A 240,998-nucleotide genomic window follows, 5' to 3' on the forward strand; every position below is an offset into this window, starting at 1 on the left:
AAGAATAAGGGGTAGGCCATTTAGGACTGAGATGAGGAGAAACGTTTTCACCCAGAGAGTTGTGAATCTGTGGAATTTTCGGCCACAGAAGGCAGTGGAGGCCAATTCACTGGATGATTTCAAGAGGGAGTTAGATTTGGCTCTTAGGGCTAAAGGAATCAAGGGATACGGGAAAAAGGTAGGAACTGTGTACTGATTTTAGATGATCGGCCATATTGAATGGCGGTACTGGCTCAAAGGGCCAAATGCCCTATTCCTGCACCTATTTTTCTATTTTTCTATTTTCTATGTCACAGCTTTTTAACTTGGAGGCACGAGTGCAGATCTAGCGTGACTGACACTTCCGGGTGTAATTTAGACTAAACATTAGAAGGGAGACCCACGTGAATAGCTGGAAGGGTGCTGCTGAACACTGGCCAATATTATTCCTTTCTGATTTCAACATAGAGTAACATCAAACATTCAACGCTGCATTCAATGCTGCATTCAATCCCACAAATGTTTCACTGCCAGAGTAGATGAAAACCACCTCTCTCTCTCTCTCTCTCTCTCTCTCTCTTCGTATTGTAATACAGGCACTCAGTCAAGTTTAATGAGGCAGTCAAGGGTAAACATCTTATAGAAGGGTAGATTTTAACCTTATGTGATGGTGCAAAGTAAGTGATAAGGAGAGGTCAGCCACTCTTGTATTTCTCCAGATGATGATTACTGGGAATAACATTAAATGGATGCAATGTGGATACTGGCTCAGTGTCACACTGCTTGCATTATTTCTGGACATTGGAGAAGAGCCAATTAAAGATGATGTTTAACTCATGAACAGAGTTGGATTCTAACCTTGAGTTAAGTACCCTTTACCTGCAGTTTACCCAATATGTAACAATTTCCACAAGGAAGAGGAAAAGTTAGCAAACTGCAGCTCTTCAAAAGTGCTGATAGTTGGAGCAATGGGCCAAATGATCTTCACCAGTGTGTGATTCTATCCAAGCATAATTGTTAGATTTGGGGTGGTGTTTCCGCTTTGGGTAATATATGTGCAAATGCTATTCAGAATTTGGGACAAACTGCTTGAAATGAATGTTATTTCTTGAATTTGCATTCAATCTAAACTATCAATGAGCCAATACAAGTAGCCAGGATTAAAAAATATATATTTTTAAAACCATGTTTTGAAATATATTCCCAAAAGTAGTCTAAGAATCAAAATTTGGTGCATTGCTTATATTGGTGCATTGATGTATCTCAAAAATTACTTCTTTATGATCAGTGTCCCATATATTATTTCAATGATCAAAAATATTTTTTTTCAAAATATACAAAACCAATTTGGGGTAGAATTATTGTTTACAGTAAAATACATGGTTTTTAAAAGCATTTCTACTTGTATCCTTGCATGCAAGGGGATCAGCGTGCTCTGAAACATTCTCAAAGGCCAACAGATGATTTCAGACAGTGAAAACCTGCTTGGCACGTGGCTGTTTTGGGCTTGTGATTAGCAATTTGCACAAGCTAGACACAAAATGCTGGAGTAACTCTGCAGGACAGACAGCATCTCTGGAGAGAAGGAATGGGTGACGTTTTGGGTCGAGACCCTTCTTCAGACTGAAAGTCACGAGAAAGGGAAACAAGAGATTTGCACAGGTCAGTCAGCATAACAGGAGAAGGAAACAAAGTTAAGGTTTTGAGGTGATGACCTTCAGGCGATCCTCTGATCCCATGCACTTGTTCCCTTTGTAGTTTTGCTGACAAGTTGTGGGTGAAGGAACTTCAGCCCCACAGTAATCCAAAGTCTTCCAACCAGTAGAAAGAGAACAATTTCTATTTTGGAATGATGAGATCTGATTCTAACTTCAGTAACAGGGATAGACTCTAAACTGGGCACATGAGAATGGTTCTAACTTCAGGCAATGTTTTCTAACACTGTGGAAGTATTGGTATTGGTATTGATATTGGTTTATTATTGTCATTGTACCTGGATACAGTGAAAAACTTTGTTTTGCATGCTATTCAGGCAGATCATATCACACAAGTGTACATCAGGTAGTGCATAAAATAAAACAGAGTGCAGAATATAATCTAGGCACAAGGAACTGTTGGAATTTTGAGCAAAAAACACAAAATGCTAAAGTAATTAAACAGGTCAAGCAGCACCTGTGGGGGACACGATAGTCAATGTTTTGGGTTGCGATCGTTCTTCAGACTGAAAGAGGATTCTGTTCCGAAACATCACCTACCCATGATTCCCAGAGATGTTGCCTGCTTTGCGGAGTTACTCCAGCACTTTGTGTGTTTAAAAAAAAGATATAGTACTGCAGCTACAGCGAGGAAAGAACAAGGGCTGCCACTATTTTGTAGTCATAGATAGACTGAAATATTAGTAATGGAGCACACCTCTAAACTGGGGCAATGAGGATAGTTCTAACTTCAAGTAATAGAACGTGTAATAACGTCTATTGTGGATTAATGGGATAATATCTCAACGGGAGCTTTGAGATACAAATTAACCTGAAGTAATGTGAATTTAACCTTAATAAACATTTCTAGCTAGATTAATGGGGATAGATTTCAACCTGCAGGAACTGGAGTAGATTTTAACATTGAGAGATAAAGTAAGAATCTCACTTGGAGAGAAATGGATTCTGGAGCAATTAAGTAATTGAAAAAGATTCCAGTCTGCAGAAATAGGGGAAATATGAGATTAGAGTAGATCAGGGGAGTAGAAAAGTCAAGATGGTTGATGTCTCGCCAGCAGTTAGAGATACAAATGTCCAGAGAGGGCAGATGGGCATCTGGAGGAGTCCAATAGGAGGAGGAATGTTGGAGTGCAGGTGTGTGGGAGAAATGCAAGGGTCAATGGGCGGGGCCCAGGGGGGGGGCAGGGTACAGGTAAGAGTTGGAGGTTGAGGTTGGTGGCCCTGGCCTAAGATTGGCTGGGGAGGCGGTGAGGGTCATCGGGAAGATAGGTCCCGTCCTGAAACGTCACCCATCCTTTTTCTACAGAGATACTGCCTGACCCGCTGAGTTACTCCAGCACTGTGTGCCTATCTCTGGTATAAACCAGCATCTGCAGTTCTTTGTTTCTGTTGCTCCACTATGAAATTTCCTCAAGATATGCCTACTTTGAAGAAGTTTTCTACCTCTCTGTGACGGGAGTTTTGCAACCCTCTCTCACTGCTCCCCCTCTGTGATTCCTACTGTTCTCCGGCCCTACGACCATGTTGTAACCCAGACTCACCACATGTGTTTCCTCGGCGCTTGCCTGCGCCTCTATCTTGTACCTTGTAGTTTCCAATTCCGATACCAGATTTCCCAGTTCGGACACAACCCGGATTTCAGGTACCAACAGTCATTACACCGCTTTTCACAATAGCTCTCCTTCTGTGCCCTGATTGTCAAAAATTGCAGCAGCATCTTGATCTGTTGGGCAGATGGACTGAGGAGTGGTTGATGAAATTTAATACAGAGAAATGTGAGATGTTGCATTTTGGGATACCTAACATGGACAGGACCTACACAGTGAATGGTAGACCTCTGGGGAGTGTTGTAGAGCCGAGGGATGTAGGAGTGCAGGTACATAGTTCATTGAAAGTGGCATCACAGGTAGATAGGGTTGTCAGAAAGGCTTTTGGCACATTGGCTTTCATCAGAATATTGAGTATAGAAGTTGGGAGGTCATGTTTTAGATTTTTTTAGATTTTTAGATTTAGAGATACAGCACAGAAACATGTCCTTCGACCTACCGGGTCCACGCCGCCCAGCGATCCCCGCACACTAACACTATCCTCCACCCACTAGGGACAATTTTTACATTTCCCAGCCAATTAACCTACATACCTGTACGTCTTTGGAGTGTGGGAGGAAACCGAAGATCTTGGAGAAAGCCCACGCAGGTCACGGGGAGAATGTACAAACTCCGTACAGATGGCGCCCGTAGTCAGGATCGAATCTGAGTCTCCGGCGCTGCATTCGTTGTAAGGCAGCAACTCTATCGCTGCACCACCGTGCCGCCACCATGCCACCGTGTTGCAGTTATATAAGACGTTGGTGAGGCAACATTTAGAGTATTATGTTCAGTTTGGGGCACTATCTTACAGGAAAGATGTTATCAAGCTAGAAAGGGTGCAGAGAAAATTTACAATGTTGCCAGATCTTGAGGGCCTGAGCTATATGGAGGGTTTGAGCAGGTGAGGACTCTATTCCTTGGAATGCAGAAGGATGTGGGGTGATTTTTATAGAGGTGTACAAAATCATGAGAGGAATAGATTGGGTAAAAGCAGTCTCTTGCCCAGAGTAGGGGAATCGAGAACCAGAGGGCATAGGTTTCAGGCGAGGGGAGAAAGATGTAATAGGAACCTGAGGGGTAACTTTTTTACACAAAGGGTGGTGGGTGTATGGAATAAGCTGCTGGAGGAGGTAGTTGAGGCAGGTACTATTGCAACGTTTAAGAAATATTTAGACAGACACATGGAAAGGACAGGTTTAGAGGGATATGAACCAAATGCAGGCAGGTGGGACCAGTGTAGATGGGACGTGTTGGTCAGTGTGGTCATGTTCGGCCAAAGGGCCAGTTTCCACGCTTTAGGACTTATGTGATGGAATGGTTTCTAATCTTGTGCACTGCAGTGATTCCTTTCCTAGATTAATGGGACATGTTGGTCAGTGTGGGCAAGTTGGGCCAGAGGGCCTGTTTCCAACCTTGTGACTCTATGACTATGACTCTATGATTCTGTAATAGGTGTAGATTTTTAAAAGGAATTTGGATTGATTCTTACCATGAGTAATGGGAATCTTTTCTAATTGGGTTGAATGGTGATGCATTCTTGCCTGGAGTTAGGGAGGGAGATTCTCACCCAGAGTAGTTGAGGATTCTACCCTGGAGTCATGGGGATGGGTACTAACCTGAAGAAATTAGATTTTAAAATAGAATAATGGGGGAAATGTCACCTTGGGCAATGATGGTTTTTGTCTTGGAGCGATAGAGTATATCTGCCCTGGAGTAATTGGAAAATGATTTCATTGCCAGAAATGAGGAAAGGTTCAATTAGGGGAGATAATCTTAACCTTGTATAATAGAGGATAGATTCCATCTTGAAATACTGTAGACATAATCCCACTTGGATTGACGGAGACATAATTGATCCATGAACATTTTGAATAGATGTGAATCTTGGAAAACAGGGCACCATTCTATTGTTGAGGAGAAGTTACAGATTCTATTTTTTATGAATGGCCACATGTTATTATCTGGAGTAATGAGATTGTATCTAATCCCAAACAATGTGGACAAATTCAAACACAGAGAATAAGGAAAGCTTCTAATTTTGAACAATGGGATTTGATTATATCTGGGAGTAAAGAAGTAGATCTCAACTGCAGTAATAAAAATGATTCCAATCTGTGTGAAATAGCAGGCCACGGTCTTGTTTAATGGGAATATATTTTAACTTAGAATAACGTGGAATGGAAAGGGATTGTATACAAGAACAAAAGTGAGAAAGTCAAACCTCGAGAAATAGGGAGAACATCTAACTTGGAAGAATCTGTGTAAATTCCAAAGTGGAGCTGTGGAATAAGTTTCTAACCTGGAATAATGGGAATGGATTCTCACCTGAGGTGTTGAATGATAGAAACATGGAAGAACTGCAACAACAAAGCTCCAGCAATAACTACATCGCCCAGAAGATAAGTTCTTTGTCACCCCAGATTGGACTTGAACCACAATCATATCATATCATATATATACAGCCGGAAACAGGCCTTTTCGGCCCTCCAAGTCCGTGTCGCCCAGCGATCCCCGCACATTAACACTATCCTACACCCACTAGGGACAATTTTTACATTTACCCAGCCAATTAACCTACATACCTGTACATCTTTGGAGTGTGGGAGGAAACCGAAGATCTCGGAGAAAACCCACGCAGGTCACGGGGAGAACGTACAAACTCCTTACAGTGCAGCACCCGTAGTCAGGATCGAACCTGAGTCTCCGGCGCTGCATTCGCTGTAAAGCAGCAACTCTACCGCTGCGCTACCGTGCCGCCCTGGCTTAGGAAGCCAATGCCTTATCCATTAGGACACTGGGGCTATTAGACCCTGTAGCTGAGTTTGATTAATAGGGAGATTGCCAAAGCTGGATTCACACGAGTTTCAATCACATAATATTTCAACACATTCAACCAGTTACATTTGGTATAGATTTAATTTTGTTCTCATATCATAATATTTTAACCTTTTGTCATGATGCTAGACTCTAAATTGTGGTCATGTGGATAGTTATGTTATGGAAATGGTTCCTGTCATACATTTATGAGGATTTTGCCAAGACTCGGGGGCCTGAGCTATAGGGAGGGGTTGAGCAGACAAAGGACTCTATTCCTTGAAGCGCAGGAGGATGAGTTGTGATCTTATAGAAGTATACAAAATCATGAGGAAAAGATCGGGTAGATACACAGAGTCTCTTGCCCTGAACAGGGGAATCGAGAATCAGAGGAAATAGGTTTGTGAGGGGGGAAAGATTTAATTGGAACCTGAGGGGTAACTTTTTCACACAAAGGGTAGTGGGTGTTTGGGACGAGCTGCCAGATGAGGTAGTTGAGGCAGGTACTATCACAACATTTAAGAAACATTTCGACAGATACATGGATAGAACAGGTTTAGAGGGATATGGGCAAAACGCAGGCAGATGGGACGAGTGTAGATGGGACGTATTGGTCGGTGTGGGCAAGTTTGGCAAAAGGGCCTTGATCCATGCTTTCTTTCTCTGACTCTATGTTATGGAATGGTTTCTAAATTGTACACTGCGGTGATTCCTTTCCTGGATTAATGGGAATACACCCACTGGAGTAGTGGAATAAAATTCTAATCTGGAACCCATTCAGGTTTAATGTACATATAATCTAAATTGGAGTAATAAATCCATATCTATCATAGAGTGAATGGAATAGAATTGAACCTGGGAAATTAGAGATTGAACCTAGATGTGAGTATTTGTGACCATTCATTTTTTTACAAATGGCTACCCATACCTAAATGGTAAATCCAACCAGGCATAACAGAAATGATTCTATCCTGGTGTGGAGAGGATCAGACCTTATCTCAGACAATGGGAATTGATTTTTTCTTGATGCACTGGGTATATTCTCTAAAATGGAGTAATGTAGAATCTAAACTAGAATATTTGGTGTAGATTCTAATTTCTTTTAATGGGAGTCAATTCTAGTGTTGATTTATAAGAACATAAGGCTTGTGTGAAGGAGATAAATTCTTAGCTGGTATTATGGGGAGGGATTATGTGCAAGAGGGATATATGGAAACCGGAAAATCTAGGGAGGTGGTCTAATTCAGACATGGCTATAAATTATAGCCTGGAGAGCAATGGGAAAAGTTTCTAACCTGGACTAAAAGGAATGGACTCCACCTGGAGTGTTGAATAGGAGAAACATGGGAGGTTAATGAGGAAGGAGCTAATTGAAGGGCAACTGCCCAACCTTCCTCCACACTTTGGCAACACCGACATAACACAGTTGAAAAGTTCTTTATCACCCCAGATGGGATTTGAACTCACAATCACTGCTTTATGAAACCGATGCCATTATACCACTAGGCTGCTAGGCCTTGATCAATGAGGAGTTACTGAAGATACAAGGAATTGCAGATGCTGGTTTATCCAAAAAATAAATAAATGCTGGGGTAACTCAGCGGGTCCCTGCAAATCATGGATCAGGAGATCAGGAGTGGGGAGTGGTTCTATCAGGTGTGGGTGAAACATAGTGTGATTGGGGCATATTCTATCATGGAATAATTCAGATGGTTGAAGGACCAATCTGAATTAATCTGAGTTGGAGTGATGTTGTAGTTCTTGGAATTAATTTTAATTTAGTTGAGTTAAGTTTAGTTTAGTTTAGTTTAGTTTAGTTTAGTTTAGTTTAGTTTAGTTTAGTTTAGTTTAGTTTAGTTTAGTTTAGTTCAGAGATGCAGCATGGAAACAGGTCCTTCGGTCATGGTTCCACGTCGACCATTGATCAGCCATTCACATTAGTTCTATGTTATCCCACTTTCGCATCCACTCCTTGCATACTGGGGGCAATTTACACAGGCCAATTAACCTACAAATCCATATTTTTGGGATGATTTGAACTTGGAAAAACAGGAATACATTCCAGACACAAGTATTTGTGTCACATATTATTATGTAGATAGAGTCTAACTTTGAGTGATGTGAACAGATTCAAATCTGGAGTGATAGGGGAAGATTTTTATCTGGAGGTAGGTTTTGTCTGGGAGTAAAAGGGGGGACCTAACCAGTATTGGCAGAAAATGATGCTAACCTGGTGTAATGGGATAGGATGTGATCTCAAATAATGAGGATAGATTTTAACATGGTGTTGGGATTTATTCTCTTCCCTACTCTAATGGAGAAATGCACTGTTGGAAAGCATTGTGGATCATTTAACGTGGATTGGGGAGAGATTCCATCCTGGAATCCCTGTCATTAGCATATCTTCTCCAGCCAACAATAGGCCATTATGGACTCCACCCTTCCTGCGGTCATCTATTGCTGGCCATGGCCTTCCCTATCTTTCAGTCTGAAGAAGGGTTCCGAACCGAAACGTCACCTCTTCCTTTTCTCCAGAGATGCTGCCTGACCAGCTGTTACTCCAGCACTTTGTGTCTATCTTCATTATAAACCAGCATCTGCAGTTCCTTCCAACACACTGGAATAACATTGGTATGGTCTAACATGGATGAAAAGAGAGATATAACCCATTTTGGAGTATTTGGATCAGATTAGAACCTGGATAAATGGGGATACATTCCAGACTTGAGAATTTGTTACAGATTCTAAATCTTACCTGTAATATATCCTAATATGGAGTGATAGGGTTGGAATCTGACCTCAAGCAATGTGACCAGATTCAAACCTGGAGGGAGCTGGGTAGATTTAATCCTGAAATAAAATGGATTGATTCTAACTTGGAGCAGCATAGATATATTGTTTCCTCAGGCATTGGATTTAGATTCCCGCCTGGAGGAATAAGGCCTGGTTCTTATCTGGGATAATGGAGAAATGATCTTTATGTGTGGAGTGGGAGCAGACTGTAATTTGGAGTTAAGACAGCAAGACATTACAGAGAGTTGTGGACCCAGCCCAATACATCATACTAACCATTGACTATAAACTTCATGCTGCCTTGGGAAAGCAGCCAATAAAATCAAGGACACTCCAACCCGGTCATTCCCTCTAACCCCTCTCCTGCCAGGCAGGAGATAGAAAAGCTTGAAAGCACATGCAACGTGCTTGATTCAGGACCGCTTCTTCCCTGCTGGTATCAGACTACTGAATAGACCTTCAAGGTTGTATATCCTACTTCCCAATCTACCTTGCAGCAGCCCTTGCACTCTTTTATCTGTATCCCCATTTATGTATTAAATGTATCCCCGTTTATGAAGAAGGGTCTCGACCCGAAATGTCACTCTTTCCTTCTCTCCAGAGATGCTGCCTGTCCCGCTGAGTTACTCCAGCTTTTTGTGACTATATTCTGCACTCAGTTTCCTTTCTCTTTGCACTTGGTGTTGTACTTGTGGATGGTTTTGAATGCTATAATGTATAGATGTTTTTACCTGGACAGCATGCTGAGCAAAGTTATTCAATGTATCTCTGTGCTTGTGACAATAAAAAACCAATACCATTGAGGACTAATCTCTCAGAACACAGAACAGAGGCATTCCAATGAGAAACAAGCATTGCAAGTGGAGAACACACTTTCCATGGTTAGCTAAAGAATTCATGATAGCATCAAATGCAGAGTACAAGACCAGTGATAGAGTGTTTCATTACAGCATAACATGTACAGAGTGGTGCTAGTCTCTGACCATCCCCGCTGATATACTGGATCAAATCCAGCAAAGAATCTCCAGTGTCTCATTGTGTAGGCTCTGTCCATTAGGGATGTTGTTGGGCGAGCTGGGGAGAGTAATGAGAAAACAGTACGAGAGCAGTTTCCATGATATCGAAAAGGTGGTAATGAGAGAGACACAAATGCTGGAGTAATTCAGCGGGTCAGGCAGCATATCTGGAGAAAAGGAATAAGTGATGTTTCGGGTCGGAACTCTTCTTCAGGAGGTAATGAGAGACTGGGTTATCTATCAGCACCTGGTGCTGTAGCTGATGGTCCTCACAAATGGAGAACGGTTACAGTCCTGAGCACCACATCGCAGAGGTCAGTGCCCTTGCCCCAACCCACTCAGCAGTCCCAGGTAGACGCTACATACTGAGCCAGGGGGTGACTCATTTCTGAGAGAGCGCTGATGGGGTGCAGGACTTACACCAGATGACCAGGGCAGCAGCACGCAGCCCCTGCAGATGTTCTCCTGATCTTGATTTGCATGGTCACGTTCAGCATGGCATCATTGTAGTGCAAAAACAGGTGGCAGGTCAGAAGATTCGACAGAATGTAAAAACAAACACAACAAATGACAAAAAGGTGATTGAGCAAGGATAAATAAGAGTGGGACTATAAAGTCTCCTAAATTTGCATTGTTTGAAGATCACAGAAATGATGTAAAATACTTTCAGGGTGTCGGCAGCATGAGCTGTGCCATTTTGATTCCTTTTGTTGATCTGAATTCAACAAACTTCCTCACTTAAAGCAACTTCCACTTCACACACAATGGGATACCACGATAACATTGAGAAAATAGGACATCACGGACACAATGCAGCTGTCTTTGTCTGTGCTGATCTGTGCAGGGGTTAGGGTTACCCTGCTGTGGATGTTAACAGTTGAAACCTGATAGAATGTGTGTTTATTTGAAGACTTGCTATGTTTAAATTGCTGCATTCCAGAAGACTGACGAATGTCTAACGATGGACCGAATGGCATCTTTCTATGCCTTAATTTTTCTGCCATTTTCCACCAATTTCCATGTCACATAGCTTTGATATAATGCTTTACATCATACTCAGCCATGTCACTCTACCAGGCAACCTGCACCAACGTCCTTCAGTGTTGTACAACATGTACGGATTCACCCATTCATATCCTCCTGGCTCTAGGATATTTGGTGAAAATAAATTATTTTTCATCACTTTGTGTTCTCCAAAGCTTTGGAACCAATTAGATACATGTTGAAGGGCAGTCAATGTTGTAACGAGGCAGCCATTTTGGGTTACCATGACGCACATCCCCAAACAGTAAAATTATAGTAATAGGATAATCTAACTTCAGTAATGTCGTTTAAATTATAAATATTTTTCAGGACTAATGTTAACGTGCTTGCTCCCTCACATATCTCCTTTCCAATTCTTTGTTGACATAATGTGTGGAATCTTTTAACCCCCACCCCCCCAGGAAATACTCCAACCCCCAACAGCAACCCCAGTCCAGAAGGCCTCCTAGATCCCAAAGGTGCATGCCTGTGTGCTTCCTCTCCAGAGGCAGCCAGACACAGGTACATCCTCGGGAGGAGGGCAGGCCATCAGCCTGCACAGGCCCCTCGACGACTTCTCATCTGGTGCTGCAAATGGCCGCCTTGGCCAGTCCCAGCAGCAGACCAGCGAGGAGGTTCCTTCCTGATTCCCCTCACACCCCACCATCCACATCAGGTGCACAAAGATCAGGAGTCATAAGGTCATAAGTGATAGGAGCAGAATTTGGCCATTTGGCCCATCAAGTCTAATCCACCATTTAATCAAGGCTGGTCTATCTCTCCCTCCTAACCCCATTCTCCTGTCTTCACCCCATTACCCCTGACACCCATATAATGAAGAATCTATCTCTGCCTTAAAAATATCAATTGACTTGGCCTCCACAGACTTCTGTGGCAAAGAATTCCACAGATTCACTAGCCTCTGACTAAAGAAATTCCTCCTCATCTCCTTCCTAAAGGAACGTCCTTTAATTCTGAGGCTATGACCTCTGGCCCTAGACACTCCCAATGATGGAAACTTGGCCTTCCACTTCTGAAATCAATGATCAGTTCCTTGGTTTTACTGACATTGAGTGCAATGTTGTTTTTCTGGCACCATTCGATCAGACGATTGATCTTGAGTCTGAAGAAGGGTCTCGAACCGAAATGTCATCGATTCCTTCTCTCCAGAGATGCTGCCTGTCCCGCTGAGTTACTCCAGTATTTTGTGTCTATGTCACCTATCCATGTTCTCCAGGGATGCTGCTTAACTCACTGAGTTACTCCAGCATTTTGTGTCGATAGACGATTGATCTCCCTCCTATAATCTGATTCATCATTACTCACAATTCCCCAAACAGCGGTGGTGTCATCAGCGAATTTAAAGAAGGAGGTGGAAATGTGTCTGGCTGCACAGTCATGGGTGTAGAGTGACTAGAGCAAGAACACAGCCTTGACATGTTCCTGGGCTGATGGTTGTGGAGAAAGACGTGTTGCTGCCGATTAGTACAGATTGTGTTCTGTTGATGAAGTCGATGATCCATGTGCAAAGCGATGCACAGAGACCCGGTTCCCTGAGTTTAGGAATACGTTTAGAAGTATGATGATTGACTACCCAGCTGTAGTCGGTGAACAGCCTGACGTATGTGTTTTCATAATCCAACTTCACCAATTTCCGGGTGGTCTGCAAATTTACTGAACAGTAAAGGGGCCGAATGGCCTACTCCTGCACCCATTGTCTATTGTCTATTGAACAGGCCACCTACCATTTTTATATGGACGCAAGGAACTGCAGATAATGGTTTACAAAATAAACCCCCACAGGTTGCAGAGTAACTCAGCGGGTCAGATAGCATCCCTGGACAACATGCATCGGGGACGTTTCGGGTGGAGTTCTTGCCACAGCTGGAGCCCACAACTTTTGGGCGTCCAGCGATAAATCCTTTTTAAAAAAAAAAAATTATTTTAAATTTTATTTAAGTTTTAACAGAACTCATACATGTTACATTTCATAGTAAGCAATAATAACTACATTATAAATTCAATTATACACGTATTGTTCTGTATTATCTCCCCTCCCACACCCCCCCCTTCCCCCCACCCCCCAGTTAAAAAGAAAGAAACCTGGAGTCCAGAAGGAGACACTTCCGGGTAATTTCTTATTAAATTCTTATTAAAGGTATCAAAACAATCCTGAATTGAAATATTTCCAATTCTTAATCCTAGCTTTAAAATGAATGGGTTCCACACCTTCAAGAAGAAGTCATATCCATTTCTCAGATTATACGTTGCTTTTTCTAATGGGATACAACTACGCATTTCTGCATACCATCTTTCAAATCTTATTTCATTTTGATCTTTCCAAGTGACCGCTACACATTTTTTTGCTACTGCTATTGCTATTTTGAGAAATCTTTCCTGATGTTTATCTAAAATTAGCTTTGGTAATATTCCTTTTGTATCTCCCAATAAAAACAACCTTGAATCCAATGGTATGATCTTATTCATCAATTGTTCCAATTGTTTTTTTAGGTCTTTCCAAAAAGGAGTTACCTTCTGACATGCCCATGTAGAGTGTAAAAAAGTACCCACGTCTTGGTTGCATCTAAAACACATTTCAGATGAGTTTGGTTTTAAATTGTTTAATTTTTTCGGGGTTAAATATAGTCGATGTAAAAAATTATATTGTACTAAACTATATCTCACATTAATAGTATTTTTCATACTATCTAAACACAGTCTTTCCCAACTTGGTTCATCAATGATAATATTAAGATCTGTTTCCCATCTTTGGAGCTGACAGAAGCTTGCGCCTCGCAGTCCGTGAACTTGAAGTGACTTGAATGAATCTGTAATCCGGATGTTGAGTTGAATCCACCTTCAGAGGAGGATTTTCAATCCTGAAACAACTTTTGGGCGTCCGGCGATAAATCCCTTTTAAAACAGAGCCGAACGCATTGCTGGCAGCAAGAGGGCAATGAAACGTCTTGACTTAGTGCAGCCTAGTCCAACCCCGGTAATACCACAAGGGCAGTGAAATCAGCCCGGGGTCAGGAAGGACTCCTCAATCCCCCTTCCTTGCCCATATCCCCCCTCCTCCAGATGGACGCAGAAAGCTGGAGTAACTCAGCGGGACAGGCAGCATCTCCGGTGAGAAGGAATGGGTGACGTTTCTGGTCGAGACCCTTCTTCAGTCTGAAGACCCGAAACATCACCCATTCCTTCTCTCCAGATATGCTGCCTGCCCCGCTGAGTCACTCCAGATTTTTGTGTCTATCTTCGGTTTAAAGCAGCATCTGCAGTTCCTTCCCACACATTCCCCCCTCCTCCAAGTCCCTTCCACTCCTCTCCCCCCCCCCCCCCCTCCCTGGTCGTGGGAAGAGGAAGGGGAACCCCCCCAGAACTGCCCCAGTGATCCTCGTTATTTCCGATGAGTGTGTAGTTTTCAGGGGGCCGGGTCAAATGACTTCTTTCAGATCTCCTCTGCTATCGCCTTGTAGTACTGGCGAGTACTAACTACCTTGGTCCTCTAGTACTGGGACCACACTGTTGTGGTGAATCTGTTTCCCAGCCGCCAGGTTACACCACGCCCCTGGAGAGGCGGAGCCCGAGCGGGGAGCATTGGCCATCAGTGCAGGGGAGGCGAGCGAAGAGCTCGCAGGGGACCAGTGGGCGATGGAGAGGAGAGGTACCAGGAAGGACTGGGCAGAAGAACCCGGACGGTAGGTCGGTCTGTGTTTGCCAATGAATGTCAGGGAGTCCGGGAAAATTATGGCAGTCCCCAGGCTGGTGAATTGCTCTCTGAGTGTTAACAATGGTGCAAATGAGAAGCTTTGTGCATTTGGGCTGGCGCATTAATGTGTGTGAAGTTACATGCTTTCGAGAATTAAGTTCCTGCTTGTGTGAGACACACGTTGACAATCCTGGTAACGGATAAGTGTTTGAATAATAATTTATTTGGGAATCCGCCCTGTATAAGTTCCCCTGGAGAGGGATTCCCCCGTTCATCACACTCATCAGGTCGATAGTGACTGACCTGCGGTCTTGATCTTGATATTATCTGATTTTTTTGTTATCAGTCGCGCAGAAGTTGACCTCCAGCCTAGGGGATTGCAACCAGTTTCTTTCACTGGCAGATGTGCGGTTGAGCAGGTCATGGGTTGAGACTGAGTTTCAGTGGTCATGTGAACCACAAACAACCTACGGGTTAAATTTCATACGAGAATGAGTAGAACAACTGTCCAAGTATAATGCAATCAGCAGCCTGCAAAGGTCTCCGGAAATTCTTCAAATGACAACCAGAACAAATATCTTCATAAAGACTTGAACAAAGGAACACATGTCACAAGGTGTTACGTCCAAATTACGATAAATAATTTGACATACACTTACATGGGAATTATTAGGCAAGTGATGAGAAACTGCTTTTGTCATTTATATAGTTTTGGCAGATGGATAAGTGGCAGGCTACTGCTCATCCTTATTCTGCCTCTTACTGAGTGGCTGACCACACCACATCAGAGTTGATCATCAACCACATAGTTGTCAGGGCTGAACTCCCCTGAAACAGGCTTCTGTCCCTAAGGAGAGGATGTAAGTCAGTGGGGAGGTGTTTTACAAGTCATCTAGTTTCCTACAGTCATGACCGTCTCTGGCATTCTCATCCCAAATTTAACTAAGTTTAAGTTCGCCTGCTATCTTGGTCAGATTTGAATTTATGTCTCTGACCTTTGTGTTTATTTCTGAACTAGTAATTCGATGTTGCTCCAACATAAAGGATGGGGTTTAAAGAGCATCTTAAACAAACAAAAAAAGAGGTATATGGAGGGAATTTCAGAACTTCGAACACCTTGGCATCTTTTGGCAAGGTCACCACTAATGATACAAGTAATGAGTTCCATACCAGGACAGCCAAGATGTCCTCATTCTTTAGCGAACATTTCCCCTCTTCTATCATAGATGAGGCTCTCACACATGTCTCCTCATTACCCCACAGCTCTGCTCTTGCTCCCCCTCCCCCCAGTTACAATAGGGACGCTGCCTGACCCACTGAGTTACTCCAGATTTTTTTGTTTTTCTTCGATTTCAACCAGCATCTGCAGTTCCTCCCTACTAATTATCCCAAACCTTGAGAGGCCAGAATTGGAGGTCACGTATATTGCAGAGGCTGGAGGAGATTGCAGAAATGGGGATGGGCAGGACAATGGAAATGACAAATGGATGGATCAGTTCAGATCTCGCCAGGGAGGTGTAGGGTGAATAGCGTGATTGGGTTAGGATGGGTAGCAGAGGTTTGGATTACCTGGTCCAATGATGGACATCACTCAAATGGAATAAGCCACTGCGTGACAATGCGAGAAATATGCAACTTCACTGATAAAATGACATAGAAAGCATTTGCAGAAGGCACTCCCTCAAGATGGCGGCATTTTCATCAAGATCCCCACCAGGGCCTCTTCTTCATTCTCCATTGGGCTTGAGGTACAACAATCAAGAGAGTTTAATTGTCATATGTACCAGCAATGGAACAATGAAATTCTTGCTTGCTGCAGCTTTACAGGCCCATTAATGCAACAACCCAAGAAATAAATATACATGAATCAATAAAACAATAAAATACTAATCAATAATACTTGGTTACCAGACTGTAATAGTGCAAACCCGAAGTACATAGTGCAACCAACAAAGTCCAGAGGAGATCACAGTTGCTTTGGTATTGTGGTTAATGTTGTGCAGTGTTCAAGAGCCTAATTGTACCAGCGAGGTGAGAGCATGGCTAGGGTGGTGTATGTCTTTGATGAAATTAGCTTCCATTTTTGAAGTAGAACCTCTTGTACATCCCTTCGATAGTGAGGAAGTCAATACCCATGATGGACTGGGTGGTGTCTACCGCTTTCTGTAGCCTCCTTTATTTGATCTACGAACCAGGTCCTGATGCATCCAGTCAGTATGCTCTCTGACCGGTACACCTGTAGAGTTTGACAGAGTATTTGGCAACATACCAAAATTCCTCAATCTTCTAAGGAAGTTGATAGGTTGATGAGCTTTGTTTGTGATTAACAGTTCAACAGAGCTTTATTTGTCATTCGGTACCAAGGTACCGAACGAAACTACATTGCAGTCACACAAAAAAGAACACAAGACACATAACCCCAACACAAACGTCCATCACAGTGACTCCAAACACCCCCTCACTGTGATGGAGGCAACAGAACTTCCACTTTCTTCCCCACGCCCACGGACAGACAGCTCGTCCCCGACCGACCCGCACAGTCCCCGCAAGGGGATGGAAGTCCCCGCGGCCGAGTCGTACCGGGCACTGAAACGTCTCGCGGCCGAGCCGGGCGATGGAAGGCCCCGCGACCGAGCCTTGCGCAGCTAAGTCCCGCGGCCAAGCCGCACCGGGCGATGTAAAGTCCCGCGGCCGAGCCGCACCGGGCGATGGAAGGCCACGCGGCCGAGCCGCACCGGGCACTGTTAAGTCCAGCGGCCGAGCCGCATCGGGCGATGTTAGGTCCCGCGGCCGAGCCGCACCGGGCGATGGAAGGCCCCGCGGCCAAGCTGCACCGGGCGATGGAAGGCCCCGCGGCCGGGCCGCACCGGGCGATGTTAAGTCCAGCGGCCGAGCCGCACCGGGCGATGGAAGGCCCCGCGGCCGAGCCGCACCCCGCGCCGTGAGGAAGAGACCTAAAAGAGAAAGGTTTCCCCCACCCCCCCACCCACACCCACACCACCACCCCCCACACATACACAACCAAAAAAAAACAAAAAACCATCCCAACACCGACACACAACAAAAAAAAAGGAAAAAAGACGAACAGACTGCTAGCGAGCCGCAGCCGTTAGGCGCCGCCACTTCCGCACTTCAATGCACTGCGCCCAGGACAGATATGCATGTCCCAGAACTTTAAGTTGTTGACTCTCTCCACCACTAGTGTGTCGATGAAGACAGGTTCATGGGCCCTTGACTTTCCCTTCATGGAGTCATCACTCAGCTCCTTGGTATTGCCAACACAGAGCAAGACAGTTGTTCTGACACCATTCAATCAGATTTTGTACCTGTGACCGGTAATCTGACTCAGTTACCCATTGGGTGGAATATTAAAGTGACCATCTTTCACAGTTTGATACATCCCTTACCTGCCTGGTTTGGATTACTCTATTCACTCCCATCCTCCTGTATGTTAATCCTATAATTTAAATAACCCATCAGAAAGGCAGCTCACACTTTCAATTATGTGTGTTTCAATTATATACAACCTTCTGATGACTGACCGCCTCGACTAAAAATATCGCTGTTTCTATTTCAGATCAGACTTCAGCTGCAAGTCATCAACAAGCAGTGAGTACTAAGAATGTGTACAATAGATCGACCCCCCTCTTGTTGCATGCACTGTAGTTTAAAAGGAAAATTTGACAAGGCTACACTAAAGTAATTTATTTCCATACATATATTACTGGAAAATGATTTCTACAAGTATGTAACATTTTCGGTATGATCTAACCAGTGGACGTTTACTCATGGAATAATTTGTCATTATTCTGTACCTTTCTAATTTAAATAGCCCTTCTGCCCCATGAGGTTATCAGGGATAATTGAACAAGAAAAACATTTATTTCATGTAGTTTCAGGACATCCCACAGTACAGTAAGATTAATGAGGTGCTTTTATAATGTAGTCAGTCTGTGATGTTCTGGGGCATGCATATCTACGCCCAGCAAGATCCCACAAGTAGAAGCTAAGGAGATAGAATGGAGGAAATCAGGAAGGTTGCCTCACTGTATTGTTGGTAACTGTTGTTGTATCACGTTTCTTTAAGTGCCCTGGTATAATATCCTGAATAATAACTTCTAACATTTTCTCTGTGACGTATATGTTAAGTTACATGGTCTGCAATGTTCTTCTTTCCATCTCCCTTCTTGAATAAGGGTTCAATGCGCTATTTTCAAATATAATGGAACCTTCCATCAAACAAGAGAGTTTTGGAAAATTAAAATCATGTTTCCTGCAATCATTGCCTGTCCACAACTGTTTGATAGGTTCACATGACAAGGGACCGGGCTCTTTGGCCCACCCAATCCACACCAACCATCACGACACAAATTGCTAGAGTTACTCAGTGGATCAGGCAGCATCTCTGGAGGACGTGGAGAGGCAGTGTTTCAGGTTGGACCATTCTTCAAACACATTTACACTAATTCCATTTTACTCTCCCCACATCCCCATCAACTCCTCCAGATTCTACCACACTTGAAGACACTGGGTGAGGGGGGGAGGAGTTTACAGTGGCTAATTAATCTATCAACCCACATGTTTTGGGGATGTGGGAGGCAGACAGACCATCTGCAGGAAGCACGCACAATCACAGAGAGAACATGCAAACTACACACAAACAGCACAGGAGGTCACAATTAAATCTAGGGCAGTGGAATTGTGAGGAAGCAGCTTTAATGGCTGTGTCGTTTTGTCCCACCCATAAGGTGAAGAGATTGGTTCTGTTAACTGCAGCAGTACATTAAAGCCACTAAGTGGCGTACTAGAGCCCATTTCAGATCCTACCATTTTCAAGGGAATCACAGTGGTAGAGCTGCTGCCTCACAATGCCAGAGTCCCAGGTTCGATCCTGACCGCGGGCGCTGTTTGAGTGGAGTTTGCATGTTCTCCCGGAGGTGGTGTGGGTTTTTTTTAGGTGCTCTAGTTTCCTCCCACATCCCAAAAGATGTGCAAATTTATAGGTTACTTGACCTCTGTAAATTGCTCTGAGTATGAAGGGAGTAGATCCAAAAGTGGGATAACATAGAACCAAGTGATCGATGGTTGGTGTGGACTCAGTGGGCCGTAGGGCCTGATACCATGCTGTATCTTTCAAACAATTAATTCAAACAATGGGGATAGGCCCCAAGTGTAGGCTAGATAAGGATGGTAACTTTTTTTAAGACTGCAACAAACATGATGAACATGTTAGGTGTTTGCAACAGACCACTCCTTTGTGGCTTCCATAATTTTTGTCTGAAAACCTATCCACCCTAAGGGTGGTACAGTGGTGCAGCAGTAGAACTGTAGCCCTCACGGTGCCAGAGACCTGAGTTAATACCAGACCTTGGGTGGTGTCTTTGTGAAGTTTCCACATTCTCCCTGTGACCACATGGGTTTCCTCCGTATGCTCTGGTTTCCACCCACATCCTAAAGATGTGTGGGCTTGGAGGTTAATTGGTATCTGTAAATTGTCCCTAGTTTGTAGGGAGTGGATGCAGAAAGTGGGATGACATAGAACTAATGTGAACCGGTGATCGATGGTCAGTGTGTTTAAACACTCTGCATTGACTTTGTCAACCTGTTTAGTACTACTGAACAGGTTTTAAATTCTAGTCAGTCTGCTTGTAACGTTGAGGTTTTTTAAAAACTGTCTGCTCCAGCTTCTGCTGAAACTTTACTGGAAACACAGCTCCCAAAAATGTATCTTGTGCCTCTAATGTTCCTCCCCCTCTCATAAGCAATCCTTGTTCCTCTTTCTTTAGGGCAACAATTGCAGAACCAGTGGGAAGGGCTTGCTTATGGCAGCCAGTGGCAAATGTTCTCTTTATTCACAAAATGCTGGAGTAACTCAGCAGGTCAGGCAGCATCTCGGGAGAGAAGGAATGGGTGACGTTTCGGGTCGAGACCCTTCTTCAGACTCCCTCTCCCTCTCCCCACCTCCTTAATTGGGAGGCGGATGGTTTTTGTCTGTTGATCGGGAAGACGGGCACCTTGACATTTTGGGAGAACTTCCAGCTCTCCTAAGTGGAAGAGTGAGTAGCCCCGGCATTCCCTCTCTATCCCTCCCCCACCCAAGTCGCACTAGCTTCTAATTTTCACTCTATAAACAGCTTACAATGGCCTGTTTCCTTTATCACCGTTATCTTTTTGCATCTCTTTCATTCATTGTTCTTTATCTCTCCACACCGTCTATATCTCTCCTATCCAGTCTGAAGAAGGGTCTTGACCCGAAATGTCACCCATTCCTTCTCTTCAGAGATGCTGCCTGACCTGCTGTTACTCCAGCTTTTTGTGTCTATCTTCGGTTTAAACCAGCATCTGCAGTTCCTTCTAACACACTCCAACTAAGGAGCTCTCCAACACTGCCTTAGAGACATGCTGAAGTGTCTGCCTGGCAATCACAATTGCCCCATCAAAGCAGTGTTACACATTTTAAAAGCATTGATACCTGCAGTTGTAATTATAGAAGTGAACATCTCCTGTTAATGAACATAAAAAAAACTGCAAATGTTAGAAATTTGAAATGTGAACAGAAAATTCTGGAAACACTCAATTTGTTAGGCAGCATCTGTGGAGAGAGAAACAGTTAATGCCTCAGATCTGTGAAACGCATTAGTCAGTGTATCATAGAACTATCATTCACTGCTGATATTTTAGTAGTGTTTGAAGAAAAACTTAACAGGTAATGCAAAAAATGAAAGATTGTTAGGTAAATACCCAACAGATAAGGAAGCACCATGGTTTGTTCATCTGTTGCCCTGCTGTCCATTCACCTACATTGGCCACTTGTCCTAATGTCTGTCACCACCTACTGTGTTAAGCCTTCTCCTGACCCCTGGCCTGATGACCTCCTGTGACCTTTGTCATTGTCCTCTGCCCTCCCTGACCTCTGCCACTACTCCTGGTCCCATAATTCTCTGTGCCCTCCCCCTCCCCCTTGTGACCTCAACATTCTAATTCCCTTTCCCCAGCAGTTGTGGCTGAGCTTTCAGCTGTCCTGTATCTCAATTTTGGATATTGCTCCATGTATCTACCTCACTTCTACTCTTGATGGCCATAATGTTTGCCTTCTCTCCATGCCCAGCTTTCCTCATAATGCTCACTTGAGATATTCCACTGCAAATAAGCAAAGGTTATCATACTTGTATATAACAAACACGTGGAAAGAGAATAACCCTCTCATGTGCAACTTTACTGATCTTCAAGCGTCCAACATGAAGCCTGCCTGAGTTACCTGCAAGACATTGTGGAGTTTGCACGTTCTCCCTCTGACCATGTGGGTTTCCTCCCATCATCCCAAAGTCATGTGAGTTTGTAGGTTAATTGGCTTCAGTGAAATTGCCCCTAATGTGCAGGAGGTGTTCGCGAAAAGGGGATAATAGTGAAGTAGTGTGAACAGGTGATGGATGATCAACGTGGACTCAGTGTGCCGAAAGGCCTCTTTCCATGCTGTATCTCTAAACTAAACAGTCGTTAGTGGAAAGCCTGCACAGCATTTGTTTACATCCGCGGCACGGTAGCGCAGCGGTAGAGTTGTTGCTTTACAGCGAATGCAGCGCCGGAGACTCAGGTTCGATCCTGACTACGGGTGCTGCACTGTAAGGAGTTTGTACGTTCTCCCCGTGACCTGCGTGGGTTTTCTCCGAGATCTTCAGTTTCCTCCCACACTCCAAAGACGTACAGGTATGTAGGTTAATTGGCTGGGTAAATGTAAAAAAAAATAATAATAAAAAAAATTTAAAATTTAAAAAAATTAAAAATTGTCCCTAGTGGGTGTAGGATAGTGTTAATGTACGGGGATCGCTGGGTGGCACGGACTTGGTGGGCCGAAAAGGCCTGTTTTCGGCTGTATATATATGATATGATATGATATGATTTATTAAGCGCTTTGCCCAGCTGTAAATTCATCCTTTGCACCAAAAGCAGCTTCTGTCAGCAATTAATTTTATCTGGATAGACAATGAATCATCTTAAATCAGAGCTATTCTCCAAAGGATTTTGGAGTGTATTAGAGATTTACAATTTAATCTGTGGGATTGCCTAGAAAAGGAAAGGATGGTGATGGAGCTTTTGTAACGTGTCTCTGATCTCCGGGGAACTGAGTTCAGATGCATCTTATTACATGTACAATTAGGAAAAAGATTAAGCTTTTATTTGTTTAGTTGGTTAGAGGCCCATCTGAAACAGCACAGGTTGTGAGTGTCTGAGTTGTCTGAATGCTTGGTCCTACTGGAAACGTCACTGAGTGTATTTTCTGGGCCCTATCCCTGGTTGTTGGTTACACTCGCTGCCATCGCCTCGGACAAAGGGTGCTATTCATGGATGTGTATGGGGGACCTTGTCTTCAAGCGGTTGCATTGTGCATTGAGCTTTAAACTGTGTGTTGTTTGTTTTTCCGTCATTGGGCTGGTGGAGATGGATGCGTTTTGTCTTTCTAAAAGAAGCTCCGCCAACAATACCCCAGTCACAAAAATACTTATATTTCAGATGCTTGGGACAATTGATAATGATGGTACTGGAGACTCATGCATTGACATTAGATCCAGGTTACACAGCCTAGGTTGTGAAGCTAATTTTTTGAAGCTGTAGAAATAGCATCCTTACGCTGCTTGATCAGATTCCATTCATATCTTGGGGAAGAAAGGGGGGATATTGGATCAAATCATCCTATGATCATCTAAATTCAAGGGAATAAAAAGACTTGCCTTTGGTTAGCACTTTACCTGATCTTAATGTCTCTTGATTTGGCAACATAGCCTACAAATTAGATCTGTTACTTTTAAGTGTGAGGTTCGGGAATATGCCTGTGTACAAATCACAGTTAGAGAGTGCAACCTCTCACCTCCAATTACCAGGTTCAATCCTGACCTTGGGTCTGTCTGTGTAGTTTGTCATAAGAGTCATGGAGTCATACAGCTTGGAAATAGGACCTTCACCCAACTACATTAGTCCTACCTGCCTGTGTTTTGCCCATATCCTTCTAAACCTTTTCTATCCATGTATCTGTCCAAGTGCCTTTTGTGTGTTCTTCCAGGAGACCACATGAGTTTTCTCCAACATCTTAAATATACGAGTCCCTCGTGTGAAGGTGGGAAGTAGAATCTGGGAGTAGTTGACAGAAGATAAAATGGGATTAGTGTAAATGGGTGCTTGATGGTCAGTGTAGACTCGGTCCTTTATCTGTGCAGTATAACTCTGTAATACTATATTAAAGTTAACATCTGGAACTATCCTCTTATAAAATGTGTTGTATACTACGTTTATGACGTGTATAAAGGCCCATAGAAGGATAAGGTCTGAATGCAGACAAATAGATATGGACAAAAAGGTTGGCATGGACATGATAGCCCAAAGAGCCTGTTTCAGAGCTGTACACTTCTATGACAATTCAAGCACAACTTCCTTGTACTACCATTGTGCCAGGATAAGATAAAGACGAGTATTGCAAATGCTGCCTTAGATTCCATATATACTTTGTTGCTATCTTCTGGGATTTATGGGCATGCATTCCTATATCATTCATACTTTTCAGTGACCTTTATTGTTATTATTTCGCTTCCCCAAATGCATTACGTCATACTTCAGGTTAATCTACAATTGCCATTTCTGTGGCTACCTATCCAGTCTATTGAAGTTTTCCTGCAGCCTGCAACTTTCTTCCTCAATGTATCTCACACTGCCGGTGTGGTGAACAAATGACTCATACTGCAATATTTATGCAAATCATAGATATATATGTATATATATAACCATGGAAAGAAAGATTCATAGAAATTAGTCCTACAGAATCTAGCGTACAGACTACTTTTGCATTCACTCTGTACACACTTGGGCAATTTACAGAGGCCAATTAACCTACAAACCCACACATTTTGGGGATTAGGAAGAAACTGGAGCACCCAAAGGAAACCAACATGGTCAAAGGGAGATCAGGATAAAACCTGGGCCTCTGGCACTGTGAGGCAGCAGCTCTACCAGCTGCACCTCTGTGCTGCCAAAATATTATCCTTTCTGGAAAATGTACTCTGCTCAGAATTTTTTCCCCAGTAATTTAATCTGCAATGAGCAAATTGATTTTCACAGAATTACTTCCCAATCTCAAGCACCTGATCTCGGTACCTGATTTCAGTTTGTTTATGAGTCTTGGGCAATGCTATGAAAGTTAACATTTATTGCCTAACTCTATTGTCTTGGAGAAGGTGAGGCAGCTACCATGGTAGAAGCATCTCCAGTTTTGTTTTAATTTGTTGCCAGTGAGCCTGCAATATGGTTTATCTAGAGTTGATTTGTAAAGGTTCTTCTAAAGGGCAGAGCTGTGACATTGCAGGTTCTATTCTGGTGCTGCGTGTGAGAAATTTGTACATCTTGCTGCTAGTGCGTGGGCTTCCCGAAGTGCTCCGGCTTCCTCCCACATCCTAAAATTGAATTGCTTGTCAGATTAGGTTCTAGTGTAGAAGTGTGTTGTCGGAGAACTGTGGGGTGGGGAAAGAATACGTTGGAGGAAAATAGGTGGGGAAATGGATTGAGGGGAATGGTGTTTGAGAACCAGCGTAGAGTTGATAGGTGAATATAGCCTCTTTCTGTGTTGTACAAAAATATAATAATCCTAGCATATACAAATCAGGGGCAATAAGAACTTTTTTTTCATCCAGTGAACTGTGGCATTATAGAATGCATTGTATAAAAGGGTGGTGTGAAGATACAATAGTAGTTTTCAACAGAGATTTGGAAGTAAAATTTCAAATTGCAGTTGTTGGGAAAGAGCAAGGATTAATCGGATAACTAAGAGATAACATAGACAATGAGCTGAAAGGTCCCAGTGGGCTTCAATATTTTATTGATGCACCAGGAACCTTTAAACACAAGTGGGATGAAAGACAAAGCCTTGATCTAATATTTTCCCTGAAAGATGGCATTGCTGGAGCTTCCCAAATGCCACTGGAGTTAGTGATGATTGTGCGTGCCAATCTGACCTGCAGAGGGGGGCAGTCATCTGCTCCTTCTGCCACTAATGTAGGGTCTCTGTGCACTCCATTTGCTGCACGGACTAGAGGCTCTCAACCTTATAGACGTTTATACAATTATGAGGGGCATAGATAGGTGGGGATTGTCTTTTCTCAGGGTAGAGGAGTCTAATACTGAAGGGCATAGGTTTAAAGTGGGAGGGGAAAGAATCATAGGGGATGTGAGAGGCAAGTTTTTCCACACAAGAGGTTGATACAATATTGGAATGAGCTGCCAGAGGAAGTGGCATAGAGGGTTTAATTACAATGTTTAAAATACAAAATACATTTAGACTGTTACATGGAGAGGAAAGATTTAGAGGGATATTGGCCAAACACAGGCAAAGGGGATTAAGGTAGATAAGCATCTTGGTTGGCATGGATGACTTGGGTCAAAAGACCCATTTGCAAAACTCAATGAAGCCATGAATCCTTTTGCAAATGCATCCAGATGTTTCCAAGTCGGCCGAGATATTGCACAACTTCAAAGAGGTTTGTGTACATCATTGAATCCTTTTCTGCGTCTACCTGCCATGACAGAGCTCAGAAGAGAGCACCTATTCCCAGAGTCTGAGCTAGATATTTACCCAGTTTAGCCCGTTGAACAATTGTTGATCTGATTGTTCCATGGTTTTGAGCACATAAACTTAATGAGAGCAATTGAAGGCAATCGAGTAACAGGGGGGGCTGAAGAGAGTGCTTATCCAGTGAATTGCAGTGTCTTCCTGACGATGGAGTGAAGTAGAGAAGATGGAGTGAATGATCACTTTTCAAACAGAACAAGCTTCAGGCAAAGGAAATATTTGAGGGGTTATTGAGGACGACCAGATGAATGGAAGTTGGGAGGAGAGGTGCTTTGAAGAACCAACATTGACAAGATTGACCAAATGATTTGTGGTGTAGTCTACGAATCTATGTTAACATTGATCCAAATGTCTTCCCCCCTCTTGTTCTCTCTGCACGTGCAGGTGAGTTGTGCTTGGAAGATGTGGCCAATCCCTTCCTGGTCACTATGCACATCATCACCAACCCGGGCGGTGCACCAGCCTTGCAGAAAGCCGTCGATAGCCTGGTAACTTGGATCGACCCCAGCCTACGGCTCTTCGTGGCCTCCGATCGCAGTTCCCCGCTGTCGGTGGGAGGCGAGGCTGACGCGGACCAGCCAGCGCTCGCCGTGATCGTCTTCGTCCGTGAAGAGTGCGGGCAGCAGATCTCCCGGCTGCACGAGTGCTTCCTCCACCCGCCGTGGCAGTACCATCACACCGAGAGGGTCAAGGGCAGGATCCTCCCTTACATGCCCAGGAACCAGGACTTCTTCACCCTGGCTGACCACGCCATTCTCTGGGCCGTCAGGCAGGTTCACTACGGGAAAGAAATCGTCCGCCTCACCCTTTACTGCAGCTTCGACAACTTCGCCGAACAGGTCGGGATGTACGAACTGATCCTGAGACGCGTGGCGTCAAAGTACAAGTCGGACTTTGTGTTCTTCACCGTCTACTCCAGCATGGAGGTGGAGATTCAGCTGTCGTTGAAGCGGCTGCCAGCAGGTCGGCTCCCAGCTCCATGCCCGTCCACTGTGCTGGAGTTCAGAGTTCACGCCGTGGGCTGCCTGGTCCCTCTCCTGCCCAATCCCTGTAGCCCCATCAGTGAGAAACGATGGCAAACCGAAGACTACGATGGCAACAAGCTCCTGTTACAGGTAACATTGCCCCCTTTGTGCAAGGAGCAGGACATATATATTGTTTAAAACCCCCCTGTTTCCAAAAGCATTCCTGATAAAATGGTGACTGACATATCCAGTTCTGGGTGGGCCTTCTCTTGGGATCGGTTTCATGGACGGGAGAGGGCAGTTCGTGGTCTCTGCCTACAACCTCCAGAGCTGGCTGTCAATGTCACAGTGCAGGCGATCGAGGGTGTTCATTAGTTCATAAGTCAAAGGAGCAGAATTAATCCATTCGGCCCAAAGACTTTGCTCAGCCATTTGATCATGGCTGATCTATTTTTTTTCTCTCAACCCCATTCTCCTGCCTTCTCCCCGTGACATTTGAACGTCCTTACTAATCAAGAACCTATCAATCTCTGCTTAAAAAATATCCATTGACTTGGCCTCCACCGCTTTCTATGGGAATGAATTCCACAGATTTACCACCTTGTGACTAAAATAATTCCTCCTCATTTGCATTCTAATGGTACATCCTTTTATTCTGAGGCTGTGCCCTCTGGTCCTAGATTCTCCCACAACTGGAAACATTCTCTCCACACCCACGCTATCTAGGCCTTTCATTATTTGGTAGGTTTCAATGAGATCCCCTCATCCTCTGAACTCCAGCAAGTACCGGCCCAGAGTCATCAAACACTTCTGCAGCATCAAAATCAATACAAAACTGCATCTGTGGCTGAACCGTCAATGTGACTCAAGGTTTGTGGGCAAGTGGTTAGTTTGGGGAACCTTAAAATTTACAATGCAATTTCTGTTCAGTTATCAAGAGTCAGACTGTTTGGAAACAGATTCAACGGTCTCTCCAGGTCTGCATTGACTGTCGACCACTCATTTACACTAATCCTATGCTCGGCCCATTTAATTCTCATCAGCTCCCTCCAGATTCTACCTCTCACTAGGGGCGATTTACAGTGACTGAGTAACCTAGCAACTGGCTTGCCCTTCTCGATGTGGGAGGAAGCCAGAGCACCCGGGGTAGGTCACTGGGAGAACACGTACACTCCACACACAGCTCCGAGGTCAGTATTGAACACGAGTTGCTGGAGCAGTAAGGCAGCAGTTCTCCTGGCTGTGGTGTTGTGCCTCTCACAGTTCATCGTCTGTGAAAGTACGTTTGACTTGGAGTCATACAAGACGTACAGGTATGTAGGTTAATTGGCTGGGTAAATGTAAAAATTGTCCCTAGTGGGTGTAGGATAGGGTTAATGTACGGGGATCGCTGGGCGACACGGACTTGGAGGGCCGAAAAGGCCTGTTTCCGGCTGTATATATATGATATGATATGATATGCACGCACCACGCTTGTTGGTTAGGAGTCAGCTTTTCCTGCCCAAGCTGCAAACCTCGGGTATTGCCCTGGAATCTCCAGGAGCTAAAGATTATTCCATCTGGAATTTGCTCCAAGACAACTAGGATGGGGGAGGGAAGTTGGGATCATTAAAAAAAAAAAAAGATAATTTATTGGTTAGAGGAATATTTGCTCTGCAGAAGTGAGCTGCACAGGGTAGACAGGGATCATGTGATGAGATATCCCTCCCAGAATATGTCCGATCGTATTCGGCAAGATGTTACAGTTGTCACTGATTTAGCCCAGAGAGTGATCAAGGCCAGCTTGAGTACAACAAACATAATCCCCATTTCTCAGACAGGCCACTGATATTCCCCAGTTACCAAATAAAAACCCACTCCGGATGGAAATATGGAATCCCTTGTGAGCCTGTTAAGAGTATCACAGGGTTTAGGCACACCAAATGCCACTCCCCTCCCCCCAGCCTCTATCTCTCTGTTCCACAAGGTGGCTATATGATTACATTTTTTTATGATTTACTGCCGTCAGGCTCAGAAGCTCTCAGCTCCGACCTTCCAACTGTGCATTTGGTGTCGTCTGATTTAGACACAGTGCACAATATAAGTAATGATGAGAATGTCTATATATTTTTGGATAAGATTGATGCACAAAAGGTGATTGAATTTTTCACAGCACCACACAGATATTTATTTACACTCAAAGTTCTCCCTCAATCCATCTATGTCAGTGACTGGCTCTTTGCCTGTCTCCTCCTGAGTCACTCCTGCCTCCCCCACCCCACTCTGACTCTGCCTTCCCTGTCACACCTGCTCAGTGTGGAATGGCCTACATTTTACGTTAATGACAGCATCAATGCTGACAGTTCCCAAAGCCATTGCCGGCAGTGTTGGGATTTCTGAGTGAAGTTGCCTCCTCAACTGGTGTTACTGCTCCAGCCACACTCTGTTGGGGAACTTAGGTGTCTGGTGGGGTTCTTGAGTTAGGGAGCCAGCACATGGAGAGTTCAGCCGGTAACTCCAGTGGAGGAAAGTAGCTGCAAGAAGCATTAAAGTCAACAATCAGGAAAGTCTTAACTAAATATTTGCATTTTTAATTTTTAAGTACTTACTGCTTTTAGTATTCCAGGTAAGTTGGGGCAAGGATCCCCCTAATTTTGGGTCATAGATTTTTCTGCCCTCTCCATCCACTCTCCTCGTGAAACAGGGCCATGTTGCCAGGGAAGCAACTTGCTCTCCATCGTGATGTGCTGTTGTTCACAATGCCTTGGGTTGAACACAAACTCTTCCCAGTGGTCATAGAGAGTCATAGTCATGTAGTATTACAGTGTGGAAAGAGGCCTTTCGGCCCAACTTGCCCACACATGACATGTCTACATAGTCCCACCAGCCTGCATTTGACCCACATCCCTCTAAACCTGTCCAATCCAAGTACCTGTCTAAATGTTTCTTAAACATTGCGATTGTACCTGCTTCAACTACCTCCTCTGATAGCTCGTTCCATACACCTACCATCCTTTGCATGAAAAAGTTACCCCTCAGGTTCCTATTAAATCTTTCCCCCCTCACCTTAAACCTATGTCCTCTGGTTCTCTATTTCCCTACTCTGGGCAAGAGACTCTGTGCATCTACCTGATCTATTCCTCTCATGATTTTGCACACCTCCATAAAATCACCTTCTCAGGAAAGTCACCCTCCTGCGCTCTAAGGAATAGAGTCCTAGCCTGCTCAACCTCTCTAGCTCAAGCCCTCAAGTCCTGGCAACATCCTCGTAAATCTTCTCTGCACACTTTCCAGCTTGACATCTTTTCTACAACATGATGCCCAAAACTGAACACAATACACTCAATGCGGCCTCACCAACGTCTTATACAACTGCAACATGACCTCCCAATTTCTAATCTCAATGCTCTGACTGATGAAGACCAATGTGCTAAAATACTTTTTGACCACTCTCTTTACCTGAGATGCCACTTTCAATTAACTATGTTCCTGGTCACCTAGATCCCTCTGTCCTACAACACTCCCCAGAGCCCTACCATCCACTGTGTAGGTCCTGCCCATGTTAGTGTTCCTAAAATCCAACACCTCACGTTTCTCTGTATTAAATTCCATCGACCATTCCTCAGCCCACCTGCACAACCGATCAAGATCCTGCTGTAATCCTGTGGTCAGTCGCCAGCTCGGGCAGCTCACCATCGCCCAGGAATGCCGACCTGCTCTCACACGTACAACGTGTATCTGCAAGATGGCATCTTAAAACCATGTGTTGGATGTTGTCTAGCTTCTGGAATTGTTGGAACTGCACATGTCCAGTTGACTGGAGAACGTTCTGCCACATTACTGAGTAGTGCCTGGGGGCTGGTGGGAAGGAGCTTGGTTGTGAAGAGGTGAGTGACTTACTATAAGACACCCAATGAAGTTGCAGTACATGAAGTTGGTCCAGTTAGATACTGGTCAGTGGAATATTGATGGGGGGATGGGGTTGGTGGGACTTATCAATTGGCAATGCTGTTGAAAACCAAGGAAAAGAGAACATCTTTCCCTGCTACTTAAGTGGTGCAAATGTACGGATGAATCCTTCGTATGGAATTTGTCTGGAGTTTGGGCACATATTGCCTCATTACCTGCAGAGTTTCAAATGAAGTTTAATATTACCACCTCCTCTCTAAGTCTGAGAACAATGTCACATCCCCAGGCATTGCACACCTGTCCCACATTCCAGGCATGATTCCCTCCAATTGGGACTCTGCCCTGCAACTGCCCTCTAGTGGCACCTGTCAAAGTAACAAACGACATCCAACATAACTGACTGATTTACCTGTTACAATTCATCACATCATGGTCCACTCCTACGCCTTTCAAAGTATATCTGCATCTGTCTGGTTGAATTGTGATCTATCTAATCATGCCAAGAGCATCATCTGCATTAGCTTCCAGTCGCACTTCCACACCAACTCTGTCTGATTGGTGGATCCTTGGCAGACATAAGAGTTCAAACCAGGCTCTACAATGATGTCACCCAGCTCTTACTCACCCTCAGTATCACCTCCCTCAAATCCTCTCCGTCATTCCATTCCTTGTCCATCATCCAGTCTGGACAAACAGAAACCTCTTCCAACTAAATATCAAGACCAAACTGTCATCCTTGGTCTCATTAATGCTCTGTTCTCTGCCGCTGATCTTCTGTGGTTGAACCAGATGGTTCACGACTCTGCTGTCATATTTGACTCCAGTGGTAAGCCTCCAAGCATAGACATGCCTCCTACCTCCACCTCCATTAGGTACCCTGTCTCCACCACCGCCTCGTCCTTTACCCATTTGCAACTTCGTAGCCATTCCCACATGCTACCCTTGCTCTGTCATTCAATACTTTGCTGTCCGTGCACCAATTCTCATTTATCTCACCCACATTGGCTTTGGTTTCAGAGCCCAGTTTCAAAAAGGATCTCACCACTTTCTATATGTTTCTCAAGGCCTCACCCCTGCAGCTTCCAACAAGACACCTGCACTCTGCTTCTAGCTTTTTGCACATCCCAAAATGTAATTAGCTCACCAGAGTCAGTGAGCCTTCAACTATCGAAGTTCCAGGAACTGACGTTCCCTCACCTCTTTGTTCCATGTCCCCCCCTTTTTAATTGCTACTTCACGTGCGTCCTTTGGTCAAGCTTTTAATGATCACACCCAAATATCTCCAAACATTGGCTCAATATCAAATTTTGGTCGATGGTATTTGTACAAAGCACCATGCAGCATTTTTACCATATTGAAGGGGCTATGTAAATACAGGCAATTGTTGTTGAATGTTATTTTAAATGTTAGCAATATTTAAAAGCAAAACCAAATACTCAAGCAACCTAACACTGCATGAACATGGCCTTTTCATATCTGCTTTAAGTTGTCACTAAGTCTGTGATGTCGCTCATTGTTGACCAAGTGATTGAGTGGCCTGGAAGACAAATGGCCTTTGTTGCATCAGTCAATACCCATTTCACATGGATTTACAGCATTTTCTCTCTGGCACACACTTAAGCGGGAGATACCAGGCAGTGCTAGGTAACCCTAAGTGAATAGGCTTTAAAGGCCTTGGCTCTGTGAGAGAACCGATTTATACATCATTTAATGCACACAGCATTTGAGAGCTATTCACACAAAGTCTCGGCTTTAAAAATGGGAAGCCTTTTGTCTATCGCTCACAGACAACACAGCCTCCACTACATGCACAAATCTGGTGGATCCATATCTCAATTAAAGGCCCAATTTAAACATTAGATTTAAAATGGTACTGTTGTGGAAAGGAAATAATTGCAAAAATGGATCTTAACTCTGGCCAAAACAGAAGTGACATCTAGTCTGTAAATCAAAGATAGACACAAGGCTGGAGTACGTCAGCGGGTCAGACAGCATCTCTGGAGAAAAGGAATGGGTGACGTTTTGCGTCAAGACCCTTCTTCAGACATTCAGAAATTTGTTCTATTGAGTTGGATGACTAAGCCAGAGAAATTCACATTGATGAAATTAAAGAAAACTGAGCCTAGGGCTTCGGAATTGATCTTCAAGCAATGTGTGTCAGGAATTGTTTGCAAAAGAACAATCTAAGCATTAACAAATTAGCTCGAGGAAACCTTCAGCCAAGCCAGTTGCACTCGGAAGGATAAGGCAGTGTCTTCCACCATCTCTGCCGGGTGTCTTCTGAACATTTCATGTGCGGAAATTCAACAAAAGTGTAGGATACAATACAGTGAGTGCAGAATGTACAATGTAGAAAAAGCAGCCAACAGCTGTCCACAAAATCAGATCATCTGTAAACAATTTAAAGTAATATTGATTGAGGCTTAAAAACTGGTCAGGATGCTGGGGAGAATTTCTCTGCAGTTTTACAAATGCTATTGGATCTTATGCCCGTCAGAGAGGGTTGATAGTGTCTCAGTTTAACATTTAATCTGAAACAGAGCCCTTTTAGTAGCTGCCCCTCAGCACCTCTCTGGGAGTGTCAGCCTGGATAACATGCTTAAGTTCATAGTGTGGGACTTAAACCACTTCTTCCTGCTGAAGGAAAGATTGGTAGCATGGCTCCCTGCTTACCACTCATCCACCTAGGAGCAACAGCCTACAACTCAGAGCCATTTAATCAAAGAGTTGGTAAGAAATTATTACCCCACCTGTGCTGTTGGAAAATTCAAGGAGAAAGAAGAATAATCCCTTTTAACCACAGCAGGGACATGCAAAATGGACACACCAATTATGGCAGCCCAATTTCACCAGAAAACAGGCCTCAATTTGAAAGACATCTTACCCCAGGATGCAAATAAAAAATATCTCAAATGTTATGGTTTAATAGGATCCAAGATGGCTCCCAAGCCAGGCGACTCTTTCTGTCCTAGTCACAGAAGTGGATCGGCAATCACACATTACAATTGCTCCACTCTTTTACATCTCCATGTATTTGTACACTGTTTCTTTTTTTTCTGTGCAGGTGCAGGATTTGTTCAGAGGTCCGTGGAGAAGGAGGGGAGTTCCTCAGTTCACCAATGTGAGGAGTAACTCCTTCACTCCCTTGTGTACAGTGATGCCTCGTGACTCGGGCTGTGCACCAGAACGATGTGGTCAACACCAGCTGAGTAGCCACAAGCCCCACCAGTCCAGGGGGATTGGTCGCTTCTGTGGGAGTTCTCAAGAAGATCTCTGGGGTGGTAAAGAAGGGGACACCAGTAGACGTGACATCAGTGCCTTTGGTTACTCCCGGACAGCCCAGCGCAGCAAGTCCCTGTTCTGTCTGCCGACCTTCACCGGATCAGTTTCCTCCTCGTTGTCTTCCTCGCCGCTGGGCGAGATGGCTCTCTCTCTCTCTGAGCGCCGTCGGCTGACCAGAGTCCCGGCCCGAGGCGTCGTGCAGGGTGTGGATGGCACTGCGGAAACAGATGTAGACACGGGGTTAGCCACCTCCTGCTCTGACCTCTCTGTCTCCACGCTGGACAACTTCAGCCACGACTTGAAGGTTGCTCTTCCCTCCTCGCGGAAGTGCAGCAGGAATCTGGCATCCGCTCTCTTCAATTCCTCATTCTCGGCAAGACACCCACTCCCTTCCTTCTACGAGCAGAGTCCCGGTTCCTTCCCTCACTTCCAAGAGTTCTCCCCCTCCCGTCTAAAGCCTCGTTCTCCATCTCCCCGAGCCCCCATTGCCACCTCTTGGCTCTGCCACAGAGCAAAGCGGTCCTCATGTCCGGTAGCAAACTGTGCTGCTGGGAACAAAAGGTGCCCTGAAAGCCAACAGGCTAACACTTGCCAAGACGCAGAGCAGGAGTTCTACATCTGACCCATTTGGTAGGGCCCTGGTCTCCTGTTGGCGATAGGCACGGTGAACGGTTGAACACAAACAGCAGGCATCAGATTATTCTGCTGCGGTGAAAGACAGGAAGAGTTGGTCACAGTGACCAGGTCACTGTGCTCTTTCAGGTGACGGTGAGGTTTGGACATTACTGATTTAACAAATGCAACTGTTCATAAGCAACTGAGATGAGAGGAGGTCAAAATGAAATATCCCTTCTGAACTGACTACATTTTACATGTCCAACAAGACATACTTGCCAGAAATCAAAAAAGTAAGGATTAATTACCTGATAGAGGGGAATGGAGGCAGGTGTTACAAAACGTGTCATTAGATCATTCTTAACAAAAGTATCTGCAATTCCTTTCTGTTAAAATGTGCAAATTTGTTTTATAATTCTCAGATTTCAACCAGAGAATGGAATATTTCTGGTCATTGACATTATTTTAGCATTACTATTGATCCAAACCAAATTAAGTTTGCAGTCAGCGAATTGATATGCTCCTGATTTGACCGGGTCAGTTGAGAAGAACTGCAGCAGATTCAACAGAGGTTTGTCAGTCCTCAAACATGGCTGGCCTCCTCCGCGACACGCAGCTGTGATCATCACCAATGCAGACCTAATCCAAGTGCTGACCAGGGTCGGATAATAACACACAAAGCTGGAAACATACAACAGCCTTGTCTCCTGACCTGACCTGCTGAGTATTTCCAATATTTAAACATAGAACACTACAGCACAGGAACAGCCCTTTGACCCATAATGTGTGTGCCAAATGTGATGCCAGGTTAAATTAAACCCATCTGCCTCCATGAGATCCATATGCCTCCATTCCCTGCATATCCATGTGCCTATCTGAAAGCTTGGTAAATGCCACTATCGTATCTGTCTTCACCCCTGACAGCACGTTCCACCAATCTTTGTGTAAAAAAACTTCACTGCACATTGTCTTTAAATGTTGTCCCTCTCGTCTTAAAGCTAAGCCCTCTAGTCTTTGCTATTTACACCCTGGGAAATAGATTCCGACTGTCTGCCCTATCTATGCCGCTCATTATTTTATATAATTCCATTGGATCTCCCCTCAACATCCTACACTTCAGAAAAAACAATCCAGATTCTTATAGTTAATGCCCCCTAATCCAGGTAGCATTCTCATAAACCACTTCTGCACCCTCACCAGAACCCCCCCCCCCCCCCCCCACTGCCCCATCCTTCCTATAATGGGGCGACCAGAACTCCACACAATACTCCTAACCAAATTCCTATATGGCCGCAACATGACTTCCCACGGACCTTCTAGAGACCTGGATGCCATGATACCTCTATACATAATTTTGTGAAGGGCCTTGCCATTAACTGTATACTTTCCCCTTACATTTGACTTTCCAAAGTGCAGCACCTCATGCTTGATCATATTAATCTCCATTTGCCAGTTCTCCGCATACTTCAGTAGCTAATCTATATTCCACTGTATAATTTGACAGCCTTCCTCACTGTCTGCAACTCCACCAATTGTGATGTCATTTGCAAACTTACTAACCAACCCATCTACATTTATATCCAAGTCATTGATAATGTCACAAACAACAGAGGTCCCAGCACAGATCTCTGCAGAATTGCACTGGTGACAGAACTCTAGCCAGAATAACAACCTTCCACCATAACACTCTGTTTTCTAATGGTAAGCCAGTTCTGAATCCAAGTGACAAAGACACTGCATCTCATGAATCTTTATCTTCTGGATCAGCCTACCATGAGGGACTCATATCAAATGCCTTACTAAAATCCATATTGGCAACATTCATAACCCAATTATTTTTATGACATGACCTGCTGACTGTTCCTAATTAGTCCATTCTCTTCCAAATATGAATAAATCCTATCTCAAAGTATCCTCTCCAATAGCTTCCCTACCACTGTGTGAGGCTCGCCCTGCCTATAATTTCCTAGATTATCTACTTCCCTTCTTGAAGAAAGAAACAACTTTGACTACTCTCCAGTCCTCTGGGACTTTGCCTTTGGCGAGAGAAAATACAAAAGTCTTTGTCAAGGGCCCTGCAATCTCCTCTCTTGCCTTTCTCAATAACCTGGTAGAGATCCCATTAGGCCCTGAGGATTTATCCACCTTAAACATTTCAAGAACTCCAACACCGCCGCCCTCCTAATCTCAAACTGCTCCTGCATATTAGTGTTTCCCACAGTGATCTCATTGTCATCTCTATCCTTCTCTTTGGTGAATACAGATTCAAAGTTCTCATCTAGTACCTCGTCTGTAATCCTCTGACTCCTCTTTTACTCTTGAGCTGGCCTACCTTCTTCCTGGTTACACGCTTGCTTTTAATGTACCTATAGAAAACTTGGGATTTTCGTTAATTTGACTCGCCAATGACATTTTCTAATCCCTATTGATCCTCCTAATCGCCCATTTGAGCTCTTTCATGCTTGCTTTATATTCCTCAAAGGCCCTGTCTAATTTAATCTTTCTAAATCTTACATTTGCTTTCAAATTTCCAACCAGCTGCATTTTTGCTTTTCATTTTCTAGGGTCAACTGCACTAACGGTCTTCTCAACCTTCCACACTGTAACAAAAAGAGAATTGGCTGCCCCTTATGTGTATAGTACACCTATATTATGCATTCCACTTGCAAAGATTAAACCTAGGCCAAAATCCCAGGCTGCGAATTAATGTTGGAGAATCTTCATCCTGCATCCATCGATGGACAAGGTTCACTGGTCTAGGTTTTTGGTGTCAATGGGTGCACTGTCAATTCAATCCTCCTTTGCAGTAATCCTCTCACAGGCACAGCAAGCCCCACCAACACAGCCAGCCTATGAGTGCCCTAGTGGTTAAATTACTGGACCAGCAGCCAAGGTTCTGGACAGTTGATGCAGCGATACAAGTTCGAATCTCACCCTGGCTGCTGAGAAATTTAAATTCTGGAATTAAGTTTGGTCCCAGTAGCAGGAACTACTGGATTTTGGCAAAACCCATCTGTTTCAGTAAGATCTTTCAGAAAAGGATATCTGCCATCCTTACTTGGTCTGTTAGTCCAGACCCACCAATGCGGTTAACTTTTAACTGGTCATGATCAAATGGTGTGCATTAACTTTGATCTAAATTTAAAATGGAGAATATTGATAAAACAGAATTATAAAACATTAACATAGAACTAATAGAAGAGCTGCACTGAACCCAGTATGGAGCAGAATAGGGCCTCTGACCATTGGTTGCTGATGTCTTGTAGCCATCAGTACTTGTTGGAATGTTTGCCTGACTTCATGCCTGTTAAAATTGGCCCCTCTGTAGCCCACTTCTGCCATACTCAGGTATCACAAAATGCTGGAGTAACTCAGCAGGTCAGGCAGCATCTCTGGAGAGAAGGAATGTGTGACGTTTCGGGTCGAGATCCTTCTTCGGACTGATGTCAGGGGAGGGGGCGGGTTTCGAGGGATATCGGCCAAATGCAAGATGGGGCATCTTGGGTGGCATGGACAAGTTGGGCTGAAGGGCCTGCTAATGTGATATGACTCCAGATATTCCATCCACTATCACCACACTTTCAGAATTGCTGCACTAAAACACAACCTCCACATTTGCTAGTTAGTTTAAACATGTGGTGGCACCGGACAAAGAAATCTCTTTATTTGCTCTAACAATACCCCTTACATCAACACCTTTACTAAACTTCTAAAGGACACAAAGTGCTGGAGTAACCCAGTAGATCAGGCTGAAACCTGGAGAAGATGGATAGGTTACATTTTGGGTCAAGGCCCTTCTTCAGACTGTAGTGGGCTGAGGGAGAAGAAAGCTGAAAATATAGGAGGCCGGACACAGTGTGGCAGGTAAGCTTCTCTTCACTTCCACCTATAAAAGGTATATATCAGTTCTCTCTATGGAACTTTCATCTGCTCTGGGTATTGATTTGTTTTGGCTTTTGCATCTGGCACACATTGTGGAAACGAAATAGGATAAGTGAACCTTTTTGATTCTTTTGGAACAAGCATGTTAAGTTCTAAAATGAAACTGCACATGACTGCAAAGCAATAAACGTGGAGGTAACTTATCCTAACATGCCAATAAACAGGGAGTGATCTGGGACAAGACAGAGGAGGTTGAAGGAATCTGAGGGGTAAAGGTTTCACACAAAGTTGGTGTCTGGGATGAACTGCCGGAAGTTGTGGAGGCAGGAACAGTAACTACATTTAGTTACTGAACTAAATGTAGTTACTATTCTGAACAGGTACTTGAATGAGCAGAGCATGGAAGAGTTGGAATAAATGCAGACAAATAGAATTAGTATGGTTAGGTATGATGGTCAGCATAGACATGGTGGGCTAAAGAGCCTGTTTCTGTGCTGTACAATTATGACTTCGGCTGAAACACCCACTGGATGCACAGAATTAGTTGGTTCTAAACCATCACAAGGAAGCTTCATTTTCAGTCCAAAATGGCATGGATTGTCTATTCATCGTTATAGAGGGCTAACCCTGTACAATATTCTGAATGTTGTAACTGTTTCTTAAAATTAAAAGTGCCTACTGATTTTTCAGAACCAGAATTCTCACCTTTAATTGGAATTGGATAGCGTTCTTAAGTAGCTGCAAGTTTTGAACAGACCATATGTTGGTTCAGCAGTTGTGATATCTGGCCCCGGTGATGTTCTCGCCTTTTGATTGAGCCAGAATTATCAAAAGAGATTGTGTTAACATGTGCACCTACATTCAAACTGAAAACCTATCTTTGGTTGGTGTCTGCACACTATATTATTGCAGAAAAATGTTCTGCATGCATTGGCACTAAAGTCGTGAGCAATAGGGGTGCTGATTCAGCTCACAATAGCATGTGACAAATAAACATGTATGTGCATGTGACAAATAAACTTGACTTGACTTGACTTGGCAGTCTGCTCAGGGAGAAACCTACTGTGCTTAACAATCACTTTGGTACAAACACCACACTTAACACAAAAATGTAGCCCAATTCCTTCCTACCTCTGCTTTTAAAACACTGGTTAAAAACTACAGTACCTTCAAACCAAACCTGTGATCACCTGACCTAATGTCTCTATATGTGGCCATGTTTGATTTTGTCTGACTTTGAAGAGGCATGAGAAGTTTAGTTTAGCTTAGAGATACAGCGTGGAAATATGCCCTTCGGCCCACCAGCGATCCCTGCATATTAACACTAACCTGCTCACAATTGGGATTTTTTTTTAAACGTTTACCAAGCCCATTTACCTACGTACCTGTACATCTTTGGAGTGTGGGAGGAAATCGATCTCGGAGAAAACCCATGATGCCTTCTTGCAATACAATGTACACTCAGTATGATCCAGAGATCACCTCTTCTGCCTGATTTTGTTAATCAATGGTCTGAGCCAAAGACCATAACATTAAGAGCCCTAATAGATGCTGTAAGCTTGAGAATGCCAAAAACATACCCTTCACCCTCGCTAAAGGAGCCCAGCCTGATTGTAAATTAACTGGCTAACTTTTGGGCGAATGAGTGAGGAACCTTCAGTCTTCTGGAGAATTATATCTACTCATTTGTGCTGTAAATAATAAAGTACATCGCTGTATCCAGATTGCACTCACTTTACGCAATGGTAATTCTAAAGCTCGGCAGCACTAGTTTTACACGTACAAGGCAGACATATTCATATTACGCCCATGGGCAGCCAATCTCTCTGCAAGAGAAACCCATGGAAGGCTCTTCTAATGCTCAGCTGTCATACCCACTGAAGCCAGCTCATCCACAGGGTGAGAAAGTGGTAGAGCCATTACCCCACAGTGCAACAGCCCAGGTTCAACCTGAACTATGGCTTTGCTATGTGGAGTTTGCACTTTCTCCCTGAGACCATGTGGGTGCTCTGGGAATATCCCACATCCCAAAGACACATGGATTTGTAGATTAATTGGCCGCTGCAAATTACTACTAATGTGCAGGCGAGCAGTAGATTTGATGGGAATGTGGGGAGAATAAAGTGAAATTAAAGTATGATTAGTGCACATGAGTGCTTGATGGTTGGCAAGGACTCTGGGCCGAAGGACTGGTTTCTGTGCTGTAAAAGTCTGTAACTCAGTTATTGTTTGACTCTCTGTACATTAATAAATGGCTCACCAGGGTGCCATCAAACACAAATCTTAAACCTCTCTCCTTCCTTGCTGCAGAATCCATGGTATTAATATTAATAAGGGTCCGGACACGAAATGTCCTCTATCCATTTTCTCTAGAGATACTGCTTGGCCCGCAGAGTTACTCCAGCACGTTGTGTCTATCTTTATTAAAACTAATTGTTTGGCTATGACACCTGCTGAAGATGGACGCCATCCTTGCCTTGGTTTCATAGATATCCTTGAAACTGCCCACCCCACCAGCTCCACAAGGCCCTTGGAGGAAGCCAGTCACAATTTTTAGTCCATTGACATTTTGCTCTTAGGTCACAGAAATATGTTAGCATTTGGAAATTAAAACAGTGTATGTGATAAACAAGCAAAATCATTTAAGGTCATCACAGTCCTCTCCAACACAAACAAGTGTATTTCAACAGCAGGCAAGATTTCTCCATCAGCCGCACTGCCAGTTGCCATAGAAATGTATGGCGGCATCTGTTTCAATGTGCTTTACAACTGATTGGAAAACACCATTTTACTGGACTCAACCAAACCAATCTGTGAAATCAAAGGACCTCATAGCGGCTTATAAGTTCATGAGGGGATTAGATAGGATGAATGTACAGAGACTTTTATCCAGAGTAAGGAAATCAAGAACTAGAGGACATAGATTTACGGTGAATGGGGAAAGATTTAATAGGAAACTGAGGGGCACCTTTTTTTACACAAAGAGTGGTGGGTGAATGGAATGAGCTACCAGAGGAGGTATTTGAGGCAGATGCTATCACAACGTTTAAAAGACATTTGGGCAAATACATGGATAGGATAGGTTTAGATGGATATAGACCACATGCAGGCATGCGTGATTAGTGTTGATGGGACATGTTGGTTGACGTGGGCAAGGTTGGGCCAAAGAGTCTGTTTCCAAACTGCATGGCTTTATGATTATTCCAAGCAGGATTAGGCTGAGCATGCAGAGGAAGATATAAAGAAAACTGTAGAACTATTCTGGGAACAGTAGAGAGAGTTGCTGCTGCTACAGTAGAGTATACAATTGATAAACACATGGAAAATAGTGAAGATAAATGTCAGGATCCATGGGAAGCATAGAGATTATGTTGCAAAAATAATGCATCTTGGAAGCACATCAAAGCAATATGAATGGAATAGCAAAAGGCTGATCTGGATCGTAACAACAATGAACTTCAGCAGTAAAAGAAAACTAAAAAGGTCATTGGTCGTGCATCAAGTCCTATTATTTACGAAGCACGCAATAGTATTTTTCACCTAAAAAAGAGGAAAAAAAAATTAAAACGGAAAAGTATTGTTTTGCTTTAGAGGATCAGAAGTGAAAGCTGATCATTGACAACCGAGATCAATTTTGAACACTGTTGTGGTACTGACTTTCAGAAGAAACCAGACCAACTCTTGATCTTCCCTTGTGTTCACCAGTGTCTTCTCTTATTGCTATTCTACCCGTAGGAAGCAGGAGGTATAGAAAATGCCTGTAAAACAATTGTCCCTAGATCCAGATGCCAACGTTCCTTCATTTAACTTTTGTTATCATATTGTAAATACATAGTTGTATTTTTAGCTTTGTTAAATCATAAAATTCAAGGAAATATTGCAACAATTCAAATTTTTATAGATTTTAACAATAAGAATCTGGGTTAATTCTTTACTATTTGGTAATGGTGACTTACTGAAGCACTGAAGTCCCTCCAGGACTGCAATAAACTGCAAAATTGTGGACATCACCCAGTCTATCATGCAAACCAGCCTGATCCCACACGCCCAACCCCATTGATTCCAGCTACACTTCATGCTGCATTGGGAAAGCAGCCAATAATATCTAGGACTGCTCACAACCTGGACATTCCTTCTTCCCCCCCATACCCATCCGGTAGAAGGTATAAAAGTTTGAAAGCACGCACCAACAAATTCAAGAACAACTTCTTCCCACTGTTATCACTGTAATTGAATGAAGCTCTCATGTACTAAGGATGCGTTTCCACTCTTACAATCTATCTCATTGCTGCCCTTACACTTTTAAAAATCTGCAATTCCCTCTGCAGTTGTAACATATCCTCTGTTTATTTTATCTTTTTCACTGCCTAATGTAATCATGCATGGTTTGACTGCACTCATGTTTGTATAATTTGTCTGGATAGTTTTTTTAACTGTACCTCAGTAGACATGACAATATTAAACCAATAATAAACCAATACCAAGACCCATCAGAGTTAAGGTGATGAGTCTGTTGCTTCCTCCCTAACAACGTTCAATAAGTCCCCCTCCAACAGCTGCTCCTCAAACCCACTGCCTGTATCACCAAGGAGAACAGGGACAGCAGTTGCATGGGAACACCACTGCCTACTGTTTCTCCTCCAAGCTGAGTGCTATCCTGACTCAGAATACACTGTGGGTGGCTTGATTGTAATCATGTATTGTCTTTCCGCTGACTGGTTGGTACACAACAAAAGCTTTTTACTGTACCTCAACACATGTGACAATGGACTAAACTCATACTGTTAAATACATCAATTCTTCACCGAGGCGAGGTCTAAATCCTGGATCTTTCTTCTCAACAGCAACCCTGGGAGAATCTTCACCACAAACACTACAGTGTTTCACGAAGGTGACTTAACACCAACTCTCCAGAGCAATTAGTGAACGACTAGTTAGTGATGACCAAAATCTTAAAATTATATATTTTTTTAATTGACTGTAAAATATCACCCAGTCATTTAAATGGTAAATCTTTTTATTTCTTCATGAGTGATTTTTAAACTGAGTTTGTGGTGTAATAATATACACGCATGTTACCTGCGTGATCAGTTCCCTGTTAGTTCTTGCACTACATGTGGCCTTTGGTTCCTGTTTTACCTTAGTACCTTTAAAGGAGTAAAACTCCTCAAATGTTTCTCATGATGGCCATAATGAGAAATTCCTGACAGAGTCAAAGAAGGAGACAGAAGGGCAGATGATTAAACAATCAGTCAAAGAGGCACATTTTAAGGGGTGCCATATAGGAGCAAGGGTGAAGAAGTTTAGAGAGGAAATATTCACCTTGCGGGTCATGAGTAGTGGAGCATTAAAAGCCAGGGATTATCAGGAGTATATAATTGGAGGATCGCAGATATCTCAGGGAAGCTGCAGGAGGTTAGCGATGTGCAGTGGTGGTGAAGTTATGGTGGGATGGAACATTCAATGAGAATTTTAAATGTGGAACTTACGTGGGGCTGATGTGTGTTCCTGAGCAGATTGATCACCGGATGGGACTTGGTGGAGCTGCAAACTGAGTAACAGTCTGATGCAACTGCACAAAGTTTTGTTACTTTAACATTCAGATTATTTCTTCTGTAAAATTGTGAAGAAAGAAAAAAATGGTATTTCATACTGCAAGGATGGGCGACATATCTGTGTACAACCACCATCACCCCCTACTCCTACCACTAACATCAATGATACAAAGGACTGGAAATATGTATCAGGTGAAATGTAAATTTCAAGATACAACTGAGTTAAGTGCTGGAAACATTACATTGCAAATTGCTTCACCTTCAGTTTTCAGAAAGCAGAACCATGCAAAACCCCTCTAGTCTCTCACATGCTTGAACATTAGGACAGCAAAAATATAATCATATGATCCAGTGGGACAAGAGTCTCTCGATCACAACTGCCAACAACATGACAAATATCAGGACGACCTCTCGTCACCAAATGAAATCAAAGTCTTTGTCTCTGTCCAGTGGCTGGAAAATTACTTGTTCCAGGTCTTTTATTCCCTTTATGTTCCCTGCATTCCAGGGTATAGCAGTGATATTTTAGTATGTGACATCTCTATTCAGATCTAATTAGTACACCTCCAGAGACGGAAGGAAACCCTTTCAATAAACAATGGAACTAAATACCTGGTTACAACGAAGCATTCCCCCTGCCACCGTGCCCTTGAAAAAAAATTACATAGGAATGTCTCATTTATTAACAAGAAGTAACAGTAAACCAATTAACGTTTATTAGCAGCAAACATTTTAGGATCGTGAGAATAGGATTGCTGTACAAAACCCGATGACATTTTTATTAATGGAACTGTTTGATTTGGAGATTAGCAAGTGTCCCACTATAGACAGATTCAATAGCTGTGCTAATTTACGTTGTAAATTAATGGTATGCGGCATGTAGTGATATGTATAATTACTACTGTTATTCAGTCAAATTGTCCAAGTCAACTTTCTACAGATATTTGTTTTTAACTCAATTACTCTTGAATGTATTGGTATTGATTTATTATTGCCAAGAATATCAGGTACAGTGGAAACTTTGTTACACAGAGTGCAGAATAAAGTTACATGTACAGACAAAGCGCAATTAAAAAAAAGTGCAAGGGCCACAAATGAGGTAGATTGGAGGACTGGGACCACATTCTTATCATATGGTAGGTCCGTAGAAAAATCTGATAACAGCAGAAAAGCTGTCCGTGAATCTGGTGGTACTTGCTTTTGAGCGTTTGTATCTTCCGCCCAAAGGGAGAGGGAAGAAGAGTGAATGATTAGGGTCCTTGGCAACATTCAAATTTGTAAAAAAAGATGAAATATTAATTCACTTTCTCCAAATTATTAGACTTGCATTAATGGCTCTGCTATGTAGCTACCGTATGGATGGGTTATCGCTTTCACTAGTCTCAAAAGAATTGGAGGTTACTTTGCTGATTCGGTCACTTCCCAATACCATACTGCCACGAGCAAGGACTGCACTGGGGGTCATTTGGATATTATGTGAAATCAGCATCTTCCAACTATACCAGTGATTCAGTAGGGCTGGAACTCTTCCACAGCACCATTCCAGGACAGATGCCTTGAACCAACATCATTCCATCAAGCAACACCACCAAAACAGGATGTGGGCATTCATGTCACTGTGACCTATGAGTCTTGCTTTGTAATAAAAGGTAATGGAACTTGCTCATGTGTTCAAAATTGAAGGTAATGAGAGTTTGGCTATGGATTAAAGCACAAAATGATCTTTGCCTTGCAGAAGTCGACAAGAAACTTTCATCGGAGTGTGTAGATAAATAATTACAGATTTCCAGAGATGAAGAGATCATTCCAGAGAAATAGGAATATAGGTTTATCTTTTCTATCACTCCCATTTTAGTTGTTCTCAGGAAAGTGGCAGTGAACTGCCTTTAGACGTTGGTGCAATCTGTATTGTGAAGGAGCCTCCATAATGTTGTCCAGTATGAGGACTCCATATGAGGACTCAACAATCTGAAGGAATCACAGTATATCCTAAATTAGGAAGGAGAGTGATGTGGAAAATAATTTGGAAGTAATGGCATTGTCAAGCACCTGCTGTCCTACCCTTTCTGGATAACAGCAGTCATGGTCTTGGCAGGTACAGCCAGCAATGGGGAATGCGTGAAACTTTGATACAGGATATTTAGAGTGTGAAATAACCTTACTATGCAGCATGTTGGGGAAAATGCTTCGCCTGGTTTCTTCGCCTGGTTTCTATATAAGAGCTGCTTGTAAGGATGGTACTGGCAGCGCCGATAGCCGAGACTGCAAACCTGCCACAGTCACAGACAGAGTCTAATGACTTCTCTCAGGAGGGCATGAGAGAGGGCGCAAGATAGTGAGGGAAGAGGAGAAAAAAGGCAAAAGAAACGAGGAAGAAACCAGCAGGTAATTTATCTAAAGAGATATAGAAAGTAATTTGGAGAAACACAAGAGGTTGTAGACACCGGAATCTTGAGCAAAGATCAAACTGCTGGGGGAACAGCGGGTCAGGCAGCATCTGTGGAGGGAAATGGACAGAGGACATTTGAGGTCGGAATCCGGCAAGAGTAAATAATTTAACGTGTTGTGGCGCATCCAGGCGGCTATTTTATTTAAAGAATTGCAGGGAAGCATATGCATATTTCAATTACTAAAGTGGGTTAACTAGGATCATTTGGAGCTGTGGGTAAAACGATGAATAAGCAGAGATGAAGGTGCGGTGATGGCAGCAAAAGCTGAGAGATGAGATAAGATGAAAGATGAGGTGCAGTGAGATCAGGTGGGCACATTAACACTGTAAACTAAGGTCCAGAGATCCTCTCTGGAATGATAGAATTGAAACATGAGGGCTTTGTTTTTTTTAAAAACAGTCTACTAAAAGCACTCAGCAGGATAAACAGTGTCGGTGGAAAGAAAAACTGTTTCCATTTCTGTGGAAGACCAAATTGGAACGGTAACGCCGTTTCGCTTTTCACAGATGCCTCCGAGAGTTTCCAGCATTTGTAGCTTATATTTCAGATTTCCATCATCTTCAATTTTCTGATTTTTTTCCTGATCTTCAATAAGACAATAGACAATAGACAATAGGTGCAGGAGTAGGCCATTCAGCCCTTCGAGCCAGCACCGCCATTCAATGCGATCATGGCTGATCACTCTCAATCAGTACCCCGTTCCTGCCTTCTCCCCATACCCCCTCACTCTGCTATCCTTAAGAGCTCTATCCAGCTCTCTCTTGAAAGCATCCAACGAACTGGCCTCCACGGCCTTCTGAGGCAGAGAATTCCACACCTTCACCACTCTCTGACTGAAAATAAGTAAGGATAAAGAGGCAGTGTGAAATTCACAAGGAAGGGAGGAGTTAGGTATGAGGAAACGATGGAAAAGTCTGGACCATTGCCACAAGAACACGTCAGTTTTCTCTTTTCAGGCTCATAAGAGGATTTGATAGCAGATGATACTTCCACCAACTAAAACTAGGTGCCACAAAGTTCAAGATAGTTTTTTTTAATAGGTACAGCAGCAGAAGCTTCTCTCCATCAGGGGGCAGTAAAAGTTCAGGACTCCCGACTTCAATAAGTAGGTTGGGTGAAAGGCTTGGGTGGTTTCAAGGGAAGCTGGGTGACCATTAGAGGAAAATGGAACAGAGGCTTTGGTGAGATTTTTTTTAAGGTGGGGGGGAGGGGCTTGTGTGAAATAAAATATTGACGCTGGCTGAGGGAGAGTTGTTCCAGTCCAATTGACAGGTTGAGGAGGGGAGTCGTCTGAAGACAGAATTGATGAGACTCAGAATCTGTTTATTAAATAGATACAAACAAAAGGAAAGAAATTTATGCAAATATCAACTGTAACAATTAATAGACAATAGACAATAGGTGCAGGAGGAGGCCATTTGGCCCTTTGAGCCAGCACCACCATTCAATGTGATCATGGCTGATCATTCTCAATCAGTACCCCGTTCCTGCCTTCTCCCCATACCCCCTGACTCCGCTATCCTTAAGAGCTCTATCCAGCTCTCTCTTGAATGCATTCAGAGAATTGGTCTCCACTGCCTTCTGAGGCAGAGAATTCCACAGATTCACAACTCTCTGACTGAAAACGTTTTTCCTCATTTCAGTTCTAAATGGCCTACCCCTTATTCTTAAACTGTGGCCCCTTGTTCTGGACTCCCCCAACATTGGGAACATGTTTCCTGCCTCTAACGTGTCCAACCCCTAAATAATCTTATACATTTCGATAAGATCCCCTCTCATCCTTCTAAATTCCAGTGTATACAATCCCAGTCGCTCCAGTCTTTCAACATATGACAGTCCCGCCATTCCGGGAATTAACCTAGTAAACCTACGCTGCACGCCCTCAATGGCAAGAATATTCTTCCTCAAATTTGGAGACCAAAACTGCACACAGTACTCCAGGTGCAGTCTCACTAGGGCCCTGTACAACTGCAGAAGGACCTCTTTGCTCCTATACTCAACTCCCCTTGTTATGAAGGCCAACATTCCATTGGCTTTCTTCACTGCCTGCTGTACCTGCATGCTTCCTTTCAGTGACTGATGAACTAGGACACCCAGATCTCGTTGTACGTCCCGTTTTCCTAACTTGACACCATTCAGATAATAATCTGCCTTCCTATTCTTACCACCAAAGTGCATGACCTCACACTTATCCACATTAAACTGCATCTGCCATGCATCCGCCCACTCACACAACCTGTCCAAGTCACCCTGCAACCTCATAGCATCTTCCTCACAGTTCACACTACCACCCAGCTTTGTATCATTAACAAACTTTTTTTTTTTTTTAATATGGGTTTGTAGTTATTTCCCAAGAAATCATCGCTCTTTGGGAGGTCGAACACAAGAGGAAAATGTACGGTTAATAGCATTGATGTACAGAAGGATCTTGGGGTCCAAGTCTACAGTCCCTCAGAAGCAGCAACACAAGTGGATAGAATGGTATAGGTGAGTTGCTGGCAGAGGAGACTAGTTAAATGTGGCATCATGTTCAGCATGGACATTGTGGGTTGAAGGGCCTGTTCCGGTGCTGCACTGTTCTACGTTGAGAAGTTGCCTGCATGCCTACCGCATCGTTTTCCCCCTCATTTCTTATCCAATAATTTGTGTGGAGCTTACTTACACTAAATCATTCAGCTGTGAATTATCTTCAACTCACAGAAACCCTTTTCAGCTCACTAACATGACTTGGCCCAATGTAAAATAACAGCTTTCCTGAAAAGACAAGTTAACATTTGATTTCAGCATGAGCAGGATTCCAGGGGTCTATTCTTGATGTTTGTAAAGCAATTTTGTTCACCAAAAAGTTTAAAAATGTCTCCTTAATGTATTTTCCGCATATTTACATGTTTTTGCACCTTCAGATCAGTTGTAGTTAAAAAGAATCACGCTTACATACAATTAGTAAGCATAAGGGAAAGCTTGCTGGTTTCATTGTTGCATTTTAAGAAAGAATAGTAAAAGAGGGTTGCAAGGAAGAATTCTTATGCTTTCCTTGAGTCTGATTGTTTGTGCTTGATATGTTCCAGGGTGTGATGATGAGATTGTGGAAATTTTGGCTCAAGTTCTTTTCGTAATATCAACATGTAAAACATGAGAATCACTTTGTCTAAATTACATCAAGGAAATTCTTAGGCATACTAACAGTTGTGCAGTATTGATCAGGTCATTTGATCAGAGAGGCAGCATTGTACCATTCAAAATTAAACAGGATAAGGTGCTTAGTTGGAATCACAAATCAGTGCACAACCGTTACAAAGCCCAGTAAGCTTAGCTAAAGAGTAAATGAAGTGAAGGCACCAAGATAAGGTTGCTAAATGTATAGGTGACACAAAGATAGATAAGCGGAAACTAGGGTAGGTTGTGGGTGCTCAAAGATTTGGCAAATGGAGTGGAATGTGGGGCATTACAAAAACATCTATTTTGACTGGACTTTTTTAAAAAGCATATGGTCTAAATAGAGTCATAGAGTGATGCAGCATGGAAACAGGCTCTTCGACCCAACTTGCCCACACCAACCAACATGTCCCAGCTACACTAGTCCCATCTGCCCGCGTTTGGTCCATAAACCCTCCAAACCTGTCCTATCCGTGTACCTGGCTAACTGTTTCTTAAATGTTAGGATAGTCCCTGCCTCAACTACCTCATCTGGAGCTTGTTCCATACACCCACCACCCTTTGTGTGAAAAGGTTACCCCTCAGATTCCTATTAAATCTTTTCCCCTTCACCTAAAACCTCTGCCCTCTGGTCCTTGATTCACCTACACTGGGAAAGAGACTGTGCATCTACTCGATCTATTCCTCGCATGATTTTATACACCTCAATAAGATCACCCCTCATCCTTCTGTGCCCCAAGGAATAGAGTCCCAGCCTACTCAACATCTCCCTATAGCTCAGACCCTCTAGCACTGGTAACATCCTTGTAAATCTTCTCTGTACCCTTTCCAGCTTGACATCTTTTCTATAACATGGTGCCCAGAACACAATACTCTAAATGTGGCCTCACCAATGTCTTGTCCAACTGCAACATGACCTCCCAACTTCCATACTCAATGATGACACACTGCAGAGATCTGAGGTGCAGATGGGATCAAAATGTCTGAGTGCTTGATCTGTAAAAGGCAGGCATGTAATTAGGAAAATTAACGGAGCACTACAGAATTGTCTCCTTTTCATTTCTGGCCTTTGTCCACCCATCTGCGAATTAACCGCTGTCACCTATGCCCATCTTTCACGGACCTGCTTTGTTCCGCCCCCACCTCTCTTACAACTTCCTTTCCCTGACTACTATCAGTCTAAGGGCCCCAAACCGAACCATCACAAATCCATGTCCTCCAGAGATGTTGCCTGACCCGCTGAGTTCAACCAGCAGTGTGTGAAATTTGCTCAAGATTCCAACATCTGCAGTTCCTGTGTCTGCAGAACACTATCGTATATTGCTTCAAAAATTGAATACAAAAGGAGTTTATTTCAGATATATAGGGGATTAATGTGACCACATCTGGAATATTGTGTAGAGTATTGTTCTCCTTATTTAAGGCAATATTTTAATGTTGGAAGCAGTTCATGGACAGTGTACTAGACTAATATCACAAATGGCAAGGTTGGTTTAAAATTAAGAGTTGAAATCAGGGAAGGTTTGTATTCAGTGAAGTTCAAAGGGGGACATGAAACATAAGATCATGATGGGATTTGGCAGGGTGGATTTGGAGATAATGTTTCCACATTTGGGAGAATCAAGAACTAAAGGTTGGTGTTTTAAAATTTAAAGCAACGCTGAAGAGATATTGTTTTGTCTTTCAGGTTTGTGAGTCTTTGGAACTCTTTTCCTCCAACGGTAGTAAAAACAGTCTTTATTTTTTTAAGTAGACGCAGATTAGACTTTATTGCCTTCTTTCACAGCGAGGAATCCGCTGTGGTGGATGTTTATGTTGACTTTTATGTAGTTGTGTGTCTTGTTGCTTATTTTAGTATGGCTCTATGGTAAATCGCATATCACTGCACCTTAATTGATACACGTGACAATAAAAGACTTTTGAAACCTTTTTAAGAGGAAGTGCTCCCTCTCCTGGCCAGCATTCGCCCCTTCATCAACAGCTAATGTTATTATCACTGCAGGAACCTTATATTGCCTGTCGTGTTTTTATGTAACGGCGACCGAATTGAAATCGTCATCAATCTAGTCAAAAGAATTGTGCAAATACCTTAAAAAAATATGATAGCATTATGCATCAGACGATATGGACCTTGTGTTAAGTGGTGTGTTTTGCACTCGCTGCCGCTGAAGATGAGCAATGCTTTGCACCTCACTTGCCTGCATTTTATAGGCACTGCACCTCATTGAGGCAGAGTTGAATGCCCTGGGATACACTGTAAACTGTACTGGTGAATGGCAATAATGCTCTGGGATATACAGTGCGCTGTACTGGCGAATGTGGCCCTGTATCATCCGCTGTGTTATAGAGCCATGGTACTGGTGAATATGCCCCGGAACAATTCCCTGGGATATATTGTACACGGTAATGGTGAACGTATCCTGGAGAATGTCCCGGGGTACATTTACATGGTACTGGCGAATATATCCGAGAATAATGCGTTGGGATAGTGTACAGGGTCAATAGACAATAGGTGCAGGAGAGGGAGTCATCGAGATAAAGAAGTGTAAGGTGTGAAAAACGAGACATCAAAGGGGTCGTGGATCAAGGAAATGAGGGAAAGATCATTATTAGCTGAGAAAAGGTGCCACGAAGCATGCAGATAAAATTGAATCAAGGGGGCGGTCATACTGGTTGGAGAACCAGGAAAGGGAAGGGACGGAGAGAGAGGGAAGGCAAGGGTTACTTGAAGTTAGAGAAGTCAATATTCATACCGCTGGGGTGTATGCTGCCCAAGTGAAATACAAGGTGCTGTTCGGATTTACTCGTCAAACTGTGAACGCTTTCGGCTGCCGTTACAATAGATGTTTAGATGAAGTGGCGCATTTGAGGAGTCAGGTTGGAGAGAAGGTGCCCTCATCCGCCGCACGGAAACAACCCAAGTAATTCGGAGCCAAAACTCTGGTCCCCGGACAGTCCACACCTGAAATAGTACCATTTCTTGAGATGGCGCAAAAAATATACAACTGGATCGAATACTTAGGAATAGAATAGAATAGAATTCCTTTATTGTCATTGCAACAGGTACAACGAAATTAAAATAGCAATCCTGACAGTGCATAACACACGAGAAATAAAACATATATACAATAAATGCAAATACAAAATGTAACAAACAAGCGAGTAGTTGATAAATAAATAAATAAATCAATAAATAAATAAATAAATCAATAAATAAATAAATACAGGGATGAATATGGATCACATTGTAGTGCAGTTTAAAAAGTGTAACCTAGTGCTGAAAGTCAGTGTAACAGTGCGTATCAGTGTTTGACAGTGTTCAGTTCAGTTCACGTATGACTCTGGGGTAAAAACTGTTCTTGAGTCTGTTTGTGCGAGATTTGATCGATCTGAAACGTCGACCAGAGGGCAGAAGATCAATGGCATGACAACAATAGCTTATTCTAAAAGTTTTCATGGTTTTACACTGAATGTCCAGTTTGCATTATAAAGCAAATGAATATTTATTTTAACTAATGTAAGATTTATTACATCAGTTTCTCAAGGCATGCAATAACTATTATCAACGGTTATCAGATTCGCGAGTACAACATTTGTTACAAACGACCTACGGGGCTCTGACGAACTCCAGCCATGGTCCAAACACCCACCTGGCATGTGGCCTCTTTGTGGAATCCAGCATCCAGCTCTCTCCCAAATCCTCGGAGGATACGGCCATTTGGGCAAACGGGAGCTTGGAGCGGGTGAACTTCGGCAACCCCAATGAAACGACCACGCTGATAAACAAGTGGGTTGGCACCAGGAGTCGAGGTAACCAGCACTAGCGCAGATCTGTGGAACAACGAAGCGCCTTCTTTCAGAAGGTCGTGTGGGGGGCATTTAATAGACAATAGGTGCAGGAGTAGGCCATTCGGCCCTTCGAGCCAGCACCGCCATTCAATGTGATCACGGCTGATCATTCTCAATCAGTACCCCTTCCAGCTTTCTCCCAATACCCCCTGACTCCGCTATCCTTAAGAGCTCTATCTAGCTCTCTCTTGAATGTATTCAGAGAATTGGCCTCCACTGCCCTCTGAGGCAGAGAATTCCACAGATTTACAACTCTCTGACTGAAAAAGTTTTTCCTCATCTGTTCTAAATGGCCTACCCTTTATTCTTAAACTGTGGCCCCTGGTTCTGGACTCCCCCAACATTGGGAACATGTTTCCTGCCTCTAATGTGTCCAACCCCTTAATAATCATACATTTCGATAAGATCCCTTCTCATCCTTCTAAATTCCAGTGTATACAAGCCTAGTTGCTCCAGTCTTTCAACATATGACAGTCCCGCCATTCCGGGAATTAACCTAGTAAACCTACGCTGCACGCCCTCAATCGCAAGAATATCCTTCCTCAAATTTGGAGACCAAAACTGCCAAATACCAAAATAGATATTATAATCAGTCTCATGGATTCCAACCAGAAGTGTGCAGGAACATTACCTAGAAACTGTCGCGTGTACATCACGTCTTTACTATCTTACAGCTCCTTAGAGGTTTACATGCAGCAAATATTAAAGAGCTCATGGTGGGAAAATTATAGCTTCTGATCTGTCTCACCTTATTCGAGAAACCGCGTTGAAAAAATGTGACCATATACTGAGCGTTTTTAAGTAGTTAGTTGGATATTAGACAATAGACAATAGGTGCAGGAGTAGGCCATTCAGCCCTTTGAGCCAGCACCGCCATTCAATGCGATCATGGCTGATCACTCTCAATCAGTACCCCGTTCCTGCCTTCTCCCCATACCTCCTCACTCCGCTATCCTTAAGAGCTCTATCCAGCTCTCTCTTGAAAGCATCCAACGAACTGGCCTTCACTGCCTTCTGAGGCTGAGAATTCCACAGCTTCACCACTCTCTGACTGAAAAAGTTCTTCCTCATCTCCGTTCTAAATGGCCTACCCCTTATTCTTAAACTGTGGCCCCTTGTTCTGGACTCCCCCAACATTGGGAACATGTTTCCTGCTTCTAATGTGTCCAATCCCCTAATTATCTTATATGTTTCAATAAGATCCCCCCTCATCCTTCTAAATTCCAGTGTATACAAGCCTAATTGCTCCAGCCTTTCAACATACGACAGTCCCGCCATTCCGGGAATTAACCTAGTGAACCTACGCTGCACGCCCTCAATAGCAAGAATATCCTTCCTCAAATTTGGAGACCAAAACTGCACACAGTACTCCAGGTGCGGTCTCACCAGGGCCCGGTACAACTGTAGAAGGACCTCTTTGCTCCTATACTCAACTCCTCTTGTTATGAAGGCCAACATTCCATTGGCTTTCTTCACTGCCTGCTGTACCTGCATGCTTCCTTTCAGTGACTGATGCACTAGGACACCCAGATCTCGTTGAACATCCCCTCTTCCTAACTTGACACCATTCAGATAATAATCTGCCTTTCTATTCTTACTTCCAAAGTGAATAACCTCACACTTATCTACATTAAACTGCATCTGCCATGTATCCGCCCACTCACACAACCTGTCCAAGACACCCTGCAGCCTTATTGCATCTTCCTCACAGTTCACACTACCCCCCAGCTTAGTATCATCTGCAAATTTGCTAATGGTACTTTTAATCCCTTCATCTAAGTCATATTGGCCAAAACACTTGGGAAAACACCCCCGCTCTTTAAAATAGCGACACGGAAGCTTTTATATGGCGCAAGGGGAGAGGAGCTTTGGTTCAATTTAGCATCCCTTCGGCAAACTGAAGATCTATTTACGAATTCATCTAATCATGTTCTAAATTGTACTTCTTTGGAACTCGAATTAATTTATTGTTCCAATGTAGTTAAGTTTCAGTTTAAATTATTGTTTTAATTTTCATTGCTAATTACGAAAAACTGGGTGTTGTGGGAAGTTGGTTCATAGGTGAGATTTGCTTTCACTGATTAAACTAATAATATGCAATCAGATGCGTCTCAAGGTCCGGAAGTTCCTGCAATCTGATACGCAGCCAAAATAGGTAGATGGGTTCACGCAGCACCACACAGAATCACTGCAGTGGGACCAAACTCACGTCAATAGACGGACTGCACCGAAGTTCTAGGAGCAGAAGTCTACTCCGCCATTCAATGAGGGCCGATCTATCTTTCCATCTCAACCCCATTCTCCTGCCTTCTCCCCATAACACCCTTAGTAACCAAGAATCTATCAAGTTCCGCCTTTAAAATATCAATTGACTTGGCGTCCACAACCATTCGTGGCAATGAATTCCACAGATTCACCACCCTCTGACTAAAGAAATTCTTCCTAATCTTTTTTCTAAAGGTATGTCCTCTTATTGAGGCTATGCCTCGAGTCCTAGACTCTCCCAGTAGTGGAAACATTCCACGTTCACTCTATCCAGGCTCTATCCAGAGATGGCAGATTCAAATTGTACAAGAGTTGCTATTTTAATGAGATTTTTAAAAGTGACAAGGAAGAATGCATAATAAAAACAATTAAACAGTGTCTATGTAAAGTAACAGAGTAATAATCAAAGTTCTAATATTCCAAATAACAAGTTTTACAATATTCCAAATCAATTGCAAGAGGTTTTTTTTGTGCCGTTTTGTTCTGTATGCCATTAGTTATACTCTTTAACATAACAAATCTATTTCAATGGAAAAACACAAATGCCTGAGAGTCAAAATAGTGCAATTATTTGATTATCTTCACAAGTGAAGTAAAAAACATCATATCTCAGCCAATAGAAGATTCATCGCCAGCGCAGACGATGCACTTCAAAAGCAAGTGGCAGAATCCCTTTTCACTCTGAGACGCAGCATTTCACATTTACCAAAGCAGATGGATCTGTCATTAAAGTACCAATGATGTATCAGAAGTAAATTATGGTAAGTGGCATAGGCCATGAGCACAAGTCAAATATCACGTATAGTGCTTGTTCCATCTTCTTTTCTCGTGTCCATCATCTATGTTTCAAATGTTCGGCCAGGCTCTTGCACAGTGGACAGCTTTCTCATTTGCCACTGCTAGATCTTCCAGGCAGCATTGTTCACCAAGAAATGGGCATCTTAGTAGGTGTGGCATGGAGAAGCAGAGGCCTCCATAGCAGAAGCGTTCATGTTGCGGGGCTGGAAACTGGAAGTGTCCTGAGCTAATTCTGCTACCACCATCATTTATTGTATCTATTGTACCAACGCCTGTTTGTTCGGTTCCATTGCTAATCATGAAAGTACAAGCTCAAAATAAGAATTTCAATGAGAAATGGAAAGCAGGTACCAGTGCCCATGAAAGAGTTTGTAAAAAAACTGGTTAATGTCCTGCGAGAATGACTTGCAATGTTTACCTTTTCTAGTCTGTGAGCAACGCCAGACCCAATTGAATGAGCTATTTTCCTGCCACCTTTCCTTGAATGATATTAAAGGCTAGCCACACTAGCAACGTTGATATCCATAGTTGAATTTATGTCAGACATGCAATGCAAAGTATGTAAGAAGGAACTGCAGATGCTGGTTTAAACCAAAGATAGACACAAAAACCTGGAGTAACTCAGCAGGACAGGCAGCATATCCGGAGAGAAGGAATGGGTGATATTTTGGGTCAAGACCCTTCTTCAGACTGGTTAGGGATAAGGGAAATGAGAGATATAGACGGTGATGTGGAGAGATAAAGAACAATGAATGAAAGATATGCAAAAAAGTAACGATGATAAAGGAAACAGGCCATTCTAAGCTGTTTGTAGGGTGAAAATGAGAAGCTGGTGCAGCTGGGTGGGGGAGGGATAGAGGGGGAGGGAATGCCAGGTACTTCTCTACCTGAAGTAAGAGAAATCAATATTCATACCATTGGGATAAATGTCCTAATTGGTTCTGTAATTCATCTAACTCCGCCGCTTTGCAGACTTGATTCCTGTGCATATCAGGCCTTTGCCAAGCTGCAGTGAAAACCTTCTCATTTGAGCTGTAGATTTCCAAGGGTAAATTTTATCAGACCTATTTTCCAAGTAGACCGAGAAAGAAATACATACAATTGTGAGACCAATCCTAAACACCTCTCCCTCATTCTCCCAGATCAGAAAAACAATGAATATAACTTGAATAAGAGATTCTTAAAATCAAGGTTATTTATTCTGATATTTATTTCTTCCCCATATAAATTGAAGGCCATATCAAGACCGGAAGTAATCAGAGATTTATAATGGTTGAACTCAGCTATCTGGAGCACACAGTAAACATGTTCATCATCATTCTCAGCAAAAGAAAACAAGGCCTCACTTATGTAGAGCCACACATCACAGCTCAAACTCTTTCAACATGGGCCAAAGGTATGAGAAGAATGAAAATGGAAGTTTTCTTACCGAGGTAAGTTTGGCCCTTGCATACATAGAGGTACATATATAAAAATACATTGATCAATGACATCCTCAGTAATGTTTTAGTAACACATTGGTTAAATAAAACATTGACCATGAACACCACCACAATTCAAACAATTTCCCCACGGCTGAAAATCAATAACTTTAGCTGGAGTTTCAATGCAAAGGGGAATATGAATCCTAGGTCCAGGAGTTTGGAGATAATATCGGTTGGAATTATGGTGTTGAAGGCAGAGATGTAGTCAAATGAATAGGAGTCTGATGTTGGTGTCCCTGTTGTCCAGATGAGGTTGGCTAGGGAAATAGCAGTTGCAATTGACCTGATGCGGTGGTAGGCAAATTGCTGGAGATCAAAATTGTCTGCGAGGCTGGGATTGATGTGTACCATGGACAATCACTCGATGCATTTCATGATAGTGGTAGTCATGAAGGCACGCTACTTTGCTTCTCTTTGCCACTGGGATGACATTGGCTGTCTTGAAACTGGTTGGAGCCTCAGAATGGGGCAGGGAGTAGTTAAAGATGTCCATGAATACTCCTGCCAGTGGGACCGCATAGATTTTAAGGACATGGCCAGGAAACTATCTGGGCCAGTTGCTTTTCATGGGTTCACACTCAGGAAAGCCGATCTGACATCTGAAAAAGTGGTTGAGAGTATAGGCACGCCAGAGGCTGTTGAGGTGGGCAACATCATTCTATTGCCCTTCTATTGAAAACAAGCTTAAAATGTATTGTCGGCAGTGATACCACGAACCTCAGTTTGCAACATGTAAAAGTATTTAAGTCTTGTCGCAATTGACAGGTTCTATATGGTTATCCTGGGACTCTTGCTCGGGCCAGAATTTTCTCTGTGTGTCCATGATAGCTTTGTGAAGGTCGTACATGGATTTCTTGTGTAGGTAATGATTGTTGACTTGTATACTTTCAGTTGTGGAACACTTGGATTGCATGGGGAGTAGATAACCTTATCTACCTTATACAGATAGTATCAGTAGATGCAAAGCAGATCCACCAGCACTTTCCCCAAACAGTAGGATTATTTCCATTCCCTGCATCCAAGTGAGTGGCAACTGATAAGGGCGTGACAATTCACACTTGTGGATCTATAGAAACTTCTGTGTAGCTATCTAGACTAGACTGAGAAATCAGATATAGATAAAAAAGAGTGTTACATGTTTCATTAATACCCAAGCTGTTAAATTCATTTTTTAAACCATATTTAATGGTATATTTCCTTTAACTTACCATTCTCTGAACAGGCATTCTAAAAAAACCTGCATATAGATCAGTGCTGCTGTTCATATGCTCAATGGTGAGAGTTGGTTCATCAGCAGGAAAATATTTAAGGGGTGGAATATCTTGGTTTTCCCACACTCCAGGAAAGAATGTCCACAAATACTTGAATAGTGGGAAGCCATCAGAATGAAAAATGAAACGTCATCTGACCAAAAATGGCTGTGCACATTCATACACTAACTAACATTGCCACTTTGTGACTCAGTATTTAACAAATACACAAGGGTAACTTTGCTAAATCACTAAACTGAAGACTGGCAAGATCAGAATACCCTCATTTTACACACTCACCTGGATTCACTTCACATTGAAAATGATTTAGGGCAACTCAGTGCCGCGGTTGTACAACATCAAACTCATTGCATCTTAATATTTAAGTTTAAAGTGCAAAATAAATTCAGCCTCAAGACAGTGCTATCAACTTCGGGTATCACTGATCTTTTCAGTCCCACTAAAGCAGACTTCAGAGGAATTTCTGGTAAGCAGCACTATAATCGTAACTAGGGTGGATATGGCTAAAAAAAAATAATTAAAAAAATTAATATTCCTACTTGATCTTCACTTAAAGCATTTTAGACCTTTCTAGTTAAATCATTATTTAAATGCAGTGAAATTACTTAATTGTTATGTGAGAAAAGTGGCAGATTAATTCATTTCTAATAAATAGCCAATAATCAAGCTCTATTTTAAATGCAATTGTGATTTTCAATGCTAAGTAATAACTGACGATGGTTCATAATTTTAGAGCATGAAAAACTATTTGTTTCTGGAGCTATTCATGAAGCAAGAATAGAAGTAACAGAGGATGGCACTGAAGCTGCAGCTGCTACAGGTAATAATTGTGAATTAGCTCTTCCAATGCAACTTTGAGAACAAGAGCTCTCAGATACGCAGAAATAAATACCAACTGGTTTGCCTTGCAATCGAATAGTAGAGAGAAGACTCAGAAGTAACAAAGGTTCAATATTTGTAGTTATCACATTAAATCTACATTCACCCTTTGGTGTCCAAGAAGGAACTGCAGATGCTGGTTTACACTGAAAATAGACAAAGAGCTGGATTAACTCAGGTCAGGCAGCATCTCTGGAGAGAAGGAATAGGTGACGTTTTGGGTTGAGACCCATCATCAGACTAAGAGTCAGGGAGGAGGACACTGGAGGTATGGGAAGGTACAGAACAAAGCAGAGCCTGCATCGATGACTCAGGAAAGGTGGAACCCACAATGGTCCATTGTTGGCTGGGGACGAGGTGAAAATGAAGGATTACAAACAGTAAAATTAGCAAGAGGACTAAGTGGGAGAGGGACCGAGAGGGGGAATGTAAACTCCCCAAGCAAAATATGCTTCCCCCAATTGGCGCGTAGCCTCACAGTGGAGGTCCAGGACAGAAAGGTCAGTTTGGGATTGGGAAGTTAAAATGTTTGGCAACTGGGAGATCACATAAGCCAAGGCGGACAGAGCACAGATGTTCAGTGAAACGGTCACCCAGCCTGCGCTTGGTCTCACCAATGTACAGGAGTCCACTCGGAGAACACCGGATACAGTAGATAAGGTTAGAGGAAGTGCAAGTGAACCTCTGCCTCACCTGAATGGACTGTCAGGGTCCCTGGGAGGAGTCATAGGGACAGTTGTTGCATCCCTTGTGATTGCAGGGAAAGTAACTGGGGAGGGGGTAGTTTGGGTGGAAAGGGATGTGTTAACCAGGGAGTTGCGGAGGGAACGGCCTCTGCAGAAAGGAAAAAGGGCTGGAGATGGGAAGATATGACTGGTGGTGGGATCCCGTTGGAAATGGCAAAAATGTTGGAGGATTAGGCCTCTATGCACTGGCTGATGGTGTGAAAGGTGAGGACGAGGACTCTGTCCCTGTTGCGACTGGGGGGAGGGGGAAGCAAGAGTGGAGCTAGGGGGAGACAAATCTATTCAACCTATGGTGTCAGATGAAGGCATTATTCTTGTCAGTGAGAGAAGATTATGGGCTTAAGTCTACACCTGAGCACAAAGTTCATGTGGGCAGTCTGTTGGTCTGCAGAGATGGCATTATTTGCACGAGTCATTAAACACTGCATTTTTAGTTTAGTTGAGATACAGCATGAAAACAGGCCTTTTGGTCCACCGAGTCCACGCCGGCTAGCGATTATTCTTGTCTGTGAGAGAAGGTTATGGGCTTAAGTCTACACCTGAGCACAAAGTTCATGTTAGCAGTCTACTGTTGGTCTGCAGAGATGGCATTATTTGAACGAGTCATTAAATACCCTGCAGTCTTAGTTTAGTTTAGAGATACAGTGTGAAAACAAGCCTTTTGGCCCACCTAGTCCATGCCGGCCAGTGATCCTCATATACTGACGCTATCCTGCACACTAGGGACTATTTACATTTCTACCAAGCCAATTAACCTACAAACCTGTACGTAGTTGGAGTGTGGAAGGGAAATGGAGATCCCGGAAAAAAACTCACACAGGTCACAGGGAGAACGTACAAACTCCACACAGACAAGCACCCGCAGTCAGGATCGAACTTTGGTCTCTGACGCTGTCAGACAGCAACTCTACCCGCTGCGCCACCATGCCGACCTAAAGTTGCAGAATAATACAAAAGATTCCAGGGTACCACTAGACAAGGTAATCCTGATTCTTGAGCAACAACAGCAAAATGGATAATATGCTCATTTATTACTCTGCGGCATTTGGAACTTTGTGGTATGTGAATTGGCTTTCCCCTTGTAGACAAAGGGAAAAATCAGTGTCTCTCATCCTGTGCCAATATTTGTTAGAGTAGAGGCAATAAAGTTGACCAACTTCACTCCAAGTGGACTATGCTCCAAAAATATGTTGACTAAAAAAAATCTTCAAGAAAACATTGATTACAGAGCTGACAAGAGAAGATGCAAATAAAGTCAAAAACATATCACATTTAATAAAGTAAGTCTATAAAATGAATTTCTTCATTTGCCATATACGATCTATCATGCAGGTAATTTATATTTAGATTTGAGTTACAACGTGGAAACAGGCTTTTAAGCCCACCGAGTCCACACCGTCTGCCTGTTCACACTAGTTGTATGTTATCCCACTTTCTCATCAACTCCCTACACACAAGGGGCAATTCACAGAGGAAAATTAACCTACATGTATTTGGGATCTGGGAATAAACCTGAGCACTCAGAGGAAACCCATGCGGTCACAGGGAGAATGTGCAAACTCCACAGTGACAGGCATTGAGATCAAGATCAAACCCAAGTCTCTGATGCCCGTAAGCTCTACCAGGAGTCCCACTATGCCATCCATTACGCCACTGTGCTACCCATATTCCATTTAGGAAAAATTGGGAATATGGATTACTGCATCAATAGGATGTACAATTTTGTCAGATTGTCAAGATCTGACAAATCTTGTTGTCAGATTTTACCAAGAAACCAGAAAATTGTAGCTTACTTGGAATGAGGGTTGCAAGTGTGGGACACAGGAAGAAAAATGTAGCAGTGGGAAGGAGAGAAAAAAACAGCAGAAAAGGAGGTGAGATAAAGGGTATGCATTGTAAAATATGATTCAAAGCAATTATATATATTTCACAAAACAATTAATAATTCTATTTTTTAATTTTATTCCATTTTATTTCAGCCATGGTTCTAATGAAAAGATCCCGGGCACTTGTATTTAAGGCTGACAGGCCATTTTTCTTTCTACTGTGCCATCTCAACACAGGTAATGTGATGTTGATGTGTTGCTTTTCACATACTGCTTTTCGTATGAAGTGGTTGCTGTTCAAATTACAGTGCACTATGTTTCACCATCTTCCCATAATCTTTTAAGCTCACATGACAAAGAATCCAAGCTTAACATGTCCCTCATTCCTGGTCCAGAACTTGCAAGTCATCCCTGCATCTTTTCAAAGTCTTTTCCAATGTTTAATGCACAGAATTGAAAACCATGGTTTTAACCATGTTTTAAGGTTTAACCAGTGAATTGCCTTACATTATTTGGAGCATAATCCTTCATGCTTTCGCTAATTACCTACATCTTGCATTGGTGGTAATTTAATTTGCAATTGATCATTTGCAATGAATATTGCTCAAAAATAACACTTATAGACAAGTTACCAACAGCAGCACATTATGCAGCAATTTTACTGTATCGGCATTGAATTTTTACCCTGCAGAACTTGATGAACACAATGCAAAAATTTCATGTTAACGTGAGCCATTTAATTCCACAGGAACAATAGTTTTCATGGGTTGTGTGATGGATCCGCTTGAATAAAAACATTACAAAAGGTTATTGGGAACAGTCTCTTCGATGAATCACTAAACCAAGCACTGTCCGCTCTCTCAGGTGGATGCAAAAGATTCCGTGGCACTATTTTGAAGTCTAGCCGAGAAAGTATCTCCAGAGTCCTGACCACCATCCATCCCTTCACCAGTATCGCTAAAACAACCCATCTCATCTTTATCACACTGCTGTTTGTCGGAACCCGGCTTGTAAGTTGGCTGCAGTGCTTCTGACATTGGACAATAGTAGATGACCGGCTTTAAAGAACTTTGGGATGTCCTGAAAGGTGCTATAAAAATTGATACCTCTGTAGAGTTTTAAGAGATGAATTAAGCAATAAGTACTTTGCACCTTCCAGGAAATATTATGATATTGAAATAACTACTTTGTCAATTTAAAGAGCAGGCATCTAGTCGAGATATTACATACCACACATATCACTTGATATATGAACTCAGTGAAAGTGTTGTGTAGTTTAATGTTAAAAGTATCAAACACTTCTGTGCAGCATAATGTCTCAACAACATTTTTTGCCGCTTGTTGAGTCAAAGCACTATTCACACACAAGAAGCAAAAATGCCTTAAAGAATTCACTAACTGTTTATACTTAAGCAGTGCATCACTTCCTCCTACCTACAATCCACTTTAAACATTCAGACTTACCTGGTATAAAAGGGAACATCCAGCCCAAATCAGTTTGAATGCACTGCGAATACATCATTACATTGCAGTGTAGATTTAAGAAACACCTGTAAAGAAGCCATCCATTCCAGTAGACAGGTAATTTGCTTATTTCAATGGACCACGTCATTGTTGAAAAAGATACCCCAATGACACAAGGCTGGTTACACATGCACAGGAAAACAATCCAATATAAAATAGATATTTTTTAATGCAGGAAATAGTAACAAAGGCATTTTAAATAATCTCAAAATATGGCCTTTTACGACAGAATGTTCCATTCAAAAATAATTTGTCTTAGGCAAATTAGTTTTTTTAAAAAGACAAATGTCCTTATTGTTTATACAGTTTTCTTGATATGGGCCAGTTCCCAATGATTGATCAGAAGGATTGACCTGGGGAAACCAGGTCAGGCCAGAAACTGTGACAAAAAGTAGACAAGACAAAAACACATCTTGGAATTCATTGGACACAAAAGACTTTTCCTCCTTTAATTCCATGCAACATGAAAATCAAATTGGGTTCATTTTTTCCAATTGATTTATCCCATTTCTGAGGCAAGCTGCTTCAACAGGAAAACAATAGTTAATCACAGAAAGCAAATGTTACAGAATGGTGTCTTTCTGAAGGTAAAATAACATAACTCATCTGCTCGAATAGTGATGTGCCTTGTGCCCAGTGTCCTGAATGTGTCATACAATCATCATTATCATCAAAAGATGGCACGTCTAATACTACTTTTGCTAAGGTCCAGATAGTCTACCCGTGCAAAGAAAAGTGAAGGCAAATTTAGCCACAGAGCAAATGAAAGTACAGTAAAAGTAAGCTTGTGTGGTCCAATATGGATTTCTCAAAGGCTTTAAGAGAACAGAAAATAGTCCAGTCTTAGTCAGGATTCATTATCGGTTGTTGATATAATTTACCCGACTGGATTTACTTTGTATTTCTTCCAAAATCCCTTCAAGCTCTTCAATCAGTACTCGTTTTTTAAACCTATTAAAAAAATTGAACAACATTAGCATTTACAGCACTAACAGCCTCTTCAAAGACACTTATGCTGGTAGAGGCCCTAATAATACTAACTGTTCGAATTCCAAAACTGGTAAAGACTAACTTGATTCAATTCAATAAGATGAATTATTTCAGTCAAGTGACCATCCAGAATAAGTCTAATCAGTCTCATTAAGTGAATAAGATTACTTTAATACAAAATAAAGGGTGTGTCATTTTCTCACTTGATGGGGTCATCTCACTGGATAAAATTGTGTCTTATTTTTAAGCATCTCTCTGGGGAGAAGGCAGGAACGGGGTACTGATTGAGAGTGATCAGCCATGATCGCATTGAATGGCGGTGCTGGCTCGAAGGGCTGAATGGCCTACTCCTGCACCTATTGTCTATTGTCTATAAAGGACAACTAAAAAAAAAAGTGACCTTTTGGGGGGAGGGGTGGGGAAGGGAAAGAGTGTGGTGCGAAGGACATTAAAAAGTTCGAGATGTTATCAATTTCCTTTTGCTTTATGGTAAAGCAAAGAGAAAAGGTGTTCAAGAGTAACACAGCTGCTGCAGGCAATAGTTTGGGTATCTGTATTCCAGCTATTCCTTTCAGTACCTTGGAATGTTTCTCGCTTTTCTCTGAACTCAATGGATAGGTCATCTGCTGCTGAAACCTCCAAGTACTCTGCCCGATGTTACTCTGGTTATGGCTGGACAACACTCTGCTGCCCATCCTCTCTTTTTCCACTCACCATGAACTTGCTCAAACAATGCTGCCTGTATCCTAATTCAAAACTCAACCTTCACCTTTGAGCATGTTGACCTATATTTAATTTCAATCACGAACAGGAATCCATGGAATCCCTTATCCCAAATATTAAACCATGTATAAAATTATCTTCACAAGTTTAGTGTAGTTTAGAGATGCAGCATAGAAACAGGCCCTTCGGCCCACCGAGTCTACGCCGAACACAGATAACTTTCTCAAACCTGTTCTATATTATCCCACTTTCTCATCGACTGCCTACTTATAAGGACCATTTTATTTTGCAGCAGCCAATTAACCTCCAAACCCACATGTCTTTGGAATGTTGGGATATGGGTGGAAACTGGAGCACTTGGAGAAACCCCATGTGGTCACAGGGAGAACATGCAAACTCCACAGGCAGCACGAGGTAGAAACGTATAAAAATAGGTGCAGGAGTGGGCCATTCGGCCCTTTGAGCCAGCACCGCCATTCAATATGATCATGGCTGATCATCCAAAATCAGTACCCTGTTCCAGCTTTTTCCCCATGTCGCTTGATTCCCTTAGCCTGAAGAGCTAAATCTAACTCTCTCTTTAAACAAGGTCAGGATTGAACTTGGGTCTCTGGCGCTGTGAGGCAGCTGTGAAACTATGCCGTCCTAAGGTTCTCTGCCTTTCACAATTTCCATAGAATCCATATTAATTAAAGGCCATTTAAAGTATAAATTATTGTTGCAACAATATTACAAAATATCGAAGATAAAATTTCCTGTAATCTTTCAGTAAGATTGCAAAACAATGACTGGCCAAGGAGGGTAGCTGAAGTGGCGTAGACCAGGCTGAGAACTTTTATTTTAATTCACCTAAGTACTAAGTATCTGTATCTTAGGTGAAAGTGTGGCTAAAACATTGCTCAGTGTATTTTATGTGTAACTCTTCCAAGTCTGTTTGCAGCGCCCTTTTCATTGTTTGCATCCACACAGACCTCCACAGTGGTTAGCATTTATTTTTTCCATAGTAAGGCCACTTTGCAATGCAAAACTGTGCAACATGTAGCAGGTAATAATTTGGAGGATTCTGGTGGTATTTTATGCAAAGCAGCACTTTGGTCATTCAGAAGTTGCTTCAAAATCTCAATACTGTGCTACACACTCCAGAAAAATGTCTGCAGACGCACAGGTTTCATAGTTGTGCTCTGCGTCAGATAACAACCAAGGGATAGAAAGATATTAGCCACAGATGAAATTAACTAAATTGTCCTTGCAATCATCTTCACGTTCAAATAAAAATTGGCAGAGAAGAATACTTTAAAATGAAACTATTATACTTGGGAAGCAGGAATTAATGCGTGAATGAGTGCAACTGATCCACACAGAACCCTTTGGAAGAAATTCCATAGAGAGCATCAGATTCTGCATTCCCAAATACATAAATGTATTATTGGATTACTATGAGGCTTTTTGCTATGTTACCACCAGCTATATAATGTTATTGTTCAGCAAGAAAGTGAATGAAAAATTAGTCATCATTACGACAGTCAAAAATGTTTCTATTACAGATATCTTGCGTGGATACCTTGGAAAACTCAGAGGCAATCCTGATCTTGAGTGATCATGTTGCAGCGAGAGAGGATGGGGAGGATGTTAGATCTGTTTCAAACTGACAACCATTCACAAAATGTTGGCTGGGTGAATATGTTGGCAAGAAAGCTTTGAGCGTAACATTGGTAGTTAACTTTCAGTGACCCTGTAAATATTCTCATTCCAGCAGTGGTGATTACAGCCAGCCTGGATTGCCCTTGCATTCCTAGTTAGGTGAATGCCACCTCAGTTTTGAAACTTAATGACATGGAAGCAGTATGCATTTCATTTAAAGTATGTGAAATTCAAATGTAGTCATATGGTGGGCAGGATTTTACATGTTATAAAATTTAGAGCTTCAAAATTCTTTGTATATTTGGTTTATTACTTTGCACACCGACAGTAAATTTGAGTGACAGATTGCCATGATGTGAATTCACGGCAGGAACAAGGAATCGGAAATAATTTGAGAAATTCAGAGACAATAATTCAGTTCCTAATGAGGTCAAAAGAATTAGAAACATGCACAGCCAATTTATTCCAAGCTCCTTGGAAAGCAGACCCCCAATCCATTGTCAGGCTACCGAAAATGTTCTTAGTCACTGGCAGTTTAAAAAAAACCACACATTTTATTCAATATGTTGTTTGAAGTCTTAAAATATATTTTAAATGTTTCACGGTTCAAAGAGAGATGTTGCACAACAAATGCTGATTTTTAGAGTCAACTGTGACCTGCATCATCACAATAAGGGTATGAATTTTAAACCAGATGGCTATTCTGCAGAATATTTAACACACTGACCCTTATCCAAGCATTTATCCACACTACAAAATAAAATACAAGTAAATATGTAAAACAAAAAGGGCTCCTTTTTAAACAGAAATAATTTATAATCAGAAGGCAGCTAAAAGTTAGCTATCATCTTCCAAATAATTGAGACATAATTCACATTGAGAAGTGAGGAAGATCAACGAAAAAAAATCTCGAACAGAAGATTAAGAACATACAAAAACAATCAAGTCAAAAATAACTGAAACCTTCCAAATAACCCAAAGTAATTTAGGTGGATGGAAAACTGCGTAGTTGGAATTGGGTGGAGGCAGAGATATATTCAAAAACATAGTTTTAAACCCATAAAAGACAATAAATTAAATCACTATTCTTTTTTAAAAGAATTGATTCAAATGTTGTGCACTTAAAAAAAATTTTAGTACCTTGCATGCTTGTTAACTACCAGAAATTGCTTGAGCCCAAGATGGGGAAATGTGTCCTTTAAAATCACGTAAAAAGGTCAGCTCAAAATGTGAACAGGGTAAAATACTTCTTTTGAAGTCCCGATTAACGTCATCACAAAATGCAATTGATAAGACATGTAATCTTGAAATAAATTGACAAAGCTCTTTCACCAAAATTCCAAAGATCCATTAGGTAAGAAATTACCTTGCTGCCTCTTTAATGACATTTTGTACAAATACCATCCGCGTCTCCAGACTGCCTTGCACTAGTTTCAATAAATAGAAGATATTTTCATAATCTGAAAGAGATGATATTAAATTAACAGTCAGCACCATGCGGTAAATTAATGATCAAACAACTTTCTCAAGTGCTAGTGTGTTTTAATTGTTGACATTTAATTCATGTTAGATCAATTCTAGTGAGCCTCTGCACTGTCATATCTGGTGAACTCATGCAAACTGCAGTATGACCAGAGCCACCAACACAGATCATAGTCCATTGCTTACTAAGCCTTTAGGTTTGTTGATTCCCCCATCCATCTGCAAGTACAATAAAACTCTGACAATTTACCATACTAATGTTCAGAATTCCTAATGATTCAGCACCTGTCTTATTGGGGACCCAACCCATTCTCTTTTTAAACTAGCCAGACCCTTATTTCCCATATTCCTTTTAAAGGCTCCTGGCTCATATGTAACATCTAAAAAGGGGAATTCCAAGTGTGACATATTAGGAGTAATAGAAAATCTATTTTGGAAAATCTCAGCCAGTCATCCAAGTTTTGAGGTTGCCAAATTATCAGAATTTTGCTGTAAAATGCTTTCATTGAGTATACGCTCAAGGTAAAATGGTAATGATATCCATTTATGTACTGTGTCTAACTGAATGGAACATCAATTGCTGCACGATCCAGCTATTTCATGATGTATTTTGTGGTAGTTAGGAGAAAGCTCGAGTATAATACTTATTCCAGTTTTCGTATTACCAGCAATCATTTGTGCCACTGTACTTGTCTATACTTGTAATTCAACGGGCATACAGTGCAGTGAAAACTATTAACATCAGAAAGAATGTAGTCACCCAGCGTCACCTTTGATGCGAGTAAAATTTGTTTGCACCTTTCTCTAAATGCTCGATGATGTGCTTCAAAGTACCCGAGATTCAAGTAGTAGAATCAAGTAACAAGCATCTCCGGCAAACACAGATAGGCATCGTTTCAGGATCTTTCTTCCGACCCTCAACATTGCCTATCCATGTTCTCTGGAGATGCTACCTGTCCCGCTGAGTTACTCCAGCACTTTGTGTCCTTATTTGAGATTCAAATTACCTTGAATAAAAACAAAATATTCTTATCTCAAAAGAAAATCTTGGATATACACAGCTCAACTAGTACTTTTGCAGCAAATACCAGTTATTCTCTGTGCAGGAGGATTTACATGCTGTTTTATTATACCTAATAGTGCAATTTGCCAAAGGTATCAAGTCATTTCTTAAATGTCATGTGTTTAAAATAGTCTTATCTGTGATTCTTGATGTTTGAGATTTATCAGTCCAATTTCATAACCAAAAGAGTGTCAGTGTGGTCAAATCATTCCATAAAGTTCAACCCCTTCATTCAGTGCACACTTTTACCCTCACTCAGGTACAACAAGAGTAACGAAGGGACCAAATCTCGACAGTGCAGCTTCTGACAAACAGTTCCAATGTACTCTCATGTTAACTGACTTGTTGATACTCTCTGTGGGGACTCTGTGAGAGTGGTCTTCGATTAATTGCTCTTAACCCCCCTCTCTAACTCCAGGTCCCTCAGGTCGGCCGACTTGGGGTTACTCACTATCCCGCGGTCTAGGCTTAAGCTCAGGGGTGACCGCGCTTTTGCGGTTGCAGCTCCTAGACTGTGGAACAGCATCCCTCTCCCCATCAGAACTGCCCCCTCCATCGACTCCTTTAAGTCCAGGCTCAAAACCTATTTCTACTCCCTAGCGTTTGAGGCTCATTGAGGAGGCGCTGTGAACTGTTTGCGTGCTACTGTATGTTTCATTTTTTTTTCCTTAGTACCTAATCAGATGTACAGCACTTTGGTCAACGTGGGTTGTTTTTAAATGTGCTATACAAATAAAAATTGACTTGACTTGACTTGACTTAATCTACCTTTGCCCATATTTGGAAAGTTCTCTGGTCTCAGTATACACCCGATCATAACGGGATGGGTTATCTCAGCTGTAAATCAATAGCAGCACACCCTAACCACAGTTTGGGTTAACTTGCATTAGAAAATAATATTGTAGCTTGCACTGCATTTAAAACAATCCAATTCCAGTCTTGCTTTTGCTACCTTTTCTGCAAACTAGTTAGAAAACTGCAGCTTTTTGCCATTACTAGAATGCAGTCAAAAGCAGAATCGAACTTTATATTTGCTTGTAGATCTGTGGACAAAAAGTCTATTTGATATAAAATTATCAGAGAAAGATTTAAGCTTGATTAGCTATCCTTGCTGAATTAACAATGGGAACAGAGACTGAGACGTTAATACTGTTGCTATCCCAGTTTAAGCTAGCAGGATCATGGCTTCTGATGTTCACAAAAAGCAAGTAGATAATGAGGTTGAGCAGCCATAGCGTAACAAAGACTCACGCTACTTCCACTCAAGGATTTAGACTCCAAAAAGAATCTGTGAAAAAGCTGGACCAGACTGTATTCAAATAAAATTAAGTGAAATACAGAGTTGAACTCCCAAACAGTTAATTATCAGTTCTACCTGTTCATCATGGCACAATTTAAAAAAATAATTCTAATCAGAAAATATTTAATTGGGTAGACCATGAAATAAATTGCTATCAGCCAAGTGGTATTATGACTGTGACAAGGACTTGGAAAAGCAGTGTCCAGCAAAATGCAGATCGGAACTGAAAGATGTACACTGCAGAACAATGTCTAGACTGGAATTTGACCAGGACCACAGGACTTCTATGACTCTCTTGCAATTTGGTCACTGAAACTGATCCACAGTTCAAGGTTAAATCAAACCATCCTAAACATTTCTGTAGTTTGTCTTCTTAGGTTTGGCAAAAGATAAAGGCTTGACCATGTGATAGGTAGCAATGGTTTAAGTGACGGCAGTAGGACAGAAAGTCGCGAGGAATATGAAACCAAGTTCAATGAGCCTACTTCTGGAATAGAGCCTCATAAAGCAGATGTAGTCGAGACATGGACAAACAATTCTTTCGGACCTCTAATGGCCAACATTAATTCCTCTAAGGTAGAAACAAATTCCGAATACTTGTAATAGAAACATCTTTGAAGACTATTACTCGAGGGAGCAAAGCAAGTAACATTTTACTCTTAAATCATACTTACATCTGCCAGGTTTCCGGATTTCCTTAAAAATTTGTGCCCTTAACTCTATATTAGTCTCTTGTTGCTTTGACCTCATAAGTGTTTTAATGGCATTTGGTGAAGACCTGTTCAAATGTCCATCTTGACATACTTCACTGTCGTTTGATTCCTCGTGGTTAAGATCAACACCATCAATAGAATTATTATTGACAAGTAAAAGACCACCGTCCATCTCATGATTTGCAAATTCTTCTGCAAAATCCACAGAGCCAGATGTTGAATCGATCAGAGGTGGTGCTAATTCAAGTGTGTGGGGTGGAATTTCAACTGGAAGTGGGTCTGCAATATTGTTTTCAACATAGTCAACACACGTAGCCTGATTTTCTTCAGTCTCTGGAAAAGGAAAAATTCAGTGGATAACTATTAATGCAATAGACTAAAATTCTGCACTTTTAAAATTCTTGCTAATTCTTATTGCTAATTAAACAAAGTACACTGGAGACACAAGGAACTGCAGATGCTGGAATGTTTAGAGCAACACAAAGTGCAGCAGTAACTGTGGATCAGGCAGTATCTCTGGAGGGAATGGATAGGCGATGTTTTGGATCATGACCCTTCTTCACTTTGACCAATCTTTTGCATACTCTGCGGAAGTGGCGGCGCCTAACGGCTGCGGCTCGCTAGCAGTCTGTTCGTCTTTTTTCCTTTTTTTTTTGTTGTGTGTCGGTGTTGGGATGGGTTTTTTTTTTTTTTGGTTGTGTATGTGTGGGGGGTGGTGGTGTGGGTGGGGGGGTGGTGGTGTGGGTGGGGGGGTGGTGGTGTGGGTGGGTGGGGGGGATGGGGGAAACCTTTCTCTTTTAGGTCTCTTCCTCACGGCGCGGGGTGCGGCTCGGCCGCGGGGCCTTCCATCGCCCGGCGCGGCTCGGCCGCTGGACTTAACAGTGCCCGGTGCGGCTTGGCCGCGGGGCCTTCCATCGCCCGGTGCGGCTCGGCCGCGGGGCCTAACATCGCTGGTGCGGCTCGGCCGCTGGACTTAACAGTGCCCGGGCCGCGGGGCCTAACATCGCCCGGCGCTGCTCGGCCGCGGGACTTTTCATCGCTGGTGCAGCTCGGCCGCTGGACTTAACATCGCCCGGTGCGGCTTGGCCGCGGGGCCTTCCATCGCCCGGTGCGGCTCGGCCGCGGGGCCTAACATCGCCCGGTGCGGCTCGGCCGCGGGACTTAGCTGCGCACGGCTCGGTCGCGGGGCCTTCCATCGCCCGGTTCGGCCGCGAGACGTCTCAGCGCCCGGTGCGACTCGGCCGCGGGGACTTCCATCCCCTTGCGGGGACTGTGCGGGTCGGTCGGGGACGAGTTGTCTGTCCGTGGGCGTGGGGAAGAGAGTGGAAGTTTTGTTGCCTCCATCACAGTGAGGGGGTGTTTGGAGTCACTGTGATGGACGTTTGTGTTGGGGTCATGTGTCTTGTGTTCTTTTTTGTGTGTGACTGCTATATAGTTTCGTTCGGTACCCTCTCCTCCCCCACTCCCTTCTCTCCCCCTCCTCCCCATTCCCCCCTCTCTCCCTCCTCCTCCTCCCCCTCATCTTCCCTCCTCCCTCCCTCCTCCCCCTCCCTCCCTAGGAGATAGATTTAAACTTTAAAATGCGAATAACTTAAAAAACATAACACCGATTTCAATGAAACTTCTTCCATTAGCACCAAAGGGACGACGGTGAGTAAGGTGGGCCTAAAATTGCCGCGCTAAGATGTACCGTTTTGGCTGTAGTTCAGGAACAAACAAACGAGAGTTTTAGTATATAGATAAGTTGACAAGTTGAGTGGGATTTATGACAGACTGCTCTGGTGTCAATTCAATGGGTATTTTTAAACTGGAGATTGCTAATTCTTGATTAGTAAGGAACTTCAAAGGTTATGGGGAGAAGACACGAGAATGTGGTTGAGAGGGTAAAACAGATCAGTCATAATCAAATGGTAGAGCAGACTCGATAGGCCAAATGGCCTAACTCTGTTCCTATGTCTCATGGATACCATACAACGGTTCTTAACACAAAAATATTGGCTGGTATTTCAGTGCAGCGAATACTGCTGTTCAAAGGATGTGCCTGTCAAATCAGATATATGCGAGATCTCACAACATCCTAAAGCAGAAAAGCCAGTTCTCCCAGTGTCGTAACCAACAGCCTTTAATCATTATCGTGACCATCGGAACAGGGTTCATCTGCCTAGAGAGCCAAACAAAAACAAACACAGATCCTTCAGCTCAACTCGTCCACGCTGGCCAAGATGCCCCATCTAAACTGGTCCTATTTACCCACGTTTGACCAATATCCCTTGAAACCGTTCATTTCCATGAGCCTGTCCAAATGTCTTTTAAATATTATCGTACCTGCCTCAACTACTTCCTCTGGCAGCTCGTTTCATATACCCACCACCCTCTGTATGAAAAAGGTTCCTATTAAATCTTTTCACTCATCTTAAACCTGTGATCTCTAGTTCATGATTCCCCAATTTTGCCAAAAAGATTGTGCATACACTCGATCTATTCCCTTGTGATTTTATGCACCTCTATAAGATCATTCTCTGCATCCTTTCCAAATTAATGGCATCTTTCCTCTAGCAAGGTGACTAAAACAAAATAAAACAACCTCCCACCACCACGCTGCTTTCTACCTTGAAGCCAATTGTGTATCCAGTTAGCTCGAGCTTCCTGGATCCTATGTAAGCTAACCATCTAGAGCAGATTATCATGTGGAACCTTAAAGTCCTTGAAGTCCATATACAAAATCATGCTGACTATTCCTAATCAACCAGTCTCTCCAAATACATGTAGGAAAATAATTGCAGATGCTGGTACAAATCGAAGGTATCACAAAAAGCTGGAGTAACTCAGCGGGTCAGGCAGCATCTCAGGAGAAGGAATGGGTGACGTTTCGGGTCGAGACCCTTCTTCAGACTGATGTCAGGGGAGGGGGCGGGACAAAGAAAGGATGTAGTTGGAGACAGGAAGACAGTGGGAGAACTGGGAAGGGGGAGGGGAAAAGAGGGACAGAGAAGCTATCTAAAGTTGGAGAAGTCAATGTTCATACCACTGGGGTGTAAGGTGCCCAAGTGAAATATGAGGTGCTGTTCCTCCAATTTGTGGTGGGCCTCACTATGACAATGGAGGAGGCCCATGACAGAAAAGTCAGACTGGGAGTGGGAGTTGAAGTGCTGAGCCACCAGGAGATCAGGTTGGTTGAGGCGGACTGAGCGAAGGTGTTGAACGAAACGATCGCCGAGCCTGCGTTTGGTCTCGCCAATGTAGAGGAGTTGACGTCTGGAACAGCGGATACAATAGATGAGGTTGGAGGAGGTGCAGGTGGATTGGGTGGGAAGGGACGTGTGGACCAGGGAGTTAAGGTGGTAATGGTCTCTACGGAAAGCAGAAAGGGGAGGAGATGGGAAGATGTGGGCAGTAGTGGGATCCCGTTGGAGGTGACGGAAATGTTGGAGGATAATATGTTGCATACGCTGGCTGATGGGGTGGAAAGTGAGGACAAGGGGGACTCTATCCTGGGGGGGAGGGGGAGCAAGAGCGGAGTTGCGGAATATAGAGGAGGCCCTAGTGAGAGCCTCATCTATAATGGAAGAGGGGAAGCCCCGTTTCCTAAAGAATGAGAACATCTCTGATGCCCTAGTGTGAAACACCTCATCCTGGGCACAGATGTGGTGTAGACGGAGGAATTGGGAGTAGGGGATAGACTTTTTACAGGAGACAGGGTGGGAAGACGTGTAGTCAAGATAGCTGTGGCAGTGGGTTTGCAGTCGAGCTGTGGGAGTCAGTGGGTTTGTCGTAGAGCTGTGGGAGTCAGTGGAAATACATGTGTATCTTATCCCTTACAAACCCCCTCTGTAATTTTCTTACTGCAGATGTTAGGCTTACTGGTCTATAATTTCCAGCCTTTTATTTATAGCCCTTCTTAAATAGAGGTGCAACATTAGCACCCTCCAGTCTTCCAGCACCTCACCAATGTTTAATGATAACTCATATACGTCAGCCTGGACATACAATTTCTTCTCCAGCTTCCCACGATGTCCTTGGATAATTCTGGTCAGGCCTGGGAGATTTATCTACTTTTGTACATCTTACGATGTTCAGCACCTCCATGACTATAATACGGACTGTTGTGAAGACATCTACATAAACAATCCCAAGTTCCTTTGTCTTCCTGTCTTATTCCGTGGTAAAATGGAGGATTAATATTAATTGAGGACCTTGCCCATTTACTGCGGCCCCACATACAGATGACCACTTTGGTTTCCAAGGGGCCCAATCTTTTCTCTGTTACCCTTCTTCCATTAATATACATGAAGTTTATTTGGACCCCCATAGGATCCAGTCCTGCACAACCGGCTGATATATTTACCATTGCTCAGTTTGTAGCACGTCATTTGGCTGATAATTGAAGTTCCATTCCAAAGACTTGAGGATCAAACACCTTGAAGTACTAAGGGAGTGCAAGTAAACTGCAAACATTGAACAATGAGGGCAAACTAAGTTTGATCGCACCAAACGATCAAGCTCAATATATTGAAAGGATAAGTGTTCAAAGCCATGCTCAAAGTTTAAGCATGGATACAAAATAATGCTGAAAGTCAAGAATCCGTGTAGTCAGCAACTTCACAGTATCAGAGAAGCAATAGGACTTGAAACAGCTGCTAAACCACAGACATCAAAGTAGTTAAGAGTCACCCTCTCAGGGTACCCCAGACAGGATAGTAAATGATTACAGGTCTTCCCAGGTTAAGAATGCTTGACTTATACAATGCACATGGTTTGACTTATACCCTGCACATATCGACGAGTGCCTGGAGACCAGCAGGATGCTGCAGGCATCTTCTGCCAGGTGGGAGCGGGGTATTTCTCTCTGCATCCTCTGCCCCTCCCATCCTGAGCCACACAATCAGGGGCTGGGTGGAGTCGAGCAGAGTTGAGAGTGCTGAGCAGACTCATTTGCTCACTTATTATGCCCGCAAGACTAGCTGGCAGTAAGCTCTTCCCAGGCCTGTGTGCTTTGCTGTCACAGCTGTTTCTGTGATCCTGGCCCACACACCATGCTTATTTCTGACTTAAACAGTTCGGGTCACAAACAGTTTTCAGGAACGGAATCCTGTCATAACTTGGGGACTGGGGACATTATATACAGGGCTGAACATTGATTTGTTGGAAAAAGGCACTTACGTAAAGTGATGATAAAATAAGAGAAAGGAGAAGAAGCAGAAAGGGTTGTAAAGGGTACTCTGCAAAGTTTGTGAACTTGCGGGAAGAAGTCAATCTGTGTAGAAACCATGAGGGGAAATATTGGCCATACACGAATGACAACGATACAACTCTCCAGCACAATGTCAAAGGAAGGAAGATGGTAATGAAAAAAGCCTCCTAAATCAGGCAAGTTCACTTATGCTGCTATGTTTAAGTACAATGCATTCAATAGAAATGGCTGGTATATTTTGCTTTCATTAGTTTTACCAACAACAAACACATGCCAATTTGTGACAAAACCTTATTAGTTCATACACGCCACATTATATTGGTTCCTTCAAACATTCATGATACAACAAACCAATAACTTCAGCATTGATTGAATTACATTTGCCCATACCTGGAACAACAGCTACTGGCTTTATAAGATCTGCTTGTGGTTGCAGAACTGGTAAAAGGGGAGGGCCCTTGCCATCGCTGTGATTAGCCACTGTTGACGGCGTTGGTGGATGCCCTTTCAATAAAGGTGACATACAACGACGTCTTTTCGGAATTCCTGCCACATTCAGCTCCATCGGTCGTTTGCTTCTGTTCTGAGGTCCCGACACAAACTCATCGGCTTCATCAATCATCATTCCCTGCAACACAAATATCCGTAACTCTCGTGTCCACAAAGATACGAGTCTCTGTCTATCTATCTATCAATAACTTATCAATAATCTGTCATCACATACCAACAAACTAAAGTAAAAGTGACATCACAAAAATGTTATACATACTGCACTCAAACTTTAGAACATCTGCAACCATGTGATTTGGGTGCAATATAGGGTATGCCTTTAGATTTGCAGTCATTTTAAGTGAAATGCACGTTTTAAACCGGGCACGGCGAGATTAAAGGAGCTGTACCAGAAAACCGTGTGAACTAATTCATCGGATTAAATAAAGAATTAAAAAATATTCAGTTACAAGCAAAGAGCATGGGAATGAGTGTAATTAGATAGCTTGTTCAAAAGAAATGACTATCATGGGGCTGAATGCTTTCCATCTAGATGTGATTCTGTGTTCTAGCAAAAAAATAGGGCAAATATGCAAGTCTGCCAAGAGTCAGGAGGAACGTTTCCTCAGTTACTCTGTAATTTATCCATTGGCTTTCTACTAACTTCATCCCCTCTAGTTTAAGGAAGGAGAGAACAAAGACCACAGGTTCCAGCAATGTGCACTGCACTTTAGTAAGTATATTGCAAGGAATATGTAAACCTCAGTTGAAAGTCCCTTGTTGAATAACAGCCACTATTGATGCTCACCCATAATTAAAAGCATCTCAAATGGTACTGGATACGAAACACATTAAATTATTCTCCCGTAAGACAACGACTTTTGGGTTTGTGTGAAGAAATTCAAAAGACTGCATGTGTTGAAATTCAAAATAAAAACAAAATGCTGGAAATATTCAGCAGGTCAACCAACATCTGAGGAGAGAGAAAGCTAGCCGTTTGAGGGGTGTTTCCCTCTGCAAAGGGAATGTATAAAAGGGACATTTGTGGTAAGGTGGAGACCAAGGTTGTCCAGTTGATGCATGGAGTTGATGCTGTCTGATTAATTTGCAAATCAGACCTTGTGGAATACACAAATAAATAAATTCCATAGCCAAATTAGAAAATATTGAGCATTTACTTAAATACATTGAATGGCATTCAAAGGAGCTTTAAAATTTAGTTCAAAGTTCTTACAGCATTACTGCCTCATCACGTTTTAAAATTGAACTGGTCGGTGTCTACTGACTGCAGTTTCGGTATTGTCAAATCTGACACGATTCGCCTGGATAGCATGAAAAACGTGGTCTTGCATTGTATTTTGCATTTGCTTTGTATTTCAGTACACAATAATTGTTGCACTGGTTTATTATTGTGTAGTGAGATACTGTGGAAAGCTTTATGTTGCATGCTATCCAGATAAATCATGTTTGATCTGATATAAAATGTTTGCTTATTACTTGAAACATTATACAGCAACACTTTGTCCATTCTAAACCTAATCAACATATGCACGGAGGTTTACATTAAAAAAAGGTTTGTTTCCTCCACCAACCCCGAATAGAAAGTGTGACATCTGTGTTCTGAAGATTTAACTGAGATATACTAAATGTTCCATGTAAGCAAGAGTACTCAATTTAAAACAGCCAAGAGTCTCAAGGGGGCCATTAGCATGTCTGTCAAATGATTTATACTACTTATGGCTTCATAGCCCCAAACATTGCTAAAAATAGCTCTAAGGAAAAAACTGAAAATATCTGACAGCTCAAGAGACTTGAGCCAGAGTACAGCAGTAAATATTTGTTTAAACATCTTGGATGGGTATTAAAGTGCACAACCTCTTTTGGAAAGGTCAAGGAACCCTCAATTTGCAGCTGCCCATATTTAAATATATATAGGTACATACATACCTTCTTATCCAATTTGAAAGGATTTCCAAATGTATGCAATCGCCTGGGCTGATCAGGGTCAAGTTCACGCAGGGGAGAAGGCACATGTTTTAGGAACTCCTGGTAATTTCCCATCTGTGCTATTGGGACACTGTGCATTTGATCTGGAGAATGGAAAAAATAACATGGATAATTTACCATTTTTCACTCTCACAGCAAATCTGAGTAATAATGAGCGTCTGCTGAAATACCACCCCAGTATTACAGTATCTATGTGGTATCCATGAACAAAACCAGAATAAAAGCTGGAATTAACTAAGGACATCTACAAAAACAAAATGGGTGCAAATAATCATCAAATATTCTAAAATACTGGGACAATTACATATTGGGACAATTATATACAACAATCAGGGGTTCTGCAGAAACTGAGATCCAAATACAGCAGATGGAAATGCTTTCTTACAAAAATATGGTATCTCGGTACACTTAATAATAAAAACTAAACTAAGTTCATGGGTTTGAAAATCCCAAGAAATAAAAATGATAAATGAACTAGAAAGTTATGCACCTTTGAGTAACTACTCCAAAATGTTAAAATTGATTGCATTTTAACTGAGCTTAAAGAATAACTTTTGAAAAGTTATTGACATTTTAAGCTTCAATGTAACAGGCTGCCTCTGTGGCAATTAAGAAATTGGAAGATCAAGCCCCATTGTAATACAAAGCACAAAATTAAAACTTGGTTACTTGGCATTCAAGTCCATTCAAGGACTCGCCATTCTCCATCTCTAACTCGACTAGCCTCACGGCCTAGAGATAATGTTACAATTCGACTTCTTTCAACTCACCTTAAAATTACCTTCTCTTTCAATACTCTTAAATTCCACGGAAGTTCTTAATATTTCACTTCCCATCAATTATTTTTTCAGTTGCAAATGTTATTGCATTTGACTTTGGTATGTGCTTTTCTTCCTGGGTTATTTGCCTTCATAAATCAAGGCAGTATTTTGGAATGGAGGCAAAGCATTTTTGAACTTTCCTCAGGTAAGTGTGCACTACAAAAGCTAAGTGAGCATCAAGATTCTCTTGTCCAAAATTCCTAACTCATTGAGTTTAAACAGACTAAATCTTAGAAGGAAAAGCACAACCACGATAGCTGCTGGGCATTTTGTATCAGCTATTTTCATTCTTAGCAATCATATGTGTTTGGCAGCTTGAACCCTGCAAATGATAATCTGGTCTTTCAGGTCAATGGCAACAGATTTAATAGTTCATTTCAAACTGCCTTACACATTATAGAATGGACTGCTTTGGTGCAAATCAAAATGGAGAACAATGTCATTAAAGCACATCTTCCATTTTTTTCTCCCCCCATTGCTTGTGCTTGGCGTGATTAATGTAGAGCGGCACGGTGGCGCAGCAGTAGAGTTGTTGCCTTACAGCACCAGAGACCCAAGTTCGATCCTGACTACTGGTGCTGTCTGTACGGAGTTTGTACATTCTCCCCATGACCTGCGTAGGTTTTCCCCCGGGATCTCCGGTTTCCTCCCACACTTCAAAGACAAAGGTTTGTAGGCTAATTGGCTTGGTATAATTGTAAATTGACCCTAGTGTATGGGGATCTCTGGTCGGTGCGGACTCAGTGGGACGAAGGGCCTGTTTCCGCACTGTATCACGAAACTAAACTAAAACTAGACTAATATTGAAAATGGTGCTTAATTTACCCAAATAGTGCTTGTCCTATTATCATTACATCCATTTAAATGGCACAGAAATTGTTAGCCCTGACCATTTTTACCTTCATCTTGTCCTTTCAATGGGCCATGTGGAGTTTTCAACAGGTTTAACCTCATGCGTGTAAGCTGATCCAGAAGATTACGTCTTGGTATATCATAAGCATTCTTGTAACTCTGAGGCTTCAAATCCTTCAAAATAATTTTTTTTAAATAAATAAATTCAAGTACCAAAGTGCCATTACATAACCTTGCATATCAAACATTCACTAAAGGCAATCTCAAACAACCAGGTCCTGAAGCATGGTACACCTATAGTTAAAGTTGTACCACAACTGTCTGGCGTGAAATTTTGTGTTTGTGTGGGACCTTTCATGGACCCAGAAAAACTGAATGGTTTTGCAAAGGTCAAACTTACTCTGCAATTTCTTTACTTGGATTCCAGACATGATTGTTATCTAAATGTTGTACACAAGAGTAGGAAATGACTTTATATAAAGAAATAGTACCAGAACATCCATAAATAATTTCAAAAGCCAAGACTTTGTCTTAAAACCAGTATGAACATAGCTAGCTAAACGTCAAAATACTAACTTTAAATCTAGTGTCCTTTATTTAAAGAACAATTTTGATTTTTGAAGCTGCTGGCAATTTTATATGGGATAACAAGATTCACATAATTGCAATAATGTCCCATTCCACCATGTTGCAATGGTTCACAGCTGGTAGAGCTGCCACCTCACAACGCCAGATATCTTGATTCAATCGTGACCTCGGGTGCTGTCTGTATGAAGCTTGTGTGGGTTTCCATTGGGTGCTTTGGTTTCTTCCCACATCCCAAAGACTTATATATTTGTAGATTAATTGGCCTCTGTAAATAGCCCCGAATATGTAGGGAGCGGATGTGAAAGTGGGATAACGTAGAACTAGTGTGAATGGGGCGATTGATGGTCGGTGTGGACTCGGTGGACCGAAGGGCCTTTTTCCATGCCATATCTCTAAACTGAACAAACATCTTCGAAAGAGCTATTTGCCCAATAAGTTCACCATTTGGCATGATTCATCATTCAGAAGTCATAATAAACTCTAGTTCATTCAACATCAGAAAACCTAACAGGTCAAATGAGAGATGTACCATTCATACCCATCAAAAAATATCTAGATGTTAATGTGCATTCAGGGGAGTAATCAGGAAATAATGATGCATTATTCTATAATTAACATAAGTGGAAATAGTTTTAACAAATAAATCTTTCAATTGAGATGCTTTTTTCAGTAAGTGGACCAGAAATTCACCCCACAGTATCTGGTGATCAGCTCTTATGAGTTCTCTGGAAATTTCATTCCAAAATTGGCCAGTTTTTCTTCCAGTCAATTCTACCAGCACACACTCAACCCCTATACTTAGCATATTTAAAACATATAGTTTAAATGTAACGGCAAATCAGACACTGGCATTAGTTGCCCCAGGTTACTGGGTCACATTCATCATTGCAATCCAATTCTCAACATTGAACAAAATAACTTTAAGCAAATTGCTTCTTGCTAAAGTGTGCCCCGAATTGATTCAGTGATAGTCAAGTCAAGTCAAGTCAAGTCAATTTTATTTGTATAGCACATTTAAAAACAACCCACGTTGACCAAAGTGCTGTACATCTGATTAGGTTCCAATGGAAAAAAAAAAGAAACATGCAGTAGCATGCAAACAGTTCACAGCGCCTCCTCAATGAGCCTCAAACGCTAGGGAGTAGAAATAGGTTTTGAGCCTGGACTTAAAGGAGTCGATGGAGGGGGCAGTTCTGATGGGGAGAGGGATGCTGTTCCACAGTCTAGGAGCTGCAACCGCAAAAGCGCGGTCACCCCTGAGCTTAAGCCTAGACCGCGGGATAGTGAGTAGCCCCAAGTCGGCCGACCTGAGGGACCTGGAGTTAGAGAGGGGGGTTAGAAGATTTTTGATGTGGGGGGGGGGAGTGTCCATTTAGGGCTTTATACGTGAATAGGAGGAGCTTGAAGTTGATTCTGTACCGTACAGGGAGCCAGTGGAGAGAGGCCAGAATCGGGGTGATGTGGTCCCTTTTACGGGTACCCGTCAGGAGTCTCGCTGCGGCGTTTTGGACCAGTTGCAGGCGGGACAGGGAAGATTGGCTGATCCCAGTGTATAGGGAGTTGCAGTAGTCTAGGCGGGAGGAAATGAAAGCGTGAATGATTTTTTCTGTGTCGTCGAATTGGAGGAAAGGTTTGATTTTAGCTATGGTTCGAAGTTGGAAGAAGCTGGCTTTTACCACAGCATTGACTTGCTTATCAAATTTTAATGCAGAGTCAAATATCATGCCGAGGTTTTTGACATGCGGTTTGACTAGGCAGGATAGACTTCCAAGACTGCCTGTTATCAATTTGATGGAGTCGGGGGGGCCGAATAGGATGACCTCAGACTTGCTCTCATTTAATTGGAGGAAGTTCTGTGCCATCCAACATTTTATGTCCTCAAGGCAGTGTAAGAGGCTGTTTAAATTTGACTGGTTGTTGGGTTTCAGGGGGAGGTAAAGCTGAGTGTCATCGGCATAGCAGTGGAAAGAAATGCCGTGCCTTTGAATGATTTGGCCAAGGGGGAGCATGTATAGAGAGAAGAGAATGGTGCCTAGGATGGAGCCTTGTGGAACTCCGCAGAAGAGGCTAGCTGGAGCAGAGGAATAACTGCCTATGTTGATGGCGAAACTCCTATCTTTGAGGTACGAAGCGAACCAGCTCAGGGCAGTGCCATCAATGCCAACCGCGTACCGGAGACGGTCAATAAGGATGGTGTGGTCCACTGTATCGAACGCTGCGCTGAGGTCGAGAAGGAGCAGGATTGCACAGTCGCCGGTGTCGATGGCGAGAAGCAGGTCGTTGTTATTTTTTGTGTGTTTTTAAGGTTTGTGTTAATGTTCTCTGGTTTGTTTTATGTGGGGGGTAGGGGAGATCGGCCCGTCAACGGAAGGCTCGAGGCCCCCGACTGCGGGAGAACAAAGAGGGAAGAGATTGAACTTTTTTCACCTTCCATCATAGTGAGGAATGTGGAGGGGTTGCTGTGGGGATGTTTATGTTAAAATGTATTTTGTGTGTTCTGTTTATTTTAATTGGTATGACTGTATGGCAAATCAAATTCCCCGTATGTTGCAAAACATACTTGGCTAATAAAGTATGATTATGATACTTCAGCAGACTTCATGGGTCCAACTTGAAGTGTCATCGGGAAACAATGTTTTGTAAATATGCTCGAGATACTTTTCCTTAGATCACCCTATTTATCATTTATGAGGCAATACACAACCACCGTTCACAATTTCTCTAGTTATAGTTTTTGAGTCAAATAGTCAAAGATACTGTAAAGATGCTCAAGGGATCTCCAAAATCAAAAAGGAGAATTTCCCATTTTCAAACCAGCTGACAGGTCCTTGGAGAAATTTGCAATTAACTATGCAATTCCTTTGTTCATACTGAAGTAATAATTCTCAATTCTACAGAAATATAAATACTTGAAAGATGTCTCACCTTATTCAGAATCCCAATTTGAAAGCCAGTAAACTCCTTCATATTTAAATCCATAAGTTTGTACGGAGGCTCTCCTGTGATGCCCATCAAGATTTGCCTTAAGTCTTTGCGCTGTGTTAATGAGAGGGCATTGCTTCTATTCCTTACTTTAATGCCAGATTCTTGAAGCGGTTTCTTACCCACTGAACTTACGATTCGGTCAGATTCCAGTTTAGCCTGAAAAATTACAAATTAGTGTTTTACGAAGGAAATAGTTAAAAATTCAAGATAAAGTCAGTTGTCAGAGTCAAAAATAACCACAGATTGGTCCCAAACAATAGGAGGTTTATGGTGGGACCATGGAAGACATGGATTTCATATTTCAGGAGGCACCCCCAAGATAAAGTCCTTAAAACTCACCCAAAACTAGACAGAGTTAATCCTGCCTTCTCAAATGCTTCTTAAGCTTGGAAAAGCCTCAACAAGCATGAAGGTACAAAAAAATGTTGTTAATATACCAGATTGACTGGAAGAACAAACATTCCAATATCAGTGTCCTCTCCCAGTTCAACATTACCAGTGCCTCTACCCAAGTTCCTTTGGGCAGCCACGCCGTTCACATAACAGACATAAGAATCCCAAATTAATTTTGTTTAGAGATACAGCAGGAAACGGGCTCATTGAGTCAGCACCAACCAACAATACACTAGTTCTATTCTACATTCTAAGGACAAATTACAGAAGCCAATTAATCTGCACGTCTGTGAAATGCGAGAGGAAACCGGAACACCAAGGGAAAATCAACGCAGTTACAGGGAGAATGTACAAAGTCTGTACAGACAGCACTCGCAGTCAGGATCAAACCCGGGTCTCTGGCGCTGTAAGGCAACAGCTCTATCGCTGCGCCACTGTGCTGCCCAATTTGACATACTATCCCACCATTTGATTCATGGGAAGAGATTACCAGACGGATAAAGGAAAATATTCAATCATGTGCTCAAGTACAAAAATGCAACAACCAGGATGATTCGTGGGAATTCTAAGCTCACGATCAATCAAGGAAAATCACCAAATTGGGATTGTATTAAGGACCTCAAATCCATGCACTGGAAATGCACAAAAGCTCTGCTTAAAAAGGCAGAATGTGCACATCCCCCCAAACAACACATCCATCCTGTCACACACCATCCGCCCCATCTGCAGAAGAGTCTGCAGTTTCCACCTTGGCATCACCAGCCACCTCAGAAGCCAAAACCAGAGTGGAAGAAAAATTATATTCAGGATTGCTTAAGAAAAATTTTGTACTAGAAATTGAGTTGGAAGTTGAGCATAGTCAATCGCCCCTTAAAAATTGATTTTTCCGCACGTAAAGTGGGTGTAATAGCTTTGTCACTTCCTCACCGACACACAATTCACACATGGCTTTCACCTTGGGACAACCTGGCCGCAAATCTTGCTATAAAACTTGATTATCGCTTACAGTAAATATTTAAGAGCTTCTCGAATGAAATCAGTTATTCCCTAATAACTAATGTGGGAAGGCTGCTGGAAAGAAATGGTTAGATAAATTGAAAAAAAATCTTACCTGTTGACTAAGTTTTTTGAGGTAAGAAATGACACTGTAGCTAAGACCATAATCCACTCCTTCTGCAATCAAGTTGGGAGCTCCCATCATCCTCAATGCTTTTTTCAAAGGCTGATGAAATTCAACAAAATATTTACTGCAACAAACGTCCTTCACTCTCACAGAATCATCCGAATGCAAAATCTATTGAGAAATTTCACGTCCGCCAACATTATACACCACGTTAGCAAAGTATGATTCTTCAGGTTTGAGCACTGTGCTTGAAGGGGAAGGGCACTAAAATTAGATTCAAGAGACTGCATTTGCTGAAATCTGGAACAAAAAATCTAACAGCTCAAAGAACTCAGCAGTTAAACAGTATTTGTGGAGGCAAAGGGATGTTTCACATCAGGTCAGGTGCAGGGTCTCAACTTCAAACATCGACTATCTCTTTGCCTCCACAAATGCTACTTGATATGATGATTTCTTCCAGTAGTTAATTTTTTTTACTCTTGACACTGTAATTACAATTTATACTCACAAAAATTAAAATTAAAATGTTCCTGGAACATTCATAAACTGCAAAATCAGGATGTTTGATAATATCTAATGTCACTAATCAAACTGCTTTTCAGTATTACTTTTATACAATATATGCACGTTTGAGCAATGTGATTTTCAAGCAGTCTTTCGAAGAGGAAAAGACAGCCAAATACTTCCTTTACACCACTGCAAAGAAGCACACAACATCTACATAGGCCACATAATAAACCTCAATGCGAACATTGTGAAGCAATGCAAACCCAAGGAGATCTGTTGCAAAGATGCCTGGGACGAGCAATCTATACCCAAAACACTGAATATTGGCATACCTCACACCTCTAGGTGGTTGCCTGAACAAGCAGAAATTCTACTGATGCACAAAGAAAATTAGGACTAACAAGACATGTTGTGGATTAATTAATTGATCGATTGAAAAATACAGCATGGCAACAGACCCTATCGATCACCCATTCACATTTGTTTTATGTTATCCCACTTTCTCCTCACTCCTCACACATTAGGGGTAATTTGACAGAGGCCAATTAAATGACAAACTCGCACGTCTTTGGGATGTGGAAGGAAACCAGAGCACCCTGAGAAGATCCACAGTCAAGCAAGAATGTTAAAACTTCAAAAAGATGAACCCAGATCTCTAGTGGTGAGGCAACACCCCTACCACCTACACTACAATGCTGCTCTAATATGCAAGTCTATGCTTTACTGTGATGCAAGATGAATTGCAGAAAGAGGGGACAGAAAGAGGCCGAATGGACAAAGCGACGGCTAACAGGAAAGAATGGCAGCTGGTGAGAGGGGAGGGAGGGCCACTATACCAAGTGCGTCCTGTTGGTGGCAGCAGCCTAAAGAAGGCACTGTCCCCTGGGGCTACAACGTCAGCCGCAACAACAGCCTCGCCAACAGGATCGTGCAGTGGGTGAAGAAGGGCACACTGGTTCACCGGGCAAGCTGGAGATAACATTGGAAGCTGGGGCTGTAAGCAGCCAGGAAGGCTGTGTGAACCAGGGGTGACATGGACAGGTCCCTCCACTATAACCAAAATCCATTATAAAGGGGTCCATTAAAACGAGGGTTTTACTGTACTTGACTCTCACCAAACTGATAAAGAATTTGGCACTTCTTCTCACACCATCATCCACAACTCACATCATAGCATCCTGCATTAATCAATAAGACCTTAGTTATCCAATTTTATGCCACTATTGCTGGGAACATAAAAAGCAGGAAATATGGCTCTGCATCTGGGCCTGCCCTCATCCTATGATGAAGTTGAATCCATGGATGTTTCAGAAAAGCCTACAAGTTGAGGATCAAAACATTTTACCTGCATTTGCCAACTGACATAACCTTTAAAATAACCTGGCGGAGGCTACCAAATAAAATATGTAGAAGTGCACTCTGTCTTTAAAGAAAAGCACAGAATTATGTATTAGCAAAATTTTGGGAATATAATATTCAAAAATGATTTTTCTAATTTTATTTTAAATCAGTGGGAAAGTCAGATTTCCCCCCAAAATCATAACAATTCCAGAATTTATAACAGGATGGCCTTGTCCATTTTGTCAAGTGCCATGCAACTTGTTCTCAGAATATGACATGCTGCAACATATGAATAAGTTGTTTTTTATAATAAATCAATGGCTATCTTTATAACATAAGCGCATCCCCATCATTTTGCCTCTAACCCTGCTAGTGCATCTCCATCCTGCCTCCCCTCTGAATTATTTCCATTATGACGTTCTGATTTACACCAATTTGATACAAAGTAAATTGATGTTAAAGCTTCATAATTCATTTATTAACATTTCACATTAAATCAATTACTTTGATGGACATTTTTTTGCAACTAAATGTAGTAGCAGTTCACACAAAGTTGAAGTACAAACTACATTCAACAAGTATAGGTGTCATGATTTGCAAGAAATGCATTTGATGGAATTTTCTACAATCTAACATGTAGATCAGATTTAATAGTTTAATAGATAGATTTATTCTCCATATCTTCACATGCTTTATTCAGTCAAAGACTACACTCATTGTCAAAGGCGAGACAATTTAAAATTAAAATGCCAATTTCCATTTTGGCTTGCAATGAATGATTCAGTGACCACATTTAATTTGACCCTACTGGGGCAATAATAGCAATGTGTGCTTTAATCTTGGCAAATCAAATTAATCTTCTGATTAAAATTGATTCTTTTATATTATGCAGTGTGCCTGTATTAAGCATATTTAAAGTAAAAAGGTCATGTGATATTTAGAGGAATATTGACACCTAAACCAGGTTATTTGATCTGAGTGACTCATCGTGATCTTCATCTAATTGAGTAAAGTACATGCAACAGAAAATACTGCAGGCAGAGGTCAGAGTGTATCGATTGGGAAAAACATACTGGGTTTAAACCACTCTCTGATTAGACATGTGTCAGATAAATGCCACATTGGTACCTGAACAAGAGGAAAGGGGGGTGATAGGTGCACACGCTTATTATTTTTGATTTACATACAAAACGACCTGAGAAGTAGCAGCATTTTCTGGTATTCCATGTTTCCCAGGCATAGAAATTATTTTGTCTTCAACTCATTAACAATATTAGATGCCAATTTAGCAATGCCACTTATGCAAGGCACAAACTACACTTTACACCAACCAGTTTTGCGGAAAATTACTAAAAAGCTAAATGCAAAATAATTGTGAGCAATGTTACATAAACTGCAATGCACAATTCACACATGAAATTTAACTTGATTGCTCTAATCACATAGAAAAAGATGCATTTCATGAAGCATATGATCCTTTATTATTCAAAGAAATACGATCAGTACTTTTAATACCCCTGTCCAAAACCCCTGAAGTGCCAGGCACTTTTACAGGTCATCCTTCTTGTTTTCAGAAGGCAACATGCAATACGATACCTGACTGATTGTAACACAACCAACCCTATTCAATGGTAACAGACCAAGCAAATAAAGTTCTTGTAGTGGGTCTGGACGCGACAGGAATCAGGCCAGACGCCAGGTAAGAAGTAACAATAACTTTAATACAGTATCTGAACATTCACTCACTCAGTCACCCGCACGAGTAAAAACAATAACCCCTTCCAGCAAACCCCGTAGCCCCAGACCAGTCTGTCCCCAGGGGAATGACCCAGGGAGTGGCCTAATCCCCCCTGTCCACTCAGTGCGGAGGGGAATAACCAAGGGAGTGGCCTAGCCCCCGGGCACTGCCACATTCTAGTACTTAAAAATGCTTGATAAACTAACTAGAACTGTGCTTCAAAATGAAAATAGCTTGAACACTGTTGACAAATCAGCAGTAAAACAAAACTCAAACCAAATAATGCTAAAGCCCAACACAACACAATTTGGCAGATGGGTAGACAAAGGGCAGAGATCACATATTCTAACACACGGGGCAACTTGATCTGGATTCTAAAATACATTTAATTTCTATCATTTTCTCACTGTTCATGGAAGTCTTATTTGAAAACATGAGGAAGATTTCTAAATTTGAACAAACAGCCTAATAGATATCTTCAAAACTGAAAAATGTACAGGAATGTTTAGTTTAGAAATACAGCGTGGAAACAGGCACTTCGGCCCACCGAGTCCGCACTGACCAGCGATCCCCGCACTCTAACACTACCTTACACACACTAGGGACAATTTACAATTATACCAAGCCAATTAACCTACAAACCTGTACTTGGTTTGAGTGTGGGAGGAAACCGAAGATCTCGGTGAAAATCCACGCGGTCACAGGGAGAACGTACAAACTCTGTACATATAGCACCCGGAGTCAGGATCAAACCTGGGTCTACTGGTGTTAGAAGTCAGCAACTCTACCGCTGCGCCACAATGCCGCCCTAAATGTTGCACCAATAACTCAAAAATATTATCCATTATATTTTTTCACAACAGCAGGGGGTTAGAAATGAATTGCATGGTGTGGCTCTTTTTAAAAAAAAACTCAACTATACATTTAATAATTATGTCGTAGGCCATGCTTTACAACTTAAATTTTAACCTAATGACAAAGTGTCAGAGCTAAAGATATAACAAACCATTAAAACCTCAGCCTATAACTCTATGCATCAACATTTATTGACCCAATCATTGAAATATATCCTCTTTTCTAACCCACAATTCATTGCCCCCCACCATAGATATGGTTTAATTGAGAAATAATACATATTTAAAACTTACAAACATCTTAATCATCAACTACAGCCAAAACCTTCTCAACCGCAAATAATCTACACATATAACTATACATCAGATTTACAAATAAAGCAGAATATTAAATTCTACATACCCCAATATAATAAGGAGGCATTGTCTTCAAGTAATTTTCAAACGCCTGTCGCCATTTCATAACTGGCTTCAGCTTATGCACTTTAAACAAATCATCTGCAAAACAAAAAATATTTCATTACTAGTTAAGTGCATGAAGAAATTCCCTTTTGTACACCTGCTGACCTGGTTTTTAAAGAAAACATTCAAAGATTATTTTCTAATGCAGGAGAAATATGCAGAATGCATTTTTCCCCAGGCCTTAGTTTACATCTAGTGTAAAAATCTTGTGTCTCTGCCATTAAAAAATCTGACCTGCTTCATGCTGGATGTGGATATGGGGAAGAGGGATTAAAATCAAATATGCTTTAACCTATCAAATAGAAAGTTTGAACTCTCCTGCACCTCCAAGTTACAAAGGTAGGTTGACAATGAATTCAAAATACTTCAGTATTTAATCAATTTACTTTAATCAATGACTATGATACGTCCTAAATACATGCAGCACAGATGTACATTCTATTTAAAAATAGAATATTTGGAGACTAGAAATTAGAAATCCCTGCAACTCTAGGTTCAGAAATAAAGCAGTGTTTAATTAATGTTTCCTCTCCCAAGCTGAAGGCTACCAATGTCTCCATCATGTCCCTGCTGTATGTCATTTCACATTACAATTTTATTCACTTCACTTATGCATTGCGTTAATTTAAATTAGGTTCCTGGCAACTTGCACCTATTGTTCATGTTCTGTATATAGAGCAGAATTTAATTTTTTTTCAACATGGCAGAATTTTGCCTTCATGAAGTAAACCCAAACATAATTAAAATGGTTTTAAAGGGATGGCTGAATTGAGGACACTGTTCCAAAGTTATAGAAGTTTTTTCATTATGCCAGGGTATGATGACGGAAATGTATTCTGTACTTGGCCGCACTATAGCTGACGTGGGGAAGCCCTGAAATTCTCAAAGAGTCCATGTTATTCTGCACCATATATATTTCCTATAATGCACTAAAGGTTATTAAAAAATACAAAGTCACAAAAATATAAAAATTAAATATTTTTGTACATCAGAGCAATTTGGCAGCATTCCCAATATTCAGAATTTTAATCTAAAATTATTTAAGGTAGCAATAACCAGGGAGGTTTAGAATGCAATTCACTACTTTTGCTAAGTCATTAATTTGTGAATAAGTATATACAGTCAGATCAGATCACATTTAAACCAAGGTATTAAGCACCAAACATTTTCGTATTTATTCTGTACTTGAAATTTACTGACAATATCAATGGAGTAACAACACCAATATAAAACAAGTTGAAGCAATTTCTATGCTTCTGGAATTTTGAATGAGTAGGAATCAGTCAAAAACATATATAAAGACCACAGGAATTCAGTCACACCTGTGTAATGTAAAACAGAATTAGATACACAACTCGCATATTTATAATACTCGTTTCTGAACTAGGTAGACAGAATGGAATATGGAAACCTGCCATTCCAGTCCGTAGTTGTGTTGGCTTGAAAATCTGCTGCATTTAATCCAACCGATCCATACCTGGTAATGCCAATCTAATTTGGCAGACCTTGGAAGTAGTAATAAGACAGTGTGGATTTTTTTTTCAATTTCAGGCAATCCTCACATTATTTGGAAGGGGGGGGAAGGGGACTATTTTCCAAGAATAAGCAAGTATTGTAATTTTCCGTAATGTGAAGCCACACCATCTGTACATGCGTCAAGAAATGCAAGTTTAAAGAAGATGTTTTTTCTTCCCCAACCCCCGCACAAATTCTGTGAGAGTGAGTTTTATTCCACGTCTCAAATTTTTTTGGGTGGCGATTTGTGAATTATGCAAGGACACATATTGTTATCCGTAATGCAGGGATCACCTGTAATAAGGTCATTTAACCCTAAAAAGCACAAATCACAACACCTCCAACTCTCCTAAATTTATCTGCAATCTGATAAGGCAAATACCTCAAGCCATTCCTTGCCCAAAATCAAGTCACTATCATAACAAAGTGCAAGAGCAGTCGTGAAATAAATTTGGGTGCAGGGCGATGTGTCGTCATCATGAGTTAAAGCACTATTACAAATACCTTTATGCAGCGAAAGAGAAAGATAATTATACTAATACATTGCTTAGCACTCAGGATGCGTTCTCAGAAACAAGAGTATGAATGGAATATACATTAGAAGCAGATAGAGCAGCATTAGAAAGAAAAATGTTACAAACAACAATGGTGTGCTAAGACCCTGGTATGAACTTGTCCTACCCTCTGCTGTGTTAGGAACCATTGCCCTTGATGTGTGCTGCTGTGCGCATCCTTATCTCCACTGCTGTGCCAGACACCTGGCATAAATCCATGCCACCCACTGGCAGTCTTGCAGCAACTAATTGCCCACAGCTCAATATGGAGAAACTGCGAGTGAGGTCTGCAATTGAGCAGGCCAAGTCAAATGGTGCAGCTGCTCAGCTTTGCACCTTAGCCACCAAAGTGTGCGTTGGGCTATTGTGGGGTTTACAGAAAATGTGTTGACAAACACTCAGATCCTGTAGTCTCTCCCATTGCTTCCTGCAAATTTAATGGAAACTGGGAGAACTTGTGGCTGCACAGTTCTCCCAGGCCCAGAGATTTCCGAAAGGTAAAAAAAAAATTCAATAGCAACCATTGTTACCATTCAGAATTTCTGGGCTAGGGCCAGCCAAGATTACTGCATCCAAGTGAAATGGGAGACAGCAGTGTTCATCAGATCCAAAACTGATCAGCAGATCAGATAGGATTCAGGTAGTCTGTCAACATATGCAGTAGATGCACCCGGTCCACACCAACAGTCCACATTCACCATGCTGGCCAGGGTGCAATCCCAAAGGCCACATTTCAGCTCTGCATCACTCACTTCAGTCTGTTCAACACAAGTCTCTTTGGCAGCCTCCCCACGCTAAGCCATGGGTATTGATTGCTGTAGGTGTGCCAGCAGATGGCAGGGATTTATCTCAGCATCCGAGCACAATAGCTCACAGCCCGAATAGATATATATTTTTCAAGTAGAGGGGAAATATCTTTCAGTATTTGGAATGAGGGACCAAGGGCATTATAACAAAATCAATGCTCTGCAGGATACCAATGTATCAGAATTAAGGAAAGTGACAAAGATTGAGCTTTCATCATTTGTAAAAAATTGATTCCATTGTCTGTCAATTTGTCCATTAAACACTACTCTTCAGCAAAGAGCAGAGAAGAAGGAAGGGAGAAGAGTTGGAAAACTCTCAATTTGTTTGTGTGAAGCCGAACTTCAAACTAATGTCCTGTTTCGTAGAATGCTGAAGTCTGAGAGAAAGTTCACACAAAGCAAATGGAAAGTTCACAGCAGAGCTGGCTGATTTACTTTGGCAAGTTATAGGTTATACAACAGAACTTGAAATTTGTTTTCCTACATGCCATTTGATATGTGCAGCAGGATCGTTGCAGTTTCTTGCATCAGTGACCAAGAGCTCCAAGAATCTGAGTGCACTATCAAGCCAAATTAATAGAAAATGCAATGACATTACTGTATTTTCCAACCAAAAGATGCAGGATAGTATAATTTTCTATAACAAAACAGTTCCGCCAAGTTAAAACAAAATGTATTTGAAAGGCTTAATTGGAAAATTTGGAAAAATTGGAAAATTAAAATCAACAATTTAAATTTGTGAATGTAGTCTGATCTGTTTATGGTCATTGTCTTATTCTGGATGTGATGAGGAAGATAAACCAAGCAATATGAAGGGAAGGACATTGCAAACTAAAGGTTTCTAAATGATGCAGAACAGTTGCAACATATGAAAATATGGACCAGTGCTTGTTGTCCAAGAATGATTTCCAATCCAGAAGAGTTTCAACTCCCATCTTCATTTTCAATTACATCCTTGACCTATTATACGTCTAATCTATACTAATCTTACAGGTCTCCAATGGTGACTTAAGCCAACATTACTTGTGGATGCACTTTCAGCTACCAATGTCACATGGTTTAGAATTCTCTCTCTTGGCTTTCCCATCTTTCTACTCTGGCGATAAAAAGTTCTAGTGAGGGTAATTGGCCAAACGGGGGGGGTCCAAGAGGAGGGGGTCCGTTGGAGACGGGAGAAGGGGTCATCAGTGGGGGGTGAGGACTCCTTCCCATGGAAAAAGGCTCAGAGGTGGCGGAAGAAGGGTCTCGACCCGAAACGTCACCCATTCCTTCTCTCCCGAGATGCTGCCTGACCTGCTGAGTTACTCCAGCATTTTGTGAATAAATACCTTCGATTTGTACCAGCATCTGCAGTTATTTTCTTATATTATTTCCACTCTGGCCCATCTTTTTGACAATTGTTTAGATACCTCTTATTACAGTGTAAAATTTTGATTGTTTAAGTCTGTGAAGCATAGAAACATAGAAACCGGTGCAGGAGTAGGCCATTCGGCCCTTCGAGCCAGCACCACCATTCAATATGATTATGGCTAGTCATCTAAAATCAGTACCCATTTCCTGGTTCTCCCCCATATCCCTTTAGCCCTAAGAGCTAAATCTAACTCACTCTTGAAAACATCCAGTGAATTGGCCTCCACTGCCTTCTGTGACAGAGAATTCCACAAATTCACAACTCTCTGGGTGAAGAGGTTTTTCGTCATCTCAGTCCTAAATGGCCTACCCCTTATTCTTAAACTGCAACTTGGAACATTTTGCCATGTTAAAGAGCTACATTATAAATATGTGAATATATATATATATTTATATATATAAAAAAATATATATGCTGTTTTTGTTTCATAGCTCAGTCCAAGAATTTGGATTCAAATAGCAATATTGAGGTAAACTCATTCCTGGAGTATGTCTTGGAATTTAAAAAAACCTGAACCAAATGAGAAAACTGAAAGATGAGCTACTGAATGCTTAGTCAAAGAAGATGGGCCTTAAAAAAAGAGAAAGTCTACAAAACCAGCGATAGTTCTCAAGCTAACTGCCCACAATAGTGAAAGGAATTGTCACCAATAATGGGATTAAAGAAAATACAAGTACACCAAAAAATGATCAGAAATGGAAAAATGCAGAGTTCTCAAAGAAAGTATTGGGTTAAGGAGAGGGTCAAGGCTATGAAACAATTTGAGTTGATTGAGAATTATTTTTTTAATTAATTCTTTAAGATAAATGGAGCAGGATAGTTTTATATTGCATTCTTGCTTGTCCAATTAATTATTTCATGCAATTCTCTGAACAGTGCTGCATATTTATCAGGAAACAGTGAATAACGTGCAAACAACTTGTCAAGGTGGTTTTATTAGAACTCGCTATTGATAATAACTCAGAATAAAATCATACAAAATGAAAATATTAACTTCATGAAATCTAAATAAATTGGAGGGAAGCAATTGCATGAGAAAATGTTACATTATACCAGAGTTCAGCAAAAGTTACCTACCCATGAAACAATGCAACAGCAATGGCGGGCCTTGGTGTCGACCAATGAACCATGTTTTCTGACTGTCAGAGGAAGTCGAGAGAGAGGCTTATTGGTCAGGCCCAGTTCGTGCTGATTGCATTTCTCTGGACATGTAAAGACACACACACATATACCATCATTAGATTCATGAACAACAAATAAACGCATCATACAGCAAAGGCTGAGAAGTAGAGATGCAAAAGCAGATTTTCTACAGCTGTTCAAAAATGAACTGTAAAGCAAAACAGCACTGACCGTTTTGCAAACGCAAAGGCCAGTGATCAACAACTCTGCTAATTTCTGTGTCAAACACATACACAATTGATAGATTTAAAAAACCCATTGATATGAGCATTGATAATTGGATAAACCAAACATTCTTTGGGACTCCATTTATTACACAACTGGAAACGGATCAGATTGCAACTTTGCCTTCTATCATTCATAATTATTGTGCAATAGATGATTGGAGAACAGGATAATATTTAATTGTAATCAATTTATACACATCCCTAATCTCGTTTCTATTTCATCTACAATATATCATCAGAATGTTGCCTGGAATGGAGGGCTGCAGATAGGGATAGATAGAATAGGCTAGGTATTCTTATTAGAATTTTGGAGGCTGAGATTTAAAAAAATTATAAGGGAAATAAAATTGAAAATATTACTCCCTCCCCCTAAGACAGTAAAGCCGAGAACTAGAGGGCACAGATTTAAATTGAAAGGGATTTAAAGGAGATCAGAGGGATACGTTTTTCCACAAGTGGGGTGGTGAATATCTGGAATAAGCTGCCAATGGATGGTGGAAGCAGGTATAATAAAATATTTTAAAAGTGTTTGGATAAGAAACACATAAGGGGATACAGGCTTAATGTGGGCAATTGGGGTTAGTTTAAATAGTTATCATGGTTGGCCTGGACAAGGTGGGTCTAGATGGCCCGTACCTGTGCTGTAGAAAGTTTATATGACTCTAATACACAATCACATCACTCGAGTTATGGTATTCCCCTCAGATACAACCAAAAATCTCATCATTTGCACAAGGCTAATTGATCGATTAAAAATAATTGTGCTTCCATCCACTTTTCTGCAGAAAACAGGCATCATTGGCAATTTTCATTTTGTGTCACAAATCACACAACTGGCCGACAAAACGGGTGATGGGTGGCAATCTCATTTGAGCAGGAACACAGCTGAAGTCTAAGCCAACTTTTTAAATTTACCTTTAATGAGTTGGGCGCCTGCTAAAGCCCCCCATGGCTTCTCTCAATGAGATTCATTACACTACAGCTTGAAGTGAACAATGCAACAGCACTACCAGGACATTTAAAATCTCTACCATATCATCAACATTAGTTCAATACTTATTATTTTCCTTGAAATTAAATTTAATCTCCAAGTGAAATGGGTAAGAAACATGTCTGCTTGATTTTTTTTCTTTCACAAGCTACAATGAAGAGCAAAAGAACCATCCAGATATGCAATCAGTACCCAGTGATTGGAAGGGTGCAGTCCATTTGCGTACCACACACTGATAGAGATTTATTTTTACTTGTGGCACTGTAGAGCAATTGAGATTATACTTAATAGCAATTGGTAAAGGCAAAATGTTTAATTATGCTTCTACAGACTAATTACAAAATTCTTCAAATAATAGAGGCATCCTGGTTGCACTACCGCAAGATGCTTAAAGGTGCACAATTATGACTCCAAGCAATATATAATATATATTGTATATATATTCATCTGAGCTAAAATAGATCAACATGGCAAATTGTCCAATATGTCACTTTTTAAAAATCATGCAATGCATTGATTTCAATTGCAATGAACTTTCACAGCTCATTGGACATTTCAGTGTTTATATGCAGGATTTGACCTGCAATCAGTATATTAATTGATCCTTCTGCTAAAAGTCACATTTAATTCTAATTCAAACATCATTACTCGTCACAAAACTGATTCAGATGGCATTTCCTTTGTTAACAAAACATTGCATGTTAACTCAAATAGTTTATATGCAATACATCTGCATTTGCATCCCATAGAATAAATAGACAATGACCTTTATCAATAAATTCACAAGAATACAAAAGAAAATCAGATGACAAGGACTTTACAGTTCACTTCAAAACTGGGCCCCTCCATTAGCAGGGTTTAAAACAATATACTTACCTAAAAGTGGAAGCAGTACAGGATAGTTGTAAGGCATCACAAAAAGATTAACACAATTCAAAGCTGTACTAGCTTTCATGTAACCAAAAGGATGACCAAGGTCACTATACTTCCCACTGTTGTTCACATACACCTGGAATGACAATAGGATGAGTTAGACTATGAAAAAGGAAGTCTGAAATCAGGTTTGGAATTCAGCTGCCAACATGACTTTGTAATAATAAAAATTACATAGCTCAGATCAAATTAAAAAACTGATTGAAGTTTAGGATAAAATGGTTTATCTTCGAGTTATTTCCTATAAACTATTTTTGTCTGAAATTTAACTAATTACTTCTTGTAATGTGGTCCATGTCAATATTCCATCCCTGGTAGTAATCCCTGTCACTGTTCCTGAGAAGCTTAAATCAAAACAGAGTTTGAAATCCACCATGGAAAAGCTGATCAGAGGGGAGTAGCCCTTTCAGCCATTATCTTATTCAACGATTAGGTTTAGTTTAGAGATACAGCGCAGAAACAGGCCCTTCGGCCCACCAAGTCAGTGCCGACAAGCGATCCCCACAAATTAACACTGTCCTACACACACTAGGGACAAATTTTACATTTGTCAAGCCAATTTACCTATATACCATACATACATTTTGCACGTGTTTGGAGTGTGGGAAGAAACAGAAGATCTCAGAGAAAACCTATATGGTCATGGGGAGAAAGTACAAACTCCGTACAACAGACAGTACCAGTAGTCAGGATCGAACCCGGTTCTCCGGCGTTGCAAGTGCTGTAAGGCAGCAACTCTACTGCTGTGCCACCGTGCCGCTTAATATATAATTTAGCAAATTTTGTTCCCTATTCCTTAATATCCTTGGTCCACTATAATCTAACCCTAAATTATTAATCAGAGTACTAATGTCATCAATTTTTCTCTCAACCCCATTCTCCTGCCTTGTTCTCATAACCTTTGACGCCCTTACTAATCAAGAAACCATTAATCTCCATTTTTTAAATACCCAATGACTTAGTCTCCACTGCCGTCTGTGACAATGAACTCCAGATTCACCACCCTCTGGCTAAAGAAATTCCTCCTCATCCCCATTCTAAAGGTACATCCTTTTATCCTGAAAGTGCCAAATTTACCATCTAAGCTCCACCAGCAATTTTCTGGCTGTGCATTAACTGTGTGACTGACCTCGATTTTGTGAAACTCCAGCATTTACACGAGCAGGATGGGTTGGGTGGGAATAGAAATTGGTATTGGCTCTCAGATCCAGCAAAGTTAGAACTTTAAGACCATTGGGCATAAAGAGAAGAATAAGCCAAGCATTTCCTTTTACTTTTGGTTTACTTAATTCTTCTTTTAATAAATAGTTTTAAGTCTGAATTGCAAAAAGTCAGGAGGAACTCAGAATTATTTTACAATCCTGACAAAACTTCAGATCACCAGGTTTGAAAGGCTTATAGGAGAGTTTCATGAAAAGACCAAAAATGCTGGAGTAACTCAGCGGGAGAGGCACCATCTCTGGATAGAAGGAATGGGTGATGTTTCGGATCAAGACACTTCTTCAGTCCTTTCTCCAACCACCCTCATCACTCCATTATGTCGACCAAGCCCTGCTACCACATGGGGCCTATTTTGCTCAATTTGGCTGGCCAAGCAACATGGGCTTTCTACATCTGGCAGAGTAATATTTAGCAGAGAACCAACCACAAATGAAAGTCTATTGGGCCCCATAGTAATAAAATCAGAGCCATTGGTTTTGCTGTATATTTCCTTGGCTTTACTTTTATACTATCATATTGAGCAGCAGAATCTGAGTATCATAAATTATTAATAATTTAATCCTTTTGAAAATGTTCAGCATTTGATGTGCAAGCTTTTTTCCGGAAGCCAGCATCTGCTGTTCCTTGTTACTACAGACTATTATATTGACTTTCATTCAGCTCTATTGTTGATTCTTCTTTGAAAAATCAATTTAACAACTTCAGAGATTTTGGGACAAACAAAAATTATAATATTAATTCAACTTCTCAATATTTATTTTATCCAGCAAAAAGTAGGCATTGAACTTGTTAAGCAACTTTGCATACAAGATTAGAAAATAATGAGCACACAACTTTAGACAATATCATTTAACAAAAAACTTCAATGGTACATTATCAATTTTACCTCAACTAGATACAGAAATAATTGACTCTTTTAAAATGATCCTTGATACAAAATTGAGTGCACACGTTCTCTGCACCTGCTGGTATCCTCTTTGCTTAGGCATAATGTGCATAGAGGACAAAAAAATCAGCACCACGACAAGAATTTTGCACCCAAGTTTTACAAGCTTCTCCTACAAACAGATATTTTTGAGAAGATCATCAATAGGGTACACTTATGCCAGTTTATTTAATCATGGAGAAATGGGATAAAAACAAAATGAGAATCTCCCTTTCAGTAGAAAGGTCACCCAGGCTGTTTACAAACCATCAATGTAAAATTATGTTTTGAAACTTAACATGTTATTAAGCCAACCAGTTATATTAGCATTTGGGGTGACCAGACAAGCTCATGATAATTGTAGGATACTGAAGTGTTCAGAAACAGGATCCTTGGCCAAATCCCAGAAAGGAGCAGGATAGGTAAAGCATTCTTATAGAATGCTTTTATTCTGTTCCTCAAGCAGAAAAGAAAGAGCAGGAAGTTCAAACAAGATAATGTAAACCATTTGTTAGACCACAGCCTCAACAGCTTTGAGTCACCATAGTTTTGGTCACCAAAATATAGGAAGGAATGATGGCACACAAGGGGTTGCAGAGGAGAATTTTTACAGGGTAGGTACTAGGGCTGAATAATTATAGTTATGACAATAATGTCCAGACAAGAGTTATTTTGAGTGGAACAAAGAATAATGAGGAGGTGTATTAATTTAAATGCACTAAACTATGAGAACACTAAATAATCAAAACAGATTTAAATAGATGTGAGGATCAGAGGAAAGCTCAGGTCATTGATTTTCATGGAAGGCCCACTGAAGATCTGGCTGTGTAAAAGTGATGGAAGCCAACATCATATTTAGAAGTACCTGTACGAGTTCTTCATGTAACTGCAGTTTCTAAAAAGCTGATTTTGATAGATTCAATCAAGCAAAATAGGTATTTAATTTATATGCAAGTCATCAGTCAAGAAATTAGTAATATTGCATGTTGGTAGAGATAATCAACATGGTACACACAAAATTCTGGAGTAATTCAGTGGGACAGGCAGCATTTCTGGTTACAACCGAGAACTGAGAAACGGGAGCAACCCAAATACTTCTGTTTCTGTCTGGCATAGTCATGTTTGGAATTGTCACCACCTATGCAATATTTTTTTCCATAAGCAGATAAGTGGGGTGATACTGTAAAACAGTCCCTTTAAGCTATCTTATTTAATTAACAGAAACACCTTACTTTAATATCCCACAGTTAAACATTCAATGGTGGGAATATATTTGAGGCTGATGCACTGGCAAGTGAATTATGCAAGCCTGGTTTCTCCACACCTATCTGCACACTTTCAGTTTATGCTATGCTATTCTCGTGGCATCTATTCTGTCAAAATGGGCTTTATTTTGCGTGTAAGCCAACACGTACCAAGAAACTGGTCCCATTGCAGGTTTGAGAAGATATATACAAAGGCACAGCACCAAATTAAGCATGGATAATCCAATTTCTTACCCAACAAAGACTGGGAAAATCTTTCAGCGCTGAGCCTTCCACTTCCTTAGCTTAGAAAATCACTTTTGATTGCTTTTTTTTAGCCATTATATATTCTCCTATACCAGATGTACCAAATGTACTAGCACCCCAAATCTGTAAATCATCATGCACTTCAATCCAAGTGCCTGCAGAACTATGCAAATGCCTTTGCTTCACTGTCTTAATTGCAGCATTCAGGATGAAAAGCATAACTTTGAATAATTATTCGCTGTATCTCAGAAAATCATAAGACTATCCCATCGTTTAAGAAACAGTTAGACAGGTACATGGATAGGACAGGTTTGGAAGGATATGGACCAAGCGCAGGCAAGTGGGACTAGTGTAGCTGGGACATTGATGGCCGGTGTGGGCGAGTTGGGCCAAAGGGCATGTTTCCACACTGTATCACTCTATGACTATGAAATAATGATCAATACCTCTGAATATAAATTTTGAGGTGGGTATGCTAAAATGCAAAACCATAAAAGATACCTTACCTGCCAGCAGGTGAGAGGAGACTTGCGCTCCAGAATATATTGGGTTAAAGGTGAAGGTTCCAGCTCATATTTATCAAAAGGCAGTTTATCAATAACCATTGGGTCACAATCAGCACAAGAAAATTTCACCACTGGATGGGCACTACGAGGTGGCTGAATTAAAAGATAAAACATTCAGAAATAATTTAGTTACCTGTAATGAAAATGTGAATTTCATATCCAATGATCTCAAGTTGCAGTCATCAGTAAGCCAATGCATCCCAAAATCTGGGTGTACATATTATGCGAAAATAACACAGCAGCTCAACTGTATAATATTTATACACAATGCATATTTCTCTGGGAATTCTTTTCTTGAATAACAGAAAAGAACTTGTAATAAAACATTGAAAATGCTGTGCTGATTTACAGGCGTCATGCACAGCTAGCTTAGCATAACTGAATGCTGTTGTGCAAAAAATAACACGACAAGACAAAAAGTTTTCCTTCTACTCCTATTTTAGATAAATATGTATTTGAATACAGTAAACCCTCATTATAATGGACCATAGTAGGGGGGAAAAGATGCCCATTATTGCCGATTGTCTACTACAACCGAGGATAGTATTATCATTGTATGTAGTTGAAACAAAGAACTACAGATGGTGGTTAATACACAAAAGAACACAAAGTGCTAGAGTAACTTAGCAGGTCAGGCAGCATTGCTGGAGAACATGGAAAGGTGATGTCAAGACCCTTCTTCAGACCGATTCAATCTGCTGAGTTACTCCAGCACTTTGTGTCGTTTCATCTTAAAACTAGGCGTCGATGCAACTGCTCTGCACTGCGAGTCCTTCACCAGCTGCTACACTAACCAGTTGACACAACTGTTGTTGCAGCTCACCTTGGGGACAGCACTTTCTTCAGGCGACTCCAGGGGAGAATGAGGAAGGAGGCGACGTTGGGGGTTGGGGCAAGGGAGCCCTATGGAGACCAAGCACGTCTGTCAGTCGGCTGAAGAAAGCGCTGTCACCAGGGGCTACAACGTGAGCCACAACAACAGCTGCGCCAACAGACCATGTGCTGGGTGAAAGGCTAGCGAGCCTTACGAGTTGTGGGGGCGTGGGAAAAGTGGTGGCTAGGTGGCTGAGGAGACAGTGCAAGCCGGGATTTAGTCAGCAGGTCTGTCCGCTATAGCCAAAATCCGTTATAAAGGGATCTGTTAAAACAGGTTTACTGTATTTGAAATCAGTTACTAAATATGCAATGTCTTTAAGGCAGACAAAAACAGAAGTGATCGGCAAAAACTTACTAGGGTTGGAGAGTTTTGGTCTGGCCAGAAGGATTCAGGGATTGGCCAATGTCCAACTGGAACACCAGTTTTGTGGTTGGGTCGTACATAGATGAGTTTGTGACAACTATGCCACGGTTGTGGTCCAAACGGAGGGGCGGATTTAAGACAATCAGTAACACCATCTAGAACAGATGAAGAATCACATTTACCTCACTTTTGTTCAATAAGCAACAATAACTTGTCACAAATAACTTTTCATCTTCCTTCCACTATATATTACAATTAAAATTGCAAGAAATTAAGAGGCTCAAACTAAATAGTAGACTTTCACTTGTAGGATCTTGGCTTCAAATCCAACCCAGATTGACTGGAACAAGGTTTCTGTTTGAAGAATTTGTGAACATGGTCTTAGAGCACAATACTGTCCCTGTGCGGCATCAGTTGATAACACGACTGATGTATTGTGGGAAATAACCAAGTTTTCTACACATCCACAATGCCAGAACCCATTCTTCATCACTTATAGGCTGGATGAGCACACAAACTATTACAGATTACATGAACAGTGCAAGGCCCATCCTTAATGACAAGAATAGTTCACCCAGCATTATTTATTTATCCACCTACATTTTATTTGAACGATTTGTATGAGAATGTAAAAGACATGATTAGTAAGTTTACAGATGACATGAAAATGGGTGGCATCGTAGATAGCGAAAACAGCTATCAAAAATTGGGAGCAGAATCTTGATCGGTTGGGCAGATGGGCTGAGGAGTGGTTAAAGGAGTTTAATACAGATAAGTGCAAGGTATTTTGAGAAGTCAAACTAGGGCAGGATCCTCACAGAAAATGGCAGGACTTTTGGGAGCGTTGTAGAGCAGAGGAATCTAGGTACATAGTTCCTTGAAAGTGGCATCACAGATAGAAAGGGTAGTCAATTAGGCTTTTGGCACTCAGAGTATTGAGTATAGAATTTGGGAGGTTATGTTACAGTTGTATGAGACATTGAGGAGGCAACATTTGGAGTATTGTGTTCAGTTTTGGTCACCCGTTTATTGGAAAGATGTTGTTAAGCAGGAAAGGGTGCCGAGAAGATTTGAGGATGGTGCCAGGTCTCGAGAGTCAGAACGAGAGGGAGAGATTAAGCAGGCTAGGACTTTATTCCTTAGAGCGCAGGAGGATAAGAGGTGATAAAGAGATTTTCAAGATCATGAGGGGAATAGACAGAGCACTGCAAAGAGTCTTTTATCCAGACTAGGGGAATCTAGAACCAAAGGATATAGGTTTAAGGTGAGGGAGTAAGATTTAATAGGAACCTGAGGAGACATTTTTTTTTAAACACAAAGGGTGGTGGGTAAATGGAACAGGCTACCAGAGGAGGCAGGTACTTTTAGAATGTTTAAAAAGTATTTAGATAGATACATGGATAGGAAAGGCTGATAAGGATATGGGCCAAACGCAGGCAGGTGGGACTAGTGGAGATGGGGCGCATTGGGCCAAAGGACCTGTTTCCACACTGTATGACTATGACTCACACCAAGGATTAACCACAACAAAGGTATTTTGGAAGTCTTTGGTTGACAGTTGCATTTTGTGAGTTAACAAATAATTCACAAAAGCAAAGGTAAACTTGTAGAAAATCTTATTACTCCTGGTTAAAGTACTACTAACATTTAACACCTTTTCTGCTCACACGTTGTACCTATCCAGTAAATTTCTTACTCAATTCCCTTATCAAAAATATCTGATAGGGTTTGGATCACCAAATTTAAAATAAAAATACTCCATAACGTCAAACTTACTTACAAGACACAGCTTCAAGTATTTTCACCAGTTTCGTGATTAAAGTAGCTTTTTCTGATGAAAGTTTAGAATTTAATTCAAAGCTTGTAGGCAAAAGCAAGAATGCAACCTTTTAACTTAGTATGGCTTCATTAAAATGTTAAAAATCCTCCTGTGGAATTTTGGTCGTTATTTGGTCAAATCAAAAACAGGAAAAATTTAAATATAGCAAATACTCCTCTCCATTCAAAATGCAAGTAGCAGAATCGAAGTTTAATGGATCAATACTTTCTTGATGTGTGTAAATAGTATACATTTCAGACTCCAGTAATGAAATCCAATATCAACATGGAGATGAGGGTGGAAGGATTACTAGCAAATCTTTGTTTAATGTGAGCTCTTTATGGACTTTCAGAAATAATATTAAAATTATTCATACTGAGCACACAGCTCTCGGAGTAAATATTAAATGAACAGCCAAGATTGGATTACAACTTGGAAGTTTGATTTTTTTCCCCTTTTTATAATTCTGAAAAGCAGATAAAAGATGCCCAAATAATATGTATGCTTAATTTATAATGATATATTAATTATAATCTTTGATCTGATAAACAAACACAATTAATTTAGAATTATATTTCCATCAATTTCTAGAGCAATGTTCACATAAAGCTTTAATATCCAATTCAGCAAATAATCTTCAACAATAATTTTCACTGTGAAAACGTTGTTTTTAGAGTATCTGATCTTGTAACTGGGATAGGATACTATACCATCATAGCTCTAATATACATTTATAACATCATATAGCAAACTTCATTTTCAATAACCTGTGTGGATAAACAGAATCAGTAGCCAGATGGCCAGAACCTTGCAAAGCTTCAAAATTTTCTGGGCACCAAAGTTCATGCATTTCATCCTAATTAATGTATTTTAATAGGATAGATAAAATAAAAGTTATTCCTGCAAGTACAGGACAAAGAGACATAACAGAATTAGAGTATAAGAAAATAACTGCAGATGCTGGTACAAATCGAAGGTATTTATTCACAAAATGCTGGAGTAACTCAGCAGGTCAGGCAGCATCTCAGGAGAGAAGGAATGGATGACGTTTCGGGTCGAGGCCCTTCTTCAGACTGGAGAAGGGTCTCGACCCGAAACATCACCCATTCCTTCTCTCCTGAGATGCTGCCTGACCTGCTGAGTTACTCCAGCATTTTGAGAATAAATAACAGAATTAGAGGGTACCATCAGAAGACTCTTTACAGTGAGGATAATTGAAATTTAGAATTCTATTGTCCAATCTCCCACCACGAAACAGGTTGTAACTTCAATAAATTTATGATTTCATAACCAAAAAATTTTTGTTCAGCAAGCATTTCAAGGACTTAAGTATTAAAACAAGTTGACGGGGTTAAGATACTAATCAATTATCAGCAAACAAGGTCAGAACATGATCTAATTAGCCAATCCTTGTTCCTTTGTTTCATTACAAATACCCAGTCTGCTTGAGTAGCATCCTAACCACACTGAAATTTTAAGCCTGGCCCCTAAAACATCACTTGTCAAATGCTTTTCATCAAACTTGCACAAACAAACCACTAGATCATTTAACTTGGATAGTCAATGAACACTGGGGTACAACTTACCTTCGCCCATAGGTGCTGGATCTGGACCAGTTTTTTCAAAGTTTAGCACCACTCCACTTTGTACTTTTTGCACAAGTGACTCCAGACACTGAAGCAGCATTCGTTGTGTGCACACACAGTATGAACGACCTACAGGCAGAAATAGAAAGTCAGCTATATTTGTGGAGACCAGACAGAATCAGCAAATACAGTAAATGCTTTCAGGTTATTTTTGCTACTTTTCACTAGTGAACTCAGCTGTCATCCCTTACAATATGGTCTGTTTTTTTTAGAAAACAGAATACACGAAACATCAAAGGTTCTGCAAGGAGATTACTCATATCAAACTCAGATGAGTAAAAATGCTGATATATCTAAAACATCAAAACCTCAAAATGTTAGAAGGATAAGCTGTTTATCAAAGATATTACGACGCAAGTTCCTTTTCCTAATCAAGTGGGGTGAAATAAAGGATCAACCCTCTGCACAGTTACTGCATGAGATAGCAAAGCATGAAACTAGGGACCGAGGAGTAAGTCTTAAAAGAGGAAAACAATGAATAATACTTGGTTTCCTGCCTTTCATCAATTCGGCCTCCTGTTGGTCAGTTTGTGCAGTCCAGTCCACCTCCACATTTCTTCACAAAGCACCAAGTAAACTGTACAATTTACTATACTGTAAATTTACTGTCCAATTATAGCCACATGTGTTACACATGTTTAAAACTGTCAAACGTGTTTATGTACCTTCACACCCAACTCTGGTAGAAAGTCATTAACTTAAAATGATGGAGCAATTTCCAGCAATTTATTTCCATTTTCCAGCATCTAAAAATTAACCACACCATTGGGGTCAAGTGTGTTGGACAAACTTTAGTCTACACAATCCTTTTTTACTAACACCTGGCACACTGCACAAATGTTCAGTCATTATACATGGAATATAGACAGGTTTTGTGATGTTATGCTCTTAATAACTCAATTTGCTACAACTGCAACTGAATATGTGGAAGGAGTCCTAACCTAATAAGTACATTATGACAAATACAATTTTTTGGTCTAAGCAAATACTGAACAAATACAAACTGCAAATTAGAGATTGCACCTCTGATAAATGGTAGCAAACCAACCATGCTTCATATGATAAGAAGTTATCAGAAGCAAGGCTCACATTTAACTGCCTTCTGAAGTGTCTTAGGATCAAGTTCTTCAGTTGCATCAAAGAACCACTAATCTTTTGGAGGTATCTGTTAATTGCAGTGGCTAGAACAACCATGCCTTCATATTCAAAGATGGGCAACCTGCTGGCTTTGCAAGGAACAACATCTCATGAATATTTTAAGTTTTTCCATGAACAAGCTTCAGGAATATTCTGTCATTATTGCTGACTGGATATTTAAGTGATCTATTAATAATAATGGACTCGACATCATCTGGTCATGTGGTGATGCAGTTTAAGTAAGAGTCCTTGTTTTGACCAGTTCAATAATATGCTCCGAGTACCTGGAGACCATTCTAAGACTAGAAGACGCAAAAGGAAGACATTTCCTAGAGGACTTTTACAATCCTAATACGGGATGTGCAATTAGTTGAAAGAATGAACACAAACACTGTAAAGTTTAAGAAAAATTAGTAAAGCCAAAGCCACATCTTTTATATTTACACAAGAACTTGAATTTCGATGTCCTTTCCACAATATTAGGATATCCCAAAGCCCTGCAGCCGAGCTACAGTAATTACTATTATATTGGTGGAAGTGTGTGAGCAATTTGTTAATTCTTCCCTCTGCTTTTTTAACCAACTCTCACTCTATGCCAGTAAATTGTCTTCCAATTCCATTTGGTTTATGCTTTTGGTAAGCCTGTAGGACATTATTGAAAGCCTTTCAAAATCTAAATAGAGCACAGCTATTGGTCCCCTTTATTTATTCTGCTGGCATTATCCTCAAAGAACTCCAGTAAATTAATCAAACACAAGTTTCCTGTCACAGATGAATGGTGACCCTGCTCAATCCTTTTATACTTTACTGTTTTTTTTCTTCATTATACAGTGCAGCAATTTCTGAAAGTTCCTTATTGTGGACCCTACATTTGTCTAAACCAATAACATGCATTACATAAAGCAAGGGACCAGCAAGTGAACCCTGTAGTGGCTGAATAATAATAAGCCTCCAATCACAAAAACACCTATTAACCATTATGCTCTGCTGCCCGACGATGAACAAACATTGAATCCAATTTGCTGCTCTCCCTTGGATTCTATGGCCTTTATGACCAGTTTGCCTTTAAGCCTCTCGTAAAAGCCTTGCTAAAATCCAAATTCACTATGTACACAAAAATCACTGTTCACATTAACCCTCTGACATTTACTCAGAAAACTTTAATCAGATTTTTCAGACATGATCTATCCCTTAACAAACTACGCTGAATTCTCTCTTTGGTCCATACCTTTCTACCCAATGGTTTATGATGTTTGAGAATGGATTTAAGATTTTCTCTTCTGCTTAGTTTATCCCCATTCAATAGTATACTCCTCCTTAACTGTAACAACTACACCATTCTCCTCCTCTTTGAAGAAAAATATAAACTATTTATTCAGAAATTGACCTCCACATCCCTCACTTCCATGTACTTTATTCTCAGTGCCTAATAAACATTATTCTTTACTTATCCATGCTCTTGAAATGCTTAAAACACCCATGGTTTCCTTTGATCTTACTTGCAGTCTTACACACCATTCAGGACAGCATCCTTCATACTGCAATCAGCTGGACCAACTATAATTTAGTTTATTCATTTTTTGTAGAATATCAAAAGTACATGTATAAATTTATGCATTGCATAACTATGTTTTTCTTCAACTTGATTACATTTCATTTCGCAGTTCATAAAGTATACAAGTCTTGCTGCAATTCTGCCCTGCATCCAGTACAAGCCAACACCATGCATTATATTAACTGACATAAATGTCACTGTACAAAATGACAAGCGCACAAAGTACATCGAGATTTGAATATGCAAAGGTGCAGTAATTCTGTCATGACTAATTATAGGAAAGCAAAATGAAATTAAACAATTTATTTTGAAGGGCAAGATAGTCCATTCAAACTTTAATTGGACAATAATCTCACCTCCTGTAACCTCGCACATGGGTGTAATAGCAGATTCATCAGATGGCACGCTGCCCAATTGCTCTGTTTCAAGAGGCATCAATCCAGGAAGACGCAAGACTAGGGCAAACAATCGCTGATCCCAACGAAATGGCTCCTTAGTTAATTCACTCCCTGGCAAGGGGGAATTTAATGGTAGGTGGAGCTGGAATTGTAAAAAGAAACAGCTCAATTAATATTTTATTCGTGCAACTACAAATTTAATTGTATACCCTTGTCTTTCATAACATGCAAGGATAGAGGCTAAAGAAAAAGTGTGTACAATTGTTGTCCATGGCAAAAGATTTCAAACTATAGTTTGAAACAAATCAAAGATGCGTGCTTCCTGTTAAGTGTTGAATCATAAAGCCAGTCAGACACTGACAACCAGAGTGACAGAGAAAGGGCTTCAGCATCCAAGCTTGAGGGGCGGTAGAGGAGGCAGAATCAATTTGGAGTAGAAATTTACAACTGATAATTTATTACCAGCGATGTTTAAAAAAAATCCTTTTAATAGTACAATACTCTGCCAACATATATCATATTGCATTGTTGCATTTAATTGAAGGGGTTTTTAGTCTTCACTACATCCAATATAAGATGTGATTATGTGTCGCTTTGTACACCAGTTGGTGCGATGGATCTCAATCTTATTGTTGGAAACATTCTAGAATTCTTAACACTGGATGATAAATCGATCCTGCAATGGACCAAGCCATTAACCCACCATCACCTAAATGACTTTGTAAACACATCTAGCCAAACAAATCTGTCTGACTCGATCTCAGTGCCACTAAATTTCATTGTGGTATTCCCATTTGTTAAAATATGCTATCAAGCAGAGCCAAGTTAAAATCCAATCTCAATTTTAAAATCACTTTGGACAAAGAAAATGAATTTTGGTTGAAACAATAACTAATCATTCCCTATTTTAATTAAAATTAACTGGCCCCAACACGAGAAATTTGTATTTTTCCTTTCATATTTTACTCAGTAGTACTGTTATGCAGTCATTAAAATTGATAAAGGAATACTGCAATTACAAACCAAAAAGTAGGTGCTTCTTTTCAAAATTCAATTTTGTAGCTCTAATGGGACCATATGGTGCTGCATGTGAATTACAACAAAATTTCACAAATTGAAGGCATTGGAGAAAACCATGAAACATTTTTAACCTTTTCCACATATGAAAATACAATTGAGAAACGCTATGCATTATGCCATCATGCATTGCCCGGTTACCTATGGGAGGAAAGACTATTCATCTAGCCCATGACACAGTGCGCAGTTGTTGAAAGGAATAACTCCCACTACGGGAAGAATAACATATTCACAATACTCCCCAATCTAAGAATAACAACAAAATTACCTGATCCAAATTTCAAATGACTATAAAAAAAAATTATCTCATTTATTAGAGCAAATGATTCCTTTTGAATAGAATTGTGACTACTTCTGAGCAATCTAAAATTCCCTCACATCCAACTCCACCTTCCGAAACAGAGTAAGGAGCATGGTGAAATGAAAGACTAGCTTACTTCTGCAGTATATTGAATATTCAGAATGGGTTAATTTGGTTGAAGGCAGGGCAAAGAAACTATATGAACCATTTCAGCATTCTGGTATGAGTCAAGTAGCATGTGCCAATCCACAGAACTCTGCTCTTCAATTGAACAAATCAGAGGAGATACAAGAACTTTGCAAATGTGTTGTGAATCATTTGCAGCACTGACAGGTAAAACCCATGTTCAATTGTGCAAAACAATTATCACAAGTAACCACATTCATTTTTAAATGCTCCACTTCCTTAACGAATCCTCAACAAGAGGAAACAGTGGAACACATTGATTAAAATAAGACAGGAAATATACAAAATTCTCAGATGAGTTATCCCCTGTTTAAAGGAAGCAGGGGTGTTTCCACTGAAAGACCATGTTCTTCCTCTAATTGCCAGGCTTGCAATTTAACTACATGTCAGGGGACATGATTATGCACAAATCCACCATGCTCTCTGAAGGATGCATCTAATGTCCTTACTTTAAAGTTTGAAGATCATGCCAACCAAGAACATAATATAATTATGGATATAATTAAACCTTATCCTTTATAGGGCAGAATGGTGGTATAAAACTGGATTTGAGGTTTTTAGTCACCTATTATAACCAAAACGGTGCACTACAGTTTGAAACCTCATGTTCGATATCTCTTTTCCATTTTATTTCTTTATAAAAGGGCATTGAAATATAGCAGGCTAAGTGTGGCCATGGCACAAGACAGATGGAACAAAATATAGTGCTCTTTCAGGAGAGCAAACATATGATGTCACTGCTTCAGGCACACAGCAGCCATGAATGTGGATGCCTCGTTACACATCTAATACATGCACACAATGATCTCCCAAGGTTGTCAGGATCAACAATCTTTTGAGCATTGTTACCTTGCAAGATACGTAGTTTTCCTAATGGTACAAGATAATTACACAGAAAGGGTTATGCATTTGGGAGGCCCATCGACCCAAATGTATTAGCTGCCAGCTAACTGAGTCAATTAGAACTTACTACAATCTCACTAACCATGCCATTTTCCTGACTCCCAAGAGTCAGCTACTTCCCCCACTATTCACCCCATACCCCATATTCCCTGACAAAACAAGTAAATAAATACTGGATGCATCATCTGCTACAGATCCAAAATAGTCAATTTCATTCCAATGATCTTTCATGTCCTGTTCCAATACCTTGATTAATAATGTTAATCACATAACCCTTAAGGAGTCCTTGGTCTTTCAGACTTTCTTAATTTTGCAGGATCTGCTCCTCATTCACACTTACACCTTCCTTTCAGCCTTTAGAGTGCTTAAGGAAGTAGCCCCAGAAATAGTGGATGCATTAGTGATAATTTTTCAAAACTCTTTAGATTCTGTAGTAGTTCCTGAGGATTGGAGGGTAGCTAATGTAACCCCACTTTTTGAAAAGGGAGGGAGAGAGAAAACGGGGAATTATAGACCAGTTAGCCTAACATCGGTAGTGGGGAAAATGCTAGAGTCAGTTATTAAAGATGTGATCGCATCACATTTGGAAAGTGGTGAAATCATCGGACAAAATCAGCATGGATTTATGAAAGGCAAATCATGTCTGACGAATCTTATAGAATTTTTTGAGGATGTAACTAGTAGAGTGGATAAGGGATAAGGGATAAGGCGGGAATGTCGTATGTTGAAAGGCTGGAGCAATTAGGCTTGTATACACTGGAATTTAGAAGGATGAGGGGGGATCTTATTGAAACATATAAGATAATTAGGGGATTGGACACATTAGAGGCAGGAAACATGTTCCCAATGTTGGGGGAGTCCAGAACAAGGGGCCACAGTTTAAGAATAAGGGGTAGGCCATTTAGAACGGAGATGAGGAAGAACTTTTTCAGTCTGAGAGTGGTGAAGGTGTGGAATTCTCTGCCTCAGAAGGCAGTGGAGGCCAGTTCGTTGGATGCTTTCAAGAGAGAGCTGGATAGAGCTCTTAAGGATAGCGGAGTGAGGGGGTATGGGGAGAAGGCAGGAACGGGGTACTGATTGAGAGTGATCAGCCATGATCGCATTGAATGGCGGTGCTGGCTCGAAGGGCTGAATGGCCTACTCCTGCACCTATTGTCTAATGAACCAGTCGATGTGTTATATATGGACTTTCAGAAGGCCTTCGACAAGATCCCTCATAGGAGATTGGTGTACAAACTTAAAGCACACGGTATTGGGGGTTCAGTGTTGAGGTGGATAGAGAATTGGTTGGCGGACAGGAAGCAAAGAGTAGGAATAAACGGGTCCTTTTCGGAATGGCAGGCAGCGACTAGTGGGGTACCGTAAGGCTCAGTGCTGGGACCCCAGTTATTTACAATATATATTAATGATTTGGACGAGGGAATTGAATGCAACATCTCTAAGTTTGCGGATGACACGAAGCTGGGTGGCAGTGTTAGCTGCGAGGAGGATGCTAGGAGGCTGCATAGATTAGGCGAGTGGGCAAATGCATGGCAGATGCAATATAATGTGGATAAATGTGAGGTTATCCACTTTGGCGGCAAGAACAGGAAAGCAGAGTATTACCTGAATGGTGGCCAATTAGGAAAAGGGGAGATGCAACGTGACCTGGGTGTCATGATGCACCAGTCATTGAAAGCAAGCGTGCAGGTGCAGCAGGCAGTGAAGAAAGCGAATGGTATGTTAGCATTCATAGCAAGAGGATTTGAGTATAGGAGCAGGGAGGTCCTGCTGCAGTTGTACAGGGCCTTGGTGAGACCGCACCTGGAGTATTGTGTACAGTTTTGGTCTCCTAATCTGAGGAAAGACATTCTAGCCTTAGAGGGAGTACAGAGAAGGTTCACCAGATTGATCCCTGGGATGGCAGGACTTTCATATGAAGAAAGACTGGATAGACTAGGCTTATACTCGCTGGAATTTAGAAGACTGAGGGGGGATCTTATAGAAACATATAAAATTCTTAAGGAGTTGGAGAGGCTAGATGCGGGAAGATTGTTCCCGATGTTGGGGAAGTCCAGAACCAGGGGTCACAGCTTAAGGATAAGGGGGAAGTCTTTTAGGACCGAGATGAGAAAACATTTCTTCACACAGAGAGTGGTGAGTCTGTAGAATTCTCTGCCACAGAAGGTAGTTGAGGCCAGTTCATTGGCTATATTTAAGAGGGAGTTAGATGTGGCCCTTGTGGCTAAAGGGATCAGGGGGTATGGAGATAAGGCAGGTACAGGTTACTGAGCTGGATGATCAGCTATGATCATATTGAATGGCGGTGCAGGCTCGAAGGGCCGAATGGCCTACTCCTGCACCTATTTTCTATGTTTCTATGTTTATGTCTTACTACTGCGTGCATGATATAATCAGATATTTATCTTATGCTTTTGATCACAATAAACATTTCTTCATAACTTCAAAGTACCAGCGTCCAAGCGATTTGAAACTTGCCTTTTAACAATTAAGCACTTTTGTCAAATGTATTTCTAGTCTTCAAGATTTAAAAAAAACTAGATTTTAAAACCATGACAACGCATAGAATGAGGAAAAATCAAGTTAATTATCCTATTCATTGAATCAATGGTAGCACGGTGGAGGAGCGGTAGAGCTACTGCCTTACAGTGCCAGTGATCCGGGTTTGATCCTGATTACGGGTGCTTGTCTGTACGGAATTTGTGCACTTTCCCCGTGACCTGCGTGGGTTTTCTCCGAGATCTTCGGTTTCATCCCACACTTCAAAGACGTACAGGTTTGAAGGTTAATTGGCTTGGTATAAAAATGTAAATTGACCATAGTGTGTGTTGGATAGTGTTAGTGTGCAGGGGTCGCTGGTTGGTGTGTACTCAGTGGGCCTGCTTCCACACTGTATTTCTAAACAATCTTAAAGTACACTCAAGGGACAAGAATAAGGCTCATGAAAAGAAAACTTATTAACAAAAATTGGTGTGATCACTGATAAAAAGACCACAACTTACCTCCTCCTGTATGCCACCATTGTTAGTTAATTTATTCCCATCAGTGATTGTGATGATGATTGATGGCTCCAGAAAGAAAGGATTCTTTCCCTGAAAAACAAATTTATTTAATTTTGTAAGTCTGTGCTGTTGTTAATGTTCCTATCTGCATCATAGCTGATACTGAGCGCACGCAAGCCACTGAGCTGGAAGAAACCGAGAGAAAAGGAATATTTTTTTCATTGTTTTTCATAAAGGTTGGTCAACAAGGTTAGACAAATTCCCTGAAATGACTTAGTATTTTTTATAAATCATGCAAAAGCTTTATGCATATGTTTAAAAGTTTTGTACCCATTTCGTGCCAAGGTCTCGCCCTACTGGATGTTGGATACAGCATTTGTTGACATGACTCACCTTCACACTAGATGACATACCAGAGGAATTTGGATCAGAACGCATTGACCTATGACCTTCATCAAAAGCACTTTAGGTACTGAATTAAGCATAATTCAAAGCGTTCCTCCAGTATTTACATTTTATTAGTCCATTATTTTAATGAATTACAATTATCAAAGCTGGCAGCCGAGAGCACCCAAGCATTCATGTAATGAGATCCACTTTACAGATGCCTTGCTGTGACTCAGGATAACCTGTTATGGGGTTTAGTTGGCCTGGTGTAGAGGGGACAGTAACTGGAAACCTATGCAGATGTACCCCCCCCCCCCCCCCCCTTCCCCACATCATTGCTTTTGACCTCTCCATCTCCCACAGCTAAGGAGAGAACCCTTTAGCAGTACTTATTCTTTTCATTAATCAACACATGCATGACAGCAGCCATCTGCTTAATTGAGATCAGATTTGTAATACTTATGGGTGATATCCAATTTGGCGTTAAGAAACTGTAGCACAAAATCAACTCACCAAAAATAAGTGAAATCCAACTTGCAAGCAGGAAATGGGTACAAACACTTCAGAACATAAAATTTATGCAATGAGCATTATGCACAAAAAATCATCTTAAATATATTTCATAAGCATGCTCCAGGGAATACAGAGATCATGTTGACTGAATATTTTAAGAAAGAAAATCAAGAAAAGAGATTCAGTTTTTTTTAAAAATTGCAGTGGGAATGAGTTTGCAGAAAGCTTGCTTAGAATGTCATAAACATACAGCAAAACCCATGTAGAAGTATCAAACTGGCAAATCCTGTACAGTACTTCCTCTGGCAAATAACACCTCATGTCAGCTGTTCAGATTTAGGCATGCAACACCAACAACAAAATGTTAACCTTTAGAGTGGGGGAAATGAGGATTTAATAACTAGGCATAATACAAATCCAAAACCCACAGCGATTAATATTTAATTTGGCGCAGTCCATCATGCCCAAACTATTGAATATTCAACGCAGATGAAAACAAAGTGATGAGCAGCAGACAAATTATTTGGCCCTGACCGAAAACATGCCTCAGTCCATTCAATCTAGGAATTATCCGATGGCTTGAAATAGGGAACTCTTAACTGTTTACAAATTCCAGCAGTTATTATAGCCAAACTCCTACTTACCCAAGGTGGTAAAATATTCTGGAATACAGCTTCAGAAGAATACACAGCCATCAAAAGATTTCATAACCTACAGCTGCCAAACATTTGCTCATAACCAATGCAGCAAACTTGTGACCCATCAGCAGAATTTCATTCTGATAACCATTTATTCATGAATTTGGAAATGGACCAAGTTTATTCTGAACCCCTAGATGAAAATGGCCTTTAAATCAACCCGTGAAATGTTAAATGCACACTGAAATTTGCCCTTGTGGCAGTATCAATTCTTACCATAATTAACAGGTTAAATAGCAACAAAAGATAGAGTAAATATCCATTCAAACAAATTTGGAATTCTCACTTTCAACCTTTTTGGACTAGAGTGCAGACTAATGTTCTCTCTCGCTTCTCTGTTATTTTGGCTGTAAAATGAAATTGGACCCTTGGTCTCAGCTGCAGTTTAGCTGGTAGCACTTTCATCTTAAATTCCACTCCAGAGATTTAACACAAAAAGCTAGCATGCACAAATGCAATAATAAAAGTGTGCTCAATGGCTGGAGTTGCTAACTTTGGAATGAAGTTAGTCCCTATCTGGCCTGCCAGCAAGATGCAAAATATTCCAAAGCACTATCATTAGGAATGTTACATAAATTACTTATTCAGTAGCCTGGCAATTATTTATCCATCACTTCACATTCAAAAAGGTGGCGAAAAATTTCATTGTTTGTAGGGATTTCCTGTTGTCAAATAGCTTACCATTATAGTTACATGATAGAAGGGGCTATATTTTAAGATAACATATACTTGCAATATTCAATTAAGTCTTAAAAGTTCAATTTGAAGAATAAGTACAATAAAATTCTGATCATCCAGCATCCTTGGGATTTTAGTATTACATGACCAACGGGATTTCCCGACTATTGGGTATTCATGAGCAGATCATGCACTTATGTTTCACTTTGAAACAAATATATTACACAGTACTATAATAAACCTAGTGAGTTTAAGAGAGAGTAGGAAATATACCAGAACCCTGGACCCCAACTCCAGCAACGCATCTTCCTGCCCCAGATCCCAACCTTGACTCCAGTTGCACACCCAGCCTGGTCCAGACCCTGACCCTACACCCCACTTGCACCTTCTAATTCTGGCTCACATTCTAGACCAATGTGCCAGGCAATTGCCAACCATCAGGATTTCAAACAATCATACTAAAATAGTCTGAGTTTTATTGAATCGGTAAAAATGTAACGTGCAAGCATCAAATGAATAAGAAAGTTCATTTGCTTTGCTAACATGACTTGAAAAAATCAAGCGAAGAACCAAAACAAAAAATAAACTGTAATAACTCGGGACAAACAGTACGTGTGGAGGGAAAGGGATTGTCGATGTTTCAGATCCAGGGATCCATTACACACCAGCCTGTTTCTACCCTTCCCCCTCTCCCACCCCCTCATTCCATTCCCTAACCCCCCCCCCCCCCCACACTCCCTTATCTGTTTTCCATTTATAAGCTACCAGCGAGTCATAAGATCATTAGTGATAGGAGCAGAATTAGGCCATTTGGCCCATCGTCTACTCCGCCATTCAATCATGGCTGATCAATCTCTCCCTCCTAACCCCATTCTCCTGCCTACTCTCCATAACCTCTGACACCCGTACTAATCAAGAATCTATCTATCTCTGCCTTAAATATATCCACTGACTTTGCCCCCACAGCCTTCAGTGGCAAAGAATTCCACAGATTCACCACAGAGAGATTCCTCCTCATCTCCTTCCTAAAAGAACGTCCTTTAATTCTGAGGCTATGACCTCTAGTTCTGGACTCTCCCACCAGTGGAAACATCCACTCTATCCAAGTCTAACCCCTCCCTCTCATTTCTACAGACTGGCTACCTTCCCTCTCCACTCCATCCTGATGCAGTATCTCAATCCAAAAAGCTCTACAAAAGCATAATACTATAGAAGCTGGAAATGTTCAGTAGATTCGAGAATATCAGCAAAACTGTAATGTATCAGCTAGAATTCATCCGTTAGCTGATTAGGGAAAGAGACCAAGGTGGAAACTTGCCCTGGATAGGACCACTGTCGTGCACCCACTGTACAAGTACTCATGGTACCCACAAAATGCTGGAGTAACTCAGCGGGACAGGCAGCATCTCTGTCCCAGTTCTTTTCTACTCATGGTACCCACGTGCAGTCAGAGTTAAGATCAAAGGCCATCAATCCAGACACATTCTTTCTCCATCCATCCCCCCTAAATACTCACCTAAGTACCTTCAGCATTCTCTCTTTTGAGAATCTTTCAGTTACATGTAATGAAATGCTATACAAAGACGATGAATGTAAATGCCACACCGGTCAAGAAACCAAAATTGTTTATATGATGGTGTCACAGGCACAAAGTATGTCATTGCCTCATGTGTATCTTTGTAAATGAATGGTGAAAACATGGATTTCTGGGCCATAAAGTGTTTGTCATATGATACCTGGCTATCAATGCAGCTATGCATTCATAAATTATGTTTCATAAATTATCAGATTTTGGCAACTTATTAAGCAAAACCATTAGGATCTTTTGTTATTTACATTGAGCAAGGCTATTTTGGAAGTACTGATGACAATTGTTTTTCCAATCAATTTGCTTTTGAAAACTAAACAGCGCAGATGCTGGAATAGAGACCAAAAATCAGAACACGGGAAGAACTATGTGGGTCAATCAGCATCCGTGGAGACAAAAGGTGTCAACTGACCTATAAGATCGAGATCGTGCATTAGGATTGAGAGGAAATTGCCAGTATTTAGCAGTAAATGAGGGGTGGGATGGAGCAAAGGACTAGTAGGTGATAGATAGAACCAGATGAAGAGGGAATGAGCAGATGGCACCAGGTAAGGAGCAGGGATGGGAAGGATGAACAAAGGAAGATAAAAATAGGTGGGTAAAACAGTATTTATTGGAGAATACCCACCTTGTGGGTTACCAGAAATGGGAAAATTGGCCTCTTGAGCAATGGGATCATCCAACCCATTTCTAAAGATCCGTGAGAGAGATACAATGAACTGCAGATGCTGGTTTACACCCAAAAAAAGGCACAAAGTACTGGAGTAACTCAGTGGGTCAGGCTGTATTTCTGGAAAACATGGTTCGGATCCAAAGAAGGGTCCCAGCCCAAAACATCACTGTTCCACCTTCTCCTGAGATGCTGGCTGGCCCTCTAAGTTACTCCAGTACTTTGTGTTTCTAAGATACACGACCTCCATCTTACTCCTTCTCAGGGCTAACTGCCCACCTTCTTGATCCCACATCATCCTACCAAAACAGAGAGCAGTGCTGAACTACCATCTACCTCTTTGGTGACCCTCGGACTATCCTTGATTGGCCTTTGCTGGCTTTACCTTGCACTAAACGTTATTCCCTTATCATACATCTATGCACTGTAAATGGATCGATTGTAACCATGCATTGTCTTTCTGCTGACTGGTTAGCACGCAACAAAAGCTTTTCATTGTACCTCGATGCACATGACAATAAACGAAACAGAAATGAAAAACTGAACTGATCAGTGTTATCTGTTGGGTTCCACAAACCAAATAAACTGCATGCTTGGATTGGAGCAATAAACTACAGTATATAAGGATTGCGCATTGAAAAAACAATAACTTAAAAGTAAAAACCCCCATTGACATGAATTAATAGTTTGTGTGTAATTTAAGATGACTTTCACCCCAAATATCCACCATACACCCTAGAAACTGTTCCTACTGACTGTAAACAACCAATTAAAGTAAATATTACTCTTCAATTGTCCGATCATCTGCTCAATTATTTTTTGAAGTTCACCCAGCAATTTAGATAAGGTCTCACTTAACAGTGAAGTTGAGAATATACTGCCACTGTTATGACAAAAACATGAATTGAAAAGCTGTGGATAGTTATGTTCCTTCACTAGAAGAACTATCCACTGTCATGTTTTCTGGTTATGCACTAACTGAACAGATGTAAAAGCTTAAATCTGAAAAATAAGGAAATCCAATCAGGAGAGAATGTTATATGTCATCCCACTCAATTATTCCACTGCTGGACCATTGGTGGTCTTGTTTTTGGATGAGATCCAATGCAAATAACACAACACAGGGCAGGGAAAATAATGTCACAATTAATGGAAGGATCAATTCAATAGTTTATGCTGAATGACATTGTGATATGCCTTTCAAATGGTAGTTTCCCTGAAAGCAGCAAGTTTCTACAGTGCAAAATACAAAGCAAGAAATTCCTGTTTTATTAAATGAATATAAAAATGTCATAAAATTCATATTGTTAGCAACTATGGTAGGTTGCAATAAAACAGTGAAATGGATAGTCCTATGAAATATCGTTAGATCAAACTAGTTTACGCAAGTTCACTAAAGGAATGTCACAATCAATTACATAATCAGAAGCACCATGGGACCAAAGTTCAATGACGTTTGGAAGATATACGTTTAAATAAAAGCAAAAATGACAAAATAATGTAATGACCATTAACTAAAGTTGAACCCCATTGAATTGAAGGCAAATTACTGAACTGACACAGAAACTGTCTTTTGGCAGAGAGCAATTTGCATAACCAGCATGTATTCAAATTAATTTATTGGGCCCTATAAGAATTTGTAATCCATGTTATAACCAAATCACTGTATTATTGAATGATTTTTCATGATGCAAAAGAAAGCCATGTATTGAAGTTGAGCCTAAAAAGTTTGAAGTGTTCTTCAATTGTATGTAGATCCAAAGAGCCATAGCTCCATACCGATAGATCATTAAAAATATTAAAAATATCAATGCTAATGGAAAGACTTTACATTAGAGATTTGGTAGGCAACAGAGTAGTACTTACATTAGAACTCTGCAAAGCCCATTAAAACACACTAGGTGTAGTGATCCGACCTGGATACCACATCCAAGGAAGAATACATTAGCCTTGGCAGGTGCACATAGTAAATTTATCAAAATGGCATCAGAGGTCAAATTACATGGAGTGATCCAATTTTCTATAAAGTAAAAGCAGAAACAGTTTGCAAAATCATCAACCAAAGTAAAGTTTTTAGTGTGGACGAAGGGATAAAAGTGGCATATGATATAAATATGAACAGTAGGTGTTGGGTATGTTGTAACCAAATCCCTTCAGTGCCATACAGATGGAACCTCGTTGCAAGAACAACATCTAAGAAATGGAGACCAATTTGACCCATATTCATATCTTTTTCAGATCAGTTACAGAGGAGGACTAGAAGAAGCGAGATAGCAACTTAAAGTCTAAATATTCACATGTAAATAAGGAAATAAGGAGCTGGCTTGAGGGGAACACACAAATCCAAAAAGGTACCATTATAGCATTTTGGCCAAACAGCACAAGGCATTGTGAAGAACACTTAAAATTACCTGACATTTCCTGACATCTACCTACATTTTTGTCCCCACCCCAAAACAAAATATTAGCAATGAGTGTGTCTGGCAATTAGAGTTTTGACAGATTTTGTAATCTTGCAAAAATCTGTAATGGACCACTTTAATAACATCTACATATGCAAATCATGCCTGGAGATGGCATACAATCTATTCTAGACGCAGGTCTGATCACCCTGCGGTGGGCCTGCTTTGACTGAGGGTGTCTTGTGATAAAAGGCCGAAACACCCAGTGACGTTGAGGTACACATCTGAAGATGTGCCTGAATGGTAGCACCTAGTGGTCATCCCCAAGAACAACACCAGTCAATTGCAGTGCAAACCCCAGGGATTGTAACATCCAGTCCTACTAATCAATCTATTGAAATAAGAATGCAAGCAATACCACATTGAAAAAGTGATCAAGCTTGAATGCCATCCATTCCACTGCATTACAAGTTTCAAACCTATTCTTAGTCTCTAAATTTCCAGAAAAATAAACTCATGATTTTGTACACCTCAAAAAGATAACCCCCTCATCCTCCTGTGCTCCAAGGAATAAAGCCCTAGCTTGCTCAACCTCTCCCTGCAGTTCAAGCCCTTGAATCCTGGCAACATCCTTGTAAATCTTTTCTGCACTTTCCAGCTTGATATCTTTCCGATAACATGGCGAACAAAACTGAACACAATACTCTAAATATGGCCTCACCAATGTCTTATATAACTGCAACTTGCCCTCCCAACTACTGTACTCAATACTCTGACTAATGATGGCCAATGTGCTAAAAGCCTTCTTGACCACCCAATCTACCTGTGAGGCCACTTTCAAGGAATGTGTAATGTCTTCAGCAATGTGATGGAAAGTGCTACTGACAGTGCTATTAAGTGTCATTTACCCAAATAACCTGTTCATCAATGCCGATTTTACATTTGGCAAGAATAACTCTGCATCAGACCTCAAGTTGTCAGTCTAAAGACAAACCAGAGAATTGAATTCCAGATAAGGGATGAGAATGGTCCCCTGTACAGAGATTGCATTTAACCAAATGTGGCATCAAGGAGCCCTGGTAAACTAAAGTCAGGTGCCATCAAGGGGAAAACACACCAGTGGATGGATTCATAACTAACAAAGGTTGATGATTATGGGTTTTAAGTGCAGTGTCTTAGGGATCATGCATTTTCAGCTGCTTCAATGAACTTTCAATCATAAGGTCAGAAATGGAATGTTCAATCATTATACAATGCTATTTTGTTTGTAACTCCTCAGCAAATGAAACAATACCTGCAAAATTTGGCCACGGTTCAAGCATGGAATGGTGTATGGAAAGTAACATTTATGTCACAAAAGTTTGAGGCAATGATCACTTCTTCTCAGAGAGAAAGTTTCAAAACCATCCTTGACAGTAAACAACATCACCACTGTCAAGTGCCTCAACAACAATGCCCAAAGGGAATCTCAACTGATGCAACCACAAACACAATGGCTACAAAAGCAGGTCAGAGTCTGAGTAAGCTATGAGTGGTTGAATCTAGACTCAAAGCCACTCAACAAAGCATCTACCCATTAATTCCCTCCACCACTGTGGTTGGGGTGGGTGCAATCCACAAAATGCATTGCAGTTACTAATCCAACACCATCTCCCAACACTCAACCTCTTTCACCAGGTGAAGATTTCCTTTTAAGTCATACCCTATTCTGACACGGCAATATTTAACCTTTTCCTTATCACTGGGATTCCCTGCCCTTCAGAATTGTGCAAACAACCTCAAAGGACATCAGTGGTTCAGATAGGTAGCACTCTTCTTTTTAAACGGTCATTAGTGATGGCATTAAACATGTCAGCAGTGCCATATTACTCTGGAAAATAAATAAAAGCAAATGCCAACAGTGACTGCAGATCCTTTTGAAACCACCTCGTCGCTCAAAGATTAAACGTTAATAGTCCCAGTCTGCAACCTGAAATTATTACCTTCAGCAGATTATAACTAAAATATAATATTAACTACATTTTTCAACATTCTCAGAAAGTGAGAGCTTCCGAGTCCCTTCAGATAATTCTGAAATTAATCAAGTTCATTTCGGATAAACAAAATACAATTTTACAAAAAGTAAAATTACAGACACTCCATCAGACCTTGCTCTTTGTGGAGCAAGGTTTAACATTGATTCCTGTTTGTTAATTTGATTACTCTCCAAGAATAATTTAATATTATACCATTTTCAAAAAATATGCTGTTGAACAAGGAGGCGATTTATAAACCAGATGAGCCTGGATAACACTAACAATTTCATACTAGCTAGAAGTGCAGCATATGAAACGAACATATCATTCCAAAATGCAAAGTTTGCAAATTATTTTCCAAACAGCTCGATACAAATGAAGCATTTGGTTCCCTGCTGGGCAAAACCAGCAGCACTTAAAGGAATTAAATCCAAAATGAAAAGTTGGTATCAGTAATAATCATTGTAAAACACCTAAATTATTCTAAACCCAACAAGTTCACTTATCTTTCAGGGCAAAGATCTGCTGTCCTTACCAATCTGGCCCTTGTGCAACTCCAGGCTCACCCAAAGTCCACTCTCAACAGCCTTTTAAACCCTGGCAAGCTACTCAGTTCAGGGAGTAATTAGGGAAGAAATAAAATGTTGGCCATAACAATGAAGCTCACATCCAATGAACAAATATCAACCTACTTAGTTGCCAGCAGCTTGTTTCCATACAATATTGGCAGAGATTATATAACAAGCCACATAATCTAGAAATAAATCATTATTCAGATTTGGAAATCAAACTCAAACTTTTTCACTTCAACGTTGGTATTCTGTGCTCTAAAACGAAATTAGTTTCAAATATTTACTGAATTCTAATGTGATCATTTTCTCAACGGAATCCTAAATGTGTAATTGCAAACACTGTTTATTACTGCAGAACTTTGCAGAATATAAAACTCTTTTTATATATTATCTGATTGAACTTGGATCCATTGCATTCCTGCTTGTTGGAAGGTCATCTGTTCAAGCTGCACATCAGAGATTTGACACACAACTGAAGTCACATTCAATTGAAGCAGTGTTACTTTAGTAAACAAATGGGAAATATTTTCCTAATATACTCTGCATCTTTTATTCCTCAATCCATTATTAAAACAGATTTTCTGATTTGTTTTCTTCCATTTTCTAGGATATATGTATAATTGAAAGCAGTGGATGAACTGCGAGGGCCATTCCTGGGTGAAGGCCAAGACCACTGCGTACAAGTCAAAGAATCCCAATAAGAAAACACTATATTCTTTGCAAAGCCACCTGGAATGCCAAGGGACAATACCCAGACAAACTTATAATCACTCTGTCTAATCACTCTCACTCCTGCCGACTGTGGCAAGGCCTAGAGAACATAACTGGCTGCAGAGCAAAGTCAGGCAGCATTGCCTGCTGAAATGGCAGAACCCTCCCTGATGAACTATGCTCGCTTTGAGCAGGTCCAACAAGGTGATAACATTTGTCCTGTCAAGACTCAAGTATACCTTTTCTCAGTCACTTTTGCAGAAGTTAGTATGCCTTAATGATTACCATCCAGTGGTCTTGACATCCACCATAATGAAGTACTTTGAGAGGCTGGTTACAGCACACATTGCATCCAGCCTACCAAACAACCTTGATCCACTGCAGTTCGCCTACTGCCACAACAGGTCCATGGCTGATGCCATCTGCCTAGCTCTACACTCATCCTTGGAATACCTGAATAAAGGTGAACTCGTGGAACTTGGAGATAGCTCTCCCCTCTGCAACTGGCAGTACACACGTGGCAGTAATACCAACACTCTGCACGACAGTTCCAAAACTGATGCATTTTTCTGAAGATGCAGTGCCAGAAGTATGAATAATAATCCCAAGTGTGTGAAGAGGAACAATCACTTCTTTACAATCTACACCAGTAATTATAATAGCAAGCATTATTACATTCTTGGTAAGTTTTGTACCTGCTTGCTCCATTTTAGCAATCAGTGCACACGGATTCCATCTCTTTAGAACTCCACTCTCATTTTAATATTTATCCCCTTCAAAAATTTGAGGACTTTGCACTTAGCTACAAAAAGTCATCTTCTACAGCTATATTATGACACTATATTAATTTATCCACTTGTCTAATTTTATACTCCCATTCACACCACTTACCTTGTCATCGGCCTGTGTCATTCGCCATTTTTCATATGGTTTTTCAAAGCATTAGTAAATATAATGAATATTTGAGACTTCAACACAGAACCTTGCGGGATACTACAGCATTGCCATTTCCGATAAGAGAATGGCAATTGCATTAATGTACCACTAGCCCAGAGAAATTAATGACTGTACGATCAGTTCAAATTATACCATGGTTGCTGGGAAATAAATGCACCGAATAAACAATGAGGAAAGTTAATCAGATATGGCCACCATGAACCTCGTGTGTTCTGTGAACCCGTCCGATCCATTAGGAAAGTGGGTCATCTTTATCTCATACACCTCATACCCATCTTTTGGATAACTTTTGACTGCCTTCTGAAAAGGTTAAACACACTTTCAGTTATGTAAAACTGCTGTAATAAATTTTAAACTAAAGAGCCTACCGAGCATCAACAATGACAGGGCATCCAGAGTTGACACACATGCAACGCCCGAAACCAGTCAATGAGAAAAAGTTGTCCAACAATATTCATGACATGACTGAGTACAAGAGCTGTTGCACAGACTATTTAACTAAATGAGAAACATACTTTCAGCTTCTGCCCTACTTGCTTGCATCACTAAATTGAAGATGTGTTTTTGAACTATCTATAGCTCCACCATGGTGCTCCAGAAGAATATCTTTCCAAAATAAAGAAAATTGACCATATGCCCCAATCATTCTTAATCATTAAGTGAACGAACATGACTGGAAATTGCTTGGCAACAGTGCTCTCAAGTCACATTTACTGGCCAATAACCTGCCCACTTCAGTTTGTTTTACAACCTTGGTCCAAAGAACTGAATTCCTCGATGAAATCGAGTAATTGCCTTTAACAAGCAAGCAGTGATGTAAGTGAAATCAAGAAACTCTGATTCATTTCATGAAGAATAATAGAAATAGTTAAATAAAATGAAACAACTTGTTGATCCACTTTAGGAGGGCAGTAAAGAAATTATTGCAACTGGGTCAAGGGACACGAATCAGATGGGAAAAAGTCAGCATTTTCTTCCCCCCAATAAACTGCAGTCAACCATTTGGATTTAAGACTAACCAAAAGCATTATGTTTTTTTATCTATTGTCACCATATTTTTTAAAACTCCATTTTAGGTGCCACAATGTAATTTGAACTAATTCACTGGATCAGATCAAGCCTTGGAGTTTTTAAGCCAATAACCTTAATGATAACTATGCATTTTTATATCCATATTAAAGGTGTTTAAGTTCCACCTACTTGCTACTCCACCTCCAATATTACAGGAGACAGAGCTAGGATGAAAACAACATGAAAATCAAAAGAAAATTCTGCAATGCAAAGAAAGAACTTTAGGTTCCAAAATTGACAATACAAACGTAACTGATTCGAAAATCTGATTTTTCGTAAGGTTGTGGCTATATGCTCCACTTAAGTTTGTCAACAATCCAGAGTTGATTATTTGCTTCGGTGCGACAGGTGAAATCTAATTCCATTCTCACCATGACTAAGTTTTACATTTCTTGATGCATATGTCAGCACTGTCAACATGGAGTTAAGTCAAATCAAGAGGTAATTTGCTTAATCCAATGGATCCACGAAACCTAATGCAATATTCAAAAGAGCAAAATGTTTATGAAGAAATGTTCCCCTTTGGGACAGCCTTAAAGGGCCATGAATACAAGACAATCTCTAATATATCCAAAGTTAAGAAAAATTAGTCATGGGGAGAATATGGAATTGGATTTCACCTGTCGCAGTGAAGCAAATGATACAGATTTGTTCAAATGACAAGTATCACAGGGAGAAATGCAGGGGCCACGGTAGGTTAAAAATAAAGTTGAAAAGGGAAGATGTGGACATGGGGCATGGACACCAGGCAAAATGAGACGTTTCTTGCATGCCCAAAATGACAATGCACACCCAACATATAAACAAATTCACACATTGTGACAGCATTACATTATTTTCTTATTATGTTACAAGAATACATAGGAAACCAAGCAAAACAATTGTAGGTTCCACTTGATTCATTTTAAGCATGTCTTGGGGGAAAACAGATTAATTATGAGCACCTGTAGTGCAAATCAGTAAACTTGAGCACATGGACTGCAACAATTGAAGCAGTAGCTGCCCTTCAATAGCTGAATATCTAAATGCAAGCCTTTATGAAAATTGGGAGATGAAAAACTTAATTTTAAGCATTAATTTTATTTCTTTCCCAGTTCTGATTATGGATCTCAACCCTGAAACATTAACACAGCTTCGCTTTTCAGAGCAGCTGAGTGTTTCCAGATAACTTATATACTAGTTTGCAGTTAGCTGATCTCATGACAGCAACAATAATTAGCTCACATTGGCCATAAATGTCCAAGCTGGCAACCGGACTACAATTGGCTAAAAGTGGAAGTAACGATCATTGAATATTATTTTCTGCTCAGCTCTGATACATCTGCCTCTATTCCATATTCTGATCATAAAAACACAGAAGGTTATCTGGACCTTCCAGCCTGTTTCACTATTCATAAAGATCAAATATTTTGATCCATATCGGTATAGAATTATGTGAGATGGGCAGTCGAGAAGGGACTGATTTTTTTTCTCATGCCATTACGGGCAAAGACATTATTTGGACTACAAACCTGTTGTGCCAAGAAACAAAAGTTTTTACAATAATTAACAATCTCACTAATTATTCCAAAACTAGAATTTAGATATTTTTGTGACAATTGAATTTCCTAGAATGCAAGATTGAGAAGAGTTACATGATTTCTTTTTTAATAAAAGAACAATTTTTACTCTACTAAAATAGTGATAAACACATTCTGCTGCATAGGTAGAACATTTGCAGGAATTCAAATGGAGAAATTTTGAAAAAGAGAAACTTTGCCATATGAATAATTCTTACAAAAATTGGTTTTTTTTTAATGAAGAATAAATTTTGTATTTCTTAGCATCAAAGTTTTTTTTTAAATCTGAAGGTACTATGGTGTTTCCTGACATTCACGAGGCAAGCATTCAGAACTGTAGCTTCCCATGAATTTCATGTAGAATATAGAATATCAACAAACCACGCCTTGCAAAGTTGAATAATGTGATACTACTTAAAATATTAACTGGGATAGTTTTTTAATTTAGCTCACGATAAAATCACAGTTAAAGTATTTGCTCTAAAATACTTTGAGTATTTTAAAGTACTCTTTAAAATAGAGTACTGTCCAAAGTATTTTCAGGTCAGAAAGTAATGTTTCGTACATTAGCCTTCATCTGTAACTAGTTCATGACATTGTCAAATGAATTGGCCATACTCAACTACTCTAGACGGGAGTAATAAGCCACCTATGTGCCTCATTGCAGTCTGTGCAGAAACTTGCATTGTTTTTGATCAGGAATTCCAAGACTGACCCTGTGATTATTAGTAATTCTCAATATTTTCCCAAACTAGGATGAAGTGAGACTTGGAAGGGACCACACCAAATCAGCCTGTATGATTAATTTAAATTACTGAATTACAGCACTGCAGCTCTGTCCAGGATGAAGCTATTCACTCAAATCATGTAGTAGAGCTCAAGCTACTGCAGTAAATGAAGTAATAAAAAAGATTATTTCTGTACTTTTGACGTATAGTTTGAAGATAGTATAAGTGCATCAAACAGAAAGGTGGCATTCTAAACAACTGATCAGTCTTCATTCTTTGTAAAATAAAACTGAGATCTCAACCACATATGCCAATTAAATATTACAATTCTTCCCAAGAAAAAGTTCACTTTGTGCTCCTTTAGAACACTAACACTTGGTTGCAGATGAATAACTAGGTCCATTATTTCTTTCATTACCTGAGCATAGCATGGTCTACAAAAAAAAACATTTTTGGTTCATGGATTTCCAGGTAAAAAAAAAAAAATCTGTTCTTTTTTTATGAGTGTATTTTTCACATAAATTTAGTGAAGTGATTTGTAGTAAGATCCAAAATATAGTAACGGTACATAGGAATTTCATTCAAATGAGAAAAGATTGAGTAACTGCCAGGAATAAAATCAGTGGCGAGAAGTGTCCCGAATTTGTTCTGTGCTGATCAAATATACTCTCTGAAGAAACTGTAATAAGCAATTATTCAGATGCCAGTAAAGGGAGGCAATTTAACTGTGCTGGGGGAAAACAAAAAGCAACGTCCATGCTGTCAGCCATCCACACATGTGCACCCTTTGCGTGGATCCAGATGGAGCCCTGCCAAAGAGAAGTTGAACCAAGCCAGGAAAGCAGAATTTTGATTTATCCTCATTTAACAGGGATATGTGGCAGACAACCAATGAATCAATATCTTTAGTCATTTTCCCACTTGTTCCTAAACCTGAAATAATGTAAATACAAATTTTAATATGCGAATTCCCTTGCCCTACACGAATTGGCATTGTGTAAATGGGTGAAAATTCTAAATTGCCAAATATTGAAATGTTTAATATCATATATAACACAAAAACATTAGTGCTGTAAGTGGGCTAAAAACCACAAGATTTAATGTAATTTTGAAACTATGCCCACCCAGAATAAATCAGCACCAATTGAGTCAGGGCTTGTCATTATACTTTGACAGCCCCCAAATTTAAATCCCCAATGTGTCTTTCATACCAGCAATCAGTTTTTCTTTGTCCAATCTTAAACATACCCTAGTCCAGTTATCGCATATGATCAAAGTATTACTCATATGGGAAACATTCTATTCATTATAGCAATGTCAACAGAACTGCAATGTATTTCTTCAGGATTTAGACTTTCTTGCAGTGTTGTAAACTTTGTCCAATTGATACAAATTCTTCATTTTAACATCTGTATTGATTATGCCAATTTGCAGACAAAATGGAGACAAATGAAAAAATGTTGGCCACATTACTGCAAGGTACTTGGATTTTTAATGTATGCAATTTGTAAGGAACTACTCTCCACTGACTGGATTTTCTGTTTCTAGATGGAAGAGGTTGCATTATTTTGGTAAAACCTGTTTAAAGAATGGCAAAAACAGGCACTTACCCAAGTAAAATTAACTTAATTTCTATACAAATGACAGTATGCTGCAATTCTGCGCACAACCACCCTATGTGTCTGTTCTCTTCTCAAATTAAAATTTTAGTGAATAGTTAAGCTATCTAGATGACAGTGGTAATCGCTTGGCAGAGATGGGCTCAGTCACTCTGTGGGGTCAAACACTGGATCAATTCAGCATTGATTACTCATTGAGTGAGCCATTTGCTAATTGCTCAGGCTCTCATTTAAAATGGCTATTCATTCAAAGTACAAGATACGCTAAATCACTTTAACATTCTTCACATCCAAGTATTGCTTGAATCACTGCAGAGAAATTGAAAGGAAGCCCTATTTTACAAAAATGAAATAATAGTTTTATGAAAACTAGTTAAAAGTTTTAGACCTGATCTCTGAGATGAGTAAGGGGATTAGAACAATAATTGTTTATCTTTGCCTTCCAGAAGCTTCAAGATGTTAGAGGTATATAAAATCATAAAGAGAATAGACAGGGTAAATACACCCAGAATAGGAGAATCAAGAACCAGAGGACAAAGGTTTATGGTGAGAGGGAATAGATTTAATAGGAACCCATGAGGCACCTTTTTCCGCACGGTGGTGGGAATATAGAACAAGCTGCAAGAGGAGGCAGTTGAGGCAGGTAATATAAATATTTTTAAAAGACATTTGGACAGGCAAATGGATCGGAAAGGTTTAGAGGGATATTGAGGGATATGGACCAAATGTGGGCAGATGGGCCTAGCATTAATGAGGCATCTTGGTTGGAATTAATAGGTTGGGCCAAAGGGCCTGTTTCTGCGCTGCATGACTCTATGACAAAAAATAATCAAGTGGGGTTACATGAGAATATTATTCAAGCCTTGATAAACACAACATAGAAAATCGACAATTGTACGCAAAGCAGAAGTTTTATAATCCTCAGTTTGGTTAACCTTCTGGACCAGAGGGCAGGGCTAAACAAGAAGAGGAAATGGTTTCATCCTTCAATAACCCTTCTGTTAATTAACTAACCAGCCCCACATCCTGGTGAGGCGTTTCAGCAGAGCACAATTGGAGAATGCCAAGATGGGAAGAACTTCAAGTTCCACAGAAATTTTCAAATCATATTTTCGAAGACTTTGATGAGGATCAGCACAGACTTGATCAGATCTATCTTTTTGTCTTTGGAACTTGATGCTGAATCAAACACAGTTACACTCTTAAATGGCGAATGCCCCCAGTGGTTAGGTGCAGTAAATTCAACCATTTCCAAAAGCTGTTCGCAAAAAGAATATTTGTCCTTCAAATTAGTCTTTCAAAAATAAAAATAAATGTTTTGTCTTCTATTATGCTTTCAAAGGAATGTTTAAGAAGTCAAAAGTGTTGAATATATTTAGAGTATAAGCCACAAAATAAATGTTGTCACTTATACTGGAAACATGAAATAACTTGTTTTCTAAGAATCCCACGTGCTTTTAATCACCATTCCCTAATAGGATACCAGATAAGTTGGCCAAAGCAACTTGAAAATTAAAATCTTTCAAGCCGAAATGGTAAACTGAATTGGTAATAAAGCATTAATAGTACAGCCGATGTGAATGTACAAATATGCACAAAACACTTACTTCAGCTGGATCATCAAGAAGGTAATTCAATGTAACGTTTTAGGCATTGAGGAAATGTCAAAGGTGGCTCAAATATTTAGACATTTAAAGTTTTCACGCAATGAACATCATGTGGAATGATTTTTCCAGCAATTGGTGGTCAGACTTCAATGAACCCAGGAGCATAATGCTTTAATAGTGAGACACCAATTTCAATGCCAACCTTTGAACACGTGTGGTTTTGGTTACATCAGCCCATCATTGCAATTGGATGCAGATCAGAGGCACGGTATTAAATCAATAGACAAAAATAATCAGCAATGTGTTCAATTTCTGTGCATTTTTGCTGATCACAGAAAACATCAGTGATCCATACTGTCTGCATTCTTTCCTAAAGGATATACAGCTTTGGAGATCAGCAAGTCTACAGGGAAAAAATAAGCACTAGAAGTTTTAAAATCATGGTATATGAAGACATTCGTGAAAAGTACTTCAGGAATATCGTGAAAAGTACTTCAGGATTTTTAACTCAACATATATAATTTAAAGTTTTAAACATAACTCCCAAAAATTCATTACTTTCAAAACGATTTACATTTAACTTGCATTATATTTGACTTCCCCATCCTCAAAAGAGTTTTTGCTTCCATGTTGTTCCATTGATACCGCCAGATGACTTCAGTAACATTCCCAAGCAACAGTTAATGCATTTGCTTCAACAGCAAAAGTCAACATGATATCCAGATACTAGAATGACAAACAAATCAGTGAAGCTCACTCACATTGCCTTTGGCCAGTGTACTGTACATCTTATAACCCAAGGGTCAAACTTTTCAGTCTGTGGCCTGGTTATTCACTAGATGAACTAGTCTAGTTCATCCCCAGGGAACCCACAAGTTTTGTGATAACCAAGAGGTATTCCAGGAACATGAACAATTCAATCTCAGAAATTAAAAGCTAACTACTTGTGTGAAAGGTTACCAGTGCTTCCCCCCTGGGCAAAACTGCATCAATGTCCACTGCATTGCTGGTGCATTCCTTTCCTAAATATCATGCTTGCTTACCAAGTTAACAAAATGGCCATTCTTCAGTGACGCAAGCAGCAGTATTCTGCCTTTTGGACGTTAACCTTTCAGCACAAATTAGTTTTGCAAACAAGATAAAATGACCCTTTTTGCACAGGGGGTTGTACATCAAAAACCTTGGCGAAAGTCAGATAATTAAATACAGTATCGGAGTCAGGCTTCAAGATTACACGTGCATTGGGGAAATCAAGTCACTTGACTGCCAAAATGTACACTAATGTCACGTGTCCATGTGGTTTTTTTGATTCATAACTGTGAAATTAATGGTTGCAGGGATTTTTTTATTATACCTCAGATAGAGGTTTTAAGAGATATTTTGTAGAATTGTATTTCTGTGTTAAACATACCTGCCCATAGTTGTCTATTCCAGTAACTAATCTATTTAAATTTAATAAATCAAAGGATGTCCTTAAAGACTGGCCAAGGGTTGACAATCCTACAGCTTGAAGATTTTTCAATTCGTTCATGAACGTTGCATGGTTTTCCTTCCAGCCAGCCTGAAAAATAAAATATTTCAGTCATGCTCTCTCATTTCCTGTTCAGAAATCCTTCCAATTCTTTCATCACGGTGCATGGAGACAGCTTCCGCAGGTCATTTTAATAAGATGTCAACACAGAAAAAGCATGGAAATATGAGATTAGTAACTTCACAATATAAAAGATTTTAAAAATGCCACATTTTAATAGAATTTCTATTGTCAGGCTTCACTTCATTTCATTTGTCAATTGTTGCACAAGTTTAAATAAAGGCATTAACTCTTGAAATGGGAATAGAGCCGTAGAGCTGATATAAACATGCACCGCACCAAGTAACTGGAATGTTTATGAATCTTCATGTATACGGCCTCCAAAAGCATTTCAACCCAATTTAATTGATTCACCTCCAGTGCCTAAGAGGTCACTTATTTAAGCAGAGGCAAGAACTAAAAGGACAGCCAATTTTATCCATTAGAACTCAGGTTTGCACTCAGTCTAGGCCGATTTAGCTAATGTCATCCATGCATAATGCATTTTTAATAAAAGTCTAATGGCACAGCTACATATCCTACTGGTTCACTAGCATACCCCTCCAACAGTGCCCTCCATAATGTTTGGAACAAAGACCCATTATTTATTTATTTGCCTCTGTACTCCAATTTGAGATTTGTAATAGGATAGAAAAATCACATGTGGTTAAAGTGCACATTGTCAGATTTTAATAAAGGCCATTTATATACATTTTGGTTTTACCATGCAGTGTTTATGCATAGTCCCCCCCCCCCATTTCAGGGCACCATAATGTTTGGGACACAGCAATGTCATGTAAATAAAATTAGTCATATTTAGTATTTTGTTGCATATCATTTGCATGCAATGACTGCTTGAAGCCTGCAATTCATGGACATCACCAGTTGCTGGGTGTCTTCTCTGGTGATGCTCTGCCAGGCCTGTATTGCTGCCATTTTACGCTTATGCTTGTTTTGAGGGCTAGTCCCCTTCAGTTTTCTTCAGCATATAAAAGGCATGCTCAATTGGGTTCAGATCTGGTGATTGACTTGGCCACTCAAGTACTGACCATTTTTTAGCTTTGAAAAACTCCTTTGTTGCTTTAGCAGTATGTTTGGGATCATTGTCTTGCTGCAGAATGAACCGCCGGCCAATGAGTTTTGAGCATTTGTTTGAACTTGAGCAGATAGGATGTGTCCATTCACTTCAGAATTCATTATGCTACTACCATCAACAGTTGTATCATCAATGAAGATAAGTGAGCCAGTACCTTCAACAGTCATACATGCCCAGGCCATAACACCCCACCACTGTGTTTCACAGATGAGGTGATATGCTTTGAATCTGTATGTTTGTGATGTCATTTGTGAACGGAGCACCAAGGCACATTCCTTGTATATGCATACTTGGCCAATAAACTTATTGATTCATTCATCTTCGAAGGTATTTATTCACAAAATGCTGGAGTAACTCAGCAGGTCAGGCAGCATCTCAGGAGAGAAGGAATGGGCGACGTTTCGGGTCAAGACCCTTCTTCAGACTGATGTCAGGGGGGCGGGACAAAGGAAGAATATAGGTGGAGACAGGAAGACAGTGGGAGATCTGGGAAGGGGAGGGGAAAAGAGGGACATAGGAACTATCTAAAGTTGGAGAAGTCAATGTTCATACCACTGGGCTGCAAGCCGCCCAGGCAAAATATGAGGTACTGTTCCTCCAATTTCCAGTGGGACTCACTATGGCACTGGAGGAGGCCCATGACAGAAAGGTCAGACTGGGAATGGGAGGGGGAGTTGAAGTGCTCAGCCACCAGGAGATCAGATTGGCCAACGTGGACTGAGCGCAGGTGTTGAGCGAAGCGATCGCCGAGCCTGCGTTTGGTTTCGCCGATGTAAGTTGACATCTGGAGCAGCGGATGCAATAGATGAGGTTGGAGGAGGTGCAGGTGAACCTCTGTCTCACCTGGAAAGACTGTTTGTGTCCTTGGATGGAGTTGAAGGGGGAGGTAAAGAGATGTCAGATGTCAACTTATTTACATTGGTGAAACCAAACGCAGGCTCGGCGATCGCTTCGCTCAACACCTGCGCTCAGTCCACGTTAACCAATCTGATCTCCCGATGGCTGAGCACTTCAACTCCCCCTCCCATTCCCAGTCTGACCTTTCTGTGCCATAGTGAGTCCCACTGGAAATTGGAGGAACAGCACCTCATATTTCGCCTGGGCAGCTTGCAGCCCAGTGGTATGAACATTGACTTCTCCAACTTTAGATAGTTCCTCTGTCCCTTCCCAGATCTCCCACTGTCTTCCTGTCTCCACCTATATCCTTCCTTTGTCCCACCCCCGACATCAGTCTGAAGAAGGGTCTCGACCCAAAACTTCGCCCATTCCTTTTCTCCTGAGATGCTGCCTGACCTGCTGAGTTACTCCAGCATTTTGTGAATAAATACCTTCGATTTGAACCAGCATCTGCAGTTATTTTCTTACACATTCATTCATCTTGAGCAGTTCCTTCTCTCCTCCATACTTTCTCTTGCCATCATTCTGATATAAGGTAATCTTCGTCTCATCTGTTCACAAGTCCTTTTTCCAGAACTGTGGTTGCTCGTTTAAGTACTTCTTGGCAAACTGTAACCTGGCCATCAGATTTTTGCGGCTAACCAGTGGTTTGTATCTTGCGGTGTAACCTCTGTATTTCTGGTCATGAAGTCTTCTGCAGACAGTGGTCATTGACAAATCCACACCTGACTCCTGAAGAGTGTTGGACATCTGTCGGACAGGTGTTTGGGGATTTTTCTTTATTATGGAGAGAATTCTTCTGTCATCAGCTGTGGAGGTCTTCCTTGGCCTTCTCGTCCCTTTGCGATTAGTAAGCTCACCAGTGCTCTTCTTAATGATGTTCCAAAGAGTTAATTTTGGTAAGCCTAACATTTGGCTGATGCCTCAAAGTTTTATTCTTGTTTCTCAGTCTCATAATGCCTTCATTGACTTTCATTGGCACATCTTTGGTCCTCATGTTGATAGACAGCAATAAAGGTTTCCAAATGTGATGGAAAGACTAGGTGCTGAGAGCTTATCCTGCATTAAGGAGGCAATTAAACACACCTGAGCAATTACAAACACCCGTGAAGCCTTGTGTCCCAAACATTATGGTGTCCTGAAATGGGGGGACTATGTATAAACACAGCTGTAATTTCTACACTGGGAAACCAAAATGTATAAAAATGGCCTTTATTAAAATCTGACAATGTGCACTTTAACCACATGTGATTTATTTTCTATTACAAATCTCAAATTGTGGAGTACAGAGGCAAATAAATAAATGATGGGTCTTTCACCCAAACATTATGGAGGACACTGTAATTAACCGCGGTACAGGAATTAGGTTAAAAGATTAGTCAGTCTGGCTGACAAAATACTAGGCCAGGACGCATACGCAGTCTAACTTAAAGGAAGTAGGTGTATCATCACTGAAATGTCCAATTTCCTTCAAATTGCATGCAGCACAATAGCACAGCTGCTGCCTCACAGACCTGGGTTCAACTGTGACCATGTGAGCTCCTATGCACGCTTGTGTCTCCGCCCAACCCCACATACCATGCGAGTTGGTAGGTTAATTTGTCACTGTGAATTTCTCTTAGTGTGTAGATGAGTGTTAGAATTTGGAGGGGGGGGGGGGGAGTTGATGAGAACGTTGGGATAATTATTTTAAAAAGACGATTAACATGTAGGATTAGTGTAAATGGATGGCTGATGGTCAGTGCGCTCAGGATGACAGAGGGCCTGTATCCATGCAATATCTTTCCACGACTCTACTGCCTTCCCACCATCTCCCCTCCATAATAAAACCAATCAAGATTTTTTCCAAACAACAAAACCCAAATGGAAAATCAGCAGCACATTTTTGATGCTGTCCTTTTCACAGAACAATGCATCAATTCAATATAAGCCACCTAATTTAAATGGTGCCTATGGTGCAATAATATCCCAAGGCATTTTTGTAGGAGTTTTATAAACAAAGTATGGCACAACCATGTTCAGGCAGATGACCAAAAACTTTCTCACAGGTTTGTTTTTCTTGAACTGAGAGGCAGAAGGCTAAAAGATGGAATGTCTTGGACTTCAAGGCAAGCTTTAGCAGCATCTCCAATGGTCAGAGATGATCAAAAAACAGAAAAAGGGTGAAACACAGATTTCTGCAGGCTGAAGACCACTGGTAAAAGTCATGGCTATGAACAAAGATTTTTTTTTCACTTGAAGCTCTGCTTAATTGGAAAACAATGAAGATCAGCAGGCCTGGAGATAACAGATGAACAGGTCAATGTGAATTAAGACAGACAGGCAGATGCAGGAACATGGAACAATGTGAATTGAGAGAGCTTTGAATGACCTTAACTTTATGAGTATAAAAAGCGATATCAGCCATGAGTGCGTTGAAGTCACCATTTTGAGGAAACAAAGACATGTGAGGTTTTATCAGCACTGGGGCAGGGGTAAGCCATGTTGCAAAGGCAGAAAAAGGACATTTGTAATAATGCTTCAACTTAAGGTCTTTTTGAAGGCAGTACACAGATTGCTTTAGTTTTCAACACATGCCATGGAAATTTGCCAGTGATGGCGTCCACTGCATCAGAGTCTACAACAAGGGCAAAGACAGTCACTGCAGCCTTCCAGTCTGAAAATTGTGAAAAACGTGTGCGCAAAGAAGGGTGGGGAAAACAGTCTATAGGAACATGGTGGTTACATTACTGGATTATAAATCCAAACATCTGGATTAATGGTTCATGAAAACAAAAATTCAAATCCCATCAGAGCAGCCAAAATATTTAAATACTATGAATCAGTTATGATGTCAAAGAAATAAAGTGGACTGTTGTTATAATTTAAATAGTTAACCAACCTAACTGCACCCACAACCCAAGAATGAAATAAAAAAGTTCTGTGTTTCTGTATAGTCTTAAGTGTATCTTTGGATATGGTTGTGAAAAAATATGGAAATAATAAATTGTTACTGCCACAGGAGGTAACCATTCAGCCACCCAAAGATTAGCCGATACAAACTCAGCCTCCCAACCACCACTTCAAGTCTCTTCAACATTCAACTAAAAAGCGCTCCAGACTATATTCAACCTTGATGTCATATTCTCCAATTCTACTTTAAGCTACCTGTTCATTCTATTTGAGGACTTAGCTGCACTTTACTAATACCATCTGCTCCCATCTCAGTCCAACCATGCCCAAAAACCTCACCCCCATCTTCAGGAAACTGAACTATTCCAACACTCCTCACTGACCTACCTCTCCTCCTATTCTTCATAAAACTATCATCTAAACTTTACTGCCTGCATCCAAATCTCACCTAATTTCATTTGTGCCCTACCTGGATGTTTGCTAATCTAGTCACTCCCAGAGAAGTAATGTCTCTCTTTTTAAATTATTATACTCTTTTCCCTTCCTCCATCCAAGGAAATAATCCATGGCATTAGCCACCCTCAGTAGTGTCCTCCAGTATTACGCCCCTTAAAATATCATGCTTTGGCACATCGCATTGACAATCCCAAAAGATTTTATAAATATATAAGGGGAAAAAGGGAAACTAGAGAGAGAGTGGGACCCCTCAGGAATCAAAGCGGTCAACTCTGTGGAGCCACTGGAGATGGACAAGGTCCTCAGTGAGTATTTCTCCTCTGTATTTACTGAGGAAAAGACAGGAGGACAGAGGAACTTGGGGCAGTCAATGGAAGTGTCTTGAGAGCAGTCAGTGTTACAGACAAAGAGGTGCTGAAGGTACTATCGTGTATGAAGGTAGACAAATCTCCAGGTAGACTGATCAGATATATCAGAGAACATTGTGGGAAACCACGACGAAATTGCAGGAGCACTGATTGAAAATTACAAGTCGTCTTTAAATACAGGAGAGGTGCTGGAAGATTGGAGGGTGGCAAATGTGCCTTTCTTCAAGAAGGCCTGCAGGGAAAATGCTGGAACTATAGGCCAGTGAGCTTAAAAGTTGGAAAGTGACTAGAAGAGTATTCTGAGGGATATGATATACAGGTATTTAGACAGACAACGTCTGATTAGGGAAAGTCAGCATGGTTTTGGAAGTAGGAGGTCGCGTTTCACAAATCTGATTTTTTTGAAGACGTGGCCAAAAAGGTCAATGAGGGCTGTAGATGTTGTATACATGGACTTCAGCAAAGCATTCGACAAAGTCCTGCATGATTGGCTGCTCTGGAAGGTTAGATCGCATGGGATCCAAGGAGAGATAGCTAAATGGATAGAAAATTGGCTTCGTGGAAGTGATTGGCTTCAGTGATGGTGAAAGGTTACTTCTCAGACTAGAGGCTTGTGACTAGTGGTTCAGTGCCGGGCCCGTTACTCCTTGTCATCTATATCATTGATTTGGATGAGAATATACATGGCAAGATTAGCAAGTTTGCAGATGATACAAAAGTGGGCAGTTTTGCAGATAGTGAAGATGGTTGTGAAAATTTGCAGCAGGATCTTGATCGATTGGCCAGGTGGGTTGAGCTATGGTTGATAGAATAGAGAAATGTGAGGTGTTGCATTTTGGGAAGTCTAACATGGGCAGGACCTACACAGATAGGGCTCTGGGGAATGTTGTAGAGCAGAGGGATCGAGGAGTGCAGGTCCAAGGTTCCTTGAAGGTGGAGTCGCAGGTAGATAGGGTAGCCAAAAAGGCATTTGGCACATCGGCCTTCATCAGGCAGTATTAAATATAGAAGTTGGGAGGTCATGTTACAGTTGTTTAAGATTTTGGTGAGGCCGCATTTAGAGTATAGTGTTCAGTTCTGGGCACCATGTTACAGGAAAGATGTTGTCAAGCTGGAAAGGGTACAAAGAAGATTAACAAGGATGTTGCCAGGACTAGAAGGTCTGGGACTCTATTCCTTGGAGCACAGGATGATGAGGGGTGATCTTAGAGGTGCATAAAATCATGAGAGGAATAGATCAGGTAGATGCACAGTCTCTTGCCCAGAGTAGGTGAATCGAAGATCAGAATATTTTGGAGGACCAAGAACCAAGAAGACATAGGTTTAAGGTGAAGGGGAAAAGATTTAATAGGAATCTGAGGGGCACCTTTTTCACACAAAGGGTGGTGAGGGTATGGAACAAGCTGCCATAGGAGGTAACTGAGGCAGGGACTATCCTAACATTTAAGAAGCAGTTAGACAGGTACATGAATAGGACAGGTTTTGAGGGATACGGACCAAACGCGGGCAGGTGGGACCAGTGTAGCTGGGACATGTTGGCCGGTGTGGGCAAGTTGGGCTGAAGGGCCTGTTTCCACGCTGTAACACTCAACAACTTCTGCAGTTCTGACCCGCGAACAACTCTAAATTGAAGAAGGGGTAGGCCATTTAGAACGGAGATGAGGAAGAACTTTTTCAGTCAGAGAGTGGTGAAGGTGTGGAATTCTCTGCCTCAGAAGGCAGTGGAGGCCAGTTCGTTGGATGCTTTCAAGAGAGAGCTGGATAGAGCTCTTAAGAGTGAGGGGGTATGGGGAGAAGGCAGGGACGGGGTACTGATTGAGAGTGATCAGCCATGATCGCATTGAATGGCGGTGCTGGCTCGAAGGGCTGAATGGCCTACTCCTGCACCTATTGTCTATTGTCTATTGACCAGAAACATCACCCAGTCCTTCTCTCCAGAAATGCTGCCTGCCCCACTCAGTTAATCCAGCTTTTTGGGTCTATCTAAATAGAAAAGTTCCATCACTCAGACGCCACGACCCAAAATTCTGGAAACCTGCCCCTAAGGTTCAGAATCTCTTTCTCCTTATCTAAGATGCTCCTCAACATATACTCTTTTGATCAAGCTTTTAGTCTTGTGCGGTTCAGTGCCAGAGTTTGTTTGACAACACTCCTGCGAGTTGCCTTGAGACATTCTGCTCCATTATAAGATGCCAAGTTGTTGTTACCTAAAATCGGAAGAAGATATTTAAAAAATAATAATTTAACAAGATTATCCTTAATTTTGAGAGTAAATTTCAACATTTGATTCAAGGTGCCTTGCCATCTTACAGGAGTATCTTATTTAAGGATGACAGTAATGCCATCCCTAATTGAACCGAATAGCAGTAATAGTAGCAAGCCATCTTGAATCACAAAAGGACTTTTGGGGAAGCGAAGACAGACACAAAAGGCTGGAGTAACTCTGCGGGTCAGTCAGCACCTCTGGAGAAAAAGCACAGGTGACACTTTGCGTCTAGACCCTTCTTCAGACCTGAAACATCACCTGTTCCTTTTCTCCAGAGATGCTACCTGCTGAGTTAGACCAACCTTGTGTCCGTCTTCGGTTTAAACCAGCAGTTGCAGTTCCTCCCTACACATTCTGGGAAAGGAATATGGAAAGGAAGATCTTTCAGGATAAAGATCAAGAAATTGATTTTTTTAAAAAATAATTCCAAGTCTTTATAGCGTCTGACTTGGAGGAAAGCCTATCAGTAGGTGTGCCCGCATTTTATGTTAGCTGTTGTGAGGTGTCAAAATATCCTGGGCAAACAGCTGAAATGTTTCATCGGGTGGCTTTCCCCTTTAAGCAGCAAGTGTGAGCATTTGATTTGGATTGCCCTCCCCTTAAAGGAGCAAGTTTGCGTATGTGACAAAGACCGCCCTTCCCCTTTAAGGATCAAGTCTGCCACACATCCTTGTGAGAATGAATCACCAGGGAGCGGACCGACTTCACATTCAGTACAAAGCAGCGGACTTGTTTTGAAACTCCCCAAGTTAGCTTCCCACCAGCACCCTCCCACTCAGCTAATTTTGTGAAACGAGGCGGCGTATCCGCCATCCCCCGGCAGCTGTAGCCCAGCCTCAGAGGAAGAAGTCGGCCATGTTTGAGGTGCCATGGCGGAGAGACAGCCACAAGCCTCCCCTCCCTTCTTACACAACTCAATCAATGCAAATCGATCAGAGTCTCGTCCTTCCTTTCCCCCCCTCCTGCTGCTCTCCCCACAACGTTAGCGCCAGGGCACGGGTTTTACCTTAATACCGTAGGGCGGCTCATCGAACGACACCAACATGTACCTGTCCCCGCGGCTGCCAGGGTCGCGGGCCCGCAGCTGTGTAGAGACGGGGAATAAGATGGAGGGGGAGAGAGAGGAGACAAGTTAGAGGATCAACCACCGGCGCCACTGCGGGGCCTGAGGCCTGTCCCCCAACCCGTTTTTTTTTTTCAATAATTAAAAACAAAACTCCCATTGCTTTTAATTCCTTTTTTTTTACCTTCATGAAGGTCTCAACCGCGCCTTTGGCTATGTCCAAGTAGGTGGTGCCCAGATGGGTGCGCTGGCTCATGGAGGCTGACGTGTCTATGAGGAAAAGTAAGATGGGCATGGTGGAGGGGGGCAGTTAGGGGGTCAACCCCGGCGGGGTGGGGGAGCTGTGTGCTGTCACCAGAAACCCCTCTGGACAGGCGGCTGGTGGGGGTAAAGATGGACGTGGGGAGGGTGCCCACACTCAGGGGAGGCGGGGTAAATGAGACCCGACTCTCCACTCAGCTGGACACCGACCGCTGAAGTTTGAGGGGGTCAGTGGAGGGAAGGGGCTGTGGGGGTCTCGGCTCTGTTGTGTCTGCCTTTTACCTTTACCCCCAAGCCCTTCCCCCCCCACCCCGTGTGGGCCGCTCCCACGCCCCACCACACACCGCGCTATCTATCTATCCAGCCGCGACTCTCCGCCTTGCCCTCCCGTGTGCCTGTCCCTCTCTTAAATGCCGCTCGGCACAACTTTGCTTCTCGTTTTGACTCCCCCTCCAATCCACCCACCAGACCCACGTGACTTGTCGCCGCCGCGGCCTCCCATTGGTCGCGGGCAGCCCCCCTTCGTTTGCATATTCCGACGCGCTGCTCGCGCTGGGGGGGGGGCGAGCCCGTGCCGGGGCGGCCGTGCGCATGTCCGCGCGGCACAAGCGGGCAGAAACGCACACGTCAGCCGTCGCCAGTGCGCATGAGCAGCTATTTTCAAATCACCCAGCCTTCCAAAACGTCCCGAGTTCTGCGCGTGCGCAGTGGCGACAGATGCCCAGACGAATCGGAGGTGGGGAGGTTTGTGTCCCGGTTCCCGGCGATCTCTCTCCTTCTCGGGCATGCCTCGGTATCGTGGACGACTTGCTTCCACTACGTTTTTTTATGTGTCTGATGAAGCCGTTGTGGGAACTATGGGCACGGGGAACTTAGCAGCTCAAACCCACAACACAATCCCTGCGAATGAAGCAACTCAGATCAACAGCCCAATCCCAGGGAATTAAGCAACTCTAATCTACACCCCAATCCACAACGTAATGTTGGGAAAGTGCAACTCCTCTCTTCCACAGTCCTGTCTTTTGGGGAGTACAACATAGGAATTAGAACTTAGAAAATTGGAGTGGGAATAGGCCATTTGGTCCTTTAAACTTGCTCGACAATTTATCGCTCTTGGTTAATCATTCAAATTCAGTAACCAATTGCTACCGTCGCATATTAATTGATCTCTTCAATCTTTCAAACGAAATGTGATTCCTTCTTCGGTATATTCAATTATTTGGCCTCAAATACATTCAGTGGGAGAGAATCCCATGGGGTGAATACATTTCTCCTCATCTCGTTCCCAAGTGGCTTACCCTATGTCCATGGCTTCTGCCCACCAGGTTCTGCACTTCCCCGTCATTTTTTGCACTATTTTTTGCACTTATTGTTTGTATGGTTTTATATATATATATATATATTTGTTTGTTTATTATATTTTTTACAGAGAATAATGTTTAGATATTCTGTTATGCTGCTGCAAGTAAGAATTTCATTGTTCAGTCTGGGACATATGACAATAAAATACTTTTTACTCTTGATCCGACATCGATCTGTCTATTTGCTTCAGGATTTTGTAAATTTCAATGAGATTCCTCTCACGGTGCTAAACTCCAGTAAATATCAGTTCTGTCATCCCAATTTTTCTACATATATCATTCTTGCGATCCCAGGAGATGGTGAACCTTCACTGTATTCCTTCTAACCCAGACCATCATCTGAGAAGTCAACTAAAACCCCACATAGTACCTGCCTAGACCCTATAGGTTGTAGAGAGACATCCCTGCTCCTGATTTCTCTCACAATGAAGGCCAATGTGCAATTTTCATTTGTAACCACCTAATGCTTCTGCATTACTCCAGTATGTTGTGAATAAATACCTTCGATTTGTACCAGCATCTGCAGTTATTTTCTTATAATGCTTCTGCATGCTTCATTTCATTCACTGGAGTACCAGGACACCCAAGTGTCATTGCACCTCCCCCTTTCCGAACTCACCATTCAGATAATAATCTTCCTTTCTGTTTTTACCCAAAAAGGGATAACCTCATATTTATCCACATTATACAACATCCACCATGTGTTTGCCCACTCACTCAATCAGGAATTGATTTCCTTTAATTCCTTCCTTTCACTCGATCCAAGATAAAGCCCCAACACCCTAATCAATCTCTAGTCCTGTTTTGGTAAACATAAAATTACATCACTCTCCCATCAGCTGTGTGTGAAAATTATAGTCACCCTTGATTATTGTTGAAGGTATCACAAAAAGCTGGAGTAACTCAGCGGGTCAGGCAGCATCTCAGGAGAGAAGGAATGGGTGACGTTTCGGGTCGAGACCCTTCTTCAGATTATTGTATCCTATTGCACATTCCACTGATTTCCTGTGTGATGCCATCCTTCACATCACCATAACACTCAAAAATGATTTCCTGACCTTAAGTTGGATTTAATATTATCTAAATTTATATCATTCCTCACTATTAAGTTAATCTATTTAAAAGAGAATGCAACCTTGCCCCTTCTCCTTTTTGCACTCCTTCCTAAATCGTAGGAGATACAAGGACTGGCAGATGTCTTTACAAATAAAGAAACAGAGTGCTGAAATAACTCAGCTGCTCAGTCAGAGAGGGTCCAGAGGAGGTTTACAAGAATGATCCCAGGAAAGAATAGGTTAACCTATGATGAGCGTTTGTCGGCACTGGGCCTACACTCACTGAAGTTTAAAAGAATGAGGGGGTACCTCATTGAAACATACAGAATAGTGAAAGGCTTAGATTGAGTGGATGTAGAGAGAATGTTTCCATGAGTGGGAGAGTCCAAGACTATAGGTCATAGCCTCAGGATTAAAGAATGTTCTTTTACGAATGAGGAGAAATTTCTTTAGTCAGTGGGTGGTGAATCTGTGGAATTCTTTGCCACAGAAGGCTGTGGAGCACGTCAGTGGATATTTTTAAGGCAGAGATAGATAGATTCTTGATTAGTACAGGTGTCAGATGTTGTGGGGAGAAGGATGGGGAATGGGGTTAGGAGGGAGAGATTGGGTATGCAAGCAAAGAATGTTACTGTGACTTGTCACATGTGTTAATAAAACATTAATTCATTCATATCAATTCCCCTCATGGTTTTACACACCTCTATAAGAACACTCCTTAGCCTTCTGCATTTCAAAGAATAAAATTTTAGCTTGCCCAATCTCTCCCTCTGGCTCAGGTCCTCGTGTCCTGGCAACATCCTTGTAAATCTTCCCTGTAATCTTTCCAGCCTAAGGACATCCTGCCAATAGCAGGGTGACCAAAACTGAACACAATGCTCCAAATGCAGTCTTACCAATATCTTGTACAACTGTAACATAACGTCCCAACTTCTATACTCAATAGATAAACACAAAGTGTGGACTAACTCAGCGGATCAGGCAGCATCTCTGGAGATAAAGGATGGGTGATGCTTCTTCAGACTCAATTGAGTGTAATATTTAAATTTAATATATTTAAATTCTATACTCAATACCCTGACTGATGAAAGCCAATGTACCAAAAGCCCTCTTTACCAGCCTACCTACCTGTGATGCCATTTTCAGGGAATTGTACTCCTGTACTCCTAGATCCATCTGCTCTACAACATTCCCAGTGACCTCCCTTTCACTGTGAAGGCCCTGCCATGGTTTGACTTCCCAAAATACAGCACCTCATACTTATCTGCATTAAACTCCATTAGCCATTCTTCACCCATGTGCCCAGCTGATCAAGATCCTGCTGTAATGTTTGGAATCTAAGGTGGGTAAGGTCTCTTGCAGACCCCCTCCCCTCACCGCTATTGTTCTCGCTGCCCACGTCTTTTTTATCTCCACAGCTGCCTGCAGTTCCTTACCGTATCCTCCTCTTCTCATTGCCACCGCTGACTGAACCATAGTCCAATCCCAGGGAGTGCAGCAGCAAAACTACTGAATGAGAACAACATTCCAATGAAAGTTTGTCACTAAAAACATAACCTTGTTTTATTTCTTCACAGTTGCTACTTGATGCCTATTTCTATCATGTTACTTTTATCATAAATTTCCAGTTGCTGTAATATTTTGCCTTTTTATTACAAGATGGTAGAATACTTCTGCTCTGGATAGAGGGTTGTCACTGAGGGAAAGGAAATAATAAGAATTTTGGCATCTTTAACAATAGGCCAACCGCAAGAATGAAGCAGATCTGACCCATAGCCCAGTCCAGGTTGTGTAAAGAAATGGAGGAAATAGTGGAGACCCTGACCACCATTGTACAGTCCTCTTAGGCTACAGGATAATTACCAAAGGACAGGAGGAATGCTAATGTGATGGCTTTACTTCAAAAGAAGAAAGGGTGAGACGAGCCCGATGGGATCTGACTTACATGAGTGGTGCAGCTTGGAGATTTTATGCCTCCCGAGGTCCTGGGTTCAATTCTGACCTCTGTTGCTGCTGTTGTGGATTTTGCATGTTCTCTCCATGACCACTGGGGTTTCTTTCAGGTACCCTCCCCCACCCCCTCCATCAATGAAACGTGGAAGACACCAAATTAATTAACTACTGTTAATTGACCTTCATGTATAAGTAAGAAGAGTAAGAAAATAACTGCAGATGCTGGTACAAATCGAAGGTAGTTATTCACAAAATGCTGGAGTAACTCAGCAGGTCAGGCAGCATCTCAGGAGAGAAGGAATGGGCGTTCACAAAATGCTGGAGTAACTCAGTCTGAAGAAGGGTCTCGACCCGAAACGTCGCCCATTCCTTCTCTCCTGAGATGCTGCCTGACCTGCTGAGTTACTCCAGCATTTTGTGAATAAATACCTTCATGTGTAAGTAAGTGATTGAATCTTGTGGTGGGGGGAGTTGTTGAGAATGTGGGGAGAATAAAAACTGGTATCAATGTAGATTATTGTAAATGGGTTGTTAATGGTAATTGCCGTCTTAGTGGGCAGAGGGGCCTATGTTAGTGTTGCATGAATCCATGGATCAGGACATGTATTTTCTCATTTTTTAAAATCAGCGTCTGGTTTGTTCAAGGCCTGCGATGCCATCCCAGCTCAGTACTTTATCTGGGTTGTTTAGTTTAAGAGATTCAAGTGCATTTAATCCCCAAAAGATCAAGTTTCAGTTTGTTATATTTACATCGACAGTTCGATCAAGAGTGCTCAGGTTGGTTTTGGATTGGCCGTGGTTTACTAAGCTTTTAATTGTGCAGACCTCCAGAACCAGTCATTGCAGGTTGATTTGTCTTGTACAAGAGCTGGGTGAGTTCATGAAATTGAACAACAATCTAAATTATCACTGGGAGAAGCATATTAATCACATTCTGTTGGTTTGGAATTTGTTTGGGAATATTCATGTGCAGAAAATTTGCATTTTTGATCATGTGACAAAGATATGTGAGTACATTTTGGAACAGTTGACGTGAATTTTGACGAGGTTCCACTTGCAGAGGTGAGTGCCAAGTTCCACGAGTTTGGAGATGAGCTTGGACGGGATAATGGTATTATTGAAAGCAGAGCTGTAGTCTATGAATTGAAGTCTGACATAGGTATCTCTCTTATCCGGGTGTTCCATGGATGAGGATAGAGCCAGGGAGATGGCATCATCCGTGGACCTGTTGTAGCAGTAGGTAAACTCCAATGGATCAAGGTTAGACACAAGAAGCTGGAGTAACTCAGCGGGTCTGACAACATCTCTGGAGAAAAGGAATAGGTAATGTTTCAGATCGATACCCTTCTTTAGATTGAGAGTCGGGGAAAGTGAAATGAGAGATGTAGACGGTGATATAGAGAGTGGCAACTCTACAAATGAATGAGTGATATGCAAAAAGGTAACAGATAAAGGAAATAGCCCATTGTTAGCTGTGGGATAGCTGAAAACGAGTGACAGTCAATGAGACTCAACAAGACGACTTTGAAGCTAGTACGACTTGGGTGGGGGAGGGATAGAGTGAGAGGGAATGCAAGGGTTATGTAGTTGGAGAAATCAATATTCATACCGTTTGGGTTGTAAGGTGCCCAAGCAAAATATGAGATGCTGTTTCTCCAATTTACATTTGACCACTCTGACAATGGAGGAGGCCCAGGTCAGTGTGGGAATGGGAAGGGGAATCACAGTGTTTGGCAACCGGGAGATCAAGTAGTTTCAGGTGGACTGAGCGAAGGTGTTTAGCAAAACGATCGCCCGGTCTACGTTTGGTCTCACCGACGTACAGTATAAGAGTGCCCCCTTTGGAAGACGGATACAGTAGATAAGGTTGGAGGAGATGCAAGTGAACCTGCCTCACCTGAAAGGACTATTGAAATCCCTGGACAGAGTCGAGGGAGGAGGTATAGGGACAGGTGTTGCATCTCCTGCGGTTGCAGAGTAAGGTACCTGGGGAGGGGGTGGTTTGGGTGAGAAGGAATGAGTTAACCAGGGAGTTGTAGAGAACAGTTTTTGCGGAATGTGGAAAGGGGTGCAGATGGTTGCGAGGGGTGGGATCCTTTTGGAGGTGGCGAAATGTCAGAGGATTATGTGTTGTTTGTCACAGCTGATGGGGTAATAGGGGGACTCTGTCCCAGTTACGACTAGGGGTAGGGGGGGCAAGAGCAGAGCTGTGGGGAACTGAGGAGACACGTGTGAGGGCCTCCTCTATGATAGAAGAATGACGACATCTCGGATGTCCAGGTATGGAACAATTCATCTTGGGCCCAGATGCGCCATAGATAGTGGAATTGGGAGTAGAGGGTAGAATCTTTGCAGGAAGCAGGGTGTGAAGAAGTGTCGTCTAAATGGTTATGGGAGTCAGGAGGTTTATAATAGATACCAATCGATAGTTTATCTCCTGTGATAGAGACGGAGAGATCAAGAAAGGGGAGGGAAGTGTCAGAGATGGTCCAAGTGAATTTGAGTGCAGGATGAAAATTGGTAGTGAAGTTAATGAAGTCCATGAGTTCTGCTTGGGTGCAGGTGTAGCACCAATTCAGTTGTCAATGTAACAGAGATAGAGTTCGGGGTTAGGGTCAGTGTACGGCTGGAACAGGGATTGTTCAACGTACCCTACAAAGATGCAGGAATAGCTAGGGCCCATGCGAGTGCCCATGGCTATGACTTTGCTTTGGAGGAAGTGGGAGGAGTCAAAGGAGAAGTTATTAAGAGTGGGGACCTGCTCATCTAGGCGGAGGAAAGTGTTAGAAGAGGTAAATTGGCTAATTCTGCCAGTTGAGGAAGAAACAGGAGGCTTGAAGGCCTTCCTGGTGGGGGATGTAGGTGCAGAGTGACTGAATGTAAAGGTGAGGGAGTGGGGCCAGAAAGTGGAAGTCATTAAAGGGCGAATTAGGTATCTTGGACATAGGTCGGGAGGGATTGGACCTGGGGGGATAGGATGGAGTCGAGGTATGTGGAAATTAGTTTTTTTCCATGGGTTCCTTCTCATCTCTGTTGACTGGCCAACCCATTATTTTGAGACAGTGAATCCTGTTTCTGGGGAAAACATCAACTCTGCATTTATCCTGTCCAGCCTTTTAAGAACTTTGTACCTTTCAATGAGATCACCAAGGAAATATTGACTGCATCCAGGTGAACTTGTTATTTCTTGATTTGTAGATAATGCAATGAACACGAGGTCTCTGTATTTAGATCAAGCTTTCATTATAATATATTAAAGAAAACATAAAGGTAAGAGAAAAAAAGATCTCTATCGTTAGTAGTTTAACATCTGCAATGTGGAAGCCGTGTGTTTGCCCGATCCAGCCCATGCTATCCTTTACTATCACACAACCAATCAATCCTAATCACATTTACCCATCTCAACCACCATGGAGAAGTAGTAATGAGGAATAAAGAAATGGCAGACAAATTGAATATGTTTTTTACGTTAGTCTTCACAGTGGAAGACACCAGCAAAATGCCAATTCAAGAGAGTGCAGAGGCAGAAATTAGTGCAGTTGCTATTACTAAGAAGGTGCTGGGGAAGTTGAAAGGTTTGAAGGTGGATAGGTCACCTGGACTAGATGGACTACAACCCCAGGGTTCTGAAAGAGGTAGCTGTAGAGATCATAGAGGTATTAGTAGTGATCTTTCAAAAGTCATTAGAATCAGGAATGGTTCCAGAGGATTGGAAAATCGCAAATGTGACTCCACAGGGAGCGAGGCAAAAGAAAGGAAATTGTAGGCCAGTCAGCCTGACTTCTGTGGTTAGTGAGATTTTAGTGTCCATTATTAAGAATGAGGTTTTGGGCTACGAGGAAGCTCATGATAAAATAGGCCGAGATCAGCATGGTTTTGTTATTTGTATACTGTAAATTTACCCTCGTTTTCTGTTATAGTAGAGGTGTGGGTAGTATTGAGGAAGCAGGGATTCTCTGTGCACTGTAGATGGCTTGATTGTATTCCTGTATATTCTTTTCCTTGACTGGATAGCACACAAACAAAAGTTTTCTAATGTACCTTGGCACACAATTACAATAATAAACTAAACAGGTTGGTGGAGTAGACAAAGAAGCAAGGTGGGTGGTCATGCTGATGTCAGGGGGCGGGACAAAGGAAGGATATAGGTGGAGACAGGAAGATAAAGGGAGAACTGGGAAGGGGGAGGGGAAGAGAGGGACAGAGGAACTATCTAAAGTTGGAGAAGTCAATGTTCATATCACTGGACTGCAAGCTGCCCAGGCGAAATATGAGGTGCTGTTCCTCCAATTTCCGGTGGGACTCACTATGGCACTGGAGGAGGCCCATGACAGAAAGGTCAGACTGTGAATGGGAGGGGGAGTTGAAGTGCTCAGCCACCGGGGAGATCAGATTGGTTAACGCGGACTGAGCGCAGGTGTTGAGCGAAGCGATTGCCGAGCCTGCGTTTGGTTTCGCCGATGTAAATAAGTTGACATCTGGAGCAGCGGATGCAATAGATGAGGTTGGAGGAGGTACAGGTGAACCTCTGTCTCACCTGGAAAGACTGTTTGGGTCCTTGGATGGAGTTGAGGGGGGAGGTAAAGGGACAGGTGTTGCATCTCCTGCGGTTGCAGGGGAAAGTGCCCGGGGATGGGGTGGTTTGGGTAGGAAGGGACGAGTGGACCAGGGAGTTACGGAGGGAACGGTCTCTGCGGAACGCAGAAATGGGAGGGGATGGGAAGATATGGTCAGTGGTGGGGTCCCGTTGTAGGTGATGGAAATGTTGGCGGATGATTTGTTGGATACGCTGGCTAGTGGGGTGGAAGGTGAGAACGAGGGGGATTCTGTCCTTGTTACAAATGGGGGAAGGGGGAGCAAGAGCGGAGCTGTGGGATGTAGAAGATAGTCCTCGCTGCTATCTGTGTTCCCCCTGTTGCAGGTTTGACGAAGACTGAGCCACTGGGACAAACCTGAGACTGTCAGTGCCACTGTATACCACTACCTGAGGCTAAGGCTGAGTGGCTGGGCAAGCCTAAGATCTAGTGCCTCTTTCTGCCCATGGACAACCAGGTATTGCACCCAGACACAGGCAAAGTTTGAGCTGCCAGGATAATTGAGAGACCAAGGGTGAAGGGCCACACATCCTCCTTCAAGATCAGAATTGAGCTGGGACAAGCTAGTGCCATGGCACATGTCCCCTGACAGTGAGGGACATTGCCCCCATACAGTCCTGAGCTTTCTTATCACTGTAAATAAAATATATTACATGTGTTCACCATACAACAAAATCCGGTGATATCAGTGATGCCTCAAGACATAGACTATTTTCTAAATGGGGAGAGGGTTCAGAAATCAGAGGTGGAAAGGGACTTGGAAGTGCTGATGTGGGATTCCCAGAAGTTCAATTTGTAGATTGAGTTTGTTGTAAGGAAGGCAATGCAATGTTAGCATTCATTTTGAGAGGCTAGAATATAAAAGCAAGGATGCAATGTTGCGGCTTTATAAGGCAGACCACATTTGGAATATTGCAAGCATTTTTGGGCCCCATATCAGAGGAAGAATGTTCTGGCATTGGGGAGGGTGTAAAGGAGGTTTACGAGAATGATCCCAAGGATGATCAGGTTAATCTATGAGGAGCGTTTAATGGCTCTGGGCCTGTACTTACTGGAGTTTAGAAGGATGAGTGGGCATCCCATTGAAACCTACTAAATAATGAAAGGCCTTGATAGAGTGGTTGTGGAGAGGATGTTTCCAGTAGTGGGAGAGTCTAGGACCAGAGGACACTGCCTCTGAATTTAAAGGACGTAACTTTAGAATGGAGATGAGGAGGAATTTCTCAAATCAAAGGGTGGTAAATCGATGGAATTCATTGCCACAGATGGTGGTGGAGGCCAAGGCATTGGGTATTTTTAAAGCGGGGATTGATAGATTCTTCATTGGTCAGGGTGTCAAAGGTTACTGGGAGAAGGTGGAAGAAAGCGGTTGAAAGGGAAAAATAAATCAGCCATGGTCGATTGGCGGAACAGACTCGATGGACCAAATGCTCCTATGTCTTACGAGCTCATGAAGTTATAATACAGACTGAGGACTTTCTGAGATGTTCTATGAACATAATTTCTACTGTCTCTTATCCTGTTATATGCATGTTGTTGGAATTCCAACAGCAGTGACATTTTGAGCTGCATGCATGAACTTCCTAGCCATCTATCTCAATTCTGAGTCATGAAATTGAGATGGTCATACTATCCTGTATTGATGTCCAATGCAGTTTGAGCCTCACTCTACTCTCTTGTGGAGACTAAAATACAAGCTGTGGATAGTTAAGAATTTTCATCCAAAGGTAAATCTTGACATTGTAAAGGAAAAGCTGAGTACTTTAACCTTGACTTGCCCAACGAGAAATGGGTAATGAGCAGATAAAAGCAAGAGAAAAGCATTTAAAGCAACCTTAGGTCAACGTTCCTTACAGATTTCGAAAAAGATTATCACGTGTTCAAGCTACAACACAGAAGGCAGATAAAGCAGCTCAAAAGACTGGGGCAGGGTTGGGAATGAATTGCATGAGACTGTATTTTTGTGAAATTTGTACCGTTGGATGGATTACCATGTCTTAAAAATAGGATATTTTACTCAACTATTTCTCCCCTCCCCCTCCCCTTCGACATACATTCTTTCATTTAGCTTCTCAATTTGCAACTCTTTAATCCTTTTGTCTCACACAAAAATTTGCCTATCAAAAAAAACCCTCAACTGTGCCCACCTATTACCTACCAGGCTTTGTCCAACCCCATCTCTCTTCCAGCCTCCCCCCCCCCCATAATCAATCTGAAAAAGGGGCCCAACCTGAAATGTCACCTATCCATGTTTTCCAGAGATGCTGCCAGACCCGTTGGATTACTCCAGCACTTTGTGTTTTTTTAAACCAGAACCCGCAGTTCCTTGGTTCTACAATTTATCTCTTATCTGTCCTTGAGAAATGTGTCCTGTAACCTATAACCTAGGATAGATTTCATTAGCACATTGCAATGTAACTACACATCAAAATATTTTAGGGGTGAGACGGTGGCACAACTTCAGTGATCTGGGTACAAACCTAACATGAGGCACCTCTATGGAGTTTTCACATTCAGACTCTGACTTTATGGGCTTGTTCCCAGGCTGCTCCAGTTTCCTCCCAATCTTAAAGACATGTGGTTGGTAGGTTAATTGGCCGGGATAAATTGTCACTGGTGTGTAGATGAATGGGAGAAACTTGAGGTGTTTATAGGAATGTGTAGGATTAGTTTAAATGGGTGTTTGATGGTGGCCAAGTCTTGAGGGGCATTAGGGCCTGTTTTCATGCTGTGATTCTGTGGGTTTGTTGACTCTCGGGCACTCTTGAGCATTCTCAGGTTGAGAATGGTGCTGTGGAAATCCTACAGACCTCCTACCTTGACTCCATCCAATGATCCTGACAGTCTTTTCAGGTGAGACAGAGGCTCACATGTGCCTCCTCTAACCTCATCTACAGCATCTGGTGTTCCCGATGTGGGCTCCTGTACATTGGCGAGACCAAACGTAGACCCAGCGACTGTTTCGCTGAACACTTATGCTCGGTCCGCTGAGGCTTACGGGATCTCCCAGTAGCCAACCATTTCAACTCCCTTCCCATTCCCATACTGACCTTTCTGTTCTGGGCCTCCTCCATTGCCAGAGTGAGGCCACATGCAAATTGGAGGAACAGCACCTCATATATTGCTTGGGTAGCTTACAACCCCGCAGTATGAGTCTTAAATTCTCTAATTTTAAGTAACGCCTACCTCCTCCCCTCGCCCCTTCCCCCTTGCCATCTCCCTCCACCCTAAATGTTTAACCAGTTCCACAGTTCAGCATATTGTATCCCTCTTGAGATCACACCTTCCCTAGTCAACAAAGGACTGGCTGCGGCATCTCCCTGCCTGAGGCCATTTGAGGTTAGCCCTGATTGATCCTGGTCTTTTCAATAGACAATAGATAGATAGATAGATAGCTTTATTTGTCATCCAATATTGGACGAAATTCGGTCACCCACAGTCCAACAATAAAAGCATTAAATATGCATTCAAATTACACAACCCCAAAACACAGTCCAACAATAAAAGCATTAAATAGGCATTAAAATTACCCAACCCCAAAAACACACAAAAAAAGAAACATCCATCAAAGAAACATCCATCACAGTGAGTCTCCTCCAGTCCTCTCTCTCCTCACTGTGATGGAAGGCCACAATGTCTTTCCCTTCTCCCGCTGTCCTCGCCCGCAGTCAGGTTGTTGTGGTTGCAGGCCGCACCGGACGGTCCACAGCGGGCCAAGCCCAAGGCGCGTCGCGTCGCAGGAGGAGGACATTCGGCCATAGAGTCATAGAGTCCTACAGCACAGAAAGAGGCCCTTCGGCCCATCGTGTCCGCGCCGCCCGTTACCAAACACAGTCTAATTTTAATCCCATTTTCCCGCATTTGGACCGTAGCCCTGAATGTTGTAGCATTTCAAGTGCCCATCCAAATGCCTCTTAAATGTTGTGAGTGTTCCCGCCTCCACCACCACCCCAGGCAGTGAGTTCCAGACTCCAACCACCCTCTGGGTGAAAAAGTTCTTTCTCACATCCCCAGAAACCTCCCTCCCCTTACCCTGTATCTATGTCCCCTCGTTGTTGAACCTTCCACCAGTGGAAGAAGTTCCCCGCCATCTACCTTATCTATGCCCCTCATGATCTTGTACACCTCGATCATGTCCCCTCTCAGCCTTCTCTGCTCCAGGGAAAACAACCCCAGTCAGCCCAGTCTCTCCTCATAGCCGAGGCCCTTCATCCCTGGCAGCATCCTGGTGAATCTCCTCTGCACCCTCTCCAAAGCTATCACATCCTTTCTATAATGTGGTGACCAGAACTGTACACAATACTCCAGCTGTGGCCTCACCAGTGTTCTGTACAATTCCATCATTACCCCCCTACTTTTATATTCGATGCCCCGGCTAATGAAGGCCAGTAAGCCATATGCCTTTTTAACCACCCTGTCCACCTGTCCTGCTGCCTTCAAGGACTTGTGTACCTGTACTCCAAGGTCCCTCTGTACCCCTGTCTTCCCTAGGGTCCTTCGAGCCAGCACCACCATTCAATGTGATCATGGCTGATCATTCTTAATCAGTACCCCGTTCCTGCCTTCTCCCCATACCCCCTGACTCCGCTATCCTTAAGAGTTCTACCCAGCTCTCTCTTGAATTTATTCAGAGAATTGGCCTCCACTGCCTTCTGAGGCAGAGAATTCCACAGATCCACAACTCTCTGACTGAAAAGGTTTTTCCTCATCTCAATTCTAAATGGCCTACCCCTTATTCTTAAACTGTGGCCCCTTGTTCTGGACTCCCCCAACATTGGGAACATGTTTCCTGCCTCTAACGTGTCCAACCCCTTAATAATCTTATACGTTTCGATAAGATCTCCTCTCATCCTTCTAAATTCCAGTGTATACAAGCCTAGTCGCTCCAGTCTTTCAACATATGATAGACCCGCCATTCCGGGAATTAACCTAGTAAACCTACGCTGCACACCCTCAATAGCAAGAATATCTTTCCTCAAATTTGGAGACCAAAACTGCACACAGTACTCCAGGTGCGGTCTCACTAGGGCCCTGTACAACTGCAAAGGACCTCTTTCCTGCCTCCAGCTCTTCACCCCCACTCCGTTCCCACCCCCTACTTTCAATCTGAAGAAAGTTCCCAACCTGAAACATCACCCATCCTTTTTCTCCAGAGATGCTGCCTGACCCCTGAGTTACTCCATAGGAAAGAAAACTGCAGATGCTGGTTTAAATCGAAGGTATACACAAAATGCTGGAGTCATTCAGCGGGTCAGGCGACACAAAATGCTGGAGTAACTCAGCGGGGCAGGCCTGGGTTACTCCATCACTTTGTGCTTATCTGTGGAAATCCAAATTCCATTTAACACTTTCAGCACTTTCAGTATTGTTGTAGTCTTCCTGCCATAGGGGTGAATAGCCCCTAATCCCAGAAATGCTGATATGCATGGAAATATTAATAGTAGCAGCAAGAAGAAAGAAAACCAAGTTACATCATATTTGTATCCCACCATCCTGATATCAACATCATATGACATACCAATAATGGAGGTGTTGATTAATCATGAAAATCAACTTACATCAAGATATTGACCACGGACCCAGGCTTTTATTTCATACTTTACTCATAGGACAGCAGGATCCCTGGTAAGTATATTGCTCTGTGTAAGAAGGAACTACAGATGCTGGTTTAAACAGTAGATAGACACAAAAAGCTGGAATAACTCAGGGGAACAAACAGCATCTCTGGAGAGAACAAATGGGTGATGTTTCGGGTCGAGGCCCTTCTTTCAGTAAAGCATATTGCTCTACTGCTTTCCATTGCCCTTGAGAAGTGATGATGAGCTGTTTTGATGAAGTGCTTCAGTTTTGTGTTGAAGATGCTACAACATTTCCACTGGATAGGAAATTCCATGATTTTGACCCAATGACAATGAAGGATTAACGATATAAATCTAGGTCAGGAATGATTCTGACTTGTTAGTGATGTTTCCCTCCACCTGGTGCCTTGGTGTTGGAACGTTCTGTTGAAGGACCAGGACAAGTTGTGGAATTGCACCCAGCATGTTATTTGAGCAGCAGCCATGGTGCTTTTTAGTGCATTTCACTGAGAAAGACACCGTTGTGTCTGGTGCTCTGGCTAATTCTCAGACAAAATTCCCAGTCTTGATAGGAGAACCAGACCGACCTTTCTATCATCACACATCTAATTTAAAACAATCCAAGAAAGCAACAGATTAAAAAAAAACAAATATCACTCTATGTTTTCTGCAAATGCAGAATGTGTGTAAAATCACAGGTGTGATGTTGAATTTATACTAGGCTTTGTTTAGCATGCAGTACGTATATTGCATGAAGTCCAGTATTGGACATCCTGTTATATAACTGCATTCCAAGAAAGTTCACAGCAAAGGCTCAAGATTATATAAGGGAAAATATGATTTATTCCCAATAGTTCAAATGTCTCCTGTCCCATGAAGAACTTGAATTCTACAATAATTTGGATGTATATATCCAGTAATAAGGGAAGGTAGAAAATCCATCCAAACATTTCAGTCTCTAAGTCAAAAGGTCAAGCCTGATACCAGACGTTCCCACGAGAGGAAGCTCTGAGTTCTGGCTCTCAATTCTGAGTTGGCATTGAACAGGATAATCACAGCCAGTTGGCACGAGTTGCTTGCTTTATTGCATGGATTGTGAGAGCCCATAAAACACTTGTTCTGTAGGTCCGACCACCTTGAAAGCTGCTATAAAGATAGATGTGGGCCACGACAGGAACATCACGATGCCAGCTGTCATCCTGTTAATTAAATGTGACGCCTCCCACTCCTTCACACAGTTTGCAAGGGATAGGTGAGAAAATCTAAAAATGACAAGGATAGAAAAATTATTAGAAACGCCAACATAAGCATGAGGGTGACTTTGATACAAATGTGGAGTTAATATTTCCCTTTAATGTTGACATTGCAAATGCTCATCTAAAGGTTTTATTCAACAAAGGCAACAGCAGGAAGCAAACAAAAACAGACAGAAAGCAGCTTGAGGAATGCAGCATGGTCAGGGGGTGTGGAGAGTGTGGGTAACTGAGGCGTGGTGGGGGGAGTGAGGTCCCAAGGCCACAACCACCTAGACCAACCAGCTAAGAGTCCGACTAGTATATCAGGTCAAATAGTACATCATATCCCATCCCTGCTGGGATGTCAGTATCTCACCCTTCACCCTGAATATCCGTGTCCCATCCCTCAGACTGAATATCAGTACCCCACCCCTCACACTGGAGGTCATTATCCCACTCCTCACACTGGATGTCATTACCCCATCCCTCAGACTGAATATCAGTATCCCACCCTCAGGGGATGTCAGTATCCCACCCCTCACATTGAATATCGGTATCCCACCCCTCACACCGGATGTCAGTATCCCACCGCTCCCAGTATGTCAGTATCCCACTGGCTCTCCAACAGTCCAGCAGGCCTGATTTGGAGCCCCCTGAGGTGTGATGATAGTGCACGTCAGTGACTTCCATGGCATTTATCCCCAAGTGAAAAATAAGTAAAATTCTTCTGACAAAATTCCTTCCAAAATTTATCACTTTTGAAAAGATGTTGCCTGCCTCAACTGATTTCGAGACCTGAGCTTGGAGGAATTATAAGAAATGCAACATCACTACTTAGTGGTCAGAGCCTGAAACCATATCCTGATTGTTAATGGTTGAAATAGAAAAAAATAGTATAAAAGGTCTATTAAAGTCAAAAATATGTTCTTCACTGACCCTCCATCCACCGACTCTTGCTGGTGCTCAGATGTAGCAGTCTTGTCCAACTCCTGCCCCCCATAGATCTAGCAGTGAAGCGTCATCCCTTTATCATCTATGGGAATTTCACCTCTCATTACTGAGGTCCGAGGTCCCAACCAGCTTTAAAAGGACTGGTGCCCAAGAAGGGGATCGTGACCTTCGATGATTGCTCACTGGTGGCACATTGTTGATGAAGTGCTTTCAGAGGATGCTAATGATGCCTATTAACTCCTACTTCATCAAGAACCTGGGCCCACTACAATCTGCCTTACCCCCACAATAGATCAACAAAGGATGTGAACTTGCCGACTCCCCACTCTGCACTGAATCACTTGGACAATAAGAACAGGTACATCAAGCTATTGTTTATCAACAACGGTCATTGTTCAATGCAATCATCCCCTCTAAATTTATCATTGAACTCGGGGAACTGGGTCTCTGCTCATCGCTATGTAATTACATCCACAACTTCCTCATCGGCACACCGCAATCATTGTGAATTCACAAAAATACTTTCTCCTCGATAACCATTAACACGGAGCATCTTACAGATGTGTGTTCTTTAGAAGAGGAAAAAAATAGTTAAGGCAAATGTGGGTCCCTTGAAGACAGAAGCATGGGAATTTATTACGGGGAACAAGGAAATGGCAGACAAGTTGAACCGGTACTTTGGATCTGTCTTCACTAAGGAAGATACAAACAATCTCCCAGATGTTCTAATGGCCAGAGATCCTAGGGTGACGGAAGAACTGAAGGAAATTGGATGAAGGGATTAAAAGTAACATTAGCAAATTTGCAGATGACAAAGCTGGGTGGCAGGGTGAACTGTGAGGAAGATACTATGAGATTGCAGGGTGACTTGGACAGGCTGTGTGAGTGGGCAGATGCATGGCAGATGCAGTTTAATGTGGATAAGTGTGAGGTTATCCATTTTGGTGGTAAGAATAGGAAGGCAGATTATTATCTGAATGGTGTCAAGTTAGGAAAAGGGGACGTACAACGAGATCTGGGTGTCCTAGTGCATCAGTCACTGAAAGGAAGCATGCAGGTACAACAGGCAGTGAAGAAAGCCAATGGAATGTTGACCTTCATAACAAGAGGAGTTGAGTATAGGAGCAAAGAAGTCCTTCTACAGTTGTACAGGGCCCTAGTGAGACCGCACCTGGAGTACTGGTGGTGCTGGCTCGAAGGGCCGAATGGCCTACTCCTGCACCTATTGTCTATTATCTATTGTCTGCTCTACTCTATCTATACCGAAGATAGACACACAAGCTGGAGAACTCTGCAGGTCACGCAGCATCTCTGGAGAAAAGGAATAGGTGACGTTTCGAGTCGAGACCCTTCTTCAGACTCAGGTGAGAAGGAAATGAGAGATATAGAAGGTACATAGAACAAATGAATGAAAGATATACAAAAAGCAATAATGATCAAGGAAAGGTGGAGCCCACAATGGTCCATTGTTGGCTGTGGAGAAAGTGATAATGATTTATACAAACAGTGAAATTTAACAGGACTACAATGGGTGGGGGAGGGACAGAGAAAGAGGGGATGCAAGAGTTACTTGAAGTTGGAGAAATCAATATTTGTACCATTGGGTTGTAAGTTGCCCAAGCAAAATATGAGGTGCTGTTCCTCCAATTTGCATATGGCTTCACTCTGACAATGGAGGAGGCTCTGGACAGAAAAGTCACTATGGGAAGGGGAGTTGACCAAGGTGGACAGAGCGAAGATGTTCAGCGAAACGATCGCCCAGTCTGCGCTTGGTCTCGCCGATATATAGGAGTTCACACCTGGAAGAGAGGATACAGTAGATGAGGTTGGAGGAGGTGCAAGTGAACGTCTGCCTCACCTGAAAGGACTGTCTGGGTCCCTGGACAGAGTCGAGGGAGGAGGTATAGGGACAGGTGTAGTAGCTCCTGTGATTGCAGGGGAAGGTACCTGGGGAGGGGGTGGTTTGGGTGGGAAGGGATGAATTAACCAGGGAGTCACGGAGGGAACAGTCTCTGCAGAGAGCAGAAATGGATGGAGATGTGAAGATGTGACTAGTGGTGGGATCCCGTTGGAAATGGCAAAAATGTCAGAGGATTATGTGTTGCATGCAACAGCTGATTGGGTGAAAGGTGAGGACCAGGGGGACTCTGTCCCTGTTGCAACTGAGGAAAGGGAAGCAAGAGTGGAGCCGCGGGGTACTGAGCAGACATGTGTGAGGGCCTCATCTATGATGGAAGAGGGGAACCCCCGTTACCTAAGAATGAGGACATCCCGGATGTCATGGTATGGAATAACTCATCTTGGGCGCAGATTCGGCGTAGACGGAGGAATTGGGAGTAGGGGATAGTCTTCCCCATCAGCCGTTGCATACAACTCTCTCCTGGCCCCGACTCTCAGTCTGAAGAAGGGTCTTGACCCCAAACGTCATCAGAGCTGGCTGACCAGCTGTTATTCCAGCATTTTATGTTTATTTTAAGTTTTTTTGTTTTCTTCCTATTTCAAAAAAATTGAAATCAATTCTTGAAATTCTTCAATTTCCACTGTGATAATGAGAGAGGGTGCTAAAAGCAGTGGTAACATAAACCAGGGGGACAGAATGAGGCCCCAGAATGTCACCCATGATACCAATTCACCAACTATTTTTTCAAAATATATTCTGCAAACAGCTGCTGCTGGTATAACATGGTATCATTTGGAGAGTTCAACCACTCACAGTCCTGGAGCTCAGCACAGGAGCTGGCCAGGCCCACAAAATGTTTTGATGCGTCTGCCCCACGGGGGTGCCTTCTGCCAAGTTACTGTTAACTCAATACAGTACCATCACCTTCCATTCATCTTAATCTTTAACTACCAATGTAATTATTCAGTTTGCAACAACTACTAGAAACTGGCCAGTAGTTTTTCTTTCAGAGCTACATTGCAGTAGGTAATGACTGTGGCATGTTGAAAAGGTCAGCAGTCTTGGTGCTTCACAGCTCCAGGGTCCAAGTTTGATCTTGATTTCCGGGGCTGTCTGTGTGGAGTTTATGCGTTCTCTCTGTGACTGCGTGAATTACTTTGGTTTCCTCTGACATCCCAAAACTAATCTAGTAAGTTAATTGGCTGCTATAATTTATTGTTTTGCTTTCATTAATGACAAAAATAAAATTTAAATAGGGGAGTTGATGGGCATATGTGTAAAAGAGTAGGTTATTGAAATATTGGGAAATTAAGGAGTGGAAATGGGATTAATGAGTGCTAGCATGGGTTGATGGACCAAATGGGATCTTTCCATGTTATATGACAAACAAACCTGGGAATCAGCAAGTCATGGGGCGTTTCAATTTACCTGGGTTGAGAACAAAAGGAATATCTCATGGGTTCCCCATACCTCGCTGGAGTCCAGGTGCAGATTAGGCGGTGGGTGGCGCAGTACATAAGTCACACCCCCAACACACTCTCACAGTGCAATGGTGTGGCATTGAATGTTGTAGCCTCACAGCTGCAGGAACACAGGTTCAATTCCAACCCTGGGTGCTGTCACGGAATCTGCACTGTCTGTGATTGTGTAGGTTTCTTCTAAGGACCTCAGTTCCCTCCCACATGCCAAAGACATGCTCAGAATTAATTGGCTACACTAATTACGTAATGGTGTAGGTTAATGGCAAAACAAAGAATCAAGGTGCGTTCCTTCTGTTGAAAGATACTGCTTCTGTTTCTGGCGGAACTATTTTCTCGGCGCACAGGCCGGACTGGTTTCGAAGCTGAACCGTGCAGTCGGCTTCCGGTGTTGCCCAGGACGGGCTGTGCGGTGCCTGGTGACGAGGGGCAGGGGCGGGCATCACCATGGCGGCCGAGAGCAAGTCGAAGGCGCTGACGCGCAGGCCGGTGCTGCTCAGCAAGATCGAGGGCTCGCAGGACGTGGTGAACATGGCAGCGATCATCCCCAAGGAGGACGGCGTTATCAGCGTCAGTGAAGACAGGTCGGCGTTGGGGATGACGGGGGCGAGGGAGGAAGGGGAGCCGGCAGGTATCGGGGCGACTGGATTGCGGGGAGGGACGTGATGGGGTGAGGAGGGAAGAGGTGGAGGTGAGAGTCAGGGTGGATGGGGGGTGGAGGGAAAAGGTGGGTCGGCGGATGGGTGTGGAGGGAAGAGGTGGAGGCAGGAGTTGGTGGATGGGGTGAGGAGGGAAGAAGCGTAGGTGGGATTTAGCGGATGGGCTGAGGAGGGTGGAGGTGAGAATCGAATAATAGGTGTGAGGAGGTGAGAGTCAGGGTAGGTGATGGGGTGAGGAGGGAAGAGGTGGAGGTGACAGGTGTAGGTGAGAGTTAGGCTGGATAGGGTGAGGAGGAAAGGCGTGGAGACGGGTGGCGTGAGGAAGTGAGGTGAAGTGAGAGTCAGGGCGGATGGGGTGAGGAGGGAAGAAGTGGGGGCTAGAGTCGGGATAGGTAGGGATGAATGTACAGTGAAGGGGTTGGGTGAAGCAGGGCATGGGGCTAGGAGATCTTACATTTGACGGGGCTGGCTATGAAGTAGAGGATGGGGAGAGGTTAAAAATTGAGGGGGGGAAGTGTGTATAATAATAACAATAGAGGACGGTTCTCATATGGGGCGTCAATACAGACCTGCATTGTGCGGAGGGGTCTAGTTTTTAGTTTTAGAGATACAGCATGGGACAGGCCCTTCGGCCCACTGAGCCCGTGCCGACCAGCAATCACCCATACAATAGTTCTATCCTACATATTAGGAACAATTTACAGAAGCCAGTTAACGTACAAACCTACACATCTGTGGAATATGGGAGGAAACTGGAGCACCTGGAGACAACCCATATGGTTACCGGGCGAATATGCAAACTCCATACAGACAGCACCCGTAGTTAGGATTGAACCCTAGTCTCTGGCACTAGTGTTGGGGTGAGGGGAAGGCTTGGCATGGGTGTAAACAATGGAGAAATTAGGGTTGATGCATAGGGTGTTGGGAGAGCTGTGAGGGTTGCGTATAAGCGAGGTTGATGAATGTACAAGGAAGATGGGATGGGAAGGAGCTTTGTTGTAGTTGAAAATTGGAGAGGACAAAAATCTCCCATCTCTTTTCAAACTTAGGGATAAAGGCAGAGGTGAGAAAATGTGTAACGGGAGTGGATAAGTGACAATTGAAATGAGATAGTAAGATCAAATATGAAGGATTGGATAAAGTGTTCCAAGTGGAATTGGATAAATGTGAGAGTGAATGTAGAAAATAGTTTTCAAAGCTGAAGAAGGGTCTCGACCCGAAACGTCACCTATTCCTTCTCTCCCGAGATGCTGCCTGACCATGCTGAGTTACTCCAGCATTTTGTGAATAAATACCTTCGATTTGTACCAGCATCTGCAGTTATTTTCTTATACATATTATAGTTTTCAAAGCAGTTAGATTTAGCTGAATATGGCCTTAGCTGTAACAGTTGTGCAAGCAAATCAGTCATCAGTTAATAGGAAATGAAACTCTAAAGAGAGCATTTTCCAGGGAAGCTCAAGTATTTGACAGACTATTGCCTTGCCACCTGCTTTCAGTTTTCTATGGACTGCTGGATTTTCTGAGGAAAAAATGCTGAATAGAAAAAAGTTAATATTTTGGTATGTCTGTCTCTCATGACATTACTACTTCCAAAGCCTTAATAGGTAAAATGTTGACTGGATACAAAATTCTTTGTTAAAAGGACACTAGTTTTGTTTCCCCTAAAATGTTGTGCTCACCAACTGCTTTGAAAATGGTGCTTTTAAAAATTGCGAACATTCGTTATTGTTGTTAAAAATACTATATGATGACACCCAAAGAATCATGCTAACCAACGGATCCACCTGATTTCCAATCCCAGTGCAGACTGGGTTAAAACAACTCTCTTCCCCTTCCTCGCTGCAATACAGCACCTCGCCTCCACCAAACCTCGCCTGCTGAAGTGGAATTCTACTGCAGGAAGAATGGGAAGCAGTTCAACCTCTTGTCACCTCTATGCCAGAAGCAAGATCATCTCAACATCAGTTATTGATTTACAATATACTGGTAATACATGCAAACATAATGTGGCTAACACACAGAAACTAAGGTTCAAGTTATGGCCTGATACTGCATTCATCACTGGAAGCTCAAATGTTTAATTTTGTATCATTTGTGTTTTCTTCGTCTGTTTGTTAAAGCATTGTTTTTTAAAAATAGGATAAATCTGTGAATCTTTTTCCATCTGGTTGTGGTTTTGTTCTCTGTCATCCGAGCTGAAGTGATTTGCGTTTCTTCAGGAGTTGTATTAAGTGCTTCCTGAAACATTAGTCAGACATGCAAAGGGACCTAGTAATTATACCACAATGGGAATGGACAAATAAACAAACATCTTCCTGCCAAGTCTGATGGCTGATTTTTGGATGGTAATTTGGGCATCAGTCATGATTTCAACATGCTGCATGAAAGGAATGCTGAATGTTGGTAATGCTGTCAAAAATGAAATGATGTGACAACCTGTATTTGTTCCTGCACTGGTAGATTTGAACAAAACGTCCAATGGCCTTGTTTGAAAATAGGAAAAGATCAATCAGCCCTTTGAATCAATTTTGTTAATTGTATAGATCATATCTAAATGAAAGGAATACAAGGTTGCTGCAAAGATTTAAAGTTCATCAGAACTGTCTGTGTCCAGTGGAAAAAAATCTGTTAATGGCAACATGTTTGTGGTAGTAGCAGGGGGTCTTAAAAAAAATAAAGCTGATGTTGAACCAGTTTATTTTTAAGGGCAATAGTTCCACAGCTTAAAGAAAAGCAGTCATGTACAAGTGGAGGGAAGAAACAATGTAAAGTGGATGAAAAAATCATAGAAAAAATGAAAAGAAAAGAAAAACAGTCCCTATGAGACTGCTCCACTGTTCAATCCGATTCCATATGTAAGAGAGGACAGAAGGTATTTGGCAGTGGTCTTCATTTAGGTTGTTAGCTTCAGGTAAAGCTATAGGACGAGAGGTAAATTGACCCACCCAACAAATTGACTGAGTTGCAGGAGATAAAGTAGATGGCAGTGCTTAATTCATGGTGTCCTTTAAATACGAATGCAGTTTGGGTTACTACCTCGCCTTATGTGGCCACTAACCATGTATGACATCACCCTCACAAGAGTCGAGAAGATGGAAAGAACACTCAGCTCTTTTGTGAGAAAGTGGTTAGGTGTTCCTCGATGCCTGAGCAGCGTAGGCCTGTGCGGTCAGGGTGTACTCCAGCTGCCTCTCTCTAGCTTCACAGAGGAGTTCAAGTGCACTAAAATCAGACTAGAGATGACCCTGGCAGAATCAAGGGACACTCATCCGTGCTGCTGCCCCAATCCTGGCAACAGGAAAGAAGTGGACGGCTAAGAATGCGACACAGCAGGCAAAATATGCTCTCCACCAAGGCGACGTGGTAGGGCAAGTCCAACACGGAAGAAGTGGCTTGGGGCTTGGCGGAAAGGGACTTTGCTGGAACAAGGCATCATCACTGGAGCATCGGAGGTTGGTCGTGGCCGAAGTGCGCCGACAGGAAGAATCGAGTAGGTGTGCTAAGGCAGTGTCACAAGCTAAACAGGGCCAGTGGATGAGATGGGAGAGTGTGGAAAAGCGGAAGATCAGCTGGAAGGACATGTGGGAGATGGAGGCGAGCAGGATAAGTTTCCTCATTCGGGCAACCTATGATGTCCTTCCTAGCCCAAAAAATCTCAACCAATGGCTGCATGAAGATCCATCATGCCCCCTGTGTTCAACACCAGCCACGCTTAAGCACATCCTCACTGGGTGTAAAGTGAACCTCTCCCAAGGACGATACACCTGGAGACATAATCAAGTGCTCAAATGTCTGGCAGCGACTCTGGTAAGCAGGAGAACAATCAACAATGCCCTGCCGCCCAGAACAACCAACCCAGTTATGCCAATTGCCTTTGTTCAGGAGGGGGCACAAAGGCAACAGAAAAATCATCAAGGACCAGGTTTGGACAGCTGGAGGCAGCCCGGAATCGGCAGATGCAGGTGGATGTGGACCAACGGCTTACAGTTACATCAGAGATAGCCATCACTAACTTGAGGCCTAATCTTGTCCTCTAGTCTAGCGCATAGTGTATTTTGTGGAGCTCACAGTCCCGTGGGAGGGTGCTGTGCAGGAAGCCTTCGAGAGAAAGAAACTGCGATATACAGAGCTTGATGCGGAGGCAGAACAGTGGGGCTGGAGAGCAAAGATCTGCCCGGTAGAAGTTGGATGTCGGGGATTCGTGGCAACATCTACCGTAAAACTGATGAAGGACCTGGGGATCAGCAGACAAGCCCTTCGGCAGGCCATCAAGGAAACATCAAGAGTGGCAGAGCGGAGTAGCCATTGGCTCTGCTGAAGAGGAAAGACCCCATTTGGTCTCCCAAATAAGCCAGCTAGGCAGATGCAGAGGGGGGTGGTTCTGGGACCAATGTCCTGAGGCTACTGGAGACATCGTGGGCCCAATCAGCGAAACATCAATGAAAGTAGGTGCCCACTTGATAACTCCAGAAAAACAGAATGTGAAGGCTATGAAAATGCTCAGTTGCATTTTACTTGGTTGATGCTAAGAAATTGCTAGAAGAATGAGTAGCAAATCTAGGTAGTTGATAATTGAAGTGGTCTGAATTGGAAATGTTGATTGTTTTAATGGTTTTTGATGGTGTTGTAATAACAGTACAATTATCATTTACATTGGGCAGATCATAGATTTTCAGCAACTTCAGTTCAGTTGGTAGAAGTCCAAGAATGTAGATTTCTTTAAAACTGTGTAATATTTAGAGCTGAGCAATTGTATCAATTTATGAATGCTTTGTTCCCAGCGGGTTTCTTTCTGTGGCCACTATTGTTTGTCATCCAAACCATTAATGTAGATAACAATGTAGTTAACATTGTTAGTAGATTTGCCGATGACGCCAAAACTGGTGGTATGGTGATGAGTGTGGAATATCTAACTTTACACCAAGATCTAGATCAGCTGGGAGGGTGGACCAAGGAATGGAAAATTGAATTTATCTTTGACTAGTGGCACAATGACGCAGCGGTAGAGGTGCTGCCTTTGAACGTTCCCAGGGATGAGGATTCTAAAACTGGAAGGCATAGCCTTAAGGTGAGGGTTCTTGGTGGCAACTTTTTACTCGGAGGTAGTCTGTATCTGGAATGAGCTTCCAGAGGAGACTGTGGAAGCAAATACACTTATGAGGTTTAAAAGACATTGGTGCAGAGGCATGGATAGGATGGGTTTGGCGGGATATGGGCCAAAAACAGGCAAATTGGACAAGCCTGGTAAGCAACCTGAGCAGCATGGACAAGATGGCCCCAAGGGCCTATGACTATTTACTGCTTTTCAGTTCAGTATGCACATGCATTTTCAAGGCTTCCACGGCTTAACGCTTGATTATTGCAGCTGTTCATTAGATGTTTGCAGAACATAAACCTGCTTTTATGATGTGTCACACGTCCTGGGCACAGCAACACAGCTGAAATGTTAATTTCACATCCTTGTTCGAAAGTTTATTCTCCTTCGGGGAGGGAAAAAACGAAACTGAAAATGGAGTCAGTTCATTGCACCCTTGCTTTTGAAGCAGAAGGTTATGGGTTCAAGTTGTACTCTAGAGATATGTATTAGAATCTCAGCTGCTCTTCCAACATAATACCAAATGGTACCCCGACTAATCTCAATGACTTCTAGAAATTGTTCCTTTGAACTCTGACTGAGTGTGAGCCACTGCAACCGTTGAGTCTTGATTTCACCACAAACCTGCAGTCTGTTCTTGGTTCAAATTTGTGCTGTTTTGCAGGTGAACTCTTACTCGGATAGATTATCCCTCATTGAGTTGCTGCTTCATGTTTTTCTAAGCTTCCACTCTGCTTCCTGGCATTTTTGCATTCTCTATTGTCAATATGTGACCAGTTTCTTTTTGAGACAGATTAATATAAATAATCACAGTCTTCAAAAATACTCAATCACTCTCCTGTGCTTCATTGTTGGAATAAATGCATGACTCACTTAGGAGCAGTCCAACCTAACTATCAGGTAAAAGCATTGAAAGTGAAACATAATCTCTTTAAAAAAAATGAATACTATGTGACTAATAAATTAAAGGATTAAATTCGATAGCAGACCAGATAAATAATATGCCTATGCCCTGAGTTCAATTACAGGCAAAACTTGCTCCTTGCGTCTTTATTCATTTTGTGTAGTGGCAAGTAGCTGATTTATTATTTACATTTTTGCCTGTGGAGTACAATTGTTCAGAAGGACATTTTCTCTTCATTCATTTGGCCAAATTATTGAAAAAGCTGATTGCTAATAAAACCTTAGTACATGCTTGTTTCTTGGAGTATCATCTGCAAATGTCAGTTTGCATTACAGTGGATATCAGCGGTGCAGTGCTGCCGGAGCTCACCAGAGTGCTGCTCTGGCACCTCTGTAAAAATAAAAAGGCAAAATAAACAGCGGGGAATTTAACAGCAGCCACTCCGGCACCAGTGACATCTCCAGCACCTAAACAATTAGCACTGCAACACTGGTGGATATATCTTGAATCATGATGTCGAGCTCAAACAAGAATGGTGATTATCATGGCATCATTGATGAGAGTGAAATATTTGGATAGGTTTCAACCATCGTTGGTTCAGATACGGGAACAGCTGCTTTATTTTGCAGTACTAGCTCTCCTTATTCTGGTTCTAGAATTGTAAATTACTAATGAATTTGTAAAGAGGTTAAGGAAAACTGGATTTAGCAGCCTAAAAATTAGCATGGCCTTCCTAAATTGAAAGCGCCCAGCAGAAACAGGGTCTCGATGTGACAGCAGTGCTTGGCTAAAATAATCAGTGGTGAAATACAGGCCTGATATATCTTCAGTTTGTGAAACTTTTTTTCTACTAACAATAGCTGGAGGGGACTAAATGCTTGCAGAGTTCCGTATGGAACATTGCGCATGTCTTTTATTTAGAGAATTTGATGTTAAGTGCGGGTTATTGTGATCCTATGCCCTGTGATCTCCTGATTGATGGCATCTGCAAAAACTAGTTACTCCCCTTGCAAATAAGTGTTTTGTGATGTAGAACACCAAGTAATAATTTACCTTTGATTTATTTTGTCCTTTAACATTTTTTAATGAAGTAATCAATGTGAATCAATGTAATTATTTTTCTAGAACAATTCGAGTGTGGATAAAGAGGGACAGTGGTCAATATTGGCCGAGCGTTTACCACTCAATGACGTGTAAGTTTGCTTTTCTAAAAATACTGTGCAAGAATGCAGGTTTAGATTCTCTGTCTGAATTGATTTAAATTAAAGTTTAAGGCATAAAGCATTCTGTCCCATCAGTCAGTTTTCAAAAATATGAATTTGTTTTTGAAGTATTTTTGATTTGGTTTCTAAACAATTGTGGCCTCAATATCTGGCTTGTTGACTATTTTTCAGATAGAAATTGACCATGACAATCCAGGGCAGCAGGCTGAAAATATTTTGGAATATGTTTGCAAATGGGTCTTGAGGACCATCTGACAGTTAGGTTCACAGACACGGGTTTTCTGACAGTCTCGTTTTACTAGAGGAGAACTAATCTTGCCAAAGCTGCTGGCTATATCTCAACTAAGAGGAAATCCAGAAATACTCACTTGGGCCTCTGTCAATTTGTTTCTTATGTCCATTTTTAGAAACTGATTCAAGAACAACTTGAATTGATGAGAGGACTTTGTTATTCTTGCTACTCTAGTTAATATTCACATATCATCTTAAGTGCAAAATCTTTTGATTACTCACTCGACTACCTAAGAATGAACTTGTGGGTCCATTATTACAATTCTTGCTACAACCACAGGCTCATAAAATATGAAGTCTTGCATTCATATCTTGGCTGAGCCCTCTGTTATGTATTGCTTTATTATTTATTGTGGTATGGCGGTGCTGCCTTATGGCTCCAGCAGGATGTGTCCAATCCTAATCTCTGGTGCTGTTTTCCGGTGTTTGTACCCTCCTGCTGTAACCACATCTAATTTTCTGCCATGTTCGTTACCTGGTCTAGATTATCCCCTTATGTAGGTAAATAGTAAATACATTAAAAATAATTTGAGCATCTGAGGCAACAAGGCTGCAGATAAATAAGAGGAAGGATTGGAATTGGTGAGATATCTCTTTTGATGGCATAGACTTGATGGCCTAAATACCTTTTTGTATTAAATATCCCTGCTCCTGACCATGCAGCAGTTCTCCTTGATTTAATGTTCACTGACAATTTTATTGGCGGTGGTTTGCTCTTCAAAACTGCCATCATCTCTCTCTTTTAATCATCTCTTCCCATCTCATCTTTCTTTAAAAAATCTCTGCCCATCAGTCTTGGAATCGTATAATACTAAAAGAAGCCTTTCTGGTCATTTTCTGTCAGGGTTTTGAAAGGTTATCCAACGAATTATAGCCCCTTTATTCCACTATTCTTTCTTGCATTCCCATCTTGAAGCCCATTTTCTCATGGGTCTGTGAACATTTGGTGTAAATCTAAATTTTGATGCACACAATTGATTGTTGACTCGTGTATTGTAAGTGTATCATCCTGTCATGTTTCAAACAAAAACAACTGGTGTTGTCTCAGTGACATTGTGGAGGCACTGAAAATTATTGAACATTCTGCATGCGTCTGGATACATTGTTGCTATGACAGCTGAGAAGAAATAATTTATTGCCTCTACACATTCCCATGCCATACTTTGTTGTCTAATGTTGGTAAGTCAGCTATTCTGTAAGTCCCCGGTGACGAGATGCTGCAATGGATTTAACTTTTGGCTGCTTTGACCTGCCTTCTAGCTAGCAGGATGGTGTGCAGTTCCAAAAGGCTTAACTGAAGTTATGCTCATTCTTGGGCTGGTAAGGGTTTAAACTCAAACTCAAAAAGAAGAGAGAGACGTTTATATAAGCACTTAGTTTTAGCTGCTTGTGCAGACTGTGTTTATATCTGAGTGCTTTATCCATCTGATCAAACATATTTCTGAGTTCTTGTGCATGTTTTTCCAGACATCAGATAGGCAGCTGAATTTGAGCCATATAATTTAATTTAAGGTCATTGCTTTTATTTTTGGCTTTTCTTTTTGTTCCAAATTATGTCTTCTCTAAATGCAATCTATTGCTCCAATGTCGAAGTATAATGTCCAATTGCGCGAAGTATAAAAAATAAAGTGGATGAGCTTGGGGCTCAATTAAACATTGGCAAGTATGATGTGGGAATCACAGAGACATGGCTATAAGAGGACCAGGGCTGGGAACTGAATATTCAGGGGTACACAACGTATAGAAAAGACAGACAGGTGGGCAGAGGGGGTGGGGTCGCTCTGTTGGTAAGGAATTATATTCACTCCTTTGCAAGGGGTGACATAGAATCAGGAGACGTAGAATCAGTATGGATAGAAATTAGGAATTGTAAGAGTAAAAAGGCCCTAATGGAAGTTATCTACAGGCCCACAAACAGTAGCCTCGACATAGGGTGCAAGTTGAATCAAGAGCTAAAATTGGCATGTCGCAAATGTAATGCTACGGTGGTTATGGGAGATTTCAATATGCAGGTAGACTGGGAAAATCAGGTTGGTAATGGACCCCAGGAAAGGGAGTTTGTGGAGTGCCTCCGAAATGGATTCTTAGAACAGCTTATACTGGAGCCTACCAGGGAGAAGGCAATTCTGGATTTAATGTTGTGTAATGAACCTGATCTGATAAGGGGACTCAAGGTAAAAGAGCCATTAGGATGCAGTGATCACAATATGATAGGTTTTACTTTGCAAATTGAGAGGGAGAAGGGAAAATCGGAAGTGTCAGTATTACAGTATAGCAAAGGGGATTACAGAGGCATGAGACAGGAGCTGGCCAGATTTGACTGGAAGGAGGCCCTAGCAGGGAAGACGGTGGAACAGCAAAGGCAGGTATTCCTGGGAACAATGCAGAAGTTGCAGGATCAATTTATCCCAAAGAGGAGGAAAGATTCTAAGGGGAGTAAGAGGCACCCGTGGCTGACAAGGGCAGTCAAGGACAGCATAAAAATAAAAGAGAAGTATATCATAGCAAAGAAGAGTGGGAAGCCAGACGATTGGGAATCTTTTAAAGAGCAACAGAAGATAACTAAAAAGGCAATACGGGGAGAAAAGATGAGGTACGAGGGTAAACTAGCCAATAATATAAAGGAGGATAGTAAAAGCTTTTTTAGGTATGTGAAGACAAATGTGGGTCCCTTGAAGTCAGAATCAGGGAATTTATTATGGGGAACAAGGAAATGGCAGACGAGTTGAACCGGTACTTTGGATCTGTCTTCACTAAGGAAGATACAAACAATCTCCCAGATGTTCTAGTGGCCAGAGATCCTAGGGTGACAGTGGAACTGAAGAAGATTCATATTAGGCAGGAAATTGTGATGGGTAGACTGATGGGACTGAAGGCTGATAAATCCCCAGGGCCTGATGGTCTGCATCCCAGGGTACCTAAGGAGGTGGCTCTAGAAATTGTGGATGCATTGGTGATCATTTTCCAATGTTCTATAGATTCAGGATCAGTTCCTGTGGATTGGAGGGTAGCTAATGTTATCCCACTTTTTAAGAAAGGAGGGAGAGAGAAAACGGGAAATTATAGACCAGTTAGTCTGACATCAGAGGTGGGGAAGATGCTGGAGTCAATTATAAAAGACGAAATTGCAGAGCATTTGGATAGCAGTAACAAGATCGTTCTGAGTCAGCATGGATTTACGAAGGGGAAATCATGCTTGACTAATCTTCTGGAATTTTTTGAGGATGTAACTAGAAAGATTGACAGGGGAGAGCTGGTGGATGTGGTGTACCTCAACTTTCAGAAAGCCTTCGACAAGGTCCCACATAGGAGATTAGTGGCCAAAATTAGAGCACATGTTATTGGGGGTAGGGTACTGACATGGATAGAAAATTGGTTGACAGACAGAAAGCAAAGAGTGGGGATAAATGGGTCTCTTTCAGAATGGCAGGCAGTGACTAGTGGGGTACCGCAAGGCTCGGTGCTGGGACCGCAGCTATTTACAATATACATTAATGACTTGGATGAAGGGATTAAAAGTATCATTAGCAAATTTGCAGATGATACAAAGCTGGGTGGTAGTGTGAGCTGTGAGGAAGATACTATGAGATTGCAGGGTGACTTAGACGGGTTGTGTGAGTGGGCGGATGCATGGCAGATACAGTTTAATGTGGATAAGTGTGAGGTTATCCACTTTGGTGGTAAGAATAAGAAGGCAGATTATTATCTGAATGGTGTCAAGTTAGGAAAAGGGGACGTACAACGAGATCTGGGTGGCCTAGTGCATCAGTCACTGAAAGGAAGCATGCAGGTACAGCAGGCAGTGAAGAAAGCCAATGGAATGTTGGCCTTCATAACAAGAGGAGTTGAGTATAGGAACAAAGAGGTCCTTCTGCAGTTGTATAGGGCCCTAGTGAGACTGCACCTGGAGTACTGTGTGCAGTTTTGGTCTCCAAATTTGAGGAAGGATATTCTTGCTATTGAGGGCGTGCAGCGTAAATTCCCGGAATGGCGGGACTGTCATATGTTGAAAGACTGGAGCGGCTAGGCTTGTATACACTGGAATTTAGAAGGATGAGAGGGGATTTTATCGAAACATATAAGATTATTAAGGGGTTAGACACGTTAGAGGCAGGAAACATGTTCCCAATGTTGGGGGAGTCCAGAACCAGGGGCCACAGTTGAAGAATGAGGGGTAGGCCATTTAGAACGGAGATGAGGAAAAACTTTTTCAGTCAGAGAGTTGTAAATCTGTGGAATTCACTGCCTCAGAAGACAGTGGAGGCCAATTCTCTGAATGTATTCAAGAGAGAGCTAGATAGAGCTCTTAAGGATAGCGGAGTCAGGAGGTATGGGGAGAAGGCAGGAACGGGGTACTGATTGAGAATGATCAGCCATGATCACATTGAATGGTGGTGCTGGCTCGAAGGGCCGAATGGCCTGCTCCTGCACCTATTGTCTATTGTCTAATGTCCCTTATAATGGCTAGTATGCACATTTATGAATATATATTTTCCGTTCAACCTTCTTCCCAAGTCTATTAAGGAGAGGTGTGATCGTTTTCTCTCAATACTGCATGGTGTCATTATCGGCTTTCTATAACTATCCATATTGTATCCACTTCCGATAATTTCATTTCATCAGGTACCTTTATTGTTCGGCCGACCACTACCCATAATTAAACTAATGGAACTTGCACAGTATCCAGTTGTAAATGAATACTAGAAAATATTTTAATATTTGTTAGGCTAACAAAGCATTCACTTTATTCAATTTGGAGGAGAATGTGTGTAAACCTAATTTTCCATAGTCAGGTCGTCTGGAAGCCCCAGTACTGTGGGATTCGTTTGATATCTTGCCTCTCCATTCATCTTTCAACACAAAACAGTGCAGCACAGGATGGTTGTGCTGAACATGATGCCTAGCTGAACTGATCTAATCTGCTTGCACTTGATTCATATACCTCTATTCCCTGCATTTCCAGGTGCCTATCCAAAAGCCTATCCTAAATCCCGAGATGCTGCCTGACCTGCTGAGTTACTCCAGCATTTTGTGAATAAATCGATTTGTACCAGCATCTGCAGTTATTTTCTTATCCTAAATACTACTATCATTTCTGTCTCCACTACCATCCCTGGTAATGCGCTCCAGGCCCCCACCATCCTCTGTAAAAAAAAAAAAAAAAATGCAGACAGCATTCTGACAAACCTCCTCTGGACCCTTTCCAAAGCTTCAACATCTTTCTCGTAATGGCATGACCAGAACTGCAAAGAAACCTAAAGTTCAACACCTCGCACTTGCTCAAATTAAACTCCATCTACCATTTCCCTGCCCATTTCTGCAGCTGATTTATATCCTGCTGTATCTTCTGACAGCCATCCTCACTGTCTGCAACTCCTCCAATTTTGGTGGTGTCAGTAAACTTACTCAGCAACCCATTTATATATGTCACAAACAGCAGAAGACCCAGCACAGATCCCTGCGGAGCTCCACTTATCACAGACCTCCAGCCAGAATATCTACCTTCCACCACAACCCTCCATATTCTATGACTAAGCCAGTTCTGAATCCATACGATCAAGTCATCATGGATCCGTATATCTTAATCTTCTGGATCAGCGTACCGAGCGACCTTATCAAAAGCCTTACTAAAATCCATGTATACAGCATCCACCGCACTACCTTTATCTATCTCCTTTGTCACTTCTTCAAAAAAGTCAATCAGCTTAGTAAGACATGACCTGGCACGTACAAAGCTGTGCTGGCCATTCCTAATTAGCCCATTTTCTTCCAAATGGGAGTAAATCCTATCTCGAAGAATTCTCTCCAGTAGTTTCCCTACCACTGATGTGAGTTCCCTGGATTCTCTCTACTTCCTTTCTTAAAAGGCCACTCTCCAGTCCTTCGGTACCTCGTCTGTAGCTAGTGAAGATACAAAGATCCTCATCAAGGCTCGCACAATCTCCTCTCTCGCGTCCTTTAACCTTGGATAAATTCAAGACCCTGGGGACTTATCCACAACATACAGTTTGAAAACCAAGATTATTAGACGTAAGGAGATTTGAGGGATATGATGCTAATGTGGAAAAAGAGAGTTAAGGTACAGGTCAGTCAATATCTAACTGAATGACATTAGTCTTCAGCAGTGGAATGTTTGTACTATTTTCTAAAATACTATTAAAACATATTTGATATAATGCAATTGATACAAGATTTGCACATGGCTTTTGCAAATACCTGCACCACATTCACCCAACCTCAGAAAAGATAGTTGCAACGTGAGGTCAGGCTCTATATTAAGGCCCATTTCTGCTTTAATTGTCGCATTCTCGCATGCTTGAGGCTTTCCAATGGGCGGAGGAATGTGATGGTATCTTTATAATATGTTGCTGCAAAACCTGGGAGCACAAGTTGAGACTGGTCAGAAGTCCTGCTATTCGCTTGGCTTTGCAGAAATCTCTGGTTATTGTGTGATGTGCATACATTAACCTCTTACAGAGAACAGAAATTGAGTATTATCTTAAACTATAAATATATTGCCATCACTTTCATTTTAAGCAATAAATGTGACCAGAAAATATCTTTGTGGAATGTTTTATTGAGGTCATTTGCAATGTTGTAAGCAGCTTAGTTTAAATAGTAATTTCTAATTTTTTGAGCAGAATATTCACATTGACTCAGGCAATATTACAAGTCTCTTCTTTTTATAGCCTCATGTTCGTGCATGTCATTTAATCCGGAAACGAGAAGGCTCTCTGTAGGACTGGACAACGGTACTGTCTCCGTGAGTATTTTAGTATAAATTAGAAGAATGTTTTCCAATTGATTCTCAATGTGTATCTCACCTATTCTTACTGCACCATTTTTTGTTTCTGAGGTCAGCCCCTACCTCATTTACTTAATATCCAATTCTCTCTGTCTTGCACTAAGCACTTGGGCTTTTTTTACACTAACATTTGGGTTATTACATTATTTTTTTGTTTATTATATGTTATCCATGTGTATTGTGTTACAGGCTTGTTATGCTGCTGCAAATATGAATTTCATTGTTCCGTTGTCAGTGCATAATGAAAATTAAACACTCTTGATTTGACACAACTCCGACGGGTATTTGAGACCAGATGTTTTTTTATGGCAGTTTGGTAGTTTTGTAGTCAAGACTGTTTTATTGTCATTTGTCCTAGATAGAACAATGAAGCTTGCTGCAGCACAACAGAATCTGTAAACGTAGTACACTGTAAACAATATGATACACGAGAGAGAAAAAAAGGTTCAGTGTGTATATATAGTGTACCTTCCACCCCACCATCCGCCAACATTTCAGTCACCTACAACGGGACCCCACCACTGGCCACATCTTCCCATCCCCTCCCCTTTCTGCGTTCCTCAGAGACCGTTCCCTCCGTAACTCCCTGGTCCACTCGTCCCTTCGTACCCAAACCACCCCATCCCCGGGCACTTTCTCCTGCAACCGCAGGAGATGCAACACCTGTCCCTTTACCTCCCTCCTCACCTCCATCCAAGGACCCAAACAGTCTTTCCAGGTGAGACAGGTTCACCTGCACCTCCTCCAACCTCATCTATTGCATCCGCTGCTCTAGATGTCAACTTCTTTACATCGGCAAAACCAAATGCTGGCTCGGCGATCGTTTCGCTCAACACCTTTGCTCAGTCCGCCTTAACCAACCTGATCTCCCGGTGGCTGAGCACTTCAACTCCCCCTCCCGCTCCCTGTCTGATCTTTCTGTCATGGGCCTCCTCCAGTGCCATAGTGAGGCCCACCAGAAATTGGAGGAACAACACCTCATATTTCGCTTGGGCAGCCTGCAGCCCAGTGGTATGAACATTGACTTCTCCAACTTTAGATAGTTCCTCTGACCCTCTCTTCCCCTCCCCCTTCCCAGTTCTCCCTCTATCTCCGTCTCCACCTATATCCTTCCTTTGTCCCCCCCCCTGACATCAGTCTGAAGAAGGGTCTCGACCCGCAACGTCACCCATTCCTTCTCTCCTGAGATGCTGCCTGACCTGCTGAGTTACTCCAGCATTTTGTGAATAAATAGTGTGTATGGGTGTATATATATATACACACACACACACACACACACACACACACACACACACACACACACACACACACACACACACACACACACACACACACACACACACACACACACACACACACACACACACACACAAAAAACAACAACAACAACAATAACCATCGTTATTGTGTGACAGACCCAAGGTAAATGGTATAGAAATTGACCATTTGGCCCTTTGCATCTTCCTGTTTGCTTCAAGAACTTCCTATGGTAGCAACTTTCACCTTCTCGGGACTGTTTGGTAAAGAAGGTTCTTCTGAATTCCCTTGGACTATCTTGAATTTCTGATTTTGCACTTTATTTTGTATCCGTTTTATAAAATCTGTCCATCATTTTACAGAGGCCTGATGGCCTTATTTGTAGTAGAGCATTGATGCATTGAGCCAAATGATGGGGATATATTTATCAGGAAAACATGAAGAAACAGGTGCTTGTTTTAGAAACAGAGATCCCAAATGCATAGTTGGGCATGTTATTGGTCCAATTAAACATTTAGAAGATTTTTTTCTCCTTGGACTATTTGAAAATAGTAAATAAATAGATTGAGGCATTCTGGCTGGAATTTAATGGAAGCATGTTTGAGTTTTTGCCCACTCACCAACCCTGACTGTTCAAAGGATTTAATGACAGCAAAGTTGAAGAGTTAGACAATAGACAATAGACAATAGGTGCAGGAGTAGGCCATTCGGCCCTTCGAGCCAGCACCGCCATTCAATGTGATCATGGCTGATCATTCTCAATCAGTATCCCGTTCCTGCTTTCTCCCCATACCCCCTGACTTCGCTATCCTTAAGAGCTCTATCTAGCTCTCTCTTGAATGTATTCAGAGAATTGCCTCCACTGCCCTCTGAGGCAGAGAATTCCACAGATTAGATATAGCTCTTAGGGCTAACGGGATCAAGGGATATAGGGAGAAAGCAGGAATGCGGTACTGATTTTAGATGGTCAGCCATGATCATATTGAATGGCGGTGCTGGCAACTCTTGCACCTATTTTCTATATTTCTATGTTTATTATTGCTGTTGCAGGCTTCTAAGTTGTCTTCTGTTGATATTGAACCAAATTATCTTGAGACTGTGTAGGAAAGAACTACAGATGCTGGTTTAAATCGAAGGTAGACACAAAATGCTGGAGTATCTCAGCGGGACAGGCAGCATCTCTGGAGAGAAGGTGACGCTTCGGGTTGAGACCCTTCCCCAGAGGCTTGACCCGAAACGTCACCCGTTCCTTCTCTCCTGAAATGCTGCCTGTCCTGCTGAGATACTCCAGCATTTTGTGTCTACCTTCGATTTAAACCAGCATCTGTAGTTCTTTCCTACACAGTCTCAAGATAATTTGTGTCTATCTTGAAACTATTTATGGTTGCATTAACTAGTTGTTAATCCAGCATGTGCTTGGGAAATCCCATTTGCACCATTGCACCAGCTAGGTGATGGTTAAACCTGTAGCTTTTTAAAGAAAGAGAAACTGTAATGACAGCACGTTTAGTTTAGTTTCGAGATACAGCACTTAACAGGCCCTTTCAGCCCACCGGGTCCGTGCCGACCACCGATCCCTGCACATTAACACTATCCTATACCCACTAGGGACAATTTTTAGATTTACCAAGCCAATTAACCTACATACCTCTACTTCTTTGGTGTGGGAGGAAACCGAAGATCTCGGAGAAAACCCACGCAGGTCAAGGGGAGAACGTACAAACTCCGTACAGACAGCACCCGTAGTCGGGATCGAACCCGGGTCTCCGGCGCTGCATTCGCTGTAAGGCAGCAACTCTACCGCTGCCAACTCAGCTCTGCCACCGGGCCGCCCCCACTTGTCTGAAGATTTCTTAAAATTGTAACTGCCAAGAGGCATTGTTTAAGCAAAGTGCTAGTTCAGGCAATGTACTTGTTTACATCTACATGGATATGATCAGGGGCAGTTTGCAACTTAAATTTTATATCTTCTGACAGGAATTTATTTTGTCGGAGGATTACAACAAAATGACTTCTGCAAAGAACTACCTGGGTAAGAACCTTATTGACTCTTCAAAAGTGGGAAGAGAAAGAGAGACTAAAGTCAGAAGGTATTGTATTTTTATCTGCTACCAAGGGCTAGGATGCTGTTACCACACTCATTCTTACTGCTTCAAAATGTTTTGAAACATCTGGAGCAAACCTTATGTTTTAGAGCCAGCTAGATATATAAGGTTTTTCTTCACTAAGATAAATTAAGTAGCAGGTCAGTGTTGCAATAAGCTTCTGGGACATCCTATCTATATTGAAATCCCCAAGTTCCTTTCCCAACATTATTATTTTTAAATCATCTTGTATTCAGGGACATATATCCTGAAAACGTATCCTGATGATTTTCTGACGGAAGGCTATTGATTTTCAGGAAGGCACAATGGTGCAGTTGGTAGAACTGCTGCCTCACAGTGCCAGAAACCCACGTTTGATCCTGACCTCAGGTGCTTCTGTGTGGAGATTGCATGTTCTCCCTGTGATCGTGTGGGTATCTGTGTTGTGCTCTGGTTTCCGACCCCATCCCAAAGACGTGGGTTTGTATGTTAATGGTCCTCTGTTTAAAAAAACCCACAAGAATTTCTCCTAGTGTAGGGACTGGCTGCGGAAGTGGGATAACATAGAACCAGTGTGAAAGGATGATCGGTGGTCGGTGTGGGCTGTAGGGCCTGTTTCCAATTTGTGTCACTAAACTAAACTAATTAGTGCACCCTGGTCTGTGCCACTATTTATAGATTCATGCTTCAGACAGCTGCCCCCAGTGATAAGTGAAGATCCAGTTTTTGAAAGCAATTCCTTTGGAGAGGAAAGGCAGTTGGGAATTTTCTCTCCTTATTTAAACTGGACTTCACCATGCACCTGTGACTTGTGTCATTGATATTGTCAGTACATTTTTGGGAAAGCGATTACCAAACCTGTCGGAAATTGGTTGAGCTCCCTTTGAAGGCATGTAGTCAGCTGGTGTACACTGCATGAACAGTCAATTTCACATCCCCTTTTCTCTGGGAAAAGAACCACCTTAGAAGAACTGATGGTTCTTGCCTTGCTTAACTTCAGATTCTGACCACTAGTCCTCTCCAGCCTATTTAGTTGAAATAACCTGCCTAAAAAAAAGAATTTGACTTCTATCACAAACATTGATCAAATCATCTTAAGGATGCACTTAAAGTACTGCAACTCAACTCACTGGGTTAATTTGGGTGGCACTTTTTTGAAGTGAACATTTATGTCGTTCCAAATGGAACTGTTGAGCTACAGGGTCTCGACCTGAAACATCACCCATTCCTTCTCACCAGAGATGCTGCCTGTCCCGCTGAGTTACTCCAGCATTTTGTGTCTCTCTGTGGAACTTTTAGTTGTACTTTAACTAGGGGCTGAAGTTTGATGAACTAGAAGTCAATCCTGGCAGGAGATTGATGAGAATTGGTACTTGCAATCCCTTCAAACCCCAACTAAATGGCATCGCAAGCATATTATTCCTCCGAGCTCTGCTGTGAAGCCACACCAATCGTATTAAACCTTGGTTCAGCATCGATGTAATGGTATACATCGACCAAAGGGTACAATCGATATGTTTTTCCTCAATTTCAGTCCTGTCGCCGTCTATCTGTTACCTGTTCAGATACCATTGGAGTCCTAGAGTAGAGGAACACTCCCAGGCAAAGATTGTTTTCTTTGTTGACCCAACTTTGTAATTGCGTCTACCAACACAGAGTCGAGTATGAAAAGGTTGCAGGATCAAATCCCACTTATGCAAGCATTGCCTTTTTCATTCTGATATTTATTATTAGAGACATTGCAAAAGAAGAATTAACAGTAGTCTTCTGTTCATCCTTGTTGTTAAGCATTAAAGATCTACCTGTTTTGCTTTGGTCAAGTTGGAATAGATGTTTGTATTATTTTTTAATTAATTTATAATTAGTAACATTTTGTTCCTTTTCATTATACCTGGTCATAAGAAACTATTCAGCACAGTTCAGTTGGCACTCAGCTATTGATTAGCAGATTTTACTCTGAAAGCTCTGGGTAGTGGTATCACCACTGTTTGTCGCATGTGCATTTGCTGAATGCTGGTTTGAAATTCATGAGCTTTCAAGAACTGTTGTTTGTTTTTCTCTATTTTGCCAGCTCATCAGAACCGAGTGACAATGGTCCTATTTATCTTGGAAATGGAATGGGTGCTGAGCACAGGACAGGACAAGAGTTTCACATGGCATTGTTCAGAGAGTGGCCGAAGGTTAGGTAGCCACCGAACCTCTGCTTCAGCCTCGTGTCTGCAGTATCCTCAACACAAATAATCAGTTATTTTATAACACGTTCTGCTAAATTTATTTCCTTGAATTTTTTTTCCATAACTGATGTTCTCAGATTTGACATTGAAACGCGACATGCTTTTGTGGGGGATTATTCTGGGCAGGTGACAATATTGAAGCTTGAACAAGACAATTGTTCTGTTGTTACAACGTTTAAAGGACACAGTGGTAAGCTGAGTGGAGTTTGTCATTATATTGAGTTTATATTTGCCCTACTGTCTCAGCCCAATGAGCACATAATTGTATAATTCACAGTACCAATCATTGGTTATATAATATTTCCCTTTATTATTGGTGTACAAGATTATTCATGCATAGAAATCAGACTATTTCTAGATAAACTTTGGTCATGTTTCAACTATTAACCAATTTTGGTTTGCTGCTCGGGAGGATAGCAGTTGCTATTGTAATTAAAATGCAAGTAAATTGAGCAGAACACCAAACTAAATTGAAACCAAATGTTATGTTGATAATTTACAAGTGAATGACATCAGGAAGCAGTCCCGTGTGATTTATGTTAGTTGCAATTCTAGAACTTCATTTGTAGTGAGGGTAGAGGAGAGGTTATGTCTCGGAAATACCTGATTAGATTATGTAATGCAATCAATTCCATCCTGTCTTTTCTATAAATGTATTTGCTTATACTGTCATGGAACCTAGAAGACGGAACCTGTAGTTTATATGAAGTCACTAATAAACTAAAGGACACAGAAAAAAAAGGGGAAAATCTTAGAAATGGAAAATAGGTGCAGGATCGGGCCATTCAGCTTAAGAGCTTGTTCTACCATTCAACATTACCATCGTTGATCATCCACTTAGTAACTTGCCTTCTCCCCACATTCCTTGACTTGTTTCATGTTAAGAAATATATCTGGTTCCTTCTAGATATAACTGTCTAATTGGGGGGAAAACACAGTTCATTGTTGTTTGCTCTTTTTCCTTTCATGGAGATCTGTCTCTAAGATAAAGGGCCATTGGAAGCTACCGCAATACTTTGCCTCAATGTGCATCCCTTCCCTGCCAGCCTATGTCACTGCCATCACAGCCATCACAGCCAGCATCTATGTGACTGCCACCTGTACTGAGTAAATCTGTAAGGGAATCTAAAGTTGGCTCAAAAAGCCAGGCATATTTTGTATATGTTTTTCTTCTAATAAACATTTAAGATGGTTTAGTTTTGATTGAGTGAATGGTGCAGCATGGAAGAAGGGCTCCAACCTGAAACGTCACCTATCCATCGCATTACCTATTTTCTCCGGAGATGTTGCCTGACCCGTTGAGTTAGTTCTTGAGACACTTGTGTCTTTTTATGGAAATGGTCCAGCAAATTCATGCTGAACATTGATCACCCCTTCACACTAGTCTATATTAACTTACTTTCTCATCTAAACCTTATGCATTAAGGGCAATTTTACAGAGACAAATTAACATACAAACCTGCATGTATTTGGGATGTGGGAGAAAACCGGAGCACTTGGAGGAAACCAGTGTGGTCACAGGTGAATGTAGAAACTCCACACAGATGGCACCGGAGGTCAGAGTTGAATCTGGGTCTCTTGCACTGAGGCAGCAGCTGTATCAGCTGTGCCACCGTACTGACACTATTCTGAACAAATATTTGGACTTTTTTTCTGTAACTTGTTTGTGAAGGTTAGAAACTGTTAAAATTATCAATAAGTAATTTGGTTTCATTTCTCTGTAAACTAGAATGCAAATTAATAGAGGTAATAGTGTGAAGACTTAAACTCCTGTAATGTGACTTCTGTTTAAAACTAACCCTGACTGGGAAAACATGGGCCTCTTCAATTCTAGTTGTCGTGTCTATTTTACAAAATTACAGAAATGGGTCATTTTATCCAGAGGGGTGAAAAATCTGATATTTCAAGATTGATATTAAAGTTATATCTAAACAGAGTGAAGCATTTACAAGTGTGATGGATTTACATTTAAACATCTATACTTGAAGTCTTTGCTTGAACAATAAATGAAGAACTTACAAGAATAAGGGCAAGAGTATGATCATAAACATAAAGCAAAAAGTAAATGATGCTGTAAGTGTAATTCAAGGTTGGATCTGGTTTCTGGAAATTAAAAAATAGCATTAATCAAAAATTAAGTTTGCTAAATTCCTCATGCCATTCAAATGTTATTGGATGTAGTTACATGGACAGACTTCTAACTTTCAGGTAGCATCACCGCACTTTGTTGGGACCCAGCTCAACGGACGCTATTCTCGGGCAGTTCTGATCATTCCATTATTATGTGGGATATAGGAGGAAGAAAGGGAACAGCTATTGAATTACAAGGCCACAAGTGAGTGTGCAACTTCTGCATTGACTTGCACATTCTTATTTTTCCTATCAAATAGAGACTACAATTGTGCTGCTCTAGCTAACTGTGTTTTGTTTCTGCAATATAGTGACAAAGTTCAGTCCCTTTGTTACGCTGTTCATACTCGGCAGCTAATCTCTTGTGGTGCAGATGGTGGGATTGTTGTGTGGAACATGGATGTAAAGAGGCAAGAGGTCAGCAAAATAATTCATTCCGTTTTTGACAACACAAAGATTGGAGACTTTCATCTTAATGTCTCCTTAATTGGGTGCTAATTGCAGTGAACATTCCATCTTTTAGTGTTTGTTTTGGAATTTGCAGTAGAAAGTGTTTCAAATCATTGCATTTGTAATAATTAAGATTTGCATTATATAGGTTAACACATGTAACATTCCTACTACATTTGGAAACCAACTAGTCTGGCAAAGGCTGGGAATCAAAGCAGTAGTGAGGCTGATGAGAAGGTTATGGAAAAATATATATAAAGAGTGCAGGTTCAGTGGATTGAACAGACAGAAACACAGCAGGGAGAGGAGAAAGAATGATGGATAAAACAACACTTATTTCCACGCAAGAGTCCTGACTGGTAAGACAGATGAACTTGAGGCATGGATAGACACATGGAAATGGGATAAAAGAAAATTACTGCAGATGCTGGTACAAATCGATTTATTCACAAAATGCTGGGTAACTCAGCAGGTCAGGCAGCATCTCGGGAGAGAAGGAATGGGTGAAGAAGGGTCTCGACCCGAAACTTCACCCATTCCTTCTCTCCCGAGATGCTGCCTGACCTGCTGAGTTACTCCAGCATTTTGTGAATACATGGAAATGGGATATAGCTGCTATAGAAAAATGGTTGAGAACTGGAAACAGAGTATAAATACTACAGGATAGATGGAGGTGGAGGAAAGAGTGGGGGGAGAATTGCTTTGTGATGAGGGAGAGCATCATGGCAGTACTTGGAGAGAATATTCATGGGGGATCATATAATGAGGCTATTTACATGGAATTGAGAAATACGAAGGAGCTAGTCACAAGGAGTGAGGATGCTGGTTTACAAACAAAAAGCATAGCACAGGAGTGACAGCAGGTCAGGCAACATCTCTGGAAGGTATGGAGAGGTGACATGGGTCAGGACCCTTCTTCAGACTCGGGGGGGGGGGGGGGGGGGGTCTGAAATAGGGGAAATTAGAGGAGGAAATATTTAGGAAGGTCACAGATGGCCGCAAGAATTATAAGCTTGTAATAGTGGGGAATTTTAACTTTCTAAAAGGATCTGGGATTGTGCCATCATGTTAAAGGCTTGGATGGGGTGGAATTTAAGCGTGTTCAGGAAAACGTTTTAATCAATGGGTAGATGGTCCGACAAGGAAAGGGGGGCAAGACCCCACTCATGGAAAATGATGTAGGGCCAGTGACTGAAGTGATAGTGGGGGAGCATTTTGGGACAAGTGTTCATTATTCTATAGTTATAAAATAATTATAGTAAAAGATAGGATTGGGCTTAAAGTTAAAGTTCTAAATTCGACAAGGCTAGTTTTGATGGTATTTAACAGGAACCTACAAAAGTTGATTGAGAAAAGCTGCTTGTACATGAAAGGATGTTTGGCAAGTGAGAAGCTTTCAAATGAAGTAGGGAGGGTTTTGGGACAACATGTTCCTGTTAGAGTGAAGGTCAAGACTGACAGGATTAGTGCACCCTGGATGACAAGCGATATTGAGCCTTCGGTCAAGATAAAGGTTTGAGGATGTTACTGGTTCCAGAGGGTTTGGGTTGTAAGGTGAGGCTGGATCTGCTAGGACTTCATTCCTTGGAGTGTGGGAGGCTGAGGGGTAACCCAAGAGATTTGTAAAATCACGAGGAGCATAGATAAGGTGAATAATCAAGAGTCTTTTACCCAGGGTTGTGGAGTCTAAACCAGACGTGAGGTGGAAAAGATTTTAAAAGGAATAGAGGAATATCCACACAGAGGATGGTGCATGTACAGAACCGGCTGCCTGAGGAAAAGGGAGAGGCAGGTGCAGTTATAACATTTAAAAGTCATTCGGTCAGGTGCATGGAAAAAAGGTTTGGAGTGGTGCAGCCCAGGTGCTGGCAGGTGTGATGAGCTGGGTCAGGCAACATTTTTGGCATGGACGAACAGGGGATAAGAGGGGGGAGGAGGTTTTGGGTTAATTACCTAAAATTGGAGAATTCAATGTATACCATTGGGTTGTAAAATACCCAAGGGGAATATGACATTGCGACCCGAAGCGTCACCTATCTATGTTATCCAGAGATGTTTCGTGAGTTGCTGAGTTACTCCAGCACTTTGTGTCTTTTTTTGTAAATCAGCACCTACAGTTCCTTGTTCTAGGGAATATGAGGTGCTGTTCTTCTTGTTGCACATGGCCTCATTCTGGTAATGAAGGAAGCCCAAGACAGAAAAGTCAGTGTGGGAACAGACGGGTCCATGAAATATGCCGCTACATGTTTCAGAGTTAAAATGGTTAGCAACCGGGAGATCCAGTGGGCCTTGGCGAACTGAGCACAAGTGTTTGACAAAACAGTCGCCAGCTCTATGCTTGGTGTCACCAATGTAAAGGAGGCCACGTCAGGAACACTGGATGCAGTAGATGAGGTTAGAGGAGGTGAGTTTGTTTGCTAATCTTGCACAAAATGCCTGAGATTTTGGCCGCATGTGTCTTTAATGAACAGCCACCAATTCCCCAATATATTAGCCCATGAGACCTTGGCAGAAGAGTTGAATTCTCTTTGAAGAAATAAATTTGTTTTTTTTGTCTTCTAATTTTGTCATTCAACCTGTGTTTTAGGGATTTAATTAGTTATTCAGGAAGAATTACCATAGATTTAAATCTGGGCTAGATGATAAATGACTGAGTTTGCTTTTCTCCTCCATTTTGATGCTAGACTCCTGATTGGTTGGATAATGATTCCTGCCAGAAATGTGACCAGCCTTTCTTCTGGAACTTCAAACAAATGTGGGACAGTAAGAAAATTGGTTTGAGACAGGTAATCTATTTTTTTTTGCAATTTATATGTTTTTAATTTGAAAGACAAATTCAATCTGATACTCAGACTGGAGTTCTACAGTTTGCAATATTTGTGAAAGTAGCTCAGCTGATTAACATAAAAACCTCTTTGCTTCCTCCCCAGAACTTCATTTACACCTGTTATTTCTTGTTTGCTGTTCACTAGGGGAATTGTCAGTACCTTGTCACACTTCTCCTTCATAGTCTTCCATGTGTTTGCAAATTATCATAAATGTTAATTTGCACTAGTTTCCTGTGAGACATGTGCTCCACTTTCTGAAGTACATTACTTTGGAAGCTTAGCCAGTAAGGCATTGAGAAAAGCAAGGTGTATAATGTACACTAATCTTTCAGTGAACCATAGCTTTGCAATATTCTTCCTTTGTTCAATTAAAAATGAACAAGGTCTACCAGTCAAGGCTCAATCATGCATATAATTTTGATTTTCAAGATTGTAGCAAATTATGGTATTTTTTTTCCATCAAACAAAACATTGTTATGTCAATATAAAGCTAGTATTTTTCATTCTCACCACCGATCTGTTATTCTAGGAAGCAACTTTCCAATTCATTCATCTAAAGTTTGATAATTGTCCTCACTGATCCAGGTGATAAATCTAAATCCTCATTTCCAGTGCAGAAAAAGATTAAGCTGTTCGTTAAATAGAACATTTGTGGCCCGATGCTGAGATCTACTTCACTTGAGAGTAGCCTTTTTATTTTGATGTGCCAATGAACCCATCATAACAGAAAATATATTTAATAAGTGTCAGGATTAATAAGATCAATAGGTGTCCATGAAATAAGTTAAATCCAAGGCCACTGATTTAGTTTGTACAAAAAAATGGCAATATTCCCAAAATACCACAAAAAAGATAGGCATTTTTGAGTAATAAGAATCTGATGACAAACTTGTAGTATGCTGGTGTTCTTTTCGAACGTAAGTGCAAAATAGACGAACTGTACACTGCAAGGGCCAGGAAGCGAGCGGGCAAGATCATCTCTGACCCCTCTCACCCTGGCCACAAATTCTTTGAAGCACTTCCCTCTGGAAGGCGACTCCGGACTGTCAAAGCAGCCACAGTCAGACATAAAAACAGCTTTTTTCCATGAGTGATAGTTCTACTCAATAACCAAAGCCTGTAGTCTCTTTTTTTGGTCTGGTTTATTTTAACCCACGTGTTTAGACCGTAATGGTGTATCCTTATTGTTTTAATGTGTTTATGCTTTACTCTTAATTGTTAACTGTATGTTTGTGTTGTCATTTGTGAGCGGAGCACCAAGGCACACTCCTTGTATATGCATACTTGGCCAATAAACTTATTCATTCATTCATTCATTCATTCATTCAAATTCCTTTTCTTGCCTGGATAGGAAATTAATATCTGAAAATTGAGAGCCTGCTGGAATAAAATATTTCAGAGGGATGGTAGTTTAACTTGAGGTGGTGATAAAGAACTTAACATTATTTGTACTGGTAAGAAAGAACTGCAGATGCAGTCTGAAGAAGGGTCTCGACCCGAAATGTCACCCGTTCCTTCTCTCCAGAGATGCTGCCGGTCCCGCTGAGTTACTCCAGCATTTTGTGTCTACCACCTATTATTTATACTGGACTGGATGACAAATGTCTATAATTGCAATGAATGTTCAGTTAATAAATTCACAATATTATCCTATGAAAAATCACCAAGGGTTGCTATTCCAGAACTATTTTTAATATGAAATCATATGAAAATGTGGTACACAATGATTTTGTGACTTTCGCAGATGTTAAGGAGATGCATAATTCAAAATTTTCATTTTTATACATTTTGGTTTCACCATGTAGATATTACATCTGTGTTTATACATGGTCCCCCCATTTCAGGGCACCATAATGTTTGGGACTGGGACACATGGCTTCACAGGTGTTTATAATTGCTCAGGTGTCTTTAATTGCCTTCTTCATGCAGGTTTTTGGACAGCTCTCAGCACCTAATCTTTCCTCCATTCTTTCCATCACCTTTGGAAACTTTTATTGCTGTTTATCAACATGAGGACCAAAGTTATGCCAATGAAAGTCAAAGAAGCCATTATGTGACTGAGAAACACGAATAAAACTGGTCAGCCAAACCTTAGGCTTACCAAAATCAGCTGTTTGGAACATCATTAAGAAGAGAGCACTGGTGAGCTTACTAATCGCAAAGGGACTGGCAGGCCAAGGAGGACCTCCACAGCTGATGACAGAATTCTCTCTACAATAAAGAAAAATTCTCAAACACCTGTCCGACAGATCAGAAACACTCTTCAAGAGTCAGGTGTGGATTTGTCAATGACCACTGTCCGCAGAAGACTTCATGAACAGAAATACAGTCAAGTCAAGTCAAGTCAATTTTATTTGTATAGCACATTTAAAAACAACCCACGTTGACCAAAGTGCTGCACATCTGATTAGGAAAAAAAAAAGAAACAACATACAGTGGCACACTGCAAGATGCAAACCACTGGTTAGCCGCAAAAATAGGATGGCCAGGTTACAGTTTGCCAAGAAGTACTTGAAAGAGCAATCACAGTTCTGGAAAAAGGTCTTGTGGACCGATGAGACAAAGATTCACTTATATCAGAGTGATGGCAAGAGAAAGTATGGAAGAGAGAAGGAACTGCCCAAGATCCAAAAAATGCCACCTCATCTGTGAAACACGGTGGTGGGGTTGTTATGGCCTGGGCATGTATGGCTGCTGAAGGTACTGGTTCACTTATCTTCATTGATGATACTACTGTGGATGGTATTAACATAATGAATTCTGAAGTGTACATAGACACATCCTATCTGCTCAAGTTCAAACAAACGCCTCAAAACTCATTGGCCGGCAGTTCATTCTACAGCAAGACAATGATCCCAAACATACTGCTAAAACAACAAAAGAGTTTTTCAAAGCTAAAAAATGGTCAATTCTTGAGTGGCCAAGTCAATCACCCGATCTGAACCCAATTGAGCATGCCTTTTGTATGCTGAAGAGAAAACTGAAGGGGACTAGCTCCCAAAACAAGCATAAGCTAAAGATGGCTGCAATACAGGCCTGGCAGAGCATCACCAGAGAAGATGCCCAGCAATTGGTGATGCCCATGAATTGCAGACTTCAAGCAGTCATTGCAAGCAAAGGATATGCAACAAAATACTAAACATGACTACTTTCATTTACATGACATTGCTGTGTCCCAAACATTATGGTGCCCTGAAATGGGGGGACTGTGTATAAACACTGCTGTAATTTCTACATGGTGAAACCAAAATGTATAAAAATGGCCTTTATTAAAATCTGACAATGTGCACTTTAACCACATGTGATTTATTCTATTACAAATCTCAAATTGTGCAGTACAGAGGCAAATAAATAAATGATGGGTCTTTGTCCCAAACATTATGGAGGGCACTGTACTTGCAAGCCAATAGATAGATACAAAGTGAAACTATTTGTCTTTCATTTATTGTTTTTATAATATCGATAGCAGACCATTTTGCAATTGCATGTTGCTGCTTTATTTTATTCTCCTATCTCAACCCCAATCTTTCGAGGCATGGAGTATGTGTGAATTCACTACTTAGAAACTGTTCCCAGGGCAAATCTTCTGGTGGGAGCAGCTGCGACTGGCACCTTTCAGTTTTAAGCTGCTTGCACTGCATTTCTGCCAGTTCCACGGTATGTCTTTTCTCGGTCTCAGAGAGCATAGAAAGATTGGTTGAGTATCCGCTCCAATTACAGAAACTGGCAGCATTGCCTGTAAGACTCTCCATGGCAACATCAGTGTTGTTCACCATTGGTGGCTTTTTGCATTCAGTAGCATTTGCTTTCTGTGAGTGTGCAGGGAATGCTAAGGATTTGAGGGCCTGTGCCAAATAGGTAAATTAATCCAAAGAGCACGTGAAGCTTCACATGGTGCTCTGAATCTAAATGTGCCAAAGTTTTGTACATGCTGACTGTGCAAAGCTCAGAAGTATCTACTTGGCACCAATACACATAACATTTCCAGCATTTCCTCCCATTGAGCTTGAGGGCTGTTTACCACAGAAGCTGAGCCCCTCTTGCTCATTGATTTAGCCTGACAAAATTGTACAGGTGAAGAAAATATTTAGCCCTTTTAATTTTAAACCACTTTGCAGTTGTGAAGGTCTTTGTGGCTTATTCGTGTTATTTTGTTCATCAAATACAATACAATACAATACAATACATCTTTATTGTCATTGTACAGGGGTACAACGAGATTGGGAATGCGCCTCCCATATGATGCAATAATTTAATTAGCTAGTCAGTATTAATTTAAACAACCCAATGAAACAAATTGTAACAGTTTTAAAACAGAATAAAGTGCAAGTAGATCTGTGCCGGATCACTGTGTGATGTGACCATCCGGCTCAGCAGGACCGGTTCATAGCAGCTATGGCCCTGGGGATGAAGCTGTTCCTGAGTGGAGGTGTGTGCGTAGAAGGCCTTGTATCGTCTGCCCGATGGAAGGAGTTCGAACAGACTGTTGCAGGGGTGTGAAGAGTCTTTGTGGATACTGGTGGCTTTTCTTAGGCTGTGTTGTAGATGCCCTCCAAGGCTGGTAGCTGTGTTCCGATGGTCCTCTGAGCTCTATGGACTACCCGCTGAAGAGCTTTCCTCTCTGCCTCCGTGCAGCTGAGGTACCATACAGGGATGCCATGTGTTAGGATGCTCTCTATGGTGCAGCGGTAGAATGTCGTCAGCAGCTGTTGGGGTAGACCAGACTCCTTCAGTGTTCTTAGGTAGAACAGTCGTTGCTGTGCCTTCTTGACCAGCGCAGCAGTGTTATTGGACCATGTTAGGTCCTCCGAAATGTGAGTGCCCAGAAACCTGAAGCTGGACACTCTCTCCACGCTGTCCCCGTTGATAAAGATCGGGGCGTATTCCCCGTTATGTGACCTATGGAAGTTGATGATCAGCTCCTTGGTCTTGGTGGTATTTAGGGACAGGTTGTTATCTGAGCACCAGTCCGCCAGGTTCTGCACCTCCACTCTGTATTTTGTTTCATCACCATTGGTGATCAGCCCGATCACCGTTGTGTCGTCTGCAAACTTGACAATGGTGTTGGTGTCGAATGCAGGAACACAGTCGTGTGTGAAGAGGGAGTAGAGCATGGGGCTCAGAACACAGCCCTGTGCTGTGGTGTGCCAGTACTCAGGGTGATAGTGGAGGACAGGTGCGGGCCCATTCTCACTGCCTGCGGTCGCTCCATCAAGAAATCCAGGATCCAGTCGCATAACGACGAGCTGAGGTCTAGCTGGTGGAGTTTGGTGATGAGCTTGGTGGGGATGACCGTGTTGAAGGCAGAGCTATAGTCTATGAATAGCATCCTCATGTATGTGCCCTGTGTCTCCAGGTGAGTCAGGACAGTGTGAAGAGCCAGAGAGATGGCGTCCTCTGTGGTGTCCAATATACAAAATGAACTAATAAAATTAGTATTTGCTCTTGGCCACTTTGCTAGTTCATTTTGTATTTTCATACAAAATGAGCTAGCAAAATGGCCAAGAGCAAATACTAATTTTGTTAGTTAATTTTGTATGAAAAGTTTTGGAAGTGTCAGCTTCTTACATTGCCTAAATCTTTAAATATTAGGGATTTTTGTGCCAAGCAATCATAGAAACGTAAAAGGTAGGAGTAAAACATTTGACCCTTCTGTTGATCATCCAAATTCAATCTGCCATTCCAGCTTTCTCCCCATATCCCTTGATCTCTTTAGAATAAATTTTGTGTTCTGCAAATTTGACAATATTCTAGTGTCCTTAGCCAGATTTCCTAACCCAAACCTAAGATAGGAATAACAAAGTGCATTAAACTTCAGGTCTGTTCTCCAGATCAAGGCTTACCTGTATCGTCAGCTCTGACAAATGACAGCGTTGAATTTTTAACATCTCCTTCCTCCGCCAGCTTGGCAGTCCTTTAAGATGGGAGTTTAAGTTTCTTATACCCTTAACGTGCTTCCTGAAATGCCACTGAGAATCCCAAGTAATTCGAGGTTTCAATCTCTTGTTTTTAACGTACTGGAGAAAATGGTTTCTGTATTAATGGCATCCTTTTATTATCTTAGACAAAAGGCAAAATCACCTCGTGACATTTGAAACTAAAGTGCACACATTTAACATGTTTTCATAGTTATAAAACAGTTGAAAAGCTACCGATGCTGAAATAAAAATTTAAAATATCAGATACCCTGAAAGTTAAGCAGTACTGGAGAGAGGGAGAGACAGTTTAAATTTCAAATCAATGACACTTCACCTTTCATATTTTGTCTGCTGTTGAACCTGGCCAGACAGTCTTCAGGGTTAATGCTAAATTGTAGCCTAACTTTGAATCTCAGACTGTCTCTCTTGCAAATATCATTAACCTTATCTCTTTTGTTTGCTTCAGCACCACTGCAGGAAGTGTGGCAAAGCTCTATGTGGGAAATGTAGCTCCAAGCGATCCTCCATCCCATTGATGGGATTTGAGTTTGAAGTAAGGGTCTGTGACAGCTGCTATGAATCAATAACAGATGAGGAGTGAGTATATTTCAAACATAACTGGAAAATGATTGCAATGTCTGTTTTTTTTTAAAGTACTAGTATAACAAAGATGATTTGATTTTATTTAAACTCCATTTGATTGCTGCAGATGTCTTGTCAACACTTATCAAAATTGGTAGGATATTTCAAAATTGTATTGTGAGCAAGTTGCACTAGACCTATAATGAATTAGCCTGCTTGTCACATTGCCACATTGAAGCATTGCCGCTTCAGAGTTAGAAAATTGTTGCTTCTAATCATGACATTGGTTGCCACAAAATTCCTCAGGTGACATAAAATGGACATCCTATCTGACATGAGGTATCCCAGGGTGGAAGTAAAAAGCTCCACTGGAGGTAGAGGCAAAAGTTGGCACCATGCCACAGCTAGTGTAGGTCTCCTGCCTCAGGTCTAGTGACCTAGGTTCTTGGTCCTCCAAAATATTCCAAATGGAATTTGAACTGGTTCATCCTGAGCTCTAGTGCAGTCTGTGTGGAGTTTACACAAGCTCCCTGTAACCATGTGGGTTTCACCTGGTACTCATGTTTCCTCACACATCCCAAAGACATGGTTTGATAGTTTAACTGTCTGCTAGATTACCATATGTATGCAAATGAATAGTTGCATCTGGAGGGTGTTGATGGGAATATGTGCAGAATAAATTGGAATCGCTGTAGGATTAGTATAAATGGGTGCATGATATTCAGCATCAACTGGGGTGAAGGGCCTATTTCTGTGAAGGAGCAATAAGATGGACAGGGATGGACGAAGTGACCAAGGTTGAAAGGCAATCAAGGTTTAATCTTGACTTTAGATCCTGTCAATGCGGTCGGTGTTTGTTTGTTCTACCTGCAACTAAGTGGGTTTCCTCTAGGTGCTGCTCCCACATCCCAAGTATAAGCTAGAAGGTTAAATGGTTGCTGAAAATTACCTCCTGTATGTTGATGGAAGGTAGGGAGATTACCTTAGTTATGAGATAAAATAAATTTTGAGGGAATAGGATATGCTCCGAGACCGAGAAGGGCTTTTAGTGTATTGTGTTGTAAGGAAGAGTAGTGAGGTATGAGAATGTAGCCTTTTCAGAGGTTATCCACTGTGATGTAAGATTGCACAGCAGTGAGATGGCTGAGTCTCTGGAGGAAAAGATTGAGAGGATAGTGAAATGAGAAGTGGATAAAGTCAGTTAATATTTAAATTTGATGTATATCTGAAGATTTGCTAAAAAATGGAGAAGGTTTCAGTAGGACTGTCAGTCAGGAGCCAGATCTCAGCACAATAAATAAAGTTCCCTTAAATGTCTTAATTTCTGCTGAGGAGCTGAATTGCAATATCTCTGTTATTATTATTATTTTGAATATTAAAGATATGAAGTCATCTTGATTGCAGAAAATTCACTTCATTGCCTTGACTATCATCGCTCGCTTTGCATGTGCCAAATAGTGCAATTGGTGAATGAATTCACTTCAAATTTGTTTTTTGATATTTCAACACCAGTTTTTAATTTTTTGTTCTTGATTATGCTTTTGTGCATGATATGCGTTGTTGTGCACAGTCGGGCACCCACGGCAACTTTCCACGATAGCAAGCATCAAGTGGTCCACATGGCATTTGATGTAACGAGAGGCTGGCTGCTGACATCGGGGAATGACCGGGTAATCAAGGTGAGAAAGTTATGCATGAGGACATCCCACCATCTGTGTTTAGTCACTTAAATCAGCTTGTACTACTTAATGTGTCATTCTCCCTTCCTCAGGATAACAGGTAATACATTTAGAGCTTGGACAAACTTAGAAAAAAGTTTTAAAGAAATATAAGCAATCTGACTAGACTCTTTGGCCTTATGTTTATAATCCAATCCCAATTGGTGTTAGTTGATTAATAAAACCATTTGATGGAGCGGAATCAAGCCCAGGTTTTTTGATAGTTGCAATAAATAAGGGGAAAGGAGGAAAATTTAAAGGAGATGTGCAAAGCACGTTATTTTTTACACAGTGTGAAAGAGGTCTGGAACATGCTGCCATGGAATATAGTAGAAGCAGGTATGACAGCAACATTTTAGGGGCACTTAGATAGACAATGGACTTGTGCAGACCTGCTGTAAGACCGAGTGCTGAGTGATATCCCTACATTTCCATTCCTGGTTTCTGCATGGAGCCTCTGATCAAGTGGGGATTTCCCCAGGCTTGTGCTGCAGAATACAGTTTGGCCTTCCTATTCAGCCCGGCTTGGTAGGGAGTCAATGAATCATAGAACAGAATAGCACAGGAGGCACTTCAGCCCACCATGACTGCACTGACCATGATGTTAATTTAACTAATGCCATTTACCTGCACGCGGTACATGTCCCTATATTCCTTACCAGTTAATATATGTCTGAATGCCCCTTGTGCGTTGCTGTCATATCTGCTTCTACCACATCGCCTGGCAGAGCAACCAGACACCTATCACTCTGGGTAAACAAAAATGTGCTTTGCACATCTTTAAACTTTCCCCATTTCAAATTATACCTCTGCCCTCTGGTATTTGACATTTCCAATCTGAGGAAAAACACTCTACTTACTTTATTTATGCCACTCAGAATGTGGTCTAACCAAAGTTTTATAAAACTACAGCATGACTTGCTAACTTTTATACTCAATGCCCCAAATGAGGAAGGCAAGCATGCCTTTGGACTCCTTTACTATCCTATCCACTGTATTGCCCGGTTTTGGGGAGCTAAGGACTTGCATAATCCATTGATTTAAATAGGGATAACTGGCCTCGATGTTTTTTGAGGCAGTAAGGCAACATTTTAATTGTTGAATATGTTCTTAATTTTAATCTTTTTTATTATATTTCAGGTTAATTTAGTTAGAAACATTAAAAAACTTACAAAACCTTGCCGGGCTTTTGACACAAGGTATAAAAAGGGCTTTTATTGTCATGTGTACCAATTAAGGTACAGTGATATGCGAATTACCATGCAGCTATATGAAAAAAAAGCAACAAGACACACAACTACATAAGAGTTAAGATAAACATCCACCACAGCAGATTCCCCACATTCCTTACTGTGATGGGAGGCAAAAAGGTCCAAACTTCTTCCTCTTTATTTTCCCGCGGTCCGGGCAGTCGAACCATCCATCGGGGCAATCAAAGCTCCCGCGTCGGGGCGGTCGAAGCTCCCGCAGCTGGGGATCGAAGCCCCCGCGTCGGGGCGATCGAAACTCCCGCATCGGGGCGGTCAAAGTTCCTGTGGCTTGGAGTTCCTGAAGTCAGTCTCTAACCAGAGACCACGAGCTCCGTGATGTTAAAGTCTGCAGGCACCTGCGGTTGGAGTTCCGAGGTCGATCCCTGGCAAAGGGATCGCGGGCTCCGCGATGTTAAAGTCCGCAGGCACCTGCGGTGGAGCTCCGGAAATCGGTCTCCAGCAAAGGCCGCCAACTCCTCGATGTTAGGCCGCAGTGCGGACGGAGATACGATACGGAAAAAAATCGCATCTCCGTCGAGGTAAGATATTAGAATAAGTTTCCCCCAACTCTCTCCCCCCCCCCCCCCCACCCCCCACATATAACAAGCTAAAAAACACTAAAAACATACATTTTAACACATACTATTAAAACATAAAGGAAGGGACAGACAGACTGTTGGCGAGGCAGCCATTGTTGGCGCCACCTGGTGAGGTTCTATCTGCAGGCTGAAAGGAAGCTTTGTCAAAGGCTAACACCATCTTTGGAGGGAAAGTGCAGGGGTGTTGGGGATACCTAGACAGCAGAACACCACTCCACCCCTCTGGCCAAGGGCAAGAAGTTATTACATAAACCATTGTAAACGACCATTGGTGGGGTGGGGGGGGAAGGAATGGTGCCAATTATTGCCGATTGTCTGCAATAACCAAGTGATCCATGGGGTGGTTTCCGGAAGGTCAACAAAGAACCTCAAAGCTGGCACTCCTGGCAGAAATGGGAGGACAGCTCAATTCGATAAAGCTGTGCTCTCAGATTTACTTAGTTTAGAGATACAGCACAGAAACAGGGCCTCCCAGCTACGCCACTGCTGCCCACAGATGGATGAATCTCCTGACTCCTCAAGCCCCAGATCCCAGAATTAATGGTGTTTCTCCGTCACTCCCTCCTCCAGGCGAGAGAGGTCGCCCACCAACCTTAACATTAGACGACGATCAACTAACTCGAGATCATCTAACTCGAAGCAAGCCAAAAATACTTAATGTTTTCAAACATGAATGGGGTGTTCAGGTCATGCAGTGGTTTCATCATTCCTTTCGGCCCATCTTTATCCTCCTCCTCCTTACCCCTCCCCTCAAGTACTGACCAGTTGACTAGTCTAGTTCTACAGCATCTCTCCATTCATGATCAGATTTTTGATATTCTGCTGGTGGAGATTAATCATCAGGCACACATCAAGTCTACTTTTTTTTAAGGTTGTTTAACAATTTTTAATCCTTGCGATTTCATAACTGTATAAAATGCTAATGCTGCCTGATACGAACAAACACCTAGGTTACAACAGATTTCGTCTGCTATTACCAAAATCCGTTACAAAGAGATTCATAATAACGAAGGTAGACTGTACCTAGAAAATGTCTGGGGTTGGTGATGTGGGAGCAGTGGGATCGAGAAGGAAAGGAAGGAGAAAGAATTCGAGGGAAGGGGATATGAAGGGGAGAAAGGTGAGGTAGGAGCAATGGAGACTAAGGAAAGGGGACTGATCCAGGGAAGTGATTGGGTGAGGCATGAAGCCAAGGAAGAGGATGTGGGTGGAATGGGTCTGCACGTGTTTAGCGTGTGCAACTATGTCCACATCCCTGTGTGTGCCGAGCTGGTGCAGTAGAGCCTGGCAGCAGTCCTCTTGGAATCTGTAGCTATTGAACAAAGACCTTGCTCTGTCAAGACCACATGGTAGTTGGTGGACTATGGTCTTGCCCCACCTTTAAGAAATTCACATATGGGCATTTTCCACTCCTCAATTGGGATCGAATCAAAATGTCCGTAATATGCTAATTCCACTTGCTAAAGAAGATTGCAATGCCACATACTTCCAGGAAATTTCCTCCCTTTACTAATTTGGAATCTGTTTTCTTATCATGCAATTCATGAGTACAAGTAAAGGCAAGGAAACCGTGACTCGTATCAGTTTCCTTTTTGCTTTATAGATTTTAGTTTTTGTTGAAAAAGCCACGGTTTAGTTCTCTTGAGTTAATGTTGAATTCACCATTGTCTATAATTTGCATTCAGTCTGAAATACTCATTATCCATTAATGAGTGAATAACTCATTATCACAATACAGTTACCTCTGCTAATAATAGATGTAGCCGAAATACTGGAAGGGGGAGAGGGGGTTAATTTATTAAATTTGAGTGATAAACAAATTTATAACAGTTGCTTATTTTATTAAGAAATTTGAACATACTTTCTTGCAGCTTTGGGATATGACTCCTGTGGTGTCGTGATGTCTTCTCGCTGATGATCGTAAGGGATTCTGTCCTATGCGCTAGTCTGCTCATGGAGGATCAGTCAGCAACGCTAATGAAGAGTTATGGCTTCGACAGGGAACATAGGAATTTGATATTTTCTAAAGCAGCCTTCCAAACCTTGATCAGTATCTGTCGAAGTTTAAAAGTTGCACAGTGATTCTGGCAAATCCTGGCTACAAGAATTGAAATATGGCTTTCAAGAGGGTCAGTTGTACAATTAAGACGTTTGTGTGAATTTCTGTTATTTCTTTGGTAGATGTTACTGATTTTTGTTGGCTGTTTAAAAATATATATTGTGGTGATAGGTTCTTGTCCGTTCATGACTTTGTGTTCATGTTTTTTTCCTGTCGCTTCCTGGTGAGCGAATAAGCGTGATGTTAGAGATGTCTGGTTTTGTTTTGGTAATATACTTTGCAATAGTTGTACAGTTGTCTGCTGAGAAATCATAAAATGCTAACATAGGATTTTCCCAAAGCAGAGGGAAAGAGAAACTAATGACAGGATTGCAGTGAAGGAAAAGGTATAAACTTAATTTGTGTAAGAAGAAACTGCAGATGCTGGTTTAAACCGAAGACAGACACAAAAAGCTGGAGTAACTCAGCAGAACAGGTAGCATCTCTGGAGAGAAGGAATGGTTGACATTTCGGGTCGAGACCTTTCTTCAGACTGGTCAGGGATAAGAGAAATGAGAGATATAGACGGTGATGTGGAGAGATAAAGAACAATGAGTGAATAATATGCAAAAAAATCATTTTTTGCATAGACCAATGAATGAAAGATATGCAAAAAATCAATTTTCTTTATCTCCACATTGCTCGTTGTTCTTTATCTTCACATCACCATCTATATCTCTAATTTTTCTTATCCTTAACCAGTCTGAAGAAGGGTCTCGACCCGAAACGTCACCCATTCTTTCTCTCCAGAGATGCTGCCTGACCCGCTGAGTTGCTCCAGCTGTTTGTATAAACTTAATTGTCTGGATGGTCCTTTTCTCTATCTCAAAGTGAAATTCGTTAAAACATTCCATGTATGTTCCAATGCTTTAATCAACCTGTGACTACAGAAGTTAAGTTTGAGAAATCCCGGTGTTTTCTTGAATTTGAAATGTAAATAATTAGAAATTAGAAATACAAACTCTAGGCATGTTTAATGCAACATTTGACAATAGGATGACCAGAACCTAAATACACATCTGTGCAATAGATATAAAGCAGGATTATAATGGCTGACTACCCGGTGACAAAGCAGTGGAGAATTATATTTTGATGCTTTAAAAAACAAAAAAATCTATTATTTTGTTCTAACTTCATGATAATGCCATTGCTTTCCTATAATGTTCTTTGAATCAGGGAGGTAAGAATTAAGGAAGAGAATGTGCCTTTCATTTCTATCTTGAGGGCAGCTCTTTGATTTCCAAATTAATGTGTCCCTTTGTTTGTTTCTTATTCTGTCTTATTTGCTGCAGTGCAGTAGCAAGTGCTTACGTTCAGTTGAAACCTGGTCCCATATGTGATGAGTGTTCCAATCTGTTGATACATCCAATGATCCAGATAACCTCTGATTAGTTGAAATTTAAATGTTGGTTCTGACATTGCCTGGATGGCATGTTGTTTAGTTGAGCTGAAGTCTTCAGTCACCGTCTTGTAGAAACTTGAGTGCAGTGGGGAGATATCCTGCTGATTACACTACTGTCTGCTCCATATTGGAGCGCTCAAGTCCATTCCCATTCCTTCTCCTTTGATTGTATACACACACAGTTCACTCAGTTCTTACACTATTTGCTGAGGGTAATTTCATATTTAATGGACCAGTAATGAAGAGACTTGTCAACCATCTGACACCCCAGCAAATGGTGAAAACTAGGCTTTAGGTGCTCACGAAGGCTGGATGGATGTTTAGGTTAATGGATGGTGATGGCACAGTGTGGAAAATACTGAAAATTAAAGACTGGTATTAGCATGTTACCTTTGTGACCCTCGGTTCCTCACAATCAGGGAAGTATTTTGAAAAGTAATTATTGTTAGCCAAATCAATAATTAATTTAAGAATTTAGATGTATTTTAATGGAATTTATAAAGGGACACAAATAGCTGAGTTGGACCAAGCTAGTCTCAATTGTTGTAATAGTTAGAATATTTCTTTGTCTTCAGAAAACAAATTATGTCTATGCTTGGTTCTCTCAGATCATGTACTGCACACATTAAAGAGAAACTTTCTGCTCGAATGCCTGCAATTAACATTTGTTCCATCTGCTGTACTATTTTTACATTTTAATAGACGGAACAAAAATCCTATTGAAGCACAACCTGCAGTGACTATTTTAGCACAATTTTTCAGAGTAATTATGTATAAATGAGCATGGGAACTGGTGTAAAGTATCTCATTCCTTGACTCCTTTATTGTGTAATAAATGTCTGTTTCTAGTCTTGAAAGTTCAGTTTGGGAGGTGGGGGGAGAGCGGAGATTCCATATTTGGTTTACACTGTACATGAAGAAATACTTGTTTTCTGACTCATTGGTTTGGCTAAATTTTTAGCATCACGATCCCTTCTTTATTTCCTTCTCGAGGAAACATCTTTGCATGCATCCACTCTCATGAAGTTTTAAATCATTCTAAAATATTCCATTATCTAAAGAGTCTAAGCCTAAAAGCCTCATGACAGTCTGGTAACTTTACATACTTGTAAGCACATACTTGTAAGCACAATTGGTTGTATTATTTTGCAATTGGACCTGCAAAAAAATTGCGTCTTCCAGTGACACTAATGCATCTTTAAGGCATCTATAATTAATTGGTGCAAATAAGCTGAAAATACAATTTGTACTTGTCTCAGTCAAGTGAGAATTAAGCCTCCAACTAAAGAGAGGTTTATTCCAAAGCTAAATTTACTCCATATTTTGCAGTATTTCAGTATTTTATGTTTACATATTGAGCCAATTGAAACAATTATTTGTACAAGTTTACCATGAACTTATATCCCCTGCTTTCTACCCATTCTCTTGTTTCCTAGTTGTCAAATTGTTCCACTTTGTTTTTAAAACTGATATTCTGCCACAAAGCATCTCATACTCTATGTAAACCATCATTAACTTAAACCAACCCAGTTAGCACTTGAAAAGAATTGAGCAGTTTTAAGATCAATCAGCAAATGTTGTAAGACACAAAATAGTGATAGGATAACATTTTATGTGGTATACCACAGACTAATGGTTCTGAACTTAATTATTGGAAACTATTTTGCCTCAAAGATCTACATACTGTGATGTGATCCCTTTCCCTCACCCTTCAAAAAAAGTGTGGTTAATGTTTACCTAGGCAAAGAAAAATAGTGCTTATCTAGCATATTTCCGTCATCAATTTTTTAAAAAAGGGAAGTGCTACACAATATTTTGTAAGATCATGGCTTATCTTTAACCTTGGCTTGATAACTATATACTTTCATTGTTCGAAAATCTCTAGAACTCTACACTGACTCTACTTGGTGACCGAGCCTCCATAGCCCCTTTATATTTCTGAATTTCTTCTCATGATAGTCCAGAATGGTTAACCACTGATTTTGATCCTGTGACCACTTGTTCTTGTTGCACAACCCAGGGAAACCACTATCCCTACCTCTACCCTGTTAAGCCCCATAAGAATGTAATGTTTTAAAGAGATTGCCTTTCACCTTTCTAAACTCTAAAGGGCATGGATGGGTCCAGTCATCTTGTCTTTGCTCAACCCCCACCTCTCAAAATTCCTATGAATCAGCCTGATGGATCTTTATTACACTCGCTCTCTATTCTTCCGTAGGGAGATCAGAACTGCACACATTTATTTCAGGTGCAAATCACAGCACAATAAAACTGCCCAATTTTGGAAAAGAGCTTCAAAGATTGTTCTGTAAAGGTTGGGCATAACACTAAAACTCATGTGATTTAATGGCGTTCTGGAAGCTCTTTTGTTCAAATGTGAATGGGTATTTTCCAATGGTTTTTTGTTTTAATCCTTGTACCTACGGGCTTTTTTTCTGAATGTGGCTTGACCAGAAATCCACATCAACAACAACTGCAGGAGACCCAGATGCCCATTGCACCATGACTGAATTTACTCTTCCTGATCTAGTTAATTGAAGGTACTTGTAAACTATCGATAAGTAGCCAACCAATGCAGCATTAAATTTAAACCTACTTTTCCAAGATTATGCAGTTTTATTGTTAGAATATGTCAGGAATGGTTAGGGTAAGACCCCTGAGGAGCAATTCAGAAGTCCCAAGAAGCAATTGAACAGAAATTATACTGCTGCAAAGCTTTCACCATCTCATTGGTTTGGTACAGTGCAAAATAGTTGGCTTTTTATTTTGACAGTATGATTTAAAAAAAATTGCATCTATTCAGATACATGCGGTACATCTCTACTTTTCCTCTTCCTTCCCAAGTGAAGGAAACACTTCACCTAGGTTGCCAGAGATGATAGCTGACCAGCCTTGGATGAATTTAATATTTCTGAGCCCGAACATTTTCGCTAGCATGTGTGAAGGAGAAAATCGAAAATTGAAACTAGTTCCAGCAATGTAGATGTTGGTTAATTTTGAGAGTGTAAGAGTTAATTCTTAGGCGAGTGGGGTGGAGGGAAAAATTGAATTAAGCAATATTCTAAGGAAATCAACTCAACTTGCACAGTAATCCAGTCCCCAGAGATGGTATTTGCATTCTTCATCTGACACCAGAACTTCATCCAAATCCTTGTATTTCACCTTAGAGCATCACTCTATTCAATGCCTGTTCAGTTCCCTGCATGAGAACATTACAATTAAGTATTCCTCAGTCACGAGAATCATGGGTCGTGAGAAATGTCAATAGAACAAGATCGTTACCCAACTTTGAACAGGAATCATCAACCAGGCCCCACTGAGAAGATAGGCACAAGAAGTTGGAGTAACGAACCAGCAGTTTGGTCTGATCCACGGCTCTACAAGTGGAACTGAGTCTACTTTGAAACCATTTAGCAATGTGAAATTTGAGGTATTTTGTTTTAAATGTGATCAAATCCCAATGCAAAGAACTAAAGGAATATCACGATCCCAGGTGAGGTGTATTGTGCACACTCTGTTCTTGGATAAACTTAGGTGAAGTTGCAATTAATGCTCAAAAAAGTGTCTGAAATATTGTTCCTGCTCCTGGTAAAATAACTAAAACTGATGCTGGTAAGTTCTGATAAAACATTCCAAAGGAAATACACAACCAGGTTTGTTTCACAATTATTGCTGCAATTCAGTTCAACACTTAAAATGACTTGTAAAATACTTAAATACTGTTACAAAATGTATGTATTGCAATCACAAAATAAAACTCTTCTACAGAAATGTTTGGAAAAACATTGCATCATTGTCATAGATGGCTTCATTTGACAATTGTGCATTATTCTTCATTTTTGACAGATCTCCAGATGAGTTGTACAACACTGAAGCAGGCCCTTCAACCCTCATGTTTGTGATGATCATTACCCTTTTGCACTAATTCCATTTATTTTCTCTGTATTCCCTCTGGTTTCCCATACCTTTGCAATAGTGTGCCACCATGGGCCAGCTATGAGCCTGACTTCTATGGTTCTCGGTCGTGATTTCGCTTTCCTTTTCACCACTGTCATTTCCACATTTGCTTCAGGATTCACTTTTGTCCCCTTCCGGATCACTGTGCTGTCGTCTTGGCAACTTCAACTAACTGTCTCTGGTATTCCTCAATCCCAACCCCTGTCGTTTAGCTGCCTGGAATCTGCAGCGTCTGTGGGCCATCATAAGCAAGGGGTAGCAGAATGAGTTTTATTTGCTGCTGCAAACTGTCAGGCAGCTAAACCATCCTATTGCCAACTAGAGAGCGGTCCTGACCTACCATCAACCTCATTGGAGACCCTTGGACTATATTTAATCGGACTTTACTGGACTTTATTTTGCACTAAACATTTTTCTTGTATCCGTCCATTTGTAATCATGTATAGTCTTTCCACGGACTAGGTAGTAAGCAACAATAAGGCTTTTCATTGTACCTCTGTACACATGACAATAAGCTAAACTCAATAAATTAAATTAAACTACATCTGTGATCTCATCTTAAATCTTGATCATGCATGAATTTGAACATTTGTAATGTTGCCTTTAAATCCACAAGTCCTAATTATTAGTACATACGAACATGAGAAAATGGGAGCAAGAGTAGGCCTCAAGCCTGTGCTGGTTTATGGTTACTATTGTGGTTTATTTATCTAATATTACCTAGTATTATTGATAACATTGTATTTTTAATTAATCAAATAACAAGGATGCAATAATGTGCCTGGAAATATGCAGCAATGAAGAATTTTGCTTCATTCCCAGTGTATGTGATAATTCAACACTCTACTCTTGATTCAGTTGAATAACAGCTGGTTACACCAGGCTACCTCTTCTATGACAATTTACACCACTCTAAATTCCATGATCTTGATCGTCAGACTTTTGAATAGACCTCATCCTGAGGATGTGTTCTCGACCTTGTTGTGGTCCTTGCACTTTTCTCTGTAGTTGTTACATTATATTCTACATTATATCTTTTTGCACCACCTGATCTGCTGAATAACACGCACAATATTTTTCACTGTCTTGGTACAAATGACAATAATAAATCAATACTAATCTTCCAGAAATATAACTTGTTTCAGGGGGTTGATCCTTTTCGCTCCAGATTTCAGCAATCTCTTGTCTCTAGATGATTTGGGATGTGTAAAGAGACGGATTGTGCCACAGATTTGGCACTCAGCAAGAAGAAATGCGAGAAGAATTACTGTTCCCTTGTGTCTAACATTAGTGAAAAAGATTTCAACATCCACCCTGACAGGTGCCATTCATTTAAGGTCACTCCTCATCCTTTTAAACTAAAAAATGCAGATTCATTTTTGCAAAACTCCCTTCATTTTTGCAAAACTGCCCTTTTCAACTTTAGGTGGCTTGGTATGGATCAGTTATTCAATGATTATTGCAGAGGTACTGAACAGATGGTCTGCAGTCTTTAGTCATACTTCACAATGTTTAAATTCTGTTAATTAAATCAAAATGAATAACTCTGGTGGCTTCACTGATGGCCGTTAATCTTCCAGATAGTCACAAAAGCTCACCTCTTTTAGTTTAGGAAAATGATCACTTTGACCTCGCCCGATTGTGCCACATGTGACTCCAGGTGTGTAGCACTGTGGTTGACTGAAATGCCCCAATGGCTATTCGGTAAAAGACCAATTATAGGTGAGAGTAAATGTTGATCTTTGTTGCAGCACTTCCAACCTATGAACAGTTGCATTGCCGCATCCCTGAAGCAATGATGGTCAGGCTGGATTTGATATCCCACTAACTGTCCTTGCTGCCTCAAAATCATTCTCAAATGACAGCACCCAGATCTGTTGCTTATGTAAAAGCCTCGTTGACACATTACACACCTCATTGTCGCGTTTCACTGGCTTACTGCACATAGAAATCTCTCAAATAACTGCATAAACACGTGACCAGTGTTTTGTGCAGTGGGCCGATAGAATCCCTTGATTCCCAGAACAGTTAATACTGTAGGAATTCTCAAAATGTTGTGTTTTGCCTACCAATACGGAATAGTAATACAATTTTAACTTTTTATAACCAAACTTGTTGACCAGAAGTATTTATGAATTCATACAACCTGATACAAGATCCAGGCAGCCTCTACCAAATGTTCACTGGATCAGTGTGGAGATAACAGTCTTGCGATAAATGATTGTACAAAATAGCCAAAATTTTGTAATGTTGAAATTGCTGATATTTTATTAATCGTATGCAAACAAGCAATTGGATCAATCTTGGAAGCATTGAACACGTATATTAAAACTTATGGTAAAAGGCACTTTTCTAAAGTTGAAAATTGGATCTTAAGAATTTGGAAATAGGCAACAGAGTTGAGTGTATTTGGTGAAAACAGACTTATATTCCAACTATCAACTCTTTATTGTAACAAGAAACCAAGTCCCTTGTAGGATTGATCTAACTATAAAATGAACAGCTGAAGCTTTTAATATCCTGTGAAGAGTCAAAGAAAGTAAAATGTAAATACAGAAAGCAGCTCAGACAATGAAAAAGCAGGAGATAGGAATAAAAATGCAAATAAGTGATATTGCCCATGGGATGAAGAAACAGGAACCACAAAATGGAGTAAAGGCTGAAGCTGCATATCAACTTTCTACTTAAGGTATAGTTAAGTTGCTAAGAATGAAGGCAAATCTGTTCTCCACTGTAATGTGATAATAGTTAGATGAATGCAATACTGAAATAAATATTGTGGGATGGTAGACGAGTTGTCATCTGATTTATTTTGAGGCGCTCCAACATGAATCAAATGGATCAGGATAATTTTTGGCTGCTGTGAAAATCTGAATGAGTGTAAAGACTTCAGTTCGGATTGGTGTTTCCGTGAGTACCCAGATTAAAGTTTTCTGCTAATTCCTCCAGCGTTTTCATCAGTTTCTCTTCCTCTGCAGGTGTTGCTCTTGTTTGGGCCAGATATAGATGAGAAGGCACTGGTTTCCGATCTAAGTTATCGGAAATAAAAATTAGGCATAGCATTTTTAGAGAATGATATTTGGAAAGCAATACAAGGAAAATTATGGAATGCCTTAGGAAATTGTAATCATTTAAAGTGCTTCAATTAAAGTTTATACCCAAGAACAGATCTGAAACTGAGACATAACTAGCATGCCCAATATTTAATTGCAACAATCAATTTTCAAACTTTATTAAATGAATAGCACTGGAAATGATTCCTCTTGAAATACACTTCCAATTATCTTGTAAGTTATAAAGTAATGAAGGGAGTAGTTCCAGCCTTCTCAAATTGTGTAACAGTGTAGACAGTTCTCCACATTATGCCCATTTTTTTTTGTCTTTGAAAATGATGGATTACTTTCACTTTGGACCTAAGCGTTCTCTCATAATGTCTCTCCAAATAAACACCACTAATTGTCTCTATGGGCCCATGCGAGTGCCCATAGCTATGCCTACCTCGACTCCATCCTGTCCCCCCGGTCAAATCCCTCCCCACCTACGTCCAAGACACCTCACATGCTCTCCGTCTCCTCCAGAACTTCCGGTTTCTAGGCCCCCACTCCCTCCTCTTTACTATGGATGTCCAGTCACTCTACACTTCCATCCCCCACAAGGATGGTCTTGAAGCCCTCCGTTTCTTCCTCGACCGTAGAACCAGCCAATCCCCATCTACTAACGCTCTCCTCCGCCTAGCAGAGCTGGTTCTTACCCTTAACAACTTCTCCTTTGACTCCTCCCACTTCTTCCAAACCAGAGGCGTAGCTATGGGCACTCGCATGGGCCCTAGCTATGCCTGCCTCTTTGTCGGGTACGTCGAACAATCCCTGTTCCGGACGTACACTGGCCCCATCCCCGAACTCTACCTCCGCTACATCGACGACTACATTGGTGCTACCTCTTGTACCTATGCAGAACTCACTGACTTCATACACTTCACTACCAATTTCCATCCTGCTCTTAAATATACTTGGACTATCTCCGACATCTCCCTACCGTTTCTGGACCTCACCATCTCCATCACAGGAGACAGACTAGTGACTGACATCTACTACAAACCCACTGACTCCCACAGCTATCTGGACTACCCTTCTTCCCACCCTGTCGCCTGCAAAAAGTCGATCCCCTACTCCCAATTCCTCCGTCTACACCGCATCTGCGCCCGGGATGAGGTGTTTCACACTAGGGCATCAGAGATGTCCTCATTCTTCAGGAAACGGGGCTTCCCCTCTTTCATTATAGATGAGGCTCTCACTAGGGCCTCTTCTATATCCCGCAGCTCCGCTCTTGCTCCCCCTCCCCCCATTCGTAACAAGGACAGAATCCCCCTCGTTCTCACCTTCCATCCCATCAGCCAGCGTATCCAACAAATCATCCTTCAACATTTCCGTCACCTCCAACGGGACCCCACTACTGGCCACATCTTCTCTTCCCATCCTCTCCCCTTTCTGCGTTCCACAGAGACTTCCCTCCGTAACTCCCTGATCCGCTCGTCCCTTCCTACCCAAACCACCCCATCCCCGGGCACTTTCCCCTGCAACCGCAGGAGATGCAACACCTGTCCCTTTACCTCCCCCCTCAACTCCATCCAAGGACCCAAACAGTCTTTCCAGGTGAGATAGAGGTTCACCTGCACCTCCTCCAACCTCATCTATTGTATCCGCTGCTCTAGATGTCAACTTCTTTACATCAGCAAAACCAAACGCAGGCTCGGCGATCGTTTCGCTCAACGCCTTCGCTCAGTCCGCCTTAACCAACCTGATCTCCCGGTGGTTGAGCACTTCAAATCCCCCTCCCACTCCCAGTCTGACCTTTCTGTCATGGGCCTCCTCTAGTGCCATAGTTAGGCCCACCAGAAATTGAAGGAACAGCACCTCATATTTTGCTTGGACAGCTTGCAGCCCAGCGGTATGAACATTGACTTCTCCAACTTTAGATAGTTCCTCTGTCCCTCACTTCCCCTCCCCTTCCCAGTTCTCCCTCTATCTTCCTGTCTCCACCTATATCCTTCCTTTGTCCCCCCCCCCTGACATCAGTCTGAAGAAGGGTCTCGACCCGAAACGTCACCCATTCCTTCTCTCCTGAGATGCTGCCTGACTTGCTCCAGCATTTTGTGAATAATCTTTCATTTTAATACGGTCCCACCATCCCCGGAATCAGACTGGTGAATCTTTGTTGCATTCTCTGTAGCAAGTATATCCTTTCTAAGGATGAGGCCATAAGTGCACACAATACTCAAGATACAGCCCCACCAAGGCTCTGTATAGTTGTAGAAAGACTTCCTTTCTCTTGTACTCAAATCCTCTTGCAGTGAAGCTCCATATAGCATTGATTTCTTATCTGCTTCTGCAGCTAAATCTTTGCACATAAACATTTCCCAATCTCTCAATATTTAAATCAATACTCTGTTTTAGAACCTCATTTATTCACATTTTCCTTCACCTGCTTGCATTTGCCTATTGACTCAACCTTTCCAAACCGCCTTGTAAGCTTTGCAATCGCCTTTCCAATCGTCTTTGCATCCTCCTTACAATTTACAATCCCAGTGTCATGTTCTGCAGCAGACTTCAATATATTACTTTCAGTTCTCTCATCCAAATCATTGATATATTGTGAATAACTGGGGCCCCGAGCATTGATCTGAGGCTCGCCACTCTTCAAGGCCAGACATCCTGAAGATGAACTGTTCTAATTGTCAAGTTGAGTATATTGTGAAATGCTTAAGTACAGTGAAGAACAGGTACAATTAAAATCTGGCTTGCAGCAGGATCAGAGACGAAATCAACATTAGATACAAAGTCTGAAAAGAAAACAAATGTGCAAAAATCATGTATTAGTGCAAAACACAATTAGCAAATAAGTTCTTGGTAGTGCAAGAGGTGATCCAGTGTGCTCCGTTGCTGAGGTAGTATTAGGGTTGTGCAGGTCGGTTCACCATCCTGCTTGTTGGAGGTAGGCCTGCTCCTAGTTTCCTCTGTCAACCAATTTTAAATCCATACCCCAATCTCGTGTGCTTTAATTTTGCAGATTAACCTCTTATACTTTCAAAGCCTTTGTGAAAATCTAAATATATCCATTGATTTCCCCGATTATCCTACATGTTATATACACAATCTCCAACAGGATTGTCAAACTTTTCTAAATCGATCAGTAGTTCTCAGTGACATTCAAATGAGAGATTTAAAAAAAAAATTTAAGTAGGGGAACACTGATTGACCAAAGGAATGTGTGGTGAGGAGCAAGCTTGGAGGAGGTGGATTTGCATTCATGATTGTCACACGGCTACAGATTGGTGGAATGTTTACTGGCATTGAAGAGACTTTTGCATGGGCACATGTACATGCAGGGAATAGATGGATTATGTGCAGGCAAATAAGAGTTGATCTAGGCATCATGTTCCGCACAGACATTGTGGGCTGAAGGTACTGTCCTGCTGTACTGTTCTATGTTGATCTGAATGGCTTGTTTCTAGAGGTGATATGCTGGGCACAATGTAAACTTAGGCAGCCCAAGTGGACTAATTTCTTACCCTGATAGAAAAGGCCATTGGATTCCTGAACGGCCCTGTTGGAGATGGCGAGCCACACCAACGTGTCCGCACCCTGAGCTGCTGTCCTCAACCTGTTCTTCATCCTTGCATGGAAGTCGGGCATGGAAATTCTAACAGCTTTCCGAGGAAGTGAAGACAACATTAATATAGGATCAAATCAAACAACATTTAAAGTTGGGCTGTCTACTACTACACATAATGCATTGAAAACCGGTTAGTTTGCTCTTTTCTTTGACAGTACCTGGGGTATCAGCCCAGCCAGGGTGCATGGAGGAGAAGTGGATGTCCTTGTACATTTTGGCCCATTGTTCCGTCATAATTACTTGTTGACGCTGGGTTGGAAAGACAAGGAAGACACAAAGAAAGGTGGTTAAATGCATTGAGCGGACCGAGCTGCCGGCGCGAAGGCGATCAAGATCAGGCTCAGCCGACGGCCGTCAAGACAAGGACGAGCCCGGAGGCCGAGCAAGGAAGGTTGTCGGCGAGCGTGGAGGGCCGTCGGAGAGCTATTGGTGAACGAGCAGGTCCGTCAGAGAGCCGTGGCCCGAGTGAGTGGCGGCAGTCGGCAGGGAACAGACCCACGTGGGTCTCACCGAAAACAGACCATCGGGACTATAATGATACTTTGCAATTTTGTCAGTGCCCACTCTTTGCATTCTTTGTGTATTGTATGCAAAACAAAGAATTTCAGTGTACCAAGTACATGTGACAAAGTATCATCATTTGCAAACAGAAACACAACATGCTAGAAATACTCGTTGGGTTAGGCAGCACTGTGAGAGACAGATTTTAATTTCTTGTTTGATGACTCCAAATATAAAATTGGGCAGGAGCTTTTAAAACATTTGTGCGATCAGTTGATCTGGCTACGCTGGACATAACATTGGGACCAGGATTACTCTGACTTGACAGCCACAGTAAATATAAACTGGTCCTGCCCAACGGTGCAGAAAATCTCCCCAATTTGTGTGCATCGGAAGTACAATATTGTGGACATGAGTTAATTATCGTGAGTTATATGCGATTCAGAAATCTTCTTTGTGTCTCATTACTTGTATTACATCAATTACATTCTCTTCAAATTTCTTTTGTGCATCTTAAATCCAGAATACCATGTATATTTCAAAGTATAAAATAAGTAGAGACCGGGGGAAAAAATAAGGGAAAGCTGTACAAAACAAAACCTGCATTGACACATCGTTCTGAAGAAGGGTCTCGACCCCAAACGTCACCCATTCCTGCTCTCCAGAGATGCTGCCTGTCCTGTTGATTTACTCCAGCATTTTGTGTCTACCTTCGATTTAAACCAGCATCTGCAGTTCCTTCCTACACTTGACATGCTAAGTGTTTGCTGACAAACACAAGATGGACAAGATGGTGCAAGAAAGTTGCTGCTTTCAGCAGAAAATATGTTAGATAATATAAGGAGCATTCACGAAGGCTCTGCACTTAGAAATCAAAAAACAACCAAAAAAGCAAATTCTGAAAAACTAAAAGAAATGTTGGCTATACTCAGCATAAAAATTCATGACTCTGGCTGTTTCTCTCTACCCAAGTGCCACATGACTTTCTCAGTATTTACAGCATTTTGTTTTTATTTTAAGAATTGATGTGGACATAGTTAATGTACAGGAAAAAGTAGCCAAGCACCGCAAGATCTCACAAATAAACAATCAAATAGATTGTTCATTATGTTGGTTGAAAAGTAAATATTGGCCAGGATAACTGTAAAAAGTCTCTTTAAGTAGTGTTATATTACATCCAGCCTAAGGGACCTCAATTTATTTTTTAATTAAAATGCAGTACTTCCTCCAATCTATACTGCAGGGTCACCCTAGATTATATGTCCAAATTCATGGAACGCAGACATGGGAGGGTTTACTCTAACATGGGAACACGGTGGTGTAGTGGTAGAGCTACTGCCTTACATCGTCAGAGACACAGGTTTGATTCTGACTATGGGTGCTTGTCGGTACGAATGTTGTACATACACCACGTGACCATCGCGGGTTTCCTCCGAGATCTTTGGTTTCCTCTGACTCTCCAGAGACATGCAGGTTTGTAGGTTAATTGGCTTGGTAGAAATATATATTTTTTAATTGTCCCTAGTTTGTGTGTAGGGTAGTGTTAATGTGCTGGGATCGCTAGTCGGTACGAACCTGGTGGGCCGAAGGGCCTGTTTCCGCGCTGTATCTCTAAACTAAACCAAAAAAAAGAGAAACATGCTGGTGGCTTAAGTAGCACAGTGAATTCCCTCAGTGTAGGTCAGTTACAAACAAATCAAAGGAATGTCCAGACATGTGAGGGAGAATAAATTGCAGGGAATTACAGGAAAATAAGGAGATGAGGAATGGGACTGATCTGCTGGGGGCTGTAACTAGCCAGACAGTCTGCTTCATGTTGTAACAAGTAAATAAATAGGAAATAGGAATTGGAAATCATTAAAAAACTGCAGATGAAAGAAATCTGAAACAAAAACAGAAAAACAGCAGCATCTGTGGAAAGAGAAAACGTCCCTGTTTTCCGCTGCAATCCCACATCAGAGTGATGTAAATAGGAACTGGGTCTTTCTGGCTCAAGTTTGACAATGTGGCCTAAAATCCATATCAGAATTCCTCATCCCTTTTCCGCAATAACTGGAGAGAAGAATTCTAGATTGCTGGAGGGCAGTGAGGAGTCTAGATACTGCTCTCGGAAACACAGCATTTATTTGGGAGGGTTGTGTATTTTAGTTAACCCCACCATTTTTCTCAAACTTTTGTTTTAGGTTTGAATCCAGGGAAGAATGAATGTTCTGATGTAAACCAAGAAAATACCCTGAGGGCAATGTCAACTGTATGAGCACCGTGAGGAGAAGCAGCACATTGTCTTCAGGTTTAGACCACATAGGGTTTCCAATAAACACTCATTCCAGGGCTGAGGAATTCCACAAGCCCATTCTCACACTTTTTGTGCAATAAGTAGCTGAGTTTGCTTTAAACTTCCAGTAAACCAAATGTGACATATTTGTGCCCTGGGGAAGTTGTACCAATTAGTGTACCAGACAATTCGTGTATCAGTATGAACATTAATCAATATCCACTCACAAATTTGTGTTAAAATACCAGCTGAAGATCAGATGCAACCAGTTTCCATTAAATTCTACAGGGCACAATTGGGCTTCTCATCCTCCAGCATTGTACTGTAGTCTTTAGCCAGTGAATATTAATTTCCACAATGAAGCCGTACATAATTCCAAATAAACTATACCAATTTGTTTGTTTGGCTGAAGAAGGGTTCCGACCCGAAACACCACCCATCCTTTTTCTCCAGAGATGCTGCCAGACCCGCTGAGTTACTCCAGCACTTTGTGTCTATCTTCAGTATAAAACACCATCTGCAGTTCCTTCCTACACATTGTTAGTTTGTTATTTGGCCTAGATTAGTTTCATTCAACAGTTTTTTAAATATTTGGTGCAAGATGTTTGATTGACAATAAAGATTCATCAACTCAGGTCAATGAAAAGTCTTATTGCTTGCTTATTACCAGAGGAGGGCAGAGTACTATTGTACTGGGAGACTAACGGAGATGGCAAATCTTTGTGAGCACAGGGGGTAGTTCAACCTCAAAAGACAAACCTTATTCTGTGCATAAGCCATGGTCCCATCAAATTGTCCTGTCTCGAACTGCAAATCTTCCACATTTAGCTTCTGAACCAGCATTCCTCCTGATGACACCGTGATCTAGCAAACAGGTAAAGTGTTTGATCAGAACAGACAAAGAAGTTGCAAACATATTTGTATTTGGGAGAGGAGAGAGGGTGGAGGAGATAGGACAGATTAAACAAACACACATGAAGCTGCTACTTAAAATGTAGAATGGGCGATAGTAAATGAAAATGAGCTCACCACTCTGGCATCTTCAGATTTTTGCAAGAGAGGCACCAACGCTGTTGTGAGAATGTACGTACCTGAGGAAAAGAGCAACACATGACGTAAACATTCACAAAGATCATTAACCCTGAAGGGGTCACTTGTACTATAAGAAAATAACTGCAGATGTTGGTACAAATCGGTTTATTCACAAAATGCTGGAGTAACTCAGCAGGTCAGGCAGCATCTCGGGAGAGAAGGAATGGGTGACGTATCGGGTCGAGACCCTTCTTCAGACTGATGTCGGGGGTGGGACAAAGGAAGGATATAGGTGGAGACAGGAAGATAGAGGGAGATCTGGGAAGGAGGAGGGGAAGGGAGGGACAGAAGAGCTATCTGAAGTTGGAGAAGTCGACGTTCATACCACCGGGCTGCAAACTGCCCAGGCGAAATATGAGGTGCTGCTCCTCCAATTTCCGGCGGGCCTCACTATGGCACTGGAGGAGGCCCATGACAGAGAGGTCAGACTGGGAATGGGAGGGGGAGTTAAAGTGCTGGGCCACCGGGAGATCAGTTGCGTTAATGCGGACCGAGCGCAGGTGTTCAGCGAAGCGATCGCCGAGCCTGCGCTTGGTTTCGCCGATATAAATAAGTTGACATCTAGGGCAGCGGATGCAATAGATGAGGTTGGAGGAGGTGCAGGTGAACCTCTGTCTCACCTGGAAAGACTGTTTGGGTCCTTTGATGGAGTTGAGGGGGGAGGTAAAGGGACAGGTGTTGCATCTCGTGCGGTTGCAAGGGAAAGTGCCCGGGGATGGGGTGGTTTGGGTAGGAAGGGACGAGTGGACCAGGGAGTTACGGAGGGAACGGTCTCTGCGGAACGCAGAGAGGGGAGGGGATGGGAAGATATGGCCAGTGGTGGGGTCCCGTTGTAGGTGACGGCACCAACATTTCCGTCACCTACAACGGGACCCCACCACTGGCCATATCTTCCCATCCCCTCCCCTCTCTGCGTTCCGCAGAGACCGTTCCCTCCGTAACTCCCTGGTCCACTCGTCCCTTCCTACCCAAACCACCCCAACCCCGGGCACTTTCCCTTGCAACCGCACGAGATGCAACACCTGTCCCTTTACCTCCCCCCTCAACTCCATCAAAGGACCCAAACAGTCTTTCCAGGTGAGACAGAGGTTCACCTGCACCTCCTCCAACCTCATCTATTGCATCCGCTGCTCTAGATGTCAACTTATTTATATCGGCGAAACCAAGCGCAGGCTCGGCGATCGCTTCGCTGAACACCTGCGCTCGGTCCGCATTAACGCAACTGATCTCCCGGTGGCCCAGCACTTTAACTCCCCCTCCCATTCCCAGTCTGACCTCTCTGTCATGGGCCTCCTCCAGTGCCATAGTGAGGCCCGCCGGAAATTGGAGGAGCAGCACCTCATATTTCGCCTGGGCAGTTTGCAGCCCGGTGGTATGAACGTCGACTTCTCCAACTTCAGATAGCTCCTCTGTCCCTCCCTTCCCCTCCTCCTTCCCAAATCTCCCTCTATCTTCCTGTCTCCACCTATATCCTTCCTTTGTCCCACCCCCGACATCAGTCTGAAGAAGGGTCTCGACCCGAAACGTCACCCATTCCTTTTCTCCCGAGATGCTGCCTGACCTGCTGAGTTACTCCAGCATTTTGTGAATAAAAAGGGGTCACTTGTACATTGGTTATCTTTTAATACAATGCTTTCTGTGCTCCTAGATGTGCAAGAGGAGTGCGGGACCTGTCATATTTTAAGATTAGCTGTTTTACCAATGCAGATTGAAAATTGTGCACGCAATACCTAATTCCTGCCCTGTAATGAAACTTGCAATAGTTTTTTTGTGAACATTATTAAAATATTTTTAATATATTAAGATATATTTAAATGCTTTTGGGGAAAATGTCCAGCTGAGATATTATCCTTTAAAACGTTCAAACTTGCTTAGTATGGATGGGTTCTTGATAAGCTGGTATGAGCAGGAAGGGCCGAAGGGTCAGCTTCTGTGCTGTGTAACTCAACTCTTAACAACATTCACAGCAATATAATGGGTTAGGCCAAAGGGTCTTGCATGCGTTAACTTGAAGGATAAATCTGGCCTTGGACCATATTTATGAGGGATCCTAATGCATTCTATTTCCAGCATGAACAATTCAGCTTCCTGAAATATGTTTCTACGAACACAAACGTTTTACTCAAATAAAATACTGAGAATTTTAAAAACTAAACACTGGTAACTTTTCTAATTAAGAACCCATCTACCTCGACCTTAAAAATATTCAAAAATCCTGCTTCCAGCATCGTTTTTAGAGGCAGAGAGATCCATGGACCTTCAATGCACCGAAACATTTTACCTCTTTTCAGACTTAAAGGGCTGTCCCCTTATTTTTAGAATAGTATGACTGACTAAACAGCCTGCTCTTGATCCACATGATGGTAGAAATTTGTAACCTATTCTAGCTGTTGGTACAATGAATCTTCTCGACTGGGGAAACTCTCCAAAGATTAGCAATCTGTCACCATCCCTCCATTTAGACAAGTTTTAGGTTCTGGTCTGAACTTGTGCAGCAGATATATTTATTGTAGGAAGCATTCTGACACGCTGAGGATTTCCTATGCCAACCAGAAGCCTGTGTCCCATTCTCTGCCCACTATCTCCCCATTACTCCTTGCTTAAGCCCTGATAACATAAACAGGGCGGATATAATAACTTGCATTACAGTCTGCCCTGTCCGGATCTGGTGGCATTCAGACATTGAAAACTAGAAGAGTCCTGTCAATGTCACTCAATAGTTGTGCAAAATAATTAGAATGAAAACTTTAAATTAACTTCTCTAAAGGAACCCAGTTACTCAGTCACCAGCCATCTACAGACCCACCATTTACCCTTCTCTGAAATCAGCAACTGGAAAAGAATGGAGGCACAAGAGATTACAAATGCGGGAATCTGAAGAAAAATTTAACAAACTTTTGGAGGAACAGAGTGGATCATGCAGCATCCCAGTGAAGGGAAGTGGACATTTTGGGCCAGGCTGTGGTGGGGAAGGCTGGTCTGTGGTCTTCAACTCCCGACAATTTCTCACGGTCTTAGGCGGAGCTGTTGACAAACTAAGCTGTGATGTATCCTGATAGTAAGTTTTGTGATATGGGGAGAAAGCAGGAATGGGGTACTGATTCTGGATGATCAGCCATGATCATATTGAATGGCGGTGCTGGCTTGAAGGGTTGAATGGCCTACTCCTGCACCTTTTTTCTATGTTTCTAAGTTGATGTGATGGAACTGGAGAGAATGCAAAGGAGATTCACCAGAATCTTGCCAGTTCAGTTGTGATGAGAGACTGGAAAAGCAAGGTCTGTTCTCCTTGGACTGGAGGAGAATCATAAGGAACATGATTGAAGTATATCAATTATCAGGGGTATAGATCATAGGAAACTTTCCCCCATATCAGAGGTAGATAAAACTATAACACATAGATTTAGGGGAAGGGTAAGATGTTTAGACAGGGAAAGAGGGGGACCTTCTTCACTGAGAGAGTGCCTCGGTAGGGGTCGAGCTGCCTGTCCGTGGGTGCGGGGGGAAGAGAGTGGAAGTTTTGTTGCCTCCATCACAGTGAGGGGGTGTTTGGAGTCACTGTGATGGATGTTTGTGTTGGGGTCGGGTGTCCTGTGTTCTTTTCTTTTTTGCTGTGTTTTGTGTGACTGCTGAAATTTCGTTCGGTGTAAAAAGCCGAGTGACAATAAAGTGTTGTTATGTTATGTATATGTAAATACCTGGAATGCATTGCAAGATAGAGTGGTGGAAGCAGAATTGCTGAGAGCATTTAAGAAGTGTCTAGTTGAATACTTGAATTGTTTAGTCATGAAGGTAGCAGAGCAAGTGCTGGGAGATGGGGTTAATGTAGAAGGGTGCCCACTGATCAGTGCTAATTGCTTGAGCCGAATGGCTCGTTTCCACATTGTACGATTCTATAATTTCCCTCCCCACTCATCAGGATCCCAGTACCCATAGAGACACACGAGACTGCAAATGATGGAATTCTGAGCAAAAAAAGAACTGCTAGAGACACTCAGCGAGTCTGTCAGCATCTGTGGAGGGAAATGGTCAGATGACGTTCGGGTTGGGACCCTTTCTCAGACTGATAGAATGGAAGAGAAATTGTTGGTGGAGAGAATGTAGAAAAGGAGAGGGAAGTGAAAGAGAGAAGAGAGAAAGGGTGGGTCAAGAGCTGGCAAGTAATAGGTGAATTCAGGTCCATTTCCCTCTCAGTTCCAGTTTAAGAATAAGGGGTAGGTCATTTAGGACTGTGATGAGGAAGAACTTTTTCACCCAGAGAGTTGTGAATCTGTGGAATTCTCTGCCACAGAAGGCAGTGGAGGTCAATTCACTAGATGTTTTCAAGAGCGAGTTAGATATAGCTCTTAGGGCTAACGGAATCAAGGGATATGGGGAGAAAGCAGGAACGGATACTGATTTTGGATGATCAGCCATGATCATATTGAATGGCGGTGCTGGCTCAAAGGGCTGAATGGCTTACTCCTGCAACTTTTTTCTATGTTTCTATGTTTATTCCCCTCTCATCAGGACCTCAGTTTCACATTCCTTTTAACCTGCTTCACAGGGAAATTTTTTGCAGATTAACTTTGAGGAAAAAAGTCAATTAAAAAGCATGTTGTCGCATTAATAGAAATAATATCCAATTGTCTGGAAAATCTGCTGTATCAGCCCTGCTCAAGTCTCCAGCATGCCAGATTTCAGGAGTTTGACTGTGCTTGTCCTGGAGTTGTTGCAAGGTAGATTGACTGACATCAGGGGCCATTCTACGAACTGATTTTAACTCAGTTTTGCAGTGCAGTTCTGAATGTGAGTTCATTAAAATAAACCGGATTATTGGGACAGAAGCTGAGAATTGGTTTCCTTTTGGGTGAGAAGATCAGGATAATGGGAAGGGCAGGGGAAGGGAATCTTCTTCAGTTGGAGGGTTGTAGACTTTTGGGATTTTACCACCCGAGTGGAATGACGGATGTTCCATCATTGACCACTCTCAGACCATTAAATGTTTGGACACAATACCAATCGCAGAATGCAGGCCCTTCCCGAGTTTTGAACACCCGACTTATAGACACTTTTACACAGGAATGAGTCTCAACAATTGGTGCAGGGGTTGAGCCGAGCAGAGCTGAGGGCATTGCGCTAATTCACCCGCTCACTCACCGAGTCAGTGAGACCAGCTGGCCGCTGCTCGCCCCATGTCTTCTCACTCCCCCCTCACAACCGCTTCTCTCACCCTCTCCCTAGCATGGTTTTTGTTCATTTCCCTCGTACAAACCGTTCTGGTTACGAACCGTTCTCGGTAGCGGAACCCTGTTGTAACCTGTGTGGGGATCCAGTGGACAAGTGGGCGAGGCACAGGACCAGTCACCTTCATGGTGAACCCTGTTGTAACCTGTGTGGGGATCCAGTGGACAAGTGGGTGAGGCACAGGACCAGTCACCTTCATGGCGAACCCTGTTGTAACCTGTGTGGGGTTCCAGTGGACAAGTGGGTGAGGCACAGGACCAGTCACCTTCATGGCACAGCAGGTTTGAGGCGCCAGGACATTAGGATGTGATTCTCACTTCAGAATGTCCTTAAATTTGAAACAGGCGGTGAGCAGTAACTGCAGCAGCTGTGACCACTCACCCGGGGTGCATCTTCCAAAGGAATCGCTAGAGATCTTAATACCAGGATGTTCACACGAGCAAATGTCAAAGTGCACCAAAGTTTCCAAAGCAGATAATTAATAGCTTACCCAAGGTATTTATGGCAAAATTACTTTCTAACTGATCTGCAGTCATGTGGCGTTGATTGATCATGCACCCTGCATTGTTGATCTGGCAAAAGAGTCTCAAATAAACATTAATTTGCCTTCTCGAAGCTCCATATACAGAACCAACAATATCCACAGCATAATGGGGAGTTTTCTGATTGGGTTGCGGTCCGGCCTAGTTTAGTTCTTTGTTTAAACAAAATTAAGCTTTGATTACAATAAAGGCCCATCACAAGGTATGTGCCTTCCTTTACAAATTCCAATTCCGTCTCCAACTGCAGTAGACAATGTAGCTGTCACACATTGAGCTGAGTCAGAGAAAAAGATGGGAGATAGGATAAGGCCATTCAGCCCTTCAAATCTTCTGAGTCATTTATCTGGATCATGGCTAACTCTTGTAAACTCACTTGGCTTGGTTCCCAGCCAGAATACAAGACAAACTACCCTCCCAATTGCACTCACTGTTTCTCCCTATTGCACTCATTCATTATTTTTCTCTCCCGCACTCCCATCAACTCCAATGGGATTCTTCTGAACGCTGCCCTCCCACACAAAAGAGTCATTCGCAGCAGTCAAATTATTCTACTGGCATGTCCTAGGGAGATGGGTAGGAACTGGAGCACCGGACAGAACTTACAAACCCCCCACTGCCAGCGTTCAAGGTCAGATGTAAATCCTGGAGCCATCAGACATTCAACATCAACTGCTGCAGCACCCTGCTATTTCCCTCGGGGTGAAGGGGTCAAAATTAAAGCAGGCATGTATTTAAGTAAATGGTGGGAAGACGGGTGGGAAGGATGAAACTTTTTTCTCAGCCAGTAAGTGGTCTTGAACTCATTTCCTCAGAGAACAGTGCTGGCAGAAACCCTCCCCACAGCACCTGGCCATGGACCTGAAGAGCCGTGACCTGCAAGGGTATGGACCCAACACTGGAAGGTGGGACTGAGCTGACTGCTCTTCTTCAACCAGCACAAACACGGGCTGAATAGCCTCTTATGCTTTAAGTTTCTTCCAACTATTAAGAAGCTCTCTACCCAAATAACAGTGAAGGTGGATCCTGCTTGAGGCAGACAGTTGTGATCCATTTACGATGAGCTCAGACAACCACACAAGAGAGAGGGGAACACAGAGCCACGATGATAGATCTGGGTGAGGAAAACTGGTATTCGATTCAAGTGAAGCACAACACTGACAGATATGGTTGGGCTGAATGGCTTGCTTATGCTGTATATCCTCTGCAATTGTCCACGTTTATCACCCTCTGTCATAATTACGCATTCACATACTTGCAAATGCTCTCTCTTTCCCATCCATTTCAATCGACACCTCACTCCAATTACAGAGACATAATTCGAGTGCAACTAAGTACTTTCCACGCAAGTATCAACAACATGTCAACGTGGTCAGTGAACCGGCCCTGTGTGTTCAGACATTTCAACATTCCTTTTTCAGGCTCCGTTTTCTTTGCCACATACTCCCTGCCTGTCAGAACTGGTTGTCTCCACTTTCCTGCCTAGAATGTGCGGATTTCTATCACCATGAAAAGTGAAATGAAAACATTCTGGTGAGAGCGTGAAAAAGCCTTACCAAAACATTCAACTTGCCATGAGTTTGTTGGAATTCATCAGCAAATGTCCAGATCACCGTTGGTCTTGACATGTCCAAGATGTGAACAAAAACATCCTTCAAAATACAATGATGAGACACTTCAGTGTTCATACAGAAATGAGGCTAACCTGACAGCTACATTGCTTCCCTATGGACTGTCAGTCTTTATATTGGAGCAGGATAACAAGATGTTTACTGCTGATCCAGACCAACACAGAGTGACCAGCGCCTCTCAATAAAAACACATACACCTCTCTGCAAAAGCCCCACATCTCCACAAAATCCCCACCGCCTCTCCCAAAATCTCTGCTGCCTCTTGACTGGGTGACCACTACCTCTCTGCAGAAGGCTCACCACCTCTCCGCAGAAGCCCCATCACTGACTCTTCCACCCACCTCTCCATTAGATGCAACTCGACTTCCACCAGTGGATCAGCTCCCCTCTTGTACAACAATGTGGAGGCCAGATCAGAGTCCAACATTGCCTTTCTCAAACGCTCGTGCCTCAACTTTACTCAATACTTCAAACCTTCTCTGCTTGTTCCTCCCCATGTCTCAGGATTGGCTTTAGTCTCAACACCCACAGCGACTTCTGCACTGATCGTTCCATTACTGGGAGCCACCCACTCAGTCAGAAGGGACCCATACCCCAGGACTTCTTCCCACGTCCTTCTGCCTTAACTGGCCTCCCATGACGTTCTATGAAAACCTCCATTCTGATCATATTTTGCACCCTAGAGGAACCATTGCCCAATGTTAAAACTGCTAAATAAATGCAAATTCTTATTTTTGTTGCACCAGGGCCCTCAATTAAAAATAAGATTTTTCTATTTGTCTACATTTGTGTTCAATAAGGTCAAGAAGGTGCCACAGGTCACAATAACTTGAGGCATTTTCAGAGTCATTCTGCTTCTGAAAACATTTCCCTCGTTATTTGGACAAAGATTCAACCCACTTAAAAAAGAGAAATGCCTGTCAATATTATATATGGGAATCTCAGAAGGTTTGTAGATTGAACCCCACTCTCCAGGTTCAAGGCAGTCTGGCTCTGTGTGCAAGTTGCCAGCTTCAGTACTCAGAACATTCTGCTGGTGGAGCTGTTGCGCCTTGGGAGCGCTGCCAACATGAGCCAGCACAACAGTTTAGTTTAGAGATACAGCATGGAAACAGGCCCTTTGGCACACCAAGTCCACGCCGACCAACGATCACCCCATACGTTAGTTCTATCCTACACACCAGGGGCAATTTACAGAGGCCAATTAACCTACAAAGCTGCATGTCTTTGGAGTGTGGGAGGAAACCGGAGCAACCGGAGGAAACCCACGCGGTCACAGGGAGAACGTACAAACTCCGTACAGAGACCAAACCTGGGTCTCTGGCGTTGTAAGGCAGCAACTCTACCGCTGCGCTACTGTGCCGCCCTGTGCTTATCAGAAGAGTGAGGGGGGTGCAATGTTGTCAATGTGGATTCCAGGAAACAGTTACTGCCTCAGGAAGGCAGTTAGAGTGAATGGGATGGGCAACTCACAGTCCTCGCCCCAAGTACCACTTTGTTAAAAGGTATATGATTAGGGAAAACATGTTTACTGTCATTCACAAACTTTACAGTCTCACAAAATAATTATGAACAAAATTCTTTACCTGATTATTGCTTGCCTTCACAATCTCAGCTTTGGCCTCTTCAGCTCGCTCTTTGTTTCTACAGACGAGATGCACGGTTCCCCCTGTGGGAACCCAAAGGGTTTTACTGAGCACAATAATCAGTGACCAGAGGATCAGAAAGAGAAAGCCATTGAAATTCCAGTAACAGTCTTCCACCCAGCATCAGTTAGGAAAAACATTTCCCTTTCTTGCAGATGTCTTAATTATTACCAATCTCATGTTTACCATTCACCTGTTAGCCAGTGTCCATGACAGGATGCCACCAATTTCAAAGGTCTGAGTTGTGAGACAGAAATTAGTGAAGAAACAAATCCAGTGGAATGTCAGAATTTTACAACCTTTTAAGGCATTCATTCAATCTTCAAAAGCACTTGGGTCTGAAGGAAATAATAAATATTTCCCCACAGTTATAAAAAGGTGACTGTACTCAGTTCTCAAATTACTAATAAAATAAACCCTCCTGCACAGTTCCAGGTTAATTCATCAACGTTTAACCCCTTCACCAGTTAAAGTTCAGTGTGATAATTCTGGTTGAGATCACTCATTAACTGACATCTCCTTTGAGCTACAGTACATCTTGTTTACATGCAGACTCAAGAGACCGCAGGTGCTCGAATCTTGAACAAGAAACAAAGTGCTGGAAGAACTCAGTGGGTCAGGCAGCATCTGAGGAGGGAAATAGACAGATGATGTTCCAGGTTGGGACATCCCCCATTGCGGTTCACGCTCCACTGGCTTCTTCAGACTCACAGATGTCACTTGTCCTGTTGAGTTCCTCCAGCACTTTGTTTTTTGCTCTTGTTTACATGCCTTTTGTTTGCAGGGTAGAGGAAAGGAATGAATATTTTAATAATTAATATAGTGCAGAGGACTTAATATTTTTCAAAATATAAACTTTGGACTTGGGACAGTCTCAAAACTATGGACTTTGATTGAACCAGAACTACAAAGAAATTACTTTCTTGCCTGTCAGATGGTACTTGAAGCATTTCATTCTTAAATAAAAGGATATAAAGACAAGGGGGGCAGTGGGAGAAATGGAGAAGGTGAACACAGGTGAGCTGGGCTGGTGAGGTGTAGATGAGCACAGGAGACATAGAGGTCAAATGGGCTGGTGGAAATGAGGTTAAGGGGCACCAGCTGAACACTAAAGGTGGCCAAAACCAGGGAGTTACTTGAAAGCAGCCGATGATGGTTTTAACGGTCAGCAAGATCCCACAGAACATTGAAGAACTTCAATTCACAAGAGCTGCTTCTTAAGTGCACCAGGCCAGCTCTGATACTGTGTACCCTGATAATTCCTCTCCTGTGAACTATGTTTAGTTACCAACCCCCAGTGGACCTAGGAACAGCCAGTGGAGCGTGAACCGCAATGGGGGATTAGAGGGTTTTGGAGGGAGATGTCACTTGTTAGGGACAGAGAGCTCGTAGGAGCCATGCTGGCCGATCACAGTTACAAAAGCAGTCAGCCTTTGCACCTTTTGCTTGGTGCATTAAAAGGGGTGGGCGGAAAAGTACCGGGGAGGCTGAGAGAAAGGATACAGCACCCTCATACCTAAGCCATGGGCGGCAGTGCAGGAACGAAGACCAAGGACACAAAAGAGGTAGAATCTGATGGGATTTAGATCGGAGCTGAAGAGGGGCCAATGGCTTCCAGGGTCAGGAAATGGAGGAGAGGCGGGTGCCATTAGCACCATGAGTTATCCCATGCATTCAGGTGAATTTGGCTCGGATACTATGCTAACAGAGAAGTAAATGTAGGGTAAAAAGATGAGTTGTTGTAAATAGGCATGGAGACATTGGAAGCTATGGAGGCATGCATGGGGCAGCATCCAATGGAGGTTGTGCAGAGGAAACACTTTGGAGGCATCAGCATTGACCACTTGCTGATCCTGCAATGTCCGGATGGTCTGAAGAAGGGTCCCAATCCAAAACGTAGCCTATCCAATTCCTCCACAGGTGCTGCCTGATTTGCTGAGTTACACCAGTACAATGTGGTTTGTTCCTCTAAAGTTTTTCTTCTGCGGCACCTTCATGGAACTGCTGCCCCTTGCAGGCACCCAGAGCCTCCAACTTACCCTCCTTCCCTATTTACATCAACACCAGAGACCAAGAAGCAAAAGGAAGAGGTGGTCCAGTAGTGATGAGAGTTGCAGGCAAGAAAAAAGGAGAAATGTGAGGAGCTGGAGGTGAATGGGATGGTCGGAGCGGCCGAACATTTGTATGCATTGTTCATGACCCTTCCTTCCCTTTTGTGCCAATCTTCAGCAGCAAGCACACTCTACAAAGTGCAACCTGCAGAGACCCAGAAAGGATAATGAAACCAAGGGTAATGGAACAATTTCAAATGTCCAGGACACTATTCGAGCATTCCTGACTAACATGCTTCCTCCCAGGCAAACCATCCTCAATAACTACCAGTACAGCCAATCCACCTTAGCAATGTTCTGTTGGAAGGATTATGGAGATACCTACGAAGATAGACACAAAATGCTGGAGTAACTCGGGCAGCACCTGTGGATAGAAAAAAATGGGCCCATTCCTTCTATCCAGAGATGCTGCCTGTCCCGCTGAGTTACTTCAGCATTTTGTGTCTACCTTCAGTGTAAACCAGCATCTGCAGTTCTTTCCTACACATGGAAATACCTACCTCGCATTGCAATCTCCAGGGCTGCAGCTTTGCCAATCCCACTGTTAGCTCCTGTGATCATGAAGCTCCTTCCTGTCACATCAACATATAGATCATCTGCAGCAAACTGCTGTGCAGCAACTTCATATCCACTCCTGCAGAACACCAAACAGCACTGGGAGTGAGAGAGGCTCCAACATGTAGCTAAGACAGACACAATGTGCTGAAGTAACTCAGCAGGTCAAGCAGCATCTCTGGAGAAAAAGGAGGGGTGACGTTTCAGGTCAGGACTGAAGAAGGGTCCTGACCCAAAACGTTACACATCCTTTTTCTCCAGAGATGCTGCCTGACCCTCTTAGTTACTCCAGCATTGTTGTGTCTATCATTGGTATAAACCAGCATCTGCATTTCCTTTCTGCACACTTCTCCAACATGTAGCTAACAGAAAATGTAGAGAAGGCATGGATGGGACTTTTCCTGGTCAGCAGGTGTTATGAGTGGTGACTCACCACTGAGGGATTGTGTGACTCTATGCTCCTGATGGTATGTTCACATGACAAACAATTTCATGCATTTTCATGTGCACACACACACAAAGGCACAAGTGTGCCATCGTGCAGACATTCTTTCCAAAAAATACACCGTCACACAGCCGTGCACATACATGGATATTCACATATGCATATGATATGTGCATGCACTTGCACACAAACATGCAAGACCACATACATGTGCAGGTGTTTAAGTGCACCCATGATCTTAGATTTGTTATACATTAAGAGCAAAACCTTTTCTCTATACTTATCAACAAGGCACATGTGAAGTGATCTGTTTGTATGCGAGAGAGGAAATTATTTCCTTGTTATCCCCACCATGAAGCAAGGTTAATAATGCAGCCATTTGCGGCACAATGAACTGTATAGGAGCGCCGGCCTGTGGTCAACAGAATCCCTGTATCAATGTTCCATCTGCAGGTTCACAACCCACGAGAAACCCTGGCCTACAGATTGGGCACTTGGCAGCAGAACCTTTAGGTGCTGCAGTTGGTGTAAGCAATCAGTGGAATGCATTCTGCTGTTAACAAAGATGGGAACAGAAAGACATTGGATGATGGATCAGGTCTGAATAACAGTAATGCTGGCTTTCACCAGCCTCCTGCATCTATAATCCCTCTCTTAGTGAAGTAAACCATGAATCACAATTGCCACAGCACTAATCCTCCTGGATTCCAACCCATTGTCACTGGGATGTGCAAAGTATATAACATGTACACATAGGATTAAGATTTGGTTTAATCTCAAGATTATGGTTTTTGATTTTTTTTTAACATAAATATTTGCAGATTTGTACCTTAGCTGGAGTTAATGAAATGGTTCTAAGTTCACTTCCAGGATGATTTATAATTTAATGTATCAAAGTACAATCTAGCTGACTGTTTATTTTCCGCAGAGGTACAGGATGTGCTAGTTTGGGCCTGTTGATTTAACTTTCTCAATGCATCAGGAAACAATGGCCTGGAGTCAGGAAACAGGTCAATGGAATCAGTGTGACTAGTAACAGAGTCAATGCTAAACAAAGATGACAACATGAGTTAGGGGAGCTTTAACATTTCTGCAGGTCTTATTTTCTACAACCTATTCTCATGCCATAAGGAGCAGTGAAACATAGCGAGTCTCAACAGGCCTACAAAGATCTGTAGATGGAGACACAAATGAAAGCATCAATGAAGGCAATAACTCCCGACCCAGAGGAAAAGGTGGATATTTCATTCTGCGACTGCTTCTTAGACACAGAATTTGTCATGAAGCGCTGCCTTTAAAATGTTCAGTATTACATTCTGGACAGAGGACTGGGAAGTGGCAATGTAAACTTTAGGATGGTGTAAAGGCTTCAGAACATGTGCAGAAGAGATTTATGAGAATGAGTCCAGTGATGATGGATTTAAGTTTCATGAGAGGAATCGATCAGGTAGACACACATAATCTCACATCCAGAGTAAGGGGATCAAGAACCAGAGGACATTTAGAACGGAGATGAGGAAGAACTTTTTCAGTCAGAGAGTGGTGAAGGTGTGGAATTCTCTGCCTCAGAAGGCAGTGGAGGCCAGTTCGTTGGATGCTTTCAAGAGCGAGCTGGATAGAGCTCTTAAGGATAGCGGAGTGAGGGGGTATGGGGAGAAGGCAGGAACGGGGTACTGATTGAGAGTGATCAGCCATGATCACATTGAATGGCTCGAAGGGCTGAATGGCCTACTCCTGCACCTATTGTCTATTGTTTAAGGTGAGGGGGGAAATATTGAATAGGAACCTGAGGGGTAACTTTTTCACACAAAGTGTGGTGGGTGTATGGAACGAGCTGCTGGAGGAGGTAGTTGAGGCAGGTACTATTACAATGTTTAAGAAACATTCGGACAGGTGCATGGGTAGGACCGAAGATAGACACAAGAAGCTGGAGTAACTCAGCGGGACAGGCAGCATCTCAGGAGCGAAGGAATGGGTGATGTTTCAGGTCGAGACCTTTCTTCAGACAAGTGAAAGCATTAGACGTTTCGACCAGAAAGGTCACCCATTCCTTCTCTCCAGAGATGCTGCCTGTCCCGCTTAGTTACTCCAGCTTTTTGTGTCTATCTTTGGTTTAAACCAGCATCTGCAGTTCCTTCCTACACGTGGATAGGACGATTTAGAGGGATGCGGGGCAAACGCAGGCAGGTGGAATTGGTGTAGATGCGACATGTTGGATGGTGTGGCGAGTTGGGCCAAAGGGCCTGTTTCCACACTGCATGACTCAATACTATGACAGGCTGAAGTAGCAGGTGTCATTCTTCTTGGAACAGAGGAAGTTGGGAGTGGCTTGGACAAGGGTGTTTAAAGAGTATAAGAAAATAACTGCAGATGCTGGTACAAATCGATTTATTCACAAAATGCTGGAGTAACTCAGCAGGTCAGGCAGCATCTCGGGAGAGAAGGAATGGGTGACGTTTCGGGTCGAGACCCTTCTTCAGACGTCACCTATTCCTTCTCTCCCGAGATGCTGCCTGACCTGCTGAGTTACTCCAGCATTTTGTGAATAAAAGGGTGTTTAAAGAACTGTAGGCAGAGAGAAACCATTGCTTTGGTAGAAGGGTCAAGAACAAAGGATGAAGAATGAAGGTGACTGGTAGAGGAAACAATACAGATACAAAGGAACACGGCAAAGCACGCCATCTGGACTGCATTGCCTGGTAGAGGCAGGTTCAATTGTAGCATTCAAAAGGGAGCTTGGAAAGAATCTGGTGTGAAAGAAAAAGTGCAGGGTCATGGGGACAGGGTGCTGGCTCAGTAGAACCAGTGTGCTCCTTGTGTGCTGTAACGATGGGGCAGCACAGTGGAGCTGCTGCCTCACATCGCCAAAGACCCAGGTTCTATCCTGACCTCGGATGCTGTCTGTGTGGAGTTTGCATGTTTTTCCTGTGACTGCGTGGGTTTCCCGCCGGTGCTCCGATTTCCTCCCACATCCAAAAGACTTGTGGGCTTGCTGGTTAATTGGCCTCCATTAATTGCCAAAATTGCTTCAGTTCAGTTGTAAAGGAGGAATTGTTGTCCTGGAAAGTGGGATAACATAGAACTAGTGTGAAGATAGACACAGCATGTTGGAGTAACTCAGCGGGTCCGGCAGCATCTCTGGAGAAAAACTGGTGACATTTCGATCCGAACCCTTCTTCAGCTGAAGGGTTCGAACCCGAAACGTCACCTATTATTTTTTCTCCAGAAATGCTGCCTGACCCACTGAGTTACTCTAGCATTTTGTGTCTATCTTCACACTAGTTCTATGTTATCTTCACACTAGTTCTATGTTATCCCACTTTTCGGTATGAACTAGCATCTGCAGTTCCTTCCTACACATAGAACTAGTGTGAATGGGTGATCTCTGGTGGCGTGGACTCGATGGGCTGAAGGGCCTGGTTTCCATGCTGTCTCTCTAAACTAAATTAAAATCTGGGATTCCGAGAGCCCGGAAGTACACCAAAGTGAGAGAAACTCCAATTCCCAGTATTCATTGAGCGCCGTGTCCCGCTGGGAAGATTATGAAAGCCCTGAAGTTGGTGCAGTGGAGTTGTGTGTTGTAGGGGGTTTCAGTTTCAAGGGTTTCAAGGGTAAACGCCGGACCAGGCTTTGATTTTAGACAGCGAGCATTGCTCTTCTCAGCGGGACACAGGCGCTTTATCTGAGGGCGGGTATCACACAACCACCCCAAGGCCAGCAGATCAAATTGCCGCGGAGTTAACCCGTTTCTCCGACGTGCCTTACAGTAGTAACCCCCGCGCCGGCTCTCTGCAACACTGCCGGTGCCAACATTAAACAACATTAACGTGGACAGCGGCGTCCCAGACTAACGAGCAGCTTTAAAATGTGGTCCCTCTGCAAAAAGTATAACCAAATTGGGGGGGGGGGGGGGGGGGGGAAACCACCGCCAAAGTTTAACTGGAGCTGGAATAAAGTATAGGGTGATGCGAGGGGAGGTGACCTGTGGCAGGACTCACCTGGTGTACTCCCGCAGCCCCTTGATAAACCAGACGGCGTTCCTGTACAGGGACATGGTGCTCCTCTCCACCGCCCCACGGCGACGCTCAGGCCACGGTTGTGTAACCTCGCCGATCAATGCTTGTCTTTCATAACAAACATCTTTTAACCTCCGGAAGCAAAACTGATTCGGGAGGTGACAAGGCGAGGCTCCTGGTCCCCCACTCAAGCATCATTGCACTGGGTGCCACTTCAGATATTGTTGCATATTATTGTCCTGCTGCATGTAAGAATGTCATTGTTCTATCTGGGACTTATGACAATAAAACTTACTTCACGCTTGATATCCGTTCTTCTGTTGCCATTCATACCTCCTCGGGGCATAGCTCGTATTTCTTTCCTCATTATTAACCCCCGTTACATTGCACCGTGATCCCGTGCATGTAAAGCCACAGCGAGTAAGAATTCCATTGGTCCGGCTCATTTTGTCGTGGTTACCGGTGTTCAAAATGAAGCAGATGACACGGAGAATTCTTCAAGAAGTTAAAAGCCTTTATTTGCAAACAACGGCTGGAACAATCAGGATGTCAACCATCTGACTGCCCACTTAGTACACCGGGCAGCCTATTTTTATAGGGTTATTCTAAACCTTATCTCCTTTGCATTACCTCATACCCATACTCCCTTTCTCCCACACTCCCTTTCTTCAGTCCTTCATTGCTTTGTAGTACCTGTTTGTCCCGCCAACATTAAATCCCATTTAGTAATATATCCTTATCTCAATGCTCACATCCCTTCATATTTCGCCTCCTTTATTTCCTGCTAGTTCATCCCTCACATCCATCCACCCCCCCCCCCCAAGGCCTATGTTTTTCCTTATCTCTTCTCTTGCCACCATTAAATCCTACTCATTGATGAATGTCCGCATCCCTTCGGATTCTGCTACCCTTATCATCAAGGCTAAAGCAAAGGTACAAGCTGCAAAGGAGTGTTATACAAAGGAGTGTTACAGAGACGTGTCAAGGGTACGGAATGTCTAGAGCGCCTTAATTAGTTACAGAGAGGCGCCTAATGCCTAAGCAGTTACAAACCTTAAACAACAATGTATAAAATAATGCCGTAACAATGTTTAATGTATAAAATAATAGCAAATAATATCATGCATAAAATAATATTCTCCCATAATATCCAGTGCATATGACAAATAAACAGCATTGTCTCTTAATTCCTAACCATTCAACCTCTCCTGGATCAAACCCTTTCCACGTTTCCTTACGATGCAGATGCCCATTGAAACATATACAGCAGAGAAACAAGTCCATTGAGTCCATGCTGACCATCAATAGCTCATTTACATTAATCCTATATTAATTCTTGTTTATTCTCCTCACATTCCAAGAGTCAAGTCAAGAGTGTTTAATTGCCATCTACACTGGGACCAGAACAATGAGATTCTTATTTGCTGCAGCTTAACGCAACAACATTACAAATAAAAATACAATAAACAATAGTACAATAAATGTATTTTCTTTAATTCCCTCAGGTTCTCCCACTCAACTACACACTTGGGGGAATTTACAGAGGCCAATTAAACTATCAACCAGCACGTCATTGGGATGTGAGAGGAAACTGGAGCCCCAGAAGAAACCATGCTGTCACAAGGTGAAGGTACAAATTCCACAAACACAACAGTGAGGTTTAGGATTTGATCCAGATCAATGGGGCTACGAAGCAGCAGCAATACCTGTTCACACACACTCTGTCCTTGTTTTTTTAAATTGTCTAATCTGATTTGTACTTGAGTTTTATGACATCACTGTTGCGAAATCACATGAGATTTCAAGCTTCAACAATACTTCATCAAGAGTGTATTATTGTCAATAGTCCCAAACAGAACAATTGAAATTCTTACTTGCAGCAGCACAACAGAATATGTAAACATCGATCTTGACTATGGGTGATGTCTGTATGGAATTTGCACGTTTTTTTCTGTGGCTGCTTGGGTTTCTCCGGTGCTCTGGTTTCCTCCGCATTCCAAACATGTGCAGGTTTGTAGGTTACTTGGCCTCTGTAAAAAAATATCCTTTAGGCTGTAGGATGCTTATTTGGGATAACGGAACTAGTGTACAGGTGATCGTTGGTTGGCCTAGACCTGGTGGGCTGAAGGGCCTGTTTCCATGCTGTATCATTAAGCTAAACTAGAATCGGAAGCATAAATAGAAAAGTTTGAAGAAAAGCCAGTCAAGCAACAGTTGTGGTAAAAGAGACCAGTTAACATTTTGGAGATAGACACAAAAATGCTGGAGTAACTCAGTGGCACAGGTAGCATCTCTGGATAAAAGGAATGGGTGATGTTTTGGGTTGAGCCGCTTCTTCAGACTGAATCAGGAGAGGGAGACACAGAGATAAGGAAGTGTATGGTGTGAAAATGAGACAAAGGGGATGAAGTTCAAGGAAAATGTAGAATAAATCATTGTTAGTGAGGAGAACGAACAACAAAGCAAACAGAGATAAAATGTAAATAAGGACAGTCAGACTAGTCAGATAACTAGGAAGGGGGGGGGAATGGAGAGAGAGGGAAGGCAAGGGTTACTTGAAGTTAGCGAAGTCAATATTCATACCGCTGGGGTGTATGCTGCCCAAGCGAAATATGAGGTGTAGTTCCTCCAATTTGCGCTGGGCCCTCACTCTGACAATAGAGGAGGCCCAGGACAGAAAGGACAGTGTGGGAATGGGAGGGGGACTAAAGGTGTTTCGCAACCGGGAGATCAGGTAGATTTAGGTGGACTGAGTGGAGGTGTTCAGCGAAACGATCGCCGAGCCTGCGCTTGGTCTCGCCGATATACAGGAGTCCACACCTGGAACAGCAGATGCAGTAGATGAGATTGGAGGAGGTGCACTCCCCCTCCCATTCCCACACTGACCTTCCTGTCATGGGCCTCCAGGACAGGTTCAATTGTAGAGGAGGAATCCATTATTGTCCTGGAATTTCCAGGCATCAAGAACAAGAACTTAAGAATTGGGAGTAGGAACTGGCCATTTGGCCCTCAATCCTCCTCTGCCATGCAACAGGATTGTGGTTAATTTTTCACCTCAAACACCATTTTGCTGCCCTATCCCTTTATCTGACTAAAGATCAAGGATCCCAACCATCCGGCCATGCCCTCTTCTCAGCGTTACTGTTCAGGCAGCAGGTACAGAATCCTGAAGTCCCACAACACCATGGTCAGGAAGAGATTGACAACCATCAGGTTCTTAAACCAGCCTACAAATCCATAATCCCACCTCGAAAAACGGAACTTTACAGACCACCTCTTGTATTACCATGGACTTGTTTTCTAATTGTGTTTTTCAGTAATATATTTTTTGCACTGTCTTTTTCTTGTCATTGTCTTGTAGAATTTATGTGTAATTTATATATAAAGTATGTTTGTACGTTGTCTAGTTGGTTATAAGCATGATTTTCATTGTATCTGTACCTCACCGTACTCATGTATATGAAAATAAACACGACTTGACTTGTTCTCTTAATTCCCTGATCTGAAGAAGGGTCTGGAGCCGTAACATCACCCATTCTTTCTCTCCTGCCTGACCCGCTGAGTTACTCCAGCTTTTTGTGATACCTTCTTAATACCCACGTCAGCTTTGAGTGAACTCACTGACCAAGCCTCCAAACTCTCCAGGGTACAGAATTCCAAAGATTCAACATGTGAGTACAGAATGTTCTCCTCGTCTCAGTCATAAATGTCCTACCTTCTTTGTGACTGTGCCCTTTTGTCTAGACTCTGCAGCCAGAGAGGACAAACTCTCTCTGCATCCAATCTGTGCAACCCTGAAGAAATTACGTAAGATTCTAGAGTATTTACTTCCAATTTCCTAAACTCTGGACAATATTACTTATTTATTACAGCACAGAAGGCGGCTACTCTGCCCATTGGACTGGACTAGCTCTCATTAGAATAGTCCCACTTCCCACCAAGTCTCTCTCACATGACCATCAGCTCACTCCTGATTCCCCTGCCAGTCACTGACACTGGGCATAATTTACAGAAACCATTAATCAACCAACGTATGCAGTGGGAATCTGGGGTTCCCTATGGGAACCCACGCAGTCACGGGGAGAACTTGCAAACTCAACACAGCCTGCATCCAAGGTCAGGATTGAACCCGAACCTGATTGAATGGCAGAGTAGACTCAATGGGCCAAATAGCCTACTTCTGCTCTGATGACTTACTGGTTAATGGAGCTGTGAATTAGCAGTACTACCTGCTGCACCTTCCTCATATAGCATGAGGCTATCCTTGGCTATCCTTGGGCCCAACGGGTCCACTTGGTCTAGTGACTAATTAGCCTTCATTGCCACTCACAGACAGCCCCATCATTGCCTATGTCATTCTGTCTCTCTTGATCTCTCGATACACACAAAAAGCTGGAGTAACTCAGTGGGACAGGCAGCATCTCTGGAGAGAAGGAATGGGTGACGTTTCGGGTCGAGTCCTTTCTTCAGACTGAAAGTCACGGGAAAGGGAAACGAGCAATGTAGATGATGATGTAGAGAGATAAAGATCAATGAATGAAAGATATGCAAAAAAGTAATGATGATGAAGGAAACAGGCCATTGTTAGCTGTTTGTTGGCTGAAAACGACAAGCTGATGCGGTTTGGGTGGGGGAGGGATAGAGAGAGAGGGAATGCCGGGGGTTACTTGAAGTTAGAGAAATCAAACTTACTGGGCTGTAAGCTGCCCAAGCAAAATATAAGATGCTGTTTCTCCAATTTGCGTTTAGCCTCTTTCTGCTAATGGAGGAGTCCTTGGACAGAAAGGTCAGTGTGGGAATGGGAAGGAGAATTAAAGTGTTTTGCAACTGGGAGATCAGGTAGGTTCAGGCGGACTTGTTCTCCACCCTGTCTCAGACATCCCTTCATCCTCTGAATCATCATCACCACCCGCTCACCCTTCTACCTTTTCCTCGTTCTGATGAGAATGTTGTCAGAAACATTCTCCTCTCCCATAGATGCTACCCAAGGTGTCC

At 41.9% G+C, this 240,998-nt stretch overlaps 5 protein-coding genes and 1 long non-coding RNA gene across 14 annotated transcripts; 3 read left to right on the forward strand and 3 right to left on the reverse strand.

Annotated features, from left to right (window-relative positions):
* The first annotated feature begins 14,545 nt into the window (after positions 1 to 14,545).
* Positions 14,546 to 41,344, forward strand: fam124a (family with sequence similarity 124 member A). Its single transcript, XM_078409437.1, has 4 exons — positions 14,546 to 14,630; positions 18,219 to 18,250; positions 26,637 to 27,367; positions 34,170 to 41,344. The coding sequence occupies exons 1-4, from the start codon at positions 14,584 to 14,586 to the stop codon at positions 35,007 to 35,009; spliced, it is 1,650 nt and encodes a 549-aa protein (XP_078265563.1). The 5' UTR covers positions 14,546 to 14,583; the 3' UTR covers positions 35,010 to 41,344.
* Positions 41,345 to 52,396: 11,052 nt separating this feature from the next.
* Positions 52,397 to 63,955, forward strand: serpine3 (serpin peptidase inhibitor, clade E (nexin, plasminogen activator inhibitor type 1), member 3). Its single transcript, XM_078408589.1, is given in 10 exon segments — positions 52,397 to 52,495; positions 53,582 to 53,832; positions 56,748 to 56,834; positions 56,836 to 56,910; positions 57,454 to 57,518; positions 58,192 to 58,394; positions 60,079 to 60,178; positions 60,446 to 60,532; positions 63,317 to 63,400; positions 63,912 to 63,955. Coding segments are annotated over 10 exon segments (1,095 nt in total).
* Positions 63,956 to 64,833: 878 nt separating this feature from the next.
* On the reverse strand, positions 64,834 to 146,092 carry LOC144598886 (integrator complex subunit 6-like). 6 transcript variants are annotated; one of them, XM_078409438.1, is made up of 18 exons: positions 145,624 to 146,092; positions 145,383 to 145,460; positions 136,243 to 136,392; positions 117,057 to 117,146; positions 111,546 to 111,729; positions 108,438 to 108,566; positions 105,024 to 105,187; positions 103,733 to 103,885; positions 99,513 to 99,645; positions 91,892 to 91,986; positions 87,037 to 87,147; positions 85,473 to 85,688; positions 82,007 to 82,133; positions 80,227 to 80,369; positions 78,181 to 78,418; positions 72,561 to 72,932; positions 69,408 to 69,501; positions 64,834 to 65,638 (listed from the first exon to the last, which is right to left on the reverse strand). In XM_078409438.1, the coding sequence occupies exons 1-18, from the start codon at positions 145,732 to 145,734 to the stop codon at positions 65,545 to 65,547; spliced, it is 2,682 nt and encodes an 893-aa protein (XP_078265564.1). In that variant the 5' UTR covers positions 145,735 to 146,092; the 3' UTR covers positions 64,834 to 65,544. The 6 variants fall into 6 exon arrangements, 5 of the variants coding, with proteins under 5 accessions (XP_078265564.1, XP_078265565.1, XP_078265567.1 ...); XM_078409439.1 differs by lacking the exon at positions 136,243 to 136,392; XM_078409441.1 differs by lacking the exons at positions 136,243 to 136,392; positions 145,383 to 145,460; positions 145,624 to 146,092 and adding an exon at positions 123,457 to 123,468.
* Positions 146,093 to 158,102: 12,010 nt separating this feature from the next.
* LOC144598555 (uncharacterized) lies at positions 158,103 to 166,137 on the reverse strand. Its single transcript, XR_013547881.1, has 3 exons — positions 165,758 to 166,137; positions 164,028 to 164,228; positions 158,103 to 161,505 (listed from the first exon to the last, which is right to left on the reverse strand). It is a non-coding gene; the product is annotated as an uncharacterized LOC144598555 (long non-coding RNA).
* A 64-nt stretch (positions 166,138 to 166,201) lies between these two features.
* Positions 166,202 to 204,434, forward strand: wdfy2 (WD repeat and FYVE domain containing 2). 3 transcript variants are annotated; one of them, XM_078409444.1, is made up of 13 exons: positions 166,202 to 166,391; positions 173,594 to 173,661; positions 180,672 to 180,745; positions 184,022 to 184,076; positions 186,200 to 186,350; positions 186,440 to 186,552; positions 188,571 to 188,697; positions 188,804 to 188,909; positions 191,627 to 191,728; positions 198,155 to 198,285; positions 198,398 to 198,424; positions 199,841 to 199,949; positions 203,709 to 204,434. In XM_078409444.1, the coding sequence occupies exons 1-13, from the start codon at positions 166,255 to 166,257 to the stop codon at positions 203,736 to 203,738; spliced, it is 1,230 nt and encodes a 409-aa protein (XP_078265570.1). In that variant the 5' UTR covers positions 166,202 to 166,254; the 3' UTR covers positions 203,739 to 204,434. The 3 variants fall into 3 exon arrangements, with proteins under 3 accessions (XP_078265570.1, XP_078265571.1, XP_078265572.1); XM_078409446.1 differs by having other exon boundaries at positions 166,242 to 166,377; XM_078409445.1 differs by lacking the exon at positions 198,398 to 198,424.
* A 7,121-nt stretch (positions 204,435 to 211,555) lies between these two features.
* On the reverse strand, positions 211,556 to 236,145 carry dhrs12 (dehydrogenase/reductase (SDR family) member 12). 2 transcript variants are annotated; one of them, XM_078408731.1, is made up of 10 exons: positions 235,986 to 236,145; positions 231,488 to 231,621; positions 228,817 to 228,899; positions 227,156 to 227,251; positions 225,551 to 225,632; positions 219,772 to 219,833; positions 219,502 to 219,606; positions 216,125 to 216,215; positions 215,863 to 216,000; positions 211,556 to 212,323 (listed from the first exon to the last, which is right to left on the reverse strand). In XM_078408731.1, exons 1-10 carry the CDS (start codon positions 236,039 to 236,041, stop codon positions 212,184 to 212,186), a joined length of 987 nt encoding a protein of 328 aa, XP_078264857.1. In that variant the 5' UTR covers positions 236,042 to 236,145; the 3' UTR covers positions 211,556 to 212,183. The 2 variants fall into 2 exon arrangements, with proteins under 2 accessions (XP_078264857.1, XP_078264858.1); XM_078408732.1 differs by lacking the exon at positions 231,488 to 231,621 and having other exon boundaries at positions 235,986 to 236,126.
* Between the last annotated feature and the right edge of the window lie 4,853 nt (positions 236,146 to 240,998).

This window comes from Rhinoraja longicauda, chromosome 12 (genome assembly GCF_053455715.1).
Source record: "Rhinoraja longicauda isolate Sanriku21f chromosome 12, sRhiLon1.1, whole genome shotgun sequence".
NCBI lineage: Eukaryota > Metazoa > Chordata > Chondrichthyes > Rajiformes > Arhynchobatidae > Rhinoraja > Rhinoraja longicauda.

Excerpts from the sequence above, each read along its gene's own strand:
- fam124a (XM_078409437.1), top strand. The coding sequence starts at position 14,584 with ATGGAGAGGAGAGGTACCAGGAAGGACTGGGCAGAAGAACCCGGACG. Across the intron at positions 18,251-26,636 it reads CTGCAAGTCATCAACAAGCA|GTGAGTTGTGCTTGGAAGAT; the intron begins GTGAGTACTAAG and ends CTGCACGTGCAG. Across the intron at positions 27,368-34,169 it reads GCAACAAGCTCCTGTTACAG|GTGCAGGATTTGTTCAGAGG; the intron begins GTAACATTGCCC and ends TTTTCTGTGCAG.
- LOC144598886 (XM_078409438.1), bottom strand. The coding sequence starts at position 145,734 with ATGCCCATCTTACTTTTCCTCATAGACACGTCAGCCTCCATGAGCCAG. Across the intron at positions 85,689-87,036 it reads TCAAAAAACTTAGTCAACAG|GCTAAACTGGAATCTGACCG; the intron begins GTAAGATTTTTT and ends GTAATTTTTCAG. Across the intron at positions 78,419-80,226 it reads CTTTCAAATTGGATAAGAAG|GGAATGATGATTGATGAAGC; the intron begins GTATGTATGTAC and ends TTTGTGTTGCAG.
- wdfy2 (XM_078409444.1), top strand. The coding sequence starts at position 166,255 with ATGGCGGCCGAGAGCAAGTCGAAGGCGCTGACGCGCAGGCCGGTGCTG. Across the intron at positions 166,392-173,593 it reads ATCAGCGTCAGTGAAGACAG|AACAATTCGAGTGTGGATAA; the intron begins GTCGGCGTTGGG and ends TTATTTTTCTAG. Across the intron at positions 186,351-186,439 it reads GCTTCAGCCTCGTGTCTGCA|ATTTGACATTGAAACGCGAC; the intron begins GTATCCTCAACA and ends TGATGTTCTCAG.
- dhrs12 (XM_078408731.1), bottom strand. The coding sequence starts at position 236,041 with ATGTCCCTGTACAGGAACGCCGTCTGGTTTATCAAGGGGCTGCGGGAG. Across the intron at positions 225,633-227,155 it reads ATGGCAAGTTGAATGTTTTG|ATCAACAATGCAGGGTGCAT; the intron begins GTAAGGCTTTTT and ends CTCTTTTGCCAG. Across the intron at positions 212,324-215,862 it reads CAATGGCCTTTTCTATCAGG|ATCGGAAACCAGTGCCTTCT; the intron begins GTAAGAAATTAG and ends CCGATAACTTAG.